The sequence below is a fragment of the Hypanus sabinus genome, chromosome 1, assembly GCF_030144855.1.
Source record: "Hypanus sabinus isolate sHypSab1 chromosome 1, sHypSab1.hap1, whole genome shotgun sequence".
Classification (NCBI taxonomy): domain Eukaryota; kingdom Metazoa; phylum Chordata; class Chondrichthyes; order Myliobatiformes; family Dasyatidae; genus Hypanus; species Hypanus sabinus.
In genome coordinates, this window is record NC_082706.1 from 158,011,632 (window position 1) to 158,258,491 (window position 246,860).

General features: G+C 39.8%; 1 pseudogene; it reads left to right on the forward strand.

The window, feature by feature from the left end:
• The first annotated feature begins 13,494 nt into the window (after positions 1–13,494).
• On the forward strand, positions 13,495–124,971 carry LOC132405938 (cAMP-dependent protein kinase type I-alpha regulatory subunit-like; annotated as a pseudogene).
• The last annotated feature ends 121,889 nt before the right edge of the window (positions 124,972–246,860 follow it).

Here is a 246,860-nt window from a genome sequence, read left to right on the forward strand (position 1 = left end):
GGGGACCGATAAAAATTGATGAGGGTCAGAGCGGTTGCGCTAAATTTCTCTGGCTTCCTGAGGAAGCTGAGGCAATGGTAAGGTTCCTTAGCTGCAGCATCAACTTGTTTGGATCAAGACAGGCTTTAAGCAATGTTTACTTCTAGGAATTTGAAGATCCTAACCCTCTTCACAGCAGAACCATTGATGTAAACAGGAGAATATGCACTGCCCCTGCCTGAACTTAATGACCTGCTCTTTTATTCTGCTGTTATTGTCAGAAAATGTTGTTGTCCTGACAACATGCCACTAGGTTCTCTATGTCTTTCCTGTACTCCCACTCATCATTATTGAGAGATGGCCCACAACATTGGTGTCATCTGTAAACTTGTTGATGGATTTAGAGCAGAATATGGCCAAACATTCATGGGTGTATAGGGAGTATGGTAGAGGGCGAAGGATGCAGTGTTAAGGATAATCTGGTGATAGTGGTTGCAGCCTGCCCTGACTAATTATGTTCTGTTTGTCATGAAGTCTAATAAGGTGCTGAACCCAATGTCTAGGAGTTTCAAGATGAGTTTGAAATTATGGTATTGAAGATAGAGCTGTAGTCAATGATACAGTTTTATCCCTGAGCTGAGCACTTTTGATCCACTGAAGATAAGTTGCATTGTTAGAAATGTAACTTCTTGGCAAAGTCTGAACTTTTTCCAAGTCTGATGTAGGATGATGAGCATGAAACATTAACTCTGTTTCTTGTTCAGTAGATGTTGTCTGATCTGTTCAGTATTTCCAGCAGATTCTGTTTTGACTGTAATCCAACCTCTCAATTTAAGTGGATGTAAAAATTCCAGTGGTACACTTTCAAGTGAAGCTATCGCAAAACTCTTTTCCCTCAAAGGAACAATGTTAGTTCAAGAGATTGTAAAATAAACTAGTGCTGCTGGCATTTCATTTTGTTGCACTCACCTTTTCAAACAAATTATCTTCATTTTGCTCCCTGCTCCTCCTTCTCTCCATGAGCTTCCCAAGTCCAATCTTTTCTGTTTTTCTTTCCATTTTTGTAAAGAAGTAACAGATAATTTTGAGGTAAAAAGTATAGGTCTTGATGAAGAAGGGTGGGAATAAACAGGTGTGAATCATAAATACCAACATAGACATGTTGGGATGACTGTTTCTGTTCTCTCAATGAGTTTTTGTACCATTTATGTCTCAGCCAACATCATCAAGCATGTTAGATGCTGTTTTACTGTAATGCTTTACTGTAATACTATTGGGCACAAATTGACCTTAAAAAGGTGTCAACATTCAAAGGTTATCATTGGCTGTGAAATGTTTAAAGAAAAGCATTCAGTTATTTCTTTCTTTGAGCTCTAGAAAACATTTACTGATTGCTTGCCTAGATGTTTTTATCAACAGTTAACCATCACAAGAAACACCTAATAAGTTCAGCAGATTTCAATTTTAGTAAATGAATCTTGCAAGCAAAATGTCCAGTCTTTCTAATATCAGCATGATGGACATAAATATTTTTACTATTCTGAGATATCTCAGTAATAACTTATATTTTCCAGAATCTCTGTAATTCAACATCATAAACCTGAATAGTGGTGATTATTATTACTACTATAGGTAAAATCTAATCAAGGAATTTTTGAAATGGCTTGCAGAAGTGTGATTATTCTTTACTTTTAAAGCATTTGCTTTATAGAAAAATAAAGCATTAAAATGGACACATCTCAAACCATCGGTCTGTCTGAGCGCATCCCTTCTCTATCACCTGCCTATCCTCCCTCTCGCACTGTCTCCAAGCTTTCTCTGTTTGTGAGCCAGCTGCCCCTTCCTCTGTCTCTTCAGTTCAGTTCCCACCCCCCAACAATTCTAATTTAAACTCTCCCCAGTAGCCTCAGCAAACCTCCCTGCCAGGATATTGGTCCCCCTGGGATTCAAGTGCAACCCATCCTTATTGTACAAGTCCCACTTGCCCCAAAAGAGATCCCAATGATCCAGAAATCTGAATCCCTGCCCTCTGCTCCAATCCCTCAGCCACTCATTTATCCTCAATCTCATTCTATTCCTATACTCACTGTCACGTGGCACAGGCAGTAACCCCACGATTACTACCCTTGTGGTCCTGCTTCTCAGCTTCTTTCCTAACTCCCTGTAGTCTGTTTTCAGGATCTCCTCCCTTTTCCTTCCTATGAAATTATGAGGGTACAGAATCTTTATGTTCCTGTTAGGTTGAAAGGAAAGGTTAAAGGTTTGAAAGCACCATGGTTTTCAAGGGATATTAGAAATTTGGTTCAGAAAAAGAGGGATGTCTACAATAGATATAGGCAGCATGGAGTAAAGGAATTGCTCGAGGAGTATAAAGAATGTAAAAGGAATCTTAAGAAAGAGATTAGAAAAGCTAAAAGAAGATACGAGGTTGGTTTGGCAAATAAGGTGAAAGTAAATCCGAAAGGTTTCTACAGTTATATTAAAAGCAAGAGGATAGTGAGGGATAAAAATGGCCCCTTAGAGAATCAGAGTGGTCAGCTATGTGTGGAGCCGAGGGAGATGGGAGAGATTTTGAACGATTTCTTCTCTTCGGTATTCACTAAGGAGAAGGATATTGAATTGCGTAAGGTGTGGGAAACAAGTAAGGAAGTTATGGAACCTATGACAATTAAAGAGGTGGAAGTACTGGCGCTTTTAAGAAATTTAAAAGTGGATAAATCTCCGGATCCTGACAGGATATTCCCCAGGACCTTGAGGGAAGTTTGTGTAGAGATAGCAGGAGCTCTGACGGAGATCTTTAAGATGTCATTTAGAAACGGGGATTGTGCCAGAGGATTGGCGTATTGCTCATGTGGTTCCATTGTTTAAAAAGGGTTCTAGAAGTAAGCCTAGCAATTATAGACCTGTCAGTTTGACATCAGTGGTGGGTAAATTAATGGAAAGTATTCTTAGAGATAGTATTAATAATTATCTGGATAGACAGGATCTGATTAGGAGTAGCCAGCATGGATTTGTGCGTGGAAGGTCATGTTTGACAAACCTTATTGAATTTTTTGAAGAAGTTACGAGGAATGTTGACGAGGGTAAGGCAGTGGATGTAGTCTATATGGACTTCAGCAAAGCCTTTGACAAAGTTCCACACGGAAGGTTAGTTAAGAAGGTTCAGTCGTTAGGTATTAATGCTGGAGTAATAAAATGGATTCAACAGTGGCTAGATGGGAGATGCCAGAGAGTAGTGGTGGATAATTGTTTATCGGGATGGAGGCCAGTGACTAGCGGGGTGCCTCAGGGATCTGTTTTGGGCCCAATGTTGTTTGTAATATACATAAATGATCTGGATGATGGGGTGGTAAATTGGATTAGTAAGTATGCCGATGATACTAAGGTAGGAGGTGTTGTGGATAATGAGGTGGGTTTTCAAAGCTTGCAGGGAGATTTATGCCAGTTAGAAGAATGGGCTGAACGTTGGCAGATGGAGATTAATGCTGAGAAGTGTGAGGTTCTACATTTTGGCAGGAATAATCCAAATAGAACATACAGGGTAAATGGTAGGGCATTGAGGAATGCAGAGGAACAGAGAGATCTAGGAATAACAGTGCATAGTTCCCTGAAGGTGGAGTCTCATGTAGATAAGGTGGTGAAGAAGGCTTTTGGAACGCTGGCCTTTATAAATCAAAGCATTGAGTACAGAAGTTGGAATGTAATGTTAAAATTGTACAAGGCATTGGTAAGGCCAAATTTGGAATATTGTGTGCAGTTCTGGTCACCGAATTATAGGAAGGATATCAATAAATTAGAGAGAGTGCAGAGACGATTTACTAGGATGTTACCTGGGTTTCAGCACTTAAGTTACAGAGAAAGGTTGAACAAGTTAGGTCTCTATTCATTGGAGCATAGAAGGTTAAGGGGGGATTTGATCGAGGTATTTAAAATTTTGAAAGGGATAGATAGAGTTGACGTGAATAGCCTGTTTCCATTGAGAGTAGGGGAAATTCATACGAGAGGACATGATTTGAGAGTTGGGGGCAGAAGTTTAAGGAAAACACGAGGGGGTATTTCTTTACTCAGAGAGTGATAGCTGTGTGGAATGAGCTTCCTGTAGAAGTAGTAGAGGCCAGTTCAGTTGTGTCATTTAAGGTAAAATTGGATAGGTATATGGACAGGAAAGGAGTGGAGGGTTATGGGCTGAGTGCGGGTAGGTGGGACTAGGTGAGATTAAGAGTTTGGCACGGACTAGGAGGGCCGAGATGGCCTGTTTCCGTGCTGTGATTGTTATATGGTTATATGTCGTTGGTAACAATATGTACCACAACCTCTGGCCGTTCACCTTCCCACTTCAGGATATCATGGACATGATCAGAAACATCCCGGACCCTGCGACCTGGGAGGCAAACTACCATCCATGTTTCTTTCCTGCATCCACAGAATCACCTGTCTGACCCCCTCACTATAGAGTCCCCTATCACTGCTGCCATCCTCTTCCTTACCCTACTCTTCTGAGCCACAGGGCCAGACTCTGTGCCAGACGGGTGACCACTGTTGCTTCCCCCAGTGAGGATGTCCCCCCACAACATTACTCAAACAGGAGTGCTTATTATTAAGGGGGACAGCCACAGGGGTACTCTCTAGTATCTGACTCTTGCCCTTCCCTCTCCTGACTGTTACCGACTTATCTGTTTCCTGAAGCCCCAATGTGACTACTTGCTTATAGCTCTTCTCTGTCACCTCTTTACTTTCTCCGACCAGATGGTCCCTAAGGAGCTGCAGCTTGCTGCACCTGGTGCAGATGTGGTCATCCAGGAGGCTGGGAGTCTCCCAGACATCCCACATCCAACACCCAGTACAAAACACCAGCCCCACCAACATACTTCCTATTTCTATTCTTCACAAGTAACTTGCCTTGCCTCGACGCATTATTTTTGAAGCCCCGTTGAGCCAAAGCCCTCCTACTCTGACTTCCTCTATGCCTACACCTGCTCTATAAAGCTGTCTTCTTTTTAAATTCTTCCTGCTGGTCTAACTCATACAAGGAGTGATTGATTCCTCTGGGCCTGTACTCGCTGGGATTTAGAATAATGAGAAGTGATCAAATGGTGAAAGGCCTAGAACAAGTGGATATGGAGATGATGCTTCTTATAGTGGGGGAGTCCAGCTCCATCTCAGAATAAAGGGGTATCTACTTAGAATGGAGATGAGAAGGAATTTCTTTCACAAACTAAAGAAAACCTACAGATGCTCGAAAACCAATCAACACACAGAAAATGCTGGAGGAACAGCATCGATGGAAAAGGATAAGCCTAACATTTTGGGCCGAGGCCCTTCATCAGGACTGGAGAAAAAAGATGAGAAGTCAGAGTAAGAAGGTGGGGGAGAGGAGGAAGAAATAAAAGGTAGTAAGTGATAGGAGAAACTGGGAGAGGGGGAGGTGTGAAGTAAAGAGCTGAGACGTCGATTTGGTGAAAGAGATAAAGGGCTCAAGAAGGGAAAATCTGAAAGGAGACCAAAGGCCATGGAAGAAAGGAAGGGAGGGAGCAACAAAGTGAGGCAATAGGCAAGTAAGGGGATAAGGTGAGAGAGGAAAATGGGAATGGGAATGGTGAAGATGGGGGACATTACTGGAAGTTCAAGAAATCAATGTTCATGCCGTCAGGTTGGAGGCTTCCCAAGTGGAATACAAGGTGTTGCTCCTCCAGCCTCAGTGTGGACTCATTGTGGCAGTAGAGGAGGCCAGGGACTGACATGGTGGAATGGGAATAGACACTGGGAGATCCCACTCTTACTGGTGGATGGAACATATGTGCTCAGTAAAGCAGTCTCCCAATCTATGTTGGATCTCAGGAGGCCACACCAGGAGCACCAGATACAGTAGATGACCCCAACAGACTCACTGGTGACGTCTTGCTTCACTCGGAAAAACTGTTTTCAGCCCTGAGTGGTAGTGAGGGAGGAGATGTAGGGGCAGGTGCAGCACTTGTTCTGCTTGCAAAGATAAGTACCTGGAAGGAGATCAGTGAGAAGGGATGAATGGACAAGAGAGTCACATAGGGAGCAATCCTTACAGAAAACAGAAAGGGGGGAGGGAGGGAAGGATGCGTATGGTGGTGGGATCTTGTTGGAGATGGCAGAAGTTACAGATAATTATTTTGCTCAACGCAGAATCTGCTGGTGTGATAGGTGAATTTCTTTGACCAGGGGGTGGTGTATCTGTGAAATTTATTTCCACAGGTGGCTGTGAGGCCAGGTCATTGTTTAATGTAGAGGTTCATAGATGTTTGATAAGTCAGGGTGTGAAAGATTACAGGGAGAAGGCAAGAAATAGGGTTAAGAATGAAATTAGTTCAGCCATGATCAAATAGTGCAGCAGACTCATTGGGCCATATGGCCTAATTCTGCTCCAATGTCTTAAGGTCTTACGATTTTCTTCTGTATTCAAATATCTTTATTTCTTTCTTGCTATTGTAAACCAGGTTAATTAAATCCAAAAGGTATAATGTTAGAAAGATCTGTCTTTGGAGGGATGAAAATGAGGTTTACCAAATTTTTTAAAACTTTTGGGGAAGAAAGTTATGCAAGAACAAGGCGTGGCTGACACAGCATGGGAAAGTGAGAGAAATCCAGCAAACTATCAGAAACTGAAAATATAAACTGTTAAATGTGGAATTAATAATGAGTATCTCTACCCTACCTACTTGCAAACCACAGGGTGAAACCCCTGGAAGAGACACAATAATTATAAAAATCTATTGAAATTATGGCTATAACAAGCAGCAACTTTAACAAAACATTATTTGCAGACACCAGCATCTAAGATCTCTACCGTGTAACTGGGAATTAGTTCTGTTAAATCTCATCAAAGGATTTGGTGAGTTAAAACTTTTACTGTTTCAAGTATATAAATTTGTGTGTGAAGCATGGTGTTGTAATGAGCCAGAGACTCATTCCACCGAGAAGTAACACTGAGCATCATAGGAAGTCATTCCTGCCTGTGGCCATCAAACTTTACAACTCCTCCCTCGGAGTGTCAGACACCCTGAGCCAATAGTCTGGTCCTGGATTTATTTCCACTTGGCATGATTAATTTATTATTATTTAATTATTTATGGTTTTATATCGCTATATTTCTACACTATTCTTGGTTGGTGTGGCTGTAACAAAACCCAATTTCCCTCGGGATCAATAAAGTATGTCTGTCTGTCTGTCTGTCTGTAACTAAGAAATGTTTGAAAAGGACAATGTGAGATTGAGTTAATTTGAAATAAAAAATAGAATATGTATAAAAAGTTATGGATTGTAACCCTATTGTATACAGGTCAGTTTTTTTTAATGTTGTGAATCAATTTTTTGTGGATGATCAACTATTTCATCCAATGAAACAAGAAACAAGATGGCAAGCCACCTAAGATGAAGAACGAATTGCGGGAACAAATTGTTTCATGACATAGAGGATCTAATACAATTTGATGTATAAGCTTATTTTCATTTGAAGGATTTGAATTTGATTTTCTGCGAGAACTGATTTATTTTGCAAAGACTTTGATAAATTACTGAATATTATTTACTTTGCTTAAAAGGTGTGACATTGGAGAATCGTTGTGAAAGGAATTAAGCTGTATAGAGATAATTTTTGAATATGAATTTGAATTGTAGATGTACTAACTTGAACTGAAACTGAAGTTAACCATAATACGTACTTAAGAATAGGAATTCAATTAGTTTTCTAAAAAATAAGGAAAGGTTCGTCTGTAAACCTTTAAATGGGGAATAACACTAATTCTAATTAGTTAGAGAAATTTAAATAACAAAGGTTATTCTAATGAATATCACTGATTCTAACTAAACAGAAATTTGGTTTTTGTTGATATCTAAGATTTGAAACCTAATCTGAGTGTTGGAATTTTGAATTGTTCTTACATAAATATTTTGTATATCTTGTTTTCATAAACAAAACCTACTTCCAGAAGTGTGTGTTTTCCATTCACTGCCTCCTTCCGATATCTAGAGCATCTGATGGCCTACTAGCACCTAGTGTAGTATTATGTAATTTGACTTTTCTCATAAAGAGTGCAGTGACCAGTCACACGAGATGAGACAAGCATTACACAGGTGTTACACTGTATTTCACACACTCTGACTCCCTCCCATTATCTCTCTTTCACTTTTCGCAATACCTACAGTCTGTGTTAAACCTCTTCATCTTGCTCCCCTTTCTGGCTTTTATATCATGAAGAATGTTTTGGCTGTCTTTTCAAACCAATACTCATTGAGCTATCCTCCTCTTAGTCCCTTTGCTCTGTCTATCAGCAACTTCATCTCTAAACTCCTCTCCAGATGAGCAGAGTAATGAATAGAGCATGGAGCATTCTGTTTTCTCTTGCCTGCCTGCTACTGTCAAGATGGTGACTACCTGGGTAAGATATAAAATAACTACTAACACCTAGGGAATTGAATATTCAGTAGAATTCAAAAGATTATTCAGAAGGGATTTTGATTTTAAAAAATGGTGGAGAATACAGGGAATTTGCAGGTGTTGGCATCTGTCTTTCTGAACCATCCAAAAGGGAAAAAATAACAGACGTTCCTTCCTATGCTTTTCATTTGGTCCTTTGACTAAAACTTAGATTTCTGACTCAAGTAGAAACCTATATCCCTGGCAGAACATACAAATTATGATCTTGCATATTGCTCATCTCCACCCTTTAATAAGAATGTGGCTAATTGGTTTGTTACATCAGTTCAGCATCCCAGCCTGTACATGTTATATTTTTTATCTCCTTTCTTATGAAGAGTCTACTTCCCTCTAACTAAAAATATTCAAAAAATATCTTTCACTGCCCTTTGAGGAGAATAGTTCCAAGTTGTTAATAACTTGGATCAAGTGAAAATATCTCATCTATGTTCTGAAAGTCCACTTACATAACAGGAGATGTAGGTACTTAAAAATAGATTAGCATTTATGTACTTCCTTTCTCATTTACATTCACTGAGTGCTTTTGAAATGTAATTCTGATTATATAATGGAAAACACTGCAACTATCCAACACAAGGAAAGACCTCACCCTACATCACAGTGTTCGTAATCAGAAAATCTGCTTGTGGTGATTATTATCTATAGTTATATAGAGTGATAATTATCTAGAGTATCTTCAAGATAGCAGCATGGAATCTATTACCTCCACCTAAGAGAGCAAATGACAGCGCTGTTGAATTTTTCATTAATAAGGCCTGTTATGGACCATTCCCTTAGCATGGCAATGGAGAGCCATCTTAGGCCTTGTGCTCACATTTTGTCAAATGTGGCATGAAACCTGATTTAGATCTGTACTGTTACTGAGCCTTTTTTAACACAAAGTTTCCTTAGGTATTCCTATTTCTACCAGAAGTTGCTGCAAAACACAATCATTATGCAAATGTCATTAGGGAATACAGTGTTGAGAAATGTATGATAATGCATTTTGGTAAAAGGAACAATAGTGTGAACTATTATCTAAATGGAGAGAAGGTTCAAACACCAGAGGTGTAGAGGGACTTAACAGTCCTCGTGCTTGACTCCCAGTACATTAATTCGCAGGTTGAGTCTGTGGTAAAGAAGACAAATGCAATGTTTTCATTCATTTCAAGACAAATAAAATATAAAAACATTATCTCTCTATTTACAAAACTAGTTGGTGCTTTCATTTCTTCTACCAAAGCAAATGACCATACATTTCCAGGCACTGTATTCCATCTGACATTTCTTTGCCCATTCTCCTAATCTGTCTAAGTCCTTCTGTAGCCTCAATACTTCCTCAAAACTACCTGCCCCTCCACTTATCTTCATATCATCTGCAAACTTTTCAACAGAGCCATCAATTCCATCATCTAAATCATTGACATATAACGTAAAAATAATTAGTCCCAACACAGACCCCTATGGAACACCAATAGTTAGTGACAGCCAACCTTAAAAGCTTCCCTTTATTCCTGTCTTTTGCCTGTTGTCAATTAGCTACTACTTTATCCATGCTAGAATCTTTCCTGTAAAATCATGGGCTCATAGCTTGCTAAGCAGCCTCATGTGTGGCACCTTGTCAAAGGCCTAATGAAAATTCAAGTACACAACATCAAGTGATTCTCCTTTGTCTATCCTGCTTGTTATTTCTTCAAAGAATTCCAACAGATTGGACAGACAATATTTTCCATGGCCTATTTTATCATGTGCCTCCAAATACCCTGAGACCTCATACTTAATCGACTCCAAAATCTTCCCAATCACTGTTTCCTTTCTTCTGCCTCTCTCCCTTCTTGAAGGATGGAGGGACATGAGACCATAAAATATAGGAGCAAGATTAAGCCGTTCAGCACATTGAGTCTGCTCTACAATTCCATAATGGCTGATCCCATACACCTGCCTACTCGCCATTGCCTTTGATACCCTGACTGATCAGGAAATGGTCAAATTTCACTTTAAATATACCCACAAACTTGGCCTCCACCGCAGTCTGTGGCAGAGCATTCTACAGATTTACTACTCTTTGGCTAAAAAAAATTCCTCCTTAACTCTATTCTAAAAAGTCACCCCTCAATTTTGAGGCTGTGCCCTTTGGTTCTGGATAGCCCCTCCATAGGAACATCCTCTCCACATCCACCTTATCTAGTCCTTACAACATTCGGTAGACTCCAATGAGATCCTCCTGCACTCTTCTAAATTCCAGTGAGTACAAGCCTAAAGCTGCCAAATGCTCCTCATATATTAACCTCTTCATTCCTAGAATCTTCCTCATGAACCTCTGCTGGATGTTGTCCAATGACAACACATCCTTTCTGAGACATGGGGCCCAAAACAGTTGACAAGACTCCAAGTGTGGCCTGACTAGTGTCTTATAAAGCCTCAGCATTATAGAAACATAGAAAACCTACCGCACAATACAGGCTCTTCGGCCCACAAAGTTGTGCCAAACATGTTCCCGCATTAGAAATTACTAGGCTTACCTATAGCCTATGCCTACCTTTATCAATGATCTTAAATGCAAACTTTATTTGTCATATAGATTTCAAAACATTGCAATTTACAATTTAATCAGGGGTTCCTAAACTTTTTTAAACCATTACCTACCAGAGCAGGTCAAAGATAGAAATCCTGCAGTGTGTAACTCACCTCCTGAGTCCACGAAGCCTGTCCACCATTTACAAGGCTCAGTTCAGGAGTGTAATGGAATACTGGCCACTCACCTGGATGAATACTGCTCCATTAACACTCAAGAAGCTGGACACCATCAGTACAAGGCAGCCCATTTGATTGGTACCCCTTCCACAAGCTTCCAATCCCTCCACCATCAACGAACACTTGCATCAGTCTGTACTATGTAGAAGATGCACTGCAGCAACACACCAAAGTTCTTAAGGCAGCACCTTCCAGTCCCACAATCACTACCATCTAGAAGAAGGAGAACAGCAGATACCTGGAAACACCAACTCTTGGAAATCCCCTTTCAAGTCACTTATCATCCTGACTTGGAAACATATCACCATTCCTTCATCGTCACTGGGTCAAAATCATGGAATTCCCTCCCTAACAGCACTGTGGATGTACCTACACATCAGGGACTGCAGCAGTTCAAGAAGGCAGCCCATCACCACCTTCTCAAGGGCAACTAGGAATGGTCAATAAATGCTGGCTTACCTGGCAATGCCCACATCCCATATATGAATAAATAAAGAAAATGTACCTTTACCATTCCTGAGCCTTTGCGAAAACCAGACTGTGTTTCTCCAATTTCATCGCTGATTGTACCTTTCATTCTGCCGAACACTATTTTCAACAGTAGCTTGACACAGTGAGACATTATGCTTATCGTCCTGTGTTTGTTACATTTTATCATCCTTAGCTTTTTTGGTAAGGTGATAAATACTGATTTGAGAAAGTCCTCTGGAAGATTTCCTGTCATATAACTGTTGTTTAATATCGCTAAAAGGTTCATTTTTCCTTTCGGAGCAAGTGATTTCGGAACTTCAGTGGAGATCTTAACTTCACCGGCCCCCTTGCTGACTTTTAGACTCCAAATCTCACTTTCCATCTCTGACATTGATATTTTAGGTTGATTAGTCATTTAATTTAATTCTGGTAAATCCTCATTCCTGCTATCTTCAAATAATTCCAAGATGTACTCAACCCATCTGTCCATGATCTCTTCTTTTAGATAACATGGATTACCACTACCACCTTCAATACACCCAGTTGATGGCACAGTCCTCTTTCATTTCGTCATAACCTTTAGCTTTTGGTGAAGGCCTCTATAATCATAACTTCATTCATACTGATTAATTTCTTTGTACTGTTCATTCATCCAATTTTCTTTCACTTACTTGCATTTTCTTTGAATCAAGCGGTGTAGGGCTTTGTAACGTTTATTATCCCAATGTTTTACCTTTCTTCTTTCTTCAGTTAACTTCTTCAGCTCATTGGTGAACCAAGGGTTATGTCTTTTGCTCTTTTCCCGATAACCCAAAGTCTTTTCTGCAACTTCTGTCACTGTTGTTTTAAACTCTTCCCAGGCGTTTTCCACTGCCACATTGCTATCATCATCATCTAAGACTGAAGATATATTCTCTGTTTCAACCAAATATTCAATCTTTTTTGCTTCATCCATAACAAGTAAATCAAAGTCTATCTTATTTGATGGTTTGGCCTTTCTCATCTTCTTCAAATGCACACTCATGTCAGGGTTGTGATCCGTATAACAGTCAGTACATTTTCACCTGCTTCACTCTATTCCTGAACTGATTAGGTACTAAAATGTAGTCAATTTGTTTTTTTACTGAACCATCCGTTCTGGTCCATGTGTGCAGTCTCCCTTTTGGCAGACTGTACTAGGTGCTCGCAATCATTAGTTTATTAGCTTTTGGAAATTCAACCATTCTTTCTCCGCAGTCATTTCTTTCCCAAGCCCAAAGGGTCCTACAGTCAAAACTTCTCTTGCGCTGCCAACTTTGGTATTAAAATCACCAAGAATCACAATTAAACTTCATTGTTTTTAGTCTTCTTCATTAGCTTTTCAACTTCTCCATAGACCATATCAACTTCATCATCATCATCATAGTCCATGGTTGGCATATAGAACAGTATGACATTAAAGTTAAATGGTTTAGCTGAGATTTTAATCATCATCACTCTTTCATTGATGGATACACTGCCTTGGATAGTTCTCACTGTTTCCCTGTCTACCAAGATTCCAACTCTGTGCTTCGGAAGGAATATTTGCAATGAGAAACCTCATGGCGAGATACACTGAGGCAAAAAAACCATCTACTTATGCTTTATTGATTATGAAAAGGCTTTTTATAAAGTAAGACACAAGGAAGTAATAGAGGTGCTGAAGAAGTACGATCTGGAATGGGAAAATGTGCAGATAATAAGGAACGTATTGAAAACAGAAAGCAGCGGTCAGGGTAGAAAATGAGCTATCACCATGGGCATGTATTAAACAAGGCATAAGGCAAGGCTGTATTGGCAAAACAAGCACTAGAAACTCATTCATGATGGTATCATTACAAGTGAATGGACAAGGCATCGAACAGGTGCAAAAGTTTGAATATCTTGACAGTTGTCTGACAGATGATGGGAGATGTGAAGTTGAGATCAGAAGGAGAATAGATATGGCTCAGACCCAGTTCATGAAGCTAAAAGATCTACTATGCAGTCAGAAAGTAGACATCCAAAGTAGAATCCGCTTCCTCGAGAGTTACGTATGGTCAGTACTGAGGTATGGGTCAGAAACATGGACCCTGAAGAAGGGATGACATGAAACAAATTATTGCTTTAGAAATGTGGTGCCATCGACAAATGTTGAAGACCAGCTGGGTAGAGGAAGTCTCAAATGAGAGGGTTGTGTCCGAAGATGATAGACCATGGACATTGCTGGAGAAGATTATGAAGTTAAAGGTTGCTTATTGTAGACACGTTACACAGAAAGATAACATCTTGTCGGACATAACATCTTGCTATATGGAAAGTTGGAGGGAAAGAAAGGAAGAGGAAGGCAAAGAACAACATTGCTGGATAACATCAAGGATTGGACCAAGCTGGACAAGATTAGTGATGTTGTGGACAAGTGTTGGGACAGAGAGACATGAAGGGAAATCATCCGCCAATGGGAAATTCCAGATGTGACCTAATGACGACTATTACCATTAACCAAGGTGTCTATGGACACCAGGTTGGGAACCACTGAATTAAATGTATTGTTTGTGTTGAGGATGTGCTAGGAAGCAGCCCACATGTATCACCATGCTCCTGGTGCCCACAACGTACTCATCCTAACCTGTACGACTTTGGAATGTGGGAGGAAACCAGAGCACCTGGAGCAAACCCATATGACCATGGAGAGAATGTACAGACACCGTCCAGACAGCGGCAGGGACTGAACCCTGATCTGACACTGGCATAGTAAAGCACTGTGCTAACTGCTACACTACCATGCCAACTGATCACCTTTAAAAGCAAACGGCAACATACAATACCAACTTCATCACACTCTTCCACTTGCTATAATACAAGCCAATATACCTGGCATTTCAGTTCAATCAACATGTTCCAGCTCATGATTGATTTCCTTGTGGCCCTTCCCATTGCCAGATAAGCAATAGTCATGAGTCATATTACCAGCTGACTTGTAAGGTGAAATATTGACTGTTCTTAATCCAACAAATCTAATATAATTTTTATATTTCATACCACACACACACACACACACACACACACACACACACACACTTCTGAAGGAGCTCAGCAGGCCAGGCAGCATCTTTGGATAAAGTACAGTTGACGTTTCAGGCCGAAACCCTTCAGCAGGACTGGAGAAAAATAAATGGGTTGAAGGAAAAACACCTTATATTCTGTTTGGGTAGCCTCCAAAGTGATGATATGAATATCAATTTCTTAAACTTCCAGTAATGTCCCCCAACCCCACTCCCCCACTCCATTTCTCATCCCCTTTTCCCTCTCTCACCTCATCCTCTTGCCCACACATGGTAAACCCTCTGGAGTTCCTCCCCCTCTTTTCCCCCATCTCTTCCTCCCCTCTCTTTCGTCAATCAATTTCCACTAACTGTCTCTTTCACCAGTCAAGGTCTTTACTTCATCCCTTCCCCTCCAGGTTTCGCCTATCTCCTGGTGGTTCTTTCTCCCCTTCCCCCACCTACTTCACAGCATACTTCTCAGTTTTGTTTCTGCAATCCTGCTGAAGGGTTTTGGCCCGAAACGTCGAAAGTACTTTTTGGCTAAAGGTGCTCCCTGACCTGCTGAGTTCCTCCAACATTTTGTGTGTTTTCCTCAGATTAACAGCATCTGCAGATTTTCTCTTGTTTGTCTTGTTTGTTTTATATTTTATATATTATTCCTCTTTTCCAAAATAAAACTTTTGATTCTGGAAGATTACTTGGCAATAATCCAATCAAGTAGGTCAGATAACATCACAAACCAGGAAAGCAAAGGACAAACTGTGTGTTAGTCATCAGAATCTGAATATTGGATTACTCCCCATAATCTTCTGCCACTCACCCAATGTTTACATCCATTTATTTTTAACCTCTGTTATTATTGACACTTTTCCTGTGCCATTACAATGACAATGACGCAAAACGAGGAGGTGCCTCACTGCATATCAAGTCGATGAGTCAATTTTACAGAAACATCAAATAAAATCACATTCTTTGAAAAGTTGTTTTACATAATGTGCATTAAACTATAAAATATGCACAGATGATAGGCAATGCATAATCCCGACATACAACAAATATTCCAGCACCTTCTTTGCTTCGTAACCAAATTAACTCTTCATAAAATAACCTGACTAGTAAATATAATTTTCAATTACTGATAAATTGACTACAGATGTTAGTAAAATATACAATGTTTTTAAAATTAAATTTAAGTGACTACTTTTCGTGAAAATAGAAGGAATTAGAAAACAGCCTCTCCCCAATTCTGTCACGATAATGTCATGTTACAGAAGAGTCATTTGTTTTGCCAATATGTTTTCACTACTTTGTTGTCCTAGTGAATATCATTGCTCATCCTGCGCTCGAAAATGCGGCACATCAAATGAACTCAACTCAAAAGCTGCAGATGTTAGAAGTCTAAACCAAATGTAGTAACAACGAGATCCTTAGGAGGTCAGGGAGAGAAGGTGGGGAGAGACATAAAGTCTATGCTTTGAGTGAGAACTGAAAAAGAAATGTGTGAAGTTGCAGGAGGGGAATAGAGAACAGTGGGAATGTCTGTGAAAGGGTGGAAGTCAAAGCTGCCAATGTAACAATGGCTTTAGAAACTACTAGCTAGAGGCAGATGAGAGAAATGAAATAAACTTTTTTACTGAAAGGCCCAGCTACATTCCAGAGAAAGAAGTGTTTACTTGAAATTATTAATTTCTACATTGAATAATTAATACTTCTTTATACTGAAAGATAAAATGTTGTTCTTTGAGCTTATCTTGGGCATCATTGGAGCCAAAGGTAGAGAGGTCAGAGTACAAGTGATATGGAGAACAAGTGACAGGAAACAGAAAGCGCAGAGTTGCTCGTGTAACCTAAATTTGGCACTGCAGTCAGTCACCTAATCTGCCTTTGTATTTACCAGTATAAAGGAGATCACATTGTGAGCACCAAATGCAATACCCTAAATTGATCAAATTCAAATTAATTACTGCTCCACATGGAAGGACTGTTTGGATCTCCAGATGGTTTAAAAGGACGCGATAACCCATGGTTGTATGGAATACTGTCATGTGAGGTAGTGTTGATGGAGAAGGACCAGGGAGCTGCAGAATGTATCCATTTATTGTTTGCACAGATTGCAACCATCAGAATTTAATACTGAATGTAACAGCTTCAGGTATCCCTTCTCCTTTATTGGTTATCTTTGTCCACTAATGTTGCTGCTTCTTTCTGTTTCTATTGGTTTCTATTGGTTTCATTTCATCTGACTCCAGATACTGGTTTTCAAAATAATTATTACCTTGACAACTTATGTCTAAGACCCTAAGACATAGGAGCAGAATTAGGCCATTTGGCACATTGAGTCTGCTCTATCATTTCATCATGGCTGATTTACAGTTGCATAGTTGTACTGTGGAGAGCATTCTGAAAGGCTACATCACTGTCTGGTATGGAGGGGCTACTGCACAGGACTGAAAGAAGCTGCAGAAGGTTGTAAATTTAGTCAGCTCCATCTTGGGTACCAGCCTACAGTGTACCCAGGACATCTTCAGGGAGCAGTGTCTTGGAAAGGCAGCGCCCATTATTAAGGACCCCCAGCATCCAGGGCATGTCCTTTCCTCACTGTTACCATCATAAGAAGACATAAGAAGTCTGAAGGCCCACACTCAGCGATTCAGGAACAGCTTCTTCCCCTCTGCCATCCAGTCTCTAAATGGACATTGAACTGTTGGACGCTACTTCATTTTTTTAATATACAGTATTTCTGGTTTTATATATATTTTAATCTATTCAATATATGTAATTTATTTACTTGTTCGTTGATTATTTTTTAAATTTTTTTCTCTGCTAGATTATGTATTGCATTGAACTGCTGCTGCTGCTAAATTAACAAATTTCACATCACATGTCAGTGATAATAAACCTGATTCTGATTCTAATTCTGATTTATTTTCCCTTTCAACCCCATTCCCCTGTAACTTTTGATGCCCTTACTAATCAAGAACCTGTCAAACTCTGTAAAATAGACCACAGACCTGGCCTCCTCAGCGATCGCTGGCAATGAATTCCATAGGCTCATCACCCGCTGCCTAAGGAAACTCCTCCTCACCTCTGTTCTCACAGGATGTCCTTCTTGTTACAAGTATCAATCTTCAACAATAATGATCAGCTGGGGACATAGGGAATCTGCATGAATTGGCAAATAAATTTATTGATTTATTCACAACAATCAGGTGAATTTACCAAACTAAAAAGCTGTGTGCACACTCACTAGGTTTCCCTGACCCTCACTACCCACCCCACACCCCCATGAATAGTCAAAGAGTAGAAAGGCCAATACCCAGGGAAAGAAGTCTATGCTATCCAGGAATTCTTCTTGATCCTGATGTAACCTCCATATTTCCAAATTGGAGACATTTAATTCTGCAATGGTTGACCTTCAGAGCAGTCACTGGTTGTTCTCCCAAGATCCTCCATTCTTATCAGATTAATCATCTATGTTTCGATACTGGCCAACATCAGCTCCTCACTGGATATGGTCACCGAATTATAGGAAAGATGTCAACAAAATAGAGAGAGTACAGAGGAGATTTACTAGAATGTTACCTGGGTTTCAGCACCTAAGTTACAGAGAAAGGTTGAACAAGCTAGGTCTTTATTCTTTGGAACCTAGAAGATTGAGGGGAGACTTAATAGAGGTATTTAAAATTATGAGGGGGATAGATAGAGTTGACGTGGATAGGCTTTTTCCATTGAGAGTAGGGGAGATTCAAACAAGAGGACATGAGTTGAGAGTTAAGGGGCAGAAGTTTAGGGGTAACATGAGGGGGAACTTCTTTACTCAGAGAGTGGTAGCTGTGTGCAACGAGCTTCCAGTAGAAGTGGTAGAGGCAGGTTTGATATTGTCATTTTTAAAAAATTGGATAGGTATATGGGCAGGAAAGGAATGGAGGGTTATGGACTGGGTGCAGGTCAGTAGGACTAGGTGAGAGTAAGCATTCTGCACGGCCTAGAAGGGCTGAGATGGCCTGTTTCCGTGCTGTAATTGTTATATGGTTATATCTGGCCAAAGGCTACAAGCAGTGTTACTTCCTGGTTGTTTCTCCAGATTTGTGCCTCAGGTAACTTTCTTTGTTCATCCAAGCTAATAATCAAAGAACAGTTAGCCAAACACTGTGCTCAGACTACTTCAGTTCCTAAGCTGTTCTTTCTATAAGCCTGCCATTTTCACATAACTGACCAAAAAGCTTCTTACCTAGAAATGCCATATTCCAGTTTTTCTATGACTGAGCAAGAGCTCACTCCTCCATCCTTTGCACGAGGTCCTCCATCAGTGCTGGAAGGAAGGAGCCATACCACAGGATATGCGCAACTGCAAAATCGTCACTTTGTACAAGAACAAGGGTGATCGGAGTGACTGCAACAGTTACAGGGGTATCTCCCACCAGAGTATTGCTGGTGAAGTCTTCGCTCATGTAGCTCTGGCACGTCTACAAACTCAGGCAGAACAGGTCTACCCTAAGTCCCAATGTGGTTTCTGTGCAAGGAGGTCATCTGTCGACATGATTTTCTCACCCCGTCAGCTCCAGGAGAAGTGTAGGGTACAACAGAAACATTGCTTTCATCAACTTGACCAAGGCATTTGACCTTGTAAGCAAGGAAGGGCTCTTTCAGATTCTCCTCCAGGTCGGCTGTCCCCTGAAACTCCAAAGTATCATCAAGTCATTCCACAATGACATGAGGGCTACTGTCAGTACGATGGCAGCTCATCAGAACCCTTCGCTATTGGTAGTGGAGTCAAACAAGGATGCGTGTTGGCCCCAACATTATTCGGCATCTTCTTCTCTATGCTATTTGAAGCACGAGTTTGGGACATCAACAGAAGGCATCTACCTGCATTCCAGGTCTGATGGACAGCTGTTCAACCCTGCAAGACTGAGAGCAAGAAAAAAGGTGCAAAAGATCTTAATATGTGACATGCTCTTTGCCGATGATGCTGCTATAACCTCGCACACCAAACAGCAACTACAAACTCTCATCAAACCGCTTCTCTAGGCCATGCAAGGACTTCAGGCTTACCATCAACCTAAAGAAACCAAATTCCCTTGCCCAGAACGTAGTGGAGCCACCAGTAATTTTCATCGACAATTACGATCTAGAAGTGGTCCAAGAGTTCACATACTTGGGGTTGACCATTAACGACACTCTCACCCTCAATGCTGAACTCAATAGGCATATTGGCAAAGCAACATCGATCCTTGTTCAACTCTCCTCACAGGTCTAGGAGAATCCGAAATTTGCTACAAAGACCAAGACTGCCGTGTACAATGCATGATACCTGGAAATATGATGTTGTAGCTATTAGTGAAACATGGTTGCAGGAGGGGTGTGATTGGCAACTAAATATGCCTGGATTTTGTTGCTTCAGGTGTGATAGAATTGGAGGGACAAGAGGGGGAGGTGTCCGAGAAAATATTACAGCAGTGCTTTGGCAGGATAAATTAAAGGGCTCATCTAGAGAGACTATTTGGGTGGAATTGAGGAATGGGAAAGGTGTAGTAACACCTATAGGGGTGTATTATAGACAAGAATTCTTAGGGAGCAAGAATTGAAGGAGCAAATTTGTAAGGAGATTGCAGATATTTGTAGTAAGCACAGGGTTGTGATTGTGAGAGATTTTAATTTTCCACACATAGACTGGGAAGCCCATTCTGTAAAAGGGATGGATGGTTTGGAGTTTGTAAAATGTGTGCAGGATAGTTTTTTGCAGCAATACATACAAGTACCAATGAGAGAAGGGGCAGTGTTGGATCTCCTGTTAGGGAATGAGATAGGTCAGGCGATGGAGGTATGTGTCGGGGAGCACTTCGGGTCCAGTGATCACAATACCATTAGTTCCAATATAATTATGGAGAAGGATAGGACTGGACCAGGGTTGAGATTTTTGATTGGAGAAAGGCTAACTTTGAGGAGATGCAAAAAGATTTAGAAGGAGTGGATTGGGACAATTTGTTTTATGGGAAGGATGTAATAGAGAAATGGAGGTCATTTAAAGATGAAATTTTGAGGGTACAGAATCTTTATGTTCCTGTTAAGTTGAAAGGAAAGGTTAAAAGTTTGAGAGCACCATATTTTTCAAGGGATATTGGAAACTTGTTTCGGAAATAGAGGGAGATCTACAATAAATATAGGCAGCATGGAGTAAATTAGGTGCTCGAGGAATATAAAGAATGTGAAAAGAATCTTAAGAAAGAAATTAGAAAAGCTAAAAGAAGATATGAGGTTGCTTTGGCAAGTAAGGTGAAAATAAATCCAAAGGGTTTCTACAGTTATATTAATAGCAAAAGAACAGTGAGTGATGAAATTGGTCCCTTAGAGAATCAGAGTGGACAGCTATGTGTGGAGCCAAAAGAGAGAGGGAAGACTTTGAACAATTTCTTTTCTTTGGTATTCATTAAGGAGAAGGATATTGAATTGTGTAAGGTAAGGGAAAGAAGTAGGGTAGTTATGGAAACTACGATGCTTAAAGAAGAGGAAGTACTGGAGCTTTTGAAGAATATAGAAGTGGATAAGTCTCCAGCAGATCCTGACAGGATTTTCCCTAGGGCCTTGAGGAAAGTTAGTGTAGAAATAGCAGGGGCTCTGACAGAAACATTTCAAATGTCATTAGAAACAGGGAAGGTTAGTTAGGAAGGTTCAATTGTTAGGTATTAATATTGAAGTAGTGAAATGGATTCAACAGTGGCTGGATGGGAGATGCCAGAGAGTAGTGGTGGATAACTGATTGTCAGGTTGGAGGCCGGTGACTAGTGGTGTGCCTCAGGGATCTGTACTGGGTCCAATACTGTTTGTTATATACATTAATGACCTGGATGATGGGGTGGTAAATTGGATTAGTAAGTATGCAGATGATACTAAGATAGGTGGTTTGTGGATAATGAAGTAGGTTTTCAAAGCTTGCAGAGACATTTAGGCCAATTAGAAGAGTGGGCTGAAAGATAGCAGATAGAGTTTAATGCTGATAAGTGCGAGGTGCTACATTTTGGTAGGAATAGTCAAAATAGGACATACATGGTGAATGGTAGGGCATTGAGGAATGCAGTAGAACAGAGTGATCTAGGAATAATGCTGCATAGTTCCCTGAAGGTGAAATCTCACCTGGATCGGGTGGTGAAGAAAGCTTTGGGTATGCTGGCCTTTTGATGCACCATCAATAACTCTCTCTGAGACGTGAAGTCGAGATATCGGCTTTTATTGACTGGAAGAAAGAACAAGCAGTAGTTGACCACCATACTACATCCTGGAGAATGAGGGCCGGGCTCAGGCCTCAATCGCCTTTATACCGGGGTCTGTGGGAGGAGCCACAGGAGCAGTCAGCAGGGGGCATGTGCAGGCGTGTATATGTAGTTCACCACATTCACCCCCCCCCCTTTGTTTTAAAAGAGAGTCCCCATGGGGCGAAGTTTCTTACAAGTATATTTACAGGTTAAGTCTATCAGGTGGTCAAATCTGTCGCTGTGATCTACGTAGCACCAGCTGTGATTGTGCAGGTGCCGGTGCACTGGAGACAGTGGTTGTGCTGGTTCCGGCCTAACTGGAGGTGTCAGCCCACTAGGCGTCAGTGATCCCTCATGCGTGTGCCTGGTATATGCGCGTATATATGTGGTATATGCCTGGTATATGCACATACGAGACACCCAGTATAGGAGTGTTGTGAGGAGTCTGTGTAGGGCTCGGTGTGCACGGTGTCACCTCAGGTACAGGGTTCATAGTTACCATGGAGTGTTTGGGGTAGTGGTCTGCTGCTCCTGCAGGCGCCAGGTTGCGGACAGAGACCGTGTCCTCCCGCCCATCAGGTAAGACCACGTAGGCATACTGGGGGTTCGCATGTAGAAGGTGAACCCTCTCGACCAGCGGGGAGTATTTATTGCTCCTCACATGTTTCCGGAGCAGCACTGGCTCCGGGGACATCAGCCAAGCTGGTAGGGTGGTCCCAGTGACAGACTTCCTGGGAAAAGAAAATAGGCGCTCGTGAGGGGTGGCATTGGAGGATGTACATAACAGAGAGCGGATGGAGTGGAGTGCCTCAGGGAGGACTTCCTGCCATCGAGAGACCGGCAACCCTTTTGACTTAAGGGCTAAAAGTGTGGCCTTCCACACTGTGGCATTCTCCCTCTCCACCTGTCCATTTCCCCGGGGATTATAACTTGTGGTCCGACTAGTAGCAATGCCCCTACCCAGCAGGTACTGGTGCAGCTTGTCACTCATAAGGGAGGACCCTCTATCACTGTGGATATAGCAGGGATATCTGAACAGAGTGAGGAGCTGGCGCAGGGCTTTTATGATGGTTGTGGTAGAGGTGTCGGGGCAGGGGATGGCAAAGGGGAACCGTGAGTCCTCGTCGATTATATTGAAAAAGTAGACATTGCAATCGGTGGAGGGAAGGGGGCCCTTAAAGTCAACACTCAGTCACTCAAAGGGGTGGGTGGCCTTGATAAGTTGCGCCTTTTCAGGACGGTAGCAGTGCAGTTTGCACTCAGCGCAGACTTGGCAGTCCCTGGTCATCGTCCTGATTTCCTCAAGGGAGTACAACAGGTTCCGGGCTTTCACAAAAATCGGGTGACCCCCAGATGGCAAAGGTGTGCATGGAGGGCGTATAGCTGGTCGAGCTGTGCGCTGGCACATGCTCCCCGGGATAGGACATCAGGGGGCTCATTGAGCCTTCCAGGCCTGTACAGGATATCATAGTTGTAGGTGGAGAGTTCTATTCTCCACCGCAAAATTTTATCATTTTTGATTTTGCCCCGCTGTTGGTTGCTGAACATGAATGCAACTGAGCGCTGGTCGGTCAGCAAGGTGAACTTTTTGCCGGCGAGATAGTGCCTCCAGTGCCTAATAGCTTCCACTATGGCCTGGGCTTCTTTCTCCACCGCAGAGTGCCGAATTTCAGGGCCTTGAAGGGTACGAGAAAAGAATGCTACTGGCCTGCCTGCCTGATTGAGGGTAGCAGCCAGTGCGAAATCGGAGGCGTCACTCTCTACTTGGAAGAGAATGGTCTCGTCCACCACATGCATCGTTGCTTTGACAATGTCCCCTTTAATGCAGCTGAAGGCCGTGCAGGCCTCGGCAGAGAGGGGAAATGTGGTTGGCTTGACCAGTGGGCGGGCCTTGTCTGCGTAATGAGGGACCCATTGGGCGTAATAGGAAAAGAAGCCCAGGCACCGTCTGAGGGCTTTGAGAGTGGTGGGAAGCAGGAGCTCTAACAGGGGGCCATACTGTCGGGATCAGGGCCAATGACCCCGTTTTCCACGACATACCCAAGGATAGCAAGTCGGGTGGTTCCGAACACACACTTGTCCCAGTTATAAGTAAGGTTCAGGGCTTTGGCCACTTGGAAAAATCGTTGGAGGTTGGCATTGTGATCCGGCCAGTCGTGACCATAGATGGTGATGTTATCCAGATAGGGAAATCTGGCCTTCAGTTGGCACTGGTCCACCATCCGGTCTATTTCCCTCTGGAAGACCGAGACACCATTTGTGACACTGAATGGGACGCGCAGGAAGTGATAGAGCCTGCCGCCCACCTCGAAGGCGGTGTAGGGTCAGTCCTCTGGGCGGATGGGGAGCTGGTGATAAGCGAATTTCAGATCTATTGTTGAGTACACCTTGTACTGAGCTATCTGGTTGACCATATCCGCGATGCGAGGTAGAGGGTACACGTCAAGCTGCGTGAACCAATTGATGGTCTGGCTATAGTCCACGACCATCCTATTTTTCTGCCCGGTCTGAACAACAACCACCTGGGCCCTCCAAGAGCTTGTGCTTGGCTCAATGATCCCCTCCCTGAGCAGCCGCTGCACCTCTGACTGAATGAAGGCCCTGTCCCCCGCGCTGTACCTGCTGCTTTTAGTTGCCACAGGTTTACAGTCGGGGGTCAGGTTGGCGAACAGCAGTGGGGGAGGGATCTTGAGCGTGGAGAGGCTGCAAGTGGTGTCAGTAGCGCAGCTGTCAGCATGCTGCTGGGTGGGATGTGTGGTCAGTAGCGGGGTATATAAAGTCCCACAAAACTGAGGATTCCTGACAGTGAGTGGTGGGAGGGGCCCATCATATGCCATAGTCACACTTTCAATGTGGCTCCGGAAGTCCAGCCCCAATAGCACAGGTGCGCACAGTCGAGGCATGACCAGTAGCGCAAAGTTCCGATATCCTGTGCCCTGCACCACCAATGTCGCTACACAACCCACCCGGATGTCTGTGGAATGCGACCCAGAAGCCAAAGTGACCCTCTGGCTTACCGGCCATGTCACAAGTCTGCAGCGTTGCACCATGTCCAGGTGAATAAGACTCTCAGTGCTGTCCGTGTCAAACAGGCAGCTCGTCCTGTGCCCCTCAACCAGGATGTCCATCATTGACCTTGCAAGCTGGTGTGGGGCGCTTTGGTCCAGGGTTACGGTAGCCAGAGTGGAACTGCCGTCTTGGTGCCCGATAAGCACCGGTGGGTAGGGAGCGGGGCACGTTGGCGCCAACAAAGATGGCCGCCTGCATCCGGGCATGCAAGATGGCGGCCCCCACGCCTCGCACGAGGCGGGCAGGCAAGATGGCGGCCCCCATGCCTCACACGAGGCGGGCAGGCAAGATGGCGGCCCCCATGCCTCACACGCAGCGCTGCCCGACCCCGCTCGTGGTTTAGACTTACAGACCTTGGCGAAATGGCCCTTCTTCCCGCAGCTGGAGCAGGTTGCTTCTCGGGCCGGGCAGCGTTTTCGGGGGTGATTTTCCAATCTGCGGAAGTAACACTGCGTGGGCTTGCGACTGGCAGCAGCTGTGGTCGGGTTCGGGAAGTTCGTGGAATCGCGACTGGCAGCGGCGTTGGTGAATTCGCTCGCAGGAACCGGCAGCGGCGGGGTCTGACGTGTCCACGGAACCAGTGGGGGATCGCGCAGCTGGACAGCACCAGTGTTGTGCAGAGCAGCCTCCAGCATGTCGGCCGTCTCGATCACCGACTGTAAGGTAAGATCGGCATTTTCCAGTAGCTGCTGGCGCACGTACACTGACCTGATCCCCGTAACGAAGGTGTCTCTTACCAGGAGCTCCGCATGCTGTTCCACCGTAAGAGTTTTGCAGTTGCACGTTCGCACGAGTGTCTGTAGGGCTCGGAGAAACTCAGCGCTCGACTCTGCAGGCCGCTGTTGTCGCATAGCTGAGCGATGTCTTGCGTAGACGGTGTTCACCGGCTGCAGGTACTGTCTTTTGAGGGCATCCAGTGCCCCTTCGTAGGTCGGCAGGCCTCTGATAAGTGAGTAAACTTTCGGGGTGACCCTCGAGAGGAGAATTCGGTGCATAACAGCGGGTTCAGTTGCACTAACCTCCTCCAAGTATGATTGGAAGCATGCAAGCCAGAATTCAAAGGCAAGAGCTGCTTCAGGGTCTTGGGGTCCAAATCCAATCTTTCCGGACGTAAAACGTTTTCCATGTTTTAAAACTTCCAGTCAATAAAATTGATGCACCATCAATAACTCTCTCTGAAACGTGAAGGCGAGATATCGGCTTTTATTGACTGGAGAAAGAACAAGCAGTAGTTGACCACCATACTACATCCTGGAGACTGAGGGCCGGGCTCAGGCCTCAATCGCCTTTATACAGGGGTCTGTGGGAGGAGCCATGGGAGCAGTCAGCAGGGGGCATGTCCAGACAGGTATATGTAGTTCATCGCACTTTTATAAATCAGAGCATTGAGTATAGGAGTTGGGATGTAATGTTAAAATTGTACAAGGCATTGGTGTGGCCAAATTTGGAGTATTGTATACAGTTCTGGTCACTGAATTATAGAAAAGATGTCAACAAAATAGAGAGAGTACAGAGAAGATTTACTAGAATGTTACCTGGATTTCAGCACCTAAATTACAGAGAAAGGTTGAACAAGTTAGGTCTTTATTCTTTGGAGCATAGAAGATTGAGGGGGGACTTGATCGAGGTATTTAAAATTATGAGGGGGATAGATAGAGTTGACGTGGATAGGCTTTTTCCATTGAGAGTAAAGGAGATTCAAACAAGAGGACATGAGTTGAGAGTTAAGGGGCAAAAGTTTAGGGGTAACACGAGGGGGAACTTCTTTACTCAGGGAGTGGTAGCTGTGTGTAACGAGCTTCCAATAGAAGTGATAGGGGCAGGTTCGATTTTGTCATTTAAAAAAAAATTGGATAGGTATATGGACAGGAAAGGAATGGAGGGTTATGGGCTGAGTGCGGGCCAGTGGGACTAGGTGAGAGTAAGCAATTGGCATGGACTAGAAGGGCCGAGATGGCCTGTTTCCATGCTGTAATTGTTATATGGTTATATGGTTTAAGCGTTATCAGCACCCTCCTGTATGGTAGCGAGACTTGGACCATCTACTCCAAACAGGAGAGGAAACTCAATAGTTTTCAGCTGCATAGCCTTCACCACATCCTGAGCATCACCTGGACAGACAAAGTCCCAAACTCTGAGGTCCTCTCCCACACTGAACTTCCCACAATGTTCACGCTTTTAAGACCAAGCTGACTGCACTGGCTTGTACACGTCTGTTGTATGAAGGATGGCAGACTGCCAAAGGACATCCTGTATGAAGAACTAGCAACAGGCAAGAGGAACGTTGGTAGACCCCAGGTTCACTTCAAGAACCTCTGAAAGCGCGACATGAAAGCCTTAAAAATCAACACAGAGTGCTGGGAGGATGCTGCAGATGACGGCAACAAATGGCGAGGCACTCTTCAGCAACACCTAGTGCAAGGTGAAAGAGTGATCCTGAGTCAGTTTGAGGAGCGGAGAGCTAAACGGAGAGCACAACGGACAGTGGACAACAATTCCACGATGCCTTACACATGCAGCAACAGTGGCAGAGCCTATCGTTCCAGGATTGGCCTCAATAGCCACAGTCAACGCTGCTCAACAAACCAGCGACTACCAGTGCAGTGCCCATGGTTGACCACGACCAACAGAGGCCACACACGTATGACACTACTGCTTTGGGCCTAATCAAATGTGCTGACCAATCAGCATATAGGAGGAAGATTGAAAATTTGGTTGAGTGGTTCTACAACAGCAACATCAAAATCAAAGAGATGTTTATTTACTACAGGAGGAGGAAACCGAAGGTCCATGAGCCAGTCTTCATTGGGGAATCAGAGGTGGACAGGGTCAGTAGCTTTCAATTCTTTGGCATTATCATATCAGACGGTCTACCCTGGGACCAGCATATCAGTGGCATCGCAAATAAGGCACAACAGTGCCTCTATATTTGTAAAAGTTTATGTACATTCGACATGTCACCTAAAATTTTGGCAAACTTCTATAGATTCACAGTGGAGAGTATTACAACAACAATGCCCAGGAGTGGAAAAGTCTGCAGAAAATGGTGGCTATAATGCAGTAACCATAGGCAAAGCCTCCCCACCACTGAGCATATTTACTAGGAATACTGCCACAAGAAAGCAACATCCATCATCAAGGACACCCAACCATCCAACCTCAACTCAGAACTGCCTTCACAACTTACAGGCTTACTACCACTCATGCTCTAAGGATTAATTTTCATATGCACTATTTGTCTTTTTTTGAACACTGGTTGTTTGTCAGTCTTTCTTATGTATAGTTTTTCATAAATTCTGTGTGCTTCTTAATTTCACTGTAAGTGCCTGCAAAAAAATGAATCTCGAGGTAGGAAACACTGTCTCAGACTTCTTTCTGCTTTCTCCACACATTCCTCATTCTGCAACTTATTATATACAGTACTTACTTTCTGTTTCCAGTTCTGAAAGGAGTTCTTTCTTGACCTGAAACATCGACCTTGCTTCTCTCCCCACTGATACTCCCTGAGCAACTGACTGGTTTCAATTGTTTTTTTGTTTTTTCAAAAAATAAACATCACTTCAATATTGACCAAAGTAAACTTTTCCAGCATTTTTAAAAATATGTGCTACAAAAATATGAAGAAAGATGCAGACGCGCCTTTCAGTTCTAATTGGGACAATAAGGGAAACAAGGTGACACTTAAGTGATAATCTTTTGTTTAGAAATATTTCTCTTAACACAATACTTACCGATTTTTGTCCTCAAAAGTTGAAAGCATACTAGACATTAAAAATAAAAGATTCATTCATTAATGGAAATACTTTAGTGATGCAAAACCTTCTTGTTATTTTCTGAATGTCCAAAAACCAACAAGATTTAAGAGTGGTTTTGCATTGCTACTTAGTATCCCAAAATGTTTCCGTAAGAGCTTGCAAGTCTGAGAGCTGTAATTTGCTTTAAATTGATTAAAATCACATTTCTTCTGCTGAATTGCTTTATTCTAGAATGTGTGACTATTTCCTTTCATATCTAACTTAAACTGGTTTAGCTACTGATTAACAACCAAGTGATTTGCTAAGGTGACAAATGGTGTGACTGCTAACTTATCATCTCTCAAATTTGTTTTTGTTAATTAATTCTGCTATTTTTCTGCATTACCATTAATAATGATAAAATAATTTCTGGCTATCTCATAAGAATGTTTCAGATTGAAATATTCACCCCTTATAATTATTAGCTCAGAAAAGTGTCCCTGGGATTGTAATCAATCCAATTTGATCGATTTTATTATAGAAGTACTTTAAATGTAATGCTATATGCAGCCCTTTTCTACTCTTTTTTTAATTAACCTAAACATGTGTAGGGAAGAATCATTAAATATTTAAAAGTACCATTCATGCAGGTGAATCTGACTCATAAGTACGTTAAAGTAAATAATTTGCCATCAGAAGATCTGTTTGCAACATACATTAAAGAATATTATTATGACTGAATATTACTGTTAGCTTAATATTCCCAATCAGTTTATTTACATCAAAGCATTTGGAGGTGCAAAAATCTGACTTTCATTGAAGAGTACTAGCTAATTTGCAGAAGGTTTATTTTACCTTGAGCATTTTCTGGATCACTTAAAAACAAAATCAAAATAATTACACAGTATATTCTAATAATATGTTTTGGATCTAGTTTAGATTTTTAATTTTCTTGATTCATTCACAATCTATATCTTAACAAGACTATAAATAAACACTACTGTCACCATAATGCTTTGCCACTAACCCCGGGCAACGCAGATACACTTCCTGCTTTAATTCCCTATCAAACTGCTAATTTTAAAATATGTTTACATTTTCAGTGCCTGAGAGCCATGCAGCCAGAAATTTAGACCCGCATTTTGACAGATTATTAAAGTATATTGTTTTCATGTTATTAACTGCAGCAATTCCAGTGGTCTGATGTAAAACTGGATTGGCCTCTTTCTATATTCGTGAATAAATATATGCATATAAAAGGCTGTTGAGTAACACAATGCATCAATGACCTTTATTCAGAGTCAGCTATTATCAGCCTGAATTCTAGCATAATAGCCAACTATTTATATAATAAACATTTCACTTTCTAGTTTCTATAAATGAGAATGAAGTTTTAAATTTGTCAATCAGTATATCCTCTTGTTACAGTTTCAAAATTAAATATTGGTAATGCCAAGCAACTGAATTCTAATTCATTCATCTTTATTCATGACTTTGCAACATTAAACCTCCATAACCCTTTGAGGCTGAGGCTATTTTTAAATTTGTCAAGAACAAGTGATTTATATCACATAGGTTAAAAGTAGCAAGCATTATTTCAGCTTAAGGATAAAGCAGAAGAAGCGTTGACCAGAAATGTTGTATCAAAGAGATCTTAGATTATTTTCATTTACTTGGGTAGATATGAATTTATAAATGTATTCCACAAGATAAATACTCAACAATTACAAACCACTGAGGACCTGTTCTGCTGATGTGTGAACTATCAAATTAGAATACATTGGCTCCAATTCTATTGTCTCAGCCTGGACTCCTCCCAAATCAAGAAATCACATGAGGAAGGCAAACAACTCTTTCAAGTGTCCTTCACTATCTATCAATAAAGATGTTTGGCTTCTCAAAGTATTTTAGAGATCAAGATGTTCCTTTTGCTTATCTGGTTTAATTGACCATCTATCTGTATGAAAAACAGAAATATGGAAATGAGTGATATTCATGTCAATATCAATTTGCTTTCTTTGATTTTTTTTCTATTTATTCAATTAGGAGTTATTTATTTATAATCCTGCTTGGGTAATAGAAGAAGGAAATTGAAATCTCATTAAGCTTTTGCATAATTGGAACATTCACAGCAAAATTACCTCCACTCCTTGACCATTGAACTAACAGACAAAATTGTTAAAGATGTACTGAGATTTGATACCCTTGTTTTCAATCAGTCCACACATTATAAAGAATTAATTTCAGCACCAATTCATTTAGGCTGACACATCCATTAACTATCATCCACATTGAAATCACTGTAAGTAAGAAATTACTATAAAAAACATTACAAAAGTTGCCTGCTATAAGGGAGCTAATTTGGCTTTAAAACAAATTGTTTGCCCTCTGGTCCAGAACTGATTCTTTCATCATCAGCATGAAATAAGAGCAGGGAGTTAAAATTTCATTGTATCTTTTACATGGCTCTGCTGTTCTGACATTCCAAGAATCTTGTTTCTTCCATTCCATGTAGATCATAGGATTAAAACCAGGCATATACCTTTATGAAGATTATTTTTTTCAATAATATCCAACTTGCTTTTAAATGAATGTAAAACAGTGCTTGGGTTTCCAATCAACTTCACGATTGAATATGGAATGAGATTGTAATTAGAAGTGTCCAAGACTTATGATAAATATTGCCATATTAACACTTCTGATTCCTCGGAGTGTAGCATGCTCAGACACAGAGCATACAGAACATTGATTAGTGGAATTAATCCATGATATCCATCCAATTGATACTTAACCCTGTGTAAACTTTTCAGTGCAGAGAGGACAAAAGAAGCAGAAATTATGAGCTCCAGTGCCTTTATTATACTTTTACTGAGAAATCAATTGGAGTTGTGCTTTTGGAAGGTAGGCATGCAGACCTTCAGACCAGTACAAGTTTTAGAGGATGTCACATACTGCATCAATGCCTAACCCTAAAATAAAGTATCTTGGTTGGAAGAATGGTGTAAAGGACAAGGGCCTTGTCACAGAAGAGAGCAACAAAGGTGAAATAAATTGGCATTTTTATTGATTTTTCAGGATCTAGAGTTAGCATTTATTGCCTATACCTCTTGTCTGTTGAGACAGTGGTGACACCTTCCTCAACTTCTGCACTCCTTTTGCTGGCATCACAAGTAGGTAGAGTCTTAAAGAGAGATTTTGGCTTATTGGCCTTCATAAATCAAAGTACTGAGCACAGCATTTGTGATGTTATGTTGAAGTTGTATAAGATTTGGTGAGGCCTAATCTGGAGGATTGTGTGCAGTTCTGGTCACCTACCTACAGGAATGATCTCAATAAGATTGAAAGACTGCAGAGAAAATTTGCAAGGATGTTGATGGGACATAAGGACCAAAGTTATAGGGAAAAGTTGAATAGGTTCAGACTTGATTCCTTGGAGAGCAGGAGAAAAAAGGGAGATGATTCACTCATTTATATCAAATAGACTAGATACTGCAATGCACTTTTTACTGGCCTTCAAAAGCACTGTATTGACAAACTGTTTATATGAGGATGCTTATCACTCCCATCCTGGCTACTCTGCACTTCCCGTGTCTTTTAAAGTTGATTTTAAAGTTCTCTTACTTGTTTTTAAAGCCCTCAATAGCCTGAAACCAGAGTACATCACATAATTTCTTTCTTTTTGTATCCTGTTTGAGTTCTCAGGTCATCTTCTGCAAATCTCTTAAATTTAAACAATCACCCTCAAAAGAAAATTGGCAAGTCAATTGTTTTTAACTACACTCATAAGCTGTGGAACTCAATACATAAAACTATAAGGGATGCAGACATATAAACACCAGCTCAAAACCTATTTATTTAACCTTGCTTTTAACTAACATCTTTGTCTTTTATTTCTATGTTTGCACTTTATCTCATTGAAAAGCAATACATCATTTGTATGAAAAGTACTCTCTATATAAGTTATTGTTATTACTTATTTTTTCTCAGCTAAAGATAGTAAAGCCTGAGATATGGACAAAGCCAAGCACATTCATTTTCTTAATTGCTAGGAACTTTCAGACTATGCTAGTGATGTTTAATATTGTGGCCTTCTGAAGATTTACATAGATATTGCGGTGTAGTCCTAATTGTTTAACGTTATTGCATAATGCCTTCGGGAAGATATCAGTTGTAGATATCACAATTGGGACAATGTCTACCCTGTCCATGTTTCAATGTCGTTCAATTTTCCCTTTTAATTCAGCATTTTTCTGGTGATTTTCATTTCATTTTCATTTACTGGTTTCTGTAAGGCATGTGTTTTTGGAACGGCTGTATCTATTAAGTAAGTTGTTTTTGCTTGTTTATCTTGTATTATTAGATAGGGTCAGTTATTATGGACTGTCCTATCTGTAATAACGGATTGGCTGTAGTATAATTTGTAGTATTCTGCCTCTAAAGCTGGATTAGGCTTGGATTTACAGTAAGGTTTGACTTCTTTTATGAGTTTGTATTTTAAAGCAAGAGTTTGATGAATGATGTTTGCAATTTGATTGTGCCTGTGTAAGTAATCAGTTTGTGTTAAACTGCTACAGGATCCTGTAATGTATTGGATTGTTTCTGGTTTTTCTTGGCATTTTCTACATTGTCATCTTGAAGTTATTGGCCTTTTATTATGTACCTTTGATTTGTTTTTATATTAACCACCTGGTCCTGTATTGCCACAAGGAACCCTTCTGTTTCTGACAAGAGTTCTCAAACTCTTTTCAGATCATGTTGATGCCTTCCATGTTTTTCCATTGAATAACTTTTCCTTCTACGGTGATAATGTCTTCATTTTTCTGGGTGGTGCTCTCATTTAAGTTTAGTGGTGCATATCAGAATCACAAATCCTCGCATGGAGTGCTGAATCCTGTTTTCTTTAATGTAAGTATATCCTTAGAAGTTGTATCTGACTGTTGTGTAGATTTTTAACTTCTGTTATTCCTCTTATCCCTTCTTTCCTAGGTAGTGTTAATCTAAGTAATCTGAGTATACATAATGTTTTCTGAAATTATCATTTCAGTTCTTATTTTTCATTGTAAATTTTCCAGATTGGTTTTGGACCAAGAAATTATGCCAAAATAATCTGTTACTATAGGTACAGCAGAAGTGTTTATTACCTTTGTTATGTTTTTACTGTTGAGCTCTGATTGGCAGAGCTTCTTAAGCCTTGAACTAAATTCTGTCAATATTTTTTCCTTTATCACAATATGATCTATTTTCTTTGCTTGGTGATTTCCCAGATACTTACATGTTTAATATTCATCCATCAGTTGTATTGTATCCTGCTGCTCTGTTTTGTATTCTAGTAGCTCTAGTGCACTTGTCTTTATGTTTAATATTCTGTACTTATCCAGTTCAAAGTTCATGCAATATTTTTAGACAATAGTTTTACTATTTGAACTAATTGTTTTAGCTTTACTGATGGAGCATATAATTTCAAATCATCCATGTATTGAAGGTGTGTACACTTGAATGTTAAAAGGCCTGAGCAGATTAGTTACTTCCCATGGTAGGGGAGCCTAGGACAAGAGGGCATGACTTCAGGATTGAAGGACGTCCATTTAGAACAGAGTGGCGGAGAAATTACTTTAGTCAGAGCGTGGCAATTCTGTGAAATTTGTTGCCACGAGCGGCATTGGAGGCCAAGTCATTGGGTGCTTTTAAGGCAGAGGTAGAAAGGTTATTGATTAGCCAGGACATCAAAGGATATGGGGAGAAGGCAGGGGAGTGGAGATGACTGGAAGAATTGGATCAGCCATGATTTAATGGCAGAACAGACTCAATGGGCCGAATGGGCTATTTCTGCTCCTATATCTTATGGTCTTTTGGTTTAGAAGCTATAGCTCATTTCATTGTTTCTGATTTAATACTCAATTTTTGTCTGATTCAGTAAATTGGAAAGTGGGTTTAAAACAAGACAGAACCATAGTGGACAGAGAGTCACCTTGGAAAATCCCTTGGTTTATTTTGATCATGGTGGCTGTTCTTTTTTGGTTGTTAATACATAGGGTGATTACAGTATGCCAATGCTTCATCAGATGTTGACGTAATTTCACAAGTATTGGGTGTAGTTCATGAGCGTGGGGCAGGGTCAAATGCCTATTGGTAGTCAATATATCAACATGAAAGGTTTCTGCTTTTCCACGAGGTTTAATTTAGAATTACAGATTCTATTATCAGTTGTTCTTTGCTTCCTTTCATCCACTTTCTGCTTTTCTGTAAGAATTTTGTAGTTATCTGAATGACTGGGGATGAGCTACGAGATACATAATGCTATAACTTCATATATAGTTTGTGAACTAGTATTAGGACTATGTAATTGATGGATTTTTTGTGATTTTCCCTTGAGGTAAAAGATATGCTTTACCTTCTGTCAAAAATTCAGGCAGTTTTTCAGGATTTTTAAGAAAAATGTTAATATGCATTAATAAATACTGATGAAGGCAAGTAAATTTTATTATTATTATTATTATTATTATAAAACTATAAGAAAATTTTCATCAGTTCAATCTGGTACAACCTGAGGTATGGGTATAGCCAAGCACACCCATTTCTAGGAACTTTCAGACTATTCTAGTGCTATTTAGTATTGTGGCTTTCTGAAGATTTACATAGATATTACTGCGTAGCCCTAATTGTTTAATGCTATTGTGTCATATCTTTGGGATGACTCCATTTGTAGACGTTACTATCGGAACAATGCATTATTATTATTATTGACAGTGGTACAGACAGGCTAAATGTTGCAGGCTTTTTCCGCTGAGGTTGGGTTAAAGGTGAAAGATGAAATGTTTAAGGAAAACGTAAGGGAAAACTGCTTTGCTCAGAGGTTAGTGAAAGTGTGGAATGATCTGCCAGTGGAATTGATGGATAGGAGTTTGATTTCAGCATTTAAGATAAGTTTGGTTAAGTATGTGAATATAAGGAGCATGGAGGGCTATGGTTTGGATGCAGGGCAATAGAACTAATCAGCACAGACTAGATTGGCCGAAGGCCTGTTTCTGTACTGTAGTACTCTATGACTCTATGAATGTAACTTTGCAGTGAGGAGGGAGTTCCAGACTTTAAACCCAGTGATGACAAAAGGCAAGTAATACATCTTCAGGCCAAGATATATGATATGTAGAGAGAAATCTACAGATGATAGTGTTCTCACACTTTGGCCAGGAGGGACCATCCTCAAAGCTTTTCCAATGATTACATCTCCATCTTGAGCTGTGAAATAAGCAAAACATATGAAAGCTTAGTTTCTCTAGGTAACTGATGACAGAGCTGTCGCCCACTACAAGCAAGCCAAATATAAGTTCAGTGCTTGCTGCCTGCAGATATGAACAACCAATTTGACATGCCTGACAACAGCAACTTATATAAGTACTGTAAATGACAGTATGCAACTCACTCCTACATCTAGAACTCAGCATATGCTTCATTTATCCAAAGAACATCAGTTTCATGGGCAGAGGCAAGTTTCTCAAAGCCATGGGGAGTGATAGACAGCACACCTGGTGCTCCTGTCTCCACATGTGAGTTGCACACATGAACATGAACATCCAGAAAGTGTGACCAGTAACAGATAATCCTTATGGTCAGTGACGAACATTCAGGAAACATTCATGACGTGTTCATTCTGAGGCAATCTGACAGGTCGATCATAGTTTAGCTGTCACAACATTTGGGTGGGTCTTTTGGAGCCCAAATGATACCTCCTTTATCCACAGCCAAGGGACTCAGCCCAGAATGTCACTGTGGTCCTCAAGATGTAGTTGTGCTATCAGACTTTATAGCAATCTGCAGAGAGATTCTCATGCTTTGTTGTCCCCAAACTTGCTACATAATCACATTTCAGGTCCTTTCTCAATGCTCTGCATCACAAGGAGAAAGAGAAGCATGGTTGCAGTTGTTAAAGATGAGAATTTATCTTTAGATGTGCTGTTTTTCTGCACTTTATAGCCCTAAGATATATGCCACTAGATCATAAGACTGTTCTTTATTATCTACACCTCTGCCTTCAATACGTTCTCAGATTCCGAGACTTGTACCTTAATTCCTCCCTTTGCAACTGAATCCTTGACTTCCTGACCAACAGACCATTGTCAGTAAGGATATACTTTGGTTTTCACTGTACCTTGGTGAATCCAAGGGAGAATGGGTCAGGACAGGACTGAACCCTTTGTGCATGAATCATGACAGATCAATGAGATTGTAAATCAAAGCAGACGTCTCTCAAAGTGGACATCCACGGTCACCAGTTCAGCACTAATGTCGTCATACTGGGGTTAGAAGACCTCTAAGCATCGTCAGCAGGGGAGATAACTTTTACTTCAGGGCTAACAGAAGGACAAACTGTGCTTGATGCTAGATAAATACTGTTTTTGAAAAACAACCAGCAGAAATTAAAACAAGTATATAGGCATTTCAAGTATATAGGTTTCTAACGATCGGAGTAGCAATATTAGTTCTTCTTTTCCTTTGGCTGCAAGAGTCTGAGGAAGTTATTCCTCTCTTAGGACACCATCAAAACGTGGTACAAATATAATTGCACATTTATCCTGAAAGCCTACATCAAAATCCCTCCAAACAAGTTTCTGTCACAAACATATTGCAAAATTGACTCAGACAAAGTCCTTTGGTCCTTTGCATCCCTGTTCCATGCCTTTTCATTGTCTTCTCTGTCCCTATTTCTATAAACTATTTCAACAACACAACCCTCCACCTGGTATCACTTACTCCATTTTTTAGCAAACTGTTCTTTAGCCAGTAAGATTCTAAGCTCTAAAATTCACTCCCATAGTGCGTCTGACTCTTTAAAACTTATTATTTTACCAAATTATTGATCACTGGCCCTCATATCACCTTCCCTTCTTTAATGACAAAATTCCTCTGATAACAGTCACATGAAGAGATTTCTGATACTTTAGTATGTCAAAGGCATTATGTTACTAACAATAATTTTTGCCAGTGCTCCAAAATTCCTACCTGCTAATTAGGCTATGTAGTTTACATTCATTTGCTTATAACCTTTAAATTTTAAAAGCTGATAATATTGAACTTGAAAAAGTTCATGGATAAAATTTTAACAGGTCATTCTGTCTCCCACTTGAATGAATGTATTATGGTCTATACCCATGACTGTCTGGCTAGGCATAGTTCAAATACCATCTCCAAATTTGATGATAATACAACCATTGTTGTAGAATCTCAGATGGTGACAAGAGGGTGTACAGGAGTGAGATATGCCAACAAGTGGAGTGGTGTCGCAGCGACAACCAGGCACTCAGCATCTGTAAAATGAAAGAGCTGATTGTGGACTTCAGGAAGGGTAAAATGAAGGAACACATACTAATCCTCACAGAGGGATCTCTGAGAACCTAACCTGGTCCCAACATATCGATGCAGTTATAAAGAAGGCGAGACAGCATCTGTACTTCAGAGTTTGAAGGGGTTTGGTATGTCAACAAATACACACAAAAACTTCTATATACTGTGGCGAGCGTTGTGACAGGCTGTATCACTGTATGGTATGGGGGTGGGGTTGGGGGTGGCTAATGTACAGGACCGAAAGAAGCTGCAGAGGGTTGTAAATTTAGTTGGCCCTATCTTAGGTACTCGCCTACAAAGTACCCAGGACATCTTCAAGGAGCAGAGTCTCAGAAAGGCAGCGTCCATTATTAATAACCTCCAGCACCCAGGGCATGTCCTTTTCTCACTGTTACCATCAGGGAGGAGGTACAGAAGCCTGAAGGCACACACTCAGCGATTCAGGAACAGCTTCTTCCCCTCTGTCATCCGATTCCTAAATGGACACCGAACCCTTGGACACTACCTCACTTTTATTTCTGTTTTCTGCACAATTTTTGATCTATTCAATATATATAATACTGTAATTGATTTACTTATTTATTATTATTATTATTATTATTCTATATCATGTATTGCATTGAACTGCTGCTGCTAATTTAACAAATTTCATGACACATGCTTATGAAAATAAACCTGATTCTGATTTTGATTTTGGTCAATGAAGCAAGAATTTCAATTCTTACGTATACTTTAAATCAAGTAGTATCATAGGAAAAGTCATTGATGTAGTACACTGTGTGTATAAGTTGAAATACATTCTGTTTTGAGTTGGAGTTTGTAGCTAATCAGTAAGGAGTGTTGTATATTTAATATATTTCTGTAATATTTGAGTAATAGTGAAAATGTGTTGCTTGATTAAATATTTTTGCTTGTTTAAATAATTCATTACAGGTCATATGCCATTACGCCACTATGTCATATGTAAGCACCTTACTTAGAGTAAAAAACAGAACTAAGACACATTTTCCTAGGCTTCTGTCCTTTTTATGCAATTAGTTTTGTGTTTTTGAGTTACAAAACATAACAGATGATAGGAGAGGCCATTTACCACAAAAGATTCATAGCTCTGCAATTTAAACAGCCTATTCTATACATAGAAATCTGATATTTGCAACTTGGTATTTTCAATCCTTATTTTTAACAATAAAGATTTATTTCTGACTTTTGAGAAGATTGCCTGAATCCTCATTGATTATTGCTGTATTTCAACACTTGAAATCATAGTGTCATAAGGGGACAGGAGGCTGGACCCAAGTGCAGGACACAGGCACTGAAGTACTAGGGGCAGGACTGGAACAACTAAACAATAGACAAGATGTGGTGACCATGGTGTGCGTGAGGGACGTGACATTCAAGGTGATGCTGGGGTTCCGAGAGAGTCTTGGAGTTCAGGCAGGCAGTAGGATCCCAGAGTTCAGGCAAGACAGGATCTTGGAGTTCAGGCAGGGCCTAGGAGTTCACTGGGCTGGCCACATAACTCCTAGGCAGGGCCCAGACCTCCTGAGCAGGTCATAGGGCACCTGGGTAGGTTGCAGGGCACAACCCATTGGCAGCAAGGGATGGAAAGGGGCAGAGTCCCCCACCGGGCAACAGCAGTCCAGCCAGGCTTGCCCAATAGAGGCAAGGGATAGGAAGGGAACTAGGTCCAGGGTGACTGCCAGACCTCCTCAAAGAACTTATCTTTAACAAGGGGAACTCCAAGCCAGGGCAACCAGAGGAACAATGCAATCCCCCAACTCCACTCAGTCCCAGAGCCCCCTATATACACCGCCAGCCGATGGGCATCAGGTGTGTCTCCTTGAGCCCCAACAAACCACGATGATCCACAGGTGTGACTAACTGGGCTCAAGGGCAAAAGGAGGGACGGCTACAAGACGCAGAGTCCGAAGTCCGCGGACTAGATCAAGACCCAGAATGCGGGCTCTGGACCAGACCATAATACATAGAGGTCTGGCAATATTATCCTTAACAAACAAGAGAAAATTTTCAGATGCTAGAAATCAGAGCAACACGCACAAGATACTGGAGGGACTCAGCAGGCCAGGCAGCATCTATGGAAAAAAGTACAGTCGACATTTCAGGCTGATACACTTCGACAGGACTGGGTTATCTTTGAGGCTGGAAGGCAGGGGAAGACAAGAACCCCTGCTGCTCACTTGCTGAATTCTGACTGTATATACCTCCTACAGCCTATTGCCCCAGTTCTCCCTCTTCTGCAATCTGTTCTAGTACTTGCCTGGCAAAAGATGCAGGAAGTAGGCATAAAGCAGATCTTCAGGGACTTGTCAGCAGGATTTCCTGCTTCTTTAAACAGTGAGCCAGTTGCGTGGACTGGATGTAAATGTAACTCAGTTGGGAAACTGATGAGGCTTCCCAAAAGTACCAGCTTTCACTTGCCCATTATTCCCTCAATGTTGACCAAAGTTATAACCTAATACAGTTCCCCATTTTCTTCCAAACTTCTCAAAACCTCTTCTCTGCAAAACTTCCCTACTCATCTTCTGCAAATCTATTTACAAAGTTTTGAGAATTTACACCATAAATATTCCTTCAAAGGTAGAGCTACATTTGGCAGATGAAAATTGAATTTGAATAAAAAACTTGCAATCATTTTTTTCCAAACAGATCTTCAAAAACTAAAATATTTCAGGTTTTAACTGAAAACGTAGTAATAAATGAGATGAAAATGAATATTTACCACTATTCTATTTCTTTGAATCTGAAATGGAGTTCATTTTAATCCATATTACAGATCCACTTATACCAATTTTGATGTTATTAAATTTTAAAATATTATTATCCATATTCTGAGGATTAAATTTTCCCTTTGGCACAAAGATACACAATTTGAAATGGTGCAATAGAATTTTTATATTGGAATACTGGTGAGAATCTCATGGAAGGGGATTTGCATTGACTTTCGTTTGGCTAGTGGCATATATTTGTCTTGTATTTACTGTCTCATTCTCTTTTTCCAATCACAAGCAACTCTGCAGCAGAACTTGAAGCTGGTAAATTGTACTCTGTACACCCATTCACATTTGAAGCTCTGATATGGTGTTGTAAATGGCCAAAATAAATGATCAACACAGCAGCAATGAGAATATCAGATGGAAGTGCTGCATTCATCTTGAACACTCATCACAATGTTTTGCTAGTATATAGCTTCTTCTGACTCTATTTGACCACATACAGTATTTAATTACTGGAGTCACTCATTCCTGATCTTTCAACCTGTAAAAATGTATTAACTTTCAGGTCAGCTGAGGTGAACCACTCTTCCTCATTGCTGAAATGAAAACCATGTTTATTTTACCAGAAGTTCAGTTTTAGAAGTTCAGTTTGAACAAAATAGTTAATCTTTGCATTGCATATGAAGATATTCATTACACATAAATGAGACAGGACAACAAAAAAATTTAGAATAAGAAGGAAGTTTCCAGGTAAACTAATGGAAATTAAATCTATCAAGTCCCCTGGAGTTACAAAGTAGGGTCTTAAAGAAAGTGGTTGCAAACATCGTGGCTACCTTGCGATCTTCCAAAATTCTGTATGTTCTGGAAAGATGCCAGTTGATGGACACAGCACCAGAATAACGTTCTAGTTGAAGAAAGGAGGAAGACAAAAAGTAGAACAATATAGCATAATGGGAAGCTGCTACAATTTGTCATTAAGGAAATTGCAGTACAACATTTTAAAAAGTTATAATACACCATAGCAGAGTCAATATGGTTTTATGAAAGGAAAATTATAATCATGCACAATTATTACTGTTGCTCCATCTGCCTACACAAAGCTGATTAATTTCGAAACAAAGCATACATGACCATCGCAAATCAAGTTCAGTTTATTGTTGTTCAATTGTACACATATACACCAAGATGCACAACACAGTACATAGAACTCACACACACAACACATAAAGTAATATTACCACAAATAAATCAACAAATAATCAGATTCAGATTCAGTTTATTGTCATTTAGAAACCACAAATGCAATGCAGTTAAAAAATGAGACAACGTTCCTCCAGAATGATATCACAAAAGCATATGACAAAACAGACTACACTAGAAAATCCACATAACGTTTGGCAATCCCCAATCCAGAGTCCGGAGAGGCTGCTGTGTATTAATATCGCGCTACTGTCTTAGCACGTTCCCCGCTAATAATAATAATAAGGCACATTTAAAGCACAAGCTAAAAGTATACAGTATAATGTTACAGGTGCACTATATGTGATAAAATCTGGGTTGTGGCAGGGTGTTCAGCGGTCTTATGGCCCGGGGGAAGAAGCTGTTTTCCATCCTACCTGTCCTTATCCTAATGCGACTGTGCCTCCTGCCTGATGGTAGTGGGGGGGGGGGGGGGGGAGGGGATCAAAGAGGTTATTGGAGAGATGGGAAGGATCACTGTCAATGCTAAGTGCCCTGTATATGCAGTGTTCCTGATAAATATCTCTGATGGGTGGAAGAGAGACCCCAATGATCTTCTCAGCAGTCACTGAAATGCTTTGTAGAGACTTGTTGTCAGATGCCTTTCAATTCAAATAGAACTAGCTTCAAATAGTAACTAAACTCTACTCCTAGAATACTCAGATGGCCTATTGATAAGAGACCATTTCAAAAATACTTAAATGGATTTATCCATTTTGATGCCCATAACATTATGTCATTGTGTCACTGAGATAAGAAGACATAAGAATCTGCAGATGCTATGATCTGGAATGGAAAACAAACTGCTAGATGCACCTATGGAGGCAAAGGGACAGTAGGTGTTCCTTATCCCTAGAAAGTAAAGGGAGAAGAATAAGTAAAAAGGAGAGAGACATAATAACAAGTTGAACCATGAAATACAAAACCCATCAGTTGCTGGAAATCTGAAATAAAAGTTAACGCTGGAAATTCTCACTCAGTTACACAGCACCTGTTGAGAGAAAATAATGTTAACCGAACTGGTTTTTAACTTCTAATCAGAACCGGCCAGTTGTTCTGAAATTGCTGACTTTAGATGAACTGAGTTGATTATGTTTGGTTTAACCATCTCTCATTTAAACAAGTAGCAAGCATCTTCTCTCAGGAGAAAACGGAGTCTTGAGGGGGCAGAAAATTTGGCAGCCTGAAGCATTAGCTTTGTTTTTCGCTGCACAAATTCTACTTGACATGTTGAGTATTTCCAGCAATTTTTGTTTTTGTTATTTCAATGTGCCTGGAATATTCTATTAATATATTGCAAATATATTAATTTCTATTGGATGTTGTTTTTGTAATCATGCCTGTAACTTGTGTGCAGACAATGGGATGGATCATTTCTAACGCCAGGCATATTCTAGTGACCTGATGGAAGTGTTGGTTTTGTGCAGTGGTATTGGGTGAGACTGGTGTTGCCAGCTTCTGCCCAGATGAGGAGGACTCCTCATGGCATTGAAGGAGCACCTGCAGGTTCTCTGGCACCTAGGCTGGGAAATCTTCCCACTCATACTATGCTTGGTTTAACCTGTTCTCATTTAAATGAAGAAAAGGCATCAGCTCCAAGGCGAAAAATGAGTAATTATGTCTTCACTTAATATAGTTTTAATGATTTTAATTGATTCTCTGTGTGCCACTGTGCTTTTAGCTTCCAAAAATCTAACAAAGTTTTTCAATTATTTGAACCATTTTTTTTTAATGCCTTGAGTGAAATGTTTGTGAATGTCAAACATCAAGCTTTAACAGTTCATGAGTTATGTTAGAGATGGTGCCTCACTGCCGGTGAAAGCCTTTTTGTAAGTGTAGTCATGTGACTATACTGAGACAGCCCTTATTATTCCGAAGTGCAGAGAGTCTGGCCAGGGAGCCAAACTGTTATGAAGAGCACAGCACAGGGGCAGATAGCCTGTGACTTTGGGCAACAGAAAATTTCTCTCTATTTATATAGCAAGTCAGGTGAACAGAAATTGTAAATGTTATGTCCTTTTCCGTGCTTTACTTGGGAATCTCTTAGAGGATAGTACTTCATAGAGGTACATAACACGGACAGAGGCCCTTTGGCCCAGTTGATCCACGCCAACTAAGATGCCATATCCAAGCTAGTCCTATTTGCCAGCACTTGGCCCAAAACTTTCTAAACCTTTCCAAAGCATGTACCTGTCCAACTGGTTTTTTAACTTTCTATTACTTTACGTGCCTCAACCACTTTCTCAGCTCATTCCCTATATACTGTACCATTTGTGTAAAAAAAAAGTTGTCCTTCAAGTTCCTATTAAATATTTATCCTCTCGTCTTAAACTCAAGCCTTCTCATTCTTAATTCCCCAACCCTGGGAAAAAAAAAGACTGAATGCATTTACTCTGTCTATGCCCCTCATGAGGGTTTGGTTTCAATCAGACTTCCAACTGACCTAAGAAGTAAAACCAAAGACATTAATATATTTAATACATCATTTCATTTCAGAACCATGTGGTCATTCACCACAAAACCTGAAACATACTTCCCATAAACTTAGAAATGTTTTGATGTTTTCGTAAAACCATCTGTAAAAACCTTCTGCAACATATAAATAATGTTTGAGCTTTGACTGCAAGAAAGATATATTTTCTCCAAAAATGTTAAAGTACCATAGAACGATAGAACACTACAGCACAGTACAGGCCCTTCAGCCCTTGATGTTGTGCCGACCCATATAATCCTTAAAAAAAAGAACTAAACTCACACTACCCCATAACCCTTCATTTTTCTTTCATCCATGTGCCTGTCCAAGAGGCTCTTAAATACCCCTAATGTTTTAACCTCCACCACCATCCCTGGCAAGTCATTCCAGGCACTCACAAGCCTCTGTGTAAAAAACTTACCCCTGATGTCTCCTCTAAACTTCCCTCCTTTAACTTTGTACATATGCCCTCTGGTGTTCGCTATTGGTGCCCTGGGAAACAGGTACTGACTATCCACCCTATCTATGCCTCTCATAATCTTGTAGACCTCTATCAAGTCCCCTCTCATTCTTCTACGTTTCAAAGAGAAAAGACCCAGCTCTGCTAACCTTGCTTCATATGACTTGTTCTCCAAACCAGGCATCATCCCGGTAAATCTCCTCTGCACCCTCTCCATAGCTTCCACATCCTTCCTATAATGAGGTGACCAGAATTGAACACAATACTCTAAATGCGGTCTCACCAGAGATTTGTAGAGTTGCAACATGACCTCTCTACTCTTGAACTCAATCCTCCTGTTAATTAAGCCTGGCATCCCATAGGCCTTCTTAACTGCCCTATCAACCTGTGCAGCGACCTTGAAGAATGTATGGATTTGAACCCCAAGGTCCCTTTGTTCATCCACACTCTTAAGTAACTGACCATTAATCCTGTACTCAGTCTTCTGGTTTGTCCTTCCAAAATGCATCACCTCACACTTGTCCGGATTGAACCATCTGCCACTTTTCTGCCCAACTCTGCCGCCTGTCTATATCCTCTTGTAACCTTCGACAACCTACAGCTCCATCCACAACTGCTCCAACCTTCATGTCATCTGCAAACTTACTCACCCATCCATCCACCTCTACATCCAGGTCATTTATAAAAATCACAAATAGCAGGGGTCCCAGGACAAATCCCTACAGCACTCCACTAGTCACCGAGCTCCAGGCAGAATACTTTCCTTCCACAACTACCTCTGCTTTCTTCCTTTAAGCCAATTTTTTATCCAAACAGCCAAGGTTCCACTTATCCCATGCCTCATGACTTTCTGGATGAGTCTCTCGTGAGGGACCTTGTCAAATGCTTTGCTAAAGTCCATGTAGACCACATCCACTGCCCTACCCTCATCAATTTCTTTTGTTACTTCTTCAAAAAACTCAATCAGACTCATGAGGAACGATCTTCCCTCCATAAAGCCATGTTGACTATCCATGAGTAGACTGTACTTCTCCAAATGCTCGTAGATCCTATACTTAAGAATCCTTTCCAGTAGTTTGCATACCACTGGCGTAAGACTCACTGGTCTATAGTTCTCAGGTTTCTTACTATTACTTTTTTTAAACAAGGGAACAACATTGGCCATTCTCCAGTCCTCTGGCACTTCCCCTGCAGCCAAAGAGGGTTCAAAGATCATAGCTAATGCTCCTGCGATCTCTTCTCTCAATTCCCATAACAACCTGGGGTGTATCATATCCGGCCCTGGGGATTTATCAATCTTAATGTTTTTAAGAAGATCCAGCACTTCTTCTTCCTTAATCTCCACATTGTCCAGCACACAGGCCCACTCTACTTCGACCTCATCCTGATCAAGATCCTTTTCACTTGTGAATACTGAAGCAAAGTATTCATTTAGGACCTCCCCAACCTTCTCCTCCTCCAGGCACGTGTTGCCCTCTTTATCCTTTAGTGGTCCCACCTTCGTTCTTGTCATCCTCCTGTTCTTCACATATGCATAGAACACCTTGGGGTTCTCCTTACTCCTACATGCCAAGGCCTTCTCATGCCCCCTTCAGAGCTCTCCTAAGTCCTTTCTTTAGCTCCTTCCTGGCTACCCTATATTTCTCATAAGCCCCTCCTACTTCCTGCTTCTTATATTTAATATATCCTTCCTTTTTCCTCTTGATGAGTTGCCTCACATGTTTCATCAGCCACTGTACCCTTTTCCTACCATTTTTTCCTTGCCTCAGTGGAACAAACCTATCCTGAGCCCAGCTCAAGTCATCCCTAAACTTCTCCCACATTACTTCTGTGCTTTTCCCTTTGAACATCTGTTTCCAATTTACTCTTGCTAGTTCCTGCCTCTTGCCTTCAAAGTTAGCCCTTCCCCAGTTTACCATTTTGTCTGATTTTATCCCTTTCCATAGCTATGCTGAAGCTAAGGGAGTTGTGGTCACTCTCACCAAAATGCTCCCCCACCAAGAGGTCTGTCACCTGACCAGGTTCATCACCCAGAACTAGATCCAGTATAGCCTCTCCTCTCGTTGGCCGGTCCACATACTGTGTCAGGAATCCTTCTTGAACACACCTGACAAATTCAGCCCCATCTATCCCCCTTGCGCTCAGGAGGTGCCAGTCAATATGAGGGAAGTTGAAATCACCCAAAACTACTACCCTGTATTTCCTGCACCATTATAAAATCTGCCTTCTTATCTGCTCCTCGGTGTCCCAAGGGCTATTTGGGGGCCTATAGACTGCTCCCAGCACAGTGATTGATCCCTTCCTATTTCTGACTTCCACCCAGACTGACTCCGTGGACACTCCTTCTGCAGCATCGTCCCTTTCTATAGCCGTGATACTAACCCTGACCAGCAATGCCACTCCCCCCCTTTACTACCTCCCATCCTATTCCTTTTAAAACACCTGAACCCCGGGACCTGCATCATCCAATCCTGCCCTTCCTCCAACCAAGTTTCAGTAACGACCACAAAATCGTAGTTTCACGTACTAATCCATGCTCTAAGTTCATCCTCCTTGTTCCTAATACTCCTAGCATTGAAATAGATGCACTTCAACCCTTTTAACTGGCTACAATTATGTTCTGTCCCCTGCCTGTCCTTCCTCATCAAATCAGAACTCTTAGCATCATGCCCTTGTCCTTCTACCCTAAATTCTGCACTCACATTCTGATTCCCACGCCCCTGCCAAACTGGTTTAAACCCTCCCCAACAACTCTATCAAACCTGTCTGCCAAGATATTGGTCCCCCTGGGATCCAGGTGCAACCCATCCCTTTTTTCATAAGTCACACCCACCCCAAAAGAGATCCAGAAATCTGAATCCCCGTCCCCTGCTCCAATCCCACAGCCACGCATTTATCCTCCACCTCATTCTATTCCTATTATCAATGTTGCATGGCACAGGCAGTAATCCCAAGATTACTACCTTTGCGGTCCTGCTTTTCAACTTCCTTCCTAACTCCCTGTAGTCTTCTTTCAGGACCTCTTTCCTTTTCCTACCAATGTCATTGGTACCAATATGTACCACGACTTCTGGCTGTTCTCCTTCCCACCGCAGGATATCTTGGATGCAATCAGAAACATCCCAGACCCTGGCACCTGGGAGGCAAACTACCATCCGAGTTTCTTTCCTGCGTCCACAGAATTATCTGTCTGATCCCCTGACTATAGAGTCCCCTATCACTACTGCCTTCCTCTTCCTTTCCCTACCCTTCTGAGCCACAGGACCAGACTCTGTGACAGAGGCACAGCCACTGTCGCTTCCCCTACTACAAGTGCTACAAGTGTTGGAGGACATGATGTTTCTCCTCCCATTTTATAATTGCAAATGTACGGGACAGATTTCAGTGAAGTGAGGTTAAGCCTTTCTCAAATATTTAGTCAAGAACAAGCAGTTACAAATGGATGGACAGAATCTGCAGTATAGATAATGTGTTAAAGGATGTTTTTCAGTATAACTTCAGTTAAACAGAATCAACCTAGTAAGGGTTCTTTGCAAAGTACTATTCAAATCGATAAATCTATTAAAATCTGTGCAGGTTGGATGAAAACCCAGCTTGTTTGTTAGTCTTCAGGAATAATAAGGCTTCAAAATTACTTTAAATGAATCGTGTTGTCAATCACATAAACTTTCCAATCACAGTTCACCGCATTTTGAATAAGAAAACTATTAGTGGCTTATTTTTGGCTTGAGTCCAGATGAAAGGTTTCAACCTGAAATGGTGACTGTCCATTTCCCTCTATAGATGCTACCTGAGTTCCTGTTGCACTTTGATTTCCAGCATGTGTTTCCACTGGCTTCTTTATCATTGCTAGCAATATAGTCTGGAACTAGGCTGTAAATAAGTTTTAGAGTTTGTGTCTTCATTAACATGACTAAATATTTCTGTAGGTGGTAATGTGTGGCTAAAATATATCACTATTTGGCTGTTGGAAGTGATCTGGACATCAGTGTGGTCTTCCTCTGAGAAACTTGTCCATCATCAGGGTAGATGCATTCTTTAATAATGGAAGCCTCTGATATCCTGAAAGGAATGTCAAAGGACAGAGAAAGAGCTGAAAATCACTCATTCAGACCAAAAGCTGATGACTACACACTGAACAAATGAAAGCAACCTCTAGGTTTATGGGTGCCATGGTAATGTAGTTATTAGCACGATCAGAGTTATTACAGATCAGAGTGTCAGAGTTCAGAGTTCAATTCTGGTGTCGCTGACAAGGAGTCTGTGTGTCCTCCTCATGGAAGGTGATGGTTTTCACCGGGTACATTCATTGGTCATTGTACCTTGATCAGGTTGGGGTTAATTGGGATCATTGGGGGTTGCTGAGGTGGTGTGGCTCAAAGGGCCAGAAGGCTGAACTTCACATGTACTGTTAAATAAATAAATAGATTTTTGGAGCATGAAAGGTCCTGGTATTAGAATTGTCATCCGTGATGCATGAGATCCAATATGTCTTTCCATTTCAATAGCCAAGATTTGCTGCCTCATTCATTTTCCAGGAATTAACTTCACGTTTTTGTCAATGTGAACAGGTGGATAACCAATCTGTGGAGGTGCCATAAACAGTTCCAGTGAAACATTTTTTTTTTAATCAAAAGCTTGCTAATTTCCAGCTGATCTTGGGGTTTGCATTTGAAATGTGTATTCTGGTCCTAAAAATAAATCTAAGAGAATTTCTATACAAATTATTGAAAATATTTTCATTCAGATTATGGAGAGTTTGATCTTGTGATTGAACACTTTAATAAGCTTCTACAGATGTATTGTTGAAAGTATCCTGACTGGGTTGCATCATTGTCTGGTAAGGCAACTCAGATGTTCAAGAATGTAAGAAGCTGCAGAGAATGGTGGACTCTGCCCAATACATCACAGGCACATCCCTTCCCACCACTGGTTGTTTCTATAGAAGGCAGCATCTATCATCTAAGATACCCACCACTGAGGCCGTGCCGCCTTTTTGCAGATACCATTGGGTAGAAGGTACACATGAGCAGGTTCAAGAACATCTACTTATCTTCAACTATTTAGCTCTTCAACCAACTGGTTAAACCCTAATCACTACAGTTTAGCAAAGCCATAACCACTTTGCACTAAAGTGGACTTCTTTTGTTCTAATTATTTTTTTTGTAAAAGTCATTTATGATTTATATGTAATTTGTGTTTTTCATGTAAATACTACAGTTAAGTTAATCATTGCATCAGTGCATACATGTACTTGTGCACGTGACAATAAACTTGACTTTGACTTTGAATGTGAGAGGAACTGGTTCAATAATGAAATGATTAGATGTAGAAAACAGCAATTATCTTAATAATCTGTATGTAGTTGGATTAACAGTGCTTGGAAGATTATTTAAACATTCTTCTTTATTTAATGCTGTCCCCTAAATGGATAAAAATACAACAAACCCTAATCATTAGACAAGAAACATTTTTTTCAATGTTGTGATAAGAGTCCTGCTTAAGGGCATTTTTTCAATGCATAAGCCGAAAAACGTTAAAAAGAGGCATGGAAAACCATAAGAAAGTACAAATGTGTTGTGTAGTAACTTCTAACTAAGCTTTGCATCGGCAAAGAGCATATTAGTAAAATATCAAGGAATAATTTGAGCTCTTAACTGTAACATCAAAGCCCCAGATAGTAATTATGTAAATTCATGGAAACCATTATAAATAATATCTGGAGAATTTGATTAATGTTAAAGAATAAGCAAATGAAGTATACAGCTTTCCATTTGTATTAACCTGCATAATTCATGGTTTCTGGGTTTCTCTATTTCACTGATGGTATGCATATTCAAATTAGAGTAGGGAATTCCTTCAATCATTATCAGACGCCACAATGTTGACATGGGCACATGATTAATATAAATGCTATAACTGAATACAATTTCATTCATGATGTAGAACTTTTAATATATCAGGTCATCTTGCTTGTTATGCTGATGCTTTATCAGTATTTTTATTTATAAGGACACTGTCATTTTATTTATGATCTTCTCATTGTCATAGAGAACTTTTGCAAAATGATAAGGTGTTGAGCTCTGTGGTGCTGATACATTTCGAAACTTAGAATGCAAACAGCAGAGGACATTTCACTCCAGTGGACTTTTATTCCGATTGAAGGAGCAAGGTGTGGTTTTCCAACTTACGTAATGTAGCACCTTATTCAAAAATGCAGCGCAAATTTAACAATACTAGCACAGGTATGTACAAATGCCCCCTTTCCCAGAATTCTAAGCTTCCAGAATAATAGGACAAAGACAGGACCACAGCTGGGATTTTGACTTGAATTCATGTATTTTCTTTATTGCTGATTATCAGGTTTGTTCCACACCAGAAAAAAAATAGAAAAATATTGACTTAGTCCAAAGCCCATCTACCTATAATGAGCAGAAGCCTAAAGTGTAAGATCTGCTGAATGATGTAAGCTTATTTTCAGCCGCAGTATTCTTAAACTTCCTGATGAAACTTTTTCATGGATGCCTGATGAAGCAGCATAACCAATTCCTCCTCATCCTTTGATGTGCCAGCTTATTTTATATATAAAAGTAGCAAGAAGGCAGCTTGCTACTTCCCTAGTTAAGTGCCATCTTCCCTAGTTTATCTAATTCGCTCTTTGTTGTGGTGCAAACAAGTACTGGATATGGCTGAATAACAATAATGATGAGAATTCCAGAAGTCATTTTTGGTTACGAAGTACATCTAAGCTCTCCTGATGATGTGAAAGGTGCTAAATGAATGGATGTTCTTTTCTTTCCCTTATTAACAGTAATTAGCCAAGATGAAATTATCTGTAAATATTGCTTTGATTTCTAATTTTCTATTCTTTCTTCTGGAGAAGCATATTCAGAACTGTCAACAACAACCTGGTTGCTGAAACGGATTATGAGCATTTTAATGTATACATAGCACTTTAATCAAAAGAGGTAAAATATATCAATAAGAATGTACAATGCTCTCTCTAATGAGTGAAGCTTGCTGGTCTGTTTGCTTTTGTTGTAAACTTTTCACAGAAAATATAGCTGATGGGAGACCACACTTTTAAAACTGAAGTTACAGAAATTTTTGGTATAGTTCAGAGCTATGACAAATCAATGCACTTTGCTGTTGATTGTATCTTGACAATCATTATTTATTAAGCTCAATAGAAATTCTAGTGCATACTTTAAGTAAAAGACAAATGCATGCCAAAAATATAATCCAAAGCAACTTTCTATTGCTTAAAATAATTCCAAATGTGAAGGAAAACCTGTGTAATAAGAATGAACCCTTTGATTTCTTTTGCTTTTTTATCACTTCCACATCCAAATCTTAAGCTTGTGCTCTCTCATGCAATTGCATATTCCTACAATAATTACTGTATGAAAATAAATATTTAGATATTGCCACATTAGTACCTTCAATGAGTGGAATTTGAATGCATCTCTATTTAAAACAAGCAGCACATGGGCTGAAATTAAACTGACCTCTGTTCATTTCTATGCTGCTCACACTCCAATTTGCTAGTCAGGATGTCGCTGTGGCGCATTGCACATCAGGGGATAAAAACAAACAATCATTAAAAACCTGAGTTCAAGCCATGCATTCCACATTGCCTCTGAGATCCCCATGAGTTATACTGAGAGGCGCTGGTGAGCGCATCAAGCTCAAAAGAAAAAAATAAACATTGTTCTACATCAGAAAATGTTTTCCATTGAAACAGTTCTGTGTGCGTTTCAGAAAAAATGTTTTTCTACTGTTATCACAGTATCATCTAATGTCTTCAAAATAATCAAAACTGGATATTTCTGTTAGGGACAACATACTGAATGATTTCTGGTTAATTTTGTATCTGGCTGTAGCAATCAGGTGGTATGATTTTGCTGTTTGAAAAAAATTAATAATTACAGTTAAATGGGAAGAGGGAAACTTGAATTTTTTACAATTTTTGCTTTTCAAATCTCACCAAAGGTAAAATCAGTAGCATTGTATAAAGGATAATTCAAAAGAAAGAATCAGAGCATAAAACAATACAACCCAACGAGTCTATGCTAACCACAGGTCCCACCAAACTTGTCAGTTTCCTGCATCAGCCCATATCCCTCTAAATCCTATCCCTCCATGAACTTATCCAGTGCTTCTTAAATGATACTATTGTACCTGTCTCGACTACTTCCTCTGACAGCTTATTCCATATTTTCACCTTTCTCTGAGAGAAAAAGTTGCCTTTCGGGTCCTTTTCAATCTTCCTCCTTTCACTCTAAACCTGTCATTCTCTAGTTTTGTCCTGGGAAAAGACCTCTACTGTCCACCTAATCGATAGCTCTCATAATGTGAACCATTTCTCCAGGACCATCCTTGGTTCTCCTATATTCCAAGGAATAAAGATTTAAACTGGATGACTTTTTCCTATACCTCAGACCCCCCCCCCCACCCCAGTTCTGGCAATGTCCTTCTAAATCTTTCTGCATTCTTTCCAGTTTAACATGACTTTACTTCAACAGGGTGACATAAATTATGCACAGTGCTCTGTACAAGCTCACCAATGCCTTAAACAACTGAAATATACTGCCCTAACTCCTGTATTCATTGCCTTGATTGATGAAGACCAGCCTTTTTCACTACACTATCAACTAAGATGCCACTTTCAAAGAGCTATGCTCTAGTACTCCAAAACTGGACCTCTGTACTTCCCTCTACAACTGGATCCTTGACTTCCTCACCAGGATCAGAAATAACATCTCCTCCTTGCTAATAATCAATGCTGGTGCACCTTAAGGATGTGTGTTTGGCCCGCAGCTCTCTGTACACCTACAAATGTGTGGTTAGGCACAGCTCTAACATCACCTATAAATTTGCACTGTTGTTGGCAGAATTTCAGATGATGATGATGAGGTGTACTGAAATGAGATGGATCAGCTGGTTGAATAGTGTTTCAGCAAAAACCTTGCAGTCAGTGTCGGTAAGACCAAAGAATTGATTGTAAAGTCAGGAAGGGGAAGTTGAGGGAACACACACAGGTCCAAATCGAAATGGAAAGGGTAAGCATTTTCAAGTTCCTGGGTGTCAACATCACGGAGGATCTATCCTGGGCCCAACATAATGATGCAATTATGAAGAAGGCACAACAGCATTAATATTTCATTAGGAGTTTGAGGAGAGTTGGTATGGCAGCAAATACACTTTTCTACCGACCTATTGTAGAGAGCATTCTGACTGGCTGTACCACCATCTAGTATGGAGGACCACTGCACAGCATCAGAAAAAGCTGCAAAAAAATTGTAAACTCCATCATGGACACTAGCCTCCCCTACAGACAAGACATCTTCCCTTCTACCATCCGATTTCTGAATGGACGAAGAACCCATCAACACTTCTTCAGTACTTTTCCGCTCTCTTTTTGCATGACATACGTGTAGAACTAAGCCATTGGCTTTGATTGCCAATGACTTTGACTTGATGAAATTATAAACACCCAGAGACACAGAATCTAGTAATGGATTACACTACTCACATTGTTCTGAAGAGTACAGTTGAAGTGGGGTGTAGCCAGGTATGTTTTCCAAACCCATGAACAGATGCTGAAGGATACAAAACACAGAAATATAAGATAGCCACTGAGTAACTCTATCCATAGGCAAATAATTTCCCTGGAAAAGTAATAAAGTGCTTCCCATAGAGCTGAAGACCTGTGGCAGATCTTTTGCTCTTGGGAATGACTGCTGGCATGTTAAGTTCCTTAGAAACCCATATACATGTATCTAATTTAGCTTGTGGCTTGTGCATTTGGTTTGCCAGCTGGTATATGGAGGAAGCACAATGAATATTGACAACATATACATTTGGAAAGACTTTAAGTTACCAACAGCAATGTAATACGGCCATAGGAGCAGAATTAGTCCATTCAGTCCATCAAAGCCGCTTCACCACCATCATGGCTGATCCCATTCAGCACCATACATTTGCCCTCACACCATATCCCCTGATGCCCTGACCAATCAGGAATCTATCAACTTTAAACATACCCACAGACTTGGCCTCTACCGCAGTCTGTGGCAGAACATTCCACAGATTCACCACTCTCTGGCTAAAAAAAAAATTCCTCCTTACTTCAGTTCTAAATGTAGCATGACCTTTTTGTGGGGAAATGCCAGGCTGATAAGCTGAATCTTTTGATGGCAAATGACATGAAGCAAGCGGTATTTTGTTTTGAGCAGTCTTGAATAATACTCTGGGTTTTTGATCCAGTCTAAAGATTATGATTAACATACGTATATTCAATGGCTAAAAATAGCAAAAGATTGCCATTGTCTACTGTAAAAATAAACTAAAAGTTTGCTATCTGTATCTTAAGACTGGAAATTTAAGAAACTTAAAATTGTTTGGTGTGAAGGCTGGTCCAGCCATGTCACAAGCTATTCCTTAATCTAAACCCATGCCAGTCTATGTTCAGGAGCTTCACAGTCTATTCAGTAACTTGGTGCTGCCTAGACACACAACAATGGCCTTTATGCCTAGCTCCAGTCCACTCTTGTGCTGTAGATCACTTCACTTGATGTAGTTAACCTAAGTTCCGACATACATTTGTGAATCTAGCTGACTGGATTTCCTACAATTGGGGGAACCTAGCAGCTAAATCATGGTGGTAACAGCCAAATAAGATATTAAAGCAGGATTGAATCAGGATTAAATCAGCCCATTGAATCTGGTCGGTCATTTGATCATGGCTGATTTACTTTACCTCGCAACCCCATCCTCCTGTAACTTTAACAGCCTTACTAATCAAGACTGTATCAAACTCTACTTTCAATATACCCAAATACTTGGCCTCCACAGCCCTCTGAGGCAATGAATTCCACAGACACACCATGCTTCTCATCTCTGTTCTAAAGGGGCGTCCTTCTATTCTGAGGCTGTGTCCTCTGGTTCTAAAATCTCTCATAAATGAAAATATTATCTCCACATCCACTGTGTCCAGGCCCATCTATGAAGGAAATAACTGGTTCTGAGCCAGGACAGATGGGTCATTTCTCCCCAGCCTTCCAGCAAATGTTTAGCCCATGCTTGCCTGTAGTATGATCAAGTCAATTTTCATGGATAGAAAGTAATATCTTAATTTGGAAATACAGGTTTTTAGATCCTACCCAACAGTACTATGGGAGTAATTTTACTGGGACTACATCATCTTCTCAAGGACAATGAGGAATGTTTAATAAATGTGGGCTAACAATGGGCCAAATTCCATTATATTTTCATTGTTCAGACAATTGGCTGAATGTCCCCATTACTTCCTTATTCTTGTTTGCTTCCTTCTCAAGCTATTTTTTCTCTTCACTGTCTTGTATAATTTATGATTTCTATTTTATGCATTGTCTGCATCTGTATGTCTGTGATGTTGCTGAAAGCAATTTTTTGATTGTACCTGTATCTCTCTGTATTTGTGCACATGACAATCAACTTGACTTGTGTGGGCATCATGCTTCAAGCTATTTCCTTCGCTATGAACTATGCCTCACTTCAATCTAATCAGCAAGCGAAGAGAAAGAATCAACTGAGGAATCTGGATGAGAATCACCCATTAAAAGAGGCAAGGTATTTCAGAAGAGCGGCCTGAAGAGGAACGGGGTCCAGGATTGAGTACAAAACCAGGGAAGTTATGTTGAAATGGAATGGAACAACTGAATATTAAGCATTAATTTGGACATCTTGAGAAAACATGAAAGCTCAAGGGAGAATACAGTTGTTCTATGTGTCAGGGATTTTGGCTGTAAAGTTAGAGTGGAGGTGCTGCACAATTCTTCTTGGAGCAGAAGAAGTTGCAAGGACATTTGATAGAACTTTACAAGAATATAATGGATTTAGAAAGAGTAAATAATGAAAAAATGGTGAGTTCAAAGATCAAGAAGCAGAAATTTAATATCTTGGCCAATTGTTAATGCAGTGATTAATAATCACTGCCTGTTGTGTTGGTGAAAACAGAATCAATGAGGGTTTCAGAAAGACTCTGACATGTAGTTTAATAATTTGCATGGCCATGAGGGAAAGGCAGAGAATGGAGCTGACAGAGCTACAGCGAACTCAATTCCAGATTGCATATGTAGCAGCTTCTCTAGCACACAGAAACGGTGACCAAATTAACTCAGATTTCAATGTTTTGGAATCAGCAGAAAACACCAAATGTACTGAAAATGGTCATCTTATTTTCTCTTTCAAAGTTCAGAATTTCAGTGTATTTGGAATAGAAGCTACAGGCTTGCATCTTTCAGTTGAGCGCAGCATGTTTACACAAATAACAGTATTTAACAAGAAGAATCAATTTCCTTCAAGCATCAGCATACCTATTGTAACCAACTTCTGAATGATAGATTCTCATCACAAACTCTGGGCTGTGGATACTTGTAAGCTCCAATGAACATTCTATGAGTCACTTCACTGTGAAGAACCGAAGTACTTTCTAATTTGTTCACAAAACTGAATTATATTGCTGAATATCCTGTCCTTGAAATAAAAATCTGAGGAAAGATTGAAGATGAGCTGCTGTACTGCGGGTGGTTACAACCATATGAAACAACGTGAGTTATCTGTAGTGCCAAAGAGAACGCAAAGAAAAACAAAACTCTAGAAAGAAAATTGATTCCTTGTGAATGCATAATTTAACAGCAGAAGTACATGTGAAAAGAAAAAAATCAGAGAGGACCAAGATATCAGAGAGCCAGTAAAAATGATTAAAACTTTGTTGCAAACATGAGGAAATCTGCAGATGCTGGAAATTCAAGCAACACACACAAAATGCTAGTGGAGCGCAGCAGGCCAGGCAGTACAGTCGATGTTTCGGGTCGAGACCCTTCGTCAGGACTAACAGAAAAAAAGAGATAGTAAGAGATTTGAAAGTGGGAGGGGGAGGAACAAAATGATAGGAGAAGACAGGAGGGGGAGGGATGAAGCTAAGAGCTGGGAATTTGATTGGCAAAAGGGATACAAGGATAGAGAAGGGGGAGTATCATAGGACAGAAGGCCTTGGAAGAAAGAAAGGGGGAGGGAAGCACCGGAGGAAGATGGAGAACAGGCAAGGAGTTATTGTGAGAGGGAAAGAGAGAAAAAAAATTAGAAATTAGGGATGGGGTAAGAAGGGGAGGAGGGGCATTAATGGAAGTTAGAGAAGTCAACGTTCATGCCATCAGGTTGGAGGCTACCCAGACGGAACATAAGGTGTTGTTCCTCCAACCTGAGTGTGGCTTCATCTAGACAGTAGAGGAGGCCATGGATAGACATATCAGAATGGGAATGGGGTGTGGAATTAAGATGTGTGGCCACTGGGAGATCCTGCTTTCTCTGGCAGACAGAGCGTAGGTGTTCAGTGAAATGGTTTCCCAGTCTGTGTTGGGTCTCACCAATATATAAAAGGCCACACCGGGAGCACCGGACGCAGTATACCATACAAGCTGACTTACAGGTGAAGTGTCGCCTCACCTGGAAGGACTGTCTGGGGCCCTGAATGGTGGTGAGGGAGCAAGTGTAAGGGAAGATGTAGCACTTGTTCTGCTTACAAGGATAAGTGCCAGGAAGGAGATCAGTGGGAAAGGATGGGGGGGATGAATGAGGGAGTCATGTAGGGAGCAGTTCCTGGGGAAAGCAGAAAGTGGGGGGGGGGGAGGGAAAGATGTGCTTGGTTGTGGTTGACTGTGCTTCTCCCTATCAATGCTGCCTGGCCTGCTGTGTTCCACCAGCATTTTGTGTGTGTTGCTAAAACTTTGTTGCCCCGTCACATCTACTTGTGAGCAGTGCTGGATGATCAAACAACTAACTAAAGGTAAAGTCCCCCACTAATGACCCCATCCCCAATCATTGTGGAGTCCAGAAAGCCAAGGCAAAGGCAAAGTCTGAATGAAGTGTTCAGAACAGTGTAATAATGCCAGATAAAATGAGGTTCAAAGAAATAGAGGCAAAGCTTCAAGCTTCCAAATTTGAAATCAGATGATTGAAAGGCAACCTTAAAGCAGGTTTAAGGATGTAGCAAATCAAAGTACCAAGTGGAACTATCTTGATACAGTCTTGACAACCCCATCATCGCAGAGACTTACCCTCATTCAAGTTGATTCTGTTCCCTTTTACTCCCTCCACCGTAATTATACTTTCATTTCAATGTTTAACTATCCACAAAATGGTCTGCAGCAAATCAGTTAGATTTCACTGGATGTCACAGTAGCATGGTAGCACAACAGTTAATGTGACGCTATTACAGCTCAAGACGTTGGAGTTTGCAGTTCTATCCTGGTGTCTTCTTTAAAGAGTTTGTACATCCTCACCGTAGAATGTGTGAGTTTTCTCAAGGTGCTCCGGTTTCCATCACAGGTAATTAGTCATTGTTAATTGTCCCATGATTAGGAGTGAGTTAAATAAGGGTTTACTTGGCAGCACAGTTCAAAGGGCTGGAAGACCCTATTCAGTGCTGCATCGCCAAATAAATAAATAACCATCTTCCTCTGCCTTCTTCAATGAAACGAATGGTCAGACAACTACCAGCTATACACTTCACACAAATTTGCACATGAAAACATTTGTTTTTCCTTCATCATTGCTGGTTCACAATGCCAGAATTCCTTATCTAACATCATTACAGAAGTACTTTCACAGCATGATTGCATCAGTTGAAAAAGTTAGCTCATTGAACTTCTTAACTAGGAGATAAGAGCAAGTTCTTCCATGAATGAAATATTTTTGCTGAGATATGTTAGCCAAAACTGTTTGCGTTACACAAGACAGTCTGACTAAAACTGCACAAAATAATTATTCCTTTCCACTGTATTCAAATCTCCTTCTAAAAGAAAGTAATTGCCTTATTTTATACTTTTAGTTTATATCCTGTGCATTCAATTGTTTGTGTGCATACATATTATAATTCCATTGTTCATTTGCAGATACTTGTATCCCACACATGTAAAATATAATCTGATTAGTCTTCCTTAAATCTCATCTGCTCTTATAGTGAATTCAATTTATTTAGTTGAGATCTTCTCCTGTTTTCTGTTTCCACCTACATGGTTTAGTTTATTGATCGTGCTAACTTCATATCATTGATAAAAAAAGAAAGCATTCCTTCAAGTATTTCATGACTTTCTGATGCAATGTCATCTTAAATCCATTATTAAATTTACACTATATACTCAGCACAGAAGATTTAATGATGGGAGTAAATCAAGCCAGGATAGTAAAGTGACAATAATGCACATTTTTGAGTCATCTCACTAAAATAATCAATTACAACTCCAAATGGAATTTTGCCAGTTGATAATGGAAAAGAGGACAGTCACTTATAGGAAACAAGAAGCATTTACAAATATTTAAGCCATTTAGAAAGATGTTACAACCTGTTGGCAGCCTTTCAAAATAGAAATAATTATCAAGAAATTAAATAATCACTGAAACATCTTTGTAGATATTTGTTACATACAGATTATCTCTAAGTTTTCATAGTGATTCTGAATGAATAACAATTATCTGTATCTTTTGTGTGAACACCCTCAGTTCTACTGACGCAGCTTTCAAACAAAGGAAGTAGAACTAACCTTTGCATTGATCTCACTCAAACAACTAAAGATAGAAAATTTCTCCTGTCACTTCTGCATTTAGTTTGATGCCAAGAGAGTCTTGTAATAGAGAGCTGAAGGAACATACAGTAGGCAGTAAGACAAGGCTGAGAAGAGATAGTAACTGCTGACTTTTTTTTACAAGTTCCTGAATGGGAAGCCTGCTGAAGTTGTTCAGCATATGGAACCTCAGTTCTTTGACTGTGTCTCTATCCATTCTTAATACAGCCTTTCTCATCTTCACTTCACCCTTGTTTGGCCATTGTTGACCACTGCACCCAGAAGCTTCTCAAGGACTAGTCTGGAGATGCAAATGGGCCTTGCAGTTGACCTCGTCCATCAAACTTAGATGATCTGCATCACTGAGAAGGTGAAAGAATTGCACACTTTAGCTTTAAAATATCTGACCAGTGTCGAAGTAAAGTGGGGATACATATCAAATGCTTCTTAGCTGAACTAATTCAACAATTCTTAAAGTGTATATTCTGTTAGTGTTATTATTAAGAAGTTCCTGGCTAAACATATTTTTAAATTAAGCAGAAGCATTATAGATTATTTTCTATTTTAATTGGAATAGAGGAAAGACATTCATCTCTGCTTCAGCTGCTTTCATCTTGTTTAGTTCTGAACTAATGAAAGTTCAGAAAAGTTCTCCTCCAGTGGAATTGCCAATTAGACTCTGTGTTGGTTCTGGCAATAAATCCCAAAGTAGTTGATATGATACTGAATGTGTTCATTTAATGTATTATGATATGCACTAGATGGTGTCTTGAATCCATGCAGTACATGTAGTATCTGTGAATCATATTTTCCTGATAATGTTAAATATTATGAATTTATTAAATCCTGTTTTTGTAACTTGTAGAATAAAATCATCTATGTAAAAGGAGTAAAGTGAGAGACAGAACTCTTGATAAGACCATAAGACATAGGAACAGAATCAGGTGACTCGACCCATCGAGTCTGCTCTGCCATTCCATCCCGGTTGATTTATTATCCTTCCCAATCCCATTCTCCTGCCTGGTCACAGCAATCTTAGATGCCCTGATTAATCAAGAACATATCAACCTTTGCTTAAAATATACTGGATGACTTGCCCTCCACTGCTGTTCAAGGTAATGAATTCCACAGATTCACTCCCCTCTGGCTGAAGTAATTCCTCCTCATCTCTGTCCTAAATGGACGTCCCTCTGTTTTGAGGCTGTTCCTCTGATCCTAGACTTACCCACTGTAGGAAATATCCTCTCCACATCCATCCTGTCTGGGCTTTTGAATAATTGATAGGTTTCAATGAGATCCCCCTTCATTCTTAGAAACTCCAGTGATTATAGGCCCAAAGTCATGAAATACTGCTCACATATTAACCCATTCAGATTCAGAATTATTCTTGTAAACCACTTCTGGATCCTCTCCAGTGCCTGCACATCTTTTCTGAGAGAAGGGGTCCAAAACTGCTCACTATATTCCAAGTGTGTTCTGACCAATGTTTTATAGAGCGTCAGCATCATGTCATTGCTCTGATATTCTAATCCTCTAGAAATGAATGCTAATATTGCATTTGTCTTCCTTACCACCAACTTAACTTGCGAATTAATCTTTAGGGAATCCTGTATGAGGACTCCCAAGTCCCTTTGTACCTCTGATTTTTGAATTTTCTTCATGCCTAGAAAATAGTCTAGGCCTCTATACCATTTTGGATACTGTTGTAGGGGACGACCTCCCAGGGGAATGCCATAGAGACCAGGTTAACAACATTGAGCATAGGTCTGGATGGTATGTTGCCTCCCAGGTGGCAGAGTCAGAGGAGTCTCAGATCATGTCCACTGTATTTTGGAGGGGGGTGGGGGAGAACAGCCAGTTGTCTTGGTACCAATTACATAGGAAGGAAAAGCAAAGAGGTTCTGAAGAGAGAATTTAGAGAGCTAGGTAGAAAGCTAAGAAGCAGAGCTTCCAGGGAGGTAATTTCTGGATTACTACCTGTGCCATAAGAACATAAGAAATAGGAGCAGGAGTAGGCCATCTGGCCCATTGAGCCTGCTCTGCCATTCAGTAAGATCATGGCTGATCTGGCCATGGACTCATTTCCACCTACCTGCCTTTTCCCCATAACCCTTAATTCTCCTACTATGCAAACATCTGTCCAACCTTTTCTTAAATATATTTACTGAGGTAGCTTCCAGAGCTTCATTGGGTAGAGAATTCCACAGATTCACCTCTCTTTGGGAAAAGCAATTCCTCCTCATCACTGTCCTAAATCTATTCCCCTAGTTCCAGTCTCACCTACCAGTGGAAAGAACTTTCCTGCCTCTATCTTATCTATTCCTTTCATAATTTTATACGTTTCTACAAAATCTCTTCTCATTCTTCTGGCTGCTTTCCCTCCCCCTCCAAAATGCTGTGGATGCAATCCGAGACGCCTCTGACCCTAGCACCTGGGAGGCAACATACCATATAGGTGTCCTGTTCACGTCCACAGAATCGCCTGTCTATTCCTCTGACTAGTGAGTCCCCTGCCACATGCCAGTGATGGTAGAAACAGGATGATTTGATAGATAAATGTGTGGCTGAGAAGCTGGTGCAGGGGGCAGGGCTTCAGGCTTTTGGATCATTGGGATCTCTTCTGGGGGAGGTATGACCTGTATAAAAGGGATGGGTTGCATCTGAAACAGAGAGAAACCAATATACTTGCAGGAAAGTTTGTTAGAGCTGTTGGACAGGGTTTAAACTAATTTGGCAGGGGATTGGGAATTGGAATGAGGGCCTCAGGATAGGGCAGATGGTAACAAATCAAAGATAGCATGCAGTCAGATTGTCAGGAAGGGCAGCCAGATGATAACACAAAATTGCAGCCAGCAGGGTGAGTACCAGTGTATTAGGATGCAGAATCAAAAAGGGTAACAAATACAGTACTCAAAGTATAGTACTCAGTGCACAAAGTATAAGAAATAAAGTGGATGATCTTGCTGCACATTACGGATATCAGTTTTGATGTTGTGGCCATCCCTGAACCGCATTTGGGAGCTGAATGTCAAAGGTTACACATTGTAACAGAGGGATGGGAAGGTTGGCAGATGGGGTGGTGTGGCTCTGCTGGTAAAGAATGGCATCAAATCATTCAAAAGATGTGACATAGGATTGGAAGATGTTGAATCTTTGTGTGTTGAGTTAAGAAACTCCAAGTCTTAAAGGACCCAGATGGCAGTTTTATACAGGCCTCCAAACAGTAGCTGGGATGTAGACCACAGATTACAAAGGGAAATAGAAAAGGTGTGTCAAAAGGGCAATGTTATTTTAGTCATGGGAGTTTGAGAAAATCAGGTTGGTAATGGATCTCAAGAGAGTGAGTTTGTTGAATGCCTATGAGATGGCTTTTTAAAGCAGTCTGTTAGATCAGCTATACTGGATTGGGTTTTATGTACTGAACTGAAGGAGATTAGGGGGCTCAGGGAGTCAGTGATTGCAATATGATTGAGTTCAACTTGCAAAAGTAAAGTCTGATGTCGCAGTATTTCAGTGGAGTAAAGAAAATTACAGTGTATGAGAGAGGATTGGACAAAGTAAATTGGATGGAGATGCTGGCAAGGATGACAGCAGAGCAGCAATGGCTTGAGTTTCTGAGAAAAATGAGGAAGGTGCAGGATAGATGTATTCCAAAAATCGAAGGAATACCCAAATGGCAAAACAGTACAGTGATGGCTGACAAGGGAATTCAAAGCTAATGTAAAAGAAAAAGAGAGGGCATACAGCAAAGCAAAATTAGCGGGAGGATAGACAATTGCGAAGATTTTAAAAACCTACAGAAAGCAACTAAAAGAATCATTAGGAAGGAAAAGATGAACTATGAAAGCAAACTAGCAAACAATATCAAGGTGGATAGAAAAGGTTTTTTCAAGTATATAAAGAAGTAAAAAAGAGATGATAGTGGATGTAGGATTGTTAGAAAATGAGGCCAGAGAAATAATAACGAGAGACAAGGAGATGGCAGATGAACTAAATGAGTCTTTGGCATCAGTCTTCACTGTGGGAGACAATAGCACTTTGCCAGGTGTTGACGGGTATGAAGGAAGAGAAGTGAGTGCAGTTAGTATTACAAGGGAGAAGGTGCTCGCTAGTTGAAAGACCTAAATATACATAAGTCACCCAGACCAGATGAATTGCACTCTAGGGTTCTGAAAGAGGTAATGGTAGAGATTTTGGAGGCATTAGTAATGATCTTTCAACAATCGTTGGACTCTGGTATGATTTTGGAAGACTGGAAAATTGTAAATGTCACTCTACACTTTAAGAAAGAGGGGGAGGCAGCAGAAAATAAGTTATAGAACAGTTAGCCTGAACTTAGTGATTGGGAAGATATTGGAGTCATTTGTTAAGGATGAGGTTATGGAGTACTTGGAGACACAGGACAAGATAGGATGAAGTCAACATGGTTTCTTTCAGGGAAAATCTTGCCTGTCAAACCTGTTGGAATTCTTTGAGGAGATTACAAGTAGGATAGATAAAGAGGATGCATTGGATGTTATATATTTGGATTTTCAGAAGATCTTTGACAAGGTGCCACATATGAGGCTACTTACCAAGTTAAGAGCCCATGGCATTACAGGAAAGTTACTAGCATCGTTAGAGCATTGGCTGATTCGTAGGAGGCAGTGAGAGGGAATAAAAGGATCCTTTTCTGATTGGCTGCCTGTGACTCGTGGTGTTCTGCAGGGGACAGTGTGCAAACCACTTTTTTATGCTGTATGTCAATGATTTAGATGATGGAATAGATGGCTTTGTTGCCAAGTTTGCAGATGACATGAAGAGTGATAGAGGGGTAAGTAGTGTTGAAGAAACAGGTAGGATGCAGAAGGATGTAGACAGATTAGGAAAATGGGCAAGAAAGTGGCAAATGAAATATAATGTTGGAAAATGCATGGTATGTACTTCGGCAATTTTCTAAATGGGGAGAAAATCCTAAAATCTGAGATGCAAGGTGCCTTGGGAGTCCTTGTGCAGAACACCCTAAAGATTAACTTGTAGGTTGAGTGGATGGTGAGGAAGGCAAATGCATTTATTTCAAGAGGTCTAGAATATAAGAGCAGGGATGTGATGCTCTAGCTTTATAATGCACTGGTGAGGCCTCACCTTGAGTATAGTGAACAGTTTTGGGCTTCTTATCTAAGAACTTATATGCCGGCATTGGAGAGGTTTCATGGGAGGTTCACAAGGACGATTCTGGGAAAGAAAGGGTTATCATACAAGGAATATTTGATAGCTCTGGGCCTGGTACTTGCTGGAACTTAAAAGGATGAGAAAGGATCTCATTGAAACATTTTGAATGCTGAAAGCCCTAGACAGAGTAGGTGTGGAAAGGATGTTTCCCATGCTGGGGGTGTCTAGGACAAAAAGGTACCGCATCAGAATAGAGGGGTGTCCAACAGAAGCAGACTACTCTCTCTGAGTCATGTTTCAGTGATGCTCGCAACTTTACATCTGCCAGTTTCTAACGGTTGCACTTCACCTCATCTCATTGATTTCAATTTTGTCCTATCATCTGCCTGTCCATCCTCACAACATCACTACACACTGCATTGACCTGTATACCAACTGCCCCATCCTCAGCCCTATGACTCCAGTTTCCATTCCACTGCCAATTTAGTTTAAGCCCTCACCAACAGATCCTCATATCTGGCCACAAGGGTATTTGCTCCCCCTCAGGTTCAGGTGTAACCTATCCTTTTTGCACAGGCCACAACTTCCCCTGAGATTACTGCCTTGAGTAATGGATGATAATAAAGAAGTCATTTTCTTTTAGTTTGAATACTTGATGAAAGTTATGAAGACTTTGTGTGTGTTTCAGTAAGTGAGTTGTTAGAGGTGATGGTTTGCCATGATATTTGATGTCAGACTTTGAAGGTCTGACATCAAAAATCAAGCATTTTTGAAACTGTCTCATGGAAGCATTTTGCCTGTGTTTATAAAAGAGACCCTTTCAATAACTGACATTGCAGCTTTGTGGGGGTGGTGAGATCAAGGACAACTTGTCATTGTTGAAGATTGAAGTAATACGATGTATAGTCAGAGCTGTTTTTATTCTTTTCATCTTCACCTTCAGTTAGCAATAAAGAACTTCTTCCTGCTACTTCTCTTTATAAAACAAATATAGAAGTGAGGCAGAGTATTCAAAAACCTTAGACAATATGGAAAATTGAATTATTGTTCATGTATTGAAAGCTAAGATCACGCAGCATGCCATGTCTAATTCCACTCAAGTTTACATAGAACATTCTGAAAAGTAAAAATTATTAGTTTAACAGTTGTTGACCACAGCATATTAGAGACAATCATAGCCAGTCTGGTTTTGCTGGAGATGGTTGGGCAGCTGAACTATGTTGCCATGTGGATTCTTGGACCTGAGAGGGATAGCATTTTACAAAGGGTGAAGTGCCTTGATGAGGATTTGCTAGAGCACTGAATGGGGGAGTGGCTTCACTCTGGTAGAGTGTTAGTACTCAGCAAAAGAGAATGAGGAGAAGTGATGCTAAGTGTGGGGAAGTAGGTGGTTCCAGGAAAAAGTGCAGTAATGAAGAAGGAAAAAAGGTCTGAATGGGGAGGAAGATAAGAGAGGGGAGGAAGTGATCATTGAGCACGTTGAATGGAAGGGAGGCAGTTAGAGGCAGGAAGACTAGAGGAAGGGAGACCGACTGAAAATGATTAAGGTGGTTAAGATAGTAGAGCTTGAGGAATGTGTGTGTGTGTGTGTGTGTGTGTGTGTGTGTGTGTGTGTGTGTGAAGTCAGTGTGTGTGTGTGTGTGTGTGTGTGTGTGTGTGTGTGTGTGTGTGAAGTCAGTGTGTGTGTGTGTGTGTGTGTGTGAAGTCAGTGTGTGTGTGTGTGTGTGTGTGTGTGTGTGTATGAAGTCAGTGTATTAATGTGTATATGTTTGTATGAGAATGCATGCATATGTTTCTTGGACATTTATTCTATGAGACCAAGATTTCCCTCTGTGAGATCCTTGTAGCTATTGTGTAATGATCATCACACGTTAAACTAAAACCCACCCACTAATACCTTCCATTTCTCAGAACTGCAGTGGAAGCAAATTTTCTTAGATCCTGAATGACTTCCAAAGAAGGAATGCAGCCCACTCAGGTTAGTCAGGAAAGAATACCTCAGACTTATTTCTGTGTGACCATAAGTCATCAATGCTTTATTAGGTCGAAGCAAACTTATTGTTGGCCTTTAACCTGGTTCCCTGAAATTCCATCTCTCATCATCTTTCCACTTTCGAATCTCCTTTCAATTTATCCATTTAACCTGACCATTGACCCCCTCCAAATCCTCTTGGTGTGATTTGGTGTCAAATTTTCCCCTATACATGATGTGCCTAAATGCGTCTTACTGTATTGATTTTTAAAAATTTAAATTGCTGTTCCTGATTTGATAGGACAAGGTGGTGAGGTTACTACTGAGAAAGTAAGGGAAACCATTGATTTTAAAGAGCAAACACGAGGAAATCTGCAGATGCTGGAAATTCAAACAACACACAGAAAACGCTGGTGGAATACAGCAGGCCAGGCAGCATCTATAAGGAGAAGCACTGTCGGCGTTTCGGGCCGAGACCCTTCGTCAGGACAGTAAACCTTTGTTTACCATGTCCCCATCATATTCAACAATTACTCTGTCTTTGTTCATCAGCTGCTGCCAAAGTACCTGAGACTTGTGATCCTGTAGGAGGGTAGTCATTCGAGATGTCCAAGAGGGTCAGGCAATGGCATACATTGCCAACTATAGCTGAACAGGCGATAAGTTTATCTTGTGCCCAGGAAAAGACAGAAAAGCTTTTTGAAGAGCATTTTCTCTTTAATCTATAATGAGTTAGCATGCTATTCCATAAATAGTTACAGACACATGGACAAGTCCATGTTCTAAAGACAACTATAAATATTAAAATATCAGGGTTTTTAATGGCTTATTCCTATGAATTGTCAGCATTGCCACGCTCATACTAAAAATAAAATGTGATTAATTTTAATTTGATTGGGTCTTTACAAATTAACAAATTTCACAATATATGCAGGTGATATTAAACCTGATTCTGATTCTTAGTACGTGAAACAATTGTGAAATAGGAAGTGGTAAATCAAGTTTTAGAAGACAATGAGAGATTTCTCTAGATCTCATTATCGTCTTTTTGATGTGTTCCAGCCAGCATTTTCCCAAATGGTGGCTTCTTGATGTTGGTTTCAGTATGGACTACGGCAGGAAGGAAAGGTTGACCATCGTGGTGAGGGGCGGGTGGTGAAAATGATTGTAAGTGTAGCAGGAGGATAGTAGGAAGATATTGGCCAAATCAACCAGGAGGCAAAGCAGCCAGCATGGTGGAGGAAGAAAGATCATTTGTACATGGGAGTATATAACCCATTATGACAAGAAGAAGGAATGGCCTCTCCAGCATGTGGGCATTGAAGAGATGGATCTCCAAAGGTTATCTTGATGGCTAGGGGAAGTACCCCTGCTCTTCCAGTCCACAGAAAAAGAACAGTGACTTCTTTGGGCCACCTTTCGAATTATCTGTTCTTCTTACCTCCCAATGCTACGTTTTCTGACTGGGAATTACATACAGCAGCAGTGACTTGCAAGTTGGGTTCATTACTTTTCATGGCTCTTGCAACTTATTGTCTGCACTGCACGTTCTTCATAACAGTAATTGTTTCTGCAATCTACAGTTGTTTTCACCTTTGTACAACCACGATGTGGACAGCATGCAAAACAACGTTTTTCATTGTATCTCAATAATAAACCAATTATCACTTATTATGCAGATCCAATTTAAAGTTTCCTGCTACTCTGCGGTGGAGTACCTGGGTGTGGAGATATCACCCTTTTGAATGGATGGTTTCTTTATTTTGGAATCTTTAGTTCAAACTCCTTTTCTTATTCTCCTGTCCCTGCCTTACTCATTACAATGACTTAATATAATTGGCAAAGAGAGATCTTAAAAGTATGAGGGGAAACTGAATGATATAACTCCCAAAGGAGATAAAAGGATGAAATGGACAATATTAAATATCTTTAGAGAGGAAACCTTGCAAATTCAAGTATATAAGAAAATTTAATTCCCATTATAAAATTTACTTGTAGAATTGAAACTAAGATTAGATTTGACTAATTTCATTCTTCAATTACAGAGCAATATATTGTACAAGACACCATTAATAAAAGTGCCATTTAACCAATTAGCACATGATATCTTATGTCTGAACTACTCAAAAAAATGTTCCTAACTTGAGTGAGATTATGCAGAGGTTTAGTTTTCAAGAAGTCTGGAGATTGTAGAAACATGCCAATCCACCAACTATTTCTAACTCATATGTTTATATGCAGCTTGTGTTGAGGTTAGAAGTTCACATTGCTCATTTTAATTTTCAAACTATTGCTCCTTGCAATGACCAAATTTCAGGTTATTGTCATGGAGATTGCGGAGAGATGTAACAAGTTTGTCAGGGACTTAACACACATGCCCATTGCAAGAAAATTATAGAGTCATAGAAAAGTTCAGCATAGTTACAGGCTCTTCAGCCCACCTAATACATGCTGAATAATTTAAACCGCCTACTCCATCAGCCTGCACCGGGACTATAGCTCTCCAGATAGGTGCATGTATGTACCTATTCAAACTTCTTTTAAACATTGAAATCGAGCTCGCATGCAACGCTTGTGTTGGCTGCTCCTTCCACATTCTTACCAGCCTCTGAGTGAAGAAGTTTCCTTTCAAGTTCTTCTTAATCTTTTCACCTTTCACCCTTAACCCAGGCAAATAGACAAAGCTTCAAGCCAACTTTCATTTTGGCCATGCCCAGGTAACCAGCATGTAGCTCCTCTAGCACTTCAGCTCTCAGTTTGGATTGTGCAACAACTCCCACTTAAGACAACCTCTCTCAAGGGCAAGTTCATCCCGGCACTGGTTAAAACTAGGGGAACTGAGATTTTTGCTACATGTTCCAGCCTTTTGGGTGGCCATGTAGACCTGAGACACTGTGGCATTGTTTCCAGTTCCCCCTTAGATTATCTCTGCCTTAATAGGGAGACTTTCAATTGCATTAGGGAGAATACGTCCAGAGGAGTGCATTGTTTCAGGTATATCCTTTTCCATGGATAAACAGGACAACTCATCAGCATTTCCATGATTATTTGTCCCTTTAAATTTGATCTTTTAATTGTATCTTCCAAGAAGCAAAGCTGATCTCTGCATTTGTGATGCTGTATTAGTGGAACACCCTTCTGGGGATTGAAAAAGGACACAAGTTGTTGATGATCAGTAATGAGGGTAAACTCTTCTTCATACAAGTACTGGTGGAAACATTTTCCACCACAAACCCGAATCAAGGCTTCTCTGTCAATCTGCATTTAATTTTTCTCTGGAGCGTTAAGGGAAAGTTTATGGGATATTCAGTTCCATTACTCATAACATGTGACATAATTGCACCTATACCATAAGGCGGTGCATCACATGCAAGCTTTACTGGATGATGTGGATCATAATGTGTGAGTAGTCTGATGTCATTATTTCACTTATCTTTTTGAAAACCACCTCACACTGCTTTTTCCGTGGTCATTTCTTCCCAATCTGTAGTAATGAGCTCAAGGGGTGGAGCACAGTAGCCAGGATAGGCAGGAACCCGTTATAGTAATAGACAGATCCTAAAAAGGACCACAGCTGTGACATGTCCTTTGACTTCTGTGCATCCAACACTCCTTGAACGTTCTCAGCACACTTGTGCATATAGATTTTGGACTAAGACGACATTTTCCTTTTCAGTTCTTTAGCTTTTAAATTCTGTTTTTGCCATTCTTTCTCATTTTTTTCTGTGGGGGGGAGGAGGGCTTGGGGACACAGTGTTCCAGTTGCGTTTTGTGCAGGGTGGGGGTCTTGGTGAGCTGATGTTCTGCTTGCGTTTCATACGGGGAGGGGGGTCTTTGGCAGTTGATGAGCATGTTGGTGAATTTGCTGTTTCTCTTTGAACTGACTTCCATTGTTTTTCTTTGCTTCATAGCTTTCTGGGGAAGAAGAATCTCAGAGTTGTATACTGCATACATACCTTGATAATAAATGAATCTTTGAAACTTTGAACTCTTGAACTAAGTGATGCTTAGTTTAAAAAAATCCACACTTGCTGCATCATGCTCTGAGCCCGTAATCTTCTTATCTTTTTAACAAATTCTTGAGAGTTTGGAGATGTTCCTTGTCATCCTTACCAAGAACAATGATGTCATCCAGGTAACACTGAGCTCCTGGACACTCTTGCAGTACCTGCTCCATAGCCTTCTGCAGATGCTACTCCAAAAATAAGCTTATTATAGTGGTAAAGCCCTTTGTGAGTGTTTATGGTGAGAAACACTTTGGATTCTTCTTCCGTTTCCTTTTGTAATTAGGCCTCAACAAAGTCTACTTTGCTGATGTGTTTCCATCCAGAAAGGTTTGCAGACACATCCTCTGTCCTGAGCAGAGGATATTGACCAAATTTCAGTACTGGGTTGATGGTGACCTTCTAATCACCACAGATCCTGGCAGACACATCCGTCTTGGCTACTGGGTTCCGTCCAACCTTGAAAAGTATTCTTTCAGCCTCCATGTGATTTAGCTCACTGACTACTTTATCATGGATGTTATAAAGAACCAGGTTTGCTTTGTTAAACTTGGGTGTGGCATTTTCATTTAACACTATCTTACCCAGTGCCATTCCTGAACACTGCTATGACATCATCCAGTACCTTTATAAATTTGCTTTCAGTTGACTCTCTTGCAGGGGATGTGGCTTGCAAATGGTGGATGGATCTCCAATCAGGCTGTAGTTGGCTCAGCCAGTTATGTCCCCACAATACTGCCCCTCCTGTTTTTTATCTCATACAAGCCCAATGTGGCTTGTTGGTTGTTGTAATTCACAGTTTAACGTCATTTCCACAGGAGTTTTTGTTTCCCCAGTTCTTGGTTGGATACCTTCAGGTTTCAGTTCAGTATCTGCCATCAAACTTTGTTTTGTGGGATGACTGAAACAGTTGAAGCAGTGTTCCATGCTATTTTAATTAATGTGCCATTTATTTCGGGTGGCAGTCATATGGCTTGACTATTGTTAGTTCACACATTGTAAATCTCAAGGCTATCTGTCCTGTGTCACTCTCATCATTATCAGATTTTTCAACAACAGCATGCAGCTTAGTGCTCTTTTTGAAACTGCAACTTGATTTTTTTTTATCTTTTTCTCTTCCCTGTGTAGTCCAGTTATATTTGTCTGCCTAACATGCTTTTGTATGGTCCTACTTTGTGGCATTTTCTGCAAGTTTCTCCTTTAAACCTGCATTGGTCTGGTATATGTGAGACCTTGCCACAATAGTAACACAATTTGCTCATCTAGGCAGACCTCTGTCTAAACGCTGCAGTTTTGTTCATGCTCAGTTTCAGTCCTTAGTTGTGTCTCTGCTTGCTGTTTCCATTGACACAGCTATGTACTTCAACTGCTCGTTTAAATGTAAGCTGTGCTTCAGTTAGGAGCTATTTTTGAATACTTTCTTATAAGGCTCGACAAACTAAGTGATCTCTCAGTGCATCATTAACCCCATCACAGAACTGACAATCTTAATTCAGTGGACTCCCCTTCGTTTTGATTCTGCTTAAGGAACTTAAAGTGTTCTCCATTCAACAATGGCTTCAATTTTAAATATCCCTGCATTATTTTCACACTGCCAGCATTGTTCACTTCAGTAGGCTTGGTTGTAGCAGTTAAACCTCTAAGCAAACTGTATGCCTTTAACCCAAAGTGCTCAGCAAACTGGCACGCACTTCTCATGTGCTATTTCATATAACTCAATTGGCTCAATATACATATTCCAGTTATCTCCTGTGCATTCAAATGCATCCATCATTCCAATGTAGCCAGCTATTTCTGTTTTTTATAAATGATTATTATCACCTAGCACTCACTGTTTATGAACATGTGAATTTGTCCTTTTTCTGCATTTTTTTAATTTGAACATCTAGTTGTGCTTGGTAGGCTTGCTGAAACTTCCATTACACCACTGTTATGTAATGTAACTCCAAAACATAAAACTAATTGCAAGAAAAAAGGCAGGAGGCTGATAGATCAAATGATATCGTGACATGGTGACAAATGCCATTCACATACTTATACATATAACCTGCAGTGAATTATTTAAATGAACAAGAATGCTTAATCAAGCAAAATATTTACAATATTACTGAAAAATTAAATACACAACATCGCTGAGTTGGTTTTGTTGCCTGATGTTGGGAACTGGAGTAGTCTCATTTTACAAGCATAGATCCTTTATAATTTAAGTAGTTGGCAGCTTTGTATATCACTTACCATATAGATGCCTGGTTATTTACTTTATCCAGGAATAATAACAGGAAACTTTAAATTCCTAGATCTATATCTTTTGAACTATGTTACGTATATCAGAATTACTTTGCTCCTTATAGTAATTCAAAATTTATTCAAGAAATACTTCAACCTATATTCAACATAAGCATGGGAGGCTGGCAAAACTTGGGTTGCTAATAGCTTTCAATCAATGTATATTAACCAGAGTCAGGAATTAATCTGCAAAGAAATGTATGTGAAATCTTTGTGGCAGTTTTAAAGCCTTCCAGAGTTAGTCTGAAAGTATGGTTAGTGCTAAGTTTACTTTATTTAAAGATGCATTGGCAGATATCACTGACAAAATCGTTTGATAATTTCTGGAGAAGGTCAAATCTTAGGAAGAACAAATGTAGCTTTTACCTTGTCTGAATATAAGTACGTATTTTCAGTGAAAAAACTTTATGCAAGAGCATTGACTAAATCTTACAAATGTTAAAAGCTGTTGAAAGGACTGTTGTTTTCTCTACATCTTGGTTTGTACAAAGATTTGACCCTTTTCAGTATTCTGCCTGAGAATTCTTTAAAATTCATGTGATGCGTGGGCTCTAACTTGAATAGTTGATGTGCATGACGAGACATAACCGCGAGCCACAAACTTTAAGAAATGTGAAGGTTGCAGTGACAAAAACTGCAACAATAACAGAAGGGTATGGAGCTCAGGATCAACTAATGAGGGAAAAATCTGTGTAAAGATCAATACAAAGAGATACAACACAGAGAGGTTGTCTCAGTTTGAAAGGCAAAATGAGACACGAACCTGTCAAGAACTAATCAACAGTGTGCTAGGCACCATGTGCCCTTGGTGAATAAAAGAAAAGCTATTTTAAAAAAACACAAGGCTTGTGAACTAAATTAATGAAACATTTCAATTGCTTATTGCTTTAGGCATTCATTCAGAGTTAAAATTTACTGTAAAAACTTGATAAGGACTTTGATCTTTGGAAAGCGTTAAATTCCAACTAGTTTGTCTTACTCCTATTTTTTTGGATCCAAACACCGAAAAATTACAAATAATGAATTACAGTCAATATTCAAACTTTTTATGGCGTATCTTAGGCCATTTTAATCATCATAAGGTAAAAAGTGAAGATATTCACAATGTTCAATTCTATTTGTCACACCTCAACAACTGAACCCACCCACCTTTGCATACACTATAGATATAGACAACTTTCATGCAAGATCTGATGAGAGGCAGACAATAAAAATCAAATTCCTATTATTCACATTCAATGGCTTTACTGGAGTTAAGTCCCTCACCATCAATATCCTTGGCTTTGAGGGGGGTGGAGGGGTCGAGAGCACAGAAGGATGTTAACACTGGCTTCAAGAGCTAGTCAGAGGTCAGATATCCTGCAATGATTGAATCAGCTCTTAGCTTTCCATGTGCTTTCCACCAGCTACAAGACATACAGAAGGTCATGCCAAAGGGCCTCGGCCTGAAATGTCGACTGTATTCTTTTTCTAAATGCTGCCTGGCCTGCTGAGTTCTGACAGCATTTTGTGTGTGTTGCTCGGATTTCCAGAATTTGCAGATTTTCTCTTGTTACAGAAGGTCATGTGTGGGATAGAGTACTCGCCACATGGCTGTGTGAGTGCAGATACAGCAACACTGCAGAAGTTCAACACAATGCAGGACTTTGCTAGTACCTATCCTGAACAGAACATTCTGCACACCACAGTACCTGAGAAGAAGATGGAGTATTTATAATTAGGCACTTGGCAAGATCCGTAAAAAGAAGTTAGGTTTAAGTGGAGCAACCGTTATATAAGTGGGCCAGTATTATCAGTGTTAGAGTGGGAAGTTCAGGTTTTGGCTCATTGAGGCTTTAACGAAGAGAGACAAAAGCTGTAGGTAGATTTTTTGTTTAATTTTTCTTTCCTTATTTAGTGCAGTGGGGATGCCAAGCAAGATAGCGGAACGTTCCCCTTGCAGGATGTGGAAAGGCAGGGAGACCTCCAGTCTCCCTGGCAATTAGACCTGCAAGAAGTGCATTCAGCCACATGCTAGTGAATCCAGAATTAGAAAGATTATACAGGTTAATATGTGGCTAAGGTGTTGGTGTGGGAGAGGGGTCTTCAGAAGTTTGAATCATTGGGCTCTCTTCCAGGCAAGGTAGGACATGTAGCAGGGCCGGTTTGCACCTGAACTGGAGGGGGACTCATATTCTAGCAGGAAGGTGTGCTAGTGTGTCACTGAGGGTTTAAACTAGAGTTGCAGGGGATGAGAGACAGAGTGCTAGAATAGTTAGTGGAGAGGTTTGGGGGAAAGATGTTGTTAAGCCTGCAAATAAAGTCAATAATCAAAAGATTGAGCATGGTGGCACAAATATACTGAGTTATGTATATTTCAATGCAAGGAGTGTTGTAGGAAAGGTACATGATTTCAGGGCATGGATCAACACCTGGATTTATGATATAGTAGTCATTAGTGGGACTTGGTTGCAGAGAGGTAGGACTGGCCGCTCAGTGCTCCAGGGTTCCATTGCTTTAGTCATGATAGAACGGGAGGGATTTAAGAGGGAGGGTTGGCTTTACTAGTCAGAGGAAATGTCACAACAGTGCTCAGATGGGTCAGACTGGAGAGCTTGTTTACTGAAGTTACATGGGTGGAAATGAGGAATAAGAAAGGTACGACACATTAATGGGATTATATTATTGACCACCCAACATTCTGCAGGATTTAGAGGAACAAATTTGCAGAGAGATCACAGACTGCTGCAAGAAACATAAGGTTGTGAGAGTAGGTGATTTTAACTTTCCACTTATTGACTGGGACTCCCATACTTAAAAGGGCTGGATGGAATAGATTCTGTTAAAAGGGAAGGGAAGTTTCCTTAATCAGTACACAGACATCCCAGCTGGTGAGAGTGCAATATTAGATCTCCAATTATAACCATATAACCATATAACAATTACAGCACGGAAACAGGCCATCTCGGCCCTTCTAGTCTGTGCCGAATGCTTACTCTCACCTAGTCCCACTGGCCCACACTCAGCCCATAACCCTCCATTCCTTTCTCATCCATATACCTATCCAATTTTACTTTAAATGACAATACCGAGCCTGCCTCTACCACTTCTACTGGAAGCTCATCTACACTCTCTGAGTAAAGAAATTCCCCCTCGTGTTACCCTTAAACTTTTGCCCCCTAACTCTCAACTCATGTCCTCTTGTTTGAATCTCCCCTACTCTCAATGGAAAAACCCTATCCTCGTCAATTCTATCTACTCCCGTCAAAATTTTAAAAACCTCTATCAAGTCCCCCCTCAACCTTCTACACTCCAAAGAATAAAGACCTAACTTGTTCAACCTTTCTCTGTAACTTAAGTGCTGAAACCCAGGTAACATCCTAGTAAATCGTCTCTGCACTCTCTCTAATTTATTGATATCTTTCCTATAATTCGGTGACCAGAACTGTACACAATATTCCAAATTTGGCCTTACTAATCCAATTTACCACCCCATCATCCACATCATTAATGTATATGACAAACATATAAATTAGACAGGGCAGGTGACAGAAGTTTGTGTGAGATGAACACTTCGCCTCTACTAATCATAATAACATTAGTTTCAAGATAATTATGGAGAAGGATGGCTCTGGTCCTTGGGTTTAGATTCTAAGTTGGAGAAAGGCCAATTTTGATGATATCATTAAAGATCTGACAAATGTGGACTGGGACAAGTTGTTTTCTGACTAAGGTGTATTGGTAAGTAAGAAGCTTTCAAAGGTGAAATTTTGAGACCATGGATTTTCTATGTTCCTGTCAGAATAAAAGGTATGGATCACAGTTTTAAGGAACTTTGGTTTTTGAGAGAAATTGAGGCCCTGGTTAAGGAAAAGAAGGTGTTATGTTGCAGGCATAGGCAGGAAAGAGAAAATGCGATACTTGAATTGCATAAGAAATGCAAGGGAACACTTTAAGAAGGAAATCGGGAGGGATAAAAGAAGGCATAATGTTGCTGTAGCAGACAAGGTGAAATAATATCTCAAAGGCTCCTACAAATATTTTAAGAGCAAAAGGATAGCAAGGGACAAAATTGGTCCTCTGGAAAAACAGAGTGGTCATCTATGCAAGGAGTTGAAAGAGATGGGAGAGTTTTTAAATGGGTTTTTTGCATCTGCATTTACTTGGGAGCTGGATACAGAGTCCATGGAAGTGAGGCAAAGTTGCAGTGAAGTTATGGACTTTATTACAGATTACAGAGGAGGAGATATTTGCTTTCTTGAGGAAAATCAGGATGGATAAATCCCCAGGGCCTGACAAGGTATTCACTCAGACCCTGTGGGAGGCAGGGGCCACAGCAGAGATATTTAAAATGTCCTTACCCATGGGTGAAGTGTTCGAGGATTAGAGGATAACGCATGTTGTGCTGTTGATCAAGAAAGCCTCCAAGAATAAGCCAGGATACAGTAGGCCAGTGAGTCTGACATCAGTAGCAGAGTAAGTTATTGGAAGGTTTTCTAAGGGACCAATAGTAAGTGTTTGGATAGACAGAGACTGATTAGTGATAATCAATATGATTTTGTGTGTGGTGGGTCGTACTTTTTTGAGGAAGATAACAGGAAAGTTGATGAAAGCAAGGTAGTTGATGTTGCTTACATGGATTTTAGCAAGGCCTTTTACAAGATCCCGCCTGGGAGGTTGGTCAAGAAGATTCGGTCACTTGGCGTTCAAGATGAGCTAGTAAATTGGATTCGATGTTGGCTTTGTGGGAGAAGCCAGAGAGTGGTAGAAGATGGTTGCCTCTCTGACCAGAGGCCTGAGAGTAGTGGTGTGCTGCAGGGATCAGTGCTGGGTCTGTTGTTGTTTCTCATCCATATCATGATCTGGTTGATAATACAGTAAACTGGATCAGCAAGTTTAGGGGTGTAGAGGAGAGCGAGAAAAATTACCAAAACTTGCAGAGGGATCTGGACCAGCTGGAAAAATGGGCTGTAAAATAACAGGTGGAATTTAAAGCAGACAAATATGAGGTGTTGCTCTTTGGAAGGATAAACTATGGTGAGACTTATATGGTGAGTGGTAGGGCACTGAGGAAAGATGTCAATAAGATTGAAAAAGTGCAGAGAAAATTCACCAAAATGCTGCCAGGACTTGAGGACTCAAGTTATAGGGAAAGGTTGAATAGGTTAGGACTTTATTCCCTAGAGGTAGCAGAATGAGGAAGGATTTGATAGAGGTATACAAAATTATGGGAGGTATAAATATGATGAAAACAGGCAGGCTTTTTCCACTGAGAATGGGTGAGACTAGCATTGATGTCATGGGTTAAGGGTGAAAAGTAAAATGTTTAAGGGCAACACCAAGGGGAGCTTCTTCACTCAAAAGGTGATGAGAGTGAGGAACGAGCTGTCAGCAGACGTGTTGAATGTGGGTATGAGTTCAACATTTAAGAGAAATTTGGATAGGCATATGGATGGGAAGAGAATGGGGGGCTATGGTCCAGGTGCAGGTTCATGGGCCTAGGCAGATTAATAGTTTGGCACGGACTAGATGGGCCAAAGGGCCTATTTCTGCGCTGTAGTCTTCTATGACTCTGTGACTGTATGTCTCTATGACAGTGGCAGGAGTGCGTACCATCCTAGAAACTAAGAGTTCTGACCCATAATGTTAACTGTTTGTCTTTTACAGATGCTGGTTGTCAGGCTGAGTTCTTTCAACATTTTCTGATTTTCTTTTGGATTCTGACATCTGCAGTTTAATTTGTTTTCCATTGCAACCAGACGTTTTGCATCAGCTCTCAATGTGTTGGTCTTGCTCGGTCAGGTAACTCTCCCAGAAGAAATGTTATCTGATTCTCTACCCCCTCTAACCCTGTTATCCTCTAAGCCTATTCTTTTCTGCATATGTTTGATCATGGATGCCTTAATAGGTTTGATTACAATATATCTTGTGAAATTTTCAGTATGCTCACCAAAATTTTTCTCAACCAAGAAGGTCTTCAGCTTCAAATATTAGTGCCAGGTTTTTCTCCAATTTACTCCCACATAATAGCCTTTTGTTCTTAATAATCTAAATTGGTCCTCTTCACCTGCATGTCCAGCTGATTTTCAAAACAATAAATGATTTCTGTTACTTCATATCAATGCACTCTGCTGAGGGAAAAACATTCTCCTCTTTTTCCATCCAGCTTTCTTCCCCATAGTGTACCAACCTAGCAAATGAAATAACTTCTCCAAATTTACTCCCTAAATTCTTCGTAATTTTGAATACATGGATTAGGTTTCAGCTTACCTTTAATTCCTCTCAAGAGAACAAGCTCAGTCCTGGTATTATTTATTTCTTTATTGATATACAGTGCAGAATAAGCCCTTCCAGCCACACCACACAGCTATCCCTCAATTTAACCCTAGCCTAATCACAGGACAGTTTACAATGACCAATTAAGCTACCCACTAGTACATCTTTGGAATGTGGAAGGAAACTCAGAGCACCAAGAGGAAACCCACATGGTCACAGGGAGAACATACAAGCTCCTTACAGGCAGTGGTGGATAGTGAATGTGAATGTATCTTGATATTCTCATGATACCAGTTCTAAAATGTGCTTATAATTATACAAAACTGATATAAATCAAACCTGAGATTTGTAAAGCTTTAGCACAACTTTCATCTCACATACTCAATCTGTATTTACAAATCCAAGTTTCCCATAACCAACATTTTGTGCCATCTTCAAAGATTTCTGAATATGCATCTACAGATGCCTCTGTTGTTACAACTTCCAAAATATTCCATATAAATTACATTCGCTCTTCTTGTTCCTCCCAAAGTTCAACACTTCCCACAACATGCCACCTAACATCATTCGCTGGCTGCATCCAAGATTGCACAAATGTCTGTATGGCTCCAGTATTGTCCAATACGCTTTATAGTTACCCTGCCAAGTTTCACACAGTGCTGTGAGTTTACATCACAATGCAATCCTCAAGAGTATCGTCACTGGTATTTAACACTGAATATATATTTAACAGTGCCACATTGCTGGGTATTTCTGCACTGCTGCCTATTCCTCTGCACTGACAGGATATATTCCATTCCCTGTTAATATTCTTGCAGGACAACATGAGAACAGGAATAATGACATTTTTGGGTGTCACATGGTAATTTCATCAGCTTGGAATGGCTACTATTTTTATTGCTGCTTCAATGACTCCAAATCAAACTTCAAGATTTAATAGTACTGTACCAGCAACATAAGGTATATAGAATATAGATAAGATCTATTGTGATCCATTGGACCTCACTGGCCCATAAACGATCGAAGTTCTGATGCAGCTGCACTGATCACAGATGCAACCACACTGGACCTGAAAAAGCTCAAATTGTTCATTTGAAACGACTATGCACACTCATGTGTTCTGGCTCTAATTTCACCAAAGTTCACTCGATCAATAAGAAGTAATATTCAAGTAGAAGGTATTCTTGGTATAGCCTCAATATCCCACCTGTCTCATTATCTGCATAGGTACTGAGCCCCCAGAGAACAAGACTGAATGCTTTGCATCAGTGCAAAGCTGCAGGAAAGCAATTTATGGGTTAAAATGCCAATTGTTATATAAGGGATGATCGACAAGTTTGTGGCCTATGGTAGAAGGAGATGAGTTATACAGCTCTCGTTACATGTACATGCAGGTCAACATGCAGGCTATGCAAAAATGTTGGTTAATAACATCTCCTTCTACAAACTTATCAATCACCCCTGATGACTTATTAATTTCAAACTTTCTGCATAATCACTTAAAGAGTTGAACTGCATGTGCATGTAACGAGAGCTGTATAACTCACCTCCTTCTACCTTAGGCCACGAACTTATCAACCACCCCTGCTGTGGACACTTTCTGTAGGTCCAAGATTCGTATGATCCACGAATACTGGACTAAGTGTGTAAATGTAGGAGGGGACTATGTTGAAAAATAAATGTGCTAATTTTTCTAAAATTGACTCCTTCTACCTTAGGCCATGAATTTATCAATCAGCCCTCGTAGTAGGAATTCACTGGCTGAGGTTACAATGGAAGATTGGGGCAACAGCTGAGGAATACATTTTATCAGCAATGCCAGGCGTGAGATAGAAGATTCAGAAATAAGATGTAAACCACTGAACTAAAAGTTTTGTTCAAGACCAGCAGTATAATAGAAACAGAATCATAGAAAACCTACAGCACAATACAGGCCCTTCGGCCCACAAAGTTATGCCAAACATGTCTCTACCTTAGAAATTACTAGGCTTACCTATAGCCCATTATATTACTAAGCTCCATGTACCTATCTAAAAGTCTCTTAAAAGACCCTATCGTATCTGCCTCCACCACTGTTGCCAGCAGCCCAATCTCTGAGGAAAATACTTACCCCTGTCATCTCCTCTGTACATACTCCTCAGCACCTTAAACCTTTGTCCTCTTGTGGCAACCATTTCAGCCCTGGGAAAAAGCCTCTGATTATCCGTTGTAACATCTGACAGCCTTCCACATTATCAACAACTCCTCCAACCTCCAATGTATCTCAAATTTGTAAAATAGGAGTTTGCAAACTAACCCTCCAAATTTAAATATATGGTATCATCATATTATTGAATGAAGTCAAATATTTCACACATGAGATATTCTTTCATTACATCAAAGACAAATGATGTTTGTTGTTTTTTGAAAAAATGAGCCAGGCATTTTGAGACTACAAGTGGCTGCCAAGTGGTAATTTTCTGGGTGGAAATGTTTTGGGATAATTACACCTCTAGTTCTTACAATGAGACTCAACAATTAAATTAACTTGTTTATTACAAGGTATTCATTTATTTATGTGAAGGGACTTAAGCTTGAAGATACTGCTGCCAATGCTAATAGGTATTCAACAAATACGGATTTAGGAACCTGGATTTTGTGTGTGTGTGTGTGTGTGTGTGTGTGTGTGTGTGTGTGTGTGTGTGTGTGTGTGTGTGTGTGTGTGTGTGTGTGTGTGTGTATAGACACATTTGTGGAGTATTGGAGAGCAAATGTTATCAAGTATAACTAAGGCAAGTTGTTAAGGCATCATACACGTTTCCTATGAGATTCTTCAGGAGGCAAGCATTTCATGTTAATATTATGATAAAGGAAAAAAATGATATACAGAAGTATGTAAAATGGATATGTTTTCAATATTATATTGCAAATAATCAAAGTTAATTAAAAGCTGTTTGATGTTGAAATAGAGAGGGAAGTAAACTATTTTTTGCAGGAATCTTCATTTGTAATCTTGGATAATTTTGGTTCTTAGTTTTTGCATCTAAAATTAGGGTTTGGCATTGCCAAGTTTTATTTGGGTCTGAGTGGATCTGAGAGTCAGCTTTGCAATGAAAATCATGTTGTGGTGTTGAGTTCTGAAAGATGAAGATATACAACAGGGCTTGACCATTGTTTAAGAGCAGTGAAAGTGCACTACTGTGATGATCAATTAATCTGTAATCTGCTTTGTACAAGTAAAGAGCTAGATTTTGGTCAGTCTGACCCATCACTTGTTTTAAGTTATAAATTTTTTTTGTGTTATGTGATATTTGGGAATATTTTGAAATCAATGTAAAATTGTAATTACTGACAGAGTAGATGAGTATATTGATCTAATTCTCTAATTCTATAGGTGGTAATAATTCTATATGTTCAGACATATATGAGGTATACCGAATACATAGTTAAGTATAGACAACATAGCATTAATTGGAGGAAATCAAAGCAAAATTATTAGAAATATTTAGCAGACCAGTCAGCTTCACAGGGGAAAATAAAAAAGTTAATCAGAATCAGAATCTGAATTATGTTTATTATCGCTAACCTATGTCATGAAAATTGTGTTCTGTAGCAGCAGTACAGTGCAGTATATAAAATTACTATCAATTATACTAAGAATATACATAATTAATAAATAGATAGATAGATAGATAGATAGATAGATAGATAGATAGATAGATAGTGCTAAATGAGAGCAAAATAGCGAGATGCTCTTCTTGGGTTCATGGACCATTCAGAAATTTCATGTCAAAGGGGAAGAAGCTGTTCCTAACATGCTGAATGAGCTTCTTCAGATTCCTATACCTCCTCCTTGATGGTAGTACTGGATAATGAGGGTCCACCATGAAGAATGCCATCTTCTTGAGGCATTGGCTTTTGAAGCTGTACTTGATGGTGGAAAGACTAATACCCATGATGGAGCTGGCTGAGTTTACAACTCCCTGCAGCTTTTTCTGACCTTGTGTGCCTCCATACCAGATGGTTATTCGAGCAGTCAGAATGCTCTCCACAGTACATCTGTAGAATTTTGCAAGTGTCTTTGATGACACAGCACATATCCTCAAACCCTTAATGAAACACAACCTCTGGCATTCTTCTTTATAATTAAATCAATATGGTATGCCCAGAATAGAACTTCAGAGATGATAAACCCCAGGAACTTGAAGCTGTTTGCCCTTTCCACCCCTCAATGAGAGCTGCTGTATGTTCTCCCGTTTTCCCCCTCTTAATTTCCACAGTTAATTCTTTGGTCTTATTAACATTGAGTGCAAGGTTGCTGCGAAACCACTCAACCAGCTAATCCATCTCAGTCCAGTATGCCTTGTTTATGTATTCTGCCAACAACAGTTGTATCATCGGCAGATTTATAGATTGTATTTAAGACCATAAGACACAGGAGCAGAATTAGGCCATCTGGACCATCGAGTCAGCTCCGTCATTCAATCATGGCTGATCCTTTTTTTAAAGCTGTGCCTAGCGACACAGCTTGAGAGTAGAGAGAGCGGACCGACAGGCTAAGCTCATATCCTCGACGAACGCCTGAGTTGATTTTCAGTGAGGAGGAGATGTTATTTCCAATCCACACTGACTGTGATCTCTGGTTGAGAAAATCAAGGATCCAGTTGCAGAGGGAGATACATAGACCCAAGTTTTGAAGTTAACTTTCCAGGGTTATGACCTTTTATTGAAAAAAATCAGCACTATCCAGAAACCCCCATACTCAACAAAAATAAAGAGTACATTCATCAGAAGGATTGCAATGGTTCAAGAACCTAGGCCGCAATCACCTTCTCAAGGGAAATTTTGAAATTATATTTACTTCTGGCTTTGCTGTATCATCCACATCCGATAATATGAATGGATTAACAAAAAAATAAGCACCTTTATCAATGACTTTCCCCTCCATTATTACATTAGAAGGAATAATATTGGTTGATGATTGTTCATTTCTATTTATTTACAGAAGGGTGGTAAAAATGGGATTTGTTACCCACATTGTTCAGAAACCATGTTGCATGTGAAATTGATTACAAATTTGTTCCTAAAGATTTTGATATCTGATCACACAGTGTTTAGGGGCAGCACAATCACCTAATCTACCATTGCTTTTTCTAAAAACCATTCCTAATGGTAGACCCTGTCTTCACTAAATGCTTGATTGTATCTTCACTTGTGTGGGGGGCTTTTATTGTAGATATTATACAGCTTAATAGTTACTTTGCTTTAATAAATGTCTTCTTTTGACAAGTTCATAGTAGTGTATCACTTAAATCCAAATAAATTGAGTCTAGTTTCCTTCTGTGGGAGGAAGATGAGTGCTCAAATCACTGATCACTGCAGGTAAACAGCTGTTGTAAACAGGCTACTAGCAGCATCAGATTTTCCCTACTGTATAAGTAACATATATGGGTATGGAAATGAAGCAATTAAATAAGCAATCATTAGTATTTGGTGCAAAAGTAATTGAGATGCACTGTTTCACTAACATTTAAATCATGTTACAGGCCCAAAGAACCTCAAGTCTAGAGGGAGTTCACTGTACTGAGTAAGAAAACCAGTAGTCCACCTCCTCATAAACTCACCCCTAGTGTGTCCTGTTGGACAGCTCTGGCCTCTTATGCCACCTCAGAGCTCTCATAACCTAAGAAGAAGCCAGACATCATCAGTCCCAAGAGACTGCTCGCAAGAAGGTGACACTATAACACCACTTCATTTAAACATGCAAGGTCACTAAATAATTACCATCAACCAATCACTTGTACTACCAGAGAAACAGTGCACTGGACCACTGTCAAGAAAGCCTGCTGTGCTATTCCATGCCCACACTTCGGAAAATCTGATTACCTGCTGTAGTTATACTCCCTGAGTATAGGCTGAAATTGAAGACTGCAGCACCAGTAGTGAGGACAAAGAAGATATGGACAAAGGAGGCACAGGTGCACTTACAGGACTGCTTTGAATCGGTGAATTGGACTGTATTCAGGGACTTAACTTTGAATCGGGATGAGTATGCCGCAGTTGTTACCGACTTCATTAAAACCTGTGTGGATGAGTATGTGCCTACGAAAACTTGCTGTACGTTCCCAAACCAAAAGCTGTCGATGAACCAGGAGGTTTGGCATCTGCTGTGGGCTAGATCTGTGGCATTTAAGTCTGGTGTAACCCAGGTCTGTACAAGAAAACCAGCTATGACTTTCGGAGGGCTATTTCAAGAATGAAGAAACAATTCCAAGCGAGGTTGGAGGCGACATCAGATGCACATCAACTCTGCCACGGTATGCAGGACATTATCTCCTACAAAGTGAAACCCAATAGTATGAATGGCAGCAATGTTTCAATACCAGATAAGTTTAATGTCTTTTATGCCCGCTTTGAAAGGAAGAACATAACTACAGCTATGAAGATCCCTCCTGCACCCAATGACCCTCTGATCTCTGTCTCCCAAGCCGATGTCAGGCTGTCTTTAAGGAGAGTAAACCCTCGCAAATTGGTAGGTCCTGATGGAGTACTGTGTAAGGCTCTGGAAATTTGTGTCAAATTTGAGTGGCGGGAGTGTTCAATCTCTCACTGTTATGGTCAGAACTTCCCACCTGCCTCAAAAAAGCAACCATTATACCAATGCCTCCACAGAGTGGTGTTAGCTGCCTTAATGACTATCATGATGATTAACTGCTTTGGGAGGTTGGTCATGGATAGAAGGACCTGGACCCACTGCAATTTGTCTATCGCCATAATAGGTCTACAGCAGATGCAATCTCAATGGCTCTTCATATGGCCTTAGGTCACCTGAACAATACAAACACCCCTGCCAGGATGCTGTTCATTGACTATAGCTCAGTGGTTAACACCATCATTCCAACAGTCCTGATCACTAAACTACAGAACCTGGGCCTCTGTATCTCCCACTGCAATAAGAATGTCAACTTCCTAACTGGAAGACAATAATCTATGTGGATTGGTGATAATATCTCCTCCTCGCTGACGATTCACACCTGTGCATCTCAGGGGTGTGTGCTTAGCCCACTGCACTACTCACTCTATACCCACGACTGTGAGACTAGGTATAGCTCAAATACCATCTGTAAATTTTCTGATGATACAACCATTATTGGTAGAATCTAAGACAAAGATGAGAGGGTGTACAGGAGAGAGATATGCAAGCTCGCTCAGTGGTGTCATGGTAACGACCTTGCACGATATCAGTAAGATGAAAAGAGCTAATTGTGGACTTCAGGAAGGCTAAGACAAGGGAACATGAACCAATCCTCATTAAGGGATCATAATTGGACAAAGCAAGTAATTTCAAGTTCCTGAGTGTCAAGATTTCTGAGTATCTAACCTGGTCCCAACATAGTGATACAGCTATAAAGAAGGCAGCATAGTGGTTATATTTCATATGGAGCTTGGAGAGATTTGGTTTGTCACCTAAAACATTCAAAACCTTCTATAGATGTACCATTGAGTGCATTCTGACAGGCTGCATCATTGTCTGGTATGAGGGAGTGGGGGCTACTACACAGGACTGAAAGAGACTACAGAAAGTTGAAAAATTAGTCAGTTCAATCTTGGGTACTAGCCTACATAGTATCAAAGACATCATCAAGGAGAAGTGCCTCAGAAAGGAAACATCCATTATTAACGACCTCCATCACCCAGGACATGCCCTTTTCCATTGTTATTACCAGGTAGGAGTTACACAAGCCTGAAGGCACATACTCGGTGACTCAGGAACAGCTTCTTGCTTCCTAAGTGGGCATTGACCCATGAACACTACTTCACTTTTTTAAAATACATATTACCTCTATTTTAGTCTAATTTATATACACACACACAGAGTGATTAATATGTTTGTGGCCTAAGGTAGAAGGAGTCAATTTTAGAAAACTTAGCACATTTATTTTTCAACATAGTCCCCTCTTACATTTACACACTTAGTCCAGCAGTTGTGGAGCTTATGACTGCTGGACTAAGTGTGTAAATGTAGGAGGGGACTATGTTGAAAAATAAATGTGCTAGGTTTTCGAAAATTGACTCCTTCCACCTTAGACCACGAACTTATCAATAACCCCTTGTGAGTGTGTGTGTGTGTGTGTAAATATATATATTTACTGCAATGGATCTATGGATCTACTTATTTACTTTTTTCAATATTATCATGAATTGCATCAAATTGCTAAATTAACAAATTTCATGACACATGCCAGTGATAATAAACCTGATTCTGATTCTGATGAAATAAGTAATTCCATCCCAATCTGATTTCCCTTTAAGCACAATAACGAAGCAAAAAAATGATAAGAATCTAATACACTGTCTTGACTAATTACATTGTATTATCAAGTGCCATTACTTAGATGAAATGTTTTTCATGCATGAAGTTATATATTACAACTTTCACAACTTAACAATGAATTCAACAATTTCAGATAACCAGCCTTTCCAGTTTTTGTCCGGATTGGTCAGTTCTTTCCTGACTGCTTGCAACATTATCTGGTATGGCAATTCAAAGACTACAAAGTAAAAAAGCTGCAGAGAGCAGTGGACTCTGCCCAGTACATCGTAGGCATACACAAGGAAATCTGCAGATGCTGGAAATTCAAGCAACACACACAAAATGCTGGTGGAACGCAGCAGGCCAGGCAACATCTATAATGAGAAACACTGTCGACGTTTTGGGCCAAGACCCTTCGTCAGGAAAAATAAACCCTTCAGCCCGACACGTCGTCAGCACTTCTCCTTATAGATGCTGCCTGGCCTGCTGCGTTCCACCAGCATTTTGTGTGTGTTACATCATAGGCACAACCACGTTCAAGAACACTTACTTCATTTCATTGTATTCAGTTGAACAAATTCACAAAGCCCGAGTCACCACCATAGTTCAGCAGCATTTTGATGACTCTGATCACTGTGCACAAAAATTAACGTTGTTGTTTTAATCTAATTGTGCCTTTTTATTCTAAAAATTGTGTTTAATTTTTGTTTTTCTTGTGAATGTTGCTTCTCTGATACTATGTGCCTGTGGTGCTGTTGCATGTAATGTTTTTATTGCACTGGGCAAACATGTACTTGTACATTCGATAATAAACTCAACTTTGACCAATCAACCTGAATTAAAATGAAGCAGTTTCTTTGGGTTTTGGTCCTATCACAGACTTAACATTTTTTTTAACCATTTCTTGCCATTGCCTTCAATTGATACTGTGTTTGATGTCCAACTTGTTTTCAATACTCACGGATGGTCACTAACTCCTTATTATTTTTTTGATTTGATGTATTTAGAGACACAGTGCGGAATAGACCTTTCTGGCCCCAGAGTCACACCACCCAGCAACTCCCAATTTCATCCTAGTCTAATCAAGGGACAATTTGCATTGACCAATTAACCTACTAGCTGGTACATCTTTGGGCTGTGGTGGGGGGGGACGGGACTGGAGGACCTGGAGAAAACCCACACAGGGAGAACACACAGACTCCTTACAGATGACAGCAGAATTAGTCTCCAACATTTTCTTTTTATTTAACAGTTAATGCTCCTGCAACTTTATTTTTTTTACTTTCCAATTGCAGCATTGTGATTTTTTTCCTCTTTCTCTCTTTATCATTCATTCCTTCTGTTTACTTCAGACAGATAAACTGATTAGAAACATCTATCAACCAACCTCACTACAAATATCCCATACAACCTCACTCAGTCATCAGTCTCAAAGAAACCCTTCATTTTCCCTGTGCTTCTCCTTTCCCTGCAACTTAAAGCACATTTGTTCCAAGTTTTTGCAGTATGATAAATGGTACTTAACCTGTTTCTCCCTCCACACATATTGCCTCAAAGTCAAGCAGACCAAGGAACTGTTTGTAGACTTCAGGAGATGGAAACCAGAGGTCTATGAGCCAGTAAACAATGGATGATCACAGTAACAATGAATGGAGAGGGTCAGTAACTCTAAATTCCTGGGTGTCACTATCTCAAGGACCAGTCCAGGACCCATCATATAAATATTATTGCGAAGAAAGCACAGCAGCATCTCTACTTCCTCAGGAGTCTTCAGAGGTTTGGCATCTCATCGAAAACCTTGGGAAACTTCTCAAGGCAGTGGAAAGTGTGTTGACTGGTTGCATTACACCCTGGTATAGGAACACCAATATTTTTGAGCAGAAAATCATACACTAGCTAGTGGATCTGGCCCAGTACATCACAGGTAAAACCCTCCTGACTATTGAGCACATCAACCACACAGTTTTAAAAAATCTTGTTCCCCCCCCCCCCCAGCCCACTCCAGATCTTGTATAAACTTCCCCATCTGAACTTAAATTCGTGTACTTCAAAAATTGAGTTCAAAAATCAGGAAGTTGTGTTGCAGCTTTATGAAACTCCAGTTAGGCTTGTCTGGAGCATTGCCTGCTTTTCTGGTCATCCCATTATAGGAAGGATATTGATGCTTTGCAGAGGGTGCAGAAGAGGTTTACCAGGATGCTGTCTGGATTAGAAGGCAAGAGGACAAGAGGCTGGACAGACTAGGGTTGTTTTGTGTAGGTGACAGAGGCTGAGGGGAAACCTGATGAAGATTTTTAAGATTATGAGAAGCATAGATAGAGCAGACAGACGGTATCTAAATGGCTAATATCGGAGGGCAGGAATTTACATTGAAGGAGGGAGGTAATTTTAAAGAAGCTACAGAAAGTTGTAAAATTAGTCAGCACATCTTGGGTTCTACTCTCTGTAATATCCAAGACATCTTCAAGGAGCAGCGGCTCAGAAAGGTGACATCCATTTTTAAGGACCCCACCCCCCCCCCCCCACATCACCCAGGACATGCCCTCTTCTCATTCTAACTGTCAGGTAAGAGGTAGAGAAACTTGAAGACTCACACTCAGCAATTCAGGAATAGCTTCTTCCCCTCTGCAGTATGATTCCTAAATAGACATTGAACCTGTGAACACTACCTCACCTTTTTAAATATTATTTCTGTTTTTGCACTATTTTTAATTTAACTATTTAATGTACATATATATACTTACAGTAATTGATTTGCTTATTTATTTTTTCTACATTATCTATTGCATTGTACTGCTAAGGTAAAGTTAACAAACTTCCCGACATATGCCAGTGATATCATACCTGATTCTGATTGTGTATGCAGAAGGGATTAGTTTATTTGGTCATTTGAATACTAATTTATTTGGTTTGGCACAACATTGTGTGCCAAAGGGACTGTTCCTGTGCTGTACTGTTCTATGTTTATGTTCTAATAGACATTTCTACATATGGACCAAGATTCTGACTGTATGTGCTATATATGTTTCTCATAAGCTTCTGAACTACTGTCAGAGCCCTTCAACCCAAGTTAGTCCAACCTCATTGCTCATACTCTATAATCCAGGGAGAATCCCAAAGAACATCTGTATCTTTCATGATCTTCACATTATTCCTGTGATGAGGCAACCAGAATTTCACACAATACTCCAAGTATAGCTGAATCAAAGCTGTATTTAGCAAATATAATGGTAAAACTCTGTTTGTCCTCAATCTTTCCTACTAACTTCAGCCAGATTGCCAGAACCTCCATGAAATGGCATAATTTTTGCTTGTATTCCATAAGAGTAAGAAGCCAAAAGACATAGGAGCAGAATTAGGCTATTCAGCCCATCAAATCTGCTCTGCCACTCCATCATGGCTGATTTATTATCCCTCTCATTCCCATTCTCTTGCCTTCTCCCCGAAACGTTCAACATCCTGTTTAATCAAGAACCTATCAACCTCTTGCCTTAAATATACCCAATGAATTGGACTCCTCCTCCTGGATTTCCACAACAATTAAAATAGATGGCTGTGATAAAGTTAAAGTAGCTGAAGTGAGCATGAAGCTATTCAATCAATCTGGACAAATCTGATAATTATAAGAATCAGTTCTGGTGATGATACACAAGAACACAAGAAAATAGAAGCAAAGGTAGTTTGCCTGACCCCTCAAGCCTGCATTCCTATTCAATCTGATCTTGGCTGTTCTATGCTGACTTCAACTCCTCTTCATATGAGAAAAGTAATCCTTGTACAAACCACCACATGTTAACCATAGCTTTACCAACTATGAATATGTACTAGAATTTGGATGAGTAACAATGGATGGTAGGGCTATGGTCCCAGTGCAGGTTGATGGGAGAAGGTAGTTTAAATAGTTCTGGCATGGACTGAAGGGCCTGGTTTTTTTTTTTGCTGAAATCTTTATGACTCTATAACAACTTGCAAGGAATTTAGGAGAATCAATCCAAAAGTCATGCAGGGATGATTTTCAGAGCAGAGTTACACAAATTCTTACATATAAAGCTTTCAAAATCCAAGTCCTGGTCTTGAGGTTCTCCTAGAATAATGGATGAGAAGGTATGCAGCAGCATCATTAAAGAAAGAATTAGAGATTCATGTAATTAATTTAAGAAGCAAGTAAATGTCAAATGAAAATCCCCAATTACACCTGCCTTCAGTAAATCTGAATAAAGTATTAACATATAAATGAAAAAAAAGAATATTTAGTATTATAAAGCAAATGTCATTTATTGCATTTTGCATTGACAGAGATAAACTTTAATTTTTATTTCCTAAACAGTACTACAACAGGTGGATTGCATTGAATCCACTGATTGTTCAACTGAAATAACTAGAAATAGAATGGCAAAAAAGAGAAAATCTGCAGATGCTGGAAATCCGAGCAACACACACAAAATGCTGGAGGAACTCAGCAGGCCAGGCAACATCTATGAAAAAAATAGAATCGATCTGCTTCTGTACACAAAGACTGACCCAATGTCTATTTTTTAAACTTTCATTTCCTTGACTGCTTACATTAAAAATCATCAGATTTTACAATGGACAGGCAACTGCTTCAGTAACATTATTGCCCAGATGAAGGAAGATTCACCCAGAATATTAAAATCAGTAAAGCATAAAATGTTATCAAACTTAATCTCATGATTCTGGTGGAAAAGCACTGATAAATACAAAACATAATTTTGGCATCAGAATTATCAATTTTACTGATAAATTTGTTACTTCATATCTTCCTTTGACTTCAATATGTGCATTATGCTTAAAAGGTTGTTTCGTCTTGGATGAAAGCATTGCTGGTAATTATTGTCCATTTCCACATTTCCAAGAAAGAAAGTGGGCTTTCCAAAAAACCAATTTGATGTCTAATTTACTTATTTACTTTGGAGGAAACTTACTTATAACAACATTAGAGTGATATTGAAGTCACAATAAAACAAGGCTGCTGAAAATGGCTCTCTTCCTTCCTCAAAAACATCAGTGAATCATTTGGATTTTAAGACAATCTAAGCTGTTTATGATCCCTTAATAATAACAACCTTTTTTTTCCAGAACATCCACTTAAAAACACAGTTGCCCTTAAATTTATGCTCATCTTCCTTTTCTTCGGCTAGGCTTTGGATTGCTAATCCAGTAACTTTCAGTAACACAGAACCCAACATTCAATGTTCTTCACATATTTTTAGAAGATCTCATTCTTTTACCAATATTATCATATTTCAATGCAGTAAATTATATTGATTCCTGAAGAAGGCCTAGCTTGAAATGTCGACTATTTATTCATTTTCATAGATGCTGCCTGACTTGCTCAGTTCCTCCAGCATCTTGTGTGTGTTGCTAAATTATAATGTATTTCAATCTAATTTAATTGAAAAGCCATGGAATAAGATGACAGACTGTAATCCAATTTACTGAAAATTGTGGATTTCTCAACTATCCAAGAGGTCAGCCTATATTAAGGATGACAACCCTATTTCAAAACTTTTCTGTCTTAACCTTTGATGTAAATATGTTTGTGAGTAAATAGGCAAGGAGATGGATGAATTTCACTGTCAAGCAACTGTCCAAACTTAATGCCATAAATCCCATGAGTAATAGACAGTTACCAATCCGGAAATGAATTATCAAACAATTGTGTGCTGAAATTAAATATTTATTCAAATATTATCACATTTTAATTTATCTACATCTTTGGGGGTACTGAACCTATAAGGAAAATGCTATGTTAGATCTGGTCCTGTACAAAGGGACAGCTTATGTTAAAATTCCTCTTGTAAAGGATTATGATTGAGTTCCTCATATGAATGGAAGGTGCAATCATTCGATCTAAAAGAAGGTTATTATGCCTAAGCAAGGGTGACTACAATGGGATGGGGGAGGATTTAGCCAGTGTAGACAGAAAACCAGAATATATGGCGATTCAGTTGAGGAACAATGGAAAACTTTCAAAGAGATCTTTCATAGTGCTCAACAAAAGTACATTCTGGTTAAAAATAAGGACAGTGTGGATGGGGAGATCCAGCCTCTGATTACTGACGATATAAGGAAACGTTTCAATCCAAAAGCACATACGTACAAAGCTGCCAAGTGTAGGGGAAAACTTTAAAATGCAGCAAAGAACCACTAAGTAATCATGAAGAAACAGGGAAGATAGATTATGAAAGTAAACTAGCATAAAATATACTTTAAAAAGATTATAAAGGTTTCTATAATTAACTAAAGTGTAAAAGGATGAGTAAGGTAAATGTAGAAGTAAATGCCTAAGAAGAACATTGTAACCTGCCTCAATAAATATTGTCATTGGCTATAGAGAAATTAAAATATGGAAGAAAACGTCAGACTCGAATGGTTCAAGGTCAGTGGAAGCAGATAAACCAATTATCTTTGTTCTTGTCATGTGCTCAAAGGAGATGGAGGCTACTATTTTGTGAAGTTGCTCTGTAACCTCCATTTTGTGAACGGTTTGATGAACTGATTTTTGCTTGGGGATAATCTAATCAGAGCAACTGAACGTGGACACAAGGAGATTTTGCAATGGTCCTGCTAAACCTGAGATCATTCTCAGATAATCTGTGTACAATGGCAGGTTTGCAAAAGTAATTTTGTTATGTCAGCCCAGTGTCTGAGTGACCTTTTTGACTGGTTTGAAGCAGAGTCATAGGGAACAGAAGAAGTCACCTAAAGTAATGAAGTTGTATAGCCCTTGAACTACATCCAGTGGAAAGATTATGGGTCAGTCAGATGACCCATAGCTAATAACAATGAAATACAAAATTTGAACTGGTAATGAATGAATATAAAAGCAGACACTTCAGGTACAAAGTAGCAATAACTTGGAAGATTCACCATCGCAAGGAAGAATCCCCATGCCAAAGGCTGGGAGAAGAAAGGATCAATCTTCTGACCAACTGGAGATCCCTTACTTTGGCGCTATAAATCAGAAAAATTGGGTCTAAGTGTGTATTGGTACAAAGAGAACAGTACAATTCCTGTTCTAAGTTGTTGGCCCAGGGTCAACATAGTTACATTGTTGTTAGTGCAGAGACAATAAAGTGTGAGCTTTAATTAATTAAGAGTTATGTAGTGAGTTTCCTAACTTAGTTCTGTTGATGAATGGTTAACACGGTAGCAACTTACATCCACACTGATGTAGTGTTTTGAGACGTTGGTGATGAAATATCTCAACTCCTGCCTGAAAAGTGACTTGGATCTGTTCCAATTGCATACCAGTGTAACAGGTCCACAGTAGATGCCATAATATTGGGTCTTCACTCAACCCTGGAACATCTGGATAGCAAAGATGCATGCATCAGGATGCTCTTTATCAACTGCAGCTCAGCGTTCAATACTATCATCCCCTCAAAACTAATCAATAAGCTTTAAAACAGCCTCAATGCCTCCTTGTGCAATTATAGCCTCAATTTCCTCACTTGCAGACCCCAGTCAGTTAGGATTGGCAACAACATCACCTCCACAATCTCCATCAGCAGAGGTGCACCACAAGGCTGTGTGTTTAGCCCCTGTTCCACTCAGTTTACACATGACTATGTGGCTAATCACAGCTCCAGTGCCATATTTAAGTTTGCTGATGACACCACTGTTGTAAGCCAAATCAAAGGTGGTAATGAATCAGCACATAAGAGGGAAATTGAAAATCTGGCTGAGTGGTGCCATAGCAACAGCCTCTCACACAACATCAGCAAGACCAAGGAGCTGATTATTGACTTCAGGAGGAGGAAACCAGAGGTCCATGAGCTAGAGTTCACTGAGGAATCAGAAGTGGAGCAGGTCGGCAACTCTAAATTCCTTGGTGATATCATTTCAGAGGATGTCTCCTGGGCCCTGTGAAGAAAGCATGTCAGGGGCTCTACTTCCATAGAAGCTTGCGAAGTTTCAGCATGACATCTAAAATCTGACAAACTTCTACAGGTGTGTGGTGGAGAGTATATTGACTGGCAGCATCACAGCCTTGTATGGAACCACCAATGCCCTTGAATGGAAAATCCTTCTAAATGTAGTGGATACGGCCCAGTCCATCACAGGCAAAGTTCTCCACATCTGCACAAAACATTGTCACAGGAAAGCAGCATCCATCATTTAGGACACCTACCTCCCAGGTCACGCTCTGTTCTCGCTGCTGCCATCAGGAAGAAGGTACAGGAGCCCCAAGACTCACACATTATACCTCAACCATCAGTCTTTTGAACCAAAAGAGATATAATCACTCAACTTCACTTGCCCCATCATTGACATGTTTCACAACCAATGGACCCACTTTTAAGGAGACTTAATCTCATGATTTTTATTGCTTATTTATTTATTATTATTTCTTTCTGTTTGTATTTGCATAGTGTGTTGTCTTTTGTACACTAGTTGAACACCCAGTTGGTGGGATCTTTCATTGATTCTATTATAGTTATTATTCAAGTATGAATTTATTGTGTATGCCCACAAGAAAATAAATCTCAGTGTTGTATATGGCAGCGTATTTGTATTTTAATAATAAATTTGCTTTAAACTTTTAGGTCTCTTAGAAAATGTGAATGGGGAATTAATATTGTGGAACGAAGAAATAATGCAGACATTTCAGAGACTTTGAATGACTGTTTTGTGTCAGCCTTCATGGTGGAGGATAACATGCCAGAAAAGGGATGTTAGGAATGCAATGGGATGTAAATAAGGATCTTGATACAATCACCATCACTAAAGAGTAAGTGGGACTAAAAGTAGACAAATCCCTTGGTCCTAATGGAATGCATCCCATGGTACGGAAAGACATAATGGAAGTTATAGTAGAAGACTTTGTGATGATTTGCCAAAATTCTCTAGAAATCCAGGATTTCCCATGGACTGGAAGACAGTGACTATCATGAAATAAAAACATAAAATGTTGGAAGCACACAACAGACTCAGCATTATCTGTGGAAAGAGAGACAAATTTCAGCTCCAATGCCCTTTATACTAGTTGGTTTTCTTTGCATTGAGAAAGCCCAACACTGTGAATTAATCAACAATAATGAGGCTTCTTATTAAAAACCAATAGGAGTTTGCTAATTTCAAAGTGTTATTGCATGTACAGCCAGCAGATGGAGTCTTAATCTGAAGGTAACAACATTGTTCGCTGCCTTATGATATAAAAGACTGAAAAATAAGAATAGCTTCTGCAGGTTGTCTGAACCCAAAGCATACCTTTCTTTCAGCAAACAATTTATTTTAATTTTTGAACAGTTCCTTGCTGAAATCAACTGCCACTTTAAGTGTTATACGAATCATGAAATAACACATTCAAAACAAAATTTAAATAGATGTCAGAAAATAAGAAAATACATTTCTGACATCGGCATTTGTTGGTTTACTTATTCTTTTCATATAGTCTTCTCCCTGGACCTTCACAGCAAATAGCCAAAATATCCTGTAATTCTTTCTGCTCAAAATTCCAGCGATTGTATTAAAATTTCCACTACCAATTTCAATCATACATAAGCTATTTCTCCAAATCTACTGTAAGAAATAATGCAAAAATAGAGCTGTTGTATTAATATTTGCATATGTATCAACCTATTGTGTCCCAGCAGCTATCCAAAATATCAGTATCTTTCTACAAAGGTATTTAGAAACTCTTACATGTCTTTCCGATAATGATTGCAAAAGTGGTAGGAATTTTTGGCAGTAGCACCACTTAATTGTTCAAATTCCAAGCAAAGTGACAGCTAAGCCATCAATCTATTGGAACCAAGCTGCAGAGATGGAGACAATAAACTGACTACTGTTATAGTGGTGCCACAACAGAACTATTAGTTAGTCACCTACTTTGTCTTACATTGCTGTCTTTAAAAATAAACTTATGCCTTACTTTAATCGTTAATATAAATCTCAATATCAGCATTTGTTCAACTTATCTGTTGGAGGTTTTGTGAAATTATTCTTACAGTTAGAAGTTATTGTCAGTGAGCCAGCTGAGAGAAAATCCCCTTTCTGAAATCTATTTCACAGCAACATGTCAGAGATGTTGGTTTAGGCCTCCCATCTTTGTATTCACTAATTTATGTTTATTTAACTACCCTTTGTTTTGTTATCTCATTTTCTAAGGATTATAAGATAAATTCAGGAATAGTCCATGATCATTCAGTGCCATATGCCCACTCTGCCTTTAGATATAATATGCACAACCTAATGAAAATCATTCTGTTTAAGGGTTACTATTTCTCGTTCCGTAGATTCTTCTAGACCTGCATTTTTTTTATTTCAATCTTAACTCCATCTACTTGCTTAATTCTACAATTTTTAAAAAGGTTGTCTATACAAAATCTATCTACTTTAAATTGTGAAGTTTTGAATTGGGATTGGCCTCTTTTCTTACACTCCAGTGGGAGAAGTAGTTTCCCCATATCATTTCAACTCTGTTGACCATGTTAAGATCCTCAGTTAGATCATTTGTTAATGTTCCACACTCAAGGAAATTTAAACCTAATCCATGCAGTTTGTTCTCATAACTTAAACCGTTTATGCATTTTGGTGATATTGTAATTAATGCTTCCAAAGCTATATATTTTTCTTGATCTTTAATGCACATAAATAAATGCAATATTCCAAACAGACATCAAAACAGAGCCTTCTGCAACTTCAAAGCTGTTTCTAGCCATCTTCTCATAATCTATGTAGGCTATAGTGTCTCTCAACAGCAGTTTGTGGAACACATGTTCAATGTTGTGTCTTATCTTTCTGTTTCATAGGATATTCCAGGAAATCTCCCACATATTTGTATGATGATGTAATTCAAGTCAGGACAATTTGTGATTTCAGGGGGGATCCTGGAGGGCTTTGTGCTCCATGATGTTTGCCACTGTTAACCTGAAAATAGATTTGAAAGAAACTATCAAAGAAGCTTTAATGCTTACTACAATGGGAGTTGTAAATGCTAAAACCAACAGCCATGTTGTGCACTGAGTAAGAGGTGTATATATTTACTAGGTTGATCACACAGACTCAACACAACTGAGTTGCAAGGTGCTGAATGTCTATTTTAACAGGCTAAGGGAATATACTGTGTCTCGTTACAGTTCTGACTTCTAGATAAGCCATCGGGGGAGCCATCAGTAAGTCTCTTGCCATAGACTATCAATCCCTGATCTACTTTAGTTACTCACACTGTTTACCTGAATCTGGGTAACAATAACACCCACGCCCTACAAGGACATTGAAGGAGTTGATGATGATAATGCAATTAGAATCCAGTAACTAGAACTGTCTTCTTTTGTTTAAGACATAAACCGAATCAGTGTAAAAGTTATTCCATGATTCCCACTCACTTTTGAGGACTGCATTGGTTCTACTTCTTGCTTCTGTGAGAAACTCATCGATTTTATCACTTTCTCACCAGCTTCCACCCTGCTCTCAAATTCAAGTTAGACGATTTCTAATACTTCACTCCCTTTTCTTGATCTTCCTGGCTCCCTTTCAGGGGACCAACTATTTCCTGATATTTACTATAGACACATCGACTCCCACAGCTTCTGTAGGGACCCCACTGTCCATGGCTCTCTGGTCTGTTCAGCGCTAGACACCCATTCCTCCCTGCCACTTTCCCCTGCCTTTGCAGCAGATGTAACACCTGTTCTTACAGCTCCTCCTTCACCAACATTCAGGGACCTTATCTGCCCTTCCAGGTTAAGTATATGCACTTCCTCACCACCGCATTGATGTTCCTAATATGGCCTCCTCAACATCAGTGAGACAAAGCACAGACTGTGCAAACATTTTGCAGAACACCTATCCTCAGTCTGTGGTGGCCGTTCCAAACTCCGAGTTGCAGGCTTTTTCAGCTTCTCTTCCCATTCCCTCAGGGATCTGTCCATTCTTAACCTTCTCTACAGCCAGGATAAAGCCCAATTCAAACTGGAAGAGTAACATCTTAAATTCCATCTACAATCCAATGGCATGAATACTGAGTTCTCCAATTTTAGGTACTTCCTCCTGTTTTATTCCCATACCTCTCTTTTCATCATTATCCAGTCCTTCCACTTTTGTCCCCTTTACCACAGTTAACCTGTCAATCTTTAGGCCATACCCCTCAAGGACTTGCGCTAATACAATTTTGTGACTGTAGGTATAGGAACATAGCTACATGTGCTGAGTGTGACTATATGTACTGTTTGCACCTTGGCCCCAGAGGAATAACATTTTATTTAGCTGTATACATCTGTATGGTTGAATGACAATAAACTTGAACTTTCTCAGACAGCATGTGTATATGTTAGCCACCCTGCTGTTTTAATTTTTAATTCTTCCTCTGTTCCCCTCTAAAACTTCCACCCCTCACCTTAAATCCATGTTCCTTGGCTATAGGCAACTCTGCCATGGTGTAAGTGTTTTATTCTTTACTCTATCTATGACTTTCATAATTTTGTTTTGGACTTACCAAGTTCAATTTCAGACTCCTCCATTCCAAGAAAAACAAATTCGGACTATGAGTTCTCCTCTCATTATTTTTTATTGATTTATTTTATTTAGTGATACAGTGAAGCTTCTGACCTTTTGAGCTTCGCAACCTGGCATTCCCCCTATTTAATCTCAGCCTAATCATGGGAAAATTTACATCGGCCAATTGACCAACCAGCCGGAACATCTTTGGACTGTGAGAGGAAACCAGAGCACCTGGAGGAAACACATGTGGTCACAGGGAGAATGTACAAACTCTTTACAAGCAATGGCCAGAATTGAACCCGGTTCACTGGTACTGTAAGGCATTGTGCTATCCTCTATGCTGCTCCACGGTAACATTCTATCCCAGACCAGCCTAATAATTCTTCCAAACAATTTCAGTGGTATCCCATTCTTCTTAGGTTATTTGACCAGTAGCCTAACAATTTATAAAGTTGTACCATGACCTATATTCTATGCCCTAGCTAATGAAGCAAGCATATCATTTACCTTCTTCACTATCCCATATGCCTGTGCTGTGTCTTTTGAGGATCATTCATTATGCATGTTCAACCCTTATTAGACCTTCCTAAAACACAAGCCCCCCCCCCCCAAATTTATGAGTATTAAACTCCATCTGTCATTGTCCTGCCCAACTTACCAGCCAATCAATATTATTCGGAAGCCTAATATCCTCCTCACTATCAACAACATCTTGTTATTTCACCTGGTCCTTCTTTGCTCCATAGCAAAGAAAGCCCAGCAGCTTCTCTACTTTTTGCGAAGGCTGAGGAAAGTCCATCTCCCACACCCCATCCTCATCACATTCTACAGGGGTTGTATTGAGATTCCTGAGCAACTGCATCACTGCCTGGTTCGGAAATTGCACCATCTCGGATTGGAAGACACTGCAGCGGATAGTGAGGTCAGCTGAGAAGATCATTGGGGTCTCTCTTCCTGCCATCACGGACGTTTACACTACACACTGCATCCGCAAAGGAAACAGCATTATGAAGGACCCCATGCACCCCTCATACAATCTCTTCTCCCTCCTGCCGTCTGGGAAAAGGCACTGAAGCATTTGGGCTCTCACGACCAGACTATATAACAGTTTCTTCCCCCAAGCTATCAGACTCCTCAATACCCGAAGACTGGACTGACGCCTTGCCCTACTGTCCAGTTTATTATTTATTGCAATGCCGGCACTGTTATTGTGCAATTTATGCAGTTCTGTGTAGGGCTGTAGTCTAGTGTAGCTTTCTCTGTGTTGTTTTTTTTACTACGTAGTTCAGTCTAGTTTTTTTGTACTGTGTCATGTAACACCATGGTCCTGAAAAACGTTGTCTCATTCTTACTATGCACTGTACCAGCAGTTATGGTCGAAATCACAATAAAAGTTGATTTGACTTGACTTGACTTGTTGATAAACATAGCTGTCGTCACTGTGGAGTATCTTATCTGGAGGCTCTGACAGGTCTGGACTACAAATCTTCAACACTACTGAATATCATCAAGGGCCATAACCTTTGCTGTGTTTATACATTTAGTAATCAAATGAACAAATTAACAGTTGAGTGGCTTCATGGTGGGGAAAATGTCAACATGAGGCTGAGATAGATCTTCCACTGGGTGAATGAAGCTAAAGAAGAATGCATATGCTTAAGACTTCTCCTTTGCATGTTAGCATTAAGTAAGGTGACTTAATTGTCCCTCATTTACAACCACATATGATAGGGCTACAGAGCTTTGATATGACCGTGCATAGCTTAACTCTGCCTACAGTACTCTTGGTGAGGAAGGTAGTAGGTGGTAATCATTAGGATAGCTCAGTGTTTGAGCTTGAACTGACACAATGAAGTTTCATGGGGCTCAAGATTAATGCCACTACATTGTGCCAGGTACAATTCTGTACTCAGCTTGACTGGGTCTGCATTGTCCTTAGAATAAACCATATCCAGGGATAACGATAGAGGAATCTGAGATATGGCTGGAAGTTCACCATGTCAACTGAGTGAGTGTGACAATGTCGGACTGTCATTTCTTGGTCATTGTTTGGTGAGTTTCACTTTCTCAGATGTTAGTGATGGAGACTTAACAGAATTTATTTAGTGATACAGCACAGAGTAGGCCCTTCTGGCTTTCGACCCATGCTGTTCCAGTAACCAACCCCTGACAAACCCGATCAACCCTAACCTAATCATGAGACAATTTAGAATGACCAATTAACCTAACTGGTACATCTTTCAACAGCAGGAGGAAACCAGCGGGTCTGGGGAAAATCCACGCATTCCACGGGGAGGATGTACACTGGAAATGCACCGGAAATGAACTCTGAACTCCAAAATTCCCTGAGCTGTAATAGTGCCGTGCTAACCGCTACGCTATGGCATCCAGTCACCTGGGTTAAGTGGCCTGTTGAATTCAATAACCTAGTTGACTCATAAAATATGATGGAATTCACCAACATATGATGATGTATTACAGTAGAGTAAGGGGAATTACAGAGGCGTGAGAGATGAGCTGGCCAAAGATAATTGGAAGGGGACACTAGCAGAAAGGACAGCAGAACAGCGATGGCTGGAGTTTCTAGGAGCAATTCTGAAGGTGCAGGATAGATACATCCCAAAGAAGAAGGATAACAAAATGACGCCTGACAAGGAAAGTCAAAGCTAACAAAAAAGCAAATGAGAGCACAAATAGTAGAGTAAAAATTGTAAGAAGTAAGTTTAATTGGGAAGCTTTTAAAAACCAACAGAAAACAACTACAAATGCCATAAGGAGGGAAAAGATGAAATTTGAAGGTAAGCTAGCCAGCAACAACAAAAAGGATAGCCGAGGGCTTTTTTTTCCAGATTTGTGAAGAGTAAAAGTGAGGTGAGAGTAGATATCAGACCACCGGAATGGGACACTGAGGAGGAGAGAGGGAAATGACAAACAAACTGATTAAGCATTTTGCATCTGTGTTCACTGTGGAAGACAGTATGCCAGATGTTAGAGAGTGTCGGGGGGGAGGGGGTGCAGTTGCTATTGCTATGGAGAAGATGCTTGGGAATCTGAAAGGTTTGAGGGTAGTTAAGTCACATGCACCAGATGCACTACACCCCGGGGTTCTGAAGAAATTGTGGAGGTATTAGTAATGATCTTTCAAGAAACGCTAGATTTTGGCATGGTTCCAGAAGACTGGAAAATTACAAATGGCTGTCCACTCTTCAAGAAGGGAGGAAGGCAGAAGAAAGGAAATTATACAGCAGTTAGCCTAACCTCAGTGGTTGGGAAGATGTCAGAGTCGATTGTTAAGGATGAGGTTTCTGTGTACTTGGGGGCACATAACAAAATAGACCAAAATCGGCATTGTCTCTTTAAGGGAAATTTTTGTCTGACTAATCTGTTGGAATTCTTTGAAGAAATGACAAACAAGATTGACATAGGAGAATTGGTGGATGTTGTCTACTTGGATTTTCAGATAGGCTTTCACAAGGTGCTGCACAGGAGGCTGCTAAACAAGATAAGAGCCCAGGATATTAGTGGAAATATACTAGGATGGACAGGACACTGGCTGATTGGTGGGAGACAAAGAGTGGGAATAAAGGGAGCCTTTTCTCATTGGCCAGTTGTGTTCCACTGGGGTCTGTGTTGGGACCATTTCTTTTTATGTTGTATGCCAATTATTTGGATGATGGGATTGATGGCTTCGTAGCCAAGTTTGTGGATCAAACGAAGATAGATGAATGATTATGTAGTCTGGAGGAAGCAGGGAGGCTACAAAATAACTTAGACAGATTAGAAGAAGGGACAAAGAAGTGTCAGATGGAATACAGTGTTGAGAAGTGTATGACCATGCATTTTGGTAGAAAGATTAAAAGCATAGACTATTTTCTAAACAGGGAAAAAATTCAAAAGTCTGAGGTGCAAATGGACTTGGAAGTTCTCATATGGGATTCCCTAAAGGTTAACTTGCTGGTTGAGTCAGTGCTGAGGAAGGCAAATGCAATGTTAGCATTCACTTAGAGAGGACTAGAATATAAAAACAAGGATGTAATGTTGAAGATTTATAAGGCACTAATGAGGCCTCACTTGGAGAATTTAGAGCAGTTTTGACCCCCGTACCTAAGAAAGAATGTGCTGACTTTGGAGAGGACTCAAAGAAACTTCACAAAAATGATTCCGGAAGTGAAAGACATCATATAAGGAGGGTCTGATGGCTCTGGGGCTATACTTGCCGGAATTTAGAAGAATAAGGAGGATCGCATTGAAACCTATCAAACGTTGAAAGGCCTACCTAGACTACACATGGAGAGGATGTTACCTACAGTAGGGGAGTCTAGGACCAGATGGCACAACCACAGAATAGAATGAAGGTGAGGAGGAATCTGTTGTATTCATTGCCACAGGCGGCTGAGCAGGCCTGGTCATTTGGTGTATTTAAGGTGAAGGTCAATAGGTTATTGATGTCAGGACATGAAAGATTACAGAGATATGGTTGAAGAAAAGGGTTGAGAGGGAAGTGGTTCAATTAAGATCAAATGGCAGAGCAGGCTCAATGGGCCAAATGGCCTAATTCTTCTTCTATATCTTATGCTCTTAAAATAAAGTTTATTCAAATACTTCTTAAATTAATTTCCCATATTCAATCCAATTTTTTGTTCACTGACTTACTGTATCATGCAGTCATACATTGTAACTACACAACACTAAACAGACTCATTTGGTCCGCTGTGTCTAAGAGTTCAGAAGCACCAGCCAGCTTCTTCCTCCTTTCCTACTCTTGGTCTGTAGCACAGTGACTGATACACCTCAAATTTACATTCAACAGCCTTCAGATCCAATAAGAATTTCAGGATGTGAGTTCTATATGGCACAGAATTTGTTAGAAAAAAAACCTTTTCTAATCCTCTATAATCTTCCAACAATTATATTAAACTTAGGCACACTACTGAGTGTTCTTTGAGGGAAATATGACCTTCATATTTGGTCTGATTAAGCTTATCTATTTTATATGCTTCAGTTAAATCTCCTCATAATTCTCCTTCACTAGTAGGTAAATAACCTCACTGAATCCAATCTTTCCTTATAACTAAAATATTCTAATCTCAACAACTTCCTCAAAGACCATCCCTGTGCCCTGTCTCGTGCTCTCTTATTGTCTTCCACAGACTATCAGGATTAAGGACAAGCCACACACACAATATGCTGGAGGAACTCAGCAGTTTGGCAGAACTTGGGCAAGGGTCTCGGCCCAAAACATCGACTGTACTTTTTCCATAGATTCTGAGTCAGGAGAATCAGGAGTTCCTCCAGCATTTTGTGTGTGTTGCTTGGATTTCCAGCCTCTGCAGATTTTCTCTTGTTTGTGAAAGGATTAAGAAGTAAATGCTAGCATTGCATTGAGCTATGCAAGATGCCAGTGTATGATTTCTGTTAACACAGGATAGACATTGCATCACATAGTTTTTACTGAGAGAGGTCTTGGTCCAAAGTTCAAGAATGTCCAAGACAATTGGAGATTAGACTGCACAGCCTTAGCACACATACAACTACAACATGTGTGCTTTGGCCCCTCGTCCTTTAAATTAGCACCCTTACCAGCTCAGATTACTTTTTGGAAAAAGCTTCAGGAATGAGGCATAAAGGCAGGCTACCCAAAATTAAAGTCACTGCTACCACCTCAAGCAGATCATGTCTCACCTCTAGTATTCGGAGACTAAATCATGCCTTCCACTAGTGAAGGAGCATTCCGCTTTCAGTTGCTGTGAAATAAAGATTAACTGGTCATTCCTTTCGTTTGCCCCTTCTGGCACCTTGCTCATGTGTGACGAATAAACAAATATTTACTTGTTATTTTATTCCGGAGGATAAATTCAGCAATAAGGACAGATTTTCCTAGTGTGAAGATGACCCGGTCCGAGCTAAAGCCAAGTCAAACTGAGTGTGAGACTTTCTATTGATAGCCCGCACTCCCTTTCCTAATAGTAGTTTGATATCAAATGTTTTTACTTAATAACCTACTCATGCTTATTTCAGAACTCTAAGTAATATGACTCTGAATTAGTCAGAAAAATATTAATCAAAGGACTGACAAGATAGCTCAAGGTACTCCAAATACACAGTCTGAGCTGACGCCACTAAATCTTCCATGCTGCCCTCATATGTTCCTGCTGTCAATTCACAGCAAAGAAATATAATTGTCAGTAATTCAATGGCAGGACGAGAATTACTCACATACTTAAAGCTGCTCACGTATTTATTCTGATGAGTAACATCTCCTCTGTTGGGCTGAGAGACGCGTTCCACCAGCAATCAGCTCCTACAGCAGTCAGGCAGCTGCTCCCTGATAAACAATAGGGGAATTTACACACAGTAATTCTAGAATTTTCAAGCTGCCACACATTTATTGCCCTGGAGCTGGTATATTTAACACAACAATCAGTGTGTGTCTGTAGTCCACTTCACTTCTCAAGATCAATGATCCTTTCCTTTGAACCAGTTTAATCAATGTGCCCTGATTTTCAGGCCAGTTTCAATTCTTTTCACTTGCTCTGAACCTGAGTTTTGTTTGAAAATGTTCTCCAGCTTAAGAACTGTTGGCTCTGAAACATCATTCATATTAAAACCAACCTATTCTGAACCAGCTTTTTTTTAGAATGAATGAAATTCCATTCACATAAAGGAAAAAAAATAGAGCATGAGAGATTTCACAAAGACGAGAAAATTTGCAGATGCTGGAAATCCAAAGCAACACACAAAATGCTGGAGGAGCTCAGCAGGCCAGGCAGCATCCTTGGAAAAGAGTAAACATCAACTGGTACTCTTTTCATGGATGCTGCCTGGCCTGCTGAGTTCCTCCAGCACTTTATGTGTATTTCAGAGCACTAGAGATATTTTGCTGTTAAGAAGCACATTTAGGTCTCTGTGGAGACTTCAGACAGTGCTTTTCTGTGTGTATGTTCTGTGGAGAAGAGAACATGTATGCACAAGCAGGCACAAAGGTTTTTCACCCATCTTTTAATCGTCATAGAAAAGTACAGCACAGAAACAGGCCTTTTGGCCCATCTAGTCAATGCCAAACCATTTAAACTGCCTACTCCCATCAACCTGCACAGGGACCATAGCCCTCCATGTCCCTACTATCCATGTACCGATCCAAACTTCTCTTAAATGTTGAAATCAAGCTTGCATGCACCACCTGTGCTGGCAGCTGATTCCACACTCTCATGACTCCTGAGTGAAGAAGTTTCCACTCATGTTCTCCCTAAACTTTTCAGCTTTTGCCCTTAATCAATGGCCTCTAGTTGTAGTTCCACTCAACCTCCATTGAAGAGAGTGGAGATGGTGGAGGTAATGTGTTGGGACAAAGATGTTTTGGAGGTTATTGGCAGGGAAAAAAAATTGAAAAATGATTTGTTTTCTGGTGTTGAGAGATGATCAGGAAGGCCAGAAAGATGATTGCATTGTTATGATAGGAGCAAAGTTGATGGGTGGGTTTGGTTGAGGAGATGATTGGGAGAAGAAGGGAGAGACACAAGAAACTTCAGATATTGGGGTCTCCTCTGGTCCCTCTACACCACCTCTTTGGTCCTGAAAACACAGCAGCATCCCTCTTCCTGAACAGATTGACCACAAATCCCTACAAATGATGACAAGAACTGCTGAGAGGATCATTGGAGTCTGTCTTCCACCTATTAGAGATATTTATCAGGAGTGCTATATACGCAGGGCCCTTAGCATTATCAATGATCCTCCCCATCCATCCAACAATCTCTTTGATCCCCTACCATCTGGGAGGAGATACTGTAGCATTAAGATGGGAAACAGCTTCTACCCTCAGGCTGTAAGACTACTGAACCCCCTACCACCACCCAAGTTTCATCACGCATGAAGTGCCAGTAGTGTTATATTGTTTACTTTTTAACTTGTATCATAAATGCATCTTATTATTTATTAATTCATTCATGGTAATATTACTTTCTGTGTTATGTGGGTGAGATATATGTACTGTGACATGTGCTTTGGTCTGGAGGAATATTGTTTCATCTGTACAATTGTGCAATTGTATCATTCATGTGAACAGCTTGAACTTGATGTTGTACCGATGTACAATATGCAAGATGCTTAGCAGCAACTGATTAAAATTAGTTTTATAGCAATCCTTTACCAAAAAAGATGAAATTAACACTCTAATTGCCCTGATTTGGACATGTCAGAATAAGATAGTATAAGCATTTTCAACTTCATAGAATGCAGTCATTCAAGTACAAAACCCAGAACAATCTTTTAAGGGCAAATCGGGATGGACAACAAATCTGGCTCTGAAACAAACTATCACAAATGCAAATATTTTAGAAGTTCACTCTATGTGTCTCCAACTCAAATGCACAATAGAACTGAGTGAGGAAAGTCCATTTTAGGTTTCAGTAGGTTTCAAAGGTACATTGGATGTCAGAAAAATGTACGCAATATACATCCTGAAATTCTTTTTCTTCGCAAATATCCATGAAAACAGAGGAGCGCCCCAAAGAATGAATGATAGTTAAATGTTAGAACCCCAAAGCCCCCCTTCCATGCATAAGCAGCAGCAAAGCAATGATCTCCCCTCCCCCACCAGCAAAAAAAGCATCGACACCCCCCCACCAAGCACTCAAGTGTGCAGCAAAGTATCAATCAAGACATAGACTTGCAGTACCCCAAAGACTGGTTGCCTGGTTTGGAGAACAAGTCATATGAAGCAAGGTTAGCAGAACTGGGACTTTTCTCTTTGGAGCATAGAAGAATGAGAGGGGACTTGATAGAGGTCTACAAGATTATGAGAGGCATAGATAGAGTGGATAGTCAGTACCTGTTTCCCAGGGCACCAATAGCAAACACCAGAGGGCATATGTACAAAATTAAGGGAGGGAAGTTTAGGGGAGACATCAGGGATAAGTTTTTTACACAGAGGGTTGTGAGTGTCTGGAATGACCTGCCAGGGGTGGTGGTGGAGGCTAAAACATTAGGGGTATTTAAGAGCTTCTTGGACAGGCACATGGAAAAATAGAGGGTTATGGGGTAGTGTGGGTTTAGTACTTTTTTTTAAGGATTATATGGGTTGGTACAACATGGAGGGCTGAAGGGCCTGTACTGTGCTGTAGTGTTCTATGGACTGCTCATTCACACTGTAATTCGACATACCACAGGCTCTCTTTCTCCCTAATAAGGAAAAAAGAGGTGTCCCCATTTCACAGCGAGAGGGGAGACATAACAAAACAACTCACTGATTTATGCTGTTAATAGCCTGTTGCGTCACTTTGTCCGAGCTCTGTGCCCAAAGAACTCGGGTCTCTGGGCACACAGCCAGCAGCCAACTCCCTGCTTTTGATCTTCCGAATAGTCCCATGACACATCAGGCGGCGACACCGACCTCAGATCCATCCGCCTCCAGGGCCATGGAAATCCAGCACCCTGAAGGCGCACTGGTCTTCCAGGCCGCATCCTTGGGGTATCAAAAAACAACCAGTCATGAGGACCCAAGAGCGGGACCCATTTCCACAAAGAACCAAAGTTAGTGTGTAACTCCAGGTCAGGGTCTTCAAAAGAACCCCCCACACCCTGAAAAGAAACGAAAGAGACATTAAAGATAGAAATAGAGCTGTTTCTGAACATGCAACAAAGCAGTTGCCGTTAGGTGCCATCATCCTAAGCTCTGCCCTACAAATTACTTAATCTATTATTTAAATTTCTGTTTCACTTTTTTGTTAAATATTGCTCTTTTTCTGAATGGATAGTTATTCAATTAAGCCTGAACTAATAGAGGTAGGTAGCTCCTGAGAAAAGTGAAGATATGAAGGGCTGCAGATGCTGGAATCTGCAGCTCAGCGGTCAGGCAGCATCAATGGAAGAAATTGGGCAGTATACCCACCAGTTTCTGAGGGACGTGGATCTTGCAATTTCTCAAGGAGATTGTGTTCATCTTGAAATATTTCCTCTGTCTACCTGTTAATTTCTTTGCATGAAACACCACCATTGTTGGCCAAATCAAAGGGGATGATAAATCAGCATATTGGAGGCAGATTGAGAATCTGGTTGAGTGCCGCCACAACAAAAACCTCTCACTCAATATCAGCAAAACCAAAGAGCTGATAGTTGACAACAGGAGGTTCAAGAACCAGGTCTCATTAGAAGATCGGATGAACACATTTCCAGTAAAATTTCAGAAACTTGTCATTGTTCTAAATTCCATTGGCACCCTTTTCCCCACTGTAAGTGTTCACTCCCTGTATGATTGAAACACTATGCTGTAACATTAATCCCAACATGACATCTTGCAACAACTCATGAATATGTCATCAATAACACCTCACAAGCCCAACCAGGAGGCCGCAGGGACACTCAAACAGCACCTTCACCACACCACAAATCTCCATGCTCATCATCAATGGGTCAAGTTCATGGAAGTACCTTCATGAAAGGACTGTGGAACAATGTATCCCAATGACTCCAGCAGTTTAAGAAAGCACTCGTCCATCACCTCCCTTTCAAGACCAATCAGGAATTGACAATAAATAATGGCTTTAGGAGAAACTACCACAACAGTGATGGGCACTATAAGCAAGTGATAAATTGAAATGTTCATCTGCAGAGATTTCATTTAGCTTACTTGGACTGAAATTAATGCCACTAAATAAAGCAGGGATATTAAAATCAGTGGAATTTATTAAGTAATATTAATACTCTGATATTAAGAAAAGCTGGGAACCAATTATTAATTGAACATTTACAGTACGGGTTGGCTCTGAATGCAATACCAACTAATTAGCACAGAGATTATCTTTGGCATGGATATTCCATTGGAGTGAGGTCATTATGAGAGGTTTCTACTGCATCCAGGACTGAAAAAGAGACAACTAAAAGCTTAAAAATAGATTGTTGTTTTATTTATGGATGCTCTAATCATGGATGTATATGAAAAATAAAGGGGAATGATTGTAAGCTAGCCTTATTTCCTGACAAATCATGGCATTGAAAAATTCACCTTCATATCTAAATCACAGTTCCAAATTAAATTTGAATGTATAACATAGGGTGATAGTCCAAAACCACTGACTCTTTTTAAATGAGTGCTCTGATGTAGGTAGGATTATGAAAATAACTTTCAGTATCAAGTACTGTTAGTTGTAGAAATAAATATCATTATAAGCCCTTGCTTCATCACTGTGTGTCAGATGTGCTCAGTTTCTAGACTCACTTCCCTGGGCATTCATTGATATTCATATGTTTTTTTATACAAGACTATAAAACTTACCAGATAAATAACTCAATTTCAGTAATAAAGAAGAAGTTGTAAGTATAATTGAAGTTTTAAGTTTTAATTTTCTGGATTCGAAAGCTGTTTTATACTTGTTGGAGTTTCAGTTGCAGCAGCAGAAATTTAAATTAAGGTAAATATAGCTGAAGAATTTATATAAATTACTTGTCAAATTTTGTGAAAGCTTGAAGGGTTAGATGTGTTTTGCAGCTCTGGCAAGTGGGAGAAAAACATAAACTCCACTTTACAGCAGCATGATCATGAAATCAAGACAAATAACTAACAACAAAACTATTGCCTAATTATGCATAATGTATCCCAGAAACATTGATCCAGTCACTTTTAGCTGTGCAATATAAAACGATTCCTTGATTCGGTAGTGATTTAATTGTTGATGAAGCAATATGATTCATTCACCAAATGTTTTCAGGCTTGCTGAAAATAATTTACCAATTATATTTGTGGCAAGATATCCCGTGAGTAAATGAATCAAGTAGCAATCCAGAATAAGAAGCCGGCGGATCTGAAAAATACTCTTAAAGCTGAATGTGGAGTTTCAAGCCAATGGAAAGCAAAATGTGGTATGGCAATCTAAGAAAATTATTAATTTCTAATTAAATTAAGACCTAATTAAAGCTGTCTAAATCTCAGAGAAATAAGGAACAGAACAATACACTGAGGAAGATTCGCATAGTCACTCTGTGATTTTACATCACATGCTGGAATCAATATAGCATCCTAAAAGTCTACAGCATTTTTCACAAGAACATCCCAGGAAACTCTTTAATAAATGAAATATTCATAATTTAGGAGAATACAAAATAAATATAAAGATTAAGTTTATTTGTCACATATATGTAGAAACAACAAAACATACGGTGAAATGTGTCATTTATGTCAACAGCCAACATCATCTGAGGATGTACTGGGTGCAGGTCACAAGTGTGGCAACTCCTGGCACCAACGTCGCATGCCCACAACTTACTAACCCTGACTGATCTCTATATGTCTTTGAACTGTGGGAGAAAACCACAGCGCCCAAAGGAAGTCCACGCAGTCATCTTCCCGTGTGCACATGGGTTTCCTCTGGGTGCTCCAATTCCCTCCCACGGTCCACAGACGTATTGGTTAGTAGGTAAATTGGACATTGTAAATTGTCCCGTGATTTGGCTAGGGTTAAATCAGTGGGTTGCTGGGCTGGAAGGGCCTGTTCTTTACTGTATTTCTAAATAAAATTAATTAAATATAGACTTAACAGAAAAAATATACTGGAGGGATTGAGTATGCTCTGCTATTCCATCATTGCTGATCCTTTTTCCCCTCTCATCCTCAATCTCCTGCCTTCCCCCATCCACATGTCCCTTCATGCCCTGACTAATCAAGAATCTATCAATCTCTACCTTAAATATACATAAAGACTTGGTTTCCACAGCCGCCTATGGCAATGAATTCCATAGATTCACCACTCTCTAACTAAAGAAATTGCTCCTCACCACCTTTAGTCAGAATGGACAACTCTCTATTCTGAGGCTGAATCCTCTAGTCTTAGACCCCCACTATATGAAACATCCTTTCCACATCCACTCTACTGAGGCCTTTCAATATTTGATAGCTTTCAAAGAGGTCAGTCCTCATTCATTTGAATTCCAGTGAGTAGAGACCCAGAGCCAATAACAAATCACTCTAATCCTAGTCAACTTGCATAATATTGTACAGTAGTATCTGGGGACTGCTGTCAGAAATGACAGAGCTAATGAACAGATTAGTCAAGCATCAGCCTCACATTGTCCTATTCACAGTGTTATACCTTACGTGGGATGCAGCCCAGTCAGCAGCGGTTAGCACTGTTGCCTCATGGCCCTAGGGATCCAGGTTTGTTGTTGGTGCTGTGTGGAGTTTGCACTTTCTTACAATGAATACTTGGGTTTCTGCTGGACACTCTGGTTTCCTCCTTCATCCTACTGCTGCTTAATGCACGTAAGCAGCAAAGCTTATCAAAGGATGATTACTGAACATGAGTGTGTTTCAGAGCAACAGGGAAATGGGAGAAGGGGAGTGGAACTGATGGGACTGCACTTCTGGGAACCAGCATGAACCTGATAAGCTGAATGGCCTCTTTCTGGGTCATTATAAGTATCAGGCAATATGCCACAATGCTCCATCATAAAATCTAATGTATCTTGTCCCAATAGCAATACAGACCCACTGGAGAAGGCAGCATTGCGGTACACAGGCAGGAGCCAGTCTCCCTTGGAGTCCTCAGTAATGACTTCAGATGCCATGACAGAAGACTAATAGCTCCAGGTCAAAATGGAAAAGTAATATAGTCTCTGATTACCACCAACCATCCCAATTTAGCTGATGAGTTACTGCCCCGCCATGTTCAGTGATACTAGCAAACATGATAAATAGGTACAGTTGGTATGCAACTTTAGCAGTATTTATTATAAGTGGCAGAAATATCAACAAGTATTTAAAAAAACTATGAAAAATCAAAAAATTATTAATTTTGATAAAGAAAAGTTCAAGTCAGATTAGCTTTGAAACAAATAGAAGATACAATGGTTGCTTTGCAAAGTTGAAGAAGGTGAAAAGTACCTGGCAAACAAGGAGTTTTTGGAGCTGATTTTGCTGGACTCTGCTCACCGCTTGGAGTCATGGGTCCTTGCTCCTTGGATACCGTACTCACCAAAGCTGCATTGCAGAAAGCAGAGCTCACAAGTCTTCTGCACCCTGAAATCAGGTGGCAAAGTCTTAATGGCAACTAGGCCTCTGGTAGCAAATCACTGCAGCATTGATCAGGAAGATCCTGAAAGGCACCTAAAGTCTCTGTCTTCCTGTAAAATTTATTGGTGTTTCTTATATTCTGATTTATTTAAAGAACATTCAAACTAAAGTGAATGGTTTAAAAGAATTTAAAAATTGAATAATGTTAACTGAAATCACGAAGTCCTTGGAATTATTTAACCGGAAGTAAAACGATTTTTAGAAATTACTTACCTCCACCTCAGCTTCAAATCTCCAAAATTGGAATCCTGAGGAAGCTCCATTTAGTGTGCTAAAGTTTATTATAGCATGGTTATAGATGGTGGCATTACCATCTGTCACTCAATGCATCTTGGATTCCTGCTCTCAATGCCATTGCAAAAAGTGTCCAAAAATGACAGTAGTTGCTTGAAACGTCCATTGAAAACCTTCAATTCCATTTCAAGCCATCAGCTTCACACTGCAAGTTTCACCCCATTGTGACATTAAAAGAGATAACCTAAGGAGCACAAAGAAGAACTGGTTACATTTTCCCAGGAAAATTACAATGGTTTTGGGATGATAAAATCAGTAAGGAAATAGGAGATGCAATACAAGAGTATTGTGGGCAAAGAAAAGAAAGTAGACACAAAACTCCTGTTCGTGGAATTGTATGACGGCCTAATTGTGAAATAAAAGCTACATAACAAATCTACAAGCAGAGAGTGAATGAGTCTGAATAAAAAAATTATTCTTTTAGGACATGCCAAGTGCCATCTTATCCATTGTGATAACAAAAAAATACACACTGAGTAAAGACAACAAAATTCCTAATCTGCATGCTGCTCTATTCCTACTGCAAGATGTAAATATCAAAGCTCAATCAGGTGGGATGTTAGTTCAGATAAACTTCAGATAGACCAGACATTACTCTTCATTCGGAAAAGGAATACAGCTTAACGAAGATTTTACCAAAGCATGTGTTAGTGCAATGGTGTGTTAATTAGCTGAGGTGACTGGAAAGAGAAAGAAGTTCACAGATTTGGAGGCAAACAATTGGATGTTTTCAGTAACATGATACAAAAATGGAAGATAAATGTTTACCTCTGAAAAGAGGTACTTCAAATTTCACAATACTGTGAATTTAAAGACTTAGAACAGCCAAAATCTGCAAGATCAATTTCAACACTAAGAGAAATTTGGACAGTTACAGTACATGGATGGGAAGGGTATGGAAGACTATGGTCCGTGTGCAGGTCAGTTGGACTAGGCAGAATAATAATTCAGCACAGACAAGATGGGTTGAAGGACCTGTTTCTGTGCTGTAGTGTTCTATGACTTCAAGAATGGGGTCATACTTACACTGAATTATGTAGTGCTATTTATTAGGCATGAGAGGTAAGGAAAACAAAGAGGTGGTCACAGGAGGCAGAGGAGTGGTTACGGAATTGCTTTGAGTCGGAGGACTGGGTCATGTTCAAGAACTCATCAGAGGATTGAATGAAAGTGCATCAGTTATCACGGATATTATAAAGACACTCATGGACAGGTGTGTCCCACAAAAACATTCTGAGTCTTCCCCAGTCAGAGATCTGCAATCTACTGAAGGCTAGACTGGCAGTGTTCAGGTCTGGCAACCAACAAAACTACGAGAGATCCAGGGAGACCTCTAGAAAGCCATTTCACATGCAAAGAAGCAATTATGAACCAAATTTGAATCACAGAAGGATGGTTGACATCCATGGCAAGGCTTGAGTGCTATCATCTACAAATTATTCAATGTAAACATAGCGGAAAGAAAACATATTTTGCCAGCCTGATTGAGTTAGGTGAAGTGGGGACAAATACCAAATAAGAGAATTTGCAATGGATGCTGTGAATATGGACTAATCATATGGACATTTATAAAACTCCTCACAGGAGATTTGTAATCACACATTATCCCAAACAATATACTTGCTTGTCCTTTCAAGTACTACAAGTTCTACCTGTGGTAGAGTATGTGAGTCCCATGCAGGGCGTTCAGGTACCTCAGAAGCCAGAGAACTGCTGTAAAAATAAGTCAGCCTCAAACCCAAGGAGCTGCCTAAGACAAAGAAGAAGGTAGAAAGCACAGGAGCTAGGAGGGAAGGAGAGAGAATGCAGCAGGATTACACAAGGAGACATTACTAGGGAGAAATCATGCATAGGAGGATGATGTTGCCCTTTGTGGGAAAGGATGCATCATACATTATGTTGGGAAAGCTCTTACATGTTGGAGTTTGCCAGCAACAACCTCCAAACTATTGGTCAGATTTCCTGAGGACTAGGAAACCCATGCTGGAAGCGGCAGATTTAACTGGGCTATATAATCTCAGACATAAAGCTTCATTTAAGCATTATATCAACCAGTGCATGTCATCAATGCAAGGAAATCACCCAACCATGACTCTGCTACCTTCAAGCAAAAGCCACATTTCCATGGCCATGTAAGTTAAGGTTTTATATTTTTACAAATTTAACCCTAATTGCACTCTATTGTGGCATGTCAGGCCAAAGGCAATAGGATTATTAAAAATGCACCATGACCATAGAACATAATATACAATAGAACATTTCTAAAGCATTTTAAAAATATAATTCCTTTGAAACCCAGTTAGTTGTACAGTATAAGCACACAGAGCAACTAAAGTACAGCAAAAATCCCTGAAACAGGAAATGGGCTTGTTTAGGTGGTAGCTGATAGAGAAATATTGGATGGGACACTACAACCGTCTGTTTTCCAACATGTCCCTGAACATCTTCAAATAGTTCCTTTCACATTCACTTGAGGAAGCAGATGGAGACTTCATTTCAAATGTCATTCAGAAATTGGCTACAGTTCTGAAGTGCAAGCCTCCATCACAGGCATTATTTGTCATTTGTGAAGTGTCATTTGCATTCATGACTCCAGAGTACTGCTAACAACGGCAATCTGACAACAATATCAATAAGAAAAAGTCAAACTTAAAAACAAGTTTGCTGTTCATAATTTAAATAGGAATCATTCCCCATAAAGTCTGAAGACAGTTCTGCAGCACCAGATTATCAGACATGATTAATCTAGAGAAGCAGAAGAAGCCAAATTCACTGAACAAACTAAGCTACAAGTACGCCATAAAGATAACCTACTTAAGGGCTTTCTAGACATAATTGTGAGAGAAATAAAGTGATTAGATAGATTAATCTTGCTATTCAAGATTAAGCTAAACAATTAAGATAAGGTCAACTCCACATTGTTCAGCAGGATCAAAATGAAATTAATGATCAGGGCCATTTCCTAATCAAGATCCTAAAAAAAACAAATTTACCTTTCCTTATTTAGAGAAATAAACACTTTTATTTTCATTCTCATTCCAGTGCAGTGCTGCATTTTCTGATTGACAGACCAGCTCCTGTCAGATCACAAGAGTACAACCTGTAAAATGGAGTCAAGAACATTTTACAAGACTACTGCTTGATTTGTTCTGTCTATATCCTCTCGACAGGAGTTTTTGAATCAACAGAGGATGGCTTTTACATAAATTATAAAAGAGCCCTTAAAATGCACTGGAGTTCAGGTGGTGTCATGTAAGACTTTGATTTGACACCTCATCACTTCATATCTACTCCTCAGCTCTACACCAGTCACAGCTAGTGTACAGCCATTGTACAGCCATTGGAATAGGCTTCCCAACCTGAATAAGAATTGCAGGGAAGTGTTATTTTAATAGAAATTAATAATAAGATCTTAATTTTAAAGTTCATTGCGTCACACAGACTAGAAACATGTCTTTTGGTCCACCTACCCTGTGCTGACCATCAACCATATATACACCAATCCCACTTCATTCCCATATGTTCCTCTCATCTACAGCTAGATTCTACCACCCACTTACATGCTTGGCATTATTCAGAGTGGCCATTTAATCAACTACCTGCACATCTTTGGCATATGGGAGGAAAACAAAGCATCCAGAGTAAATCTACAGGGTCACAGAGAAAACATGCAAACTCCACACAGACAGAAACAGAGATCAGAATCAAACCCAGAGCAACAAAGCAGCAGCTTTACCAGCTGTGCCACATAATCGCCCATGCATGTTAAACAAATTTTAATTAAGGAAATATACTTAACTGTTTCTCAATGTCTAATCATTAGGCATATTTTGACAGAGCTAAACTGTCAAAAGGCCACAAGAGTCGTCCAGGAAAGAGGGCCTCACATTTGGTCATGAGCCATCGATGGCTCCACCTTGTGAGACTGCAGCAGCAAGGCCTGAAGATTGATCGCAGGCACACAGTTAAAAAAGGTAAATATAGCTCCAGCAGAATAGATGCAAACTCAAGACACAGGCAATATCAGAGAAACTTCCTGTATTTAATTCCAGATTATCAAAGAGAATTGAACTGAATTACACCACATCCTCAGCTTTAATCTTTAAAGATGATTCACTACAAAGGTGAGCTCTGCTGATGAGAAAGAGGCAACTACACTACATTGCTGGATCCATTCAAGACATTTTTGTAATATGAGGTGCATTAGCTGCTCAGCACGTACTGACGCATACAGTGAAAGTTAACTTATTCATACACATCATCACAAAAACTGACAAAAAAATTAGAGTACACCTTTTCCAAGTAGAAGCATCCAAAATTGATGGAAGTCATGAATATCAGGGTCCCTGCAACGAATTAAAAGTAGTGGATGCTGGAAGTACATAGAGAGTCAGAATATACATATGAAGAGTTGAAACAGAAGCAGGACCTGTCCTCTTGGCTCTTTACCATGACTGATCCAATTTTGACCGCAATACTACTTACTATTTCTCTCTTCTCATATCTATTAATCCCTTTTTAGATCAAACATCTGTCAATTTCCACTTTTAATGCAGTCAATGGCTCTGCTCCCATGGCTATTTTGTGGCTTTGTGTCTCTGTTTAAGCTCCTGCCCTCATAGCCGCTCCATAAGAACATAGACCATAAGATATAGGAGCAGGTTTAGGTCACTTGTCCCATCAAGTCTGCTCAGCCACTTCATCATGTCATATCCAATTTTCCTCTCAGCCCCAATGACATGTCTTCTCCTTGTATCCCTTCCTGCCCTGAATAATCAAGAATCTATCAATCACTGCCTTAAATATACCCAACAACTTAGCCTCCACAGCCACCTGTGGCAATGAATTCCACAGATTCACCACTCTAGATAAAAAAATTCCTCCTTATCTCCATTCCAAATGGACGTCCCTCTGTTACAAGGCTGTGTCATCCGGTCTTAAAATATCCCACCATAGGAAACTTACTCTTCAAATCTACTCAATCAAAGCCTATCAAAATTCAATAGATTTCAATGAGATTCTCCCAATATTCTTCTAAATTCCAAAATGTTCCTCATGTGTTAAGCCTTTCAATCCCAGAATCAATTTTGTGAACCTTCTTTGAACCCTCTCCAGTGCCAGCACATTTCTTTCTAAGATAAAGGGCCCAAATCTGCTTGCAATACTACAAGTGAGGCTTCACCAGTGCTTTATAAAGCCTTAATATTAATACTACAATATAACACGACCGTGGTGGGTCTCATCTGTAAGAACGACGAGTCAGCTTACAGAGAGGAGGTGCAGCGGCTAACGGACTGGTGCAGAGCCAACAACCTGTCTCTTAATGTGAACAAAACAAAAGAGATGGTTGTTGACTTCAGGAGGGCACGGAGCGACCACCCCCTGCTGAACATCAACGACTCCTCGGTAGAGATCATAAAGAGCACCAAATTTCTTGGTGTTCACCTGACGGAGAATCTCACCTGGTCCCTCAACACCAGCTCCATAGCAAAGAAAGCCCAGCAGTGTCTCTACTTTCTGAAAAGGCTGAGGAAAGTCCACCTCCCACCCCTCATCCTCATCACATTCTACAGGGGTTGTATTGAGAGCATCCTGAGCAGCTGCATCACTGCCTGGTTTGGAAATTGCACCATCTCAGATCACAAGACACTACAGCAGATAATGAGGTCAGCTGAGAAGATCATCGGGGTCTCTCTTCCCGCCATCACGGACACTTACACTACACGCTGCATCTGCAAAGGAAACAGAATTATGAAGGACCCCATGCACCCTTCATACAATCTCTTCTCCCTCCTGCCATCTGGGAAAAGGCTCCGAAGTATTCGGGCTCTCACGACCAGACTATGAAACAGTTTCTTCCCCCAAGCTATCAGACTCCTCAATACCCGGAGCCTGGACTGACACATTGCCCTATTATCTTGTTTATTATTTATTGAAATGCCTGCACTGTTTTTGTGCACTTTACACAGTCCTGTGTAGGTCTGTAGTCCAGCATAGTTTTTTCTGTGTTGTTTTTTACGTAGTTCAGTCTAGTTTTTGTACTGTGTCATGTAACACCATGGTCCTGAAAAACATTGTCTCCTTTTTACTATGTACTGTACCAGCAGTTATGGTCGAAATGACAATAAAAGTGACTTGACTTGACTTGATCTTAGCTTTTATATTCTAATCCGCACAAAATGAAAGCTAATATTGTATTTGCCTTTCTCACCACCAATTCAACCTGCAAATTAACCTTTAGGGAATTCTGCCCAAGGTCTCCCAAGTCCCTTTGCAACTCAGAACATTCTCTCCATTTAGAAAATAGTTTATGTTTTTTATTTTTTCTACCAAAGTACATGACCATATGCTTCGCGAAACTGTATTCCATCTGCAGCTTCGGTGATCATTCCCCTGATGTACCTAAGTTTTTTTCAGTTGTTTCTTTCTTGTGGCAGACCAGTGGGTAGGTGATCTGTTAATTTTTTGTGTGGAGGGGACTGGGGGTTTTGACGGTACTGCCGCTGTTCTTTTCTGCAAGTGAGGGGTTGGGGATTATTATTGTCGCTGTTTTTTTCTCTGTGGGGAGGAGCTGGGATTATGTTGCTATTGTTGCTTTTTTGCTATGGGGAGGGTTGGGGGAATTGATGCTATTGTTACTGATTTTTTTTCTGTGGGGGTTGAGGGTGGGTTTGCAAGTTTTGCTTCTTTTATTGTCCATGCTGGGGCAGTGTTGATGTCTTTTCTTTCAACAAAATTTCATGGTCTTTCTGTATTTAATGGCTCTCCGGAGAAGACAAATATCAGAGTTTTATTCTACATGCAAGCTTTGACAATAAAGTGAACCTTTGAACCTTCTGTACCCTCTCTGCTTCCTCAACACTAACTGCCCTTCCACCTATCTTTGCATCATCTGCAAAGTTGGCCAAAAAGCCATTAATTACCTTATCCAAATCATTGACGTACAATGTAAAAAGAAGCAGTCCCAACACAGACATCTGTGGGACACTAGTAGTCACTGACAGCCAACCAGAAAAGGTCCCCTTTATTCCCAGTCTTTGCTTCCCACTAATAAACCATTGCTGTAACCATGTTAGTATCTTTCCTGGAATACCATGGGCTCTTAACTTGTTAAGCAGCCTCACACATGGCATCTTGTCAAAGGCCTTCTGAAAATCCAAGTACACAAATTTCACCAATTCTCCTTTGTCTGTTCTGCTTGTTATTCCTTCAAAGAATTCCATCAGATTTATCAGGCAAGATTTTCCCTTGAGAAAAGCATGCTGACTATGGCCTATTTAATCACATGTCTCCAAGTTCAGAAATGATTCCAGGATTGAATGGCTTGTCATATGAAAAATATCTGATGGCTCTGGGTCTGTATTCACTGGAATTCAGAAGAATGAAGGGTGATCTCATTGAAACCTATCAAGTGGCAAAAGCTCTTGATAGACTGGATGTGGAGGGGATGTTTCCTATGGTGGAATGGTCTAAGACCAGAGGACGCAGCCTTGGAATAGAAGGATGTACTTTTAGAACATAAATGAGGAGAAATTACTTTAGCCAGAAACTGTGACATTGTGAAATCTGTGAATGTGTGGTATTCATTGCACCAGACAACTATGGAGGCCAAGCCTTTATGTATATTTAAGGCAGAGGTTAATAGATTCTTGATTGTTTGGGGCATGAAGGAATATGGGGAGAAGGCAGGAGATTAGGGCTGAAAAGAAAATTGTATCAGTCATGATTAAATGGCAGAGTAGACTTGATGGGCCAAATGGCCTAATACTGCTCCTATATCTTATGATCTAATGGCACCCTGAAACCACATCCTTAACAATCAAACCCAACCTTTTCCCAACCACTGAGGTCAGACTAACTTGCCTATAATTTCCTTTTTTCTGCCTCTCTTCCTTCTTGAAGAGTGAAGTGACATTTGCAATTTTCCAGTCCTCTGGAACCTTGCAAGAATCCACTGATTCTTGAAAGATTATTACCAACGCCTCCACAATCTCTTCAGACTCCTCCTTCAGAACCTTGGGTGTAGACCATCTGGTTCAGGTGACTAATCTACCATCACATCTTACAGTTTCTCAAACATCTTCTCCCTAGTAATGGCAACTTCATTCACCTCTGCCCTGTGACCTCTGGCACACAGCTGGTGTCTTCCATAGTGAAGACTGATACAAAATGTTTATTCAGTTCATCTGTCATTTCCTTGTCCCACAGTGCTACCTCTCCAGGATCATTTTCCAGCAGTCTGATATCTACTCTTGCCTCTCTTTTACTTTTTATATATGTGAAGAAACTCTTTGGTATTGTATTTAATATTATTGGCTAACATAGCTTAGTATTCCATCTTTACTTTCTTTATCACTTTTTAGTTGCTTTCTGTTGGTTTCTAAAAGATTCCCAATTCTCTAACTTCCCATGAATTTTTGCTCTATTATATGCCATCACTTTGGTTTTATGTTGGCTTTGACTTTTATTGTAAACTCTGGTTCCCACCCCGCTGCCAAATTAATTTCAACCCTCCCAAACGCTCCTATCCTTCGAGGTGGAGCTTCAGGCAGCAATGTGCTAGAAAATTGACAATCTTCCACCAGAATAAATTCGTCCTCTTCATTTTAATTGGGCAACATTCTTATTCCAAAACAACACCCAATATTTCACAAGGGGAAGCATTCTTTCAGAAGCCACCTGCCTCAAAAATTTACATTTTCAATAAATCACTTCTATTTTTTCCAAACGCAGACAGTTGGCACAGGTTGCTCAGTCTTTCTTCATGCATCACCTCTTTCATCCCAGGAATAAGTCTGGTGAGCACGCTTAAGACTGCATTCAAAGTATATTCCTGCTCATCAGGATTTTATAATTCTTTGTGAGGTCTGTTCTCAGTTACTTAAATTCCATCAAATGTAACCCCGCTCATCCCAATCTCTCTTCACTTTGAGGGAAGTCATTGGTGCAGTGGTATTATAATTCACTGGAATTAATAATCTAAATATCCAGGTTTTTAAATTAAACATTTTTAAAAAAGCAAAAAACCCATCACCTACCTCAGGGAAAGCTTTGAGAATCTCGGCCAAACAGATGTACAATCAGCAAAAATCAGGTTCTCGATCTGACTCGCATGAGGATGAAATCTCTCCCCCTCCAATCGTAAATCCAGTAATGAAGGAGTGAGGACGCCGCGGGACAATTAGTGCTGAAGTTTACACAGCGGTAGATGCTGCATCATATGTAAGAAAGGTAATTACTGAGGATTGCAAGACTATGGCTGCCCTGGCTAAAGCCATTGAAAAGAATGTGCTATTCTCCCATTTGGATGACAATGAAAGAAGTGATATTTTTGATGCAATGTTTCCTGTCACATACATTGCTGGTGAAACAGTCATACAACAAGGCAATGAAGGAGATAATTTTTATGTTACTGATCAAGGAGAAATGGATGTTCATGTTAACAATGAATGGGTGACTAGCACTGGAGAGGGTGGCAGTTTTGGAGAACTTGCATTGATTTATGGAACTCCAGGAGCTGCAACTGTCAGAACAAAGAGCTTCCCCTCTGCCATCAGATTTCTGAATGGACAATGAACCATGGATACTTACTTGTTCTTTTCTGCACCTTGCAGAGCATCGGCTAGCAACCTTTCCATTTCTTTAGCATTTTTGTTTTTTTTTTGTTGCTAGCTCAACGCTCAACCCAACACAGATAGAAAGTGTGCAAGGAACTGGCCAGTTTCAATCCTGGGACCACTCACCTCGAAGTCCAATATGGATGACACTACGCATCTGGCTGGCATGAACACTTCCTCAATAATTTTTTCCCCTCTCTATTTGCACTACTTATTTAATTTTTATATATATATATATATATATATATATATACTTCTTATTGTAATATATAATTTTTATTACTGTGTATTACAACATACTGCTGCCGCAAATGAAATGAATTTCATGACATGTGTCGGTGGTTCTGATTCTAAACTCGTCTTCTCAATCAAAGGAAATGGGGTAAACCATTTTGAACTGTGATGAGGAGAAATTTCTTCACCTAAAATGTACATGTGGAGCTCTGTATCACAGAATAAAGGTAAATTGTTATATAAAGGAAGGGTCTCTCTCTCTCTCTCTTTCACACACACACACGTTATGTGGATAAGGGAAGAAAGCATGAATGTGAATGTCAGTCATCATCATAATTAGTGGTGGAGTAAGCTGAAAGGTCGGGATGCCCTGGTCTTGTTCTTATTTTCTATTTTTCAGCATTTAAGGAACGTGGATAGAGATAAGGACCATTCCTTCAGCTGCTGTGTTGAAAGATGGGACCACTAACCAGCCTATATAAGTAACCACAGGCTTGACATATAGCTACATATTTGATTCTGTTCTGATAAATGTGTACTCACAAGTGGCTTGTGTTCAGGTTTCAGACATATTCCCTTCGAAATCTCTGCATCAAAGTTGAAGAAAACAAATGCTCAAAGGATAGCTAACGGTTTTCCACTAACAAGTAATTATTCTGGTATTGAACCAACAGAGAATTCAGACAGCAGCAATTGCCGCCTCAGTGTCTTAATTTTCCTTGAAGAGTTTAGCACATTTGACAATGAGCACCAGACCTAACACTTTAGAAAGAAATTAATACCATGCATTACAATTAAGGACAAGAAATTCAATGTAGCTGCTGCCTTCTGTTTACATGGAACAATTTCAGTGAACTTCTACACAAGTAACATTTGTAATTGCTTTCTTCAATCATCATTTGATTTTTGTTTACTCAAAAACCATACAATGTTTCAAACAATGGCACCCATAGAAAGGTTTAATTTAAAGGTTTTTTTTAATTCTTACTTTAATTCTAATACTGTAATTCCTGTAATTACGTCTTTAGGCTTCATCAACCAAATTGATGCAGATTCAGCTACTCCCACTTCTCCAAACACAAAACTGAGGGTATAATGTTAAACTGACTGAAAATTGGGAAAGAAAGTTGATGTTTATGCTATTCCTATACTTGTGAAGTATTTATTAACTTATTTTAGTTATTTAGAGAAAAAGCGCACAACAGGCTCTTCTGGTCCATTGAACTGTGCTGGCCAGCAAGCCTCCAAATTAACCTGAGCTTATTCACAGGACAATTAGCAATGTCCACTTAACTTAACAGCAAGTAAGTCTTTGGACAGTGGGAGAAAACTGGAACACCTGGAGGAGACCCATGCACACATGGGAAGAAAGTACAAATATTCCAACAGAGGATGCCAGAATTGGTTTGTGATAACTTCATGCTAACCAGGATTGTATTGTGGCACCCCAAAGTAGAAGTATCATTGGATTAGCCCGGATATGCTTATCATCAGAAAGCTGTTAATTCATGTCACAGCTGGATGTTGTTCAATTTAGAATTAGCTAAATAAAGCTGAATGGAGTAAGCCAATCAGTTTCTTTTCAGCAAGAGCTGAATAATTTGAGATTAATGCAATGTATTACTTTTTTGTTGTTTTTTTTTTGCTGAGACAGGCGAAAATTGTCAAACATATACATATCAAATTTTTCTTGCGATGAAGGCAATAAAATAAATTGTTAACCGGACCTTGATGGCTAATAACTTGGATTCCAAACAACAAAGCCTTGCATTACAGGGGCATTCACCTCTCAAGTCCTACATCACACTAGACTTGCTTACTACATCATGCCATTGCTCAGGTAATGCTGCTGGAATCGAGGATGGCTTTGGCCCAGTAAGATTGATCCTCTGCACCCAGGTGAAATATCAGACAATGATTCCAGTAAAAGCACCTGGTAAGCAAAACCTGGCTTATTATGTAATTCCGATCTGTAATTTCGTATTCAGATGGCAGTAAAGGTCAATCATATAAATGGATTGTCATCATATGTATAGTAGTACTTATAGCTATCCAGAAGCTTCTGTAAATAACTTTCCAATGCAATAAAATATGTTATTTTCAAATTCACAATTTACTCTGACTACTTTAGGTCTCATATTTATGCGGACGCATTGGTGAGCAGGAAGCAAACAATAATTCCTTTCCTGATTGATGCACCAAGATTTCTTCTTTATGTCATATTTTTTGATGTTACAAAGTTACATCGATAGTATTCATGGGAAGATGGAGGCTTAGTCAGGTGATGGACGACACTATCATTTTCTGGAAGTGGTTATTGGGTCAGCTGAGTTTGCTCAACTTCCTCTTTGATCTTGAGGGTATCCAATTCTAATTCAGCAGAAGTGAATGGTATGTTATGCATTCTAAAGAATGAGGCATACCATGTAATGCTTTGCTCATGGTGACCTCTTCAAATGCCTACATATCAAATGGAGTTGTTGCTTGCCTAAAGATTACCATGTTTCACCAGATATTTGTCCTCATTTTGTAACAACACTGTTCTAAATTTCATGTTCTCATCTGGCATTAGTTTTTTTTTTATCTGGCTTTATTACAATTACATAGATTTTTATCATTCATCTTGCAGGTTATTTCTGGAAGACACCTACACCAGGTTGGACAACACCAAGTGTAGCTGCTGGCACTCCCACTGTTAAATGCAGTGCTGCTCTGCAGTTTCATAAGTTCTTTTTCCTTTAATTTTTCATCATCATCATGGGAAGTACTCGTAACTTTCTTCAGGATTCACAATCTCTCCGCTTCACCACAAAGTTTCATGCTTCCAGTTCAAAGGGGATCCATTGTCCATCATCATATTTGCAACTCCCCAAATAAAGCAAAGAGACTATCAAATTTTAAAACGGCAGATTCATGAAAGGAAAACTGACAAATTCTACAAGGAAAAAAAATAAGCATAAATAGTTAGAAGAGAAAAGTATAAAGCTATAAAATTGTAGTGTGAACCAGGGCCCTTTGAGTAAATCTGACATTTGTATCAGTTCATACTGGTTTTATATCATAGTTGCTTGGCACACCTAATATTTGTTGATTTTATCTTCATTCAAACTATCAATGCCTTTTCCACTGTAATGTCCTCCAGCAGCCTCTATGATGTATTCTGCTAGTGACAGCTGAATGACAATCCTGTGTTCCAACATCTGAAGTAGCTGTGTTCAACATGTTCTTTGTACAAATCTTGCAAGATACATGTCAAATCAAGATGGTGCAGCTTCATATTTTGCAAATCAGTTATTATCATACATAGCAATAAAGCAACAGCTTGCTTCCTAGCAGGTTTGATTTCATTCACTACCATCATTTTGAGCACTAAGATCAAGATCGTGCATCAATGTGCTGTTCTGTGGCCTTTTGTTTATAACTGACGGGGTTAGTTGTAGGCATTGTAACTGTGATCTCTATAATCTAAGGAACTGGCAATGTGTCAAAATGCAGAAGAGTATCAAATGAACATCTTGTTGAAACTTTTGGATTTGAATGTCAGTTGCAATGAAAGTACTTGCAGAACTTTCAAAGATATCATACTATTATAAGGAAATATCCAAATTGTTGACAATCACTTTATGAGCTTTGTCACTCAGAACGTGGTTCAGCTGAAAGGCAGGTTTTCACCAAATGTTTAGTTCTTCACACAACATGTGTTTTCAGTAGACAGACATTCCACAAAAACAGCTCTCTTCTGAGTTCTGCTTATTATAGTGATCCTGGTTATATTTACTGTTAACAACACACACAAAATGCTGGTGGAACACAGCAGACTAGGCAGCACCTATAGGGAGAAGCACTAGGGTCTCGGCCCGAAACGTCGACATCCCTTCTCCCTATAGGTGCTGCCTAGGCTGCTGTGTTCTACCAGCATTTTCTGTGTGTTGTTGTTTGAATTTCCAGCATCTGCAGATTTCCTTGTGTTTATATTTACTGTTAATGCTTTTCCTGTCTTTGTGTTTGTTTCTTCTCTGGTTTGATTCACAACTTTATCTTTTGGGTTTTCTGCATCAACAGCTCTCTTCTCACAGAGTCAGAGTCATTAAAATCAGAAACAAGTCCTTCGGCCCGCTCTGACTATGCCAATCATCAACTACTGTATATATCTACACTAATCACAAACATAAAAAAATCTGTAGATGCTGGAAATCTGAGAAACACACACAAAATGCTGGAGGAACTCAGCAGGCCAAGCAGCATCTACAGAAAAGAGTACAGTCAATGTTTCAGGCCAATCAACTTCCTTGCACTTTACTTCACTCCTCACCCCCCTCCAGTTTCACCTATCACCTTGTGCTTCTTCCTTCCCTCCTCCCAACTTCTAACTGACTCCTCATCGTTTTTTCTCCAGTCCTGCTGAAGGGTCTCGGCCCAAAACGTTGACTGTACTCTTTTCCATAGATGCTGCCTAGCCTGCTGAGTTCCTCCAGCATTTTGTGTGCTGCTTGGATTTCCAGCATCTACAGACTTTCTTTTGCTTGTGATATGCAGAATCTCTTGTGATTGTTTAGAAGTATCCTTGTACATTTCATGGCACTCTTTCCAGAATAGTATTCCTCTTTCTGTATTACAACAATTAAAAATGGATACGATACCCCAAGTACAGTCTCATCAACATCTTGTACAACTGCAATCTAACAAACTATCTCTGATACTCATTGCCCTGTTTGATGAAGGGTCATGTGCCTAATGCCTTGTGATGCCACTTTCAGCCAACTGTTGCACAGTACCCCCAAAATCTCACTCTGGTTTGACTTCCCTAGATGCAATACCTTTCTCTTATTTGAACTGCATGATATTTACCATTCCAAATCAAGATCACGACATATGATATGAAATTTGTTATTTTTCAGCAGAAGTACAGTGCAGACATAAAAACAAACAAATTTCATAATAAACAAATAGAACAAACAAATAATAATGTGGTAGTGTTCATGGGTTCATTGACTGTTCAGAAATCTGATGGTAGAGGGGAACAAGCTATTCCTAAGTTGTTGAGCGTGGGTCTTATAACTCCTGTACTTCCTCCCAAAGAGGCTTAATGAGAAGACAGCATGTTCTGAATGGTGAGGGTCCTTAGTGATGGATGCCTCTTCTTTGAGACACCGCCTCTTGAAGACGTCATCAAAGGTGGGGAGAGTTGTACACATGATGGAGCTGAATCTATAAGACTCTTGTAGTTCTGCACATTAAAGCCTCCACACCAGGCTATGGTTTACCCAGTTAGAATGCCCTCCTCGGTACATTTGTAAGAGTCTCTGGTGACGTACCAAATCTCCTCAAGCTCCTAACCTTGAGCCTTTGGCATGCTTTCATCATGAATGCATCAATATATTGGACCAAGGACAAATCATCTAAGATGTTGTTGCCCAGGTACTTGGAGCTGTTCAATTACTTGAAGCTGCTCGGCCTGCTTGCCTAGCCTATCAAGATCCCCATGTAATTTTTGCTAATCTTCGTTATGTTTGCAATACTGCCTATTTTAGTATTATCCACAAACTTACTAACCATGACTTGTACCTTCACATTGAAGTTATTTATGTAAGTAGCAAACAACAAAGGTGAAAGTGCAGGCCCCTGTGGGATACCTCTATACTCCAACCCAAGGAGCAACTTTCGACCACCATCCTTGAATTCATCACCATCATAATATGACCGTTTCTAAGAGCATTTGTGTTTCTAAATCCTATCATCGTCCCTTCAAGCCAGAGAAGTCTAGAATCAGAATCACAATCAGATAGTCAGAGTGCTCTTCAGTGTACATCTATAGAAATTTACAAGAGTCTTTGGTTACGTACCAAATCTCCTCAAACTCCTAACGAAGTAGAACACCTGGGCAAGGTGACATTCAAATAATGACCCAGGGTGCATACTGAATGGCATGTCACTTTTCCATAATATGGAAATGAGCAAATGCATTGTGATTGGCTGTTGATAATTCAGGTTTGGTTCCCAAATCATTAATTGTACTATTGATTAGTTGGTTGTGAAATTTTATCTGACCTCTGGCAATCATTCTCACCCTATTCCTGCCTCTATAGTACATTAACATTTTATTAGTGAAAGAGCAAATAAACAGAAATAATCGATAGCTTAAAACTGCATTTCCAGGAGTTTGTAAGTCAATTTAAAACTTGCAGTACATAATAGGATTGATTATACAGAAAGGAATTTTCCTTGTGGCATATTCCTGATAAATAGAAACAACTGATCTGAACTGCTGCATGTAGTTCTTATTTATACACAGATTGGAAGTTGTAGTACATAACTAAGTCGTGTACAATCAGATCTCTGATATTGAAAAATAAGCCTCAGGGGAGCATTTTTTTAAAGAAAAGGCTTGATATGGTTTTCCGGTGAAGTCATCGTTGAGAATGGCAGCTTAAGTCACTAGCTCCTCCGGAAAAATGAGTATTAAGCCCCATTAACCCGTCAAATATAATATTTTTTGAAAAATATTTGAACTGAAAAGAGGAGCAAGAATGGGGAGAAGAGATGGAAATTAAAAAAGCGACACTGCAGAGCCTGCGTCTGAGAGGAGTGCAGTGAGCGGCTCTCCGACACGACCGCGTGCTAGCGAGGTGGCTGCTGGGTCTTGCTCAGGCGAAGCAGCGAATATGTTTGAAATCCTGAAAGAGATAAGGGAGTTCCGGAAAGAAATAGAGCAGCAGCTCCGTGATATTAAGGCAGAGCTTGCCAGCGTCAATCAAAAAATAGCGGTGGCAGAGACTCGCATTGAGAAGGTGGAAGTTCGCGTTCAAAGCGTGGAACGGATACTGAGTAAGACAATAAAAATAATACATCACCAAGAAGGTAAACTGCTTAACCTGGAGGAAGATCACGGTGGAAAAATATCAGAATCTACAGCGTTCCCGAAGGAGCAGAGGGCTCGTCTATGATGGAGTTTGTCGGAAAGTTACTGCGGGACGCGCTGGATCTTCTCTCGGCTACAAAGCTGGAAGTCGAAAGACCTCACCGCGCATTAGTCCCAAAACCTACCCATGATAGAAAGCCATGCTCAATACTAATTAAATTCCTTCGGTACAGCACCAAGGCGGAGATTCTATGAAGGGCCTGGGGTAAGAAGAGAGTGTTTTTAAAGGATAAATTAATATATTTCAACCAAGATTACCCGCCCCCCCGTAGTCCTCCAGAAACGCAAAGAATACTCTGAAGTAAAGCGAGTATTAAAGCAAAATAAGATTAGATTTCAAACTCCGTACCCTGCTAAACTTCAAGTATTTTATGACAACGGGATGCGGTTGTACCAGACAGTGGAAGAGGCAACTACAGACATGAAGGCCAGAGGGTTGCCCACCAGCATGACCAAAACGAAGAAAAGCCTGGCTGAGGAATTGTCCCGCTCGGCTTGGGAAATAGTGTGAGAAACGAGAAGGCAGGAGACGGCAGGAGGCCGAGAGAAACATATCAGGAAGAGACCGGAAGTTTCCCAAAGACAGTCCTCACCCCCTTCAGAAGAGCCATAAGGTTTGGCTAACTTTAAAAATGTTGAGAAGCTAAATGGAAGCAAAAGTACACAGTGATATACTTATTTCGAGAAATACTTACTATAATGTGGATTTTATATTACTTAGTTGTTATTCTTTATTCGCTCACTTACTCCTTTATCCCCACCAAAATGAGAATATATATATATATATATATATATATATATATATATATGTGTGTGTGTGTGCATATATACATATTTGTGTGTGTGTGTATATATATATATAGGAGTACACAGGGAAACCTTTTCTGTTTAATGGATTTGTTCACTGACTTTTATGAATACTGCAATGGGGGCCTTCAGCTCACAAGTAGGAGGGGTTATCCCCCACAGCTAGACATTTCCTCTAGGTCAACACAGGGTCATTTACTAAAGACCTCAGCCTTGGAATCACAGGTTCGTTGCCATTTTTGTTATTATTTGAGTTTCTTGGTTCTTATTTGTTCAGGGAGTAAGTTTTAAGTTTTATTCTAATTTCAATGATACATTGACAGATAAATACAGATGGCTAAGGACAAGGTAAAATTCATTTATTTTAATGTAAATGGGCTATTAAATCCAATCAAACATAAGAGAATTTTATCCAAAATGAAAAAAGAACAAGCCCATGTAGTATATTTACAGGAAACTCATTTAAGTGATAATGAGCATAAAAAACTAAAGAGAATGGGCTTCTCATAAAGATAATCTGTTTTTCTCTTCATATAAATCAGGACATAGGAGAGGAGTTGCTATTCTTATCTCAAGTAAGCTAAATTTTGAAAAAATATTTGAAATGGGAGATAAAGAAGGTAGATATATTCTGGTAAGGAGGAATATAGATGGCAATTCAGTTACACTATTGAATATATACGCACCCCCCGGAAGTGATATTGGTTTCTTTCAGAAAATTACTGATATTATGGTAACGGAAACAGAAGGTCTCCTGATATGTGGGGGAGACTTAAATTTACAATTACAACCAAACTTGGACTCTTCCAATAGAAAAACCTATGAAACAATATCTTTACATAAGAAAGTTAATACACTTTCTGAGGATGTTGGTTTAATTGATATATGGAGGGACCTTTTCCTATTGCTATTTCCATATTACAATAGCCCACCAAGAGAAATTGAAAGTAGATACCCCTGGGCATGGCACACAGAGTCTTTCAAATATTTGGGCATCATTATGCCAAAAGATTTGGCAAAATTATCAGAATGTAATTATCAGCCTTTATATAAAAAAAATTAAGGAAGATGTGGCAAGATGGAGCCTAATTCCTTTTTTCAGTGTCAGTTCAAGGATTGAGTCTATTAAAATGAATATACTGCCCAGACTGTTATATCTCTTTCAGACCCTACCAATAGAGATTAATCAAAATCAATTCATTGAATGGAACAAGATGTTATCAAGGTATATTTGGCAAGGTAAAAGGCCTAGAGTTCATCTCAAGACTTTGCAATTAGCAAGGGGGGGATGGGGCCTACCTTCTCTTAGAGATTATTATTTTGCAGCACAGTTGAGAGCTGTGATATGTTGGTGCAACCCATCATATGACGCTCAATGGAAAAACATTGAGCAGCGGGTACTTCCCAACCCCATACAAGCAATTCTGGCTGATAACAACCTGCAAAGGTACATAAATGCTATTGATAAACCCATGGGTGAAATTTACTCTTAAAGTATGGAAAACTACTATAAAGGAATATAATCTAGAGTGAGATGTTGAATTCTTAAATGGTGTGCATATGACTGATTTTACACCAAATAAATTGGATGCTAGATTTAAGGACTGGACAGCTAAAGGAATAACAGTTCTTTGCAACATAATGAAAGAAGGAACACTGTTCAGTTTTGAAATGCTTAAAGAGAAACACTTATTAGAAAAACAAGATTTTTATCGGTATTTACAGATGCAACAATATGCTAATAAGATGCTTAAAAATGTAACCAAGGAAAATACATGCTTGATAGAGCTCTTTAGAAAAGCAAATAATTCAGATAATGGTAGTAGAATCATTTCAAGCAGGTATAAGGGGTTGTCAAATCTTAAAACACAATTGACTTCATACATTAAAACAAAATGGGAGAAGGAAGGAGGGATAATTATATCTGAGGAAGAATGGACAATAATATGGAGATATCAATGGAAGTGTACCAGTTCACATAAATGGAGGGAGTTTGGATGGAAAAACTTGATAAGATATTTTATTACACCCTTTCAGAAATCCCATTATGATAGTGTCCTCCCTGTTTGCTGGAGAAATTGTGGAAAACAAAATGCAAATCATTATCATATTTTTTGGGACTGCCCTGTTATCAAAAACTATTGGAGGGGGATACACAATGCCCTACAAGACATCTTTAAATGTGAAATACCCTTAGAGAGTAAGACCATATATTTTGGATATATACCTCAAGAATGGTTGAAAAGAGACTAATATTTAATGAATATACTGGCTGGTTGAATATACATTTAATGAATATACTGGTGGCTGGTAAAAAGACTCTTACTAGGAAATGGTTATCACAGGAGGGCACAACTTTAAATACATGGATGGAAATTACAATGGACATTTACAAAATGGAGAAGATAACAGCATCTGTTAATCATAAGCTGGAACAATTTGATTCATACTGGGAAAAATGGTTTAACTACATAATGCCTCATAGGCCTGATTTTATTCTCACAAATCAATGAATCTGTTTAAAAAAAAGATCACTCCCTACTTGTACATAGTTCTTTCTTTTTGCTTGTTTTTTCTTTCCACTCTTTTCTATAACTCAAATGAGAGTTAGATAGTTTCCACAAGTTATTGTCAAGCAAATTGTATTAAATTGCATTATGGCCATAATTAAGACAAATGGCTGAAAAATTGTTAGCCAATTATTAAAATCCTACATTTATTATTACCATTCTCAAGATACTCATGCTCAAAACTGTATATTATTCAAAAGGGGAAATATGCATATTGTTTTATTAAGGGAAATGTAACAAAGTGATTTAACAGAGCAACATTGCTGTAATATTATTCAACCTTTGGTTATTAATCCAAAGTCATCATAATCGGGCCATCATTTTATATTTAACAGTATGCAAAAAGGAAATAAAGTGAAGTTACTCAGAAATTTGGTATGAATTGTACTTTCAATAGTGACATAAATAGACTGCATCACTTACAGTAAAAAGATATTTACTAATAGATCATTTTAATTTTTACTATTAGATATTTATTATTCACATTTACTATTAGATAACAAGTGATTATTATTCAAAGAAACATTTCATAATTCTAAATAAATAAATATACACCACTGAAGAAGGCAATGGTAAACCACTTCTGTAGAAACATATGCCAAAAATGATCATGGTCATGAGACCATGTTCACTTATGTCATACGAGACAGCACATAATAATGATGATGATGCCACTGGAAAATAAAACTCTCTCAGAAACATTATCAGTTCATGGTTAACTGAATAAATTAAGAGATAGACTCTTGTAATGTTTATAATTTTACCACTAGGAGCAGTAAACCTGAAGACTGAGGAACGTTACAGGAATCTATAATAACCATATAACCTTATAATAATTACAGCATGAAAACAGGCCTTCTCAGCCCTTCTAGACCATGCCAAACCCTTACTCTCATCTAGTCCCACTGGCCCGCACTCACCCCATAACCCTCCATTCCTTTGCTGTCCATCTACCTATCCAATTTTACTTTAAATGACAATACCGAACCTGCCTCTACCACTTCTACAGGAAGCTCGTTCCACACAGCTACCACTCTCTGAGTAAAGAAATTCCCCCTCGTGTTACCCTTAAACTTTTGCCCCCGAAATGAATAAAATTGAAGACTGGAAATATGAGAGACAATGAATAACACATATATAAATATGAATGTGGATCCAACAGAAAGATATTTAAGGGCAATTATAAAGGGAAATTGGGAATAGCTTTTTGTTATATTTATTTTTAATTCAGAAGATACCACAAATATACATATCAGTAAGAAATAACAACAAATAACTCTCTGGTGAGAATGAGAATTTAAAGTAATTAGCATCAGTAAAGGGAAACTAATGTAACAAATATGATACTTAGAATTGAACAAATCCCTAGGCCTAATAGAATGCATCAAGGGCTCTGAAGAAGTAGCTGTAGAAATGCATTAATCAGTTCCAGTAGACTGGAAGATATTCCAACCTGCTTTTTCAATAGATCAGGAAGAAAAATAAATGGGAAATAGCAAACCTGGTAGTTTGACATCAGCCATCAACAAAATACTAGAATCTACAATTGAGGATAAGGCAATGCAGCACTTACAGAATTACAATATTATTAGGCAGACTTCTAATGGCCTTAAGAAATAAAAAGCTTTTGAAAAAATTATTAATTTTTCATCTGTAGCTATTAGCATAGACAAGGCAGGACATCACTGGATTTTCAACAAGCAATAATATACCACACAAATTATTGCTATACCAGGGTGGGAATAATCTCAGAGAAAAAAATTTTGTTTATGAGAGAGAAAATGATGAGCGGGAATAAACAGGTCACTTTCAGATTGCCACACCACTACTAATCAAGTGCCACAAAGATCAGTAATTTATATTTTACAATATGTAAACGAATAGATGAAAGGACGAATTGTTAATGTATTGTCATTTGATGATGTTACAAATCTAGCAAAGAAAGTGTGCTAATAAAGGGGGGAGCAAAATATTTCCAGGGGTATACTGACAGATGAATTAGGTGGGCAAAATGGTAGCTGATGAAAAACAATATTGTAAACAAAATGTGAGATTATTCTCACGTAGATAAAAAGAATATTCTTAAACAGTGAGAATAGTGCTCAGCTTAATCAAAATACCAAAGGTTAGTGTGCAGCACAATAAACAATAAGAAAGGCAACATATCAACATATTCCTATTCTAGCTGAAAGGTGTTTGTTTACTGAAGGAATGAGGGAAAAGGTGATCAGGAACAAAACTGGATTTGAGGAAAAGGTTCAAACATGATCTTAATGACTAACAGACATGTGTGAAGAGTCAAATGACCTAGTTAGCTTGTCCAGGCTGACTTGAGGTGCATCATCTGTCATTTGGACCAGAGTTCTTGGTGTACAATCAAGACGATTTATTTGAGAGAATGGCATTGATAACACAATTCAGATAGACATGATATATGAATTGTTTTTACTTTCCCAGGCCATTAACAGCGCATCTCTGAAAGAATATAACATTTGTTCACATTGATTTATAAAGGAATGCTTGTATGTGTACATGAAGCTTCTCTTTCAAGGGACTGTGGGAGAAGAAGAAAGCATCTGATGCTAAAACAACTTTGTATGTTTCATTCATTATCTTTCCAAGATCCTGAGCTTGAAAGACAACGCCTTCCTCACTCTGTATTTCATTTTGGTTTGGAAGAGGAGATTTTAAAAATTGTTTGGCTTTGCATTCTGACCTTAATTGTTTCAGCCGCAATGTTTTATCAATGTATGGATTAAAATAGGGGTTTTGACAACAACGGCAGTTTTGGATTTACAGAATATTGTTTAGCATAGTACAAAATCTCAAGGTGTATTTGCATGAGGGCATTGTCAAATCCTAATTAAAACTAAACCATACAGGCATATGAACTCATTGAGTTTTAAAGAACATTTTGAAAGAGGGTAGAGGATGAAATTAGAAAATCACTTCTGTTGTATATATTTTAATGCACTAGACATCCCCATTTTTGTCATTTCACATAGAATCACAATCAGTATATTCATTTTTTGCCTCATACTAAATAAGGCTGAATCACAAGGTTCTATCCACATTCTCAGTGCAGAGAATGGAGCCAAGACATTGATTCTCATACAGTGCCCAGTGACACCTATCCTTATAAATCAGATATGTGTATCCATCAAAAACATATGGATCACACACAAGAAATCACATTGGAACAGCAGGAACTATTCCTACATAACAGGATCCTTGATTATATCCAAGCTTGTTAGTAAGTGATTTGGAGGAGAGCTTGCTGAGCTCAGCTGGACTACACACAAGAAATGAAAAGGTTTTTGCTCATTATGAAGGTGAAAACTTTCATATTTTTCTGGAAAATTTTAGTACTTGTTCTGGCTTCCTCACCAAATAAAAATGTGCTTGCCACTCCATCCATGATCCTGCGCTCCTAGTTTCTTTCCAGGAGGACTAAAATTCACCAGAGCTCTGGTACAATGATACTGAGACTAAATTGTTATTGAATTACTCATTGTTATCCAACAGTTCTGTAGAGAATCACCAGCCAGCTACTTTAATCATATCAGCACTTTTTGGATTTACTGTCTTGTGCATGTTTCTAACCTTTTGTTCTGCCCTTCAAATAAACATTGAATCCAGGTAAGTAAAAACACAAAATGCTGGCAGAACTCAGCAGGCCAGACAGCATCTATGGGAGGAGGTAGTGACTTTTAAAAATAAAATAAGAAAACGTCCTGGTGCACCTAGAACTCACTGAGGTGAGGGCGAAAGGGGACAAAGGTGAGCCCCTTACTAAGGACAGAGCCTCAGCCTCAGAGAGAGGAAGGTCGGAGGGGATGGTGAAGACCCAGCAGGGCTGAGAGCTCTGGTCTGAGGGGAGTGGGAGGCTGGTGAGTTCTTTACATTGCTGAGCTATGAATATGGCTAGTGATATTCAGTAAAAAGCTAGAATGAGCTAGGTCTTCTTGTTATTTCTCATTATGCCACTGTACATTTATTCATCCGTTTCCCCAGCTCCAGCTTCCTCTCAGTAAATTCCCACTCAGGTAGATGTAATTCCAGTTAGATTCAACTGGGACAGCACCAACTTTAATAAAAATGCAATTATTAAGATTGGCCAAGTTGGCTCCTCACCAGCAAGCCAGGCACGTAAAATTAAAACTGGAAATGATATTTGTGCATAGTAGGTACAATAGCTAGTGTTATGCCCTGGGAAAGGGTTCACTACTAATGTAATGGTTTCTCTGTAGCTACAGTGTTTGGATTATCACGAGAGATAACGGGGCTTTGCAATGTGCGCTGTCCAATGGGGGAGTGTTTTTCTTTCTTGTGTGCCCAAGAGCGAGGGATTTGCATTTTTTTTGGCAGAAGATGGACAGAGAAAATGCCAGAATGGAGAGGTTGTAGACTGCAGGATGGAGTGGATGTGGGATGGGCCAGGAATCGATGACGCCCGGAGGAAGTTGATTGAAAACTAACAGACGGGAAAACCGCGAGCTCCAACATGCACATTAGATTGTTTCATTAAAATGGGTTCTTTTCATTTTTCTTTACCAACCCCCCAGCCAAATTAAGAATTATAAAGCTAAATCATTTAATTGCATATGGTGTACTGTTTGTTATTTCGTGGTTCTGATTTGTAACAGGGGACACATCACGCAGCATCCACACAACCGAGATTATATAAGTTTGGCGAGGCCAGAGACTGTCCTTCCATAGACTAATGCCGCTGGCCGAACCTGAGGGTTACACTAGTTAATAGGTAAAAAGAAACCACAAAAAGTTTATTACGTGTGATTTCTTCTTATCTTAAAAGTATTGTGTACTAATTTAGAAATTTTGTACATCCAAAATATGACAGAGCAAGTATTGAGACACTCATCTGTTCTTACCATTTTCAGAAGAATGTTTAGACACATGTTGGGCCATCACTTGTACTAAACCTCTGGTGTGCCAAAGATGGCTGTGGCCCCCACACCAATTTCATAGCATTGCACAGCCATCCTACCAGCCATTAAGAATCAAGGCATGTGCAGGAATTCAAATTTGCCTTCCTTTGGATACAGGAATAGGTGAGGGCACATTTACAAGTGCTCACATATCTATAACCTTTTATTATTGCTAGCTTTAAGGTTGATTATTTGTGAAAAGCTTTCAAAATGTCTGCTGATTGCCTCATAGCACCTACATATGCACAGGCATGACACATGGAAAAATACACACAAACAAACACAAATGCAAAAAAACTATCATTCACACAAGATGTCCATATTCAATATTTTCCACAAGTTGACAGGATTTGAACTTTTTTCCAAATGTGCTTTTACATGCAAAAAAATTGGAAGTTCAATTTTATTCACAAAAAAATCAGTTAAAGTAAAATACTAAAAGGAAAAAATCTGCTCTATAAACTCCTGTATAAGAAAAGAAAGAAACTGAGTTACCTGCATACTTTATGACAGATTAATTTTTGTAGCTCTCCAAAAGCCAATAATGAGATTAGTTCTGGTTTGAAATGAATAATCAGATGGATATTGCTTGCTGCCTTTGTGTGTCTCCAACTTGAATACATAAAGTGTAAAAGAGAAGCGAGAGTAAATTTTGGACCACTTGCAAAATGATGCTAGAGAGATAGTAATGGGGGATAAGGAGGTGGTGGGCAAACTGAATAAGTATTTTGCATCAACTTTCATTGTGGAAGACACTAGCAGTATGCTGAAAGTTCTGGAGTGTCAGGCTGCAGAAACGCATGAAGTTGCCATAACTAGGGAGAAGGTCCTTAGGCAACCGAAAGGTCTGAAGGTAGATAAGTCACCTGGATCAGATGGTATACATTCCACAGTTCTGAAAGAGGTGGCTGAAGAGATTGTGAAAGCATTAGTAATGATCTTTCAAAAATCACTAGAATCTGGAATAGCTCTGGAAGACTGAAAAATTGCAAATATCACTCCACTCTCCAAGAAAGGAGAGAGGCAGAAGAAAGGAAATTTTAAGCAGGCTGGCCTGAACTCAGTGGAAGGTGTTGGAGTCAATTTTTAAGGAATTGATTTCAGAGTACCTGGAGGCACAATACAAAATAGGCCAAGTCAGCACAGTTTCCTCAAGGGAAAATCTTGCCTGACAAATCTGTTGGAATTCTTTGAAGGAATTACAAGTAGGATAGACAAAGAAGAATCCATGGATATTGTGTACTTGGATTTTCAGAAGGAGCCACTTATGAAGCTGCTTAAGAACCCATGGTAGTACGGGAAAAATACTAGTAAGGATAAACAATGGCAGATTGGCAGCAGGCAAACAGTGAGAATAGAGAGAGCCTTTTTCTGGTTGGCTGTTGGTGACTAGTGGTGTTCCACAGGGGTCTGTGTTAGTACTGCTTGTTTTTTTATTAAATGGCTTGGATGATAGAATTGATGGCTTTGTGGCCAAGTTTGTGGACGATGCAACGTTAGGTGGAGGAATGAGTAGTTTTAAGAAAGTAGACAGGCTTCAGAAGGACTTAGATTAGGAGAATAGGCAAAGAAATGGCAGATGCAATATAATGTTGGGGTGTATGGTCATGCACTTTGGTAGAAGAAATAAAAGGGTAGACTATTTTCAAAATTCACAGAAAATTCAAAAATCTGAGGTGCAAAGGGATTTGGGAGTCCTCATGCAGGATTTCCTAAACTTTAATTTGCAAGTTGAGTTGGTGGTGAGGAAGGCAAATGTGATGTTAACATTAATTTCAAGAGGACTAGATTATAAAAGCAAGGATGTAATGTTGATACTTTATGAAGCATTGGTGAGGCCTCACTTGGAGTATTGTGAGGAGTTTTGGGCCCCTCTTCCAAGAGAGGATGTGCTGATACTAGAGAGGGTTCAAAGGAGGTTCACGAAAATGATTCCGGAATTGAAAGGCTTATCACATGAGGAGTGTTTTATGGCTCTGGGCTTGTACTGACTGGAATTAGGAAGACTGAGGGGTGACCTCATTGTAACCTATCAAATGTTGAAAAGCCTCGATAGAGTGGATGTGGAGAGGATGTTTCCTATAGTGGGGCCGTCTAAAGAGGAAGTTCTTTAGCCGAGTGGTGAATCTGTGGAATTTGTTGCCACAGGTGGCTGTGGAGGGATGAAGGAATATGGGAAGAAGGCAGGAGATCGGGGGGTGAGAGGGAAAACGGATCAACCATGATGAAATGTCAGAGCAGCCTCGATGGGCCAAATGGTCTTATTCTGCTCCTGTATCTTATGGTGCTATGATGTTATGAATACAGAATTGGGAATATGCAAATAAGATCAAATGAAGTAGACTTAAGTGCAATGAATTTTTAATAGTCTCAGACTTCTGTTTGTAGTTTCGCTAAATCATGAAACTTGGTCACAAATATTTTGTGAAGAACTATAGGGATATTATGCTCAAGAAAATGAGATATGATAGATATTAGTGTATCCATGGACATTTTCCCCAAAACTACTACGTAGCAACATGTGTGCAAACAATTTACAGCCTATTCATGCTTCACTTAGCAACAACCTTATTCCTTGGTAATCTAGTTATGGATTCAACCTTTTTCCGGAATTTTGTTCTCTGCTTTAGTTTAGTGTTTTAATGAAACACTAAGGAAGTGCTCATTGTCAGAGGTAATGCTTTCTATTGGAGACATTAACATGTTCAGGTGATATAATGGAGCTTTCAGTATCTTGATCCATGATCCTTCTGAATCCAACATGAGCACGAGCACTTGGATTGGTCTTTCTATGGTATCTGATTGTGCAAAAATTAGTGCACAGTCAAAAACCTTCAACAATACTTTTCTATAGAAATAATATTAAATATGGTACTTTAATTGATCTGTAAGTACAAGCTTTCTCACAGACAATCATACACTTCAGAAGATTATCATCTGGTCAAAATTCAATCCAGTCTCCATATTGAAGGAGAATTGCTCTAAACTTCTGAATTACAGATACTCAGCTTGTTATTTGTTGTAAAACTATGGAGTATCAGCTCCCTGACAGTCAATACTGTGATCAGACGTCATTGAAATAGCAGAGACACAACTGCGGAATTCTGCATTTACTTACACTATTAAATTCACAGATCAATATTTTTATCTAGTTTATTGTTCACAAAGGGGATTATTTTGATAATTTTATGAATTATCATTAATGCCAAGAACTTGAGAATATTCTCATGCTCTTTTTCAAATAATATTGTGGAATCCTTCTGTGCACTGTGGAAGACAGGTGTTTATGTTTAATTATGAACCATCCATAATGGCTCACAAATGCTTTATTTATAGCTGTTAAGTGATGATTTGAGACAATAACTTTATTTTATACTCCTGTACACCCTGATAAAATTATCATACAAAAACTTAAAAGTTTTACCCCTGGCTGCTTATTTTACACTTTCTACTATGGCTAATATTCCAGGAAGAATAACAACTGCCATCTATGTGGGGCATTCAAAGGGAATGTTTGTGGAAGAGAGCTTGTGATAATATTGCCTCTGCTAATGGGCCCAATGACAAGTTAAGTTCAGAAGCTAAAATCCATAGAATTTTGTGTGCTAAAGGGATACAGATGACATGGGGATTGGCTGCAAACTGAAATTTGGGTCCAGGATCAGCCAGGAACTTATTACATGGTAGAGTAGGAAAGAAAGGCTGAATGACTTTGTCCTATTTATTTTTTTACATTTTGAAACAGAAACTATTGATGGAGTACAAAATGGTTGGATACAATGGTGGTGATGGAGTTGGAGAGGTTGTGGAATGAGGGGTGGGAGAGCAATTGTTGAAAGAGCAGAGATGGAGTAGACTCTTTAGTTTAGATATTATAAAACCTTTAACAATCCTCATGAGACTCAACAGTGTGGATCCAGGGAAAATGTTTTTCCTGCTGAGAAGTTTGGATCTGAGTTCTCAGTCTCAGCATAAGAGGAAGGCCATTTTGGGCCCAAGCTAAAAAGAAAATTCTTCTCCAGAAGGTGGTGAATCTTTGGAATTTTCTACCTTAGAAGGTAGTGGAGGTTCTGTCATTGTGCCATTAATCATGAGATTTCTGGATTCTAGGGGAATGAAGAGGTAGAAAGAAAGGAAAATAAGGTAGAAGATCAGCCAATGATAAATTGCAGAGCAAACTTGTTAATTCAAATCTTTAACTCCTGCTTCTATTCCTTATATTATTTCTTATCCCGTATGCCATTCAAAGGAGATATTGGGACTCTAACAAAAAAAAACACTGCATTAAAGAAATGCTATTATTGAAGGCCTTAAAAGTGGAAGGACCTATAGATAGAATGAGATACTTAGAAAAAGAATTCCATAGTGCTTAGTCTGCAATGATAAAGGGATATTTATCAAAATATTAAACACAAATTCAAAAAAAAAGCTGAAACATACTAACTTCCAGGTAGGTGGAAATGAGAACTATCATTGCAGGACGATGAAGTGCCTCAGAATCCAAACGATAACTCATGAATGAACAGACAAAGGAATATTGGAAGATGATGGCAAATTTATATTTTCTTCCACTATCCTGCCATGAATCAAAATCATTTGATTTACAAACTTTAATGAGAAAACTATGTTCTGCAGTTTGATATTGTGGTAATCTCTGTATGAAAATTCTTCATAAAGACTTCTCCAGATTTTTCAGAATAAATTGACATAAATAATTATATGACAACATAACAACAAACGTTGAAGATAACGGACCAGATATTTTTGAAACTGCCTTGTCGCACAGATTCATTATCCCCATGCTACCATTTACTTGGGTGAAAGGTGAAGGGGTGGTCTCTTTGGTGCTCCATGCCACTGAGTTGTCCTGAGATTAGACAGCAACCAGTCCTTAGACAGTATGGTGTAGAGAATCTCCCCTGAAAAACCTCTGATGGGGATAACAGGATCAAAACTGGAGAAGGGGTTTGTATTCCATTACTGATATATAACATTTTTAGATGCAATTGGCATTCAAAGACATTTATAAGCCATAAACAATGAAATAAGTAAATGTATTAACATTTTAAGATGGCAAAATATATGTAAGTAAAACACGTGAAAATACTTTAAAAACTTTAATTTTAAAAATTCAAAAAAACATAAAATAATTTAAGGAAGACTAGAAAATCTGCAGCCACTGGAAATCTAGGCAACCAGACAAAATGATGGAGGAACTCAGTAGGCCAGGCTGCATTTATGGAAAAGAGTAATTTCTGGTAATACCATTCCCCATTCCCATTTCTGTCATAAGGGGGGCATTGAGACTACCCAAATGCAGGACACAGACACTAAAGTACTAGGAACAGGACAGGACAAAAATAAAGGACAAGACAGGTCACAGACTAGGCTAGGGAAGCAGGGCCAGGACAAGGGACTGGGAACAAGGAGCCTGGGCATGGGTTCCAAGCCCAAGACTTAACAAGGACCCAGAACCTGGGTCTTGACTCGGGCTCAGACCCCAAACCAGGTGAAGATGTGATGAGGCCTGGGTTCTTGGAGCTTGAGGCTGGGGTCTTGAGGCTTGAGACAAGGCTGGGGTCTTGAGGCTTGAGACGAGGCTGGGGTCTTGAGGCTAGAGACTAGTGTTCTTGGAGCTTAAGGCTTGAGGCTGGGGTCTTGAGGCTAGAGACTAGTGTTCTTGGAGCTTAAGGCTTGAGGCTTGAGGCTGGGGTCATGAGGCTTGAGACTGGGGTTATGAGGCGAGACTTGAGGCTGGGGTCTTGAGGCTAGAGACTAGTGTTCTTGGAGCTTAAGGCTTGAGACTTGAGGCTGGGGTCTTGAGGCTTGAGGCTTGAGTTCTTGGAAACCACTCCTAGGCAGGATGCGGGACTCTACCCCATGGAGGCAAGGGACAGGAAGGGACAGAACCAACTGCAGGGTAACGGCAAACGGCCTGACTAACCGACAGAGGCAAGGGACAGGAAGGGAGCTTGGTCTGGGGTGGCTCCAAGACTGAAGGTGGCCAGTAACCCCGACGGGCTATGGAACAGACAAATTCATAACTCAATTAATGTACTAGTCTTCCACCGGTGGGTTGCTCCAAGGTGAGACTGACAAGACAACCCCCCCCCCCCCCCCCCCGCAACCACACTCAATCCCAGGGCCACTTATATTTCCCAGCCCCCACGATGAGCATCAGGTGCTTATGATTAAGTCCAATCGAAACAAGGGACAGTCAGAGGATCCGGAGTCCAGAGTCCACGGACCGGACCGTGAACCAGAATGCGGACTTTGGACCAGACCATGACAATTTCCCTCTCTCACCTTATCTCCTTACCTGCCTATAACCTCCCTTCGGTGCTCCTTACCCTTCTCTTTCTTCCATGGCCTTCTTTCCTCTCCTATCAGATTCCCCCTTCTCCAGTCCTTTATCTCTTTCACTGATCAAATTCCCAGCTCTTTACTTCATCCCTCCCCCCTCCCAGTTTCATCTATCACCTACTACCTTATATTTCTTCCCATGGTCCTGATGAAGGGTCTTACCCGAAACGTCAGCTCTTTATTCCTCTCCATTGATGCTGCCTGACCTGCTGAGTTCCTTCGGCATTTTATGGGTACCTGAATATAAGTCTATGCAATCTGTTTTTGGGTGGGCCACATGCTAAACAGAGGATGCTGGTAAGTTCTACCAATAACAAGACCTAAAGCATAGCAGGAGGTTTGGTTTGCAAGTCGCATACTAGCACATGATGTCTACCCTATCTACAGTATATATTGATAACATTGCTATGTTCAAAAACTTCATGACTAATTACATATTGTACATGAACACACTGCTCTGTGCTCCACTCACTGAAAACAACGGAGTGAACACTTCTCCCAAATGACACAACAGATTCATTCCTTAATTTTTCTAATGTCCTGATCTCTGTACTTATACCTAACATTGTATTCATCCCTTGAAATGAAGTCTTTTGACTGAGCTCACTGCTACTCTGTGACTCTTGAAGCTGATTCTATACCAACATCTGAAATAACTTAATCACCACAAATCACTATAATTTTTTTCAGGCTGTAATTTCTGTATATGATCAACATGGACATTCCTGACTTACTTCTGGCATAGAAGATTCATCAGGATTTTGCTTGTTATGGAGCATTTTGCTGATTAACAGAGCCTGGAGAAACTCAGTCTGGTTTATCTGGAATAGAGAATGTTAAGGAAGAGGGGTCATGATTAAGGTACATAAATTAAGAGCATTTACGAGAGTTACAGACAAAGTAGATTGCAGGAAACCTTTCCCCTTATCAAGGGTAGATAAAACCAGGTGATAGAGACTTAGTTCAAAGTGCAAAGTAAATTTATTATAAAATTATGTATTTGTTATGATATACTGGCCTGACAATCATTTTCCTGCAGACATTTATGGGAAAAAGGAATACAATAGAAATTTATTTTTTAAAACTGTACATAAACAGAAAAAGATTAATAAGTGACCAATGTGCAAAAGAAGACAAACTGCAAATAAAAAAAAAATACAAAGAACAAGAGTTGTAAACTGTCTTTGGAAGTGAGTCTGTCAGTAAAGGAATCAGTTCAGAATAGTAGCAAATGAAGTTATGTGTAATGACTGTTCCAGAATCTGGTGGTGTTGGCTTCTACCTCTACGCGATGAGCAAGCAGCAAGAAGAGGACATGGTCTGGGTGGTGGAGGTGTTTGATGATGGATGCTGTTTTCTTGTGGCTGCACTCCATGTAAATGTACTCTATAGTGGGAAGGGCTATATCACCACTATCTGTCGCAGTTTCTGTTCCTGGGCAGTGATAATTCCATACCAGGCCATGAAGCAACCAGGCCATGAGGCCACTGTGCACCTGTAGAAGTTCGTCAAATTTTTGGTGACACGCCAAATCTACACTAACTTCTAAGAAGGTAGAGGCGCTGCCATGCCTTCTAGCGTGTTCCACTATGTTGTAAGTTATGCTGTCTATCTTACTTTAATTGCACTTGCAAATCACATGTTTCAGCTTTAAGAACTGTTGCCTTTATTGATTCTCTCGTTCCTTGAGTGAACTGCCATTATATGTGCAAATCCATTGACTGTGGCTGTATTCAGGGAAGTTCTCTACAAATACCTGCTGTTTTATCTCACAACAGCTGATGTTTTCTCCAGTGCCTCATTGTGGGAATAAACTTTTAGAGATACAACAACAGTTTTTTTGCAGTATCCTTTTCTACTCGTGCATTAGAACTGAAGACTATCCTTGTCAATCTAATGTGTTTTGGCATGGACCTCAGGTAATTCTGCAAGCACTGGTAAGCTCTAACCATAATGATATCCACAAATCACCAGGAGTTGCAAGAAATTGTTCTGTATTTTATTCTGGTCTAACTGGAATATTGTGTTTATGTCATACCTGATGACATCATGATGTTCTATAACCACTTCCCTTATTCATATGATGCACTAAATTCTGAGACTTCATTTTAAACAGCTAAGTACTGATAGTTCCTTCAGAATTGTGGGTTGCAATCAGCAAGATTTGACTTACTTAAGTACTTATCAACAGACATTATCACAACTTTCATCTCTTATCCTTCATGTATAGTAGTTATGAGGCAATAGGGAACGATTAAGAGGATGTTAAGTAAGTAGACTTGTTACTTTGTTGACTTTTATTGTATACTCATCCCATATGAGCAAAACTCTTTTACTTATTTCTGAAGAGCCTAATGCTGAGTCTATGGGGCCACAAATTAATGAGGAAAAATTGTAATCAGCTAAAGCCCATGTGAAAAATACAAACAAGGTTCATATTGCTTGGCTGGCTGGGACCAGCAACTAGTTGAGGTCTAGTCAGATGACTTCTCTGCAACATAGAAGATAATTTTCCCCAATGACTCAGCAAAAGTCTAGGCTTGCTAGTCAAACACTGAGGGAATGTGTAATGCAGGTGTTTGATTCAGAGTCTACAGTAGTAGATCTGACTAATTCCAATCTCATAATGCCTGATAGAATGTCATCTAGAAATCAATCCAACCCAGCAGAATACATCTCTTTCTCTTCAATAAAAATACAACAATCATCGGGTACTAATGCACATTCAATTCATTGCTTTCTACGTTTTGGTTTTAAGATTGAAGCAGCTTCTCTTGTAACTCATTTCTAGTTTAAAATATGAAGGTCAAACTGTTCTATATATTCATAGCAAGTTAGGCAACATCCATTATAGGGAAACGCAAGTTTTAACATTTCAAGTATTTCTCTTTACAATGAACTACACACAAAAAGCAGCAAAATCTGCATCTTTTCCTTGCGGCATGCATTGATTTATTTTGTATTTCCAGTGTATTTTGGTTTCCTTCTGAAGTTTACAGCATTATTCTTTCTTTTACTTTCTTAAATACACTGTCCAAACTGATTTATTTTATTTCTCCAAACTGGCCAAAGTGAAATTCAACTGCCAGAAAAATAAAATCTGAATTAACAATTACTCTACTGCTCATTCTCCACTAACAAAATCACAATTACTTTTCATTTACCATTTGACATCTGCAAAAATGGAAACAGCAATATTTTATGTCTATTGTCCAAGCACAGTACATGTATTGTAATTGAAGAAAATTATAGAATAGTTGAGTTATAGGAAAAATTGAATAGATTAGGCTTTTTTTCCCTAGAGGATTGGAAAACAAGGGGAAATTTGGTAGAAGTATACACAATTATGAGGATGTAGATATAGTAGATGCAAGCAGGCTTTTTTAACTGAGGTTAGATGAGACTAGAACTATAGGGAACTAGATCTCATAGGTTAAGAGTGGAAGGTGAAATATTTAAGAGAAATCTGAGGGAGAACTTCTTCACTCAGAGAGTGTAGAATGAGCTGTTAGTATAAGGTGCATTATAAGAGTTCAATTGCAACATTTAAGAGACATTGGGATAAGAACATAGATGGAAGGGGCATGGGGTGTGTCGTCAAGCTGAGAATCATTGACACTAGGTAGAATGACAGTTTGACATGGACTGGATGGGCCGAAGGGCCTGTTTCTGTGCTGTAGTCCTCTAACTCCAACGCATTTTCCATTTAGTTTTCTCCTAAGCAAGTGAAATTGCCTAAAAGAATAGTTGGGTTCAATTGGAAAATACTGCAAGAACTGAGACTATTTATTCAAATATAAATCATAGAGAATTATGTATATCTTGGTTACAAACAATTTATTTTTCATGGGCTATTATTTAATCTTCTATAATTTTTCAAACAATGCATATACGTGTGTTTTTCCTACATATATAAACATCTAAAGTAATTAATTGTGATTCAATTCAAACACATTTGCCCACTGAGATGTTGTTCCCAATTAAGTCCTGATTATTAGTCAATTCAAGTGATGGCATATGATAGTCACAAACTACTACTCATAAGTCATTGCAGCAACAAGTCAAACACACTGTGTAATGAGGGGTTCCTCACAAATGATTGCTGTCATGGACACAGAGGAAAATATTATGAGTTTTCTACAAATACATCTCCTTTTCTTAATTGCCTGTCATCTGTCCAATTTATTCACCATTAATCTAAGACATGTTTGTTTAAAAATAAACAGAACATACCTCAACATCTGTGTATAACATTAATTAGATTTCTTGCTTATCAAGACAATGGATATTACGGGTGAAAAAAAATGGCACGGATTCTCAAAACACATTGCAACTCATATCGATGTTCCTTGATGGTATAGGCTTCATGCTGAATAACGTAAGTTTTCTTTGTCCTTTCTGGTTATGCCCCACCTAATAAAAATATGCCATTTTTCCTTATTGGTGGGAAGAAGGCAGATCAGAGAAAAGCTCACTCCAATCATTAACAGTAGGATTCTTAGCATCCCAATCAATGTAAGAATAAGTCTATGTCATACAAGGTCAGTGATCAAAGAAGAAAAATAGAACAAGAAGAGCAAAGATTTGTGGTATTAGTTGGTAAATACACCAAGCAATATTTTCCCACTAAAATGTATGTTATGTTGTGTTTACTGAAATAAGTTCCCTGCAAACTTAATACAAGTTTCTCGGGAGGAGGAGGTGAATGGAGAGATGTGACTGATGACAAATTATGCAAAGCCATTTAATATACTGGTTTAACATTAATAAAAAAATAAATCACAATTCAAGTTGAGTTCTACCAGTTACAAAAAAAAGGAAATGTTTGATTCTTCTACACAGAAAACATTAAAAGAGTAGAAAGGCAAAATTAGATGGTCCATTCACACACCAGAAACACAGTGAGCACTAAATTATGCATTATAAACTATGCAAAGAATTATATCCAGTGCACAATGTGAAATTTTTAAAGCCTGAGTTGTTTAAATCAGTGATGTAACAAAAATAACTATTCAATGTATAACAATGGTACAAAATTTTACATTTAATTGTCAATTCCTCAGCTGTATATAACAATTTTTCTGGCAATAACAATTCAGTGTTGCTCCCTAAAGTAGTTTGATTATCTGCTGGTGACAGTATCTGCTATCTTCCTGTTCAGAGTTGCCAACCAGTACACTTTAACAGGAAGAGGACTGTGTCTAAACAAGATAGGATAAAAGCAAAAATGATTCCGCACTCAGTATTTCATTATTTGTTGGTGGTATGAGAGACAAGCGCATTGAAAAGAACAATCAAAAGAACACTCCTTGTTGCTATCACAATGATTACATTTTGCTTTCAAGAGAGCATGACAACACATTAGTGTATTGCAGTTTGATTTTTTTATCTAATTAGAATATGGTTGATATTAAAGTGAATATTCATTTATTTGAACATCTTGGGACTGGAAGGGTGATATAAACTGAATGACTTCATCTCTGAAATGATGAAACAATTATAATGAAGAAAACATAAGGTTTAAAAATTTAAGCCTTTCAAATACCCTTGCAAAATCAGGTGCTCCGGCATAGTAGGCTATGCCAATCAAATTCATAGTTAATTACAATGGTACTCATAATTTTCACAAGCACAGGCTTCCACACAAACTAAATGGAACAGACAATAAATAAAGGCAAATAAGTCTTAAACTAGACAACGCTACTGAAAGTGCAATACAGTTCAGAATCAGAATCAGGTTTATTATCACCAGCATGTGACATGAACTTTGTTAACTTAGCAGCAGCAGTTCAATGCAATATACAATCTAGCAGAGAGAGAAAAAAAAATAATAAATAAAATAAAGCATAATAATAAAAGAACAGGTAAATCCATTATGTAAACAACAACACACACAAAATGCTGGTGGAACACAGCAGGCCAGGCAGCATCTATAGGGAGAAGCGCTGTCGATGTTTTGGGCCGAGACCCTTCGTCAGGACTAACCGAAAGGAAAGATAGTAAGAGATTTGAAAATAGTGGGGGGAGGGGGAAATGCAAAATGATAGAAGACCAGAGGGGGTGGGATGAAGCTAAGAGCTGGAAAGGTGATTGGCGAAAGTGATACAGAGCTGGAGAAGGGAAAGGATCATGGGACGGGAGGCCTCAGGAGAAAGAAAGGAGGGGGGGAACACCAGAGGGAGATGGAGAACAGGGTAACAACTAAATATGTCAGGGATGGGGTAAAAAGGGGAGGAGGGGCATTAACGGAAGTTAGAGAAGTCAAAGTTCATGCCGTCAGGTTGGAGCCAGTATATAAGGTGTTGTTCCTCCAACCTGTTTGGATTCATTTTGACAATAGAGGAATCTATAGGATTCAGGTCAGGACTTTGACCTGGCCATTCCAAAACATGAATTTTCTTCTTTTTAAACCACTCTGTTGTTGATTACTAGTCTTTCAGATAATAGTCTTGTTGCATTTTTCAACTTCTATTAAGCTGCTACCCTGACAGTCTCCTGTAAAATGTCTTGATACAATTCTGAACTCATTGTCCCTGAACAATTGCAAGCTGTCCAGGCCCTGAGGCACCAAAGCAGCCCCAAACCATGATGCTCCTTCCACCGTGCATCACAGTTGGGATGAGGTGTTGGTATGCAGTGCCCTTTTTCCTCTAAACATAGCAATGTGCATTTCTGCCAAAAAGCTTTGTCTCATCTGTTCACAGAATATTGTCCCAGAAGGGTTGTAGACATCCAGGTGGTCTTTTACAAATTAGATAAGTGCAGAATTGGATTCTTTTTTGGAGAGCACTGGTTTCCTCTGAGGTGACTTTCCATGAAGAACATTCTTGTTCAGTGTTTTTCTAACAGTGGACGCATGAACAGAGACTTTAGCAAGTTCCAGAGATTTCTACAGGTCTTTTGTTGTTACCCCTGGGTTCTTTTTCACCTCCTTCAGCGCAGCACATTGTTCTCCTGGTGTGATCTTTGTAGCAGGATGTCCACGCCTAGGGAGAGTAGCAACAGTACTGATTTTCCTCCATTTGTAGCCAATTTCTCTTACTGTTGACTGATGTACACTCAGGTCTTTAGAAATGCTTTTGCAGCCTTATTTTAGGTCATATTTATGCAGAAATAAAGAAAATTCTACAGGGTTCACAAACTTTCTAGCACCTCATATAGACCACCAACTAATAACACTGCTAAACGTTAATAAATTTCATATCACGTGTTGGTGATGATAAACCTGATTCTGATTCTGAAATATATCAACAACGTCCTAATTGAAATTATTAAAAGGGCAAATTGTACAGATCCTGCAGCTGCATGGGAGATTGCTTTGGGAAGTCATCCTTGTCATGGCAATCCCTCAAGGTCAAGGATGATGGTCTTCGTTCTGTTGATCTACTTATGGGCTCTCAAGTGGCTCATGAGTCCAATCTTGGCTTTGAAAGTTCTTCTGCATTCAGGACAGGTAGTTCCAGATGGCAGATCGGGCTTTGGCTGTTGCTGCCTCTCTTTCCATTTTCTTCTAATTCTGCACATCTGCTGGCTTCAGAAGTTGCTGTTCCTTCTCAGATGATGGCTTGCCAGAGTTTCCTGTCCTTGGCGTTGGTTTCCCAATTGTTGATGTCAATGTTACATTTCTTCATGTTAGCTTTTAAGTCATCTTTGAATCTCTTCTGTTGTCTGCCTCTTTTACATTTGCCTCTTTAAGCTGGGAGTAGAAGATTTGTTTTGACAGACATTCTTCTTTCATCTGAACAACATGACTGCTCCATCTTAGTTGGTTCTTGATGACGTAGGCTTCAGTGCCTGTTGTTTTTGCTTCATTTAGCACACTGACATTGGTTCTTCTATCTTCCCAGCTGATATTTAAGAAATTTCGAAGACAGCGTCGATGGAACTTTTCACGTGCCTTCAGACGCTGTCAGTATGTTGTCAGCGTTTCTGATGCATACAGGAGCATTGGGATTACCACAGCTTTGTACACTAACATTTTAGTGTCTGTTTGGATGTCACGATCATGAAAGACTCGTGTTCGGAGACATCCAAAAGCTGTTCCAGTGCATTTAAAACGATATTGGATCTTGTCATTAAGGTTGACATTGGAGGAGAGATGACTTCCAAGATATGGCAAGTGGTCCACATTTTCCAGGGTTATTTCGTCAAGTTGAATTGATGGTTCAATCCAATTTGTCTTAGTTGGTGACGGTTGGTAGATGATCTGAGTCTTCTTGGAATTGATGGTAAGTCCAAGTTTCATGTATGCACGATTGAAAGCAGTCAGAATCCGTTGTAGATGGTTTTCTGAAAGAGCTGCAACACTGTTGTCATCTGTGTATTGGAACTCGATGAGGGAACTCGTGGATGTCTTGTTTTTGGACTTGAGACGGGCAAGATTGAAAAGTCTGCCATCTGTTCTGTTGACAATTTCAGTTCCTGGGGGTAGATTGTCCTTGATAATGTGGATGATTGTCACAATGAAGATGGTGAACAAAGCTGGGGCAATCACACATCCCTATTTTACTCCTGATCTGACTTGAAAAGGCTCACAGTTACTATTGCTGACCATGACTGTGGCAAGCATGCCATCGTGGAGGAGTCTCAGGATTCGAATGTACTTTTCAGGGCATCCATAGGTGGATAGGACATCCCATAGGAGTTCCTTTGATACCAAATCAAAGGCTTTAGAAGGCTGAAAAATGGATCAAGTTCTCATGGAGGGAAAGGGGAGAAGGGAATCCCTTTGAAAAGCAGAAAGGGTTTGTCTACTTCTACTCAAATCCCTTAGTTTCTCCATGAAGAGGTAGGGAAGGGGAAGATGTCTATAATTGTGTCATCTTATCAAGGTGGCAGAAACTATGGAAGAACATGGAGGCAGGTAACATAATAAGGAAGGGCAACAGAGCCCTAGTTTTGTGGAAAATGGAACAGATTAATCCTTTGAGATGTGATTAAGAGCCCTGTTGACTATGGTGAAGAAGAGTCCTTGGTTAAAGAGAGATGAAGACATCTCCAAAGTGTGAGTGTGAAAAGGGTCATAATGTTCATGTTGGATACTGAGTTTTGGGATCTTGCCTTAGTAATAGTAAATGAATTGTGTTTGACTTGGAAAGAAATTTGCAGGTGCTAGTATTTCCATGAAGTTGCTGCTCTGGTCCTTCTTGGTGGACAAGTCACAGGTGGGAAGATATTATCCAGTGTCTCTGTGAATAACTGCAGTGCATTTTGTAGATGGTGTTGAACACCCAGGCAACTGACAAGTCACTCACTATACTCCTGATATGCTTTGTAGATAGGGAATAGATTTTAGAAATCAACAGATACGTCATGGTCACTGCAGGATACCCAGATTCAATATTTCTGCAGCTACCCTAGTTGTGTTTCTAGTCACGATGAAACCTCCCAGGATGTTACTGGTGGGGAGCCATTGCTGATGATACAATTGAATATCAATGGAAAATGATTAGACTGTTGTTGGAGATAGCCATTATCAGCTATTTACAGTATAATGGCATTAATATTAAATGTCACTTCCAATCCAAAACTTTAAAATTGAACAAGTCTTATTGCATACATCCAATAGGGACTTCAATTGTTCTAAGAGTTGAAAAGGGAACTGAAAGCTGCAAATATTAATAAACATTCCCAACCTGTCCTTATAAAGATTCAATTGACAGTTGCCACATTTAGAACATTACCCTGAAGAACATTTGCAATAACATCCCGTGTGGATATCATGTTTGACATCTAACAGACATTAATGAATATACAAAATGGAATGTAATTGGTAAGTGAATTTCAACAGAGTAAATGATTACTTTTGACAATGAAAGTATGGCGGGTCACATATTACTCAGAAAATCAAAAGACTACCCAGGAAACTGGAATAGTGTACAAGTAGATAAATCTTTTCATACAGTATTTCAATGCAGGTAAGAAACTCTGGATAATATAAAGTAAATAGAATGTGAAGGTTTTATAAAGGGCACAAAAAGATTTGCAAGGATGTCAACTGAAATTTAGGTTATAACTGTAAAGGAAGGATGAATAGGCAGTGCCTCTCTTGAAAAGCAAAGCTTATCTAATAAAAGTTTTGTAGAATACGTGCAGAAAGAGAAAAAGAGAGAGCTAAGAGAGTCGCCACACACTAAACAGAGATGGTGAGATTTTGTGCTAAATATACTGCATTGGAATCATTGATGAGGGATGTTATAACAGATCATGTTGAAAGGAATAATGGAATTCAGCAGAGTCAACAGAGATTTATGAAAGCAACATCTTGTATGGCTAATCTGCTGTAGTCTTTGAAGATGTGACTAGTAGAATTGATAACAGGGAACCAGTCAATGTGACATGCTTGGATTCTGGTTTGATAACAAACCCAGGTAGGAGATTGCTCAACAAGGTTAGAGTACATGGCTAGTACAAGGCATTTGAATTTAACTGTTGTTAGTTTATTACTGTCACATAATAAATCTTGTACTTTATTTGTCTACCTGCACTGCACTTTCTCTGTAGCTGTCACAGTATTTTCTGCATTCTGTGTTTTTTTTTCCATTTGTATTACTTGATATAGCTACAATACTGTGGAATGATCTGTCTTGATGGTATACAATCAAAAGCTTTTCATTGCATCTCAATGCATGTGACAATAGAAAAACCAAACCTATCCAAACTCTTTCTCATCTAGTTGCACCTATCACATGCAGCCCCTGCCTCACACCTCTTAATTCTGGCTATGCACCCTCTACATTTTTAGTCCTCATACAGGCCCTCAACATGAAATGTTGACTCTCCACTTACCTCCACAAATATTGCCTGTAAGTTCCCCAAAGTAGATGGAATATGGGGATGAAGAGCTGTCTACCGAACTGAAAGACAGAGAATGGGAATAAGTGAATCCTTCTCAGTTTGGCAAACTGTACCAAGTTCATGACCACAGGGACTGGTATTCTGGCCCAGGTTTTCAACATTCTATGTGAATAATTATGCTAAGAAGACCAAATGTCATATTCTAATTTTACTGATGTTACTAACTTGCATACTATTGTGAATGTGGAGCAGGATTTAAAGTAAATAGTTGATAATATGACTGTTGGAATAGTGATGGAGTGCATCTCAGTGAACACAACAGGAAAATGGAATGTTTGTTGAAGTCAAGTCAAATCAAGTTCATTGTCATTTAACTATACATATGTTTATAACGTATTTAACCATTTAATGTATATAGAAATGAGACAATGTTTCTCTGAACTGGGGCATAAAGCACAGTAGTACACATAACACATGATAACTTATGAAGGTAAGGATAAAACCGACAGATGAATCACACAAATAACAAACTAAAGTGTATTAATATTAATAGTGAGATTATGAATAGTGAGTGTCTAGTATTCTCTTAGATGTTCTGGTCTACAAGTCACTGAAGATTAATATGGAAGTGCAGCAAGCAATCAGGATAACAAATGAATGGTATGTTAGAATTTAGTATAAGAGGTATTTCCTACAACAGGAGTAAGGAAGTCATATTGCCATTTTATAAGACCTTGGTATGATAAGACAATAAGACATAAGAGCAGAATTAGGCCATTCAGCCCATCAAGTCTGCTCCATCATTCCATCATAGCTGATCCCAGATCTCACTCAACCCTATACTTGCCAACTTGCCATACCCTTTGATACCCTGACCAAGCAGGAAAAGATCAACTTCCACCTTAAATATACCCACGGACTTGGCCTCCACCACAGAGCATTCCACAGACTCACTACTCTTGGAATAAAAAAATTCCTCCTTATCTCTGTTCTGAAAGGTCGCCCCTCAATTTTGAGGCTGTGCCCTCTAGTTCTGGATACTACCACCATAGGAAACATCCTCTCCACGTGCACCTATCTAGTCCTTTCAATATCAGGTAGGTTTCAATGAGATCGCCTTGTATTCTTCTAAATTCCAGTGAGTACAGGCCCAAAGCTGCCAAATGCTCCTCATACATTAACCCTTTCATTCCCAGAATCATCCTTGTGACCTCCTCTGGACTCTCTCCAATGATAACACATCCTTTCTGCGATATGGGGCCCAAAACTACTGACAATACTCTAAGTGTGGCTTGACTAGTGCCTTATAGAGCCTCAGCATTATCTCCTTGATTTTATATTCTATTTCCCTTGAAATAAATGCTAACAATGCATTTGATTTCTTTACCACAGACTCAACCTGTAAATTAACCTTCTGGGAGTCTTGCACAAGGACGCGTAAGTTCCTCTGCACCTCTGGTGTTCGAACCTTCTCCCTATTTAGACAAGAGTCCACACTACTGTTCCTTTTTCCAAAATGCATTATTATACATTTCCCAACACTGTATTCCATCTGCTACTTTTTTGCCCATTCTTCCAATTTGTCTAAGTCCTGCTGCAATTGCATTGTTCCCTCAGCACTACCTACCCCTCCACCTATCTTCGTCTTATCCTCAAACTCTGCCACAAAGCCATCAATTCCATTTTCTAAATCATTGACAAACAATGTGAAAAGTAGAAGTCTCAATACTGACCCCTGAGGGACACCACTAGTCATTGGCAGCCAACCAGAAAGGCCCCCTTTATTCCCACTTGCTTCCTCCTGCCTGTCAGCTATTCCCCTATTCATGTCAGTGTCTTTACTGTAATGTCATAGGATTTCACTTTGTCAAGCAGCCTCATGTGTGGCACCTTATTAAATACCTTCTGAAAATCCAGTTAATGGCATCCACTGCCTCTCCTTTGTCCACCCTGCTTGTTACATCCTCAAAGAACTCTAACAGATTTGTCAATCAAGATTTCCCTTCATAGAAACCATGCTAACTTTGACTTATTTTATCATTAGTCTCCTAGTACCACAAAACCTGATCCTTAATAATAGACACCAACACTTTCCCGACAACTAAGGTTAGGCTAACTGGTCTATAATTTCCTTTATTTTGCCTACCAGCCTTCCAAAAGTGTGGAGTGACATTTGCAATTTTCCAGTCCTCCAGGACCATGCCAAAATCAAGTGATTCTTGAAAGATCAGGACTAATGCATCCATTATCTCTTCAGCAGCCACTCTCAGGACTCTGGGATGTAGTCCAAATGGTCCAGGTGACTTATCCACATTAAGGTCTTTCAGTTTGCCTAGCACTTTTTCCTTTGTAATAGCAATGGCACTCACTCCTGCTCCCTGACACTCATGGTCTACTGGCACACCACTAGTGACTTCCACAGTGAAAACAGATCAAAGTACCCATTAGGTTCATCTGCCATTTCTTTGTCTGCCATTACTACATCACCGGCATCATTTTCCAGTGGCCCAGTATCAACTTTCACCTCCCTTTTCCTCTTTATGTAACTGAAAATAACTTTTAATATGCTGCTTTATATTATTGGCTAGTTTGCCCTCATATTTTATCTTTTCCCTTATCGCATTTTAGTTGCCTTTTGTTGGATTTTAAAAGCTTCCCAATCATGCAACTTCACACTCACTCTTGCTACATTATATGCCCTTTCCTTGGTGTCTATGCAGTCCTTAACTTCCCTTGCCAGCCACCGTTGCCTACCCCTGCCATTTGAGAACTTCTTCTGTGGGATATATCTATCCTGCATTTTGTGAACTTTTCCCAGAAACTTCAGCCAACTCTGCTCTGGCGTCATCCCTGCCATCCCTATCCTCCTCTAATCCACCTGGGCAAGCTCCTCTGACATACCTTTGTAATTCCCTTTATTCCATTACAATACTGATACATGTGACTTATGCTTCTCCCTCTCAAATCGCAGTATGAATTCAATCATATTATGATCACCGCCTCACAGAATTGTGTGCAATGTAAGTTGTCTTACCCAAGAAAGAACATACTTCAATAAAGAGAGTACAGCAAAGATTCACCAGGATGGTTTCGGGATCACATGTTCATTACCTGAAGAGGGATCAAGTAGATGAGTTTACAGTCAAGGAGAGTTAGAAGAGATTTCATTACAATGAGCAAAATCTTTATAAGAGCTTGACAGGCTAGATGTAGGGAAGATGATTCCTTGGAATGAGGAATCTATTTGCATAGAAGATGTAGATTCAGACTGAGATGAGAACGAAAGTTTCACTCAGAGACTAAGTAGAACTTAGAACAGTACAGACCCTTTGGCCCATAATGTTGTGCCAATCTTTTAATCTACTCTAAGATCAGTCTAACCCAGCCCTTTCACAAAACCCTCCATTTCTCTTTCATCCATGTGTCTATCTAAGAGTTTTTTCAATGTTCCCAAAGTATTTGCCTCTACACCTTTTGGAATTCTTAACTCTAGAGAACTGCAAAGGATCAGTCTGTCTGGTCATTCAAAACAGGAAATCAATTGATTTTGGGATATTAAAGAAATCAAGAAAATAGTACAAGGAGAAGTTCATCCTTTGGTAACGATAAACTGTTCTTATGTCTTTGCTTCCATAAAATTCTGCCTTTGGTAGTTTGTTGCAAAGCAAGTCTACTGTATGGCAGGCCAACTACTAATCACCTTTCGGTCAATGTGAGCAAAACAAAAGAGCTAGTGATTGACTTCATAAGGGTGGGGGAGTGGCTGTTAGACACACGGGTTATGATCAAAGGTAAAAATGGCTGGAGTCATCTGGCAATTTAATGCAAGAGCGTTTATTTAGTGCGTCAAAAATCAAACACAAAAACTAATGAAAATATCAAAAAGAAAACTGCCAATATTTATAACAAGATGCAGAGTCTTAGAGTCATAGAGAAGTACTCCACAGAAACAGACCCTGCAGTCCATCTGGTCCATGCTGAAACCATTTAAACTGCTTACTCCCATTGACTTGCACCAGGACCATAGCCCTCTATATCCCTACTATCCATGTATATATGGATAGTATGTATATATCCAATTTCTGTTAAATTTTTAAATCAAGCTCACAGGCACCACTTGCGCTGGCAGCTCATTCCATACTCTTGCTACCCTCTGAGTGAAAATGTTTTCGGTTATGTTCTCACCTTTCACCCTTCATTTCATTTTTCAATCTTTTTATTGATTTTCAAATAAAGAACATACAAATCAGAGGAGTTTAGCAAACAGATAATATAAAAGACATATAAACAGCAATAATAAAAACAAAGTATATAATGTCAAGATCAAATAGGTGAAATATTATGCGGTTATATATACAATGGTCAAAAAAACTACAACTCCACATAGCAATCATAAAAAAAAGATTGGAAATTTTCTTTGATAAAGGAAAAAAAAACCCACTAACTAAACTGAAATTTAAAAAAAGAGAAAGAAGAAAAAAAGAAAAAGAAAACTTGGGCAGTCCAATTAAGGATAAAATTTGAAAAAGAGAGAAAATAAAAGCATCCTTCCAATCATCTCCGAACCTTCACGGATAAGGATTTTCCCCAAAAGAGAATAAAGAAAAATAAATAAATAAATAGGTAGATAGATAGATAGATAGATAGATAGATAGATAGATGGATAGATAGATAGATAAATAAATAAATAGGATCATGTGAAAATATTGAATAAAAGGTCGCCAGACTTGTTCAAAATTAAAGGATGTATCAAATGTCCAACTTCTAATCTTCTTCAAGCTTAGACATGACATAATGGAAGAGAGCCAATAGAAAACAGTAGGTGGGTTAGATTCTTTCCAATATAGCAAAATAGCGCTCCTAGCCAGTAAAGTTGAAAAAGCTATCACATGTCGGGCGGAAGCAGACACTTTGCTTGCTTCCTCTGGAATAATCCCAAAAATTGCTGTAAATAGATTAGGTTGAACATCCATGTCTGTAACTTTAGATAATATTCCAAACACCTCCCTCCAAAAATTGTTTAAGCTTACACATGACCAAAACATATGAGTTAGAGCTGTCACTTCCGTGTTACATCTGTCACAAATAGGGCTTATATTAAGAAAAATATGCGCCAATTTATCTTTGGACATATGGGCCCTGTGTACTATCTTAAACTGAATTAAGATATGGCGTGCACAGATAGATGAATTATTGACTAAATAATAAATTTTACTCCATTGATTGTCTGAAAGTGAATGTTGAAGTTCTACTCCCCAGGTGCGTTGAACACTATCATTAGGTGACATGTGGGCATTCATTAACTGTTTATAAATGATAGCTATTAATCATTTTTGAAAAGGTTTAAACTGAAAAATACCATAAGCCAAATTTAAAGAGCAGGCCGAGGGGTAATTCGGTAAAAAAATCACCTTTCACCCTTAACCCATGACCTCTGGTTGTGGTCCCACCCAACCTCAGTGTAAAAAGCCTGCTTGCATTTACCCTGTCTATACCCCTCATAATTTTGTATACCTCTATCAACTATCTTCTCAGTCTTCTACTTCTAAAGAATACAGTCCTAACCTATTCAGTCTTTCCTCCAGACCCAGCAACATCCTTGTCAATTTTCTCTGCACTCTTTCAACCTTGTTTAGATCTTTCCTGTAGGTAGATGACCAAAAATGCACACAATACTCCAAATTAGGCCTCACCATTGTCTCATACAACTTCAACATAACATGCCACCTCCTGTACTCAATACATTGATTTATGAAGGACAATGTGCCGGAAGATTTCTTTGCAACCCTTTCTACTTGTGATGTCACTTTCAGCGAATTATGTACCTGTATTCCCAGATCTCTTTGTTATACCACACTCCTCAGTGCCCTAATGCTCACCATGTAAGACCTACCTTGGCTGGTCCTGCCAAAGTGCAAATCCTCACACTTGTGTGCATTAAATTCCATCTGCCATTTTTCAGTGCACTTTTCCAACTGATGCAGATTCCCCTGCAAGCCATAATAGCCTTCCTCGCTGTCCACTGCATCTCCTGTCTTTTTTTACTGATCCGGTTAACCATATTATCATCCAGATCATCCAGATCATTGATATAGATGACAATCAACAAAGGACCCAGCACTGATCCCTGTGACACACCAGTCAGAGAGGCAACCATCTACTACAACTCCCCCACAAAGCCAATGTCTAATCCAGTTTACCACCTCATCCTGAATGCCAAGCGACTGAACATTCTTGACCAGCCTCCCTTGCATGACCTTGTCAAATGCTTTATTAAAATCCATGTAGACAACATCCATTGCCTTTCCTTCAGTCACTTTCCTGGAAACTTCTTCAAAAAAACTCTATAAGTTGGGTTAGACATGACCTACCACGCATGAAGCCATGCTAACTATCCTTAATTAGTCCATGATTATCCAAATACTTACATATCCACTTCCTTAGATGACTTTCTAATAGCTTTCCCACAACAGATGTCACAACAGACTCAACGGCCTATAATTTCCTAGTTTCCGTTTAGACCCTTTTTTAAACAGCAGAACAACATAGGCTATCCTCCAATCCTCTGGTAGCTACCCTAAAAGTTTTAAAAATTTCTGCTAGGGCCCCAGCAATGTCTGCACTTCCCTCCATAGCATTGAAGGATCACCTTGTCAGACCGTGGGGATTTATCCATGCCTCAGGGTAACAAACACCTCCACTACCTACAGGAAAGATCTAAGCAAGGTTGAAAGAGTGCAGAGAAAATTGACAAGGATGTTGCTGGGTCTGGAGGAAAGACTGAATAGGTTAGGACTGTATTCTTTAGAAGTAGAAGACTGAGAAGAAATTTGTTAGAGGTATACAAAATTATGAGAGGTTTAGACAGGGTAAATGCAAGCAGGCTTTTTACACTGAGGTTGGGTGGGACCACAACCTCCTCTGTAATCTGTACTGGGTCCATGAACTTGATGATGCATTGACTTCATTCTATAGACTTTGTATCTGTCTCCCAAGTAAATACAGGTGCAAAGAATGCATTTAGATCTCCCCCATCTGTTTGGACTCCACACACCATATGTACCAGAAAACATAGCAACAACTTTGTACTTTGTCCAATGTGAACTTCTGGCAGCCCCAATTTCTCTCTCCTACTAAGGGCGATCAGTTCCTTTTTTTGTAGGCACTCGGACATGCCATTTTTAAGTTAACTTAAGACTACACGTGCGTTACATGAATACGACGCACCTCTCTATGAAGTTATAATCATATATAAAAATAAACAGATATATTTGCCTTAAATACAGTGTAGAAACAATATATACATATTTATACATTCCCATTACGAAGAATGGAATATTCTGCTGTGTATGGTGGGAAAGGCATACAGTTTGCCATACAGTTTAAGACCCTTTATGATTGTGAGCCAGCCGGTGGTGTAGTGGCAACAGCGATGGACTTCGAGGCGGATAGTCCTGAGTTTGAATCCGGGTCCCAACCTGGGCAGCAGCAGTATCGGTGCAGATGAAAGTCCTGGCGATCTACTTGTGTATCTTGCCACGAGCGGCAACCATAGGCACACAACACCTTCACACTTCAAGTGTGTACACCCAGCACAATGACAGCAGAATGAGAAAGCAATGTTTGTGTGTGTATAAATGCAGATGTATAAGGAATACATTTACTGAGTGCTCTCCAGCACAGGGGTAATGGATATGCTTCTCTTTACATCAACAGTACTTAGAGGGTTAAAAGCTTCAAGCTCCAGGAGTCAACAAAAGTCTTCCTGCTCCATCCACACAGACATCACATCCAAGAATGCTTGCCAAGATCCTTATTTCCTCAGAAGGACAAAGAAAATTGCCATGTTCCCGTTGACCCTCACCAATTTTTATCAATGTACCATAGAAAGTATCCTATCCAGATGCATCATGGCTTGGCATGGCTACCTCACCCTGGTATTGAAGGAGTTTGAGAATAGATAGGTCAGTGTGGGAATAGAGTAGGGAGTTGAGTAACTTTCAACCCGGAGCTCAAAGTGGCTATAGCAGACAGAAGGCAGGTGCTCAGCATAAAGTAAGGGTTCCCAACCTTCTGGGTGCCATTGACCAATATCACTTAGCAAAGGGTCTGAGGACCCAAGGTTGGCAACCCCTGACATAAAGGGCTGCTTAGTGTGTGTTGTCGGTCTCACCAATGTAAAGGAGGCCACATCAAGAACACCAAATGCAATAGACAAGGTTTGAGGAGGTTCACATGAACCTCTGCCTTCCATAGTAGAGCTTTCTAGGTTGCTAGATGCCAATGAGGGAGGAGGTGTGGAGACAGGTGTAGCGCCTCAAATGGTTACAAAGGAAAGCACCTGGGGACAGAGAAGGATGAGTATCAAAGGATAAATGAATTAGAGAGTAGTGGAGAGAGTGGCCCTGTGGAAAGCAGAATTGGGTGGGAGAGGAAGACATGGCTGGAGGTGGGGTCCCTTTGCAACTGAAAGTAATGGTAAAGAATGATACAGAGGCCAGTGAGGTGAAAGGTAAGCTGAATCTGTTTTGAATAGGGTGGGGGGGTGGATGTAAAGTTACAGAGGAAGTGCGGCAAAGGGAGAGGATGTATAAAAAGACTCCACAACCATTAACCACAACAGAAAGAAAATTATGTTCCCTGAAAAAGGGGGATATTCCAGATGTCCTGGAGATGAAAGCCTTAGCTCAATAATAAGTATAGATGAAACTATCTATATCGTCCTGCAGTCTAGAGTTTTCCTCCTCACTTTCAACCACATGCCCAATTCTTTTATCACCTTCAAATTACTTTATCAGTTTTCATCATGCATCAAGGGCTAAGTTATTAATATTTATTATCAGATAGTTAATAACTGGCAGAGCAGACCTGAGGAGCGTAGTGATGTTCTCTTGTTCCTAGATACATATGACACTTCCCACACTTGCAGTTAACTGAAAACGTGAAAGCTTCTTAAAGTTGTGGATTTCACAAGTCTGTTATGTCCCTTTCTGCTTAGATTAGCTCACTCAGAAGCCAGAAAATAGTTTAATATCCTTCTCTTTAAACTTTGTTAATCACCAAGGTCTACACTCCATAGCAGCTGTACTTAGCTGGCTCTAATTTGTAACAACACAGATGAAAGAATAGAAAAAAGGAAATGGAAGAGAATATCATCCGCAAGTTAGACTTTCTATTCATGCTGCTCTGCTTAAGCTTATTAAGCAGACAGTTACCTTAGATACCATCCCTAATAGCTCCACAATCTCTTTAAGCTAATAGATAACTTCCTCAGGCTTTGTCACTAGCATCTGTCACATTCTACCAGCTGTACTCCCTACCCACTTATGAGCTGGCCATCACAATATGGGATCATTCCCATGCAATAGCCTGGCATTTGGGACGAGAAACATGTTTGACTCTGGCATGAGAAGTGTAGGCACTACGTGGTTTCATTTCTTTCACACATCCTGCTTCTTGCAAGACATATAATGGAAAGCCAAAAGGAATTACGACATGGGAAAGAATCAGCATTTATTTTTGGAACATAATTGAAATTCTCAAGACATTTGAAAGCAGTTCAGAGTTATTAGAAGCTCATGCAGAGCACTTCTGTTATCACCACACTGCATTCAATCCCAAGGGTTTGAGCACAATCCCCTGAAGAGAGTTCAACCTATAAATCTCTGAGAGTAATAATAGCAAGTCAAGGCTATCGATTTTTAATAAATATAGAAAAGGGCAGTTGTCAATTACACCGTATTTGCACACTTTAATGAAAAATAATTTCAGTTGTATAAGCAACAGCAAATAGCATGAATGTTACACCCAGCTTCCTGCCTCCTTTCATTTTTTCTCTCTTCTACCTGTCTGCCTAGAAGTTTGAGCTTCTTCCTCATAAGCAGTTGGAAGCGAGATGGCAGGGAGTCCACCACCTGTTCCAATTTTCTGTTTTCCATTATAAGTTATCTTACTCTTTAAGAGGAAATTGCACAGTATGAATTCCCGCTGGTTGCCATGACATATTATCCTACCCAGCTGACAGAAAGCAAAACACCAGCAAGGTGAGAACAGGTGCAAAGAACAGGCAAGAAAATCAGCAAAAGCCTTCTGCACAACCATTCAGGTTAGACTTGAAGGGAAAAAAGAGCATTTATAATCTTAAACCCTTTCTTCCTATACATTGACAGCAAAATAATTTTGAATGCTAGGGAGATGGTGAACAAAAGTCCACAGTGCATACTTGAAAAGGCACCAAAGTTTCTGCTTAACTTGTCCACTCAAGATCTTGCCTGTTTCTTTGGAAAGGGGGATGCAAAATGAGGCATCTAACATCTCTCTACACTTACTTTCAATGGCCATCTGTGTTATATTTGTTTTCCTCATCAAAGTTGATTAGCAATTCTTCCACTAATGAGTCAGTAAATTTTGAGTCTTGCTTTAACTTAATCTAGCCTGTAAGAAAAGGCAGGGATCAGATTAGAGCTCAGCTAATTTTAATTGCTATCACATTCAATGGTTATGTTAAAATGCATTGAGGAGTTGTAAGATGTCAGCACTGAAGATATACCTGACAGCAAAAGACAAATTTCATGATCAAGTATGAAAATAGGTATTAAAAAGCTATATCCACCCTCCACCTGGCCCTAACCCACCTGGACAAAAAAGACACATACGTTCGGATGCTGTTCATAGACTTTAGTTCAGCATTCAACACAATCATTCCTCAGAAACTGATTGGAAAGCTGAGCCTACTGGGCCTGAACACCTCCCTCTGCAACTGGATCCTAGACTTCCTGACTGGGAGACCTCAGTCAGTCCGGATCGGGAGCAGCATCTCCAACACCATCACACTGAGCACGGGGTCTCCCCAGGGTTGCGTGCTCAGTCCACTGCTGTTCACTCTGCTGACCCACAATGGTGCTGTAACACACAGCTTGAACCATGTCATCAAATTCACCGACGACACCACGGTGGTGGGTGTCATTAGCAAGAATGACGAGTCAGCTTACAGAGAGGAGGTGCAGTGGCTAACAGACTGGTGCAGAGCCAATAACCTATCTCTTAATGTGAACATAACAAAAGAGGTGGTTATTGACTTCAGGAGGGCACGGAGCGACCACTCCCCGCTGAACATCGACGGCTCCTCAGTTGAGATTGTTAAGAGCACCAAATTTCTTGGTGTTCACAGGACAGAGAATCTCACCTGGTCCCTCAACACCAGCTCCATAGCAAAGAAAGCCCAGCAGCGTCTCTACTTTTTGCGAAGGCTGAAGAAAGACCATCTCCCATCCCCCATCCTCATCACATTCTACAGGGGTTGTATTGAGAGCGTCCTGAGCAACTGCATCACCGCCTGGTTCGGAAATTGTACCATCTTGGATCACAAGACCCTGCAGCGGATAGTGAGGTCAACTGAGAAGATCATCGGGGGTCTCTCTTCCTGCCATCATGGACATTTACACTACACACTGCACCCACAAAGGAAACAGCATTATGAAGGACCCCATGCACCTGTCATACAATCTCTTCTCCCTCCTGCCATCTGGGAAAAGGCTCTGAAGCATTTGGGCTCTTATGACCAGACTATGTAACAGTTTCTTCCCCCAAGCTATCAGACTCCTCAATACCCGAAGCCTGGACTGACAATTTGCCCTGCTGTCCTGTTTATTACTTATTGTAATGCCGGTACTGCTTTTGTGCACTTTATGCAGTCCAGTGTAGGTCTGTAGTCTAGTGTAGCTTTCTCTGTTTTTTTAAATTACGTAGTGCAGTCTAGTTTTTTGTACTGTGTCATGTAAACCATGGTCCTGAAAAACATTGTCTCATTTTTACTATGCACTGTACCAGCAGTTATGGTCGAAATGACAATAAAAGTTGACTTGACTTGACTTGACTTGAAATAAAAACTTAATGGCAATTATTTTGATGTAAGAATAACCACCAACTGGTAGTTTAATAAGGAAAATTAGGGGAAAATGACAAAAGTGAAAAGAAGGGTTTAATCTCAAAAGTATGGAAATGCCAGAATTTTTATGTTATGATTTTCAACCAAAATAAAATTGGAGTAGCAGCAACTAAGAGTGAATAGGTGAATGTGTTACCTATTAATTGATCGGTGAAAAGTGACTGAGATTGCAACTTCAATAGGTTAGGATTGTGCACGCTCAACAGATCGGAGTAATTATCCTTGACCTTCTGATAGCAGAGGCAATCAGTGCTTCTATTCAGCAATACATGCTCTTTCAGCCAATATTTCAAAAACCTTGAAGGCTGCATCAGCAAGTTAAGTTTGAATGAAATGAATTACATCTATATTTAGAACTGCCAGCTTCCATCAAACATATTTCAGAATGTTTCAACATTTAACCATTCCATCTATGCTCATATCCAATGTGCCAATCCCTAATGTTCATGCCGGTCTGAAAATTCTGCAATAGTAGAATTCCTTGGCATTCAAACAGCTGTTTTTTTTCCATTTCTGAAGCATTTTTAACAATAATAATTGTGTGTGTGTGTGTGTGTGTGTGTGCACACGCACGCACCCTTAACTCCTGGTGGCGTCGTTGGGGCACTGTCATGACAAGCTTTTTGCTTTTTACACCAATCTTCTTGGTGTGCTGATCATACAGGCATCTGAAATCAGGCGAAGCTCATCCCTCTCCAGGTTTTTTTTATGAGATCGAGTTGCTAGCTCAACACTTAACCCAGCATGGATGGAGAGTATGGAAGGGAGCCGTCCGGATTCAAACTCGGGACCTCCCGCCCCGAAGTCCTGCACTGATGCCATTACGCCACCAGCCGTGTATATGTACATATATATAAAAACTAAAAGGGTGTGGAAAGGAGAAACATTTGGTTTAATGACTGCTAGATTTTTCTCCCTGCTTCATTACACAATTCTCCTTTAATTCCTTGGAATATAAACAATCATTCCGAAACTTCAAGAGGTGACTTGATAGAGGTGTACAAGATAATGGGAGGCATTGATCGTGTGGATAGTCAGAGACTTTTCCCAGAGCTGAAATGGCTAGCATGAAAGGGCATAGTTTTAAGGTGCTTGGAAGTAGGTCCAGAGGAGATGTCAGGGGTAAGTTTTTTTACGCAGAGAGTGGTGAGTGCATGGAATGGGCTGCCAGCAGCGGTGGTGGAGGCGGAAACGATAGGGTCTTGTAAGAGACTCCTGGATGGCTACATAGAGCTTAGAAGAATAGAGAGCTATTCTAAAGCCTAGGAAATTCTAAGGTAGGGACATGTTCGGCACAGCTTTGTGGGCCGAAGGGCCTGTATTTCACTGTATGTTTTCTATGTTTCAATGTTTTATATTTCTAAGAAAATCCAGATGATCCCCCCCCCCATTGCTTAGGTAACAAAAATTTGCCTTTATGAAGTTGACAAATGTCTACCCATATATTTGAGATACAGAATAAAATTTGCTCTCACAGCATTTGTGTGAAAAAAGTAAATAAATCAAAATAAATTTTCTTTACGTTTCATCTCACATCTCTTGATATATCTGTAGATGATGAGACCATAAGATATAGGAGCTGAATTAGGCCATTTGGCCCATCAAGTCTGCTCCACCATTTCATCATGACTGATCCAATTTTCCTCTCAGCTTCAATCTCCTGCCTTCTCCCTGTATGCCTTTATGCCCTGACCAATCAAGAATCTATCAAACTCTGCCTTAAATCTACATAAAGGCTTGGTCTCCACCGCTGTCTGTGGCAAAGAATTCCACAGATTCACTATCCTCTGGCTAAAGAAATTCCTCCTCTTCTCCATTCTAAATGGACAACACTCTATTCTCAGGCTGCATCCTCTGATCTTAGATTTTACTACCATAGAATTTATCCACTCCACACCACCCTATCAAGGCCTTTCACCATTTGATAGGTTTCAATTATGTCACCCATGATTCTTCTGAATTTTAGTGAACACAGGCCCAGAGCCATCAGACAAGCCATTCAACCCTGGAATCATTTTTGTGAACCTCCTTTGAACCCTCTCCAGTTTCAGCACATCCTTTTTAATGTAAGGGGTCCAAAGCTGCTCACAATACTACAAGTCAAGTCAAGTTAACTTTTATTGTAATTTCGACCATAACTGCATAGTGCAGTTAGTACAGTGCATAGTAAAAATGAGACAACATTTTTCAGGACCATGTCACAGGACATGACACAGTACAAAAAACTAGACTGAACTACGTAATAAAAAAAACACAGAGAAAACTACACTAGACTACAGACCTACACTGGATTGCATAAAGTGCACAAGAACAGTGCAGGCATTACAATAAATAATAAACAGGACAGTAGGGCAAGGTGTCAGTCCAGGCTTTGGGTATTGAGGAGTCTGATAGCTTGGGGGAAGAAACTGTTACGTAGTCTGGTCGTGAGAGCCTGAATGCTTCTGAGCTTTTTCCCAGATGGCAGGAGGGAGAAGAGATTGTATGAGGGGTGCATGGGGTCCTTCATAATGCTGTTTCCTTTACGGATGCAACGTGTAGTGTAAATGTCCATGATGGCGGGAAGAGACACCCCGATGATCTTCTCAGCTGACCTCATTATCCGCTGCAGGGTCTTGCGATCCAAGGTGGTGCAATTTCCGAACCAGGCAGTGATGCAGTTGCTCAGGATGCCTCACCAGTGCTTTATAGAAGTTTCAATATTACATCCTTGATCTTATGATCTAGTCCTCTTGAAATGGTATGGAGGAGCTCCTCCACAGGACCAAAAGAAGCTGCAGAAGGTTATAAATCAAGTCAGCTCCATCTTGGATACTAGCCTACAAAGTACCCAGGACACCTTTAGGGAGCGGTGTCTCAGAAAGGCAGTGTCTATTATTAAGGAACTCCATCACCCAGGGCATGCCCTTTTCTCACTGTTACCATTAAGTAGGAGGTACAGAAGCCTGAAGGCACACACTCAGTGATTCAGGAACAGCTCCTTCCCCCCGTCATCTAATTCCTAACTGGATCTTCGGACATTACCTCACTTTTTTTTAATTTACAGCATTTCTGTTTTTGCACATTTTTTTAACGTATTCCATATATGTAATTGATTTACTTGTTTATTTATTATTATGTTTTAGTTTATTTATTATTACTTTTTCTCTCTGCTATATTATGTTTTGCATTGAACTGCTGCTGCTAAGTTAACAAATTTCACAACACATACCAGTGATAATAAGCCTGATTCTGACTCTGATTCTGATTCTGAAATTAATGCTAACATTGCATTTGCCTTCCTCACCACAGACTATACTGGACATTTAAATCAAAACCAGACAGAAAATACTGGATATTTCAGCATGTTAGACAACATCTGTTAAGAGAAAAGAATATTAATATTTAACATTGGAGAACTTTCTTTAAAATTTGTATTTTATTTAACTAAAGCTTAGGTGGTAAATATTCATGGATCAGCATTTACTGTTCTTACTCAGGGCTGGATACAACTGATAAGTTTGCCTCTTTTCTTCCCCAAATTCTAGCCTATCTGGTATTCACCCAGCAGACTTAGCCTGCATTTTGTAAGTCTTATGGACAAGGTATTGTACTGACCACAGGGAATGAGATGGAGATGACAGCTTGTCAGAATTGACTACAGTGGAAATTGAAATCTGTTCATCTCTAAGATAAGCAATTGCGTCTCCAACTTCTGCTCTCATAAAGTTAAGATCTGCCGTCCACAGTACACCAAATTTTAGCAAATGTTCTCAGATAAAAGTTGAAGTCTGGGATGAAGTACATAATACTCACCAACAATTACATGAGCATAATGACTGGCACTCTCTTTTAAAATTCCAACATCATCTTCTGATCTACATTCATGGTGAAACTCGCGTTTGGGAACATATTCACAAAGTCATTCATTGAGATGCAGTATGGAGTAGGCCCTTGGGCCCTTCAAGCTAAACTGCTCAACAACCCAGCAATTTAACCCTAGCCTAACCACGGGACAATTTGCAATGACGAATTAACCTTACAACTGGTATGTCTTTGGACTGTGGGAGGAAACCAGAGCACCTGGAGGAAGCCTATGTGGTCATGGGGAGAACATGCAAACTCCTTACAGGCAGTGGCAGGAATTGAACTTCGGTTGCCTGCACTTTAACATGTCATGCTAACCAAATGGAAATTAGTAATTCACCCTGACATTATTTCAGTTGAGATCATTGTATCTTAGATTTTCCTTCACTTCTAGTCAAATTTAAATGGGATTTAATCTTGTGCTAAGCTCTGCCAATCTACCCAATTAAAATTAAGAGATAATGTGCTAAAACCTTTCCTTTTTAATTATACACCTTAATTCGTCATATGGAGCCTATTTCAAAATATGGGAACAACTTACAATTATATGCCGCAGGAGACCAAGTAGAATATTTTAGTCCAGGTGCTGACATTTATGTGCACAGTAAGAATTCAACACACGTTACAAGAAACAGATAGTTACCTAAAAAAACACATTTATAAAGCTTTACATTGCAACACTACAAATCAAATTAATCTCTATTTCAAAACCTAAAACAAACACAAAGTACAGTAATGTTAATTAACAATTTACTCGTGCCAGGTAATATTAAGAAACTGCAATGTAGTCAAGCATACCTAAAAATTAGCAGTGGCTACATGTCAGTTTTTTCATGCTGAAAGCAAAACCATAAAATTCTACACATTTAGGAGCTAATAAATGGCAAGCCTCTCAATCTGGTTATGATAATTAATCCATTAAAACTAAGAACCCAATTACCTTAGTATTATTTAAGCAGTGGTTCACAATATCAATATTAATAAATATTACTGCCATAATTTGGAGAGGGAGATTCAAGAGTTGTCAGAGATACAGCATGAAACATCTCGTTCTGACCCTTCAAGTTCCAATAACTCCTGATTTAACCCTAGCCTAATCACGGGGCCATTTACCATGACCAATTAACGCATTCATCATGATCTTTCAAGAATCACTTGATTCAAGGTCCCAGAGGACTGGAAGATTGCAAATGTCCCTCCACTCTTTAAGAAGGGAGGAAGGCAAAAGAAAGGGAATTATAGGCCAGTTGGCCAAACCTCAGTGGTTGGGAGAGTGTTGGAGTCTATTATTGAGGATGAAGTTTTGGGGTACTTGGAAACTAATGATAAAATAAGTCAAAGTCAGCATGGTTTCTGTGAAGGGAAATCTTACCAGACAAATCTGTTAGAATTCTTCAAGGAAGTAACAAGCAGGGTGGACAAAGGAGAGGCAGTGAATTTCATTTACTTGATTTTCAGAAGACATTCGATAAGGTGCCACACATGATGCTGCTTAACAAGATAAAATCCAAAGGCATTACAGGAAAGATACCAGCATGGATAGCGGAATTGCTGACAGGTACGAGGCAGTGAGTGGGGATAAAGGGTCCTTTTCTGGTTGACTGCCGGTGACTAGGGGTCAGTATTTGGACTGCTACTTTACACATTGTTTGTCAGTGATTTAGATAATGGAATCGATGGCTGTGTCGCAAAGTTTGCGAATGATACAAAGCTAGGTGGAGGGGTAGATGGTGCTGAGGAAGCAATGCGAAGAATGGGCAAAAAAAGTGGCAGATAGAGTACAGTGTTGGGAAGTGTATGATAATGCATTTTGGTAAAAGGAACAATAGCGTGGAGTATTATCTAAATGGGGAGAAAATTCAAACATCAAAGGTGCAGAGGAGTTGCCATGCAAGACTCCCAGAAAGTTAACTTACAGGTTGACTCTGCAGTAAAAAAGGCCAATGGAGAGCTGTCATTTATTTCAAGGGGATTAGAATATAAAAGCAAGGAGATAATACCGAGCCTTTATAAGACACTAGTCAGGCCATATTGTCAACAGTTTTGGGCCCCATATCTCAGAAAGGATGTGTTATCATTGGAGAGAGTCCAGAGGAGGTCACGAGGATGATTCCAGGAATGAAGGGGGTTAACATATGAGGAGAATTTGGCAGCTTTGGGCCTGTACTCACTAGAACTTAGAAGAATGTGGGGGGATCTCATTGAAACCTACCGAATGTTAAAAAGACTAGATAGGGTAGATGTAGAGAAGATGCTTCCTGTGGTGATGGTATCAACAACTGGAGGGCACAACCTCAAATTTGAGGGGCAACCCTTTAGAACTGAGGTAAGGAGGAATTTTTTTAGCCAGAGAGTAGTGAATCTGTTTAATGCTCTGTCACAGACTGTGGTAGAGGCCAAATCCATGGGTATATTTAAGGCAAAAGTTGATTGTTTCCTGATCAGTTAGGGCACCAAAGGATATGGCAAGAAGACAGCTGTATAGGGTATAGTGAGATCCGGGATCAGCCATGATGGAATGACGGAGCAGACTCGATGGGCTGAATGGCCTAATTTTGCTCCTCTGTCTTATGGTCTTATGTTCTTAACCTACAAAGCAATACGCCTTTGGACTGTGGGAGGAAACCAGAGCACCCAGAGAAAACCCACATATTCCACAGGGAGAACACACAGACTCCTTATGAATGGCATTTGAATTGCACTCTGAACTCCAACACTCTCAGTTATTATAGCGTCATGATAACAGCTACAGTTTACCAATATCATCCAACTCACCCACTATCTCTGATTAATTTTCTTTCAGGTTTCATGTCTTCTACAGCTAAGGTTTCAAACTAATTTTTACATGGCTTTCATTGTATTCCTACATGCTTTGTTACATTTGAATACATTTTACAGTGGTTTTATTGCCCCAGAGCCAGATTTCCATATTTTCAGCTACACGAGAGGTGGAACCAGGATAGTGACCTCCTATCTCTGAGAAATTTGCACACCCTCCCTGTCATTGCATAGTTTTTTTTTCCATGAGTGTTACAGTTTTCTCCCACATCCCAAAGATAGGCTGGCTAATAGGTGAATTGGCTATTGTAAATTATGTCTCGTGTTTGTGCAGAGCTGATGGACAAGTGAGGTATGAAAATAAATGGAAGATCGGGATTGATGGGATTGTTTTAACAACCAGCATGAACTCAGTAATCACTTCCTTCAAGTGCATAAGGAAATAGCAATAAATATTTTGTTGTGGTATAGTCACTCAATTGGGACAATATCATTTACAAATTAACTGTAATGAACTATGGAGATATATCAAAAGTGTGTGAGATGAAATATTTGATGTAATTAACTGGGCCAATATTATATCTTTAGTTCAATGCACACACATTCAGATCAAATTCAGCTTCAGATAAGTTTATTTTCATATTCATCAAGGTCTAATGAAATTACTTCTAGTGTGAAGCTACAGAATACACAATATACATGGCAACAGTATTTTCAGCAATAGATACTGCAAAAGATGTAACACAACAGAGTGCTGCAAAGATTGTAGTGCAAAAAGAAATGCTAAAGTGACAATAATGGAATAATACAGAGTGCAAGAATGTGGCAAGACTAACAAGAAGGTCTTGTGAAGGACGTAATTGGTTCAGAAGTCTGATGGCAGAGGGATTGAGGCTGTTCTTACACCTGGATGTTCAGGTTTTCAACCTTTTGTATCTACTCCCAGATGATAAAGAGGGAAAAGGGAATTGCCAGAGTAGCATGCAGAGAGTGTTAGGTTCATGGAACCTGCCAGGGTGGTAGTAGAGGCAGATATACTAGGATATTTAAGATACTCTTAGGTACATGGCTGATAGAAAAATGATGAGCTATGTGGGAGGGAAGGGTTATGTTCTATGTTTATGTACTCTTGGAAAGGCTAAATCTTCTCAGTTGCCTAAGAAAGCTCTTTCTTGATCCATGTGTCAAGCCAACCATCTGTACAGCAGCTCCCTTGATAAAGACAGGGTTGGGCTCACCTGCACCACGATCACCTGTCCTCCCAAACCCAGATTCCTTTCCTTAGGTCGACAATCAGCTCTTTCTTCTTGTTATGTTGATGTTGTTTCTGTGCCTTGATAAAAGGTTCGGGATCTCTCTCCTTAATTCTAAATCATCACTGTTTTGATCCAGCCTATGATAGTAGCAATTTTATTGACAAACTTAAAGATCAAGTATATCAGAAATATGGTGATGGTGGTTGAGAGAAGACACTTAAGAAGCATCTGCACAGGTACTTGAATGAACAGAGCACAGAGGATATGAAATTATTCTTGGCAAATGGGATTAGTATCATTAGACATGATGGTAGGTATAGCGTTGTGGGGCAACTTCTATGTTTCTATGCAGTACAACTCATTGACTCTATGATTCTATGATAGGGGGGTAATTAACCAGCTTTGATTTGACCTGTTATTTGTTCCCCTCAGTTTGATGGATACTAGTATTGCAAGCTGGACTAGACCAGCTTGACTAGAGGTATCGCTTGTTTGAGAGTACAAATCTTCAGTACTATTCCTTGTGTGATCCCTTAGCATTTGTTAGACCCAGTGCCCTCAGATGTTTTTTGATATCTCAAGAAATGGATCAAATTGACTGAAGACTCATCTATGATGGTGAGAATATAAGGTGTAAGAAGGACAATGTATTTGACACTTCTGGCTGAATATGGTTGCTTAAGTTCCATCCTCACCTTCAAACCTCCAATCTTTGTCTTCATATTCATTCTTGGCCCTCCTAAGCTCCATCTTCTTCTTGTTATTCCAATAACTTAATAATTGCCACCTCTCAACAAGTACTTTCAGTATTTTCAGAAATATAATAGTGTTTCTTCCCCATGCATCCATTCAGCCTCTTCCATGACACTCCATTCTACATGATTATATATCTCAATCAAAATCAGCAAAGTTCATACTAAGATACTAAATTTGGTTCACTTTTCCCCATGAGTGTTTATGGTGCTAATTGGATGGCAGTTAATTGGCTGTTTTGTCCTCAATGTTGTAAAGTGTCTTTAGAGCTGTTGGACTTGAATTCATCCATAGAAGTGGAGTATTCCTTCACATTCTGACTTTCATCTTATTGAGGAAGTGTCAGCAAGTGATTTACTCATCCCAGAATGATTATTCTCTGACCTGTACTAGTAGCTATGGCAAAGTGCCAATTCCAGACTAAACTTGGATCAATGAAGGATGCTCGACAACTGTGGCAGGACTGAATGCTATCACCTCTTTCAAAGTGAAATTGAGCAACATGGGTGACAACAGGGCTTCACTTCTAAATGAACTTAGTGCGTTCTACACTCACTTTGACTCTCAAAATATGGAAGAGCCATCATGAATTCCCACAGCCCATGATGATCCTGTAATTTCAGTCTCAGAGGCCAACATGAGAACATCCTTCATTTCAAAGTTCAATATACTTCTCTCATCAAAGTATGTATACTATATACAATCTTGAGATTTATCTCCCTACAGGCAATGACAAACCCAATAAAATCCATTTTAAAAAGTCCATCGAACACACAATTTGTAGAAAAGACAAATTGTGCAAATAATAAAAATAAGCAAATAACATTCAAAATTGAAGTTCATGAAAGTGAGTCTATAGCCTCGAAATTAATCACAGCCAATCTAGGAGCCCATTAGCTGTAGGCCACAGTTTACCTCAGGGGCAAGTAAACCTCATGGATGACAAGCTGAACAACGGCCTGTCCCTCTCCTCTGGCCCCAACAACCTGACTTTTTCAATCTGGTCCAGTGCTTAAATTGACCCAACAGTGGGTTGTTACTCCCTCTTGGACCCAGGCCCAGCCATTTCAGTGCACTCTTAGGCCCAAAACCCGTTAGCTCAATTCGACTTGTGTCTAACTTTTCCAGTCTGACCCTGCACTTAAATTAGGCAAACATCAGTTTGTTCCTCACTCTCAGGCCCACGCCCCACTGCCTTGCCTCAGTTCTGCCACTTGGAATCACTTTCAAGTCTGCTCCAGCAACCAAAATTTGCCTTGTTCCCTGCTCGCGTGCACAGGCCTTGCTGCCTCGATTTGGCCCGGTCACACCATGCCGCGACAGTCCTTCACTTTCGAGACTTCAGATCACACTGCCAAAATGCCAGGTCATACAGGCAATTCTAAAGCTCTACTCCAAAAATATTGATTGTAGTGATTGTTGACAAAAAAAAAGTATTTGTAATAAAGTAGTTTGTAGTTTTGTTTGTTGCCAACAAGTCATCACTATGTTTCACTGGAATAACTCAACTGGCTTCAGGAAGGTGAACCCACAAAAAGTATGTGGCCCAGATGGGGTAGCTGGCTGAGTACTAAGGAGCTGGCTGGAGTGTTCACTGAGATCTTTAACCTCTCACTTTGGCAGTTTGAGATACTCACCTGCTTCAAACAGGTTTAAATTATACCAGTGCCTCAGAAAACATGGTAACCTGCCTGAATAACTATCGGCCAGTAACACTTACATCCACTGTGATGAAGTGTTTTGAGAGGTTGGAGATGAAACATATCAACTCCTACCTGAGAAACGATTGGTCCACTCCAATTTGCCTTACATCACAACAGGTCAAGAGCAGATGCCATTTCATCAGCTCTTCACTCAACCCTGGAACTTCAGGATAGCAAGGATGCAAATGTCAGGATACTCTTTATTGACTACAGCTTGGCATTGAATACCACTGTTCCCTCAAAATCAAGTGTTCAAAATCATGAAGGGTATAAGTAAAGTGGATGCCAGGTGCTACTTCAAAATTAATCCACCATCAACCACATGGGGCCATAGGTGGAGAATGGTTGAAGGAAGATTTCAGACTAACATCAGGAAGCATTTCTTTACACAGCAAGTTGTACTCACATGGAACAAACTACCTAGTTGTGTAGTTGAGGAAGCACCTTAGAGACTTTCACATCTAAACTCGATAGCTATTTCAATATGGGACTTGAATAGGAATTTGGCAAGCTCTGTTGGGTTGAATGGCCTGTTTTTCAAAAATGTTCTAATGTTCTAATAATAAAAAAACCATAATTAACAGTAAATATATATACGGTATAGTTAAAAAGTTAAATTAGATAAGTGGTACATAAAAGAGAAAAGTAAAGAGGTAGTGTTCATGGGTTCATTGTTCATTCAGAAATGTGATGGCGGAGGGGAAGAAGCTGTTCCTGAATCATTGAGTGTATGTCTTCAGGCTCCTGTACCTCCTCCCTGATGGTAGCAATGAGAAGAGGTCATGTCCTGGGTGATAGGGGTCCTTAATGATGGCATAATTGAAGGTGTCCTGGATGCTTGGGAGACTACTGCTCATGAAGGAACTGACCGAGTTCAGAGCCTTCTGCAGTGTATTTCGATCCAGTGCAGCTCCCCATCTGCCATGCCAGACGATGATGAAGCCAGTTAGAATGTTTTCCACTGTACATCCGTAGAAATTTGAGAGTGTCTTTGGTGACATACCAAATCTCCACAAACTCCTAACAAAATATAATCACTGTCATGCTTTCTTTGTAACTAGGGCCAGGATAGATCCTCAGAGATATTGACACTCAGGAACTTGAAACTATTCACTCTCTCCTCTCCTGATCCCTTGATGAGGACTGGTGTGTATTCCCTCATCTACCCTTCCTGAAGTACACAATCAGTTCTTTGGTTTTACTGGCATTGAGTGCAAGATTGGTGCTGTGATACCACTCAGTCAGCTGATCTGTTTCACTCCTGTATGCCTTCTTGTCACCATCTGAAATTCTGCCAACAATAGTGTGTAATCAGCAAATTTATAGTTGGCATTTGAGCTGTGCCTAGCCACATAGTCAATGATGTAAAGAGAATAGAGCAGTGGGCTAAGCACACATCCTTAAGGTGCTCCAGTGTTGATTATCAGCAAGGTGGAAATGTTATTTCCGATCTGTATAAACTGTGCTCTTCCGATGAGGAAGCTGAAGATCCAGTTGTGGAGGCAGGTACAAAGGCCCCAGTTTTGGAGCTTTTCACTCAGAAATGTAGGAATGATTGTGTTAAACGCTGAGCTGTAGTCAATAAACACCAATCTGACTTAAGTATTAGTATTGTCCAGGCGATCCAAGGCCGCGTGAAGAGCCAATGAGATCACATCTGTTGTAGCCCCATTGCAGCGATAGTCAAGTGCAGTGGGTGCAGGTGCTTGCTGAGGCAGGAGTTGATTCTAGCCATAACCAACCTCTCAAGACTCTTCATCACTGTAGATGTGATTGCTACTGGATGATGGTCATTGAGGCAGCTCACGCTGCTCTTCTTAGGCGCTTGTTTCCCTGATGAACAGTTGGAAATTTTAGACTGTAAAATTGAGATTGAAAATGTCTTTGAACGCAACTGCCAATTTTCTGAGCCCTACCAAATACACCATCAGTGCCTGTCGACTTGCGAGAGTTCACCCTCTTGAAAGACGTTCTGATGTCAGCCTCCGAGACAAAGGTCACACAGTCAGCAGATGGTACAGGGATCCTCATAGCTGTAGTTTTATTCTCCCTGTCAAAGCGTGCATAAAAGGCATTGAGCTCATCTGGGAGTGAAGCATCACTCCCATTCATGATGTTAGGTTTCGCTTTGTAGAAAGCAATGGCATCTAAACTCTACCAGAGTTGATGTGCTTCCGATTCCACCTCTAACCTCATTTGGAATTCCTCTTGAGATAGCCCTCTGTAAGTTGTACCTGGACTTCTTGTATAGTCCTGGATCACCAGACTTAAATGCCACAGATCAAGCCCTCAGCAGACTACGAATCTACAGGTTCATCCACAGCTTTTGATTCGGGTGTGTACAATATGTTCTCCTAGGCACGCACTCATCCAGACAGGTTTTAATAAAGTCAGTGACAACTGTGGATTATTCATTCAGACTCCAGTATGAATCCCTGAAAACAATGCAGTTCATTGACTCAAAGCAGTAATGTAAGCACTCCTCAGCCTCTCTTGTCCATACCTCCTTGGTCCTCTTTACTGCTGTTGCAGCCTTCAGTCACAGCGTGTACGCAGGTTGTACAGCCAGGTGATCAGATTTCCTTGGGATAGCACAGTAGGTGTTCTTGATGGTAGTATAGCAGTGGTCTGGTGTGTTAGCTCCGCTGGTTCCACAAGTGATATAAAGAAGCAAATGTGAGTATGTATACATTATACCACCTTGATATTTGTCCCATGACTAGAAGACAAGCATATAAGGTGAGAGTAGAAAAGTTTAAAGTAGATGTGTCAGTCAGTTTTTTACAGAGAGAATGGTAGGTGCCTGGAACAAGCTGCTGGGGTGGTGTGGAAACAGATACAATAGTGGCATTTAAGAGGCTAGTAGAGGCACACATGAATATACAGTAATGAAGGGCTGTGGAATATATACAGGCAGAAGAGAGTTAGTTTAATTCAGCCTCACCTACAGAGAATAAATTATGACCAATGGCCTGTTCCTATGTTGTGCTGTTCTGTTCTATAGTCTGTGTTCGATATTCCATCATCTATGAACAATAAGGTCTGCTCTTACCATCCAAACCCTCCCCCAAGAAAAGTAAAATTTAGAATCAAATTATAGCATCAGTTCACTTATTAGTTAACATTATAGTAAAAATAAGGAAGAATTAATCATAGGTGAGATTACAACTAACATAGAAGCCCCATCCTAAAACTACATTGATTCACATATGGTTGATTAATACTTCTAACTGAGCTGAAAAAAATTAAATTAAATTAATCCAGTTGACACTGCTAAAACTGTTTTTCCCATAATTGTTAAATTAGCGGAGTTTAAAAATATCAGATAAACATCTATAATTTAAGTGAGATTTTGAATGAGTAATGCATAAGGTTAACTACATGTAAAGTGACTGATTAGATGTTAATAATGCACGTCATGTAAATAAGGAGTTCTCGGAGAGGAAAGTTCATATTTTATGTCTTTTGTCAGTTAGCTGTCATCAAACTACCTGTCTAAAGCATTAAATATGTGTGTTTATGAAAGAGATAATCACGATCTAAAGGACTTCCCATTTAAAAAGGTTGAAATCTAATTAGGTCCCTGGGGAATATTATTCAGTGCTCCAGAAAAAAAATTGTACAAGATATCAATAAAAACAATATATAAAGGTCACATCAGAAAATCTCAAAACTAGTTAACTGGTTATGTACACCAAAGTAATAGAAATTCCTGATATTCAATAATTGAGTAAAAGTGCTCCAGATACCAGTTCCATTTCAACAATAAAATGATATTTTTTGCATCCCTTCCTCATTGAGACACCAGTGTACATCATTGTTAAAAATGCTTTACATAGAGTAAAAAGCTGCTCAAATAAGTTTCAAGCAAGCAGTGAAACATATTAGAAACCATCATTAGAATCAAAATCAGAGCCAGGTTTAATGTCATCAGCATATGTTGTAAAATTTGATAACTTCGTGGCAGCAGTACAGTGCAATACATGATAAATATAGAAAAAATGTAAATAAATGAATTACAGTAACTATATATATGTACTGTATATTAAATAGTTAAATGTAGTTCAAAAACAGAAATAATTAAAAGTGAGGTAGAGTTCATGGGTTTAGTATCCATTTAGGAATTGGATGGCAGAGCTGTCTCTGAACCAATGAGTGTGTGTGCCTTCAGGCTGCTGTACCCCCTCCCTGACAGTAACAATGAGGAGAGGACATGTCCTGGGTGATGGGGGTCCTTAATAATGGACGCCACCTTTCTGAGGCACCACTCCTTGAAGATGTCTTGGATACTACAGAGCCTAGTACCCATGATGGAGCTGGCTAATTTTACAACTTTCTGTAGCTTCTTTCAATCCTGTGCTCTAGCCTCCCACACCACCCCTCCCCCCATAGTAGACAGTGATGCAGCCAGTCAGAATGCTCTCCACAACACATCTGTAGATGTTTTCGAGTGTCATAGGTGACAAAAAAAACTCCTCAAACTCCTAATGAAATAAAGCCACTGTCTTGCCTTCTTCATAGCTGCATTGACATGTCGGAACCAGGTTAGAACCTCAAATATTGACCCCCAGGAACTTGAAATTGCTCACTCTCTTCACTTCTGATACCTCTATAGGGATTGGGTCATAGTTCCTCATCTTACCCTTGTTCAATTCTTACTACATATCCATTTCTTTGAACAATAAATGAAGAATTCCTTAAAAGTTCAATTTAGTTTCAGTTTTACTTGAATGAGACTATTGTTAAGCTTAAAGGAAGCCGTTCTGAGTATCAGTGAGGCATTTTATGATTCTCATCACTGATTTCTTCAAAAGACCATCAATCTTCTAATAGTCTCAAGGCTTTCTTTCCCCATTGGCACACGATATGCTCCCTGTTCTTTATTCTACAAGTTTCATGCATGAAGAATGTTCAGTTGCTGCTTGTGTATTATCACCTTTTTGTTAGACTTCTGCAGGTAAAAGAAAATATTCAGTTAGAGTTACCAAGATTGCTTGATTCCAAGGAGCATACAGTACATCTGAAGAATGAAACCAATACAAAATGTTCACATGTTGGCTCATATCGAAATTATATTCTGTGACAGAATTTCGTCACATACCAGTGCAAGTTATATCCCTTGGCTGTGATAGTCAAAGCAAGGTTAAGAATGTTTACAGAGAAGTTTATCTCTAGCCAGTTGTGCTAAACATTTTCCAGTAGTGGCTAACTGATCTGCTCCATTTCCAAATATCAATTCCATTGAGGCAGCTTAAAGAATGCAAGGAAAAAAGTAAGTAAATTAATAGCATGGGTGTGGAATAGGAGGAGTCAGACCAAGATGTTGGAACAAAACACAAACCAGTGGAGGGAGTCAACAGGTCAAACACTGTAGCTGCAGAGGCATTGGATACTTCACACTTCAGGATGAGGCCCTGCTCCTGGACTGAAGGTATAGAGAGGAAAAGGCCATGATAAAGCCATTGGACTATGAGATAGGTGCAGAATTAAGCCATTCAGCTCCAGTCTGCATTGCTAATCCATCATGGCTGATTTATTTTCCCTCTTAATGCCATTCTCTGCCTTCTTCCCACAACCTTTGATGCCCTTACTAATCAAGTACTTATCAAATATTGTTTTAAATGTGTCCAGTTGCTTGGCCTCCACAGCCACCAGTGGCAATGAATTCCAGATTCAGCACCCTCTAACTAAAGAAATTCCTCCTCATCTCTGGTCTGAAGAGACATCCTTGTATTCTGAGGCTGTGCCCTCTTATCATAGACTTCCCCACTACTGAAAACACCCTCTCCAAATCCACACTATTGAGGCGTTTCAATATTCAATAGGTTTCAGTGAGATCACCACTCACTCTTCTAAGCTCCAGCGAGCACAGGCCCAGAGCCATCAAACACTTCTCAAACATTAACCTTTCAATTCCCAGGATCAATCTCTTGAACCTCCTCTGGACCCTCTTAGATGCCAGCATATTCTTTCTTAGATAAGTAGTCCAAAACTGCTCACTATATTCCAAGTGCAGTCTGACCGGTGCCTTATAAAGCTTCATCATTATATATTTATTTTATATTCTAGTCCTCTCGAAGTGAATACTAACATTGCATTTACCTTCCTTACTACCGACTGAAATTGCACGCTAAACTTTAGGGAACAGAGCACAACTCCCAAGACCCTTTGACAGACAGACATACTTTATTGATCCCGAGGGAAATTGGGTTTTGTTACAGTTGCACCAACCAAGAATAGAGTAGAAATATAGCAAAATAAAACCAGAAATAATTAAATGATAATAAGTAAATTTTGCCAGGTGGAAATAAGTCCGGGACCAGCCTATTGGCTCAGAGAGTCTGACACTCTGAGGGAGGAGTTGTAGTTTGATGGCCACAGGCAGGAATGACTTCCTATGATGCTCAGTGTTACATCTCGGTGGAATGAGTCTCTGGCTGAATGTACTCCTGTGCCTAACCAGTACATTATGGAGTGGATGGGAGACATTGTAACTTGGACAGCATCCTCTTTTCAGACAGCATCATCAGAGAGTCCAGTTCCATCCCCACAACATCACTGGCCTTACAAATGTAGCTCCAATTTCTGAATTTTCTCTCTGTTTAGAAAATAGTCTACACAATCATTCCTTCCACTGAAGTGCACAGCCATACACTGGCTTACAGTGTGTTCCATTTGCCAATTGGCCTAATCTGTTGAAGTCCTTCTGCTGGCAGGAAATAAGTGGAATGGAATCAGGTGAGGAGGGAGATGATGGACTGTTGATGCCAGGTGGGTGAACGGGGAGATGTAGAGGTTCTAGCCACCATCTCCCAACCCAATGAGTTCCTCCTTCAGTCTTTTTGCTCCAGTTTTCAGCATCCGCAGCTGCCCTTGTGTCTTCAGATATTACCATCAGAACTAACTCCATTATACGAAGGCTCTATCTTTCTGACAATGGTGTCAAACTCACCCGAAGAATCAGGACCTCTTGGAAGAGAACTATCCATGTCCCCAGCCATCAGGAGACAGACCACCCTACAGACTCACAGCAACTGCAAGGCCAAAAACCGGGTCAGCAATCAGATTGGGAGTGCAGCCTCCCAGCCAGAAGGCAAGCACGCCAACAAGACTGACTGCTAGAAGAGGCAAGCAAGGAAAGCTTATCAAGTGGTGAATCAAAACTCCGTACCACTCCAAAAAAGAAACAGATAAGAATCCACTGACCCTACTGGCTTAACCTGGCCTATACATCTCCTAATTTTGTGTGGGGGTGGTCTGCGAGAGTCTGAAAAATATTGAAATTATCCTCAATGAATGCAACTAAGTGTGTAATGTGAAAAAATAACGTAATTTTACCATGCCATTACCACAACTTCCTTGTTCAAAGGTGCCACCAAAGGTAGTGTAGTGTAAGTTCACGGCTTTCCAATGGCACCACCTACCATTCCCATAGCCACCTGCCTAAGAAGCCTTGAAAAGCTGGAGTTAGGCTTGTGAAAAACACTGCTTTGAATTCTGAAGACAAATTTTTATATGTGGATATTCCATTAGCATTCAGATTTCCAGCCTCTCTTTGCCTGAAGCTGATCTTAATAAAGGTAATTGATTTGTTTGTGAAAGTCACTTAGAAATTTAAATGTAATGCCATAATTATGCATGACCTCAGAGCGAAAAAAATATTCAGGTTCTTGTCAGTCAGAATTTAAATAGGAAAGGTGAAGTTATGATTAATATCTAAAAATAACATAATTTAATTAATAACCCAAATTAATGATACTTATTCATATGCAATGTCTCTTTGTAGAGAAGATGAAGCATAATCTTATATGAGTCCATTTACTCACTTGCATATACTGCATTTGTTTTGAAGAGGTAGATCCACTGTTCCTTGGAATAATCAACTCATATGAAGGATTGTTATTCTATGTGGTGGAAGAATACAGCACATAACCGATATGAAGGATTACGTTTACTCTGTCATGAAAGAACTCAGCACACGAGCAAGCCCTTCAGTTGATGATGTCACTCACAATCATGATGTCATTTTAAACTAATCCCATCTGCCCAGACATGGTCTATATCTATCCATCTGCTAAAAGTTTATGTGCTGTCTAAATGCCCCTTTAATGTCAGTTTTGCACCTGCTTACAGCATGACCTCTGACAAAGCATTCCGGGCAGCTGCCGCACTGTTTAAAATATCTTGCCTCACAAAACTTGGTGGAACTTTCACCTCTCACCTTAACTTCGTGCCCTTTAGTATTAGGTATTTCCACCCTGGGAAAACAACTGACTATCTACCCTCTCTATGGTTCTCATGTCAATGCCAATGTAATGCTTTTAGCAGTGTTTTTCGAAGTGCTCCAGCTTGATTGATTTCAATAGAGAGGGTGAACCAGATTAATATGAAATCAACGCATGTTAGAGTTGCTTGTTAATTCAGCTGCTTAATGGCAATTGGGTCTGTGATCTACACTATAAGTTTATCTCAAAATAGAATTTATCGAAAATAATCAAGATAGATATTTTAATAATATTTATAAGGATGTTGATTGCTAACATTTGTTTTTCTGTTCAAGCTGATTTATTTTTTTCCTTTTTTAATTTACCTTTAACTAATGTAATCAGAACAAAGAATATTTTAAGCTACACACACACAAAATGCCTGAGGAACTCAGCAGGTCAGGCAGCATCTCTGGAAAAAGAGTACAGTCAACATTTCAGGCCGAGACCCTTCATCAGGACTGGAAAGAAAGAGAATTCAGAACAAGAAGGAGGAAAAACCACAAGGTGATAGGTGAAACTGAGAAAGGGGTGGAGGGGTGAAGTAAAGAGCTGGGAAGTTGATTGGTGAAAGAGATACAGGGCTGAAGAAGGGGGAATCTGATAGGAGAGGACAGAAGGCCATGGAAGAAAGACAAGGGAGAGGAGCACCAAAGGGAGATAATAGGCAGTTAAGGTGAGAGAGGGAAATGGGAATGAGGAATGGTGAAGGAGGGGGGGGGGGGGTTCATTACTGAAATTTTGAGAAATCGGTGTTCATGCCATCAGGTTGGAGACTAACCAGACAGAATATAACATGTTTTTCTTCTAACCAACTTCCAGAGTGGGGTCCTCTTCAAGAGGTGGGTATGAGGAGGTGTCTGAGAGTTGCCGCCTGACCTCAGCAAGGTAGAGCACCCCATTTGTTGCCTGAGGGATTGGAATTGGATTTGGTTTATTTATTTATTTAGAGATACGGCACAGAATGAGCTGCACCGCCCAGAAAACCACCTCTTTAACCCAAGCCCAATCACGGGACAACTTACAATGATCAATTAACCTACTGACCGGTACATCTTCAGACTGGAGGAAGGAACCAGAGCACCCGAAGGAAACCCATGTGGTCACGAGGAGAACTCCTTACAGAAAGCACCAGAACTGAATTCCAAACTCTGACGCCACAAGTTGTAATACCATCATACTAATCGTTACGCTACTGTGCTGCACAGTAAATACTGTAGTATTTACGTGTGCCAAGATACACTGAAAAGTTTGTCTTGCATACTGTTCATACAGATCAAATAATTGCACAGTGTATTGCAGCAAAACACTGTAAAACAATAAATGAATGCAGAGTAGAGTGTGTAACAGCTATAGAAAAAATGCAGTGCAGGTGCAAGATGATAACCAGGAAGATTGTGAGTCAAGAATCCATCTCATTGCATTAGAGATCCAGCTACAGTCTAATGACAGTGAGACAGAAGCTGAGCCTCAGCCTGGTGGTGCATGATTTCAGGTTTTTCTATCTTCTGACAAGAAGGGGGAAAAGAGAGAATGTTTAAGGCCAGTGGGGTTGTTAATTATGCAGGCTACTTTACTGAGGCAGCAAGAAATACAGGCAGAGTTTGTGAAGGAGGCTGGTTTCCATGATGTGCCATGCTCTGTCCACAACTCTGTAATTTCTTGCATTCAAGAGTGGAGCAGTTGCCATGGCAGGCTATGATGCACCCAGCTAAGATACTTTCTAAAGTGCATTGACAAAAATCGATAAAAGTTGACATGGACATGCTAAATTTTTTTGCCTTCTGAGGAAGTAGAGGTGTTTGAGAACATTCTTGGCCATGGATCTACATGTTGGACCAATATAGTTTATTAGTGATGTTCACTCCTAGGAACTTGAAGCTCTCAACCCTCTTCACCTCAACACTGCTGGAGACAGGAGCAGGTACACAGCCCTGAAGTCAATGACCAGCTCTTTTGGCTTGCTGACTTAATTATTTCAAAATAGTTCAATATCACTTTTTTTAATTAAATCATTGTGTTTGAACTCATCCTACCATGCAAATAACATCTAATTCTGAGGGTTATACAGTTTACATAATTATTCTCAATTCCGTACTCAAATCTCGGATGGGTTTAAAGATTACACAGGGAATGGAAAAGGAAAGAGGTAAGCTTCATGATTAATAACATAGGAAGGGAAGTTTTCAGAAAGACTTTGACCAAAAAATAACTGGACAAGGATTGTGAAGCAGCAGGCCATGATAATGTAGAAATGAGAAGTGAGAGCCGAAAAAAACTTTGTAATCACTCATGTTTGCTCCATTATTCAGTAAGACCAGCCTTTCCCACTTAAGCCCCATATCACTAGATTCTCTAATAGTCTAAAAACTTGATGACCTTAGCATTCTGTGAACCTGTAATAAAATGAATGGCAACCTTGCAGCTAAAAGCCTGCTTGATGCCACTTAGATTGAGTTAAAACTTCAGTTCTTTTTATTTATGAGGTGCTTGTTCTCCAAGTGTTTAGAAACAAGCACAGCTATATTTCAGGTCCCTTCCAGCATGCAGTATTTGCTAATGACACAACCTATCTATTGAAGAGTAGAGACTCAGTGAATTCAGCCTTTCAAGAAAATTTAGTTCTTGACTATTCAGTCCTTCCTTTTGTTAGGTAAGACTGTGATTGAAAAACCTCTGAAGAAGTTAGTACTGTGATTTTCTTTTGGAACAGGAACCAATGAAGGTCAAGTTGTCAAAAGCAACACCTACTAAATGCTTGAGGAACTCTGCAGGTCAGGCAGCATCAATGGAAGTGAATAAATAGTCGATGTTTCAGATCGGACCCTTCATCAGGACTGGAAATGAAAAGGGAAGATGCCAGAATGAAAAGGAGAAGGACAAGCTGGAAGGTGATAGGTGAAGCCAGGAGGGTGGAAAATGATAACAGCTGGAGAAGAAAGAATCTAATCAGGGAGGAAAATGGACCATGAGAGAAAGGGAAGAAGGAGGGAACCAGACACAAGTGATACACAGGTGAGGAGAAGAGGTGAGAGGCCTAAGTGGGGAATAGAAGAAGAGGGAAGGGGAAGAGGAAAAGAAAAATAAAGCAAAAAAAATCATCAGAAGGAAAAATTGATATTTATGCTATTAGGTTGGAGGTTACTCAGACAGAATATGAGGTGGTTTTCCTCCACCCTGTGAGTGGCCTCAGCATGGCAGAAGAGGAGGCCAAGGACCGACGTGTCAGAATTGGAATGTGGTTAGGAATTAAAATGGTTGGTGACCTGGAAATGCTGCTTTTGGTGGATAGAGTGGAGATGCTCAAAAAGCAGTCCCCAATTTACATGGGGTCTCACCAATATAGATGAGGCCTCCTCAGAAGCACCAATAGACAGACCCCAACAGATTCACAGGTGAAGTGTTGCCTCATCTGTAAAGTCAGTTCAGGGCCCTGAATGGAGGAGAGGGAGGAGGTGAATGGGTAGGTGTTGCATTTCTTTTGCTTACTGGGATATATGCCAGAAGGGATGAACGTACAGAGAACCATATAGAGAGCAGACTCTGTGGAAGCAGAGAGTGAGGGGAAGTAAAGATGTGTTAGATTATAGGATCCCATTGAAGATGGTGGAAGTTGTAGAGAATCACGAGTTAGATGCAGAGGCTCATGAGTGGTCATTGAGGACAAAAGCAACTGTTAAAGTTGCTGTTAAAGTGGCAGGAAGATGGAGTGAGCGTGGATGTCCAGGAAATGGAGAAGTGATGAACTGGAAAGGAAATCCTCATCCCAGAAAGACATGTGGCAGAGACGAAGGAACTGAGAAAAGGGAAAAGCATTTTTACAGGAGACAGAGTGGTCAAAATCGTCAAAATATGATATTTTCTTCCAGTGTCTCAAATGGATAATTTAATTAATAGCTAAGTCTTACAGACCAAGACTTTTCCTGGTCTGTGTCACTGAATCTGATCTCAGCTATAGTACCACTTGGTTGCTTCAATTGATCCCATAGCGTCTGCAATCTGTTGCCTGTACAACTATTGCCTGATGTGAAACATTGAAGGGTAATTCTACATTTCATCAACGACCAAACTAATTGCACCATAAAAGTGGGAATCCCTTGACTGATCATTCTAAAGAACTAATTTATAGTGAATTAAATTCTTAAGTGAACCTTTCTTGATGCAAGTCTTCAACTGATGTCATTTGTGGCAGCAATTAAAATTTTATCCTGTAATGGTTTTTCACATATATTTTAAAAATCTTACATAGTCTGCCTTGCATATTTTTCTTACAATAGAATGGTTAGTAAATTACAAACTGCCTAATTATTTTTTGTACTAAAGTCAGATTTAGCTTTGAAATTAATTGCCAAATAAAATAATCTGACCTCCCGATAGTTGATTAGAAGCAAGATATTTCTTTCACTTGCCTTCTTTCACCTGCTGCTACTGGGCTTAAATTTCTTCTCAGGACCCTCATTATCTCTGTAGAGAAGGTTAGGGACAATAATACTGTTCACCATTAGATTGCCTCTGCTGAAAACGAAGAAAAAATTGTGCTGCTCCACCTTTTAAAGATTGCAGCTAATTAAAAAGGGAATGTGACTCTGAAAATCAGGAATCAATATAACATAAGGATTCAAAGATTGAGTATAATATAGAAGAATTTTTAGAAGACAGTTAAGAGACAAAAAGCAAGCATGAACTTTTGCAATCCAGTCTAGTTAAGTGCAACAGGGTTTAGTTTTGGACTGTCTTTGATATGAAATGTATACCAGTCACATTGCTGGAAAGTTTGAATGTGTTTTAAAACAGTTTGCTGATGGGATGAAAAGAGACAGGAAAATGAGATGTGTGGAGAATGCAAAGGTCTGCATAGGCAAATAAATGTCCTGTGATTTCAATCTCTGAGGCCAACATGAGAACATTCTTCAAGAGGGTGAACCCATGGAAAGCATCTGGCCCAGATAAGAATATAAGAACTTAAGAAATAGGAACAAGAATAGGCCATCCAGCCCATCGAGCCTGCCCCGCCATTCAATAAGATCATGGCTGATCTGTCCATAAACTCAGCTCCATCTACCTGCTTTTTCCCCATAACCCTTAAATCCCTTACTATGTATAAACTGATCTAACTGCTTCTTAAATATATTTAGTGAGGAAGCCTCAGCTGCTTCCCTGGGCAGAGAATTCTACCGATTCACCACTCTCTGGGAAAAACAGTTTCTCCTCATCTCCGTCCTAAATCTTCTCCCCTGAATCTTGAGGCAATGTCCCCAGTTCTAGTCTCACCTACCAACGGAAACAACTTTCCTACTTCTATCTTATCTATCCCTTACCAAATTTTGTATGTTTCTATAAGATCCTCTCTCATTCTTCTGAACTCCAGAGAGTATAGTCCCAGGCAACTCAGTCTCTCCTCATAGGTTAACCCCTTCATCCCTGCGATCAACCTGGTGAACCTCCACTGCACTGCTTCCAAAGCCAGTATATCCTTCCTCAAGTATGGAGACCAGAACTACACACAGTACTCCAGGTGCGGCCTCACCAGTATCCTGTATAGTTGCAGCATGACCTCCCTGCTCTTGAATTCAATCACTCTAGCAATGAAGGCCAACATTCTGTTTGCCTTCTTAATAACCTGTTGCACCTGCAAGCCAACGTTTTGCAATTCATGAACACGCACTCCCAAGTCCCTCTGCACAACAGCATGCTGCAATCTTTCACCATTTAAATAATAATCTGCTCTTCCATTATTCCTTCCAAAGTGGATGACCTGGCATTTACCAACATTATAATCCATCTGCCAGCCCTTGGCCCACTCACTTAACCTATCTATAGCCCTCTGCAGACTCTCCACATCCTCTGTACAATTTGCTTTTCAGCTCAATTTAGTGTCATCAGCAAATTTTGCTACGCTATACTCAGTCCCCTCTTCCAAATCATCAATGTAAATGGTAAACAGCTGCAGGCTCGGCACCGACCCCTGTGGCACCCCACTCACCACAGACTGCCAACCGGAGAAACACCCATTTATACCAACTCTCTGCCTTCTATTGTTAATCAATCTACTATCCATGCCAATACACTTCCTCTGACTCCATGCGTCCGTATCTTATTTATAAGTCTCTTGTGCAGCACCTTATCAAACGCCTTCTGGAAATCCAAGCATACGACATCCACCTGTTCCCCTCTATCCGCTGCACACATTATGTCCTGAAAGAATTCCAGTAAGTTGTCAAACAGGACCTGCCCTTTCTGAGTCCATGTGGCATCTGTCTAATGGAACCATTCCTTTCTAAATGTTTTGCTGTTTTTTTTCACTAGATGAGGTACCTGACTGAGTACTAAACACCTGTGCTAATCAACTGGCTGGAGTATTCACCAAGATCTTTAACCTCTTGCTTCAGCAGTCTGAGGTATGCACCTGCTTCAAACAAGCTTCAATTATATCAGTGTCTAAGAAGAAGGTGGAAACCTGCCTCAATGACTATCGTCCAGCGGCACTTATATCCAGAGTGATGAAGTGTTTTGAGATGTTTGTGCTGAAACTTATGATGCTTGTCTGAGAAGCAACTTGGATCCACTCCAATTTGTTTGCCTGCATAAGAAGTCCACAGTAGATACCATTTCATAGGCTTCTCCCTCAGTCCTGCAACATCTGGACAGCAAAGTTGCATACATCAGGATGCTCTTTATTAACTACAGCTTGACATTCCATAATATCATACCCTTAAAAACTAATAAGTAAGCTTCAAGATATTGGCCTCAATACCTCCATATGCAATTGGATCCTTGACCCCAGTCAGTTCGGATTGGCAACAACATCTCCTCCACAATCTCCATCAACGCAGATGAATCACAAGGCTGTGTGCTTAGTCCACTGCTCTACCCGCTTTACACTCAAGACACTAAGCACAGTTCCAATGTCATATTTAAGTTTGCTGATGACACCGCTGTCACTGGCTGAATCAAAGTTGGTAACGAATCAATATATAGGACAGAGATTGAAAACTGGCTGAGTAGTGCCACAACAACAGCCTCTTATTCAATGACAGCAAGACCAAAGAGCTGATTAATGACTTCAGGAGGAGGGAACTGGAGATCCATGAGCCAGTCCTCTTCAGAAGAATCAGAGATGGAGAAGGTCATCAATTCTGTATTCCTTAGTGTTATCATTTCAGAGGCCCAATACATTCCAGATTCAGATTCATTTTATTGTCATTTAGAAACCACAAATGCAATGCAGTTGAAAAATGAGACAACGCTCCTCCAGAATGATACCACAAAAGCATATGACAAAACAGACTACACCAGAAGATCCACGCAACGTTTGGCAATCCCCAATCCAGAGTCCACAAAGGCTGCTGCGTATTAATATTGCACTACTGTCTAGCACATTCCCCGAAAAGGAGCTCCAAATCCACCAGATAAAAACAAGACCAAAAACTAAAGCTACAAGACCTGCACAAAACCACATAATTACAACATATAGTTACAACAGTGCAAACAATGGTATAATTGATTAAAAAAAAAACAGACTATGAGCACAGTAAAAATAGTCCAAGATGTTAAAGGACTCTAAGTCATTGATGTAAGTCATGATGTAAGACATCAATGCAATCACAAAGAAAGCACAGCATGACACCTAAAACTTCGGCTAACTTCTACAGATGTGTGGTGGTGAGCATTTTGACTGGCTGCATCACAGCCTGGTATGGAAATATCAATGCCCTTGAATGGGAAATCTGCAAAAAGTAGTGAATATGACCCAGTCTATCATGGGTAAAGCCCTCCCCACCACTGGGAGCAGTTACACGGAGTATTGTCATGGAAAAGCAACATCCACCAACAGGGAACCCCATCACCCAGGTCATGCTTTCCTCTCACTACTTCCATCAGGAAGAAGGTACAGTGCCTCAGGACTCACAGTTCCAGTTTAAAGAGCTGTTATTAACCCTCAACCATCAGGCTCTTAAACCAAAGGGGATAACTTCACTCAACTTCACTAGCCCCATCATTGAAATGTTCCTACAACCTCTGGACTCAATTTCAAGGACTCTTCATCTCATATTGTTGACATTTTTTATTCTTCTTTATTTTTGTATTGCATAATCTGTCGTCTTTTCACACTGGTTGGTGTGGTCTTTCGTTGATTCTGTCATGGATATTGGATTTATTGATTATTCCTGCGAGAAAATGAATCTCAGGCATGACAGCAAAGTTTCACCACCAGATGAGCCCAATGCCTTCAAAGCCCACTTTCATAAGCACAGCTGTTGCATCTGCTGACCATGTGTTCTCCGTCTTGGAGGCTAATGTTAGGCTGTCTTTAAGTACGGTGAACCCACTCAAGGTGGCAGTTCTGAAACCTTGTACCAACCACCTGCTGGGAGTATTCAAGGATATTTTCAACCTCTCACTACTGCAGTGAGAAGCTCACACCTAATTCAAAAAGGTAACAGTTATACCAGTACCTAAGAAGAGTAGTATGAGCTGCCTTAATGACTATCGTCCAGCAGCATTCACATTTACAGTGATGAAATGCTTTGAGAGGTTGGTCATGACTAGAATTAACTCTTGGTGCAGCAAGGACCTGGATTTGCCTTTCGCCACAATAGGTCTAAGGCAGACACAATCCCAATGGCTCTTCACATGACCTTAGGTCACCAGAATTATACAAACACCCCTGCCAGGATGCTGTTCTTTGACTATAGCTCAGCATTTAACACCATCATTTCAACAGTCCTGATCAGTAAGCTACAGAACCTGGCCCTCTGTACCTCCCTCTGCAATTGGACCCTCAACTTCCTAACTGGAAGATCACAAACAGTGCAGGTTGCTGATAGTTTCTCCTCCTCACTGACAAAGAGCACCGGCGCACCTCAGGGATGAGTGCTTTGCCCACTGCTCTACTCTCTCTATACCCACGATCGTGTGGCTAGATATAGCTCAAATAACATCTATAAATTTGCTGATGATACAGCCGTTGTTAGTAGAATCTCAGATGGTGATGCGAAGGCATACAGGAATGAGATATATCAGCTAGCTGAGTGGTGTCACAGCAACAACCTTGCTTTCACTGTCAGTAAGATGAAAGAGCTGATTGTGGACTTCAGGATGGGTAAGACGAGGGACCATGAACCAGTCCTCATGGAGGGATTAGAAGTTGAGAGAATGAGCAATTTCAAGTTCCTGAGTGTCATGATCTCCGAGGATCTAACCTGATTCCAACATATTGACGTAGCTATAAAGAAGGCAAGGCAGTGTATATATTTAATTAGGAGTATGAAGGGATTTTGCTTGTCACCTAAAACACTACAGAACTTCTATAGATGTACTGTGGAGAGCATTCTGACAGGCTAAAACACAGTCTGTATGGGGGCTACACCTAGGCACTATTTATCAACTACAGCTCAGCATTCAATACCATTGTCTCCTCAAAACTAATCAATAAGCTCCAAGACCTGGGCCTCAGTGCCTCCATGTGCAATTGGATTCTGGATTTCTTCACTTGTAAACCCCAATCAATTCAGATTGTCAACAACATCTCCTCCACAATCTCCATCAGCACAGGTGCACCACAAGGCTGTGTGCTTAGCCCCCTGCTCTACTCACTTTACCCTTATGACTGTGTGGCTAAGCACAGCTCCAATGCCAAATTCAAGTCTACTAATGACACCACTGTTGTCGGCTGAATTAATTGTGGTGATGAATCAGCATATAGGAGGCACACCGAAAATCAGGCTGAGTGGTTTCACATCAACAACCACTCACTCAATGTCAGCAAGACCAAAGAAATGATTATAGACTTCAGCAAAAAACGGAGGTCCATGAACCAGTCCTCATTGGAGGATTAGAGTTGGAGAGGGCTAGTAACTTTAAATTCCTTGGCGTTACTATTTCAGAGGGTGGTCCTGGGCCTAGCATGTATATGCATTTACAAAGAAAGTACTAGGCAAAAGTCTCAACAATATGTCCTATCCATAAAAGGTAAAACTTACTCCATCCAGCTATAACCATGGATCAGCAAAGGGATGGAAGGTGCTAATAACAGTGCCGTTAAGCTGCACTTATTCACAATTAATCCACTCGCAGACACTTTGTTTGGATTTTGCCAGAAACACTCATATCCATATCTTATCACATCTTTAATTCAACTTTAACTAAAAGACCTGAATTCCAGAGATGGGGCAAAAGCAAATTCCCAATATCAAGACCTGTGACCAAACTAAAATCATTGAGAATCAAGGGGACCCTCTGCTGTGTTCATACCTGATATGAATTATGTGACAAATGTCCCAGCTCTGGGATATTGCTGCATGAATTGAAGACACAATCTCCTTCAGTTGCTTTATCAATCTTCTTCCTTCCAACATAAGGTCAAGACATACTCTAGATCTTCATTAGACAGGACCTGTCATTCCCCTGCAGCTACCTATGAAGGAATGTTTCTTATTATTTTGCCAGGATCTTCTACTGCATTATATGCTGCTGTCAAACAGTTTCAGTCTTGCAACATAGCGACGACAGTCAGATCTCTGCAAGCTTCTTCTTTAAGGTTATTTCATTTAGATGACTGATTGACCTTTTATTGATAGTCTCTCCTGCTTAGAGCTCTTCTCCTTCTCTTTCTCTGCCGCTTGTTCTCTTTGCCAACCTCATGTCTTCCACCACTATCATGTTTTATAATCAAATTCATAACCAACACTTAATAATTTCAGACCATATTTAAACATACACCCAGAGTAATTTCTTTGGACATCTCAACCTGCAACATGTAAGCATCAACCCCCAAAATAATTCCACAAGCAAACTTACTTCCAATATTCAAACTAGTCTCAAAGAGATTAATTTTTTAAATGGTGCAAGATGAAATGGAAAGAGGCTCTTTTTGTTGCCAAGTTATTAGCACATCACTTTTACTATGGTCCAATTTGTTGGCATTGTAGAGCTCCACAATCATTGTAGAACTAAATTTAACAACCGTTATTTGTTATTCGTAAATAAAATATTCATTGCAAGAACAGTCCTTTAATATAACAAAATCAAACAATCTCCATGGCAAAATGACCATTGTGATTGTATTGCTACCTTTCAATACAAATTATGCAGGAGCAACATAACTTATAATCTATTAAAAAATTCAATGTTAAATCTATTGTTTGTAACACAATGAACAATGGAACATCATGCTGAATTTGTTAAATGGATTTTGACTCTCTTTCAGCAAGTTGCAGTGAAAATATCTTCCAAAGTTTTAATATACTACTGCCAAAACACCAAAGGGATTCCTATAACATTGAGCTTGTTCCTACACGAATCAGACTGACATTCCATTAACACTGCTGTTTCACACAAAAGGCTCTTATCCACATTGCTCAATAATATTTATTAGACTTAACTGGCACAAATAACATCAGTAGAAAAAGTGATAAGGTACTGTGGAGTAGATATTGGGAGTTAGGAAGAAAGTTGAAAAGCTGGACCTCAGGAGTAGAAATCAGCGGAATGAAACAGTGTTCCTCCAGGCCAAGGTGCAAAATACAGTACCAACGGCACACAGCACATAGCACATAGCACCTGTCCTTGCAGGCAGGTTTGCTAGAGATTTGGAGAGGGTTTAAACTAATTTGGCAGGGGGTTGGGAACCAGAAGAATAGAGTATAAGCAGTGTGTACTGAGACTGGTTGAAGCATGGATGAAGACGTCGATTATGATTTGCAAAGCATCATGATGGGCTTTTTCTCACTTGTAGATGGCATCATGCAGTATCACGTGTGCATGATTACAGTCGGCCACTGGTGGTATGTAAACTGCAGTCAAGATCACAGATGAGAACTTCTTAGGTAAATAGAATGGATGGCATTTGACCAATAGGTGCTCCAAGTCGGAGGAGCATGAGTTCGACAAAACCACCACCTCAGAGCACCACCAAGAGTTTATTATGAAATACACACCTCTTCCTTTTACCTTTTCCAATTCAGCAGTTAAGTCCATTCATAAATCAAGAAGCCATTGGGTCTGATTGCTATATCTAGTGTACTTGGAAAAAGCCACATCTTGGTTAGACATAGAATGTAACAGGCTCTCATTTCTCTCTGATACAGCAATCTGGCCCTCGGGTCTTCCATTTTGTTCTCCAATGACTACACATTTGCCAACAAGATAATGGATGGAGAAGGCCTCATCACTCTGCTTTTCAGCCTGGCTTGTAGTTTCCTCCCCTCCTGTCTTACTTGTGGCCATGGCGATGAAACTCCATGTAGACTGGGACTGCCATAGTGCTAAGGAGCTGCTGAATTTGTTAAGTGTGTTCTGAAAAATTTCATCAGGAGTCATATAAAAGACCCTGCTAAGGAGATGGCAAAGTTTGACCTTCTCTTGGGAAATACAGCCAGACAAGAGACTGAGATGTCAGTATCAATCTTTGGGACACATGAGGGTAGAGTTATTAATCTATGCCAAGATAATGCCTCACGGGGAGACCAACAGAAGAATATTAGATTTAGTGTCATAAAATGGTCAGTACATTCAGGCTATCAGATATAACTTGTCTTGGGGTAAAATCCTGGACTTGTTTCCACTTAAAAGTAGAAAAATTCTCGCAGTTCCATTCAGAAATCGAAGGATTTATCAGCAAATTCCAGGACATAAATGAACAAGAAATGACACTGTTTAGAACTGTACAAATTCAAGAAGTAAATCATCAGGATATTCAGCCCCCTAAACAAATTATAGATGCATCCAGCCTTTAAATATCCCCTCCACCTTATTGTTACGCCCCCTAGATTTTTATACATTTTCACATAGAGAAAAAGACTATCTACCTGTCTATAGCTCTCATGACCGTATACTTCTGTCAAGTCACCTCTCAGTCTCTGGCATTCCAGAGAAAACAATCCACATTTACCCAACCTCTTCTTATAGCTAATACTCTCTAATCCTGACAACAAAATGAGAGAATGTTTAAAATCAAAGTGGAAGGTATTTGAAAAAATAAACCATTAAGCAGGTCTGAAGAAGGAACATAACATCTTGTCTGTGTCCTCCTCATCTATTCCAACTCTCTCTCTTCTAAACAGAGGTGGACAGAATTTGTCTGGTCCTCACTGTCATCCTGTCACTTCATCCTATGAAGTGTTCTTTCTCAGCCTTGTTTTTAGCCTTGTAATAGAACAGGAGACCATAGACAGGTAGGATTAAAGTGTCAGGCAACCAAACAATGAGAATCAACTAATCACAATCAGGTTTAATATCACTGGGATTGTCATGAAATTTGATGTTTTGAGGCAGCAATATACTGCAATACACAATAATAAAAAACTATAAATTACAGTAATAAGTACTTATATAAAAATAAATTGTGCAAAAGGAGAGAAAAATAGTGAGGTGGTGTTCATGGATTCACTGTCCATTCAGTAATCTGATCGTGAAGAGAAAAAAGCTGTTCCTGCATCATTAAGTCTGTGTCTTAAGGCTCCTGGACCTTCTCCTTGATGGTAGCAATGAGAAGAGGGCATCTCCTGGGTGATAGGGACCTTCATGATGAAATTTCCTTTTAAAGCGTTGTCTTTTGAAGTGTGGAGGCTAGTGCCCATGATGGAGTTAGGAGAGTTTACAACTTCCTGCAGCTTTTCCCAATCTTGTGCAGTGGCCCCTCCATAGCAGACAGTGATGCAGCTAGTTAGAATTCTCTATATGGTACATCTGTGGAAATTTACAACTGTCTTTGGTGGCATAACAAAACTCCTCAAACTCCTGAGGCTGCTGTCATGCTTTCTTTGTAATTGCATCAATATGTTTGGACCAGGTTAGATCTTCAGAGATGTTGACATCCAAAAACTTGAAACTGCTCACCCTTTCCACTGCTGACTCCTCAATGAGGACTGGTGTGTGTTCCTTCGTCTTTCCCTTCCTAAAGTCCACGATCAGTTCCTTGATCTTACTGACTTGATTATGAGATTATTGTTACGACACAACTCAACCAGCTGATCTATCTCTCTGCTATACACCTCCTCATAGCTATCTGAAATTCTGCCAAAAATAGTTGTTGGCAAATTTATAGATGGAATTTCAGCTGTGCCTAACCACACAGTCAAAAACTTAGAAAGAGTAGAGCAGTGGGCTAAGCACACATCCATGAAGTGCACCAGTGTTGATTGTCAGCAAGGAGGAGATGTTGTTTCTGATCTGCACAATGGTCCCCTGGAGAGAGAATCAAGGATCCAGTTACAGAGGGAGGTGGTCCAGAAGTCCTGGTTTTGGAGCTTGTTGATTAGATCTGAAGGTATGATTGTGCTGAACACTAAGCAGTAATCAATAAACAACAGCACGGTGTAGCTATTACTATTAACCAGGTGATACAAGGCCGTATGGGGAGCCAGTAAGATTGCATCCGCTGTAGACTTCTTGTGGCAGTAAGCAAATTTCAGCGGGTTCAGGTCCTTGCTTAGGCAGGTGTGGGTTCCAGCCATGACCAACCGCTCAAAGTACTTCATCACAATAAAAATGAGAGCTACTTGTGGTGATATGATGTGTAAGAACGTGATTGCAGAGAGTTCTGAGCATGCACAGAAATGATGAAAAGATCAAGAAAATTGTACTATAATATATGGGTGGCTGTTGCTGTTAAATAGAAGTTCTATTCTTCCAGAATATGGTTATTTATTACTAACCCACGGGATACAAAGAACACATCATGGTGTCAGAAGTTGGTCTGGAAGAATAATAGGCTTCCTAACGCGGGAGAATCGAAGAAAAAGAGTTCGAACTGCTTTGGTATTTGCTAGCAATTTTGCAAATGTAAGGGCTGTAACCTCCATTGACACTTCAATTGTCTGGGAATGTAGATGAGAACTGGAGAATTTTTTTAAATTAATTTTTTATACATTTCTACAAACCAACTACAAACAAAAAACCCAACAACAAAGTGAAGATTAATACAGTGCACAATAAGTGTATCTATTATATAATTCATAACAATAAGGAAACAGCACCCAGAAGAAAATCATATAAAGTTAGCATCCTCCCCACCCTCCCACTATGCAACTCCAGGCCAACCATTACAATATGTAAAAAAAAATTAATCCGTGTTCGACCCTGCAGAGCTGTAAATATAAATTTAAAAAATAATAATGCCTACTACCAAAACTATAATGTAATTTCCATCAAAAAGAAACCATAAAACTTACAAAGAGAAAAAAAGCTGAAAGTAAGGGATTAAAAAGAATAAACTTAAAGGAGAGTTATGAAAATATTCAAGAAAAGGTCCCCACACCTTTTGAAATTTTATGTCTGAATTGAGAAGTGAATAATGAATTTTTTCAAGGTCTAAACAGGACATAATATCACTAAGCCATTGAGCATGAGTGGGTGGGGCAACATCTCTCCACCTAAGGAGAACTAAGAGTCCAGCCAAAAGTGAGGCAAAAGATAGTGTTCGACATTTAGTCGGACTCAAGTGCATATCTGCCTCAATCAAGGTACCAAAAAGGGCAATCAGAGGGTTAGGTTCTAAGTGGCAATTAAGAATATGGGATAAAGATAAAAAGACTTCTCTCCAGAATTTCTCTAGACTAGGGCAAGAGAAGCCTCGCCCCCTTTACACTTGTCGCAAACAGGACAATGTCAGGATAAAACCACGCCAATTTAGTTTTAGACATGTGAGCCCTATGTACAACCTTAAACTGTATAAGACAGTGGCGAGCACATAAAGAGGTTGAATTAGCTGACTTAAGAATTGAATCACAAACTGTATCAGATAAAGAAATATTTAAATCATGCTCCCAAGCGGTTCTAATGTTATCAAAGGGGGCACGCCTCAAAGTCACTTATTACGAATAAAAGATATTAGACCTTTACCCAATGGATTAATACAAAGAAACAGGTCCACAATGTTTTTCTCGGGCATCTCAGGAAAATTAGATAATTAAGGTTTAATGAAATTTCTAATCTGAGATTATCTAAAGAAATGGGTATTAGGTGGATTAAACTTTGCAGACAGTTGTTGAAAAGTTGCAAAACGATTATCTATGAAAAGATCTTCAAAGTGCCTGATGCCTTTTCTATACCAATCATGAAATGTTGAGTCTTGCATAGAAGGTAGGAAAAGATGATTATTTAAGACAAGGCTAGAGAGAGAGAAACCATGAAGGCCATTAAATTTTCTAAACTGAGCCCATATTCTCAGAGTATGTCTAATAAGAGGATTAACAATTAGTCTAAGCAAGCGGTAAGGAAGTGCAGATCCAAGAAGTACAGAAATAGAGAGATCCTTAGTAGAGTTCAACTCCATTGCCACTCATTTTGGACAGTCAAACTGATTATAAAAAAAGACCAGAAAGTAACACAGCGAATATTGGCTGCCCAATAGTATAAATGGAAGTTAGGCAAAGCCATACCACTTTCCTTTTTAGATGGAGAAAATTTCAGCAATGTTTTGAATTATATTTATCGGCGAACAAAGTGGATGATAAACCAGAAAAACAAAAGCTGGGCTTCTACTCCACGTAATAGTTGATGACACAATTGAGGTATATAATCACATTATTTTTGAAGATGGAGATAATTAAAATTTAAAATCGATAATGGACAAATTTGAAGCATTTTGTATACCAAAGTGTAATCTGATATATGAGCAGTATAATTTTTTTACATGTATGTAGAGAGCTGGTGAAACTATTGATCAATATGATACTGAGTTGAGACACCATAGTAAAACATGTGAGTTTGGAGAAGTGACAGACTTTCTCATTAAAGACAGAATTGTTTGTGGCATTCTGGATAATGGTCTGAGAGAAAGACTTTTAAGAGACCAAGATTTAGACTTTGAAACATCTTTGATGCTCTGCAAAGCTTCAGAAATCGTGATGTCACAGGCTAAAGAGCTTTTCATTGAGAGCTGCAAGACAGACGCTGTGAAAAAGCACAAACATATTAGAAAAAATAATAAAACGACAACAAAACCGACAGAGAGCAAGACATCATCTGAGAGAAAAAAGCTATGTGATTGCTGTGGGCAGCAACATTGGCCAAAACAGTGTCCAGCGTATGGGAAAATGTGCAACGACTGTTGTAGAGTAATCATTTTTCACGCTGTTGCAGAAGCAGAAAGAAAATAAAACAAGTAAATGCAGTGCTTGAAAATTAATTTGAGGAGTTTTATGTAGATGTGCTTTGTGAAAACAAACAAAGTAAGAATGACTGGACTATTCCATTACAAGTGAACCAAAACAATATTCTGTTTAAACTGGATACTGGAGCACAAGTAAATGTTCTTGCAGAATCTGAGTTTAATGCATTAAAGCCAAGACCAAAGTTACATAAGACAAATATAAAAGTGACAGGGTATTCAGTGCAGACATTCCAGTTAAAAGAACATATGTGGCAAAAGTATCACACAAAAATATTGTGCACACGCTTTCTATTGTGGTGGTGCCAAGGACAGTGACACAGAGTCAGAATACAGTGACCTGATGAAAAAAGTATGAGGACTTGTTCAAAGGGCTTGGTTGTCTTCCGGGAGAGCACATGATTAAAATCGACAACACAATGCCACCCATAGTACATCCATGTAGAAAAGTGCCTTTTGCATTACATCATCAACTGAAAACAGAGCTTGACAGAATGGAATGGTTCTGAGTCATTAAAAAAATTGGTGAACCAACTGAATGGGTTAATTTGCTTGTTGATAAAAAAAATGGAAAACTGAGGATTTGCTTAGATCCAAGAGACTTGAATCGGGCCATTAAAAGAGAGCATTTCAAATTGCCTACTCGTGAAGAAATTATGTCACAGTTTGCTAATGCAAAATACTTTAGTAAATTAGATGCATCCTCTGGATTCTGAAAACTTAAACTAGATGAACCGAGTTCAAAGTTGTGTACCTTTAACACTACTTTTGCCAGATACTGTTTTCTTAAGTTTCTGTTTGGAATTGCATCAGCTCCTAAAATGTGCCATAAAACCATTCACATGCTATATGAGCACATCGAGGGTGTGGATACTTCCATGGGTGATATTATTGTTTGGGGAGCATCTAAACAAGAGCATGACGCCAGAATCAGACAAGTCTCTGAGGCAACACACAAGGTAAACCTGAAGTTGAATAAAGACAAATGTCAGCTAGGAGTGACTGAATTTACCTTTGTGGGTGATATCATCAGCGATGAGGGTGTACGTCCTGATCCATTGAAGGGTTCTGCTATTGAGAACATGCCAAGACCGCAATGTAAAAAGGATGTTCAAAGATTCACGGAAATGGTCAACTATATGGGAGAATTCATACCCAATCATTTGGAACAGCTTGCTCCATTGAGGCAGCTAACAGAAAAGAAAAACGAATGGAGCTGGAATCATGAACAGGAGAAGGCATGGCAAAATCTCAAGTAAGTGCTCACTAAAGAACCTGTGTTGATATTCTATGATGCTGAGAGACCCATCAAAATCTCATGTGATGCATCTCAAGCAGGCTTAGGGGCAGTATTACTCCAGAAACATGATAAGGAATGGCTGCCATCTCGTTCATTATCTGATCCAGAAACAAGGTATGCCCAAATTGAAAAAGAATTGCTCAGCATTATGTTTGCTTCAGAGAGATTTCATCAGCTTGTGTCAGGGCAATCTATTGATGTTGAAACAGATCATTATCCTCTGATTGCATTGTTCCACAAACCTTTAAGCGACTGTCCTTTGCAAATTCAGCGAATGATGATCAAATTGCAAAGATATGCATTGAATGTGTCATACACACCTGGAAAATTCATGTACACGACTGACACACTTTCCAGAGCTGTGGATCCAACAACAAAAGACAGTCACAGGGACGCTGTTGATGTTCAGGCATTTGTTGATATGATCATAGAGACTATACTTGTTGCTCCTGAAAAGTTGGAACTGCTGTGTCTTGAGACAGAGAAGGGCAAAATTTTCAGTCAGGTAATACAAGTGGTGATGGATGGATGGCCAGATCATAAGCATGACTGTACCTCAGAAGTACAAGAATATTGGAACCAAAGATCAGAACTTTCTGTTGTGGATGGGATATTGCACAAAGGTAGCAGAATTGTGATTCCTAAAAGTCTCTGAAAAAAAATGCTTGGGAAAATTCATGAAGGCCAGCTAGGCATTGAAAAGTGTAAGAGAAGGGCATGGGAAGTGATGTTCTGGCCCAGGACGTTTCAAGAAATGGCGGAATTGGTGTCTTCTTGCCAAATATGTCTTAAATACCAACCTAGCAACTCTAAGGAGCCACTGTATCCACATCCTAGTCCTCAGAGACCTCATCAGGAGGTAGGTGTTGATCTTTTCGTAACTGACAACAAAGATTATCTATTAATAACAGATTACTACTCATTGTATCCTGAAGTGTGTGGTCTGAGCAGAACAACTGCAGAGAATGTAATTACATGCATGAAACCATTTTTTCCAGACATGGTGTACCTGATGAAGTTTTCACAGACAATGGTCCACAGTTCAATGGTGAATGCTTGAAAATTTTGCTCATGAATGGGGCTTTGTTCATACAACATCTAGTCCATTTTTCCCTCAGTCCAATGGATTAGCTGAAAAGTCAGTAGGAATTATCAAGAAACTGATGCACAAAGCAAAAGGTAGTGGAGGTGATTTTTATAAAGCTTTGCTAACCTATCACACTATTCCACTTGAATGCAGATTTCACCTGCTCAGCTCTTGGATGGGACGATGTTTGAGATCCAATCTGCCAATAGGTGAGAGCCTTCTGAGAACAGAGGGAGGTGAACAAGTGAAAAGATGGAAAGATGAACACAAATCAAAGCACAAAACATACTTTGATAGATGTTCTCATCCATTACCTGAACTGCACCAAGGGGATGAAGTAAGGATAAAAGACAAAATGAATACATGGACACAGAAAGCTACAGTACTTGAAGAAGTACAACCCAGATCATACATGGTCCAAACAGAAGAAGGAACAGTGTTAAGAAGAAATCTCCAAAACCTCAAGAAAGAGCCAACTTCAGAGTTTCAGTTAACTGATGTAGACCAGACAAAACGTAGAAATAACAATGAAACACAAGAACTGTGTGAACCATTTAGAAGGTCTACTCATGTTCTTAAACCCCCAGAGAGACTGATAGAGACATGTTGAATTATGCACTTGTTCTGGTCAATGTTGCTAATTGTTTTTCTTTTTAAGGAAAGGAAGATGTGGTGATATGACATGTAAGAACGTGATTGAACAGAGTTCTGAGCATATGCAGAAATAATGGAAAGATTGAGAAACTTGTAATGTAAGACACGTGTGGTTGTTGCTGTTAAATAAAAGTTTTATTCTTCCAGAATATGGTTCTTTATTAGTAACCCACGGAATATAAAGAACACAACACTACTGGGTGATAATCTTTGAGGCAACTCACCCTGCTCTTCTACAGCACTAGCATAATTGTCACCCTTCTAAAGCAGGTGGGAATCTGCAGCAGTGAAAGATTGAAGATGTCCTTGAACACTCCTGCCAGTTGGTTGGCAGAGGTTTTCAGAACCCTGCCAGGTACACCATCAGGATCATTCATAGAATGGAGAACATATGACCATAAGATTTAGGAGCAGAATTATGCTATTTGGCTCACTGAGTCTGCTCCACCATTTCATCATGGCTGATCCATTTTCCTCTCAACCCCAATCTCCTGTCTTCTCCCTGTAACTCTTAATGGCCTGATAAATCAGGAATCTATAGACCTCTGCCTTAAATGCACCCAAAGACATGGCCTCCACAGCTGTCTGTGGCAGGAAATTCTACTGATTCATCACTATCTAGCTAAAGAAATTACTCCTCATCTCTGTTCTAAATGGAGGTCCCTCTACTCTGAGGCTGTGACCTCTGGTCCTAGACTCTGCCATCACAGGAAGCATCCTCTCCACATCCACTCTATCGAAGCTTTTCATATTCAGATTCAGATTCAGTTTATTGTCATTTAGAAACCACAAATGCAATGCAGTTAAAAATGAGACAACGTTCCTCCAGAGTGATATCACAAAAGCATATGACAAAACAGACTACACTAGAAAGTTCACATAACATTTGGCAATCCCCAATCCAGAGTCTGGAGAGGCTGCTGCGTATTAATATCACGCTACCGTCTTAGCGCGTTCCCTGGAAAGGAGCTACAAATCCACCAGACAAACAAGACCAAAAACTAAAGCTACAAGACCTACACAAAACCACATAGTTACAACAGTGCAAACAATAGCATAATTGATAAAAAAAAACAGACTATGGGTGCAGTAAGAATAGTCCAAAGATGTTAAAAGACCATAAGTTCAAAAGAAATTACCACACAGTTTCCACAAGTCCCCAGGGTCCTGACAGACTCGCCATCCCACGCTGGCGGCAGAAGGGAATACCCCCGCTATGGACTTACACTGCGCCGCTGGACTCAGCCTCGCAGATGCAGCGCGCAACGAAAGCAACCTGACCACAGCAGACTCCGAGTCTGTCGAACCTCCGAGCCTCCAACCATCCCATCCTGCACAGTTTCTCCAAGCACCATCCTCTGCCAAGCGTATTAAGATATTTGATCGGTTTCAATGAGATTCCCCTCATTCTACTGAATTCCAGAGAGTACAGGACCAGAGCTATCTATCGGTTCTCATATGGTAACCCTTCCATTCCCAGAATAATTCTTGAAAACCTCCTCTAAACCCTCTCCAATGTCAGCACATCCTTTTTTAGATACAGAGCCCAAAAGTGCTCACAATACCCCAGGTGAGGCCCTACCATTGCCTTATAAAGCCTCAATATTACATCCAAAATGCTGGAGGAACTCAGCAGGCCAGGTATTATCTATGGAAAAGAGTACAGTTGATGTTGCAGGCCAAAACCCTTTGGCAGGACTTGTATTAAGTGTCAGTCCTGCTGAATGGTTTTGGCCTGAAGCATTGACTGTACTCTTTTCCATAGATAATACCTGGCCTGCTGAGTTCCTCCAGTATTTTGTGTGTGTTACTTGGATTTCCAGCATCTACAGATTGTCTCTTGTTCAATATTACTACCGACTTAACCTGTAAAATAACCTTAAGGGAATCCTGCACAAGGACTCCCAAGTCCCTTTGCACCTCAGATTTTTGAACATAGAACAGAAATACATTCCCATACAGGCCCTTCAGCACACATTGTTGGGCCAACCTACAGAAATCTACTCCACCATCAATCTAACCCTTCTCTGAAGACTGAAGATCAGTGTTCTGGAAAGTAACCACCAAAACTTTCTTTGTCCTCTCTAGATTAGAGAAGCATTCACCCTTTGCAAATGTTGTCAGCTCCAACACAATTCCATCACCAGGTACAACTGTCCTCTCTCATCTTTCTGTGTTTCAAAGTGACGGTACCCTTCATTTCTCCCCTGATCACTCTTCCATTCTGAAACACACTGTACAGCACCTCATACACCTGCTAGAAATGCAATTTCATCCATCCTTTCAACTCTTTCCAACTCTCCTTCTAGAAACACGAGCTGGCTTTCAAAGTGATGCAGAAATTCACCAGTACACTGCACTTAGTGTTTATGAAGTGATCTGTCCTGCATTGGTGAAACCAATCACCAATTTGGCAATTGCTTTATGGAGCAATAGCATTCAGTCTGCAGGAGTAACCCAGAATATTCTTTGGCCTACACTTGAATTTCTCATACCACCCTGATCTGTGGCTCTTGCACCATTACAATGAGGCTTTGAGGAACAAACTCTCTCTTCTCTCTGGGTACAATGCAGCCTTCCATATGCAATACCAATTTCTCCAATTTTAGTTAACTCATGTTCCTTGCATCAGAACTGCCCATCTACTGTGAATCATCCATCTGAAATGTTGTCAGTTTTTTCTCTCTTCATTGGTACATCTGGGCTGTTAGACATGTCCCACATCCTTGCTTTTAGCAACATGCAACAGACAATGAAGGAATATTATCATCTGTCCACCCCATTGAAACATTTGTGCTGGTCTTACCCAATCACAGATATTGCCTTAGTCCCATCAAGCCCTCCTACTACCTCTACTGCAATTTTAAGGCACCATTTTTCTGAATTTCTCCTTAATATTTGTATTAATTCAGAAGGTGATTCAATGGATTCAATTGGCCACAGAAAAGTTCTCGATGTAGATCACTTTACACACATTTGCTGGAAAAATTATTTGATCTCTGCAATATTCCCATCTCCTTGATGAAAGGGAATGCTAGGGTGGCTCTAGAATTGTGTACATTGAAGTTCTGACCTTCACAAAATGTCAGCTTTCAACATATTTAATAACCATATGTATACAGAAGGTTATGAAAAATAAGAATATTATTGCATTCAGTTCTTCATCTCCCCAGTTAAACCATCGGTCCTTGTCATGAAAATGGTGATAATCATTTGAACTAAAGGTTGTAATGAATATAAAATTCAGATTAGTAGAAAGAAATGAATTTGGAATTGTAGAAACCTACAGCACAGAAAGAGGCTCTTTCAGCCCACCTTATCAATGCCTATCAATACCACTCCCATTTCCCTGCATTAGGCACATATCCCTCTACATCTTCCCTACCAAAATATGTTTGTACATGTCCAAATGCTTTTTAATTGCATTTATTATTATTATTATTTATTATTTATTATTATTATTGCATTTGCTTCCACTGCCTCATCTGGCAGCTCATTGCTCTATGTCAAAAACTTCCCCTTCAGGTCTTTACATTTCCTTTCTAATAATGATTCTTCATGCCCAAATGTACTGAGCCATGAAGATATTGAACTACTTGTGCCTCAATAGGAAGACAAACCTATCTGAGAGCCAATACCACTTGTACCTGAGGTGCACACTACTTCAACACTGTATGAATAGGGCCAGATATGAACGGATAAAATTATTGTTTTGCAGTAATCTGAGCTGTGATCATTAGCCTAACCCAATCCATTAGCTGCTGGTTTGCAGTAATTTTATTTTGGTGTCTTGTTCTGCAGTTGGTATCTATCATTCCCCTCAAAATGCCGGGTTTACAAAACACTGACAATCTTTTACTTTATTACTGACCTGGTTTGGTCAGCAATATTATGAAAGATGCTCTTCTTCATCTTGCAAGCTAATACAGCTCTAAGTGATTGTAACAAGCCTTACACTCATCTAATTGTTCTGCTGGATAGCTGTTAAAAGGCAAAGATGAAAATTACTTTCAAATTGTAATGAGACGGCTTGAAGACAGCAAAAGCAAGGTACAGTGTAAATTGTTAAGAGCACTAACTTTGACATGTTGCAGAACCTTGCTGTGCTTCCAAGTGTGCGGTAATTCACTGCAGGAACTAATCTCTGCATATGCTTTTATTTCTATTCCTTCTTCATCTGTGCACTGCGGCAGAGGACATGGCACTCGCATTTTATCTCATGCAACAGGATGTTCAGATCCAAGTCAGTTAGGCAGGGGAGCATGCCCCTGTGGTGTCTTCTTTGTAACTACCTCAGCACAGAGAATACACTTGTGTTAAAGTGGAGTGTGCCCTTTCGAGGCTGGAGCCCTGTCATTAATTAGCAGGAATGATCAGCTGGAGTCCATCTTTGAGCCTTTAATGATTGCAGCTTATACAATAAAGCAGGAATGTATACTAAAAATGTACTGATATTTTCACCAGGATTGTAAATGAACATTACACCAGACTTTCAATAGCAGTAGCTAGCTTTAATACAAAGGTTTACCACTTTGTTTAACTTCAGAAATTTAACTAAGTTTGTGATAACTAGGAATTTGGAACAGCGAACAATGATTGCCCAGAATTCTGGAAGGAAAATTGTATCTGTCAAATTTTAAGGTCGTTTTATAAATGTTTAGCCAGCTTGATGGAGAAAAGAAAGTTAGCAACATAATAGATGTCTTTCAGAAAATGCTACACAAAAAAAAAATGTTACCACATGTTAGGGCAGAAAAGATAGGAGATAGTGTATGCCTTGGACTGAGGGTCAACAAGTGAACCAAAACAAACAAATAGTTGATTCTGGATAGCCCTAGTTATCAGGTTTCCATGGATGACAAGTTTGGTGGGAAAATGAACTACAGGGAAAGCACAGGAATGATGTAAGTTGACACTTGCCCAAAACAAAAAAAAAGTAAGTTTTCAAAACCAAAACGTACCAAATTGCCTATAATGTTGTATTATCCACTAATGCTTGCCTCCCTGTCATATAGATCCAACACAGTGACTACAGCATGGCTGGCTCATGGTCAATCTCTCAGTATCTATTTGCTCCCTAAAATGCTGTTAGTACAAAGCACCAACAAAGCTGCTTTATTAACATGGAGCTCACAGAGTCAGGCAAAATCTCTTATTGTAGTTTTCTTCCACAGAGGCTACCCTTGCCACTTTCTACACTAAGGCACTCTTGCAGCCCAGATCATAGTTAAGCACACAATACGGGCACCACGGTTGCATAGCAGTTGCACAATGCGATTACAGCTCAAGGCGTTCTGGAGTTCAGAGTTCCACTCCAGCACCGTTCTGTAAGACATCTTCGTACTTCCTCCCCGTGCAATGTGCAGGTTTCCTCCACGTGCTCCAGTTTCCTCCTACAGTGCAAAGATGGATCAGGTAGGTTAATTAGTCTTTGTAAGTTGTCCTGTGATTGGGTTTAGGTTAAATCAGAGTTATCGGAGGTTGCTGGGGGCCTGGCTTGAAGGGCTGGAAGCTCCAACTCTGCTCAATATCACTAAATAAAAATTAAAATCCTTAACAGAAGCAAGAGAAAATCTGTAGATGCTGGAAATCCAAGCAACACACAAAAAATGCTTGAGGAACTTACAGCCCAGGCAGCATCTATGGAAAAAAGTACAGTCAAACTTTCGGGCCGAGACCCTTCAGCAAGACTGGAGAAAAAAAAATGAGGAGTATATTTAAAAGTAGGGGAAGGTGGAGTGAAACACCAGGTGATAGCTGAAACTTGAGTTCTGGATACCCTCACCATTGGAAACATACTCCCCACATCTACCCTATCTGGTTCCTTCAACATTCAGTAGGTTGCAGTGAGATCCCCCACATTTTTTAAAATACCATTGAGTACAGACCCAAAACTGCCAAATGGTCTTCATATGTTAACCCCTTCATTCTCTCAGAATCATCCTCATGAACCTCCTCTCAAAGTATCTCCTCTGAAGTGTCTCCAAACTGCTGACAATACTCCAAGTGTGGCCTTACTAGCGTCTTACAAAGGCTCAGCATTATCTTCTTGCTTTTATATTCTATTCCCTTAAAATAAATGCCATTATTGCATTTACCTTCTTTACCACAGACTCAACCTGGGAGTCTTGCACAAGGATTCCTAAGTCCCTCTGCACTTCTGATGTTTGAACCTTCTACTCATTTAGGTAATGGTCTGGCCTATTGTTCATTTTATCAACATACATCATCAAACATTTCCCAACACTGTATTCCATTTGCCACTTCTTTGCCCATTCTTCCAATTTGTCTAAGTCCTGCTGCAATCGGATTACTTCCTCAGCACTACCTACCCCTCCACCTATCTTCATATTATCCGCAAGCTTTGCCACAAAGCCTTCAATTCCATTATCTAAATCATTGACAAACAATGTGAAAAGTAGCGGTCCCAATACTGACCCCTGAGGAACACCACGAGTCACTGGCAGCCAACCAGAAAATGTCTTTATTATTCCCACTCACTGTTTCCTGCCTCAGCCATTCCACTATCCATGCCTGTATCTTTCCTGTAATGCTATAGTAGTTTATCTTGTTAAGCAGCTTGATGTGTGGCACCTTATCAAATGCCTTCTGAAATACCAACTAAATAATAGGCACTGCCTTTCTATTGTCCACCCTGCTTGTTACTTCCTTGAAGAAATCTAACAGATTTGTCAGGCAAGATTTCCCTTTACAGGAACCATGCTGACTTTGACTTATGTAACTCTCGGTTCGGCTGGCGGCTTAATCTAGGGGAAGACAGCCCTCGGCCCGACCAAACTTAAGAAATCTCGTTTGGGTGGATGCTGCGCAATGTGTCCGCTGTTACAAATCAGTACCACAAAATAACAAACAGTACACTATATGCGATAAAACGATTGAGCTTTATAATTCTTAATTTGACCATATGGTTGGTTTAAAAAAAAGAGAAAAGGGTCCATTCTCATGAAACAGTCCAATGCACAACATTGGAGCTCACAGTTCAGTCCACTGGCTTCCTGTCAACCTCCACCGAGTGTAGCCGACCCGCGGACCCTTGCTCCAAGTCCACTCCTTTGGGCGGTCTACCAACTGTCTCCATTCACCTCTTCTTTCCTCACTTCTTCCAGCAAAATCCCTGCTCCCAGACTGACAAGAAAGAACAACATCCCTCTTATTGGATAGGCCACATTCCAAAGCCCTGTTATCTCTGGTCATAACCCAAACATTGCTGCTACAGAGAAACCATTACATTAGCAGTGAAACCTTACAGCACACTACACTTACCAATAGTCTCCAAGTTCTTGAAACCTCATCCTTAATAATAGACTCCAACACTTCCCCAACCACTGAGGTTAGGCTAACTGGCCTATAATTCCCTTTCTTTTGCCTTCCTCCCTTCTTAAAGACTGGAGGGGCATTTGCAATCTTCCAGTCCTCTGGGACCATGCCAGAATCAAGTGATTCTTGAAAGACCATGACAAAACATCTGTTATCTCTTCAGCAACCTCTCTCAGGTCTCTGGGATGTCGTCCATCTGGTCCAGGTGACTTATCCACCTCAAGACCTTTCAGTTTGCCTGGCACTTTTTCCTTTGTAATAGCAATGGCACTCACTCCTGCTCCCTGACACTCACAGACATCTGGCACACTGCTAGTGTCTTCCACAGTGAAGACTGACGCAAAGTACCCATTAAGTTCATCTGCCATTTCTTTGTCCAGCATTAGTACCTCAGCAGCATCATTTTCCAGTGGTCCAATATCAACTCTCACCTCCCTTTTATTTTATATAACTAAAAAATCTTTTAGTATCCTGCTTAGATTATTGGCTAGTCTGCCTTCATATTTCATCTTTTCCCTTCTTATCACTTTTTAAGTTGCCTTTTGTTGTATTTTAAAAGTTTCCTAATCATCCAGCTTCCTATTCACTTTTGCTTCTTTATATGCCCTTTCCTTGGCTTTTATGCAGTCTGTAACTTCCTTTGTCAGCCACAATTGCCTTCCCCTGCCATTTGAGAACTTCTTCCTCTGTGGGACATATCTAATCTGCGCCTTGTGAACTATTCCCAGAAACTTCAGCCATCGCTGCTCTGCCATCATCCCCGTTCGTCTTCTCCTCCAATCCACCTGGGCAAGCTCCTCTCTCATGCCTCTGTAATTCCTTTTATCCCATGCAAAACTGATACATGTGAGTTATGCTTCTTCCTTTCAGTATGAATTCAATTATATTATGATCACTGCTCCTAAGGGTTCCTTTACATGAAGCTCCCTAATAAAATCTGGGTTATTACACAACACCCAATCTGAGATAGCCTTTCCCCAAGTAGGCTCAAGCACAAGGTGCTCTAGAAAGCCATCTCATAGGAAGTCAACAAATTCCCTCTCTCATGATCCAGCACCAGGCCAATCTTCCCAATCCCCTTGTACTGCACACTGAAATCCCCCATTACAGTTGTGTCATTGCCCTTATTACATGCCTTTTCTAGATCCCTTTGCAATCTCAGCCCTACATTTTGGCTACTATATGGAGGCCTATATGTGACTCCCAAAATGCTTTTTACACGCTTGCAATTTCTTAACTCCACCCACAAAGACTGAACATACTCTGATCCTATGTCACTTCTTTCTAAAGATGTAATTCCATCCCTTACCAACAGAGCCACACCAGTGCCTATGCCTGTCCTTTCAATACAAAGTATATCCTTTGATGTTAAGCTCACAACTATGGCCTTCTTTCAGCCATGACTCAGTGCTGCCCACAATGTCATACCAACCAATCTCCAATTGCTCCACAAGTCCATCCACCTTATTCCAAATGCTCAGCGCATTTAAGTACAGCACCTTAAATCCTGTATTCTTCATCTTTTGAAGTTTGGCTCTGTAATACAATTTAATTCTTTATTCTGTCTGCATTTGTTCCCAGTCACTGGCTTGTCCTTCCTTACGTTCATGTTACACCCATCATCTACTTGTAAACCTGCTGGCTCTTCCTCAGCTTTATCACACTGATTCCCATCCCCCTGCTATATTAATTTAAACCACTCCCAATAGCTCTAGTAAAACTTCCCACAAGAATATTGGTCCCACTCAGATTCAAGTGCAACCCATCCCTTTTGTACAGGTCCACCTGTCCCAGAAGAAGTCCCAAATATCCAGAAATCTGAATCCCTGCCTCCTGCTCCAATTCTTCAGCGACACATTTATCTGCCACTTTATTCTATTCCTGTCCTCATTGCTGCATGGCACAAGTAGAAATCCTGAGGTTACTACCTTTGAGGTTCTACTTCTCAGCTTCCTTCCTAACTCCCTGGATTCTGTTTTCAGGACCGCCTCACCTTTTCTTCCTATGTCAATGGTGCCAATATGTAGCACAACTTCTGGCTGCTCACCCTCCCTTTTCAAGATATTGTGGACGCTTCCAGAAACATCTCGAACCCTGGGAGGCAAACTAGCATCTGAGTTTCCTTTCCTATTTATCTCCCTGACTACAGAGTCCCCTATAACTACTGCCCTCTTCTTCAGTTCTTGTCCAGACTCAGTGCCAGAGGCATGGCCACTGTTGCTTCCCCCAGGTAAGTTATCACCCCAAACAGTACTCAAAATGGAGAACTTATTGTTGAGGGGGAGAGCTATGGTGTGCTTTCCACTATTTGACGTTCTCCACTTCCTCTCCTGACAGTCACTCAGTTATCGGTCTCCTGTTGCTTTGAGGTGACTACCTCCCTGCCTATCACCTCTTCCCTTTCCCTAACAAGTTGAAGGGCATCCAGCTGCAGCTCCAGTTCCCTGACTCAGTCTCGAAGGAGCTGCATCTCGATGCACCAGGCACTGATGTAGTCATCGGGAGGGTGGGAGGCTCCTGGAAACCCCACATCTGACACCCAGAGCAGAACACTGGCTCTGACTCTATCCTCTCCAGAGTTAAATAAGAATTAAGGAATGAACTTAACCTAGCCTCTGCCTGTTCTTGCCAAAGTCTTGTTGAACCAAATCCTTACTACTCTGACTCAAGTCTATTCCAACAATGTCTGCTCTCACAATGGCCACTCCGCTACGCAGTTTTATAGAGACTGGGTTTTTAAAAGCTTTTTGTCAGACCTGCATGGGAATGCTTCTGTTCTGTCTGTGCAGTAATCCGATCAACACAGTGGTGGCATGTGGAAGGGGGGATGTGACCACATCGATAGACTGAGGGACTGTGGTGGCATGTGGAAGGGGGGATGTGGGCACATTGATAGACTGAGGGACTGTGGTGGCATGTGGAAGGGGGGATGTGGGCACATTGATAGACTGAGGGACTGTGGTGGCATGTGGAAGGGGGGATGTGGGCACATTGATAGACTGAGGGACTGTGGTGGCATGTGGAAGGGGGGATGTGGGCACATTGATAGACTGAGGGACTGTGGTGGCATGTGGAAGGGGGGATGTGGGCACATTGATAGACTGAGGGACTGTGGTGGCATGAGGAAGGGGGGATGTGGGCACATTGATAGACTGAGGGACTGTGGTGGCATGTGGAAGGGGGGATGTGGGCACATTGATAGACTGAGGGACTGTGGTGGCATGTGGAAGGGGGGATGTGGCCGCATTGATAGACTGAGGGACTGTGGTGGCATGTGGAAGGGGGGTTGTGGGCACATTGATAGACTGAGGGACTGTGGTGGCATGTGGAAGGGGGGATGTGACCGCATTGATAGACTGAGGGACTGTGGTGGCATGTGGAGGGGGGATGTGGCCGCATTGATAGACTGAGGGACTGTGGTGGCATGTGGAAGGGGGGATGTGGGCACATCGATAGACTGAGGGACTGTGGTGGCATGTGGAAGGGGGGATGTGGCCGCATTGATAGACTGAGGGACTGTGGTGGCATGTGGAAGGGGGGATGTGGGCACATTGATAGACTGAGGGACTGTGGTGGCATGTGGAAGGGGGGATGTGGCCGCATTGATAGACTGAGGGACTGTGGTGGCATGTGGAAGGGGGGTTGTGGGCACATTGATAGACTGAGGGACAGTGGTGGCATGTGGAAGGGGGGATGTGGGCACATCGATAGACTGAGGGACTGTGGTGGCATGTGGAAGGGAGGATGTGACCGCATTGATAGACTGAGGGACTGTGGTGGCATGTGGAAGGGGGGTTGTGGGCACATTGATAGACTGAGGGACTGTGGTGGCATGTGGAAGGGGGGATGTGGCCGCATTGATAGACTGAGGGACTGTGCTGGCATGTGGAAGGGGGGATGTGACCGCATTGATAGACTGAGGGACTGTGGTGGCATGTGGAAGGGGGGTTGTGGGCACATTGATAGACTGAGGGACTGTGGTGGCATGTGGAAGGGGGGATGTGGCCGCATTGATAGACTGAGGGACTGTGGTGGCATGTGGAAGGGGGGTTGTGGGCACATTGATAGACTGAGGGACTGTGGTGGCATGTGGAAGGGGGGTTGTGGGCACATTGATAGACTGAGGGACTGTGGTGGCATGTGGAAGGGGGGATGTGGGCACATCGATAGACTGAGGGACTGTGGTGGCATGTGGAAGGGAGGATGTGACCGCATTGATAGACTGAGGGACTGTGGTGGCATGTGGAATGGGGGATGTGGGCACATCGATAGACTGAGGGACTGTGGTGGCATGTGGAAGGGGGGATGTGGGCACATTGATAGACTGAGGGACTGTGGTGGCATGTGGAAGGGGGGATGTGGGCACATTGATAGACTGAGGAACTGTGGTGGCATGTGGAAGGGGGGATGTGGGCACATTGATAGAATGAGGGACTGTGCTGGCATGTGGAAGGGGGGATGTGGCCGCATTGATAGACTGAGGGACTGTGGTGGCATGTGGAAGGGGGGATGTGGGCACATTGATAGACTGAGGGACTGTGCTGGCATGTGGAAGGGGGGATGTGACCGCATTGATAGACTGAGGGACTGTGGTGGCATGTGGAGGGGGGATGTGGCCGCATTGATAGACTGAGGGACTGTGGTGGCATGTGGAAGGGGGGATGTGGCCGCATTGATAGACTGAGGGACTGTGCTGGCATGTGGAAGGGGGGATGTGACCGCATTGATAGACTGAGGGACTGTGCTGGCATGTGGAAGGGGGGATGTGACCGCATTGATAGACTGAGGGACTGTGGTGGCATGTGGAAGGGGGGTTGTGGGCACATTGATAGACTGAGGGACTGTGGTGGCATGTGGAAGGGGGGATGTGGCCGCATTGATAGACTGAGGGACTGTGGTGGCATGTGGAAGGGGGGTTGTGGGCACATTGATAGACTGAGGGACTGTGGTGGCATGTGGAAGGGGGGTTGTGGGCACATTGATAGACTGAGGGACTGTGGTGGCATGTGGAAGGGGGGATGTGGGCACATTGATAGACTGAGGGACTGTGGTGGCATGTGGAAGGGGGGTTGTGGGCACATTGATAGACTGAGGGACTGTGGTGGCATGTGGAAGGGGGGATGTGGGCACATCGATAGACTGAGGGACTGTGGTGGCATGTGGAAGGGAGGATGTGACCGCATTGATAGACTGAGGGACTGTGGTGGCATGTGGAAGGGGGGTTGTGGGCACATTGATAGACTGAGGGACTGTGGTGGCATGTGGAAGGGGGGATGTGGGCACATCGATAGACTGAGGGACTGTGCTGGCATGTGGAAGGGGGGATGTGACCGCATTGATAGACTGAGGGACTGTGGTGGCATGTGGAGGGGGGATGTGGCCGCATTGATAGACTGAGGGACTGTGGTGGCATGTGGAAGGGGGGATGTGGCCGCATTGATAGACTGAGGGACTGTGCTGGCATGTGGAAGGGGGGATGTGACCGCATTGATAGACTGAGGGACTGTGCTGGCATGTGGAAGGGGGGATGTGACCGCATTGATAGACTGAGGGACTGTGGTGGCATGTGGAAGGGGGGTTGTGGGCACATTGATAGACTGAGGGACTGTGGTGGCATGTGGAAGGGGGGATGTGGCCGCATTGATAGACTGAGGGACTGTGGTGGCATGTGGAAGGGGGGTTGTGGGCACATTGATAGACTGAGGGACTGTGGTGGCATGTGGAAGGGAGGATGTGACCGCATTGATAGACTGAGGGACTGTGGTGGCATGTGGAATGGGGGATGTGGGCACATCGATAGACTGAGGGACTGTGGTGGCATGTGGAAGGGGGGATGTGGGCACATTGATAGACTGAGGGACTGTGGTGGCATGTGGAAGGGGGGATGTGGGCACATTGATAGACTGAGGAACTGTGGTGGCATGTGGAAGGGGGGATGTGGGCACATTGATAGAATGAGGGACTGTGCTGGCATGTGGAAGGGGGGATGTGGCCGCATTGATAGACTGAGGGACTGTGCTGGCATGTGGAAGGGGCGATGTGACCGCATTGATAGACTGAGGGACTGTGGTGGCATGTGGAAGGGGGGTTGTGGGCACATTGATAGACTGAGGGACTGAGGTGGCATGTGGAAGGGGGGATGTGGCCGCATTGATAGACTGAGGGACTGTGGTGGCATGTGGAAGGGGGGTTGTGGGCACATTGATAGACTGAGGGACTGTGGTGGCATGTGGAAGGGGGGTTGTGGGCACATTGATAGACTGAGGGACTGTGGTGGCATGTGGAAGGGGGGATGTGGGCACATTGATAGACTGAGGGACTGTGGTGGCATGTGGAAGGGGGGTTGTGGGCACATTGATAGACTGAGGGACTGTGGTGGCATGTGGAAGGGGGGATGTGGGCACATTGATAGACTGAGGGACTGTGGTGGCATGTGGAAGGGGGGATGTGGCCGCATTGATAGACTGAGGGACTGTGGTGGCATGTGGAAGGGGGGTTGTGGGCACATTGATAGACTGAGGGACTGTGCTGGCATGTGGAAGGGGGGATATGACCGCATTGATAGACTGAGGGACTGTGCTGGCATGTGGAAGGGGGGATGTGGGCACATTGATAGACTGAGGGACTGTGGTGGCATGTGGAAGGGGGGATGTGGGCACATTGATAGACTGAGGGACTGTGGTGGCATGTGGAAGGGGGGATGTGGGCACATTGATAGACTGAGGGACTGTGGTGGCATGTGGAAGGCGGGATGTGGGCACATTGATAGACTGAGGGACTGTGGTGGCATGTGGAAGGGGGGATGTGGGCACATTGATAGACTGAGGGACTGTGGTGGCATGTGGAAGGGGGGATGTGGCCGCATTGATAGACTGAGAGACTGTGGTGGCATGTGGAAGGGGGGATGTGGGCACATTGATAGACTGAGAGACTGTGGTGGCATGTGGAAGGGGGGATGTGACCGCATTGATAGACTGAGGGACTGTGGTGGCATGTGGAATGGGGGATGTGGCCGCATTGATAGACTGAGGGACTGTGGTGGCATGTGGAAGGGGGGATGTGGCCGCATTGATAGACTGATGGACTGTGGTGGCATGTGGAAGGGGGGATGTGGCCGCATTGATAGACTGAGGGTCTGTGGTGGCATGTGGAGGGGGGATGTGGCAGTAATAATAAAAGAGGTAGCCACCGACTGCAGTAATGGTTAAGTGGTCTCCAAAATGGCATGCAGAGCAGCAATGTCTCTGCGGGGAAGAGTCCTTAGGGAAAGTGGGTTCTGAAGCAGTGAGGTAGTGATAGTGGTGGGATTGAGGGCTCCGGAAGGAGGGGTCAGAGATGGATGAGGGAGAGATGTCTCTTGTAGCTGTGGATCCACAGGGGCAGGCATTGAAATAAGAACTCTGGGGGCCTGCGGGGGTGGACGTAGGAGTGCAGTCTTTGAGGCGAGGTCCACAGGGACTGCTGTGGGAGTAAATGCAATTCGCTACAGGAGGAATTCTGGACACAGATGGTCTAACAAAGGAGTGAAGACCTGTCCAATCAAATATTCAAAGGCCCGTGCAACTTTCTTTTCATTATTTGAAAGAATGAGAAGCATTGAGCTTGTATAAAGGAAATGTCCAGTCTCTGCTGAACTGGGTATACTTCTCAGCGGAGGCAGACAAGGCCAACATGAACTCTACACTCAATGCTTGCAAGTGGAACGTAGCACACTCCCCATTCTGAAAAGATGGTCAGGGTAGGCACAACCTACAGGATTTTTTTCAATGTGCTGCCCAACTGTCTATACACATTAGTTATATTGACTATTCTAAAAATGAAGGGAAAAGGTGGATGTTTATGAGTGAGTGAATGGTGCGTGTGTGTGTTTTGCCACTAAGAGTACAGATGCCGCCTGACCGGATAAGTTTCTCCAGCAATTTCACAATTTCACTCTGCCCCAGATTCCAGTATCTGCATTCTCTTGTGTCCCTATATTGTATATTGAGTGTGTTACTGGGCTGAAGAATGCTGATGGATCACCATTGACTCCACAGAGAACCATGGGTTAGTTGCAGTGCAAATGGTAGCACGTCGCAGACTTCACTACTATGCTCTGCTGTATGAAGGTCACAGACACCCCAGGGATCATATCAACCATGTAACTCACCACTGCGTCCATAGTTGTTCAGCAAATCACTGAGCCAGGGAGAAGCATTTTTCTTACCTGGGTTCTGATCTTCACGCTAGCCAAGCTGACACAGAGCTGATAGGTTCAGAGACCTTCGTTTAAAAGGTGTAATGTTATTTGCATGTTTTCATTTATTTTGAAGCATATTTAGGTCTTTTATGTAACAACAGCTTCATGGGTTTTACATAAATGGATTATTCATAAATTATTTTTAATACTTTCCTCAACACTTCTCAAATGTCTCCAACAGTCAACATTTTGGGCCCTACATGAAGAGTCTCAGCCCAAAGCATCGACTATTTACTCTTTTCCATAGATTCTGCCTGGCCTGCAGAGTTCCTCCAGCATTTTGTGTAGCAGTTTTATAGTACTGTACCGTGGTAGTATTGACACTGCTCTAATTTGTTCTGTGTCCCAATTAAGTACATAATCTCTTATTCAAGCAGTAGTTTATCTTTTTTATACCTTTTTTTAACAATTTCCATGAAGCTTCAGCAAATTGGGGCAGCTGCTTAATTGAGCCAAACTGTACTGCTCAGGATATGTGCCAATTAACCGGAATCCTCTGTAACTGGGTGTGGGACTTTCTAATTCTGTCTCATTGAAGCTACATAGGGAAAGACAATGGATGAGCTTTTCTGTTATTAGCACATTGTTAAAGACGTATTCCCTGCCTCTTGGGGTCTGTTTTGTAATTTAACCTTCTGGTCAACCCCCAACACCATAACAAAAGGGGTATGATATTCTAGGTGTCTAGAGTTTGTACTCAGTCTTCTGGAACAGACACCAGTATTGCATATTGAATATTGAAAGGAGTTCTTCCAGTTGGGATGTGTTGCCACTGTAAATAAGTAATTTTATACACTTATCTAACTATATTCCAAATGTTAAAGTTAAGTTGGTGGTTATAGCAAATGAAACGGTAGTTAATAGCTTATTGTTATGTTGATGTTATAGAAATATAAAACATCGTGCCAGGAGAGTGAGATTCTCCTGGATTTTCTCTCTCCTGGAGGTTCATTGTGTGAACAAAGGCGTTTATATTTCCTAGTTGCAGATTCTGTGAGGCTGAGATTTAGTCAGTCACAACACACATCACAGAAAGGTTATTGAAATGACACCCATAGGGAGCTGCATGGCTGCAAAAAAAATTAGTGCAGACTTGAGGCTCGCCTGGGCACTGGGTTGTGAGCCAAGATTAGCACCATCTGGCTCCACGTTTAATTGCATGAGTACATCTGAGTCCCATTCAACTCCCGAGTATTTGCAAAGCTGTTGTGATGCCACCTTCATATTTAATGATTGCTGAAATGAGATTTAGAGACTGACTTCTATTTGTGTCATTTCATATTGACTAGATGCCATTGCAAAGATCAAGCATTATGCTAAATATTAAGTCTTCCCAGTAGTGTTATGACAGCTTTCAATATTAAACTCCTGCATATTCAAGGAGTTAAACACAAGGAAGTATTGGCTTTAAAATACTTTACCTCCTTCCCTTCAATTGAACATAATAGCAAAGCAAATTGATTCCAAAAATACAAAAGGATAGTGAGAAACCTTATTATTCTTGTATTTTATTCCAATGCTTGATTTAAAAGTCATTATGAGGACAAATAATAGCAATCTGTATGTCCTGAAGGAATCAGGATTATTTTCCCTCTTATCAGTCATTTAATTTGTTTGAACATGCACAGTTCCTCCAGGTATCAGAATCTCTACTTCGTTCAAGCAAAAGAGTGCAGTTTGTGTTTTATTGGATGGCAAAAATCTAATGAGAGCTAATGTTCCTTCGCTTTACAATACACAGAGGTAAAATGGAGCCAGTCACAAGTCAAAAATGATAATAAGATGGTAATGTTTATTTGCAGATGTGTAACATTATTTGATATGCAGTTGTTCAAATCACCCAATGATTTACAAGTGACAATATTGTCTCTCTGATTTACCTATCGATCTATCTATCTGTGAGTCTGATAATTTTGCTGAAATGATATTTTGATGATGTAGAGGAGTTTGAATATTAATTCTAATGTTCTCTTTTAAAAGACAAAACAATGCTCAAAAGTGCAAAAACTGCAGATGCTGGAAATCTGAAGTTAAAACCAAAAAAAAAGTGTCGGTAACACTCAAGAGAGCAGGCAGTACCTATGGAGCAAGAAAAATGTTAATGTTTCAGATCAATGATGCTTTACCAAAATGGTCATGAAGGTTTTGATGAACTTCTGTCACTTCCTCCACAGATGTTGGCTGAACTGATTATCTTCCATATTTTATATTTTTAGACCAAATATTCCTTGTCACAACAATAAAGAGTCTGTATGTCTGTGTCAGTCTCTCAGAGAAGTCTACTGGTATAATTCATCATAACAAGTGGTTGTTAAATTCCCAATCTGAGAATCAAACATCAAACACAGCAAAATCAATCCAACTTCCTTGAAGCCACCGAACTTCTACCAGGTTAGTGTGATTTGTAAAAAATACATATATATAATGCTTTTTAGATAGCATCAAGTTCTTTAAATGAAAGAACCATCAATAGTACAACTGAGTGTCAGAAAGGAGGGCAAACGTCAGTGAGACAACAGAGTAAAACTTCTGTATATATGTATGTTTATGTTTATTTATTAAGTGTATTTGGCACAGTGAACTTAAGTATCCTGGATCTAGTTATTTTGATCTCACCTTCAACTTTAGTGTGCTTCGTTTGATAGAAACATGTCAAAATTCATTTTTAATCAAATGAGCTTTGCAGAAAAGATACCCATTAACTGCAAGGCTTATATTGATAAGTTGCCCTTCCAAACAAATGTCATCGCAAATGGCACATTCACAACTGCGCTCACTTCTTCCTTCTTATGTAAAAAATGAAGGAACCAACATGTCCATACTGTGTTTTCAATAAAATGTGCACTTACCGATCAAGCAGAGAAAAATGTCTAGATAACCTAAAGGCTTTGGTTTTTCTTTTAATGTATTTAATTATTATAGAGTATAAATTATTTCTATATTTCAGTAACATTTTGCTGTAATTCTTGACTCCAGTGCAGTAATGATTGTTCTGTTCAGAGGGAAGTAATGGTGTCCCAAATATCTGAAGCCTCTTTTTGCTTCTGTATGAGATACCTATTTTCAGAATGTATGACAAATTCAGAATGGAAAATTAAATTGGAGATTATTTAAAGAGATGAAGTTGATTTAGGTTTCTTTCTAAACAGCTAAGTACTTGTTTAATCACTATCTATTGGATGCTTAAACGCAATCATAGAGGAGGTTCAGTGCTGTCAATTATTGCTGACCAGTGTCTGCTTTGTTTTCTTGATATGCAGGGACTGTACTCTGGGAACAGTGTAGAAATCTGTTTTTACTGCTTAATGATTCCAGCCTGGTGAACTACAAAGGTTTATTCATTTTTGTGCCTCATATCTACTTAGATCTACTTTATTTGTTATGCATACAAGATTTACATTACCCATTTGTGATCTAACATTAGGTCTCAAACCAGAGTGATTTGAAGAGTTGAAACTTTTCCAGTTATGCTTTTGAGTTCACACCCTTCTTGTAATTGTCCTTTCCTAATAGTTTGATAGGCAGCAGCTCCACATAGAGCCATCAACCAACAGCAAGTAAGCTTTTTCCTGGCTTCTGTCCCTCATGCATTGCAACTATCAGGTCAGGATCAAGCGAGAGATCAGAATCCTGTAAATCTAACCCTCTGCCCACCACTTGACTCACGCAGCACTGAGTCCACATGCAGAATACCTTGAGCTGACAGCCAATATGCACTTTGCAGATAACTGGATACTTCCCCTTTAGTTTACTCAGTCTTAAAAGTTATGATTAATCTCCAGCATGTAAAGGGCATTTTTATTTATATTGATTGTTTTATTAAAATATTAAACAGCACATATAAAAAAATTCAAAGGCCATTACTATTTAGGAGCAGATACCAGCATCCAAGACCTGAAGAGAAGTTAGTTCTTGGAGCCTGCTCTACCTTGTGCTTTGTGACCAAATTTGCGGATGATACAAAGATAGGTGGAGAGGCAGTGTTGAGAAAGCATGGAGTTGGCAGAAGGACTTGGGCAGATTAGGAAATTGAGCGAACAATTGGCAGGCGGAATAAATGCCACGTAGGAAAGTGTTTGGTCATGCACTTTGGCAGAAGGAACAAAGGTGTAGATGATTTTCTGAATGGGAGTGAATCAGAATTAAAGGTGCAAAGAAATCTGGGAGTTTTAGTGCAGGATTTCCTAAAGTTTAGCTATCAGGTTGAGTCAGCAGGAAGGAAGGCAAATGCAATATTAGCATTCACTTCAAGAGAATTAGAAAAGCAAGGGTATAATACTGAGACCTAATAGGGCATTTGGAGTATTATTAGCAGTTTTGGTTCCCTAATATAAGGAAGAATGGATGTAATAGAGAGATTCTAGGACTAGAACACAGCCTCAGCATACACTTAGAAGAGAGATAAGGAGGAATTTCTTTAACCACTTTAAAAATACTGAATGACTTGGCCTCCACTGTCATCAGTGGCAATGAATTCCACAAATATGTTGGTTAAAGAAATTCCTTTAATGTGGTTAAAGGAGGTTAAAGAAATTAATTTCTTTAACCAAGATATTTGTGGAATTCATTGCCACTGATGACGGTAGAGGCCAAGTCATTCGGTATTTTTAAAGTGGAGGTTGATAGGTACTTAATTATTATGGGTGTCAAAGGTTACGAAGAGAAGGCAGGAAAATGGGGTAATAAATTTATCAAGATGGAATGCCAGAGCAGATCGATGAACAAAATGGCCTAATTCTGCTCCTATGAATTGTGGTTTAAAGAGACAACTTCAAACCAGGCATTGAGAGTGTTTGAAAAAAATAATTATAGCTGTGGGTTAAGCAAGGATGGAAGGGTGAATTAAATTGTTCTTCAGGTTGACCATTTGGAGTAGATCAATCTGAGCTCAGTTATGATTTGTATTTAAGATACAAATTTAAGATATCTTCCTGTGCTCTGTTAAACAAGTAGATTAATCAAATTGCTTCAATAATCTTCATTATTGATCAAATAATTTGCATGAACATTAAGCGTTTTGATGCTATTGAACATTGTGGCTTGGAAAGCTGGTGGTAAGTCGTTGCAAAATAGAATTATTATTTTAATACAAAGATAAATGATGTTGGTATACAAATGATAAGGTTACATATTAGCAATGAGTCATTGTTGTAAATAACTATAAATAAATTGAAGATAAAGCATCTTTAATGTTGTCACACAAACAGAGTTGATCATTTCAAGCAGCAAATAATGCAACAATAAAGCATAAACATGTTTCAAGATAAATTGTATATAGATTTATATGAATCTGAAGTATTTCTCATTTGTCAAATACATTTGTCAAATTCGGAAATCTGAAATGGGAAAGCTATATATAGGTATATATCTGTATGTGTGTGTGTGATTTTACCTTAAAATATTCATTTAAAGGAAACAAAATTAACATTTTAGACACCGAAGTGACACAGATGTGGTAAGGGAATTCCTAACATAGATCTCCTGTTTTGTGACAGGGAAACATGAATACTACAATCTCCATCCAAAGAGTAGGGCAAAGAACAAAACATGATTGTCGAGCTTGCTTGCTTTCAATACCATAGAATCAATTTGTAACAGATTTTTTGTAAGAGGCAACATAATGTATTAAGTTTGCTATTTAATACCTCAGAGAAATCCTCCTCCAGGCAATGCAATTAGATATGCTTGTGTGAGCACTAAGCATGCAAATTGCTTTTATGTAGCATGCAGTCCAATAAATTTGCCTTTATTTTCTTATGATTCTAGCTTCGAGCATTGATCTCACAACATTAGAAAATACAACATTTAAACTGTATACAACATACAAAAATATGTGAACTACAGAAAGATATTATACCAAATAGATAATCATTTATCTTCATAACATTAAAAATCATGCTATGAGAAATGACCATGTAGTCCATTTGGTTACACTTTCCATTTATACAGTGCATTTTATCACTGGAACAGACCCAATCTATCTATTCTATTCAGCCTTGAAATAAATACATAGTATCATGCAAAGCCTTGTAAACAGCCTTGGCAATTAAGGTTATATTCCTCATTCCCACTTCCTTGTGTATTAATTCAACAGATGAACAAGTGCAACACCACAAGTTTGACATAAACCTCACATGGTTTTAGATCTAGGCAAAAAGCTTTACCTGTGCACCTGATACCAAGCAAATCAGCTGAAACATTAAACTTTATTACGTTATACTAATTAACAAAATATACATGTGCGGTGTTTAGCCAGTGGTATCATAAACTACTTTTCAAGTTTCAATCACCATGAGCTAAAATATCCCTCAGTTGATACTCTGACAGTGTTGTACAGTTAGTCTTTTCTTGTATAGTGCAATCTTTTTGTAATCATTTGCAAAAGATGCAAAACTGATAATTCAGCAGTTTAATCTGTTCACTATTTAATGTAAAACCTTAAATGAATATACAATATGCCAGCTAATATGAATGGGTTAATTTTTTTTTAAATGACACAGACACTTAAACTCATTCAACATTGTTCACTTTGAGGTCCACATAAACCAAAGATATCAAAATATATTTTGATAATTTCTGTCTATTCACTATGAATTAATGTTGCAGCTGTAAAACATCAGAAGAGGAAATGTAGTGTGAGAAAAATTTAGAAAAGTAAATGTTGTTCTTCTGATATTTGATCTGTGCAGTTAAGTAAACTAACAGGCTAAACTAAATTCAAGAAACACAGTGCAGGTATTAGTTTCAACTGAATGACTTAGTCATATAGCCAAATATTTTTTGTTGTAGTATATCTTAAAAATACTAGGTTATGAAATCTTGCTTCAGATCAAAATTACTTGGCTGTGTAGGGAAAGTGGCATATCCTGCAAAGTAGGAGCTGGAAAGTGGCTGTGTGTGACTCTTCTTTGATTAACTTAGTTTCAGTGACATGAATAGCCTCTTTTTGCTGTAAAAATGCAATAATTATTTAATAAATTTATTTCATCACAAACTTCCCATCCCACACTTTTTTTATATGTGGAATGAGCTTATAATCATTCTTCAGAGAAAATATAATTCCGAAATGAATTCTGTTGTATCTCTATCCTTTCACAAAATAGCTTGATCTTAAGTATTTTATACCTGATCACCAAATGAGATTTGTTTAAATAGGACTTTATCTTTGGCATGTACATACTTCAACACAGTATGAGAAAGTGTTACGTGTAAGTAATACCTCAAGGCACTGTTCAATCAGCTGTTTGTTTCTTTAAGGAACACTGTGATAAGTGTTTATTCTGGAGTTACTTCGTTTGTGAATACTATTGGTTAATAAAAAGATTGTTCTGTTAAACACATCTTACTGAACTACTTTTAAAACTATTTTAAATGGCAAGAGATTTCTTGCTCAAATTATATAATTATTTTCAATTCTTGCTCGCAAAACAAAAGTATTTTCACCTCATGCACCTAGTGTTATTAATAGACAATGCATGCACTAATAAGCACTAATGCTGCATCATATAAAAAGACTTATTCTCCAAGTATACTTGAACTAAGATCACATCTGTCTCTTTCAATGCCTCTGTTTTAAAAACAAAAAATGCATTCTCTGGATAATAATAAATATAAAAATGTTTACAAGGCAATTAACATTGTTGGATTGATCACATAAACATGGAGCTGGATTTTCTACCTTGAAATTATTTCCATCAAAAAGTTATTTTTATTATGTAACATATGGATGTCATTGAAGCAATTTTTTTTCTTTTTTAATCTAGCTGTGGGTATACAGTAGGCAGAGATGTCAACAGATAGTTCATAATTACAGAAATTCAAGTTTTAACAACTGTGATACAATCAGAGCAAATTGAAAATGTATTGTTTAATTTAAAATAAACCAAAGCAGTGCATCTGCTCAAAACCCAAAGCAGGCTGATAAAATGTACTTTGTGTACTGAAGGTAATAAATGCAGTACTGAATATAATTGATCAGAGGAATGATAAGGAATGATATCATTACCACAGTGGAATAGTATGAACAACCTTTACAGATATAACCAGCAAAATATGACAGCCCAGGGAATATACTGAACTAAAATTAAGTTGAAAGGATAAAAAATGTTATGCATTTATATAGTACTTTTCACTACCTCAGGTGTTCCATCAAAGATTTTATGAAATACTATCATTGACAAATATTATCATTGTCAAAGTCAAAATGATAGAGTGTGACAACCAATTATTTGCTCAGTCCTTACGGTATTTATGCTTCACGCATTCACAACAAAGACCCAAAAAGCAACAATGTGAAAATGCCATAGAATCTGTTTTACATATGGCCAAGGTTCTCTGGAAAACACCTTGGCTGTTTTTTGAGGTATTGGCAGAATATTTTTGATCTTCAACCATGTAGTACTCCTCCAGTGCTATACTGCTGCATCTCATTGATGCTTCACTCAGTATTCACATGCGATAATCATCACTATAAAAAGTGGGAGTTAGGTTGTATATAATCAGTCTTAATAATGTATTCTAATTATACCATATGTAGCACGTCTGTTGCTACCAAATGTCATTGTTTACTATTCTTAATAAATAAAAGTGCTTTAGAAAAGTAGTGACTGCCATACTATAGACAACTGAGCTGACAATTCTTTCTTTAAATCACACCAGCAGGCTATTCAGCCCAGCTAGCTTTTGCTTCCACATCAGCAACCTGTGCTCAGCTCTGCCCCATAGCCATGTAGTAATATTTACCATTCCTATAAAATAGGTCCAGCCACCACTATTGCAACTCTACAGTTAGAATTGCATTATCCTGAAACTGTTTTAAACTGTCTATTTCAATTACTCTCCTTCATAACTTATTCCGCCCAACACTGGTTTGAAACTTTATTTACTATATATAGATAATGAAAGGGTAGACCTGACAGAACTGACAAACTCATTACAAAATAATTTCACAAGCACAATTGCACTGAAAGATTTTAGAAAGTCGCAGCATAATGAGAAATAAATCACATATTTATAATCCATTATATATCCAGAAAACGATTATTTTTCCTACTAAGAATTCTCAAAGCAAATACCGTGATGAAGAATATGTTCATAATTAATGGTCACCATTTTTGCTCTGCTCATCAATAATAATATCCCTATTTACAAATTGAAACAATCAATCATGAACACATCCTCAGTGAGACAATTCCCAGTTTGGACTAAGCAGTTCACTCAACCTTTAACGGATGTTATAGCTGCACTAAATGGCACTTTACTAAAAAGGGATCAGATCATCAGATGATAGAAAATAATATGAGCAGTAAATAGTCTGACATCAATTGTCTAATATTGTTTCCTCATGTTGTATATTTATTTGCATCTGCAAAGACTTATAATATATGTGAATTTGTTGCTTGAGCATTGCAGAATACCAAACCCTGGGGTTCTAACGATTGCTTAAGATTTGGCAACTGCCAAGAAAAGGTGGCAGGTCTGCAATCTTATTCTGAAAGAAGCTTTAATCAATTAAAGGATTATAACAGCAACTTGCATTTAGCTGGTAATTCTAGTAAGAGTTTTAAGTGAAGCATGCTTTCTTGTTCATTGTATTTTATCTTTTTATTACTGCATTTGCACATTATTATATATAGCATCAAAAGTTCGACCGTTATTTAAAGCATCACAACTTAATTCTTTTTATCCTTACATTAGGTAGGGAATGACAGAAATACTGAAGCTATTATATCTAGTTTTTCATTAGTCTTTGCATGAAACAGCCAGAAATCACAATTCTTGTTCATCTAATCCTACCAAGTAAAACAAACTTCATTTCAGAAATGTAATGCTCTGTGGATGAGGGGAAAATTGTTGGAAATAAATTTTCAATTCTGTAAGTTTGGATCTTGTTCTGGAACTTCTTGTGATTTTACCTGCCTTTCTTTCATATTTATCACTTATGTACAATTTGCAAAAACTTCCTCCTCTTCCTTTCCTTATTTTTAACAACTCAAATACATGCATGCTGATTTCTCCTTAACCATAGTTACTGATGTCATTTTCATAGCTCTTTTCACAACTCCATCAGTCCATTAATTCCTCATGAGTTTCCATTGTCTCGACTTTATTCCATAACTTTACTTATTTTCCACTTTTTTCAGTATTCCTCCTTTCCAATCCTGCCCTCTCCTCACTGGCCTACCTGAGTGAACCAGCCAGTTCTTTCTAAATCTTAGCTTCAACAGCTCTTTATCAGATGTTGCAGCTTATCATATATCCAAAAGTCTCCATTTCTGCTTAGGTCCCCAAGACTATTGAAAATTTAAGTCACATCACAGATGTCAATTGACATTAGTTACATTCCCGGGTTGGTTCCATAAAGCAAATTGTATAAATAGGAATATTTGACAACCTCAATATTTGATAAGTCAAAATCAGCATTATTAAACCTATACTGAGCTCAATCCAATATGAATCTGTTTTACATAAAACATAGTCTGACAGAAAGTCAACTTTACAGCCCAATCCTGGATTACTCATAAGTTCTCACAAGTGACTATAAACTTGTTGATGCAGTACAGAGCCCAGATTTATATTTAATGATCACAATGCCAATCCAGGTGTGCTGCAGTATGATTTTGGCTACCCAAACATGTGTCTCGGTGCAGTTGTTGAACTAGCAGTTTCAGCTTTTCTCTCAACATTGCTGTCCATTGTTATTACACACACACAACTATCACCTTTCATCAAATAATAAATAAGGCTGTAACAGCTTTACAAAATATATGGGAAAATTTACCAATTCTACACACCTGACAAAGAACCAGTTTGTCAGGATGTGAGAAAATCACCTTTCTCAATACTTTGCCTTAAACCTTTCTGGATTCTATACCTTTCAAGTGCACTTCTGATGTAAGTTAATTTACCCAAAACATCAATCTTTCTCTTTTCATGGATGCTACCTAACATGGTGAGCATTTCAAGCATTTTCTTTTTTTAATTCAAGTGCATATCCTGACTGGTTTATATCAGAGAATTTATCAATCTCCTTCCTCCTGTGAGGTTAGCATTATTATATAACATTTCTATCTGAGGTATCCTAGCACAATTGATTGGAGCCAATGAATATCATCAAACAAAGATGAATTGTATTTTAAAAACACAAAATGCTGGCAGAACTCAGCAGGCCAGACAGCACCTATGGGAGGAGGTAGTGATGACGTTTCGAGACAAAACCCTTCATCAGGAGGGTGTTTTGTGTTTTTTGTGTTTTAGTGTTTTTATTTCCAGCATCTACAGATTCACTCGTGTTGCCTATGAATTGTATTTTGTTCAAGTTAAGGCATTAACAGCAGCATTTTGGATGACCTCAAGTTTACAAAGGACCAAACAAGGAAGTCCAACAGAGGAGTATGGGAATAAGCAGGTATAGGTGTAAAAAAAGTTTCAGAGCAGATGATTTAAGGCAGAGATTACAGAGATGGCAATGGATGGTTCCAATAATGACAGAGTTATATAGTTAAAAGTTCATCACTAAGTTAAGAAAGATACCAACCAGTCTGTTTCCAATTCAGTCATTTCTGACATAGTAGGAAGAAGGATTGAACTAGTGGCTAGAGAAAAGAGATTGTGATGGCAACTGAAGTCAAAAGCTTTGAGCTTCTCAAGACTTAGCCAGAGGGGAATTCTGTTCATTAGCAACTGCATGTTAAACAAGCAGGCTGACCATTTATACACAGTGCAGGAGTCAGAAGAAATTATGGTAAAATAGAGATGGCATTGGAAGCATACATTTGAAAATTGAAACTCAAATAACATATCATCATGGATCAATGCCTAATATAGGAGGTGGCCAAATGTGCATCCTCGGGGAACCCCAAGATGACAGTGCAAACACAGTGAGAGAAACCATTGCAGATGATTCCCTGGTTGACTGGATAAAAAGGAATGGAATCAGTCAATGCGTCAACATGATCATAAGCTAGCGCAAAGACATTTTTACATGGAATATGATTACTAATAAAATTAGACATTTAGCCTTGGATCAGTTATGCTAAATAAAATAAACTCATTGGGTGTGTGCTATAATCTATTTTTCACAGTTGATTCCACGGGATTGAATAAACTAAATTTCAGGAGTCAATTAAAATATGAAGTGTCTAGCATATCACGTAGTTCTATGTATGGTACAATGGACTCCGCATGTTCAACAATTCTAATGCATACCCTTTCAAATAAATGATCATGCAAATATTATATGTAAACTTCTAATCCAAATGCATGAGATTAAATTTCAGAATGTACTGTGTAGCTAAGAACAGTTTTAAAGGCAATGGTGTTAAATTATGGACCTAATTTCTAAGGCATATTGCATTACTGCACGTTCAAAGTCAATTCTGTGGCCTTTTGATTAAGAATTTGCTGTGAAAAAGATCAGATACTTCAAATACCAGTGTAACTTTCAAAAGCAGTTTCAAATCAGCTGATCCGGATGATCGTGTTGGTGCTCATCACATATGCACTGAGCTCCAGTCAAAAACCTCTCAACGTCAATTAATATCGGAAGGGAAAGATAAAAAAACATTTTCCCTTATTATATAAATAACTTCTCTCTGGATTATGATTCATCCTCTGCTCTATCTTACATTGCATTAAGACTACGAGCTATGTGAAGGCCAGGAAGGTTAAGATTAGTTCCGAGAGACTTTATGTTCTAACATATTAAGGAGTAAGATGATAAAACTGACTTCCTAGTATTGAGTCAACTTTATACTAATACACTTCTGAAGCTGCAAATGAGACAGTATAAATAAACCACCAGTGGAAACTCTTCCACTAATATTTCATCCATTAGCAATGTTACAGTGCATTTGCTAATATTCTAACCACATACCAAGAGAGAGATTACCTGAAGCTCACTCGGATAACTGTTGTTTTATACTTCTCAATGAATACACAAAGTGAAAATTTTTGTTCAATAAAATAATTTCACGACATATGCTGGTGATATTAAACCTGATTCTGATAATTCTACGTTACTTAAATGTATTAAAAAATGAAAAAAACAAAGATTTAATCATTTCATTATTCATCAATATGTGCTACGACAACATAAGGAGTGGGAATTAATAAAGGCCACATGACCCCTCAAAACTATTCCGCCATTCAATTAGGTTATGGCTGATCTGATCTTTGATCTCAACTATTTCCTTGCTGTGTCCCATGCTTTTCATTGCCCTGTAATACAAATACCTATTTCAGACTCAACATCACAGCTCCTTAGAATGTAGAATTGCAAAGATACATAACCCTCTGAGACAAGAAATTCCTCTTCATCTCAACTGTTATACTGAGACTAGGCTCTTAGTTTTATACTCACAAAAAAAAAGCTAAGCATTATCATTCTTCTGAACTACAAAGAACTTATACCACTTTTTCTACATAAGAGAACTCTCATCCCAGCATCATGCCACTGAATACTTAATGCACCACCTCTATTGAAGGATACTTCTACTTGAATAAGGAGATCAAAACTGTACCGAGGACACGAGTCCTCTCAGTTGCAGCAAGACTTCCTTACTCCATCTCCTTTTCTTTAATAGTCTTTGCAGGTTTTGGCAATGAAGCTTACAATATATAATCAGCCATCACTTCAATAATATTTAGACTAACAATTATTTCTTGTTGCTATTACAATAGTATTTATGTTTCTTTGGATTCTGAACAATAGTGCCACACATTACTTTTGGCTCTAGCCATTTACAATTGCTGTTCATTCTGATGATATGTCAAGCTTTGGTCTAGATAAAGCTATTTTGAAACAAAATATTTATGAGCTGTCATTTTTATGTGATCTTACCTTTGGCTGACAGATTTTCTAATACTGATATGTACAAATAGAAAAATTGAAGAACTACGGCTGTAACTTTGATGTCAGTCTTGCTTTCGTATGTATTTAAAGTCTTTAGTAACTAAAATCTATATTTATCTTATTTTAAAGTTTAGACATCTTGAATTATTGAAAAATAAAAGTATCAATGCATTGATGGACCTGAATTTTGGTGCAGAGAATGACACATGCCCAGCACAATAAATGTGCATTCGAAGCAACATTCGATCTGCTGAAAGAACTCAGCATGTCAAGCAGCATCTATTGAGGGTATGTAATTGTCAATGTTTCAAGTTGAGACCATGCATCAGGACTGAGAGTGGAGATAGCCAGAAAAAAAGAGGAAATGTGGAATGGAAAAACAGGGGAGATGATCGTTGGACCGAGGAGGGGTTAAGGATGATAGGCAGGTGGAGTCAGAAAGGAGAGGGGAAGTGTGGAGCTGCAAGACCTAGGCAGGTGGATAGTTGGTGGAGGCAAACAAAAAGGCAGTTAAAGCCAGTTGAGGAGAGAGTGAAGGTGGAGTTTGCTAGAAAGGTGATAAGCAAGAACACAAAGGGTACCAGTAGTTGAGTTTGATAGGCAAGGGAAGTGATGATGGGCAGATGGAACCAAAATCAGGTGGGAAAAGGGGCAAATGCAGTGAGTAAAATATATGGTAGTAGGTTCATGGAAAAAGAAGGGAGATGGGATGGTAAAAGTGTGATGGGCAGTTAGAGAGGTGGCTATAAGAAAGGGGACAATAAGAGGTGAATCAGAAGGGAAAGTAGGGATGGATAGGAAAACAGGAAATAAGGGTTACCTGAAACTGGAAAATTGATTGTTCATGCCACTGAATTACAAACTAGCCAGGTGGTCAATGAGGAGTTGTTCCTCTAGTATGCTTTGGTCTCAAGAACAAGGCCAAGAACAAAAAAGGTCAATGTGGAAGTAGAAAGGGGAAACAAAAAGGCATGCAACTGGGAGCTCAGGATAATCATTGGGATAGAGCACAGGTTCTCTGTAAGTTTCCTTTAATGTGTAATTATTGGCCAATGATGTATTTCAATGCTAGAACCTTACCACTCCAGATTATTGTAAAATCAAGCCATTATAATGTGTTACAACTAATATTCATGTCTTGTTCTTTTTCACATTTCTTTAAAATATTTATGCTTAAATGCTGAACACTAGGATGAGATCTTTGTGATAGTTGTCTGAAAAATACTACTGAAAGTTGTAATTAAAGATGTCAAAGATAATGCAAGTGTAAAAGTCAAATTTCATTCATCTGGTTCTTGCTTCCTTGGATAACAAAGATTAGATAGATGTACAAAGGTGTCTAACACCACCATGGTGAATTTTCTATTAAATGGAATCCTCAAATTTAGCAATGGCACAAATAAACTAGTCTAATGTTGTAATTAAAATGTAATTTACTATGAGCAGCGTCTACATTTAATTCTGTCACTTAGATATAAGTTTTGAGTGAGATCAAAATGCTTAAGCAATCTAAATGAATGTCAGTAAATAAAACGAGCAATGTAAAGTGCAAAAATATTATTTTAACATTTGATCTATTGTTTCAACTCTCATAAACTCCTTTTAAAATGTTAATCATCCTAATGTGAATATGTTAAAAACAGAGGAAATGCTTTTGTTCAAGATATTTCACATTCATTTCTGTTAAATAAAATACAAGCTATGTAAAATCTATTAACATTTTTAAATATGCTAACCTGTTCCATTCATGTCAGCAATGGAAAGCTGCCAAAGCTTACCAGAGATATGCAATTCCCAACTAGCTGCCAGTCCAGATCCAAGAAAATTCAAGAAAATGACTATATACACTCAGAAAATTCTCATTTAAAACTTTTTTGTGTGATTACACACTGTAATTTTTTTTTTAAAAAATCAGTATTTATAGTTCAAAATGGATGTGAACCCTTTGCTCTCTGGTTTGTGTTTAAAGTGCATATACATGGGTGATGCTATGCAAAAATCAGTATAAGATTTTATCTTAGGAGCATACAAAAACTCACATGCAGTGCAGATTATTTGTATTTGACATAACAACATTTATATAATAGACAATGACAGGTACTCATTCAGACTTTACAGTGATGACATGTCTCCTCAGTACCAGTGCTGTTAGTACAGAATTATCTGAATAAGTTATGAACTATTAAATTGCATAAATTGTGTTAATGAAATTGCATTAACAGAAAAAGAAACTATGTGCATATGCTGACTGTCATTTCAGAAAAATCAAAGGTGGAAGGAGATTACGCTACATGAGATTTCCCATTTCTGCTGTATTTTGTTAAGCTTTACGCTGGGCTAGGTACTTAGTAAAATATGCTGCTCTGTGATGTAATGCTATAAGCTTGCTTTGACTTTATCAGATATAAAATACTTTGCCAAGGGTCCTGGGAAAGGCCAATAGATTTGCTTTGAACTGTTGGCACTTCCAATATCCCTTCAATCCACAAGTGTGTAAAACATTGGGATTCTCTTAGAAAAGCAGAAGTCCTAAACATGCTGAGTGCTCTTTACCAGGGGTTTGGCATCTCCATTGGCGTTGAGCTCTTCATGGAGACCAGATGTAAACAACAACACTTCTTTTGCAATTTGTCAGCCTGTAACTCTGGGAATTCATTTTAGACAACTTTTCAAGATTCCTTCTAAATTCCAAAACACAGTCGACCCAATCACCACTTTAAAAATTCCAGGAATACATGGCCAATTTTTGTAATCACTCTACCTTGAAGCCTAGCAGCAATCTGGGCAATTTGTGCTCATAACTTGAAGGCCAATATTACGTTTCTATTATGAACTGTACATAAACTTACAGGGAAGTTCCTCACCCTAACCGTATCATTAACAATGGATACCGTCATTCTGAGGCTATTTCAAATTGATTGCTTTGCCTTATAAGTTTGCATGGATATTTTTCTCTATATATGATACCTGCTGCTCATTGTTATAGGAAACTTTGATTACTTACAACCTTTGCGTAGTTTTGTTTCTAGTTCTTTATTCAAATCATGTTATGATTAGTTTAAATGGTTATTTTCAAGTTATCATTTTTGTGATCAGAAGAAAATAAAATCATAAATTACCTTCTGTACAGACTTCATAATCTTCAAGAAATCTTCAGCTGAAACTTTAACTTTTCCCTGAAAGAAGTAACTCATTCTAAATCTCTCTTTATAACTAGTATTTCATTCTTGATTAACATCCTAATGAATCTATAACATAATGTAACGTTGCTTTTGCACAACAATTGCGCATCAATATCCTAACTAAAGTGCTTTACCAGGTTAAGGTTTTTTTAAAATTTGTTTTAAGATATAGATGAAACTGGAAAGATCAAATTTATTGCCCAAGCGTACAGTAGATACTCTGAAAACTTGCAGGTCAATTTTCTTTTGGCAGTTGCTTGTGACACTGAATAGCTTCCTGTGTCTTGAGGCCTAGAAACAAATATAGACTAGAGATATGAGAGACAGCAGATGCTGGAATCTGGAGGAAAAAACAATCTGTTGGAGAAACATAATCTGTAGAGGGAAAGAAGTTGTTAATGTTTTGGGTCAGTGTTAATGTAGACTAAGAGGGATAGATTCCTTCTAAAAGTTACATTTTCTTGTGCTTATACACTAATTACTGGATCTATAGGACTCAATCTCAAAATCTTTTGGGATCTGTGTTTCAGCAACAGAAATTGACTGCTTGATCTAAGCACACAAAATATGAATAGTTGCTCATATCATTCTTCTGAAATTAGTTCATTGAAGATATTGGGGTGTGTTTATGAAGCCGAACACAACCTGCTGCTGGCCCTCTGTTGCAAACTTAGTTCCAGTGATCAAGCACAAATATCTATGCCATGGCACATTACTATAACTACAGTTTTATTCTACTATATATCCATACACAATTTATGTGCTTGCAAAATCCCTCTGTTCTTGCATTCTATGTTTATATATGTAAAGCAATTCCTTCAGCAGCTTTACTGCTGTCTTGAAGGCCAAGTTTCTGCAAACTAAGCTGCTTATGCTCCTTTGCTCTATTTAAACTGCTACCAGTAAGGTTAATTTATGAAAGATGTGCAACATTGATTAATTCATTGATTTATTTAATTTTCTATTTTCATCTGTAATCTATCTTCTTTTCATCCCTCGTTTTGGCATTATCATCAAGTTGTAATATTGATCCCTTCTTTCCTAAATCCTACATCCATTCAAAGTAAGCAAAATGATCCCAGTATTGTTCACATTAGAATTCTGCTCAGTATTTCTTTATACTCCACGAAGTTTAATCTTATCCCTTACTGTTGCATTCCACCTTTCATCTCATTCTTTCAAGTGGCAACAAATCTTCTCATGTCACTGAATATTATGGAAGTAAATCAATGGCATATTTTTAGTGTGTGAAGTAACTTCTAGCAAACATTACATCAATAAATACTAGAAATGCACAGAAGGTTGATCAGCATTTACACTCAAAATGTTAACTTACCCTTACTTTTCCAGATGCTGCCTGACCTACTGTGCATTTCAGCATTTTCTGGTTTTAGCAGTTTTCCAATTTTTGCTGTTTTTGTAATATTCTTGTTCATCCTGCTCTCATTCAGACTCACTACTGAGACAAAAAGATAGTATCAATACTCAGTGATAATAACCTGCGGCAGAAAGATATTTTAAGATTTTTGACAAAGAATATTAATACCCTTAGTCTCTAAGATTTTAGTTGTCTTGTTCCAAGCTTCCATGAATATCGATTACAGTATGTAAGCAAGACCATGAAATGCAACCTTTACTCCCTAAATGCAACAGCAACAAACAGCAATGTCAAGCTTACTAGTGCACGTGTTGTACCAATTACAGGTCACTGAGTCACAGCTTGAAGTTGTGTTATTCACTTAACAGCAACGATATTGAAAGTGACCAACAACTTAACATCATTTCTACCCTAACTCAGATCTCCTTTAGAATTCTCCCAGACTAGTATGGAATTCCAGCATTGAGCATTGCATAAAAAGACATTCAAAATACACAGCTGGAGTTCTTATTTCCATGAAGTATAGAACTGCCTGGTGCTTTCACTTGCCTTTTATTATTATCTGGAGGAATATGAGCTGGAAGCCTGTGCAGGTGATTAGCAGCAGGAGGCAGATAGCACGACTGGAGGTTACTTCTTAACTGGGTAACACACTAAGGCTGTGAGAGATCAATGAATCATATAACCACAGAGGTTTTCTACAAGTTCCAGTCACAACTGGTAAAAAAAACAATATTGGACTCATGTAAAGTTAATTCTAAATTCATTAGCAGCTTTAATTCTACATCGTCTTTTCCCCATGCTTACCGATATTTAATATCTGCTTCCCATTTTAATTAAGAAATTTATGGGGATTGGAAAGATAGCTTCATAATAATTCTTTTTTGCTTCTAATGTGTAGTTACAAGATTTGAAATATATTTGCATCTGTTTCTTTTCCTTTTTTTCCCAGTTCCTATTCTTTTTCCCCATTTATATTTTGGTAAATACTTGGTCTCACATCTCTTTCTTCTCTCTGCTCTCCAATACTTTCATACTTAATGAAAATGTTAAAACTTTTCCTTTCTTGAGTCTAGCTGTTAGGAAGTAACCAGTGATTAAAAATAATGAGGACAAAACCAGGATTCTAAAATAATTTGTGATCTATGAAGTAATCTTATAACTTGCTATTTCTGGGGGTAAAAATCATAACCTCCATTACCGTTCCAACCTGCTATCTCATTCATAACAAGTCAATGGACTTGGTCACTAAGAAGTTTTAGATTCTATAACCAGATAGTATAAGGCAGTAGAAGATATTGAACATATCCTAAAAGGTTATGAAAAATATTTTATTTATGTTCTAAGCATTTCTCTTTTCAATTCACTTTTCTAAAACCCATATTTTTCTTGTGTTGGAGAAGGATGGAGTGTGAGTGTCAGGGAGGCAGAAGATCAGGTGTGATCCTCAGATTGATAGTTAAGACCTTTATTGTACCTACGCTGTTCACTCTCGTTCACATTTGATTTTGCATTTAAGCAGGAATCTAGCCAATAATCTGATTCTTTCTCAGACCCATTTCTAATACTAAAGGGGATGAAGTCACGGAACAATTATTCATCCCTGCCTATTTATAGCTTTACGCAATTAAAGTTTCACTGTCCTAATACCCTGTGCTAAGCCATTTTTGAAAAGGTGCTAGACTATCAACTAAGGGCTCTGAAATTCTATTAGCATATTTAATGCTTTTTATTCTCAGTGTAAAGTCAATCCTGTCATTCTTTTTCTGATATAAAAAGAGGCTTGCCAATATGTTGTTGATGTTGCAAAGGGAGGGGGCGCATTGGGAGTGGACCCAAGGGCAGGACACAGACAACAGAGGTAGTATAAACAGAACAGTATTTATTCATGGTTACTAGGAAGGCCAAGGAGCAAGGTCAAAAATGGCAACATGGACGAAACGTTAGACAACAAACCAGTAACCCCTGGACTAGGACTCAGACTTGAAACTGGGATCTTGATTTGGGACTGCGGCTGGAGACTGGAATTTGGTCTTGGACCACAAGCCTGGAACTTGGACTAGGACTTGAGCTACGAGGAGACAGAATACCCAACTAGGAGTAGTGGCAAACAGTCGTACCTACTCAGTGGGAAGGACTTGGACAACGAAGAGACAGAACCACACAATGACAGTCCATTCATATCTAGGCTCCAAGTGGCATTAAAACAGCCTGAAACACTCAGCTGAATGGCAGGCTCTCAGCCCGGGCCCAGATCTTGACTCGGGCTCGGCAAACGGTCCCTTATTCCCAGCGGCTCAGAACATGCATACCGCACCAGCTACAGTGAGCAATTCTCAGCCAGACATGAAAACAACAGGATTTGCATCCTAATTCAGAGTTGCAGCAAAATGGCCGGCTACTCAACTGGGTACAAAAATGACTGAATTTACTAAGCAGCCACAGGCACCAAAGCAATTTAGAGCCCATGATTCTCAGCGACTCCAGTGAGGGTACAGACTTCTTGGCAGCCCAGAGCGTGAATTGCCGGACTGGTTTCCGGTGATATGCTTCAGATGACAGTCCAGCCCTGAATAGCTGTCCCTGGACCCTTTCAAGTTCCCTGTTTCGAAATACAGATCAGGTGCCTTAATCAAGGCACCCAACGGAACATGGGGAAAAGGAAATAACTGGAATGAGGAGTCCACAGACCGGACTGTGACAGTTGATGCTGAGAATTATTTTACATAATGTGCTTTCTCCACAACAGTGCCTTGGTATCTATATATAACTGCTTTAGGTATACATCAATTTAACTAAAAGAAATGTAAGCCATTAATTAGTTTAACATCAGCACAGCTACTGAGTCAGATAACAGATTTACACCAGAACCAGCACTATTGTTTAGACTTGTTGACTGTGCACACCTTTTCCATGTACACAATACCTGGAAACCAAAGTAAAATAGGATTATTTATCAATTGAGTTCTGATGCTGATTTCCAAATACAGTCACTTTTGCAGGTATAGTTGCAGTTATGGTATCAATTAATTTGAAAAGCATACTTGTTCATTTTCTTCATCACTACCCTGTTCCAACCTCATGCTACCTACCAGAAACTACAATTAATGCTTTTCCCCCGCACTTGCAGCTATTTAAAAGGGCTTGGTGAATTTACATGTTATGTATTCCCTTTATGGCCTTAATTACTATAGAACTACACAAGGAATCACTATGCAACATGATACAGTGTATTTAAAGAGCTGCCAGATTGGTCCCACACATTGTTTTCATCCTTAAAATCATCCTCAAAAGAGATATATTTCAGACTACAGTCTGCCATTACACAAAGGAATTTTCATCAATGCAAATTAACATGCAACATGAAAGTTAATGTAAGGCAATCTCCTGATCCTGACTTGACAATTGTTCGAGAATCACAGTAACTTCATGAAACCATGGTAATTTCCAATCTCAAAAATTTCTTAACAACAGTATATCACATTCCTTGTGATATCATTTCATCTGGTAAATATCTACATCAAACATTACTTTTGGGATATGGGCATTTTATTAAGCTTGCTTTTGATATATTCTAGTGCTGAGTCAGAACTGGCTCTCCAGTCACTGAAGAACCCAAGCTAGATAACTGGATCTGGAACAAAGCTTTATTCCTACACAAGGAACTTTCTCCACAACAGCCAGTGGGCATCCAACAATGACACTAATATCGATCAAGCCATGCAAGAAACTAATCTGAGACTGATTTCTGCTGAAGTTTGAAAGCCTATTTAGAGTGGTATGAAGCCAAGGGATATGTTTAAACCATCAGTTTCACCTTCATTTCAACCAAGAAAGGAAGGGTTGGGGTATGCCAATATAGCCTCAGAGACTTGTTCCCAATTGCTTGTAAAATTCTAACATTACTAAAGGCACAACCAGTTATTCTCCATCTTTGGATTTTAGGTTGTTAAAAAATCTTTCACCAATCCAACTGATCAACTGGGAGTTGTTTATTATCATTGTTTCAGCTAATACTATGGAAACTATCATATCAACCCATGCTGACTTATACCTGACAACTAAAGTAATATTTAATATCATGTTGCTGCTTGAGAACTTGGATTTTCTGAGTTAACTGTAAAAGTTAAAATCAAACAGATCAAATTGTATTCCTTAAAATCTCTCTCTTATATGATTGATTTAATGTTAGCAGTGCAACCACTAAGAGTGGCTTTTGAAAGTTAAGATATATGAAGAGACTTCAGTTAGACCTTAGGGTTTAAGGGAAAGGTTGTTCTTCTATATTAGTGATGGTATACAGTCTGTTTTATCCTTTTGTATCAGTGGAACTTGCGGGGATGTTTAATTGCATTAACCTGGATTAGGAGCTGGTGCAGATTTGCCAGAAGGGGGTCATGTCAGCCTTTGTTTTATGTCTGCAGTTATTTGGGGGTGAATGAGAGCAACTAACATGTAAGGGTCAGCATAATATCCAACAATCCCTTGTGTCCTGAGTTTAGATCTAGTGAAATATTTC